The 288,358-nt window shown below is 46.7% G+C and overlaps 1 protein-coding gene across 2 annotated transcripts; it reads right to left on the reverse strand.

Moving 5' to 3' along the window:
* Window positions 1-18,492: 18,492 nt before the first annotated feature.
* On the reverse strand, window positions 18,493-156,724 carry LOC115127473 (thrombospondin-2-like). 2 transcript variants are annotated; one of them, XM_065012591.1, is made up of 22 exons: window positions 156,411-156,724; window positions 154,880-155,439; window positions 154,567-154,651; window positions 96,967-97,175; window positions 94,759-94,899; window positions 94,410-94,503; window positions 93,400-93,570; window positions 89,318-89,494; window positions 88,581-88,754; window positions 86,483-86,610; window positions 85,899-86,051; window positions 55,801-56,019; window positions 55,397-55,504; window positions 54,229-54,388; window positions 53,249-53,367; window positions 30,081-30,315; window positions 27,401-27,628; window positions 23,328-23,599; window positions 22,992-23,089; window positions 22,567-22,706; window positions 22,373-22,406; window positions 18,493-21,890 (listed from the first exon to the last, which is right to left on the reverse strand). In XM_065012591.1, exons 1-22 carry the CDS (start codon window positions 156,472-156,474, stop codon window positions 21,887-21,889), a joined length of 3,573 nt encoding a protein of 1,190 aa, XP_064868663.1. In that variant the 5' UTR covers window positions 156,475-156,724; the 3' UTR covers window positions 18,493-21,886. The 2 variants fall into 2 exon arrangements, with proteins under 2 accessions (XP_064868663.1, XP_064868664.1); XM_065012592.1 differs by lacking the exon at window positions 22,373-22,406 and having other exon boundaries at window positions 156,411-156,720.
* Window positions 156,725-288,358: the final 131,634 nt, after the last annotated feature.

Genomic DNA, 288,358 nt, shown 5'->3' on the forward strand with positions numbered 1-288,358 from the left:
AATGAGTGGTCAATGTGTCTAGTCTGTCCTATGTTTTACAGCTCTGTATGTTAACTGGGTTTTACTTGAGCTGCTAACAGATTGCTGCAGCGTTCCATAAGAGATAAATGGCTTGTACAATCTTGTATAATCATCAGAAGAAGCCGGATGTGGAGGTCCTGGGTTGGCGTGGTTACACATGGTCTGCGGTTTTGAGTCTGGTTGGACGTACTGCCAAATTCTTTAATACGATGTTGGAGGCGGCTTTAGGTGGAGAAATTAACTTTCAATTCTCTGGCAAACAGCTCTGGTGGACATTCCTGCCGTCAGCATGCCAATTGCACGCTCCCTCAAAACATGAGACAAAACTGCACATTTTAGAGTGGCCTTTAATTGTCCTCAGCACAAGGTGCACCTGTGTAATGATCATGCTGTTTAATCAACTTGCCACACCTGTCAGGTGGAAGGATTATCTTGGCAAAGGAGAAATGCTCACTAACAGGGATGTAAATAAATTAGTGCACAACATTTTCGAGAAATACGATTTTTTGAGCTTATGGAACATTTCTGGGATCTTTTATTTCAGCTCATGAAACAATGAGCCAAAACTTTATATGTTGGGTTTATATTTTTGTTCAGTATAGTCAACACCGGTAAAGTTGTCTGTTTCACTTCAGCTCGGTCCTAACCTCCTGGAGCAAGGAGGTTTAGGGACCGGGCCGGGGACAAAACGCAATAACTCCAAAACAGTGGAAAGATTGCTCCCGTGCAAAATGTTCAAACACAGCAGTTTGACCGGTTTTAAGGAAATTAAAAGCTGTGAAAATGATAAAACACGTTTCTGATAAGACGTCAGTTCGTCGTATATAATTTATATTAGCTGAAATACTGTCTGCTTACATAACAGTGTCAAAGATAACACGTTAAGAGAAGGGTGGCGGGTAGCCTAGTGGTTACACACACACACACACACACACACACACACACACACACACACACACACACACACACACACACACACACACACACACACACACACACACACACACACACACCCTCTGCTTCGCCACCACAGACACACTCCTACCATTGTCAGGTTTCCACCCCCTCCCACATCTGAGGCAGCCTGCAGCCAATACATATTTTCAGAGTGCAAAGGCTACATATTTCGCTAATAACACACAGATTAAAGGCATAAAAAGCCTATAAACGAAAACAGAGGAAGAGAAGTGATTTTGATAATAGCCTTGACTTGGCTTGCCAACACAATAGGAAGCTCCTCATTGTGTCCATGTTCGATATTTGGCCTACATTCTTTGTTGTGGGAGAGATAAATCTAAATCACATTTTTATAGAACACATCGCTAGCTATACCTGTGATGTCTGGTTTTACTTCGTGCAAGGTTGTGGTAAGGTCAACCCTCCAGGACTGATTTACAGAGACTGGGGCTGTGAAGCCTGACTTTGTGCATCTGTTCCCAGTTTCACACCAAATCTGTCAAACCCAGGGACCCTCAGAGGAGACAAGACTGTAATATCTGTTTTTGTGGTTTGTACATATCAAGGTTATGGTTATATAAAAGATTGTACGTAAGCTATGTATGAAGAATGGCATCAGAATTAGCACAAACCTATCAGCAAGACAGTGAGTCACTTGATTTATAGGACAGCAGCTTTAGCTCAGTGGGCTTACACAGTCTTGATGGTGTGCAGAAGACCCAGATTTTGAAGTCCAATAGCATGCTTGTTTACTACCATGCTCCTCAGTTCTACTCCATGACAAGTTAGCACTAACCTGGATTGTGCCAGCCAGACCCAACATCAAACTCAACATCACAGAGAAAAGGTAATGTAGCTGTAGTGTAGCACACAGATCTAATATTGCTGGTTTAGCAAGCTCTCTCTTGCTCTCTGCCCCCCCCCCTCTCTCTCTCACTCTCTCTGTCTCTCCCTCAAGCTCACTTTCACCTTCCTTCTCTGCAAGCAATGGGTCCGCAGTTAATTTTAGGGGTTGTTCATTAGCATGGCGTTGCAGAGTTAGGTTCTGTTCATTAGCATGGCGTTGCAGAGTTAGGTTCTGTTCATTAGCATGGCGTTCCAGAGTTAGGTTCTGTTCATTAGCATGGCGTTGCAGAGTTAGGTTCTGTTCATTAGAATGGCGTTGCAGAGTTAGGTTCTGTTCATTAGCATGGTGTCGCAGAGTTAGGTTCTGTTCATTCGCATGGCGTTGCAGAGTTAGGTTCTGTTCATTAGCATGGTGTCGCAGAGTTAGGTTCTGTTCATTCGCATGGCGTTGCAGAGTTAGGTTCTGTTCATTAGCATGGTGTTCCAGAGTTAGGTTCTGTTCATTAGCATGGTGTTGCAGAGTTAGGTTCTGTTCATTAGCATGGTGTCGCAGAGTTAGGTTCTGTTCATTAGCATGGCGTTGCAGAGTTAGGTTCTGTTCATTAGCATGGCGTTCCAGAGTTAGGTTCTGTTCATTAGCATGGCGTTCCAGAGTTAGGTTCTGTTCATTAGGATGGCGTTGCAGAGTTAGGTTCTGTTCATTAGCATGGTGTCGCAGAGTTAGGTTCTGTTCATTAGCATGGCGTTGCAGAGTTAGGTTCTGTTCATTAGCATGGCGTTGCAGAGTTAGGTTCTGTTCATTAGCATGGTGTCGCAGAGTTAGGTTCTGTTCATTAGCATGGCGTTGCAGAGTTAGGTTCTGTTCATTAGCATGGCGTTGCAGAGTTAGGTTCTGTTCATTAGCATGGTGTCGCAGAGTTAGGTTCTGTTCATTAGCATGGCGTTCCAGAGTTAGGTTCTGTTCATTAGCATGGCGTTGCAGAGTTAGGTTCTGTTCATTAGCATGGCGTTGCAGAGTTAGGTTCTGTTCATTAGCATGGTGTCGCAGAGTTAGGTTCTGTTCATTCGCAGAGTTAGGTTCTGTTCATTAGCAGAGTTAGGTTCTGTTCATTAGCATGGTGTTGCAGAGTTAGGTTCTGTTCATTAGCATGGTGTCGCAGAGTTAGGTTCTGTTCATTCGCATGGCGTTCCAGAGTTAGGTTCTGTTCATTAGCATGGCGTTGCAGAGTTAGGTTCTGTTCATTAGCATGGTGTCGCAGAGTTAGGTTCTGTTCATTAGCATGGCGTTCCAGAGTTAGGTTCTGTTCATTAGCATGGCGTTGCAGAGTTAGGTTCTGTTCATTAGCATGGCGTTGCAGAGTTAGGTTCTGTTCATTAGCATGGTGTCGCAGAGTTAGGTTCTGTTCATTAGCATGGCGTTCCAGAGTTAGGTTCTGTTCATTAGCATGGTGTCGCAGAGTTAGGTTCTGTTCATTAGCATGGTGTCGCAGAGTTAGGTTCTGTTCATTAGCATGGCGTTGCAGAGTTAGGTTCTGTTCATTAGCATGGTGTCGCAGAGTTAGGTTCTGTTCATTAGCATGGTGTCGCAGAGTTAGGTTCTGTTCATTAGCATGGTGTCGCAGAGTTAGGTTCTGTTCATTAGCATGGTGTCGCAGAGTTAGGTTCTGTTCATTAGCATGGTGTCGCAGAGTTAGGTTCTGTTCATTAGCATGGTGTAGCAGAGTTAGGTTCTGTTCATTAGCATGGTGTCGCAGAGTTAGGTTCTGTTCATTAGCATGGCGTTCCAGAGTTAGGTTCTGTTCATTAGCATGGCGTTGCAGAGTTAGGTTCTGTTCATTAGCATGGCGTTGCAGAGTTAGGTTCTGTTCATTAGCATGGTGTTGCAGAGTTAGGTTCTGTTCATTAGCATGGTGTTCAGAGTTAGGTTCTGTTCATTAGCATGGTGTTCCAGAGTTAGGTTCTGTTCATTATGGTGTCATGGTTCTGTTCATTCGCAGAGTTAGGTTCTGTTCATTAGCATGGTGTTGCAGAGTTAGGTTCTGTTCATTAGCATGGTGTCGCAGAGTTAGGTTCTGTTCATTAGCATGGCGTTGCAGAGTTAGGTTCTGTTCATTAGCATGGTGTCGCAGAGTTAGGTTCTGTTCATTCGCATGGCGTTCCAGAGTTAGGTTCTGTTCATTAGCATGGCGTTGCAGAGTTAGGTTCTGTTCATTAGCATGGCGTCGCAGAGTTAGGTTCTGTTCATTAGCATGGCGTTCCAGAGTTAGGTTCTGTTCATTAGCATGGCGTTGCAGAGTTAGGTTCTGTTCATTAGCATGGCGTTCCAGAGTTAGGTTCTGTTCATTAGCATGGTGTCGCAGAGTTAGGTTCTGTTCATTAGCATGGTGTCGCAGAGTTAGGTTCTGTTCATTAGCATGGCGTTGCAGAGTTAGGTTCTGTTCATTAGCATGGTGTCGCAGAGTTAGGTTCTGTTCATTAGCATGGTGTCGCAGAGTTAGGTTCTGTTCATTAGCATGGCGTTGCAGAGTTAGGTTCTGTTCATTAGCATGGTGTCGCAGAGTTAGGTTCTGTTCATTAGCATGGTGTCGCAGAGTTAGGTTCTGTTCAAGCATTTCGCTACACTTGCATTATCATCTGCTAACCATGTGTATGTGACAAATACAATTGGATTTGATTTGATTTTGATTTGATTTGTTCATTAGCATGGTGTCACAGAGTTAGGTTCTGTTCATTAGCGTGGTGTAGCAGAGTTAGCATGGCGTAGCAGAGTTAAGTTCTGTTCATTAGCTTGGTGTAACAGAGTTAGCATGGCTTAACAGAGTTAGGTTCTGTTCATTATCATGGTGTAATAGATAGCATCGTGTGGCAGAGTTAGTTTTTGTTCATTCGCATGGTGTAGCAGAGTTAGCATGCTGTAGCAGAGTTGACATGGTGTAGCAGAGTTAGTAATATCATGGTGTAGTAGAGTTAGTTTTTGTTCATTAGCATGGTGTAGCAGAGTTAGCATGTTGTAGCAGAGTTCGTAATAGCATGGTGTAACTGAGTTAGGTTCTGTTCATTAGCATGGCATCGCAGAGTTAGGTTCTGTTCATTAGCATGGTGTCGCAGAGTTAGGTTCTGTTCATTAGCATGGTGTCGCAGAGTTAGGTTCTGTTCATTAGCATGGTGTCGCAGAGTTAGGTTCTGTTCATTAGCATGGTGTCGCAGAGTTAGGTTCTGTTCATTAGCATGGCGTTCCAGAGTTAGGTTCTGTTCATTAGCATGGCGTTGCAGAGTTAGGTTCTGTTCATTAGCATGGCGTTGCAGAGTTAGGTTCTGTTCATTAGCATGGTGTCGCAGAGTTAGGTTCTGTTCATTCGCATGGCGTTCCAGAGTTAGGTTCTGTTCATTAGCATGGTGTCGCAGAGTTAGGTTCTGTTCATTAGCATGGTGTCGCAGAGTTAGGTTCTGTTCATTAGCATGGCGTTGCAGAGTTAGGTTCTGTTCATTAGCATGGTGTCGCAGAGTTAGGTTCTGTTCATTCGCATGGCGTTCCAGAGTTAGGTTCTGTTCATTAGCATGGCGTTGCAGAGTTAGGTTCTGTTCATTAGCATGGCGTCGCAGAGTTAGGTTCTGTTCATTAGCATGGCGTTCCAGAGTTAGGTTCTGTTCATTAGCATGGCGTTGCAGAGTTAGGTTCTGTTCATTAGCATGGCATTGCAGAGTTAGGTTCTGTTCATTAGCATGGTGTCGCAGAGTTAGGTTCTGTTCATTAGCATGGCGTTCTGTTCAGAGTTAGGTTCTGTTCATTAGCATGGTGTCGCAGAGTTAGGTTCTGTTCATTAGCATGGTGTCGCAGAGTTAGGTTCTGTTCATTAGCATGGCGTTGCAGAGTTAGGTTCTGTTCATTAGCATGGTGTCGCAGAGTTAGGTTCTGTTCATTAGCATGGTGTCGCAGAGTTAGGTTCTGTTCATTAGCATGGCGTTGCAGAGTTAGGTTCTGTTCATTAGCATGGTGTCGCAGAGTTAGGTTCTGTTCATTAGCATGGTGTCGCAGAGTTAGGTTCTGTTCATTAGCATGGTGTGCAGAGTTAGGTTCTGTTCATTAGCATGGTGTCGCAGAGTTAGGTTCTGTTCAAGCATTTCTGTCACTTGCAGAGTTAGGTTCTGTCTGCTAACCATGGTGTAGAGTTAGGTTCTGTTCAAATGGCGTTGCAGAGTTAGGTTCTGTTCATTAGCATGGTTGAGAGTTAGGTTCTGTTCATTAGCATGGTGTCACAGAGTTAGGTTCTGTTCATTAGCATGGTGTTGCAGAGTTAGGTTCTGTTCATTAGCATGGCGTTGCAGAGTTAGGTTCTGTTCATTAGCATGGTGTCGCAGAGTTAGGTTCTGTTCATTAGCATGGCGTTCAGAGTTAGGTTCTGTTCATTAGCATGGTGTTGCAGAGTTAGGTTCTGTTCATTAGCATGGTTGCAGAGTTAGGTTCTGTTCATTAGCATGGTGTCGCAGAGTTAGGTTCTGTTCATTAGCATGGTGTCGCAGAGTTAGGTTCTGTTCATTAGCATGGTGTCGCAGAGTTAGGTTCTGTTCATTAGCATGGTGTCGCAGAGTTAGGTTCTGTTCATTAGCATGGCGTTGCAGAGTTAGGTTCTGTTCATTAGCATGGTGTTGCAGAGTTAGGTTCTGTTCATTAGCATGGTGTTCCAGAGTTAGGTTCTGTTCATTAGCATGGCGTCAGAGAGTTAGGTTCTGTTCATTAGCATGGTGTTCAGAGTTAGGTTCTGTTCATTAGCATGGTGTCGCAGAGTTAGGTTCTGTTCATTAGCATGGTGTAGCAGAGTTAGGTTCTGTTCATTAGCATGGTGTCGCAGAGTTAGGTTCTGTTCATTAGCATGGCGTTCCAGAGTTAGGTTCTGTTCATTAGCATGGCGTCGCAGAGTTAGGTTCTGTTCATTAGCATGGCGTTGCAGAGTTAGGTTCTGTTCATTAGCATGGTGTTGCAGAGTTAGGTTCTGTTCATTAGCATGGTGTTCAGAGTTAGGTTCTGTTCATTAGCATGGTGTCGCAGAGTTAGGTTCTGTTCATTAGCATGGTGTCGCAGAGTTAGGTTCTGTTCATTAGCATGGCGTTGCAGAGTTAGGTTCTGTTCATTAGCATGGTGTCGCAGAGTTAGGTTCTGTTCATTAGCATGGTGTCGCAGAGTTAGGTTCTGTTCATTAGCATGGTGTTGCAGAGTTAGGTTCTGTTCATTAGCATGGTGTCGCAGAGTTAGGTTCTGTTCATTAGCATGGCGTTCAGAGTTAGGTTCTGTTCATTAGCATGGTGTCGCAGAGTTAGGTTCTGTTCATTAGCATGGTGTCGCAGAGTTAGGTTCTGTTCATTAGCATGGCGTTCAGAGTTAGGTTCTGTTCATTAGCATGGCGTTGCAGAGTTAGGTTCTGTTCATTAGCATGGTGTCAGAGTTAGGTTCTGTTCATTAGCATGGTGTCGCAGAGTTAGGTTCTGCAGAGTTAGGTTCTGTTCATTAGCATGGTGTCGCAGAGTTAGGTTCTGTTCATTAGCATGGTGTCGCAGAGTTAGGTTCTGTTCATTAGCATGGTGTCGCAGAGTTAGGTTCTGTTCAAGCATTTCGCTACACTCGCATTATCATCTGCTAACCATGTGTATGTGACAAATACAATTGGATTTGATTTGATTTTGATTTGATTTGTTCATTAGCATGGTGTCACAGAGTTAGGTTCTGTTCATTAGCGTGGTGTAGCAGAGTTAGCATGGCGTAGCAGAGTTAGGTTCTGTTCATTATCATGGTGTAATAGATAGCATCGTGTGGCAGAGTTAGTTTTTGTTCATTAGCATGGTGTAGCAGAGTTAGCATGCTGTAGCAGAGTTAACATGGTGTAGCAGAGTTAGTAATATCATGGTGTAGTAGAGTTAGTTTTTGTTCATTAGCATGGTGTAGCAGAGTTAGCATGTTGTAGCAGAGTTCGTAATAGCATGGTGTAACTGAGTTAGTTTTTGTTCATTGGCATGGTGTAGGAGAGTTAGCATGTTGTAGCAGAGTTAACATGGTGTAGCAGAGTTAGCATGGTGTAACATAGTTAGCATGGTGTAGCAGAGTTAGCATGGTGTAACAGAGTTAGCATGGTGTAGCAGAGTTAGCATGGTGTAACAGAGTTAGCATGGTGTAGCAGAGTTAGCATGGTGTAACAGAGTTAGCATGGAGTAGCAGAGTTAGCATGGTGTAACAGATTTAGCATGGTGTAACAGATTTAGCATGGTGTAACAGATTTAGCATGGTGTAACAGATTTAGCATGGTGTAACAGATTTAGCATGGTGTAACATAGTTAGCCCGCTTGACCCTATCCCCTCCTCTCTTCTCCAGACCATTTCCGGAGACCTCCTCCCCTACCTCACCTCGCTCATCAACTCATCCCTGACCGCTGGCTACGTCCCTTCCGTCTTCAAGAGAGCGAGAGTTGCACCCCTTCTGAAAAAACCTACACTCGATCCCTCCGATGTCAACAACTACAGACCAGTATCCCTTCTTTCTTTTCTCTCCAAAACTCTTGAACGTGCCGTCCTTGGCCAGCTCTCCCGCTATCTCTCTCAGAATGACCTTCTTGATCCAAATCAGTCAGGTTTCAAGACTAGTCATTCAACTGAGACTGCTCTTCTCTGTATCACGGAGGCGCTCCGCACTGCTAAAGCTAACTCTCTCTCCTCTGCTCTCATCCTTCTAGACCTATCGGCTGCCTTCGATACTGTGAACCATCAGATCCTCCTCTCCACCCTCTCCGAGTTGGGCATCTCCGCGCGACGCTTGGGTTGCGTCCTACCTGACAGGTCGCTCCTACCAGGTGGCGTGGCGAGAATCCGTCTCCACACCACGTGCTCTCACCACTGGTGTCCCCCAGGGCTCTGTTCTAGGCCCTCTCCTATTCTCGCTATACACCAAGTCACTTGGCTCTGTCATAACCTCACATGGTCTCTCCTATCATTGCTATGCAGACGACACACAATTAATCTTCTCCTTTCCCCCTTCTGATGACCAGGTGGCGAATCGCATCTCTGCATGTCTGGCAGACATATCCGTGTGGATGACGGATCACCACCTCAGCTGAACCTCGGCAAGACGGAACTGCTCTTCCTCCCGGGAAGGACTGCCCGTTCCATGATCTCGCCATCACGGTTGACAACTCCATTGTGTCCTCCTCCCAGAGCGCTAAGAACCTTGGCGTGATCCTGACAACACCCTGTCGTTCTCAACTAACATCAAGGCGGTGGCCCGTTCCTGTAGGTTCATGCTTCAACATCCGCAGAGTACGACCCTGCCTCACACAGGAAGCGGCGCAGGTCCTAATCCAGGCACTTGTCATCTCCCGTCTGGATTACTGCAACTCGCTGTTGGCTGGGCTCCCTGCCTGTGCCATTAAACCCCTTCAACTCATCCAGAACGCCGCAGCCCGTCTGGTGTTCAACCTTCCCAAGTTCTCTCACGTCACCCCGCTCCTCCGCTCCCTCCACTGGCTTCCAGTTGAAGCTCGTTCCGCTCAAGACCATGGTGCTTGCCTACGGAGCTGTGAGGGGAACGGCACCTCAGTACCTCCAGGCTCTGATCAGGCCCTACACCCAAACAAGGGCACTGTTCATCCACCTCTGGCCTGCTCGCCTCCCTACCACTGAGGAAGTACAGTTCCCGCTCAGCCCAGTCAAAACTGTTCGCTGCTCTGGCCCCCAATGGTGGAACAAACTCCCTCACGACGCCAGGACAGCTGAGTCAATCACCACCTTCCGGAGACACCTGAAACCCCACCTCTTTAAGGAATACCTAGGATAGGATAAAGTAATCCCTCTCACCCCCCCTCCCCCTGAAAAGATTTAGATGCACTACTGTTCCACTGGAGGTCATAAGGTGAATGCACCAATTTGTAAGTCGCTCTGGATAAGAGCGTCTGCTAAATGACTTAAATGTAAATGTAAATGTAGCAGAGTTAGCATGGTGTAACATAGTTAGCATGGTGTAGCAGAGTTAGCATGGTGTAACAGAGTTAGCATGGTGTAGCAGAGTTAGCATGGTGTAACAGAGTTAGCATGGAGTAGCAGAGTTAGCATGGTGTAACAGATTTAGCATGGTATAGCAGAGTCAGTGGAGGTCGGTGCCGCTTAAAGACGGGTTATTTTTAATGAGCATGGCCTTATTTCTATTACAGCACATTGGATGACTGTCATCCATATTCCATTCACCCACTTTTATTTTCTGTAAGTATTATGTTAACAGGGACTTTTTACATAAAGTAAATGAAAAAGACCTCCAAAAAGGTACTGGCTCATCAGCACAGTTGGTTGTGTGGATGAGTTATATATTTTTAACTAGGCAAGTTAGTTAAGAACAAATTCTTATTTACAATGATGGCCTACCCCGGCATCTTTGGACCAATTGTGCGCCGCGCTATGGGACTCCCAATCACGGCCAGTTGTGATTCAACGTGGAATTGAACCAGGGTCTGTAGTGACACCTGCTAGTATTGAGATGTAGCGCCTTAGAACGCTGCGCCACTCGGGATCCCCAATGCACAGATGGTTGTGGAGGAGGAGTCATGCACAGATGGTTGGGGAGGAGGAGTCATGCACAGATGGTTGGGGAGGAGGACTCATGCATAGATGGTTGGGGAGGAGGAGTCATGTTTTGGTTGGGGAGGAGGACTCATGCATAGATGGTTGGGGAGGAGGAGTCATGCATAGATGGTTGGGGAGGAGGAGTCATGCACAGATGGTTGGGGAGGAGGATTCATGCATAGATGGTTGGGGAGGAGGAGTCATGCACAGATGGTTGGGGAGGAGGATTCATGCACAGATGGTTGGGGAGGAGGACTCATGAACAGATGGTTGGGGAGGAGGACTCATGCACAGATGGTTGGGGAGGAGGACTCATGCATAGATGGTTGGGGAGGAGGAGTCATGCACAGATGGTTGGGGAGGAGGAGTCATGCACAGATGGTTGGGGAGGAGGACTCATATCCTGTTGAGATCATTACATTTTTCCTCTATTTGGAATCCTCTTTTTTCATCCCTGTTATGCTGTCAAGCATCAACCACCCACCACCTAAATGTATTATATCTTGGCTGGATCAGATAAGAGACGAGGCAGGGAGAGAATGGGAGAAGAGGTTTTATATTTTAACTGAATCAGATAAGAGACGAAGTTGGGAGAGAATGGGAGAAGAGGTTTTATATTTTAACTGAATCAGATAAGAGACGAAGCTGGGAGAGAATGGGAGAAGAGGTTTTATATTTTGACTGAATCAGATAAGAAACAAAGCAGGGAGATAAGGGAAGAAGAGGAAGAGGGACCGCATGGAGGGAGCAGCCGTGTGTGGAGAGTGGTGAAGAGAGAGAAGTGATGGAAGATAAGAGAAAGCGAGAAAGAAAGAGAGATTAAGAGAAAGATGATGAGAAAAATAGATATGTGGAGAGGGAGGTGGAGAGAGAGGGTGGTGGAAAGAGGGAGGTGGAGAGAGAATGGTGGAGAGAGGGAGGTGGAGAGAGAGAGGACGAAAGAGAAGGAGGTGGAGAGAGAGGGAGGTGGAGAGAGAATGATGGAGAGAGGGAGGTGGAGAGAGAGGGAGATGTAGAGAGGTGGAGAGAGAGGGAGGTGGAGAGAGAATGGTGGAGAGAGAGGGAGGTAGAGAGAGAGGGAGATGTAGAGAGGTGGAAAGAGAGGGACGTGGAGAGAGGGAGGTGGAGAGAGAGAGGTGGAAAGAGAGGGAGGTGCCGAGAGAGAGAGAGCCTGGGGATAAGCGGCACACAGTGCGGTTTTCCCTTCAAACCTGTTTGGATAAGAGTCCAGAATGGCACCCTATTCCTTATGCAGTGTCTTTTTGACGAGGACCCATACAACTCTGGTCAAAAGTAGTCCTCTGTGTAGGTAGTAGGGTTATATTTGGGAAACAGCCCAGGGCTCTCTGCCCAAGGTCCATAGCCGGCTAATTGTGCCAACCTAGTCAGACAGGACACACACACACACACACACACACACACACACACACACACACACACACACACACACACACACACACACACACACACACACATACACACACACACACACACACACACACACACACACACACACACACACACACACACACAAAGCTAGGGTTAGGGTTACAGTACGCAAATGAACTTTGCAGTACGCAAATGGACTTTGCATGAGTCATTTGCTTAAAGGGCTCTAAATTACAACCAGATATGAGAACATATTTCAAACTGAATGCTTAAGTAAATACTGATTTGGGGTGACTTCAAATTGTGCATACTCCAAACCTAGTAGAATTAGAATGACTAATTCCAATTCTACTGAACGTCTCAGAGAGTGGTTATACTGAATGACCCACATTAGATCTAGCAGAAAAGCAGTTGTATCCTATCTGTGCCACATGGCTCCATCTTCTAGAGTTGCCTCGTGAACCACCAGGAACGCTCTCTGGGCCCGCTCTCTGGGCCCATACCCAAGCTGAGGTGAATGCCCCGTGAGCTTATTCAGTGGACTTGAGCCCTAAGGACCCAGCCACCCAACCACAACCACAGGATGGGGCTGGAGAAATGTAACTACTCTCATCGAAAACGTGTATGTATCAAAGAGTAGGCCTTTATTCTCCCAAACTCCTTCATATCAATCCTGTCCTTCCCTTTGTCTCCTCCCCCTTTATTACTGTGGTTAAAATCCTTCAGTGTCCTTCATATCTACATACCTTATGGACAGGTGGTACAGAGTGCAGAATCTTCAGCAGTTAAAGAGCCCAGACTCCTCCGCCCCATCCTTTAGTGTTTTGTGTGATGCCACTGAGTGCATGAGTCAGTCAATCTGTTTTCATACTGGCGATTTGTGGCGAAGGCCTGAGCAGCAACGTGACAAGGAAAGACATCTGAATCCTATTTGCTGCAGTGCATTCGTCCATGAAACATAATTGCTAGTGCAAATGGATGTACGTTTCATTTTGTAACTGTATAATTATCTTGTAAATTATCTTGTAAATGGCTTTCATTAGCGTTGAATTTGACAATGATTTGCGTGTGTGTGTGTGTGAGTGTGTGAGTGAGTAAGTGAGTGAGTGAGTGAGTGTGTGTGTGTGTGTGTATGTGTGTGTGTGTGTGTGTGTGTGTGTGTGTGTGTGTGTGTGTGTGTGTGTGTGTGTGTGTGTGTGTGTTTGTGTTTGTGATCTTAGAGCTAAAACCTCTCAAACATATCTTCGGATTCACACAGCAAGGTCAGAGAAGAAACCTGTCCCTCAGATATATTGTTTATCATCAATGTACTTTTATGGAATGTGAAAGTATGTTACATTAGCAACATGTTATTTACCATCTAGCCAGGGTAAACGCCTTTCTATCAACACCGACTGCTACTTTGGGAAATGCTTTACATAATAGAGGCTGCAGGTAGCCTAGTGGCAGGTAGCCGAGTGGTTAGAATGTTGGGCTAGTAACCGAAAGATTGCAAGATTGAATCCTGAGCTGACAAGGTTCAAATCTGTCATTCTGCCCCTGAACAAGGCAGTTAACCCACTGTTCCTAGGCCGTCATTGAAAATAAGAATTTGTTCTTAATTAACTGACTTGCCTAGTTAAATAAAGGTTAAATTAAAAAATAGCTTTGAAATGATTGTATCCATATCTGTCTGTCGGTTCCATCCCCCAGCACCACCACTCCGATGCCCATGGAGCATGGAGCTGGGTGGTGCTGCACTCAGGGAGACCGGAAGAGGTTCCGTCTCGTCTCATGCACCATCTGTGGCCGCAGAGGTCACACTGCCGGTCGGTGCCGGGTTGGTTCCTCTGGGAGTCGAGGCAGCAGGCAGGGCACTCTGGCGTCACCTCAGGTGAGAAGGCACCATTCTCACCCAGAGCCTTCTGTTGCACAAATGTTTTTGTTCATTATGTTTCCTGAATTTTCCCCGCATTCCCAGCATAAGGCGCTTGTCGATTCAGGCGCGGCTGGGAATTTTATAGACAGATCATTAGCCTTTAGTTTCGGGATCCCCATGGAAATGCCCTTCACAGTTAATGCCTTAGTTAGTTGACCATTAGGGTCAGGGTTGATTAGGGAGACCACCGCTCCTCTGGGCATGGTGACGCAGGGGGGTCACACCGAGAAAATCAGTCTCTTTCTCAGTGACTCTCCTACGTTTCCAGTGGTGCTAGATCTGCCCTGGTTAGCTTGTCATAACCCCACTATTTCATGGCAACGTAGGGCTCTCACTGGGTGGTCGCGAGAGTGCTCGGGTAGATGTTTAGGGGTTTCCATAGGTGCTACTATGGTGGAAAGTCCAGACCAGGTCTCCACAGTGCGCATTTCCCCCGAGTATGCCGATTTGGCTCTTGCCTTCTCAATTACCACCCCATCGACCGGGCGATTGTGCGATAGATCTCCTGGTAGACGCCACACTTCCCAGGAGTCACGTGTATCCCCTGTCACAGGCGGAGACGTTGGCTATGGAAAAATATATCTCCAAATCACTGCGTCAGCGGTGCATTCGGTCCTCCACTTCACCCACCTCCTCCATTTTCTTTTTTGTGAAGAAGGAGGGAGGTTTGCGCCCGTGTATTGACTATCGAGGCCTTAATCAAATAACTGTGAAGTACAGTTACCCGCTACCTCTAATCACCACAGCGATTGGGTCAATGAACGGGCGCGCTTCTTCACCAAATTTGATCTCAGGAGCGCTTACAACCTGGTGCGTATCCGGGAGGGAGATGAGTGGAAGACGGCGTTCAGTACGACCTCCGGGCATTATGAGTACCTCATCATGAAGTACGGGTTGATGAAGGCTCCATCAGTCTTCCAAGCATTTGTAGACAAGATTTTCAGGGACCTGCTAACCAAGGTTGCCAGGTGCACGGTGTTTCCTCCGACACGTTTGTGCGGCTGGCTTCAGGGTTGGATGCGCGCTGTGTTAAGAAGCAGTACGGCTTGGTTGGGTTGTGTATCGGAGGACGCATGACTTTAAACCTTCGTCTCTCCCGAGCCTGTACGGGAGTTGTAGCGATGAGACAAGATAGTAGCTACTAAAACAATTGGATACCACGAAATTGGGGAGACAAAGGGGTAAAAACTCCACAACAAAAAAAACACACACAAAAAAAGAACATGGCCATGTCACGTTCTGACCTTTATTTCCTTTTTTTGTCATTATTTAGTATGGTCAGGGCGTGAGTTGGGTGGGCAGTCTATGTTTGTTTTTCTATGTTTTGGGGTATTTCTATGTTTCGGCCTAGTATGGTTCTCAATCAGAGACAGGTGTCATTAGTTGTCTCTGATTGAGAATCATACTTAGGTAGCCTGGGTTTCACTGTGTGTTTGTGGGTGATTGTTCCTGTCTCTGTGTTTGCACCAGATAGGACTGTTTTTGGTTTTCCACATTTATTGTTTTGTTAGTTATTTCATGTCTAGTTCCTTTATTAAAGAACATGAATAACCACCACGCTGCATTTTGGTCCGCTTCTCCTTCACCACAGGAAAACCCTTACAAGCCAAGATGTTCAAATGTTCATAAATGACCAGCATGGTCAAATAATAATAATCACAGTAGTTGTCGAGGGTTCAGCAAGTCAGCACCTCAGGACTAAATGTCAGTTGGCTTTTCATAGCCGATCATTAAGAGTATTTCTAACGCTATTTCTACCTGCTGTCTCTAGAGAGTTGAAAACAGCAGGTCTGGGACAGGTAGCACATCCGGTGAACAGGTCAGGGTTCCATAGCAGCAGGCAGAACAGTTGAAACCGGAGCAGCAGCACGGCCAGGTCGACTGGGGACAGCAAGGAGTCATCATGCCAGGTAGTCCTGAGGCATGGTCCTAGAGCTCAGGTCCTCCGAGAGAGAGAAAGAAAGAGAATTAGAGAGAGCATACTTAAATTCATGCAGGACACCGGATAAGACAGGAGAAGTACTCCAGATATAACAAACTGACCCTTGCCCCCTGACACAAACCCATTCAACATAAATACTGGAGGCTGAGGTCAGGAGACACGTCACCCTCCTCTGGTCATCCAGGCATTGGTCGGACAGTGTCCTGTCTGACTGGGAAGTACTGGTGGCCCACTTTGGCTAAGGATGTGAGGGTTTATGTTTCCTCCTGCTCGGTGTGCGCCCAGTGTAAGGCTCCTAGGCACCTGCCCAGAGGTAAGCTACACCCCTTACCCGTTCCACAACGGCCATGGTCGCACCTGACGATCGATTTCCTGACTGATCTTCCCCCATCACAGGGAAACACTGCGATCCTGGTTGTTGTGGATTGTTTCTCTAAGTCCTGTCTCCTCCCTCTGCCCGGTCTCCCTACAGACTACGGAGGCCTTGTTTACACACGTCTTCCGGCACTACGGGGTGCCTGAGGATATAGTGTCTGATCCAGGTCCCCAGTTCACTTCGAGGGTCTGGAACGTCTGGGGGTCTCGGTCAGACTTACCTCAGGTTTTCACCCCGAGAGTCACGGGCAGGTAGAGAGAGTTAACCAGGATGTGGGTAAGTTTCTAAGGTTCTATTGCCAGGACCGGCCGGGGGAGTGGGCAGCGTTTGTGCCCTGGGCAGAGATGGCCCAGAACTCGCTTCGCCACTCCTCCACTAAATTCTCCCCCTTCCAGTGTGTATTGGGTTATCAGCCGGTTCTGGCTCCTTGGCATCAGAGGCAGACTAAAGCTCCTGCGATGGACGACTGGTTCTGGCGCGTGGAGGAAACATGGGATGCCGTCCATGTTCACCTTCAGCGCGTCGTGCTGCGCCAGAAAGTTGACGCAGACCGTCACCGCAGTGTTCGCACCGGGGGACCGGGTCTGGCTTTCGACCCAAAACCTGCCCCTCCGCCTGCCTTGTCGGAAGCTGGGTCTGCGGTTTGTGGGGCCATTTAAAGTCCTGAGGAGACTGAACAAGGTGATTTACAGGTTACAGCTTCCCCCCGATTACCGCATTAACCCCTTGTTCCATATGTCTCTCCTCAGGCCGGTGGTGGCTGGTCCGCTCCAGGAGTCTGAGGTGCGGGAGGTTCCTCCGCCTTCTCTGGACATCGAGGGGGCCCCGGTGTACTCCGTTCGTTCCATCCTGGATTCGAGATGTCGGGCGAGGGGCCTTCAGTACCTCGTGGACTGGGAGGGGTATGGTCCGAAGGAGAGATGCTGGGTTCCGGTGGAAGACGTGTTGGATCCTTCCATGCTGCGAGAGTTCCACCGTCTCTGTTCCGGATCGCCCTGCGCCTCGCCCGGAGGTGACGATGCGCGGCTGGAGCCGGGGGGGGGTACTGTCACGACTTCTACCGACAGTCGATGCCTCTCCTTGTTCGGGCTGTGTTCGGTGGTCGACGTCGCCGGTCTTCTAGCCATCGCCGATCCAGTTTCCATTTTCCATTTGTTTTGTCTCTCTTTCCCACACACCTGGTTCTCATTTCCCTCATTATGTGTTGTGTTTTTAACCCTCTGTTCCCCCATGTCTTTGTGTGGTATTGTTTATTGTAAGTGCTTGTGCACATTTTGTTTGACTGGTGCTCGTCGGGTTATTGCGCCCATACTTTGCATTTCTTATGCCGTTGGTTTTACTGTTAAACTCACAAACTTCTACAGATGCACAATCGAGAGCATCCTGTCGGGCTGTATCACCGCCTGGTACGGCAACTGCTCCGCCCACAACCGTAAGGCTCTCCAGAGGGTAGTGAGGTCTGCACAATGCATCACCGGGGGCAAACTACCTGCCCTCCAGGACACCTACACCACCCGATGTCACAGGAAGGCCATAAAGATCATCAAGGACAACAACCACCCGAGCCACTGCCTGTTCACCCCGTTAACATCCAGAAGGCGAGGTCAGTACAGGTGCATCAAAGCTGGGACTGAGAGACTGAAAAACAGCTTCTATCTCAAGGCCATCAGACTGTTAAACAGCCATCACTAACATTGAATGGCTGCTGCCAACACACGGACTCAACTCCAGCCACTTTAATAATGGGAATTGATGTAAAATATATCACTAGCCACTTCAAACAATGCTACTTAATATAATGTTTGCATACCCTACATTATTTATCTCATATGTATACACCGTACTCTATATCATCTACTGCATCTTTATGTAATACATGTATCACTAGCCACTTTAACTATGCCACTTTGTTTACATACTCATCTCATATGTATGTACTGCACTCAATACCATCTACTGTATCTTGCCTATGCCGCTCTGTACCATCACTCATTCATATATCTTTATGTACATATTCTTTATCCCCTTACACTTGTGTCTATAAGGTAGTAGTTTTGGAATTGTTAGCTAGATTACTCGTTGGTTATTACTGCATTGTCGGAACTAGAAGCACAAGCATTTCGCTACACTCGCATTAACATCTGATAATCATGTGTATGTGACAAATGACTTAAATGTTAAATACAATTTGATTTGATTTGATTTGAATCTGCTCCGGCTATTATCAAGTTCTGCTCTCCTCCAGATAGGCACCCCTTACAATATTTCTCTTTGTATATGATAGATTCAAATAGAGGGACTATATATTTTATCTTCACTTGACAATATTTAAAGGATCTGATGTATTAATTAATCAATCAATCAGTTTAATGGTAAATATAAATCAATTTCATTTTATGACATATTTATAACAATCCATCATTTCCATTATCACAATGAAGAAGACATGGTGTACAAACAATTTATTTAGGAAATAAGATCCACAACTATCACAACTAATAATGGTACATTTAACAACAAACAAATAGCTTTTTTATTTTTATTTTTTACATTTGTGCATTGCAATATCCCTCACAAAATATAACAAAGCTAGTTATTAACAAAGAAAACTACATTTGACAACAATTCATGCTATGCAGACTGATGACAACTTAAAAGCTATACATTGCAAATATCCTTGATACATAAAATTCAACCAAAAGTTACAAGAAACAACATTTTTACGTGATTTTTGAATAGATTCTAGAATGGTTAAATGTTTGAATAGATTCATCTGGTTAAATGTTTCACTCATTCAAAACAGAAAGTTCTCTTCTCATGACCACCTGTTTCTACGTTAACACGTGAACGACACATTTACATTGACATAAAGTCAAGTGTTTTCATTGCGTCCCATCTGAAATGTCCCCCTGTCACACCAGGCAAACACACTCAAAACTCAGACCGTCAGCTGTCGTGGTCAAGGATGCTGTGATAATAATAATAATCATTGTTGTTCTCTCAACATACAGTGCCTTGCGAAAGTATTCGGCCCCCTTGAACTTTGCGACCTTTTGCCACATTTCAGGCTTCAAACATAAAGATATAAAACTGTATTTTTTTGTGAAGAATCAACAACAAGTGGGACACAATCATGAAGTGGAACGACATTTATTGGATATTTCAAACTTTTTTAACAAATCAAAAACTGAAAAATTGGGCGTGCAAAATAATTCAGCCCCCTTAAGTTAATACTTTGTAGCGCCACCCTTTTGCTGCGATTACAGCTGTAAGTCGCTTGGGGTATGTCTCTATCAGTTTTGCACATCGAGAGACTGAAATTTTTGTCCCATTCCTCCTTGCAAAACAGCTCGAGCTCAGTGAGGTTGGATGGAGAGCATTTGTGAACAGCAGTTTTCAGTTCTTTCCACAGATTCTCGATTGGATTCAGGTCTGGACTTTGACTTGGCCATTCTAACACCTGGATATGTTTATTTTTGAACCATTCCATTGTAGATTTTGCTTTATGTTTTGGATCATTGTCTTGTTGGAAGACAAATCTCCGTCCCAGTCTCAGGTCTTTTGCAGACTGCATCAGGTTTTCTTCCAGAATGGTCCGGTATTTGGCTCCATCCATCTTCCCATCAATTTTAACCATCTTCCCTGTCCCTGCTGAAGAAAAGCAGGCCCAAACCATGATGCTGCCACCACCATGTTTGACAGTGGGGATGGTGTGTTCAGGGTGATGAGCTGTGTTGCTTTTACGCCAAACATAACGTTTTGCATTGTTGCCAAAAAGTTCAATTTTGGTTTCATCTGACCAGAGCACCTTCTTCCACATGTTTGGTGTGTCTCCCAGGTGGCTTGTGGCAAACTTTAAACGACACTTTTTATGGATATCTTTAAGAAATGGCTTTCTTCTTGCCACTCTTCCATAAAGGCCAGATTTGTGCAATATACAACTGATATTTGTCCTATGGACAGAGTCTCCCACCTCAGCTGTAGATCTCTGCAGTTCATCCAGAGTGATCATGGGCCTCTTGGCTGCATCTCTGATCAGTCTTCTCCTTGTATGAGCTGAAAGTTTAGAGGGACGGCCAGGTCTTGGTAGATTTGCAGTGGTCTGATACTCCTTCCATTTCAATATTATCGCTTGCACAGTGCTCCTTGGGATGTTTAAAGCTTGGGAAATCTTTTTGTATCCAAATCCGGCTTTAAACTTCTTCACAACAGTATCTCGGACCTGCCTGGTGTGTTCCTTGTTCTTCATGATGCTCTCTGCGCTTTTAACGGACCTCTGAGACTATCACAGTGCAGGTGCATTTATACGGAGACTTGATTACACACAGGTGGATTGTATTTATCATCATTAGTCATTTGGATCATTCAGAGATCCTCACTGAACTTCTGGAGAGAGTTTGCTGCACTGAAAGTAAAGGGGCTGAATAATTTTGCACGCCCAATTTTTCAGTTTTTGAATTGTTAAAGAAGTTTGAAATATCCAATAAATGTCGTTCCACTTCATGATTGTGTCCCACTTGTTGTTGATTCTTCACAAAAAAATACAGTTTGAAGCCTGAAATGTGGCAAAAGGTCGCAAAGTTCAAGGGGGCCGAATACTTTCGCAAGGCACTGTACTACAACTAACCCCAAACATGACATTTACCCTTACATCAATGTAGCACTCTTACATCAACACTTAAGTCTATGTTCCAATGTCCATACTAGCATACTACTAGAATGCATGCACAATATATTGCTTGATTCTATCGAAGTGGGATGCTAGAGGGGTATTGGAATAGAGCGCTACAACAAACCCAAACTACTACAACTGCTCCACTTGAAACCACTGCATTGTTTTGAGTGACGATAGGGCCTCTCTTGGGGAATTAGTGAACATATGAATCAAGTAATACATGACATAACACTGCATGGTGCACAATGTTTGTGATAGTCTATTCTATCTTGATGTTTGAGACATTTTGATGTTGATAACCAAAGATTTTTCAGTTGTACTTCAATTGTGAAATTTCGTCAGTGTAAACAAATAAATAAATGATTTACCATCTCTAACAAACAAGACATAAACTCACAATAATAATTTACAGAAGAAATTATAGTACAAACTTAGTATAAACATCCCAAAGTACTTTAAAATGCTATAAAACGGTCTCAAGGTCAACCTTCTTAGAGTTTGACAAACATTTTAAATGGGTAACTGAAGACCAGTTCAGGAATGGCATAAGAAACAATACAAAATATAACTTTGTTTCATTAAGTCAGCAACATACATCAGTGTGCTTTGGTATCAAATAAGAGTTTGGCAGTTAATATTACATTTGATCGTATTTTTCACTGCATGGCTGAAACTGCTGAGCTCAATACAGAGACCTTTAGTTGCTGGGCGACCTAGACACCTTTACTGTACCAAGTTGCTCTCTATTCCAGCAAGAATATCAATATTTATCGAGTAACAATCATTTTATATTTACTTTTGTTAATGTAAAGCTGTAGAAAGTTAGAAAAGCACAAAAGTGGTTGTTCAGAGAATCCCTATAATATGTTGTCAACATCAGTTACTTTGTTTTTTTCCATCGCCAAGAGGCCTTTTTCATTTGTCCACTTGTCATCTGTTTTCACTTCTCAACGAAATGTCTTTTCACATAAGGCACTCAGAAAACCTGCAAAGGGCCATGGCTGCCCCTTCAATGGAAAGTTAGAGGCAAAAAGACTTTGGAGGGGCGAAGTTGAAGCTACATTTCTTTGGTTGAAACGACAAGCGACTCAGCAATAGGCTGATGAACAGGTTATGAGGTTTAGTGTCTTCAGCCATTTGAAGTTTTCACATCCAACGCTGTTCAGTTATCTAGATAAAAAAAGAAGAAAAATGTATGATTATTTATAAACACAAAGCTAAGGAATAACAGCATATCCAGAGTCATACAGTATGTAGATTAAGTCTATATACAGTATACAGCTGTATACCTATACAGTCTGGCAGTATGGTTCTGGGAAGGTACAACACTGACTACAGCAAAAGGTGGAGCATTGGGTGTATCATTCCAGAAAGCAAGACAACAACTATTTCACTGTCACAGTGATCAAGCAGTATTATCATATGTGTGATCAAAGTAGCACCTGAAACATTTAAGACCACACACCAGACCTCCCGCAGTGTCACACACACACACACACACACACACACACACACACACACTAGTCTGAGTCATTGGAACCAGGCAAGGTGACAAGCAGAAACAAAAGCATGACTGCTGTTTTCTTTTTAACAAAGCGTGATTCTTTTTTTTACAGCCGACACAAAGCAGAGCCCCTCTTTATGATTGTTACCTGATGGACAACACAGTTGGAAACTCCAGCTCATCTGAGTATTGGAAAAGATTTAGAAGGTTTTAACAACACTTCCCCCCCTTCAGCTGCATTTTGTCTCCATAAAGGAGAGATCTCTCACCAACCAACCATTCAACACAGCACAAACAGATCTGGGTCCAAGCTAGAATGGTGCTACTAGCTATAGAACTCACCTCTGCACTCGTATTTGAGATCGGAGAAGAAGACCAGTTCCTGGGAGAACACAAACAGGCCTAACCGTCCTCCAGCAAACGTCTTGTCGTACACTGGTCCTGAGTCTGCCAAGATCTGTTTCCCTTCATAAACCACAACCCTGCAAAACGCAACAAGACAATACATGAATGATTGAAAATGATCGCTTAGTCTCCTACATGCCACCAGACACTTAGATAAAACACACTATGGACAAAACACCCTGGATAATAGCTTAGCCTATTGTATATCATTTGTGCTTCTATTATACAAAGAATTTTCAGACTGTTACTGAGGAAAGAGTGATGGGTGTGATCAACTGGATTCGATCCCAGGTCTCCTACATGCCACCAGACTGTTTTAGCCCACTGAGCTAAATTCTAGGTATTAGGCTAGACTTGCTCACCTGATGAAACCAGTCTTGGGTCTGTGGATGAGGTGCCACCTGTAGGCTGTGTAATCCTTCCAGCCAATGTTTTTGGGATCATGCCAAAGAGTGCGAACCTGTAGACAACAGAGAAGGAGAAAAATTATTTACTAAAGAGCTATGATCTATGGTTACTTTATATATTTGATTGATTGACTGAAAGATTGCTCAATAGAGGGTATGACTACACCAGAGACACAGTATGATATGTTGGCTTATATGACTTAGCTGTGTCAGGGTGAGTGGCCACTTTGGATGACTTAGTTGTGTCAGGGTGAGTGGCCACTTTGGATGGAATCTTGGATCTTAGCATACCTGATCTTTAGTGTTTCCTGTGTGCCACAGGGCATTTCTCAGGTTTTCCCCTGTGCCTGTGGTTGAATTGACCACCTTCAGGGAGACACCAGAGATACCGAAGGCCTTGGAGGGTTTGTCTTCCCAGTAGGTCTGAGTGACCTGCTTCCACATCACCACGTAGAAGCGGCCGCTCGACTGGTAGCCGAACACGAAACCAGCGTAGTCGTCATCCCGGTCCGTATTCACATAGAACGTACCACTGAAGTCCACCGCGTTGAACTCATCAAAGCCTGGAATGGTGGGACAGAACATGTGAATACTAAGGATGGATGGTGGGACAGAACATGTGAATACTAAGGATGGATGGTGGGACAGAACATGTGACTACTAAGGATGGATGGTGGAACAGAACGTGTGAATACTAAGGATGGATGGTGGGACAGAACATGTGAATACTAAGGATGGATGGTGGGACAGAACATGTGACTACTAAGGATGGATGGTGGAACAGAACGTGTGAATACTAAGGATGGATGGTGGGACAGAACATGTGAATACTAAGGATGAAGGGTGGGACAGAACATGTGAATACTAAGGATGGATGGTGGGACAGAACATGTGAATACTAAGGATGGATGGTGGGACAGAACATGTGAATACTAAGGATGGATGGTGGGACAGAACATGTGAATACTAAGGATGAAGGGTGGGACAGAACATGTGAATACTAAGGATGGATGGTGGGACAGAACATGTGAATACTAAAGATGGATGGTGGGACAGAACATGTGAACACTAAAGATGAAGGGTCGGACAGAACATGTGACTACTAAGGATGGATGGTGGGACAGAACATGTGAATACTAAAGATGAAGGGTCGGACAGAACATGTGAATACTAAGGATGGATGGTGGGACAGAACATGTGAATACTAAGGATGGATGGTGGGACAGAACATGTGAATACTAAGGATGGATGGTGGAACAGAACATGTGAATACTAAGGATGGATGGTGGGACAGAACATGTGAATACTAAGGATGGATGGAGGGACAGAACATGTGAATACTAAGGATGGATGGTGGGACAGAACATGTGACTACTAAGAATGAAGGGTGGGACAGAACATGTGAATACTAAGGATGGATAGTGGGACAGAACATGTGAATACTAAAGATGGATGGTGGGACGGAACATGTGAATACTAAGGATGAAGGGTGGGACAGAACATGTGAATACTAAGGATGGATAGTGGGACAGAACATGTGAATACTAAAGATGGATGGTGGGACAGAACATGTGAATACTAAAGATGAAGGGTGGGACAGAACATGTGACTACTAAGGATGGATGGTGGGACAGAACATGTGAATACTAAAGATGAAGGGTGGGACAGAACATGTGACTACTAAGGATGGATGGTGGGACAGAACATGTGGATACTAAGGATGGATGGTGGAACAGAACATGTGAATACTAAGGATGGATGGTGGGACAGAACATGTGAATACTAAGGATGGATTTTGGGACAGAACATGTGAATACTAAGGATGGATGGTGGGACAGAACATGTGACTACTAAGGATGGATGGTGGAACAGAACATGTGAATACTAAGGATGGATGGTGGGACAGAACATGTGAATACTAAGGATGAAGGGTGGGACAGAACATGTGAATACTAAGGATGGATGGTGGGACAGAATATGTGAATACTAAGGATAGATGGTGGGACAGAACATATGAATACTAAGGATGGATGGTGGGACAGAACATGTGAATACTAAGGATGGATGGTGGGACAAAACTTGTGAATACTAAAGATGGATGGTGGGACAGAACATGTGAATACTCTAAGGATGAAGGGTGGGACATAACATGTGAATACTAAGGATGAAGGGTGGGACAGAACATGTGAATACTAAGGATGGATGGTGGGACAGAACATGTGAATACTAAAGATGGATGGTGGGACAGAACATGTGAATACTAAGGATGGTTAGTTATTAAAAATTCATCAGGGATTCAGAATTAAAATGCATATACTGTACACTACATGGCCAAAAGAATGTGGACACATGCTCGTCGAACATCTCATTCCAAAATCATAGGCATTAATATGACGTTGGTCCCCACCTTTGCTGCTATAATAGCCTCCACTCTTCTGGGAAGGCTTTCTGCTAGATGTTAGAACATTGCCGCAGGGACTTGCCCTGATGTTCTACCAACAACGACGAGACGGCCTACAGGGAGGAGGTGAGGGCCCTCGGAGTGTGGTGTCAGGAAAATAACCTCACACTCAACGTCAACAAAACTAAGGAGATGATTGTGGACTTGAGGGAACACCCCCCTATCCACATCGATGGAACAGTAGTGGAGAGGGTAGTAAGTTTTAAGTTCCTCAGGTGTACATATCACAGACAAACTGAATTGGTCCACCCACACAGACAGCATCGTGAAGAAGGCGCAGCAGCGCCTCTTCAACCTCAGGAGGCTGAAGAAATTCGGCTTATCACCAAAAGCACTCACAAACTTCTACAGATGCACAATCGAGAGCATCCTGTCGGGCTGTATCACCGCCTGGTACGGCAACTGCTCCGCCCACAACCGTAAGGCTCTCCAGAGGGTAGTGAGGTCTGCACAACGCATCACCGGAGGCAAACTACCTGCCCTCCAGGACACCTACACCACCCGATGTCACAGGAAGGCCATAAAGATCATCAAGGACAGCAACCACCCGAGCCACTGCCTGTTCACCCCGCTATCATCCAGAAGGCGAGGTCAGTACAGGTGCATCAAAGCTGGGACAGAGAGACTGAAAAACAGCTTCTATCTCAAGGCCATCAGACTGTTAAACAGCCACCACTAACATTGAGTGGCTGCTGCCAACACACTGACTCAACTCCAGCCACTTTAATAATGGGAATTGATGGGAAATGATGTAAAATATATCACTAGCCACTTTAAACAATGCTACCTAATATAATGTTCCCTACATTATTCATCTCATATGTATACAGTATATACTGTACTCTATATCATCTACTGCATCCTTATGTAATACATGTATCACTAGCCACTTTAACTATGCCACTTTGTTTACATACTCATCTCATAGGTATATACTGCACTCAATACCATCTACTGTATCTTGCCTATTCATATATCTTTATGTACATATTCTTTATCCCCTTACACTTGTGTCTATAAGGTAGTAGTTTTGGAATTGTTAGCTAGATTACTGGTTGGTTATTACTGCATTGTCGGAACTAGAAGCACAAGCATTTCGCTACACTCGCACTAACATCTGCTAACCATGTGTATGTGACAAATACAATTTGATTTGATGATTTGATTTGATTTGGTGATTATGCCTGAATCTCAGTCGGCGTTCTAATTAATCCCAAAGGTATTGGATGGGGTTGAGGTCAGGGTTAAGTGCAGGCAAACAGTTATTGTGCTGATGTTGCTTCCATAGGCAGTTTGGCATTTGGTAGTGGCATATTGAACTGGAACTGTAAAACCAAGGACAGACGGGTTTCACTTGCTTCGCGCTTCAGCACTCTGCGTTCTCGTTCTGTGAGCTTGTGTGGCCTACCACTTCGCGGCTGAGCTGTTGTTGCTCCTTCCTTAACAGCACTTACAGTTGACGGCTCTAAGTGTACGGCTCTAGCAGGGGCGGCAGGGCAGAACTTTGACTAACTGACTTGTTAGAAAGGTGGCATCCTATAACGGTGCCACATTGAAAGTAACTGAGCTCTTCAGTAAGGCTATTCTAATGCCAATGTTTGTCTATGGAGATTGCACGGCTGTGTGCTTAATTTTATACATCTGTCAGCAACAGATATGGCTGAAATAGCAGAATCCACTAATTTGAAGGGGTGTCCACATACTTTCATGTACACTATATATACAAAAGTATCTGAGGTAAGGTTGTCCTGCTCTACTCGCCCACTGTGATGCAAGGTCAGAATTGACAGTCTTCACATCTCTAAACTGTAGTGAATTAAATATCTCAAACGTATCTCTAATAATTCTATATTTTATTTTTGTCAGTATAGGGACTACATATTGAGGTTAATGTCCTACTCACCAACAGCGATGCCTGGGTCAGAATTGACGGTCTGCACCAGCTCCTTGCCCTGATGCCTAACCACCCAGTTGGGGTCGATCTGCGTGGTTCCCTTGGGGTCCAGGTGCACCATCTGAAACTTCCGGAAGTTTGTGACGCTGACGGCGTTGTTCTCAGGACACACGTCAAGGAAGTCCGGGATGTTGTCGTTGTCAAAGTCGTCTTTGCAGGCGTCTCCTCTACCGTCGCCTGTTGATAGAAGAACAGAAGACGCTGGGTTAAAATACAGAGTCCTAGTGTGACAACTTTGACTGTGGTCGTAATGAGGTCTGCTTTTTAAATGAATAACAGAGCACCATGAATTCATAATACAATGTTCCATCTTTGGTTGTTGCTCTCCTATTCCCTTTCAATGGAAGCTTTTATTGATTTCTTATTAGGATCCCCATTTGTTTTTGCAGAAGCAGCAGTTCCTCCTCCTGGGGTGCACGATGAGTGAAAACGATCCACGCTAACCTGTAACTTTACTTCAAATGTCCATCATTTCTGGCGACTAAAATTGCCACCCCAGGGAAGGCAGACGTTTCACTTAGTCTGCTAAGTTTTCATCAAAAAAGCGGAACAGAAAATAATCACAATTCTTTCCCAAGAACTTTTAGCTTTTAATACTGTATGTTCGCCAAGTCCAATAAGGAGTCTCAGCCATCTCTGCATGCCATGAAAACTACCATTGATACGTGTAACTGTCTTAGAGGACATGGTCTATTAGAAATAGACTCAGGGCATAATACAGAGTGAAGGGAAGTGGCCAGCGAGATTAAAGCCTGTGCTACAGTGAAGTAGCTTCATTTTCTCCTCTACTCTTTTGTTATTGCACAGGGGGCTGACTTGATTCTATCAAATAAACACCTTTTGATGAGATGTGAAGAGGATGAAGGGATCTGGCACACTCACTTTCTCCCTCTCCCTCCATCTTTCCCATATCTCTCTCCCTCCCTATCCCCCCTCTCCACACAAACTGTTTCAATTTAAAGCCAACTAAACCATTTCCAGGTAGCCCTGCATGATGAAACTGAAATTGGGCACTGTGGATTAATCGAGACAAAGCGAGCCCAGATGCCCCTTTTGGAAATAAAACTGTCCTGGCCGCAGGGTGGCTAGCTGGCTGATGATACCATCATGGGTTCCTGCTCTGCACGATGAAGTCATACGCTAATGACTTCATCAACCCTGACCCAGAAATACTCATTTTTGTTAACTCTTTCCTGTCTGACCCACCCACCATACTTGCACAATAAAACTGTGGGAGCATTCAACAACAGTTACTGGATGTGCATATACTACTTATAAACCTCTAACCATACTTCACTATACACCTGCCTTTTTATAGAGAGAGAGGGGAAATAGAACAAGGCATATTGAACTGTAAAACGATGAGTGAAAAAGGAGGGGATAAAAGGAATCTCATGTGTGTTTATGGTGCACAGGTACAGGGTTAGGGTTCCCAGGAGCAGGGTTAGGGTTCCCAGGAGCAGGGTTAGGGTTCCCAGGAGCAGGGTTAGGCTTCCCAGGAGCAGGGTTAGGGTTCCCCGGGAAATGGTTATGGTTCCCAAGTGCAGGGTTCCCAAGAGCAGGGTTAGGGTTCCCAGGTACAGGGTTAGGGTTCCACGGTACAGGGTTAGGGATCCCAGGTGCAGGGTTAGGGATCCCAGGTGCAGGATTCCCAGTTCCCAGTTGCAGGTTTAGAGTTCCCAGATGCAGGGTTTGGGTTCTCCGGTGCAGGGTTCACAGGTACAGGGTTCCCAGTTCCCAGGTGCAGGGTTCCCAGGTATAGGGTTAGGGTTCCCAGGTGCAGGGTTCCCAGTTCCCAGGTGCAGGTTTAGGGTTCCCAGGTGCAGGGTTTGGGTTCTCCGGTGCAGGGTTCCCAGGTACAGGGTTCTCAGTTCCCTGGTGCAGGTTTAGGGTTCCCAGGTGCATGGTTAGGGTTCCCCGGTGCAGGGTTAGGGTTCCCAGGCGCAGGGTTTGGGTTCCCAGGTACAGGGTTTCCAGTTCCCTGGTGCAGGTTTAGGGTTCCCAGGTGCATGGTTAGGGTTCCTCGATACAGGGTTAGGGTTCCCCAGTGCAGGGTTCCCAGTTCCCTGGTGCAGCTATTGGGTTCCCAGGTGCAGGGTTAGGGTTCCGCAGTGCAGGGTTAGGTTACCCAGGTGCAGGGTTAGGGTTCTGCAGTGCAGGGTTAGGTTACCTAGGTGCAGGGTTAGGTTACCCAGGTGCAGGGTTAGGGTTCCGCAGTGCAGGGTTAGGTTACCCAGGTGCAGGGTTAGGTTACCCAGGTGCAGGGTTAGGTTACCCAGGTGCAGGGTTAGGGTTCCCAAGTGCATGAATGTAAAAGGGAGGGGAATAGGTTCTGCTTTGTGTTTTATGGTGGACAGGTGCAGGGAAGCCTCAAAGGGAGATTCCTGTACCACAAGCAGCAGTCTGTGTGATTATAGATAGTATCTACAGTATACTATATAGGGCTCTTACAGAGTCTACCTAATGGCTACTAATTCAGACAGCTACAGTCACAGCACTGTTCACTGGTGTGAGGGTATTCAACATGCTGATGCACGTTGTGTGTGTGTGTGTGTGTGTGTGTGTGTGTGTGTGTGTGTGTGCGCGCGCGGGTATGCATACGTCCATGCATACGTGTTTTCCTCCTTACCATCAGAGTCCAGTTGATCTTTGTTGGGCGTCAATCTACAGTTGTCTCTATCGTCAGGGATGCCGTCATTGTCATCGTCGAAGTCACAGGCGTCCCCTTTACCGTCCTTATCGTGGTCTGCCTGGTTTGAGTTGGCCACATAAGGACAGTTGTCCAGGTTGTTCTGGTGACCGTCTTCATCAATGTCCTGGTTGTTGTCACACTGGTCTCCTACAAGGTCATTGTCTGTGTCAGCCTGTTAAAGAGGAGAGAGGAGGGTTACAGGTCATTGTCTGTGTCAGCCTGTTAGAGAGGAGAGAGGAGAGTTACTGGTCATTGTCTGTGTCAGCCTGTTAGAGAGGAGAGTTACAGGTCAATGTCTGTGTCAGCCTGTTAGAGAGGAGAGTTACAGGTCATTGTCTGTGTCAGCCTGTTAGAGAGGAGAGTTACAGGTCATTGTCTGTGTCAGCCTGTTAGAGAGGAGAGTTACAGGTCATTGTCTGTGTCAGCCTGTTAAAGAGGAGAGAGGAGGGTTACAGGTCATTGTCTGTGTCAGCCTGTTAGAGAGGAGAGTTACAGGTCATTGTCTGTGTCAGCCTGTTAGAGAGGAGAGAGGAGAGTTACAGGTCATTGTCTGTGTCAGCCTGTTAGAGAGGAGAGTTACAGGTCATTGTCTGTGTCAGCCTGTTAGAGAGGAGAGAGGAGGGTTACAGGTCATTGTCTGTGTCAGCCTGATAGAGAGGAGAGAGGAGAGTTACAGGTCATTATCTGTGTCAGCCTGTTAGAGAGGAGAGTTACAGGTCATTGTCTGTGTCAGCCTGTTAGAGAGGAGAGAGGAGGGTTACAGGTCATTATCTGTGTCAGCCTGTTAGAGAGGAGGGTTACAGGTCACTGTCTGTGTCAGCCTGTTAGAGAGGAGAGAGGATGGTTACAGGTCACTGTCTGTGTCAGCCTGTTAGAGAGGAGAGAGGAGGGTTACAGGTCATTGTCTGTGTCAGCCTGTTAGAGAGAGAGGAGGGTTACAGGTCATTGTCTGTGTCAGCCTGTTAGAGAGGAGAGAGGGTCATTGGTGTTACAGGTCATTGTCTGTGTCAGCCTGTTAGAGAGGAGGGTCATTGTCTGTGTCAGCCTTACAGGTCATTGTCTATGTCAGCCTGTTAGAGAGGAGGGTTACAGGTCATTGTCTGTGTCAGCCTGTTAGAGAGGAGAGTTACAGGTCATTGTCTGTGTCAGCCTGTTAGAGAGGAGAGAGGAGAGTTACAGGTCATTGTCTGTGTCAGCCTGTTAGAGAGGAGAGTTACAGGTCATTGTCTGTGTCAGCCTGTTAGAGAGGAGAGAGGAGAGTTACAGGTCATTGTCTGTGTCAGCCTGTTAGAGAGGAGAGTTACAGGTCATTGTCTGTGTCAGCCTGTTAGAGAGGAGAGTTACAGGTCATTGTCTGTGTCAGCCTGTTAGAGAGGAGAGAGGAGGGTTACAGGTCATTGTCTGTGTCAGCCTGTTAGAGAGGAGAGGGTTACAGGTCATTGTCTGTGTCAGCCTGTTAGAGAGGAGAGTTACAGGTCATATTCTGTGTCAGCCTGTTAGAGAGGAGAGGGGAGGGTTACAGGTCATTGTCTGTGTCAGCCTGTTAGAGAGGAGAGTTACAGGTCATTGTCTGTGTCAGCCTGTTAGAGAGGAGAGAGGAGAGTTACAGGTCATTGTCTGTGTCAGCCTGTTAGAGAGGAGGGTTACAGGTCATTGTCTGTGTCAGCCTGTTAGAGAGGAGGGTTACAGGTCATTGTCTGTCTGTGTCAGCCTGTTAGAGAGTTAGAGAGAGGAGGGTTACAGGTCATTGTCTGTGTCAGCCTGTTAGAGAGGAGAGTTACAGGTCATTGTCTGTGTCAGCCTGTTAGAGAGGAGAGTTACAGGTCATTGTCTGTGTCAGCCTGTTAGAGAGGAGAGAGGAGGGTTACAGGTCATTGTCTGTGTCAGCCTGTTAGAGAGGAGGGTTACAGGTCATTGTCTGTGTCAGCCTGTTAGAGAGGAGGGTTACAGGTCATTGTCTGTGTCAGCCTGTTAGAGAGGAGAGTTACAGGTCATTGTCTGTGTCAGCCTGTTAGAGAGGAGAGGGTTACAGGTCATTGTCTGTGTCAGCCTGTTAGAGAGGAGGGTTACAGGTCATTGTCTGTGTCAGCCTGTTAGAGAGGAGAGAGGAGGTTACAGGTCATTGTCTGTGTCAGCCTGTTAGAGAGGAGGGTTACAGGTCATTGTCTGTGTCAGCCTGTTAGAGAGGAGAGGAGAGAGGAGAGTTACAGGTCATTGTCTGTGTCAGCCTGTTAGAGAGGAGAGTTACAGGTCATTGTCTGTGTCAGCCTGTTAGAGAGGAGAGTTACAGGTCATTGTCTGTGTCAGCCTGTTAGAGAGGAGAGTTACAGGTCATTGTCTGTGTCAGCCTGTTAGAGAGGAGAGAGGAGAGTTACAGGTCATTGTCTGTGTCAGCCTGTTAGAGAGGAGAGCGGAGGGTTACAGGTCATTGTCTGTGTCAGCCTGTTAGAGAGGAGAGAGGAGAGTTACAGGTCATTGTCTGTGTCAGCCTGTTAGAGAGGAGAGTTACAGGTCATTGTCTGTGTCAGCCTGTTAGAGAGGAGAGAGGAGGGTTACAGGTCATTATCTGTGTCAGCCTGTTAGAGAGGAGAGAGGAGGGTTACAGGTCATTGTCTGTGTCAGCCTGTTAGAGAGGAGAGAGGAGGGTTACAGGTCATTGTCTGTGTCAGCCTGTTAGAGAGGAGAGTTACAGGTCATTGTCTGTGTCAGCCTGTTAGAGAGGAGAGAGGAGAGTTACAGGTCATTGTCTGTGTCAGCCTGTTAGAGAGGAGAGTTACAGGTCATTGTCTGTGTCAGCCTGTTAGAGAGGAGAGTTACAGGTCATTGTCTGTGTCAGCCTGTTAGAGAGGAGAGAGGAGAGTTACAGGTCATTGTCTGTGTCAGCCTGTTAGAGAGGAGAGAGGAGAGTTACAGGTCATTGTCTGTGTCAGCCTGTTAGAGAGGAGAGAGGAGAGTTACAGGTCATTGTCTGTGTCAGCCTGTTAGAGAGGAGAGAGGAGGGTCATATTCTGTGTCAGCCTGTTAGAGAGGAGAGAGGAGGGTCATATTCTGTGTCAGCCTGTTAGAGAGGAGAGAGGAGAGTTACAGGTCATATTCTGTGTCAGCCTGTTAGAGAGGAGAGAGGAGGGTTACAGGTCATTGTCTGTGTCAGCCTGTTAGAGAGGAGAGTTACAGGTCATTGTATGTGTCAGCCTGTTAGAGAGGAGAGAGGAGAGTTACAGGTCATTGACTGTGTCAGCCTGTTAGAGAGGAGAGTTACAGGTCATTGTCTGTGTCAGCCTGTTAGAGAGGAGGGTTACAGGTCATTGTTATTGTCAGCCTGTTAGAGAGGAGGGTTACAGGTCATTGTCTATGTCAGCCTGTTAGAGAGGAGGGTTACAGGTCAATGTCTGTGTCAGCCTGTTAGAGAGGAGAGAGGAGAGTTACAGGTCATATTCTGTGTCAGCCTGTTAGAGAGGAGAGAGGAGAGTTACAGGTCATTGTCTGTGTCAGCCTGTTAGAGAGGAGAGTTACAGGTCATTGTCTGTGTCAGCCTGTTAGAGAGTAGAGAGGAGAGTTACAGGTCATTGTCTGTGTCAGCCTGTTAGAGAGGAGAGTTACATGTCATTGTCTGTGTCAGCCTGTTAGAGAGGAGAGTTACAGGTCATTGTCTGTGTCAGCCTGTTAGAGAGGAGAGATGAGGGTTACAGGTCATTGTCTGTGTCAGCCTGTTAGAGAGGAGAGGGTTACAGGTCATTGTCTGTGTCAGCCTGTTAGAGAGGAGAGTTACAGGTCATATTCTGTGTCAGCCTGTTAGAGAGGAGAGGGGAGGGATACAGGTCATTGTCTGTGTCAGCCTGTTAGAGAGGAGAGAGGAGGGTTACAGGTCATTGTCTGTGTCAGCCTGTTAGAGAGGAGAGTTACAGGTCATTGTCTGTGTCAGCCTGTTAGAGGAGAGAGGAGGGTTACAGGTCATTGTCTGTGTCAGCCTGTTAGAGGAGAGAGGAGGGTTACAGGTCATTGTCTGTGTCAGCCTGTTAGAGAGAGAGAGGAGGGTTACAGGTCATTGTCTGTGTCAGCCTGTTAGAGTTACAGGTCATTGTCTGTGTCAGCCTGTTAGAGAGGAGGTTACAGGTCACTGTCTGTGTCAGCCTGTTAGAGAGGAGAGAGGAGGTTACAGGTCATTGTCTGTGAGCCTGTTAGAGAGGAGGGTTACAGGTCATTGTCTGTGTCAGCCTGTTAGAGAGGAGGGTTACAGGTAATTGTCTGTGTCAGCCTGTTAGAGAGGAGGGTTACAGGTCAATGTCTGTGTCAGCCTGTTAGAGAGGAGAGTTACAGGTCATTGTCTGTGTCAGCCTGTTAGAGAGGAGGGTTACAGGTCATTGTCTGTGTCAGCCTGTTAGAGAGGAGAGAGGAGAGTTACAGGTCATTGTCTGTGTCAGCCTGTTAGAGAGGAGGGTTACAGGTCAATGTCTGTGTCAGCCTGTTAGAGAGGAGAGAGGAGAGTTACAGGTCATTGTCTGTGTCAGCCTGTTAGAGAGGAGAGTTACAGGTCATATTCTGTGTCAGCCTGTTAGAGAGGAGAGGGGAGGGTTACAGGTCATTGTCTGTGTCAGCCTGTTAGAGAGGAGAGAGGAGGGTTACAGGTCATTGTCTGTGTCAGCCTGTTAGAGAGGAGAGAGGAGAGTTACAGGTCATTGTCTGTGTCAGCCTGTTAGAGAGGAGAGCGGAGGGTTACAGGTCATTGTCTGTGTCAGCCTGATAGAGAGGAGAGAGGAGAGTTACAGGTCATTATCTGTGTCAGCCTGTTAGAGAGGAGAGTTACAGGTCATTGTCTGTGTCAGCCTGTTAGAGAGGAGAGAGGAGGGTTACAGGTCATTATCTGTGTAAGCATGTTAGAGAGGAGAGAGGAGGGTTACAGGTCATTGTCTGTGTCAGCCTGTTAGAGAGTAGAGAGGAGGGTTACAGGTCATTGTCTGTGTCAGCCTGTTAGAGAGGAGAGTTACAGGTCATATTCTGTGTCAGCCTGTTAGAGAGGAGAGAGGAGAGTTACAGGTCATTGTCTGTGTCTGTTAGTTACAGGTCATTGTCCAGCCTGTTAGAGAGGAGAGTTACAGGTCATTGTCTGTGTCAGCCTGTTAGAGAGGAGAGAGGAGAGTTACAGGTCATTGTCTGTGTCAGCCTGTTAGAGAGGAGAGAGGAGAGTTACAGGTCATTGTCTGTGTCAGCCTGTTAGAGAGGAGAGCCTGTTAGAGAGTTACAGGTCATTGTCTGTGTCAGCCTGTTAGAGAGGAGAGAGGAGAGTTACAGGTCATTGTCTGTGTCAGCCTGTTAGAGAGGAGGGTTACAGGTCATTGTCTGTGTCAGCCTGTTAGAGAGGAGAGAGGAGAGTTACAGGTCATTGTCTGTGTCAGCCTGTTAGAGAGGAGAGAGGAGGGTCATATTCTGTGTCAGCCTGTTAGAGAGGAGAGAGGAGGGTCATATTCTGTGTCAGCCTGTTAGAGAGGAGAGAGGAGAGTTACAGGTCATATTCTGTGTCAGCCTGTTAGAGAGGAGAGAGGAGGGTTACAGGTCATTGTCTGTGTCAGCCTGTTAGAGAGGAGAGTTACAGGTCATTGTCTGTGTCAGCCTGTTAGAGAGGAGAGAGGAGAGTTACAGGTCATTGTCTGTGTCAGCCTGTTAGAGAGGAGAGTTACAGGTCATTGTCTGTGTCAGCCTGTTAGAGAGGAGGGTTACAGGTCATTGTCTGTGTCAGCCTGTTAGAGAGGAGGGTTACAGGTCATTGTCTGTGTCAGCCTGTTAGAGAGGAGGGTTACAGGTCATTGTCTGTGTCAGCCTGTTAGAGAGGAGAGAGGAGAGTTACAGGTCATTGTCTGTGTCAGCCTGTTAGAGAGGAGAGAGGAGAGTTACAGGTCATTGTCTGTGTCAGCCTGTTAGAGAGGAGAGTTACAGGTCATTGTCTGTGTCAGCCTGTTAGAGAGGAGAGTTACAGGTCATTGTCTGTGTCAGCCTGTTAGAGAGGAGAGAGGAGAGTTACAGGTCATTGTCTGTGTCAGCCTGTTAGAGAGGAGAGTTACAGGTCATTGTCTGTGTCAGCCTGTTAGAGAGGAGAGTTACAGGTCATTGTCTGTGTCAGCCTGTTAGAGAGGAGAGAGAGAGTTACAGGTCATTGTCTGTGTCAGCCTGTTAGAGAGGAGAGAGGAGCCTGTTAGTTACAGGTCATTGTCTGTGTCAGCCTGTTAGAGAGGAGAGAGGAGGGTTACAGGTCATTGTCTGTGTCAGCCTGTTAGAGAGGAGAGAGGAGAGTTACAGGTCATTGTCTGTGTCAGCCTGTTAGAGAGGAGGGTTACAGGTCATTGTCTGTGTCAGCCTGTTAGAGAGGAGAGAGGAGAGTTACAGGTCATTGTCTGTGTCAGCCTGTTAGAGAGGAGAGAGGAGGGTCATATTCTGTGTCAGCCTGTTAGAGAGGAGAGAGGTTAGGAGGTCATTGTCTGTGTCAGCCTGTTAGAGAGGAGAGAGTTACAGGTCATATTCTGTGTCAGCCTGTTAGAGAGGAGAGAGGAGGGTTACAGGTCATTGTCTGTGTCAGCCTGTTAGAGAGGAGAGTTACAGGTCATTGTCTGTGTCAGCCTGTTAGAGAGGAGAGAGGAGAGTTACAGGTCATTGTCTGTGTCAGCCTGTTAGAGAGGAGAGGTTACAGGTCATTGTCTGTGTCAGCCTGTTAGAGAGGAGAGTTACAGGTCATTGTCTGTGGCCTGTTAGAGAGGAGAGTTACAGGTCATTGTCTGTGTCAGCCTGTTAGAGAGGAGGGTTACAGGTCATTGTCTGTGTCAGCCTGTTAGAGAGGAGAGTTACAGGTCATTGTCTGTGTCAGCCTGTTAGAGAGGAGAGAGGAGGGTTACAGGTCATTGTCTGTGTCAGCCTGTTAGAGAGGAGAGTTACAGGTCATTGTCTGTGTCAGCCTGTTAGAGAGGAGAGAGGAGGGTTACAGGTCATTGTCTGTGTCAGCCTGTTAGAGAGGAGAGTTACATGTCATTGTCTGTGTCAGCCTGTTAGAGAGGAGAGTTACAGGTCATTGTCTGTGTCAGCCTGTTAGAGAGGAGAGAGAGGTTACAGGTCATTGTCTGTGTCAGCCTGTTAGAGAGGAGAGAGGAGGGTTACAGGTCATTGTCTGTGTCAGCCTGTTAGAGAGGAGAGTTACAGGTCATTGTCTGTGTCAGCCTGTTAGAGAGGAGAGAGGAGGGTTACAGGTCATTGTCTGTGTCAGCCTGTTAGAGAGGAGAGAGGAGGGTTACAGGTCATTGTCTGTGTCAGCCTGTTAGAGAGGAGAGTTACAGGTCATTGTCTGTGTCAGCCTGTTAGAGGAGAGAGGAGGGTTACAGGTCATTGTCTGTGTCAGCCTGTTAGAGGAGAGAGGAGGGTTACAGGTCATTGTCTGTGTCAGCCTGTTAGAGAGGAGAGAGGAGGGTTACAGGTCATTGTCTGTGTCAGCCTGTTAGAGAGGAGGGTTACAGGTCATTGTCTGTGTCAGCCTGTTAGAGAGGAGAGTTACAGGTCATTGTCTGTGTCAGCCTGTTAGAGAGGAGAGAGGAGGGTTACAGGTCATTGTCTGTGTCAGCCTGTTAGAGAGGAGGGTTACAGGTCATTGTCTGTGTCAGCCTGTTAGAGAGGAGAGAGGAGGGTTACAGGTCAGCCTGTGTCAGCCTGTTAGAGAGGAGGGTTACAGGTCATTGTCTGTGTCAGCCTGTTAGAGAGGAGAGGTTACAGGTCATTGTCTGGTCAGCCTGTTAGAGAGGAGGGTTACAGGTCATGTCTGTGTCAGCCTGTTAGAGAGGAGAGAGGAGAGTTACAGGTCATTGTCTGTGTCAGCCTGTTAGAGAGGAGGGGTCATTGTCTGTGTCAGCCTGTTACAGGTCATTGTCTGTGTCAGCCTGTTAGAGAGGAGAGAGGAGAGTTACAGGTCATTGTCTGTGTCAGCCTGTTAGCCTGTTAGAGAGGAGAGTTACAGGTCATTGTCTGTGTCAGCCTGTTAGAGAGGAGAGAGGAGGGTTACAGGTCATTGTCTGTGTCAGCCTGTTAGAGAGGAGAGAGGAGAGTTACAGGTCATTGTCTGTGTCAGCCTGTTAGAGAGGAGAGAGGAGAGTTACAGGTCATTGTCTGTGTCAGCCTGTTAGAGAGGAGAGCGGAGGGTTACAGGTCATTGTCTGTGTCAGCCTGTTAGAGAGGAGAGAGGAGAGTTACAGGTCATTGTCTGTGTCAGCCTGTTAGAGAGGAGAGTTACAGGTCATTGTCTGTGTCAGCCTGTTAGAGAGGAGAGAGGAGGGTTACAGGTCATTGTCTGTGTCAGCCTGTTAGAGAGGAGAGAGGAGGAGGTTACAGGTCATTGTCTGTGTCAGCCTGTTAGAGAGGAGAGGAGGGTTACAGGTCATTGTCTGTGTCAGCCTGTTAGAGAGGAGAGTTACAGGTCATTGTCTGTGTCAGCCTGTTAGAGAGGAGAGAGGAGAGTTACAGGTCATTGTCTGTGTCAGCCTGTTAGAGAGGAGAGTTACAGGTCATTGTCTGTGTCAGCCTGTTAGAGAGGAGAGTTACAGGTCATTGTCTGTGTCAGCCTGTTAGAGAGGAGAGAGGAGAGTTACAGGTCATTGTCTGTGTCAGCCTGTTAGAGAGGAGAGAGGAGAGTTACAGGTCATTGTCTATGTCAGCATGTTAGAGAGGAGGGTTACAGGTCAATGTCTGTGTCAGCCTGTTAGAGAGGAGAGAGGAGAGTTACAGGTCATTGTCTGTGTCAGCCTGTTAGAGAGGAGAGAGGAGGGTCATATTCTGTGTCAGCCTGTTAGAGAGGAGAGAGGAGGGTTACAGGTCATTGTCTGTGTCAGCCTGTTAGAGAGGAGAGAGGAGAGTTACAGGTCATTGTCTGTGTCAGCCTGTTAGAGAGGAGAGAGGAGAGTTACAGGTCATTGTCTGTGTCAGCCTGTTAGAGAGGAGAGTTACAGGTCATTGTCTGTGTCAGCCTGTTAGAGAGGAGAGAGGAGGGTTACAGGTCATTGTCTGTGTCAGCCTGTTAGAGAGGAGAGTTACAGGTCATTGTCTGTGTCAGCCTGTTAGAGAGGAGAGAGGAGAGTTACAGGTCATTGTCTGTGTCAGCCTGTTAGAGAGGAGAGGAGGGTTACAGGTCATTGTCTGTGTCAGCCTGTTAGAGAGGAGGGTTACAGGTCATTGTCTGTGTCAGCCTGTTAGAGAGGAGAGTTACAGGTCATTGTCTGTGTCAGCCTGTTAGAGAGGAGAGAGGAGAGTTACAGGTCATTGTCTGTGTCAGCCTGTTAGAGAGGAGAGAGGAGAGTTACAGGTCATTGTCTGTGTCAGCCTGTTAGAGAGGAGAGAGGAGAGTTACAGGTCATTGTCTGTGTCAGCCTGTTAGAGAGGAGGAGTTACAGGTCATTGTCTATTGTCAGCCTGTTAGAGAGGAGGGTTACAGGTCATTGTCTGTGTCAGCCTGTTAGTTAGAGAGGAGAGAGGAGGGTTACAGGTCATTGTCTGTGTCAGCCTGTTAGAGAGGGAGGGGTTACAGTTACAGGTCATTGTCTGTGTCAGCCTGTTAGAGAGGAGAGAGGAGAGTTACAGGTCATTGTCTGTGTCAGCCTGTTAGAGAGGAGAGTTACAGGTCATTGTCTGTGTCAGCCTGTTAAAGAGGAGAGAGGAGGGTTACAGGTCAGTGTCTGTGTCAGCCTGTTAGAGAGGAGAGTTACAGGTCATTGTCTGTGTCAGCCTGTTAGAGAGGAGAGTTACAGGTCATTGTCTGTGTCAGCCTGTTAGAGAGCCATTGTCTGTGTCAGCCTGTTAGAGAGGAGAGAGGAGGTTACAGGTCATTGTCTGTGTCAGCCTGTTAGAGAGGAGAGAGGAGAGTTACAGGTCATTGTCTGTGTCAGCCTGTTAGAGAGGAGAGTTACAGGTCATTGTCTGTGTCAGCCTGTTAGAGAGGAGGGTTACAGGTCATTGTCTGTGTCAGCCTGTTAGAGAGGAGAGAGGAGGGTTACAGGTCATTGTCTGTGTCAGCCTGTTAGAGAGGAGAGTTACAGGTCATTGTCTGTGTCAGCCTGTTAGAGAGGAGAGTTACAGGTCATTGTCTGTGTCAGCCTGTTAGAGAGGAGAGAGGAGTTACAGGTCATTGTCTGTGTCAGCCTGTTAGAGAGGAGAGAGAGTTACAGGTCATTGTCTGTGTCAGCCTGTTAGAGAGGAGGAGTTACAGGTCATTGTCTGTGTCAGCCTGTTAGAGAGGTCAGAGGGTTACAGGTCATTGTCTGTGTCAGCCTGTTAGAGAGGAGAGAGGAGAGTTACAGGTCATTGTCTGTGTCAGCCTGTTAGAGAGGAGAGTTACAGGTCATTGTCTGTGTCAGCCTGTTAGAGAGGAGGGTCATTGTCTGTGTCAGAGGTCATTGGCCTGTTAGAGAGGAGAGTTACAGGTCATTGTCTGTGTCAGCCTGTTAGAGGTTACAGGTCATTGTCTGTGTCAGCCCAGTTAGAGAGGAGAGTTACAGTTAGAGAGGAGAGAGGAGGGTTACAGGTCATTGTCTGTGTCAGCCTGTTAGAGAGGAGAGGGAGGGTTACAGGTCATTGTCTGTGTCAGCCTGTTAGAGAGGAGGAGGGAGGAGAGTTACAGGTCATTGTCTGTGTCAGCCTGTTAGAGAGGAGAGTTACAGGTCATTCATTGTCTGTGTCAGCCTGTTAGAGAGAGAGAGAGGGTTACAGGTCATTGTCTGTGTCAGCCTGTTAGAGAGGAGAGAGGAGGGTTACAGGTCATTGTCTGTGTCAGCCTGTTAGAGAGAGAGGAGGTTACAGGTCATTGTCTGTGTCAGCCTGTTAGAGAGGAGGAGGAGAGTTACAGGTCATTGTCTGTGTCAGCCTGTTAGAGAGGAGAGTTAGGTTACAGGTCATTGTCTGTGTCAGCCTGTTAGAGAGGAGAGAGGAGGGTTACAGGTCATTGTCTGTGTCAGCCTGTTAGAGAGGAGAGAGGGTTACAGGTCATTGTCTGTGTCAGCCTGTTAGAGAGGAGAGTTACAGGTCATATTCTGTGTCAGCCTGTTAGAGAGGAGAGAGGAGAGTTACAGGTCATTGTCTGTGTCAGCCTGTTAGAGAGGAGAGTTACAGGTCATTGTCTGTGTCAGCCTGTTAGAGGAGAGAGGAGGGAGTTACAGGTCATTGTCTGTGTCAGCCTGTTAGAGAGAGAGAGGTTACAGGTCATTGTCTGTGTCAGCCTGTTAGAGAGGAGAGAGGAGAGTTACAGGTCATTGTCTGTGTCAGCCTGTTAGAGAGGAGAGAGGAGGGTTACAGGTCATTGTCTGTGTCAGCCTGTTAGAGAGGAGAGAGGAGAGTTACAGGTCATTGTCTGTGTCAGCCTGTTAGAGAGGAGGGTTACAGGTCAATGTCTGTGTCAGCCTGTTAGAGAGGAGAGAGGAGAGTTACAGGTCATTGTCTGTGTCAGCCTGTTAGAGAGGAGAGTTAGAGGGTCATCATTCTGTGTCAGCCTGTTAGAGAGGAGAGAGGAGTTACAGGTCATTGTCTGTGTCAGCCTGTTAGAGAGGAGAGAGGAGTTACAGGTCATTGTCTGTGTCAGCCTGTTAGAGAGGAGAGAGGAGGTTACAGGTCATTGTCTGTGTCAGCCTGTTAGAGAGGAGAGTTACAGGTCATTGTCTGTGTCAGCCTGTTAGAGAGGAGAGAGGAGAGTTACAGGTCATTGTCTGTGTCAGCCTGTTAGAGAGGAGAGTTACAGGTCATTGTCTGTGTCAGCCTGTTAGAGAGGAGGGTTACAGGGTCATTGTCTGTGTCAGCCTGTTAGAGAGGAGGGTTACAGGTCATTGTCTGTGTCAGCCTGTTAGAGAGGAGAGGGTTACATGTCATTCTGTGTCAGTTACAGGTCATTGTCTGTGTCAGCCTGTTAGAGAGGAGAGAGGAGAGTTACAGGTCATTTCTGTGTCAGCCTGTTAGAGGTTACAGGTCATTGTCTGTGTCAGCCTGTTAGAGAGGAGAGTTACAGGTCATTGTCTGTGTCAGCCTGTTAGAGAGGAGAGGGAGTTACAGGTCATTGTCTGTGTCAGCCTGTTAGAGAGGAGGAGAGTTACAGGTCATTGTCTGTGTCAGCCTGTTAGAGAGGAGAGTTACAGGTCATTGTCTGTGTCAGCCTGTTAGAGAGGAGAGAGGAGGGTTACAGGTCATTGTCTGTGTCAGCCTGTTAGAGAGGAGAGGGTTACAGGTCATTGTCTGTTCAGCCTGTTAGAGGAGAGGAGGGTTACAGGTCATATGTCTGTGTCAGCCTGTTAGAGAGGAGAGGTCATTGTCTATGTGCCAGCCTGTTAGGGGTCATACAGGTCATTGTCTGTGTCAGCCTGTTAGAGAGGAGAGAGGAGGGTTACAGGTCATTGTCTGTGTCAGCCTGTTAGAGAGAGGAGAGGAGAGTTACAGGTCATTGTCTGTGTCAGCCTGTTAGAGAGAGAGGTTACAGGTCATTGTCTGTGTCAGCCTGTTAGAGAGAGAGAGAGTTACAGGTCATTGTCTGTGTCAGCCTGTTAGAGAGGAGAGAGGAGGGTTACAGGTCATTGTCTGTGTCAGCCTGTTAGAGAGGAGGGGTCATTGTCTGTGTCAGCCTGTTAGAGGTTACAGGTCTGTGTCAGCCTGTTAGAGAGGAGGGTTACAGGTCATTGTCTGTGTCAGCCTGTTAGAGAGGAGAGAGGAGGGTTACAGGTCATTGTCTGTGTCAGCCTGTTAGAGAGGAGAGAGGTCATTGTCTGTGTCAGCCTGTTAGAGAGGAGTTACAGGTCATTGTCTGTGTCAGCCTGTTAGAGAGGAGAGTTACAGGTCATTGTCTGTGTCAGCCTGTTAGAGAGAGAGGGTTACAGGTCATTGTCTGTGTCAGCCTGTTAGAGAGGAGAGTTACAGGTCATTGTCTGTGTCAGCCTGTTAGAGAGGAGGAGGGTTACAGGTCATTGTCTGTGTCAGCCTGTTAGAGAGGAGGTTACAGGTCAATGTCTGTGTCAGCCTGTTAGAGAGAGAGAGGAGAGTTACAGGTCATTGTCTGTGTCAGCCTGTTAGAGAGGAGAGTTACAGGTCATTGTCTGTGTCAGCCTGTTAGAGAGGAGAGGGAGGGTTACAGGTCATTGTCTGTGTCAGCCTGTTAGAGAGGAGAGAGGAGGGTTACAGGTCATTGTCTGTGTCAGCCTGTTAGAGAGGAGAGAGGAGGGTTACAGGTCATTGTCTGTGTCAGCCTGTTAGAGAGGAGGGGTCATTGTCTGTGGCCTTACAGGTCATTGTCTGTGTCAGCCTGTTAGAGAGGAGAGTTACAGGTCATTGTCTGTGTCAGCCTGTTAGAGAGGAGAGTTACAGGTCATTGTCTGTGTCAGCCTGTTAGAGAGGAGAGAGGAGGTTACAGGTCATTGTCTGTGTCAGCCTGTTAGAGAGGAGAGAGGAGGGTTACAGGTCATTGTCTGTGTCAGCCTGTTAGAGAGGAGAGAGTTACAGGTCATTGTCTGTGTCAGCCTGTTAGAGAGGAGAGTTACAGGTCATTGTCTGTGTCAGCCTGTTAGAGAGGAGAGAGGAGAGTTACAGGTCATTGTCTGTGTCAGCCTGTTAGAGAGGAGAGTTACAGGTCATTGTCTGTGTCAGCCTGTTAGAGAGGAGAGAGGGAGGGTTACAGGTCATTGTCTGTTCAGCCTGTTAGAGAGAGAGGAGAGTTACAGGTCATTGTCTGTGTCAGCCTGTTAGAGAGGAGAGTTACAGGTCATTGTCTATGTCAGCATGTTAGAGAGGAGGGTTACAGGTCAATGTCTGTGTCAGCCTGTTAGAGAGGAGAGAGGAGAGTTACAGGTCATTGTCTGTGTCAGCCTGTTAGAGAGGAGAGAGGAGGGTCATATTCTGTGTCAGCCTGTTAGAGAGGAGAGAGGAGGGTCATATTCTGTGTCAGCCTGTTAGAGAGGAGAGAGGAGAGTTACAGGTCATATTCTGTGTCAGCCTGTTAGAGAGGAGAGAGGAGGGTTACAGGTCATTGTCTGTGTCAGCCTGTTAGAGAGGAGAGTTACAGGTCATTGTATGTGTCAGCCTGTTAGAGAGGAGAGAGGAGAGTTACAGGTCATTGACTGTGTCAGCCTGTTAGAGAGGAGAGTTACAGGTCATTGTCTGTGTCAGCCTGTTAGAGAGGAGGGTTACAGGTCATTGTTATTGTCAGCCTGTTAGAGAGGAGAGTTACAGGTCATTGTCTGTGTCAGCCTGTTAGAGAGGAGAGAGGAGAGTTACAGGTCATTGTCTGTGTCAGCCTGTTAGAGAGGAGAGAGGAGAGTTACAGGTCATTGTCTGTGTCAGCCTGTTAGAGAGGAGAGTTACAGGTCATTGTCTGTGTCAGCCTGTTAGAGAGGAGAGAGGAGAGTTACAGGTCATTGTCTGTGTCAGCCTGTTAGAGGAGAGTTAGGTCAGTTACAGGTCATTGTCTGTGTCAGCCTGTTAGAGAGGAGAGAGTTACAGGTCATTGTCTGTGTCAGCCTGTTAGAGAGGAGAGGAGAGAGAGGAGGGTTACAGGTCATTGTCTGTGTCAGCCTGTTAGAGAGGAGAGTTACAGGTCATTGTCTGTGTTAGAGAGGAGAGTTACAGGTCATTGTCTGTTCAGCCTGTTAGAGAGAGAGAGGAGGGTTACAGGTCATTGTCTGTGTCAGCCTGTTAGAGAGGAGAGTTACAGGTCATTGTCTGTGTCAGCCTGTTAGAGAGGAGAGAGGAGTTACAGGTCATTGTCTGTGTCAGCCTGTTAGAGAGGAGAGTTACAGGTCATTGTCTGTGTCAGCCTGTTAGAGAGGAGAGAGGGTTACAGGTCATTGTCTGTGTCAGCCTGTTAGAGAGGAGGGTTACAGGTCATTGTCTGTGTCAGCCTGTTAGAGAGGAGAGAGTTACAGGTCATTGTCTGTGTCAGCCTGTTAGAGAGGAGAGAGGAGGGTTACAGGTCATTGTCTGTGTCAGCCTGTTAGAGAGGAGAGGTCATTGTCTGTGTCAGCCTGTTAGAGAGGAGAGTTACAGGTCATTGTCTGTGTCAGCCTGTTAGAGAGGAGGGTTACAGGTCATTGTCTGTGTCAGCAGCCTGTTAGAGAGGAGAGAGGAGGGTTACAGGTCATTGTCTGTGTCAGCCTGTTAGAGAGGTTAGAGAGGAGAGAGTTACAGGTCATTGTCTGTGTCAGCCTGTTAGAGAGGAGGAGGAGGGTTACAGGTCATTGTCTGTGTCAGCCTGTTAGAGAGGAGAGGGTTACAGGTCATTGTCTGTGTCAGCCTGTTAGAGAGGAGAGGGTTACAGGTCATTGTCTGTGTCAGCCTGTTAGAGAGGAGAGAGGAGGGTTACAGGTCATTGTCTGTGTCAGCCTGTTAGAGAGGAGAGTTACAGGTCATTGTCTGTGTCAGCCTGTTAGAGAGGAGAGGTCATTGTTACAGGTCATTGTCTGTGTCAGCCTGTTAGAGAGGAGGAGAGGTTACAGGTCATTGTCTGTGTCAGCCTGTTAGAGAGGAGGGTTACAGGTCATTGTCTGTGTCAGCCTGTTAGAGAGGAGGGTTACAGGTCATTGTCTGTGTCAGCCTGTTAGAGAGGAGAGTTACAGGTCATTGTCTGTGTCAGCCTGTTAGAGAGGAGAGAGGAGAGTTACAGGTCATTGTCTGTGTCAGCCTGTTAGAGAGGAGAGAGGAGGGTTACAGGTCATTGTCTGTGTCAGCCTGTTAGTCAGCCTGTTACAGGTCATTGTCTGTGTCAGCCTGTTAGAGAGGAGAGTTACAGGTCATTGTCTGTGTCAGCCTGTTAGAGAGGAGAGTTACAGGTCATTGTCTGTGTCAGCCTGTTAGAGAGGAGAGAGGAGGGTTACAGGTCATTGTCTGTGTCAGCCTGTTAGAGAGGAGAGGGTCAGGGTTACAGGTCATTGTCTGTGTCAGCCTGTTAGAGAGGAGGTTACAGGTCATTGTCTGTGTCAGCCTGTTAGAGAGGAGAGAGGAGGGTTACAGGTCATTGTCTGTGTCAGCCTGTTAGAGAGGAGGGTTACAGGTCATTGTCTATGTCAGCCTGTTAGAGAGGAGGGTTACAGGTCAATGTCTGTGTCAGCCTGTTAGAGAGGAGAGAGGAGAGTTACAGGTCATTGTCTGTGTCAGCCTGTTAGAGAGGAGGGTTACAGGTCATTGTCTGTGTCAGCCTGTTAGAGAGGAGAGAGGAGAGTTACAGGTCATTGTCTGTGTCAGCCTGTTAGAGAGAGGTTACAGGTCATTGTCTGTGTCAGCCTGTTAGAGAGGAGAGTTACAGGTCATTGTCTGTGTCAGCCTGTTAGAGAGGAGAGAGGAGGTGTTACAGGTCATTGTCTGTGTCAGCCTGTTAGTCAGGTCATGTTAGAGAGGAGAGAGGAGGTGTTAGAGTTAGAGAGGAGAGTTACAGGTCATTGTCTGTGTCAGCCTGTTAGAGAGGAGAGAGGAGAGTTACAGGTCATTGTCTGTGTCAGCCTGTTAGAGAGGAGAGTTACAGGTCATTGTCTGTGTCAGCCTGTTAGAGAGGAGAGTTACAGGTCATTGTCTGTGTCAGCCTGTTAGAGAGGAGAGACAGGTCAGTCTGTGTCAGCCTTACAGGTCATTGTCTGTGTCAGCCTGTTAGAGAGGAGGAGGGTTACAGGTCATTGTCTGTGTCAGCCTGTTAGAGAGGAGGGAGTTACAGAGTGTCAGCCTGTTAGAGAGAGAGTTACAGGTCATTGTCTGTGTCAGCCTGTTAGAGAGGAGAGGGGTTACAGGTCATTATCTGTGTCAGCCTGTTAGAGAGGAGAGAGGTTACAGGTCATTGTCTGTGTCAGCCTGTTAGAGAGGAGAGAGGAGGGTTACAGGTCATTGTCTGTGTCAGCCTGTTAGAGAGGAGAGGTTAGGTCATTGTCTGTGAGCCTGTTAGAGAGGAGAGTTACAGGTCATTGTCTGTGTCAGCCTGTTAGAGAGGAGAGAGGAGAGTTACAGGTCATTGTCTGTGTCAGCCTGTTAGAGAGGAGAGAGGAGGGTTACAGGTCATTGTCTGTGTCAGCCTGTTAGAGAGGAGAGTTACAGGTCATTGTCTGTGTCAGCCTGTTAGAGAGGAGAGAGGAGAGTTACAGGTCATTGACTGTGTCAGCCTGTTAGAGAGGAGAGTTACAGGTCATTGTCTGTGTCAGCCTGTTAGAGAGGAGGGTTACAGGTCATTGTCTGTGTCAGCCTGTTAGAGAGGAGAGTTACAGGTCATTGTCTGTGTCAGCCTGTTAGAGAGGAGAGTTACAGGTCATTGTCTGTGTCAGCCTGTTAGAGAGGAGAGAGGAGAGTTACAGGTCATTGTCTGTGTCAGCCTGTTAGAGAGGAGAGTTACAGGTCATTGTCTGTGTCAGCCTGTTAGAGAGGAGAGAGGAGGGTTACAGGTCATTGTCTGTGTCAGCCTGTTAGAGAGGAGAGTTACAGGTCATTGTCTGTGTCAGCCTGTTAGAGAGGAGAGTTACAGGTCATTGTCTGTGTCAGCCTGTTAGAGAGGAGAGTTACAGGTCATTGTCTGTGTCAGCCTGTTAGAGAGGAGAGGGTTACAGGTCATTGTCTGTGTCAGCCTGTTAGAGAGAGGAGAGTTACAGGTCATTGTCTGTGTCAGCCTGTTAGAGGAGAGAGAGGAGTTACAGGTCATTGTCTGTGTCAGCCTGTTAGAGAGGAGAGAGAGGAGGGTACAGGTCATTGTCTGTGTCAGCCTGTTAGAGAGGAGAGAGGAGGTTACAGGTCAGGTCATGTTAGAGAGGAGGGTCTGTTACAGGTCAGTCTGTGTCAGCCTGTTAGAGAGGAGAGAGGAGAGTTACAGGTCATTGTCTGTGTCAGCCTGTTAGAGAGGAGAGTTACAGGTCATTGTCTGTGTCAGCCTGTTAAAGAGGAGAGAGGAGGGTTACAGGTCATTGTCTGTGTCAGCCTGTTAGAGAGGAGAGTTACAGGTCATTGTCTGTGTCAGCCTGTTAGAGGAGGAGAGAGGTCAGAGGTTACAGGTCATTGTCTGTGTCAGCCTGTTAGAGAGGAGAGTTACAGGTCATTGTCTGTGTCAGCCTGTTAGAGAGGAGAGAGGAGTTACAGGTCATTGTCTGTGTCAGCCTGTTAGAGAGGAGAGAGGAGGTTACAGGTCATGTCTGTGTCAGCCTGTTAGAGAGGAGAGAGGAGAGTTACAGGTCATTGTCTGTGTCAGCCTGTTAGAGAGAGAGTTACAGGTCATTGTCTGTGTCAGCCTGTTAGAGAGGAGAGTTACAGGTCATTGTCTGTGTCAGCCTGTTAGAGAGGAGGGTTACAGGTCATTGTCTGTGTCAGCCTGTTAGAGAGGAGAGAGGAGAGTTACAGGTCATTGTCTGTGTCAGCCTGTTAGAGAGGAGGGTTACAGGTCATTGTCTGTGTCAGCCTGTCTGTGTCAGCCTGTTAGAGAGGAGAGAGAGAGTTACAGGTCATTGTCTGTGTCAGCCTGTTAGAGAGGAGAGTTACAGGTCATTGTCTGTGTCAGCCTGTTAGAGAGGAGAGAGGAGGGTTACAGGTCATTGTCTGTGTCAGCCTGTTAGAGAGGAGAGAGGAGGGTTACAGGTCATTGTCTGTGTCAGCCTGTTAGAGAGGAGAGAGGAGGGTTACAGGTCATTGTCTGTGTCAGCCTGTTAGAGAGGAGAGAGGAGAGTTACAGGTCATTGTCTGTGTCAGCCTGTTAGAGAGGAGAGAGGAGGGTTACAGGTCATTGTCTGTGTCAGCCTGTTAGAGAGGAGGGTTACAGGTCACTGTCTGTGTCAGCCTGTTAGAGAGGAGAGAGGAGGGTTACAGGTCATTATCTGTGTCAGCCTGTTAGAGAGGAGAGGGGAGGGTTACAGGTCATTGTCTGTGTCAGCCTGTTAGAGAGGAGAGAGGAGGGTTACAGGTCATTATCTGTGTCAGCCTGTTAGAGAGGAGGGTTACAGGTCATTGTCTGTGTCAGCCTGTTAGAGAGAGGAGAGAGGAGAGTTACAGGTCATTGTCTGTGTCAGCCTGTTAGAGAGGAGGGTTACAGGTCATTGTCTGTGTCAGCCTGTTAGAGAGGAGAGGGTTACAGGTCATTGTCTGTGTCAGCCTGTTAGAGAGGAGAGGATTGGTTACAGGTCATTGTCTGTGTCAGCCTGTTAGAGAGGAGAGAGAGGTTACAGGTCATTGTCTGTGTCAGCCTGTTAGAGAGGAGGGTTACAGGTCATGTTAGTCTGTGTCAGCCTGTTAGAGAGGAGAGAGGAGGGTTACAGGTCATTGTCTGTGTCAGCCTGTTAGAGAGGAGAGAGGAGGGTCAGGTCATGTCTGTGTCAGCCTGTTAGAGAGGAGAGAGGAGGGTTACAGGTCATTGTCTGTGTCAGCCTGTTAGAGAGGAGGAGAGAGGTCTGTGTCAGCCTGTTAGAGAGGAGAGTTACAGGTCATTGTCTGTGTCAGCCTGTTAGAGAGGAGAGGGAGGGTTACAGGTCATTGTCTGTGTCAGCCTGTTAGAGAGGAGAGTTACAGGTCATTGTCTGTGTCAGCCTGTTAGAGAGGAGAGAGGAGAGTTAGGTTACAGGTCATTGTCTGTGTCAGCCTGTTAGAGAGGAGAGGACATTATCTGTGTCAGCCTGTTACAGGTCATTGTCTGTGTCAGCCTGTTAGAGAGGAGAGAGGAGGTTACAGGTCATTGTCTGTGTCAGCCTGTTAGAGAGGAGAGTTACAGGTCATTGTCTGTGTCAGCCTGTTAGAGAGGAGAGGAGGGTTACAGGTCATTGTCTGTGTCAGCCTGTTAGAGAGGAGAGGTTACAGGTCATTGTCTGTGTCAGCCTGTTAGAGAGGAGAGAGGAGTTACAGGTCATTGTCTGTGTCAGCCTGTTAGAGAGGAGAGTTACAGGTCATTGTCTGTGTCAGCCTGTTAGAGAGGAGAGTTACAGGTCATTGTCTGTGTCAGCCTGTTAGAGAGGAGGAGTTACAGGTCATTGTCTGTGTCAGCCTGTTAGAGAGGAGGAGGAGGGTTACAGGTCATTGTCTGTGTCAGCCTGTTAGAGAGGAGGAGGGTTACAGGTCATTGTCTGTGTCAGCCTGTTAGAGAGGAGAGGAGGGTTACAGGTCATTGTCTGTGTCAGCCTGTTAGAGAGGAGAGGAGGTTAGGTCATTGTTACAGGTCATTGTCTGTGTCAGCCTGTGAGAGAGCAGGGTTACAGGTCATTGTCTGTGTCAGCCTGTTAGAGAGGAGAGTTACAGGACATTATCTGTGTCAGCCTGTTAGAGAGGAGAGTTACAGGTCATTGTCTGTGTCAGCCTGTTTGAGAGGAGAGAGGAGAGTTACAGGTCATTGTCTGTGTCAGCCTGTTAGAGAGGAGAGAGGAGGGTTACAGGTCATTGTCTGTGTCAGCCTGTTAGAGAGGAGAGAGGAGGGTTACAGGTCATTGTCTGTGTCATCCTGTTAGAGAGGAGGGTTACAGGTCATTGTCTGTGTCAGCCTGTTAGAGAGGAGGGTTACAGGTCAATGTCTGTGTCAGCCTGTTAGAGAGGAGAGAGGAGAGTTACAGGTCATTGTCTGTGTCAGCCTGTTAGAGAGGAGGGTTACAGGTCATTGTCTATGTCAGCCTGTTAGAGAGGAGGGTTACAGGTCAATGTCTGTGTCAGCCTGTTAGAGAGGAGAGGGGAGGGTTACAGGTCATTATCTGTGTCAGCCTGTTAGAGAGGAGGGTTACAGGTCACTGTCTGTGTCAGCCTGTTAGAGAGGAGAGAGGAGGGTTACAGGTCACTGTCTGTGTCAGCCTGTTAGAGAGGAGAGAGGAGGGTTACAGGTCATTATCTGTGTCAGCCTGTTAGAGAGGAGAGGGGAGGGTTACAGGTCATTGTCTGTGTCAGCCTGTTAGAGAGGAGGGTTACAGGTCATTATCTGTGTCAGCCTGTTAGAGAGGAGGGTTACAGGTCATTGTCTATGTCAGCCTGTTAGAGAGGAGGGTTACAGGTCAATGTCTGTGTCAGCCTGTTAGAGAGGAGAGAGGAGAGTTACAGGTCATTGTCTGTGTCAGCCTGTTAGAGAGGAGAGTTACAGGTCATATTCTGTGTCAGCCTGTTAGAGAGGAGACTTACAGGTCATTGTCTGTGTCAGCCTGTTAGAGAGGAGAGTTACAGGTCATTGTCTGTGTCAGCCTGTTAGAGAGTAGAGAGGAGAGTTACAGGTCATTGTCTGTGTCAGCCTGTTAGAGAGGAGAGTTACAGGTCATTGTCTGTGTCAGCCTGTTAGAGAGGAGAGTTACAGGTCATTGTCTGTGTCAGCCTGTTAGAGAGGAGAGATGAGGGTTACAGGTCATTGTCTGTGTCAGCCTGTTAGAGAGGAGAGGGTTACAGGTCATTGTCTGTGTCAGCCTGTTAGAGAGGAGAGTTACAGGTCATATTCTGTGTCAGCCTGTTAGAGAGGAAAGAGGAGAGTTACAGGTCATTGTCTGTGTCAGCCTGTTAGAGAGGAGAGGGGAGGGTTACAGGTCATTGTCTGTGTCAGCCTGTTAGAGAGGAGAGAGGAGGGTTACAGGTCATTGTCTGTGTCAGCCTGTTAGAGAGGAGAGAGGAGAGTTACAGGTCATTGTCTGTGTCAGCCTGTTAGAGAGGAGGTTACAGGTCATTGTCTGTGTCAGCCTGATAGAGAGGAGAGAGGAGAGTTACAGGTCATTATCTGTGTCAGCCTGTTAGAGAGGAGAGTTACAGGTCATTGTCTGTGTCAGCCTGTTAGAGAGGAGAGAGGAGGGTTACAGGTCATTATCTGTGTCAGCATGTTAGAGAGGAGAGAGGAGGGTTACAGGTTATTGTCTGTGTCAACCTGTTAGAGAGGAGAGAGGAGGGTTACAGGTCATTGTCTGTGTCAGCCTGTTAGAGAGGAGAGTTACAGGTCATTGTCTATGTCAGCATGTTAGAGAGGAGGGTTACAGGTCAATGTCTGTCAGCCTGTTAGAGAGGAGAGTTACAGGTCATTGTCTGTGTCAGCCTGTTAGAGAGGAGAGAGGAGAGTTACAGGTCATTGTCTGTGTCAGCCTGTTAGAGAGGAGAGTTACAGGTCATATTCTTTGTCAGCCTGTTAGAGAGGAGAGTTACAGGTCATTGTCTGTGTCAGCCTTTTAGAGAGGAGAGAGGAGAGTTACAGGTCATTGTCTGTGTCAGCCTGTTAGAGAGGAGAGTTACAGGTCATATTCTGTGTCAGCCTGTTAGAGAGGAGAGAGGAGGGTTACAGGTCATTGACTGTGTCAGCCTGTTAGAGAGGAGGGTTACAGGTCATTGTTATTGTCAGCCTGTTAGAGAGGAGAGAGGAGAGTTACAGGTCATTGACTGTGTCAGCCTGTTAGAGAGGAGGGTTACAGGTCATTGTTATTGTCAGCCTGTTAGAGAGGAGAGTTACAGGTCATTGTCTGTGTCAGCCTGTTAGAGAGGAGAGTTACAGGTTATTGTCTGTGTCAGCCTGTTAGAGAGGAGAGAGGAGAGTTACAGGTCATTGTCTGTGTCAGCCTGTTAGAGAGGAGAGGTACAGGTCATTGTCTGTGTCAGCCTGTTAGAGAGGAGAGTTACAGGTCATTGTCTGTGTCAGCCTGTTAGAGAGGAGAGTTACAGGTCATTGTCTGTGTCAGCCTGTTAGAGAGGAGAGTTACAGGTCATTGTCTGTGTCAGCCTGTTAGAGAGGAGAGAGGAGAGTTACAGGTCATTGTCTGTGTCAGCCTGTTAGAGAGGAGAGTTACAGGTCATATCCTGTGTCAGCCTGTTAGAGATGAGAGTTACAGGTCATATCCTGTGTCAGCCTGTTAGAGAGGAGAGAGGAGAGTTACAGGTCATTGTCTGTGTCAGTCTGTTAGAGAGGAGAGTTACAGGTCATTGTCTGTGTCAGCCTGTTAGAGAGGAGAGGGGAGGGTTACAGATATCAGCTTGATTTTCCAGAACTTTTCTAAATGTTTTCCAGAATTCCCGGTTGGGAGATTCCTGGAATGAGGAATAAGGAGGGAGTGAATCCTCCAACTGCAACTGGGATTTCTGGGAATTGTTATAATGTTTCTGGAATTTAGCAACCCTAATGGCAATGGGGTAGCTTTTGTAATTACACAAGTAGTGTAATAGTGACTGTTTCTTTTTCCTACCTGGTCAGGGTTGTGTAATAGAGGACAGTTGTCACACTGGTCACCCACTCGATCCATGTCAGTGTCCTTTTGGTCATTGTTGTACACGTACGGACAGTTGTCTTGCTCATTTGGGATTTCTAAAGGAAAGGGGAAATGGACAATGAAAAGGAAATTGTAATATTATGTGTGCAGGACTTATCTTGAGTCATAATCTTAGATATTTGCTTGCATGTGGCATATATATATATTTTTTTTAACCTTTATTTAACTAGGCAAGTCAGTTAAGAACAAATTATTATTTTCAATGACATCCTAGAAACAGTGGGTTAACTGCCTGTTCAGGGGCAGAACAACAGATTTGTACCTTGTCAGCTCAGCAACCTTCTTGTTACTAGTCCAACGCTCTAACCACTAGGTTACCCTGCCGCCCCGAGCTAATGCTAATCAATCAGTTGATAGTTGAGGGTGAAAAGATTAATCGCAAATCTGCCAGCTAGTCATTCCTTTGCATGATTTACTATCCCGCAATAATCCATGAAATATCTTCTTAGTACCCATTACCAAGTACTGTTAAAGGGACACTTGGGGATTTTGGCAATGAGGCACATTATCTACCTCCCAGAGTCAGATGAACTTGTGGATAGCATTTATATGTCTTTGTTTCCAGTTTGAAGGAAGTTAGAGGAAGTTTCACAAGCCAATGCTAACTAGCATTAGCACAAGACTAGAATGTTAGCAGATACCCATAGACGTCCAGCCATTGAGTTAACACTAACTAGCAATTGAGCTAGCGCGAGTTAGCAACTTCCTTCAAACCGCATGCAAAGACATAAAAATGGTGTCGGCGAGTTCATCTGACTCTGGGGAAGGAGATAAATGATCACTTTAAATAATACATTAGAGGCATATAAAAGTCAAGAGTTGAAGGAGCCTATCCCCTAACTATGATATAACAGTGAAGCATATTCTTTAGTCATTTGGTCAGAAATAACTGGTACCATCTCCATCAATGTCGACAGCACAGGCATCTCCTTCGCCGTTGTGGTCAGTGTCAATCTGGGCAGGGTTGTGTTCGTAGGGGCAGTTATCACAACGGTCACCCACATCATCTTTATCAAAGTCAAACTGTCTGGGGTTATACAGGAGAGGACAGTTGTCCTGAGGAGAGAGACAGAGAATCAAAATGAGAATTATTAAAGCGTCCGTTGCTTGAAGAGGGCATTTGATTTCCTATTTAATTCATCTAAATACCCCGATGAAGGCATTTGATTTCCTATTTAATTCATCTAAATACCCCGATGAAGGCATTTGATTTCCTATTTAATTCATCTAAATACCCCGATGAAGGCATTTGATTTCCTATTTAATTCATCTAAATACCCCGAAAGGCATTTGATTTCCTATTTAATTCATCTATCTAAATACCATCTAAATACCCCGATGAAGGCATTTGATTTCCTATTTAATTCATCTAAATACCCCGATGAAGGCATTTGATTTCCTATTTAATTCATCTAAATACCCCGATGAAGGCATTTGATTTCCTATTTAATTCATCTAAATACCCCGATGAAGGCATTTGATTTCCTATTTAATTCATCTAAATACCCCGATGAAGGCATTTGCCGAAATGTGTTGGTTTTAACAATAAAACATTGACCCTTGAAGCAAACTTCTATTGTCCTACCAAGAGTTACTGAATATCTTTTCACCCATTTAATACATTTTCCTTAAAGGTCCAACACAGGCATTTTTATCTCAATATTAAATCTTTTCTGAGTAACAATCAAGTACCTAACTGTTATTGTTTTCAATTAAAATGGTTGAAAATAAACAAAAATAGCTTCTTAGCAAAGAGCAATTTCTCAAGCAATAATTTTGCTAGGAGTGTCTGGGAGTGGTCTGAGTGAGAGGCCTAATTGGAGAAGCCTAATGGGAGGCATAAGTAGCTAGGTTTGAAACTATCTTTGTTATTGGTCTATTAGCTTATATCGCCAGGCAGGTCAAAACTCCACCCATGCAAAACAAGTTTAAATTTCAGGAGGCATTATCATCATTTTCAGAATTTCACACTTTATTCCAACCTCATAGTGTGGAAATATATATATTAAAACAAAGGACAATAATATTTTGGACTTCACAGGGCCGTTAAAAAAGGTCTCCTACTCTCTCATCCACGATTGCATCATTGTCATCATCCTTGTCGCAAGCATCTCCCTGGCCGTCTTTGTCAAAGTCCTCTTGTCCAGAGTTAGGCAGGTTGGGGCAGTTATCCTGTTAAAGATTGATAAAGAAATGGAAACAGTTTTAGAAATAGCCACAGGAAGAACTATCAACGAGTGACATGCTGTAAGATTGGAAAAATATGGAAAATCTGCAGGTCTGGTATTGAGGATAAAAGTTTCCTGGACCTAGATTAAGCCTAGTCCTCGACTAAAGTGCATGCTCAATTGAAAATCTCAATTGAAACAAATTTTATTCCAGGACTAGTCCAGGAAGGTCTAGGTTTAATCAAGGACTATGGACTAGGCTTAATGTGGCACAGGAAACATAATGTTAGGGTCTGTTACCTTCCTGCAGTGATAGGTGGCGTTGGCGTCACACACCAGGTTCTGATTGGGCCATCCGTCTAGGTCAGAGTCCTCTCCACAGATGAAGCCATCCCCGGCATAGCCTATCCTACAATCACACTTATACATGGGGTCACTGAAGTGGCTAAGGTAGATACACTCAGCTGAACGGTGACAGTTGTGGGTCTTGTCTTTGCAGGGGTTCTCTGGCTCGCAAACCTAGAGAGATAGAGATGCGATAGAGAGAAAGAGAACAGTCTAAGAAGACCCCTCAGCCGGGGTATATTGGCATATACCACACCCCCTCTGACCTTATTGCTTAAATAAACCATTTTGTTTTGTCTAATTTGGCATATTTTCATTTCCCAAGGAAGAACATGGTAAAAGTGCAGTAAATCAGCGTATCAATCTCATCGTAAAGTGTGTTCTCAGATGTCATGTTATGTAACACTATGTGATGTTATGCCATGTTATGTGATGTTATGTCATGTCTTTTCATGTTATGCCATATGTGAGGGCTGTACTTCTGAACCTATATGCCCCCTACTCTGCCCTGACCCCTGTGCCCTGTGGATTCTGCTACAGTGTATTGTGTAGCTACAGCAAGAGAACACTGGTATGGCTACAGCTGTTATATCTCTATGGCTACAGCTGTCCATCTATAGGAAGTGAGTGGATGCCAGTCCATGAGCTCATACCATAACGTTACAACAGTGTTGCGTGATAACCAATAAGAAAACATTTATTCCTTTAATCAGCTCTGGGATACAGAGGCGCTCAATGCCAGCTATGAGACAATTCCCTTTCCCCTTCCCTCAAATCAATTCGTAGGATGTTAGCCTCGGATGTTAGCCTCGGATCAGAGCAGGCCCAGTTTTTAAAGGCCAGTGACAAGGTAGTGATTTACTAGGTATGTTATGCAACATTAGGGCAGAGCAGATCTGGGTTCAAATATTATTTGAGATCATTCAAATACTTTTGAGTGTTTGTTTTTGCCTGTCTGGAGTGCCAGAAGGGCAGGGATTGTAGTTTTGTGACGATTCTATTGGTTCCATTGTGCCAGGTAAGGTCAATCAAGCCCTGATAGTATTTTAAATAATTTCAAATATTATTTGAACCCAGGTCTATTGGAAAGCAGAGCTATGTAGCGAAATGATTCAACTTCCCAACAGGATTCACAGTTCTAAAGGAGAAACAATGTCTGTATACCACAACAGACGCGGTGCCAGTGTTAATGACCTAACAAAGCATCATTAAAACATCAGATATTTGTGGTTAGAGTGGAAACTGAGTGCTAACATATACATCAGATACACATACACATTACTTTGTAAAGTTCCACACACTTTATAGCTCTCATAGCAACTACCCACTCTACTAATACTGTAAACAGAGCCTCCTACCACCTCTACTAAAACTGTAAACCAAGCATCATACCACCTCTACTAACGCTGTAAACCAAGCCTCATACCACCTCTAATAATACTGTAAACCAAGCCTCATACCAACTCTACTAATACTGTAAACCAAGCCTCATACTACCTCTACTAATACTGTAAACCAAGCCTCATACCAACTCTACTAATACTGTAAACCAAGCCTCATACCAACTCTACTAATACTGTAAACCAAGCCTCATACCAACTCTACTAATACTGTAAACCAAGCCTCATACCAACTCTACTAATACTGTAAACCAAGCCTCATACCAACTCTACTAATACTGTAAACCAAGCATCCTACCAACTCTACTAATACTGTAAACCAAGCCTCATACCAACTCTACTACTACTGTAAACCAAGCCTCATACTACCTCTAATAATACTGTAAACCAAGCCTCATACCAACTCTACTAATACTGTAAACCAAGCCTCCTACCAACTCTACTAATACTGTAAACCAAACCTCATACCACTCCTACTAATACTGTAAACCAAGCCTCCTACCACCTCTACTAATACTGTAAACCAAGCCTCATACCACCTCTACTAATACTGTAAACCAAGCACCATACCACCTCTACTAATACTGTAAACCAAGCCTCATCCTACCTCTACGAATAGTGTAAACCAAGCCTCATACCAACTCTACTAATACTGTAAACCAAGCCTCATACCACCTCTACTAATATTGTAAACCAAGCCTCATACCACCTCTACTAATACTGTAAACCAAGCCTCATACCACCTCTACTAATACTGTAAACCAAGTCTCATACCACCTCTACTAATACTGTAAACCAAGCCTCATACCACCGCTACTAATACTGTAAACAAAGCCTCCATCCACCTACCACCGCTACTAATACTGTAAACCAAGCCTCCTACCACCTCTACTAAAACTGTAAACCAAGCATCATACCACCTCTACTAACGCTGTAAACCAAGCCTCATACCACCTCTAATAATACTGTAAAGCAAGCCTCATACCAACTCTACTAATACTGTAAACCAACCCTCATACTACCTCTACTAATACTGTAAACCAAGCCTCATACCACCTCTACTAATACTGTAAACCAAGCCTCATACCACCTCTACTAATACTGTAAACCAAGCTTCATACCACCTCTACTAAAACTGTAAACCAAGCCTCATACCACCTCTACTAAAACTGTAAACCAAGCCTCATACTACCTCTACTAAAACTGTAAACCAAGCCTCATACCACCTCTACTAAAACTGTAAACCAAGCCTCATACCACCTCTACCTATACTGTAAACCAAGCCTCATACTACCTCTACTAAAACTGTAAACGAAGCCTCATACCAACTCTACTAATACTGTAAACCAAGCCTCCATCCACCTACCACCACTATTAATACTGTAAACCAAGCCTCATACTACCTCTGCTAATACTGTAAACCAAGCCTCATACCAACTCTACTAATACTGTAAACCAAGCCTCCTACCACCTACTACCTCTACTAATACTGTAAACCAAGCCTCATACCACCTACTACCTCTACTAATACTGTAAACCAAGACTCATACTACCTCTACTAATACTGTAAACCAAGACTCATACTACCTCTACTAATACTGTAAACCAAGCCTCATACCACCTCTACTAATACGGTAAACCAAGCCTCATACTACCTCTACTAATACTGTAAACCAAGCCTCATACCACCTACCACCTCTACTAATACTGTAAACCAAGCCTCATACCACCTCTACTAATACTGTAAACCAAGCCTCATACTACCTCTACTAATAATGTAAACCAAGACTCATACTACCTCTACTAATACTGTAAACCAAGCCTCCTACCACCTACAACCGCTACTAATACTGTAAACCGAGCCTCATACCACCTCTACTAATACTGTAAACCAAGCCTCCTACCACCTAACACTCCTACTAATACTGTAAACCAAGCCTCCTACCACCTCTACTAATAATGTAAACCAAGCCTCATACCACCTCTACTAATACTGTAAACCAAGCCTCCTACCACCTCTACTAATAATGTAAACCAAGCCTCATACTACATCTACTAATACTGTAAACCAAGCCTCCTACCACCTACCACCATTACTAATACTGTAAACCAACCTCATACCACCTCTACTAATACTGTAAACCAAGCCTCCTACCACCTACCACTGCTACTAATACTGTAAACCAAGCCTCCTACCACCTACCACCGCTACTAATACTGTAATCCAACCTCATACCACCTCTACTAATACTGTAAACCAAGCCTCCTACCACCTACCACTGCTACTAATACTGTAAACCAAGCCTCCTACCACCTCTACTAATACTGTAAACCAAGCCTCATACCACCTCTACTAATACTGTAAACCAAGCCTCCTACCACCTACCACTGCTACTAATACTGTAAACCAAGCCTCACACCACCTCTACTAATACTGTAAACCAAGTCTCACACCACCTCTACTAATACTGTAAAGCAAGACTCATACCAACTCTACTAATACTGTAAACCAAGCCTCCTACCACCTACAACCACTCCTAATACTGTAAACCGAGCCTCATACCACCTCTACTAATACTGTAAACCAAACCTCCTACCACCTACCACTCCTACTAATACTGTAAACCAAGCCTCCTACCACCTTTACTAATAATGTAAACCAAGCCTCATACCACCTCTACTAATACTGTAAACCAAGCCTCATACCACCTCTACTAATACTGTAAACCAAGCCTCCTATACCACCTCTACTAATACTGTAAACCAAGCCTCCTACCACCTACTACTAATACTGTAAACCAAGCCTCATACCACCTCTACTAATACTGTAAACCAAGCCTCCTACCACCTACCAATACTGTAAACCAAGCCTCCTAAACCAACTCTAAGCATCTGTAAACCAAGCCTCTACTACCTCTACTAATACTGTAAACCAAGCCTCATACCACTCCTACTAATACTGTAAACCAAGCCTCCTACCACCTCTACTAATACTGTAAACCAAGCCTCATACCACCTCTACTAATACTGTAAACCAAGCCTCATACCACCTCTACTAATACTGTAAACCAAGCCTCATCCTACCTCTACTAATACTGTAAACCAAGCCTCATACCAACTCTACTAATACTGTAAACCAAGCCTCATACCACTCTACTAATACTGTAAACCAAGCCTCATACCACCTCCTACTAATACTGTAAACCAAGCCTCATACCACCTCTACTAATACTGTAAACCAAGCCTCATACCACCACTCTACTAATACTGTAAACCAAGCCTCATACCACCTCTACTAATACTGTAAACCAAGCCTCATACCACCTCTACTAATACTGTAAACCAAGCCTCATACCACCTCTACTAATACTGTAAACCAAGCCTCATACCACCTCTACTAATACTGTAAACCAAGCCTCATACCAACTCTACTAATACTGTAAACCAAGCCTCATACCACCTCTACTAATACTGTAAACCAAGCCTCATACCAACTCTACTAATACTGTAAACCAAGCCTCATACCAACTCTACTAATACTGTAAACCAAGCCTCATACCAACTCTACTAATACTGTAAACCAAGCCTCATACCAACTCTACTACTACTGTAAACCAAGCCTCATACTACCTCTACTAATACTGTAAACCAAGCCTCATACCACTCCTACTAATACTGTAAACCAAGCCTCCTACCACCTCTACTAATACTGTAAACCAAGCCTCATACCACCTCTACTAATACTGTAAACCAAGCCTCATACCACCTCTACTAATACTGTAAACCAAGCCTCATACCACCTCTACTAATACTGTAAACCAAGCCTCATACCACTCTACTAATACTGTAAACCAAGCCTCATACCACCACTCTACTAATACTGTAAACCAAGCCTCATACCACCTCTACTAATACTGTAAACCAAGCCTCATACCACCTCTACTAATACTGTAAACCAAGCCTCATACCACCTCTACTAATACTGTAAACCAAGCCTCATATACCACTCTACTAATACTGTAAACCAAGCCTCATACCACCTCTACTAAAACTGTAAACCAAGCCTCATACCACCTCTACCTATACTGTAAACCAAGCCTCATACTACCTCTACTAATACTGTAAACCAAGCCTCATACCAACTCTACTAATACTGTAAACCAAGCCTCATACCACCTCTACTAATACTGTAAACCAAGCCTCATACCACCTCTACTAATACTGTAAACCAAGCCTCATACCAACTCTACTAATACTGTAAACCAAGCCTCCTACCACCTACTACCTCTACTAATACTGTAAACCAAGCCTCATACCACCTACTACCTACTAATACTGTAAACCAAGACTCATACTACCTCTACTAATACTGTAAACCAAGACTCATACCACCTCTACTAATACTGTAAACCAAGCCTCATACCACCTCTACTAATACTGTAAACCAAGCCTCATACCACCTCTACTAATACTGTAAACCAAGCCTCATACCACCTCTACTAATACTGTAAACCAAGCCTCATACCACCTCTACTAATACTGTAAACCAAGCCTCATACCACCTCTACTAATACTGTAAACCAAGCCTCATACCACCTCTACTAATACTGTAAACCAAGCCTCCTACCACCTACAACCACTACTAATACTGTAAACCAAGCCTCATACCACCTCTACTAATACTGTAAACCAAGCCTCCTACCACCTAACACTCTACTAATACTGTAAACCAAGCCTCATACCACCTCTACTAATACTGTAAACCAAGCCTCATACCACCTCTACTAATACTGTAATCCAAGCCTCCTACCACCTCTACTAATATTGTAAACCAAGCCGCATACCACCTCTACTAATACTGTAAACCAAGCCTCCTACCACCTACCACCGTTACTAATACTGTAAACCAACCTCATACCACCTCTACTAATACTGTAAACCAAGCCTCCTACCACCTACCACTGCTACTAATACTGTAAACCAAGCCTCCTACCACCTACCACCTCTACTAATACTGTAAACCAACCTCATACCACCTCTACTAATACTGTAAACCAAGCCTCCTACCACCTACCACTGCTACTAGTACTGTAAACCAAGCCTCCTACCACCTCTACTAATACGGTAAACCAAGCATCATACCACCTCTACTAATATTGTAAACCAAGCCTCATACCACCTCTACTAATACTGTAAACCAAGTCTCATACCACCTCTACTAATACTGTAAACCAAGCCTCATACCAACTCTACTAATACTGTAAACCAAGCCTCATACCAACTCTACTAATACTGTAAACCAAGCCTCCTACCACCTACAACCACTCCTAATACTGTAAACCGAGCCTCATACCACCTCTACTAATACTGTAAACCAAACCTCCTACCACCTACCACTCCTACTGTAAACCAAGCCTCCAACCACCTTTACTAATAATGTAAACCAAGCCTCATACCACCTCTACTAATACTGTAAACCAAGCCTCATACCACCTCTACTAATACTGTAAACCAAGCCTCCTACCACCTACCACCGTTACTAATACTGTAAACCAACCTCATACCACCTCTACTAATACTGTAAACCAAGCCTCACCTACCACCACCTCCTACCACTCTACTAATACTGTAAACCAAGCCTCATACCACCTGTAAACCAAGCCTCCTACTAATACTGTAAACCAAGCCTCATACCACCTCTACTAATACTGTAAACCAAGCCTCCTACCAACTCTACTAATACTGTAAACCAAGCCTCATACCAACTCTACTACTACTGTAAACCAAGCCTCATACTACCTCTACTAATACTGTAAACCAAGCCTCATACCACTCCTACTAATACTGTAAACCAAGCCTCATACCACCTCTACTAATACTGTAAACCAAGCCTCCTACCACCTCTACTAATACTGTAAACCAAGCCTCATACCACCTCTACTAATACTGTAAACCAAGCCTCATACCACCTCTACTAATACTGTAAACCAAGCCTCATACCACCTCTACTAATACTGTAAACCAAGCCTCATACCACCTCTACTAATACTGTAAACCAAGCCTCATACCACCTCTACTAATACTGTAAACCAAGCCTCATACCACCTCTACTAATACTGTAAACCAAGCCTCATACCACCTCTACTAATACTGTAAACCAAGCCTCATACCACCTACTCTACTAATACTGTAAACCAAGCCTCATACCACCTCTACTAATACTGTAAACCAAGCCTCACCACCACCTCTACTAATACTGTAAACCAAGCCTCATACCAACTCTACTAATACTGTAAACCAAGCCTCATACCACCTCTACTAATACTGTAAACCAAGCCTCATACCACCTCTACTAATACTGTAAACCAAGCCTCATACCACTCTACTAATACTGTAAACCAAGCCTCACCTACCACCTCTACTAATACTGTAAACCAAGCCTCATACCACCTCTACTAATACTGTAAACCAAGCCTCATACCACCTCTACTAATACTGTAAACCAAGCCTCATACCACCTCTACTAATACTGTAAACCAAGCCTCATACCACCTCTACTAATACTGTAAACCAAGCCTCCACCTACCACCTCTACTAATACTGTAAACCAAGCCTCATACCACCTCTACTAATACTGTAAACCAAGCCTCATACCACCTCTACTAACTGTAAACCAAGCCTCATACCACCTCTACTAATACTGTAAACCAAGCCTCATACCACCTCTACTAATACTGTAAACCAAGCCTCATACCACCTCTACTAATACTGTAAACCAAGCCTCATACCACCTCTACTAATACTGTAAACCAAGCCTCATACCACCTCTACTAATACTGTAAACCAAGCCTCATACCACCTCTACTAATACTGTAAACCAAGCTGTAAAAACCAAGCCTCATACCAACCAGCTCTACTAATACTGTAAACCAAGCCTCATACCTACCTCTACTAATACTGTAAACCAAGCCTCATACTACCTCTACTAATACTGTAAACCAAGCCTCATACCAACTCTACTAATACTGTAAACCAAGCCTCATACCAACTCTACTAATACTGTAAACCAAGCCTCATACCAACCTCTACTAATACTGTAAACCAAGCCTCCACTACCACTAATACTGTAAACCAAGCCTCATACCACCTCTACTAATACTGTAAACCAAGCCTCATACCACCTCTACTAATACTGTAAACCAAGCCTCATACCACCTCTACTAATACTGTAAACCAAGCCTCATACCACCTCTACTAATACTGTAAACCAAGCCTCATACCACCTCTACCTCTACTAATACTGTAAACCAAGCCTCATACCACCTCTACTAATACTGTAAACCAAGACTACACCTACCACCTCTACTAATACTGTAAACCAAGCCTCATACCACCTCTACTAATACTGTAAACCAAGCCTCATACCACCTCTACTAATACTGTAAACCAAGCCTCCTATCCAACTCTACTAATACTGTAAACCAAGCCTCATACCACCTCTACTAATACTGTAAACCAAGCCTCATACCACCTCTACTAATACTGTAAACCAAGCCTCATACTACCTCTACTAATACTGTAAACCAAGCCTCATACCACCTCTACTAATACTGTAAACCAAGCCTCATACCACCTCTACTAATACTGTAAACCAAGCCTCCTACCACCTACTACTAATACTGTAAACCAAGCCTCATACCACCTCCTACCACCTCTACTAATACTGTAAACCAAGCCTCCATACCACCTCTACTAATACTGTAAACCAAGCCTCATACCACCTCTACTAATACTGTAAACCAAGCCTCATACCTACCTCTACTAATACTGTAAACCAAGCCTCATACTACCTCTACTAATACTGTAAACCAAGCCTCCTACCACCTACAACCTACTAATACTGTAAACCAAGCCTCATACCACCTCTACTAATACTGTAAACCAAGCCTCCTAATACACCTAACACTACCTACTAATACTGTAAACCAAGCCTCATACCACCTCTACTAATACTGTAAACCAAGCCTCATACCACCTCTACTAATACTGTAAACCAAGCCTCATACCACCTCTACTAATACTGTAAACCAAGCCTCCTACCACCTACCACTCTACTAATACTGTAAACCAAGCCTCATACCACCTCTACTAATACTGTAAACCAAGCCTCCTACCACCTCTACTAATACTGTAAACCAAGCCTCATACCACCTCTACTAATACTGTAAACCAAGCCTCCTACCACCTACCACCTCTACTAATACTGTAAACCAAGCCTCATACCACCTCTACTAATACTGTAAACCAAGCCTCCTACCACCTACCACTACTAATACTGTAAACCAAGCCTCCTACCACCTACCACTGTAAACCAAGCCTCTACTAATACTGTAAACCAAGCCTCATACCACCTCTACTAATACTGTAAACCAAGCCTCCTACCACCTCTACTAATACTGTAAACCAAGCCTCATACCACCTCTACTAATACTGTAAACCAAGCCTCATACCACCTCTACTAATACTGTAAACCAAGCCTCCATCCACCTACCACCTACTAATACTGTAAACCAAGCCTCACCTACCACCTCTACTAATACTGTAAACCAAGCCTCATACCACTCTCTACTAATACTGTAAACCAAGCCTCCATACCACCTCTACTAATACTGTAAACCAAGCCTCCTACCACCTACCACTCTCTACTAATACTGTAAACCAAGCCTCCACCTACCACCTCTACTAATACTGTAAACCAAGCCTCATACCACCTACCACCGCTACTAATACTGTAAACCAAGCCTCATACCAACTCTACTAATACTGTAAACCATCCTCATACCACCCACCATCTCTACTAATACTGTAAACCAAGCCTGATACTACCTCTACCTAATACTGTAAACCAAGCCTCATACCACCTCTACTAATACTGTAAACCAAGCCTTATACCAACTCTACTAATACTGTAAACCAAGCCTCATACCAACTCTACTAATACTGTAAACCAAGCCTCATACCACCTCTACTAATACTGTAAACCAAGCCTCATACCAACTCTACCAATACTGTAAACCAAGCCTCATACCAACTCTACTAATACTGTAAACACATCCTCATACCACCCACCAGCTCTACTAATACTGTAAACCAAGCCTGATACTACCTCTACCTATACTGTAAACCAAGCCTCATACTACCTCTACTAATACTGTAAACCAAGCCTCATACCAACTCTACTAATACTGTAAACCAAGCCTCATACCAACTCTACTAAAACTGTAAACCAAGCCTCATACCACCTCTACTAAAACTGTAAACCAAGCCTCATACCACCTCTACTAATACTGTAAACCAAGCCTCCTACTACCTCTACTAATACTGTAAACCAAGCCTCATACCAACTCTACTAATACTGTAAACGAAGCCTCCTACCACCTACTACCTCTACTAATACTGTAAACCAAGCCTCATACCACCTACTACCTCTACTAATACTGTAAACCAAGACTCATACTAACTCTACTAATACTGTAAACCGAGACTCATACCACCTACCACCTCTACTAATACTGTAAACCAAGCCTCATACCACCTCTACTAATACTGTAAACCAAGCCTCATACCACCTCTACTAATACTGTAAACCAAGCCTCATACTACCACCTACTAATAATGTAAACCAAGACTCATACTACCTCTACTAATACTGTAAACCAAGCCTCCTACCACCTACAACCGCTACTAATACTGTAAACCGAGCCTCCATCCACCTCTACTAATACTGTAAACAAAGCCTCCTACCACCTAACACTCCTACTAATACTGTAAACCAAGCCTCATACCACCTCTACTAATACTGTAAACCAAGCCTCATACTACCTCTACTAATAATGTAAACCAAGACTCATACTACCTCTTCTAATACTGTAAACCAAGCCTCCTACCACCTACAACCGCTACTAATACTGTAAACCGAGCCTCATACCACCTCTACGAATACTGTAATCCAAGCCTCATACCACCTCTTCTAATACTGTAAACCAAGCCTCCTACCACCTACCACCATTACTAATACTGTAAACCAACCTCATACCACCTCTACTAATACTGTAAACCAAGCCTCCTACCACCTACCACTGCTACTAATACTGTAAACCAAGCATCCTACCATCTACCACCTCTACTAATACTGTAAACCAAGCCTCCTACCACCGTTACTAATACTGTAAACCAAGCCTCCATCCACCTACCACCGCTACTAATACTGTAAACCAAGCCTCATACTACCTCTACTAATACCGTAAACCAAGCCTCATACCAACTCTACTAATAATGTAAACCAAGCCTCCTACCACCTCTACTAATACTGTAAACCAAGCCTCATACCAACTCTACTAATACTGTAAACCAAGACACCTACCACCTACCACCGCTACTAATACTGTAAACCAAGCCTCCATCCACCTACCACCGCTACTAATACTGTAAACCAAGCCTCCATCCACCTACCACCGCTACTAATACTGTAAACCAAGCCTCCATCCACCTACCACCGCTACTAATACTGTAAACCAAGCCTCATACCAACCTACTAATACTGTAAACCATCCTCATACCACCCACCATCTCTACTAATACTGTAAACCAAGCCTGATACTACCTCTACTAATACTGTAAACCAAGCCTCATACTACCTCTACTAATACTGTAAACCAAGCCTTATACCAACTCTACTAATACTGTAAACCAAGCCTCATACCCACTCTACTAATACTGTAAACCAAGCCTCATACCACCTCTAATAATACTGTAAACCAAGCCTCATACCAACTCTACTAATACTGTAAACCAAGCCTCATAACAACTGTACTAATACTGTAAACACATCCTCATACCACCCACCACCTCTACTAATACTGTAAACCAAGCCTGATACTACCTCTACTATACTGTAAACCAAGCCTCATACCACCTCTACTAATACTGTAAACCAAGCCTCATACCAACTCTACTAATACTGTAAACCAAGCCTCATACTACCTCTACTAAAACTGTAAACCAAGCCTCATACCACCTCTACTAAAACTGTAAACCAAGCCTCATACCACCTCTACTAATACTGTAAACCAAGCCTCCTACTACCTCTGCTAATACTGTAAACCAAGCCTCATACCAACTCTACTAATACTGTAAACGAAGCCTCCTACCACCTACTACCTCTACTAATACTGTAAACCAAGCCTCATACCACCTACTACCTCTACTAATACTGTAAACCAAGACTCATACTAACTCTACTAATACTGTAAACCGAGACTCATACCACCTACCACCTCTACTAATACTGTAAACCAAGCCTCATACCACCTCTACTAATACTGTAAACCAAGCCTCATACCACCTCTACTAATACTGTAAACCAAGCCTCATACCACCTCTACTAATACTGTAAACCAAGCCTCATACCAACTCTACTAATACTGTAAACACATCCTCATACCACCCACCATCTCTACTAATACTGTAAACCAAGCCTGATACTACCTCTACCTATACTGTAAACCAAGCCTCATACTACCTCTACTAATACTGTAAACCAAGCCTTATACCAACTCTACTAATACTGTAAACCAAGCCTCATACCAACTCTACTAATACTGTAAACCAAGCCTCATACCACCTCTAATAATACTGTAAACCAAGCCTCATACCAACTCTACTAATACTGTAAACCAAGCCTCATAACAACTGTACTAATACTGTAAACACATCCTCATACCACCCACCAGCTCTACTAATACTGTAAACCAAGCCTGATACTACCTCTACCTATACTGTAAACCAAGCCTCATACTACCTCTACTAATACTGTAAACCAAGCCTCATACCAACCTACTAATACTGTAAACCAAGCCTCATACTACCTCTACTAAAACTGCAAACCAAGCCTCATACCACCTACTAAAACTGTAAACCAAGCCTCATACCACCTCTACTAATACTGTAAACCAAGCCTCCTACTACCTCTACTAATACTGTAAACCAAGCCTCATACCAACTCTACTAATACTGTAAACCAAGCCTCCTACCACCTACTACCTCTACTAATACTGTAAACCAAGCCTCATACCACCTACTACCTACTAATACTGTAAACCAAGACTCATACTAACTCTACTAATACTGTAAACCGAGACTCATACCACCTACCACCTCTACTAATACTGTAAACCAAGCCTCATACCACCTCTACTAATACTGTAAACCAAGCCTCATACCACCTCTACTAATACTGTAAACCAAGCCTCATACTACCTCTACTAATAATGTAAACCAAGACTCATACTACCTCTACTAATACTGTAAACCAAGCCTCCTACCACCTACAACCGCTACTAATACTGTAAACCGAGCCTCATTCCACCTCTACTAATACTGTAAACAAAGCCTCCTACCACCTAACACTCCTACTAATACTGTAAACCAAGCCTCATACCACCTCTACTAATACTGTAAACCAAGCCTCATACTACCTCTACTAATAATGTAAACCAAGACTCATACTACCTCTTCTAATACTGTAAACCAAGCCTCCTACCAACTACAACCGCTACTAATACTGTAAACCGAGCCTCATACCACCTCTACGAATACTGTAATCCAAGCCTCATACCACCTCTTCTAATACTGTAAACCAAGCCTCCTACCACCTACCACCATTACTAATACTGTAAACCAACCTCATACCACCTCTACTAATACTGTAAACCAAGCCTCCTACCACCTACCACTGCTACTAATACTGTAAACCAAGCATCCTACCATCTACCACCTCTACTAATACTGTAAACCAAGCCTCCTACCACCGTTACTAATACTGTAAACCAAGCCTCCATCCACCTACCACCGCTACTAATACTGTAAACCAAGCCTCATACTACCTCTACTAATACCGTAAACCAAGCCTCATACCAACTCTACTAATAATGTAAACCAAGCCTCCTACCACCTCTACTAATACTGTAAACCAAGCCGCATACCAACGCTACTAATACTGTAAACCAAGACACCTACCACCTACCACCGCTACTAATACTGTAAACCAAGCCTCCATCCACCTACCACCGCTACTAATACTGTAAACCAAGCCTCCATCCACCTACCACCGCTACTAATACTGTAAACCAAGCCTCCATCCACCTACCACCGCTACTAATACTGTAAACCAAGCCGCATACCAACTCTACTAATACTGTAAACACATCCTCATACCACCCACCATCTCTACTAATACTGTAAACCAAGCCTGATACTACCTCTACCTATACTGTAAACCAAGCCTCATACTACCTCTACTAATACTGTAAACCAAGCCTTATACCAACTCTACTAATACTGTAAACCAAGCCTCATACCCACTCTACTAATACTGTAAACCAAGCCTCATACCACCTCTAATAATACTGTAAACCAAGCCTCATACCAACTCTACTAATACTGTAAACCAAGCCTCATAACAACTGTACTAATACTGTAAACACATCCTCATACCACCCACCAGCTCTACTAATACTGTAAACCAAGCCTGATACTACCTCTACCTATACTGTAAACCAAGCCTCATACTACCTCTACTAATACTGTAAACCAAGCCTCATACCAACTCTACTAATACTGTAAACCAAGCCTCATACTACCTCTACTAAAACTGTAAACCAAGCCTCATACCACCTCTACTAAAACTGTAAACCAAGCCTCATACCACCTCTACTAATACTGTAAACCAAGCCTCCTACTACCTCTGCTAATACTGTAAACCAAGCCTCATACCAACTCTACTAATACTGTAAACGAAGCCTCCTACCACCTACTACCTCTACTAATACTGTAAACCAAGCCTCATACCACCTACTACCTCTACTAATACTGTAAACCAAGACTCATACTAACTCTACTAATACTGTAAACCGAGACTCATACCACCTACCACCTCTACTAATACTGTAAACCAAGCCTCATACCACCTCTACTAATACTGTAAACCAAGCCTCATACCACCTCTACTAATACTGTAAACCAAGCCTCATACTACCTCTACTAATAATGTAAACCAAGACTCATACTACCTCTACTAATACTGTAAACCAAGCCTCCTACCACCTACAACCGCTACTAATACTGTAAACCGAGCCTCATTCCACCTCTACTAATACTGTAAACAAAGCCTCCTACCACCTAACACTCCTACTAATACTGTAAACCAAGCCTCATACCACCTCTACTAATACTGTAAACCAAGCCTCATACTACCTCTACTAATAATGTAAACCAAGACTCATACTACCTCTTCTAATACTGTAAACCAAGCCTCCTACCACCTACAACCGCTACTAATACTGTAAACCGAGCCTCATACCACCTCTACGAATACTGTAATCCAAGCCTCATACCACCTCTTCTAATACTGTAAACCAAGCCTCCTACCACCTACCACCATTACTAATACTGTAAACCAACCTCATACCACCTCTACTAATACTGTAAACCAAGCCTCCTACCACCTACCACTGCTACTAATACTGTAAACCAAGCCTCCTACCACCTACCACCGCTACTAATACTGTAATCCAACCTCATACCACCTCTACTAATACTGTAAACCAAGCCTCCTACCACCTACCACTGCTACTAATACTGTAAACCAAGCCTCCTACCACCTCTACTAATACTGTAAACCAAGCCTCATACCACCTCTACTAATACTGTAAACCAAGCCTCCTACCACGTACCACTGCTACTAATACTGTAAACCAAGCCTCACACCACCTCTACTAATACTGTAAACCAAGTCTCACACCACCTCTACTAATACTGTAAAGCAAGACTCATACCAACTCTACTAATACTGTAAACCAAGCCTCCTACCACCTACAACCACTCCTAATACTGTAAACCGAGCTTCATACCACCTCTACTAATACTGTAAACCAAACCTCCTACCACCTACCACTCCTACTAATACTGTAAACCAAGCCTCCTACCACCTTTACTAATAATGTAAACCAAGCCTCATACCACCTCTACTAATACTGTAATCCAAGCCTCATACCACCTCTACTAATACTGTAGACCAAGCCTCATACCACCTCTACTAATACTGTAAACCAAGCCTCCTACCACCTACCACCGTTACTAATACTGTAAACCAACCTCATACCACCTCTACTAATACTGTAAACCAAGCCTCCTACCACCTACCACTGCTACTAATACTGTAAACCAAGCATCCTACCATCTACCACCTCTACTAATACTGTAAACCAAGCCTCATACCACCTCTACTAATACTGTAAACCAAGCCTCATACTACCTCTACTAATAATGTAAACCAATACTCATACTACCTCTACTAATACTGTAAACCAAGCCTCCTACCACCTACAACCGCTACTAATACTGTAAACCGAGCCTCATTCCACCTCTACTAATACTGTAAACCAAGCCTCCTACCACCTCTACTAATACTGTAATCCAAGCCTCCTACCACCTCTACTAATACTGTAAACCAAGCCTCATACCACCTCTACTAATACTGTAAACCAAGCCTCCTACCACCTACCACTGCTACTAATACTGTAAACCAAGCCTCACACCACCTCTACTAATACTGTAAACCAAGTCTCACACCACCTCTACTAATACTGTAAAGCAAGACTCATACCAACTCTACTAATACTGTAAACCAAGCCTCCTACCACCTACCACCGTTACTAATACTGTAAACCAACCTCATACCACCTCTACTAATACTGTAAACCAAGCCTCCTACCACCTACCACTGCTACTAATACTGTAAACCAAGCATCCTACCATCTACCACCTCTACTAATACTGTAAACCAAGCCTCATACCACCTCTACTAATACTGTAAACCAAGCCTCATACTACCTCTACTAATAATGTAAACCAATACTCATACTACCTCTACTAATACTGTAAACCAAGCCTCCTACCACCTACAACCGCTACTAATACTGTAAACCAAGCCTCATACCACCTCTACTAATACTGTAAACCAAGCCTCCTACCACCTACCACTCCTACTAATACTGTAAACCAAGCCTCCTACCACCTCTACTAATACTGTAAACCAAGCCTCCTACCACCTACCACTCCTACTAATACTGTAAACCAAGCCTCCTACCACCTTTACTAATAATGTAAACCAAGCCTCATACCACCTCTACTAATACTGTAAACCAAGCCTCATACCACCTCTACTAATACTGTAAACCAAGCCTCATACCACCTCTACTAATACTGTAAACCAAGCCTCCTACCACCTACCACCGTTACTAATACTGTAAACCAACCTCATACCACCTCTACTAATACTGTAAACCAAGCCTCCTACCACCTACCACTGCTACTAATACTGTAAACCAAGCCTCCTACCATCTACCACCTCTACTAATACTGTAAACCAAGCCTCATACCACCTCTACTAATACTGTAAACCAAGCCTCATACTACCTCTACTAATAATGTAAACCAATACTCACTACCTCTACTAATACTGTAAACCAAGCCTCCTACCACCTACAACCGCTACTAATACTGTAAACCAAGCCTCATTCCACCTCTACTAATACTGTAAACCAAGCCTCCTACCACCTAACACTCCTACTAATACTGTAAACCAAGCCTCCTACCACCTCTACTAATACTGTAATCCAAGCCTCCTACCACCTCTACTAATACTGTAAACCAAGCCTCATACCACCTCTACTAATACTGTAAACCAAGCCTCCTACCACCTACCACTGCTACTAATACTGTAAACCAAGCCTCACACCACCTCTACTAATACTGTAAACCAAGTCTCACACCACCTCTACTAATACTGTAAAGCAAGACTCATACCAACTCTACTAATACTGTAAACCAAGCCTCCTACCACCTACCACCGTTACTAATACTGTAAACCAACCTCATACCACCTCTACTAATACTGTAAACCAAGCCTCCTACCACCTACCACTGCTACTAATACTGTAAACCAAGCATCCTACCATCTACCACCTCTACTAATACTGTAAACCAAGCCTCATACCACCTCTACTAATACTGTAAACCAAGCCTCATACTACCTCTACTAATAATGTAAACCAATACTCATACTACCTCTACTAATACTGTAAACCAAGCCTCCTACCACCTACAACCGCTACTAATACTGTAAACCGAGCCTCATTCCACCTCTACTAATACTGTAAACCAAGCCTCCTACCACCTAACACTCCTACTAATACTGTAAACCAAGCCTCCTACCACCTCTACTAATACTGTAATCCAAGCCTCCTACCACCTCTACTAATACTGTAAACCAAGCCTCATACCACCTCTACTAATACTGTAAACCAAGCCTCCTACCACCTACCACTGCTACTAATACTGTAAACCAAGCCTCACACCACCTCTACTAATACTGTAAACCAAGTCTCACACCACCTCTACTAATACTGTAAAGCAAGACTCATACCAACTCTACTAATACTGTAAACCAAGCCTCCTACCACCTACAACCACTCCTAATACTGTAAACCGAGCTTCATACCACCTCTACTAATACTGTAAACCAAACCTCCTACCACCTACCACTCCTACTAATACTGTAAACCAAGCCTCCTACCACCTACCACCGTTACTAATACTGTAAACCAACCTCATACCACCTCTACTAATACTGTAAACCAAGCCTCCTACCACCTACCACTGCTACTAATACTGTAAACCAAGCATCCTACCATCTACCACCTCTACTAATACTGTAAACCAAGCCTCCTACCACCGTTACTAATACTGTAAACCAAGCCTCCATCCACCTACCACCGCTACTAATACTGTAAACACAGCCTCTTAACACCTACCATCTCTACTAATACTGTAAACCAAGCCTCATACTACCTCTACTAATACCGTAAACCAAGACTCATACCAACTCTACTAATAATGTAAACCAAGCCTCCTACCACCTACTACCTCTACTAATACTGTAAACCAAGCCACCTACCACCGCTACTAATACTGTAAACCAAGCCTCCATCCACCTACCACCGCTACTAATACTGTAAACCAAGCCGCATACCAACTCTATTAATACTGTAAACACATCCTCATACCACCCACCATCTCTACTAATACTGTAAACCAAGCCTGATACTACCTCTACCTATACTGTAAACCAAGCCTCATACTACCTCTACTAATACTGTAAACCAAGCCTTATACCAACTCTACTAATACTGTAAACCAAGCCTCATACCAACTCTACTAATACTGTAAACCAAGCCTCATACCACCTCTACTAATACTGTAAACCAAGCCTCATACCAACTCTACTAATACTGTAAACCAAGCCTCATAACAACTCTACTAATACTGTAAACACATCCTCATACCACCCACCATCTCTACTAATACTGTAAACCAAGCCTGATACTACCTCTACCTATACTGTAAACCAAGCCTCATACTACCTCTACTAATACTGTAAACCAAGCCTCATACCAACTCTACTAATACTGTAAACCAAGCCTCATACCAACTCTACTAATACTGTAAACCAAGCCTCATACCACCTCTACTAATACTGTAAACCAAGCCTCATACCAACTCTACTAATACTGTAAACCAAGCCTCATACCAACTCTACTAATACTGTAAACACATCCTCATACCACCTACCACCTCTACCTATACTGTAAACCAAGCCTCATACCAACTCTACTAATACTGTAAACCAAGCATCATACCACCTCTACCTATTCTGTAAACCAAGCCTCATACTACCTCTACTAATACTGTAAACCAAGCCTCATACCAACTCTACTAATACTGTAAACCAAGACTCATACTACCTCTACTAATACTGTAAACCAAGCCTCATACCACCTACTACCTCTACTAATACTGTAAACCAAGCCTCATACCACCTCTACTAATACTGTAAACCAAGCCTCATACTACCTCTACTAATAATGTAAACCAAGACTCATACTACCTCTACTAATACTGTAAACCAAGCCTCATACTACCTCTACTAATACTGTAAACCAAGCCTCCTACAACCTACCACCGTTACTAATACAGTAAACCAACCTCATACCACCTCTACTAATACTGTAATCCAAGCCTCATACCAACTCTACTAATACTGTAAACCAAGCCTCCTACCACCTACCACCGTTACTAATACTGTAAACCAACCTCATACCACCTCTACTACTAACTGTGTGTAATAAACCTGTGTGTAAACCAAGCCTCCATAAAATCACACTCCCCATTCAGTCAACAATCAACTAATACTGTAAACACCTCCTCCTATTTCCACCCTACACAGTTCCTTCCCCATGGTTTAAAAACCCCATCATTTGTTTGTTCTGAGCAAGCTCTAGCTCAATCTCTACTCAATCTCTGTAAATGCCATGTCTAAACCAACCTCATAGCACTTTGTCAACACCTGTGAGTACTGTTTTGGTTATGGTGTTTGTTTGTTGCTGGTGGGAATACTGTAAACCAAGACAAGTCCCCATGGGCATACACTACTAGGTGAACCTTGTTAACATACTGTAAACTGGGCAAGCCTCCACCACCCACTGTATTTTTGGTTAGTTAGTTAAACCAAGCTGTTGTACTAATAGTAAACTAAGTCTAGCTTAACCTGTTTTTGAATACTTGTTTCTAATACTGTAAACCAGCTCAGCCCCTTTTCCTGCTCCCCCATACCACCTGTACTAATACTGTAAACCAAGCCTCATACTACCTCTTTTACTTACTGTCAAAATAATTTGCAGCCTCTCATACCATCCCCTAGACTACTAATACTGTAAACCAAGCCTCCTACCACCTACCACTACTGTAAACCAAGCTACTAATACTGTAAACCAAGCCTCATACCACCTCTACTAATACTGTAAACCAAGTCTCACACCACCTACCAAACCAAGCCTACCACCAACTACTAATACTGTAAACCAAGCCTCATACCACCTCTACTAATACTGTAAACCAAGCCTCCTACCACCTACCACTCCTACTAATACTGTAAACCAAGCCTCCGACCACCTCTACTAATACTGTAAACCAAGCTCATACCACCTCTACTAATACTGTAAACCAAGCCTACACCTTACTAATACTGTAAACCAAGCCTCATACCACCTCTACTAATACTGTAAACCAAGCCTCCTACCACCATTACTAATACTGTAAACCAAGCCTCATACCACCTCTACTAATACTGTAAACCAAGCCTCATACCACTCTACTAATACTGTAAACCAAGCCTCCTACCACCTACTACCACTACTACTACTGTAAACCAAGCCTCATACCACCTCTACTAATACTGTAAACCAAGCCTCCTACCACCTACCACTCTACTAATACTGTAAACCAAGCCTCCTACCACCTCTACTAATAATGTAAACCAAGTCTCATACCACCTCTACTAATACTGTAAACCAAGCCTACATACCACCTCTACTAATACTGTAAACCAAGCCTCCTACCACCTACCACCCTACTAATACTGTAAACCAAACCAAGCCTCCTACCACCTACTAATAATGTAAACCAAGTCTCTACCACCTCTACTAATACTGTAAACCAAGCCTCCTACCACCTACCACCATTACTAATACTGTAAACGAACCTCATACCACCTCTACTAATACTGTAAACCAAGCCTCCTACCACCTACCACTCCTACTAATACTGTAAACCAAGCCTCATACCAACTCTACTACTGTAAACCAAGCTCCTACCACCGCCACTGTAAACCAAGCCTCCATCCACCTACCACCGCTACTAATACTGTAAACCACAGCCTCTACCACCTACCATCTCTACTAATACTGTAAACCAAGCCTCATACCACCTCTACTAATACTGTAAACCAAGCCTCCTACCACCTACTACCTCTACTAATACTGTAAACCAAGCCTCATACTACCTCTACTAATACTGTAAACCAAGCCTCATACCACTACCTCTACTAATACTGTAAACCAAGCCTCCTACCACCTACCACCTCTACTAATACTGTAAACCAAGCCTCATACCACCACTACTAATACTGTAAACCAAGCCTCCTACCTACCACCGCTACTAATACTGTAAACCAAGCCGCATACCAACTCTACTAATACTGTAAACACATCTTCATACCACCCACCATACTAATACTGTAAACCAAGCCTGATACTACCTCTACCTATACTGTAAACCAAGCCTCATACTACCTCTACTAATACTGTAAACCAAGCCTCATACCAACTCTACTAATACTGTAAACCAAGCCTCATACCACCTCTACTAATACTGTAAACCAAGCCTCATACCACCTACTACCTCTACTAATACTGTAAACCAAGCCTCATACTACCTCTACTAATACTGTAAACCAAGCCTCCTACCACCTACCACCACTACTAATACTGTAAACCAAGCCTCATACCACCTCTACTACTAATACTGTAAACCAAGCCTCCTACCACCTACCACTCTACTAATACTGTAAACCAAGCCTCCTACCACCTCTACTAATACTGTAAACCAAGCCTCATACCAACTCTACTAATACTGTAAACCAAGCCTCATACCACCTCTACTAATACTGTAAACCAAGCCTCATACCACTACTAATACTGTAAACCAAGCCTCCTACCACCTACCACCATACTAATACTGTAAACCAAGCCTCATACCTACCTCTACTAATACTGTAAACCAAGCCTCCTACCACCTACCACCCTACTAATACTGTAAACCAAGCCTCATACCATCTACTACTGTAAACCAAGCCTCCTACCACCGCCACTAATATTGTAAACCAAGCCTCCATCCACCTACCACCGCTACTAATACTGTAAACACAGCCTCTTACCACCTACCATCTCTACTAATACTGTAAACCAAGCCTCATACCAACTCTACTAATACCGTAAACCAAGCCTCCTATCACCTACTACCTCTACTAATACTGTAAACCAAGCCTCCTATCACCTACTACCTCTACTAATACCGTAAACCAAGCCTCATACCAACTCTACTAATACCGTAAACCAAGCCTCCTATCACCTACTACCTCTACTAATACCGTAAACCAAGCCTCCTATCACCTACTACCTCTACTAATACTGTAAACCAAGCCTCATACCAACGCTACTAATACTGTAAACCAAGCCACCTACCACCTACCACCGCTACTAATACTGTAAACCAAGCCGCATACCAACTCTACTAATACTGTAAACACATCTTCATACCACCCACCATCTCTACTAATACTGTAAACCAAGCCTGATACTACCTCTACCTATACTGTAAACCAAGCCTCATACTACCTCTACTAATACTGTAAACCAAGCCTCATACCAACTCTACTAATACTGTAAACCAAGCCTCATACTACCTCTACTAATACTGTAAACCAAGCCTCATACCAACTCTACTAATACTGTAAACCAAGACTCATACTACCTCTACTAATACTGTAAACCAAGCCTCATACCACCTACCACCTCTACTCATACTGTAAACCAAGCTTCATACCACCTCTACTAATACTGTAAACCAAGCCTCATACTACCTCTACTAATAATGTAAACCAAGACTCATACTACCTCTACTAATACTGTAAACCAAGCCTCCAACCACCTACAACCGCTACTAATACTGTAAACCGAGCCTCATACCACCTCTACTAATACTGTAAACCAAGCCTCCTACCACCTACCACTCCTACTAATACTGTAAACCAAGCCTCCTACCACCTCTACTAATACTGTAAACCAAGCTCATACCACCTCTACTAATACTGTAATCCAAGCCTCATACCACCTCTACTAATACTGTAAACCAAGCCTCATACCACCTCTACTAATACTGTAAACCAAGCCTCCTACCACCTACCACCATTACTAATACTGTAAACCAACCTCATACCACCTCTACTAATACTGTAAACCAAGCCTCCTACCACCTACCACTCCTACTAATACTGTAAACCAAGCCTCATACCAACTCTACTAATACTGTAAACCAAGCCTCATACCACCTCTACTAATACTGTAAACCAAGCCTCATCCACCTACCACTCTACTAATACTGTAAACCAAGCCTCTTACCACCTACCATCTCTACTAATACTGTAAACCAAGCCTCATACCAACTCTACTAATACTGTAAACCAAGCCTCCTATACCAACCTCTACTAATACTGTAAACCAAGCCTCCTACACCTACTACCTCTACTAATACCGTAAACCAAGCCTCATACCAACTCTACTAATACCGTAAACCAAGCCTCCTATCACCTACTACCTCTACTAATACCGTAAACCAAGCCTCCTATCACCTACTACCTCTACTAATACTGTAAACCAAGCCTCATACCACCTACTACCTCTACTAATACTGTAAACCAAGCCTCATACCACCTACTACCTCTTAATACTGTAAACCAAGACTCATACTACCTCTACTCATACTGTAATCCAAGCCTCATACCACCTCTACTAATACTGTAAACCAAGTCTCACACCACCTCTACTAATACTGTAAACCAAGCCTCCTACCACCTACAACCACTACTAATACTGTAAACCGAGCCTCATACCACCTCTACTAATACTGTAAACCAAGCCTCCTACCACCTACCACTCCTACTAATACTGTAAACCAAGCCTCCTACCACCTCTACTAATAATGTAAACCAAGTCTCATACCACCTCTACTAATACTGTAATCCAAGCCTCATACCACCTCTACTAATACTGTAAACCAAGCCTCATACCACCTCTACTAATACTGTAAACCAAGCCTCCTACCACCTACCACCATTACTAATACTGTAAACCAAGCTCATACCACCTCTACTAATACTGTAAACCAAGCCTCCTACCACCTACCACTACTAATACTGTAAACCAAGCCTCATACCAACTCTACTAATACTGTAAACCAAGCCTCCTACCACCTCTACTAATATTGTAAACCAAGCCTCCTCCACCTACCACTCGCTACTAATACTGTAAACCAAGCCTCTACCACCTACCACCTCTACTAATACTGTAAACCAAGCCTCATACCAACTCTACTAATACTGTAAACCAAGCCTCATACCACCTCTACTAATACTGTAAACCAAGCCTCCTATCACCTACCACCTCTACTAATACTGTAAACCAAGCCTCATACCACCTCTACTAATACTGTAAACCAAGCCTCATACCTACTACCTCTACTAATACTGTAAACCAAGCCTCCTACCACCGCTACTAATACTGTAAACCAAGCCTCCACCACCTACTACTACTAATACTGTAAACCAAGCCTCATACCACCTACCATCTACTAATACTGTAAACCAAGCCTCATACCAAACCACTCTACTAATACTGTAAACCAAGCCTCCTATACCTACTACTCTACTAATACTGTAAACCAAGCCTCCTATCACCTACCACCTCTACTAATACTGTAAACCAAGCCTCATACCACCTCTACTAATACTGTAAACCAAGCCTCCTACCACCTACCACTCTACTAATACTGTAAACCAAGCCTCATACTAACTACCATCTCTACTAATACTGTAAACCAAGCCTCATACCACCTACTACCTCTACTAATACTGTAAACCAAGCCTCATACCACCTACTACTACTATACTGTAAACCAAGCCTCCTACCACTCTACTAATACTGTAAACCAAGCCTCATACCACCTCTACCTATACTGTAAACCAAGCCTCATACTACCTCTACTAATACTGTAAACCAAGCCTCATACCAACTCTACTAATACTGTAAACCAAGCCTCATACCACCTCTACTAATACTGTAAACCAAGCCTCCTACCACCTACCACTCCTACTAATACTGTAAACCAAGCCTCCTACCACCTCTACTAATAATGTAAACCAAGTCTCATACCACCTCTACTAATACTGTAATCCAAGCCTCATACCACCTCTACTAATATTGTAAACCAAGCCTCATACCACCTCTACTAATACTGTAAACCAAGCCTCCTACCACCTACCACCATTACTAATACTGTAAACGAACCTCATACCACCTCTACTAATACTGTAAACCAAGCCTCCTACCACCTACCACTCCTACTAATACTGTAAACCAAGCCTCATACCAACTCTACTAATACTGTAAACCAAGCCTCCTACCACCGCCACTAATATTGTAAACCAAGCCTCCATCCACCTACCACCGCTACTAATACTGTAAACACAGCCTCTTACCACCTACCATCTCTACTAATACTGTAAACCAAGCCTCATACCAACTCTACTAATACCGTAAACCAAGCCTCCTATCACCTACTACCTACCTACTGTAAACCAAGCCTACAAACCAAGCCTCATACTACCTCTACTAATACTGTAAACCAAGCCTCATACCAACTCTACTAATACTGTAAACCAAGCCTCCTACCTACCACTCTACTAATACTGTAAACCAAGCCTCCTACCACTAATACTGTAAACCACCTCTATCCAAGCCTCACCCACTCTACTAATACTGTAAACCAAGCCTCCTATACCTACTACCTCTACTAATACTGTAAACCAAGCCTCCTACCACCTACCACCACTAATACTGTAAACCAAGCCTCATACCACCTCTACTAATACTGTAAACCAAGCCTCATACCACCGCTACTAATACTGTAAACCAAGCCTCATACCACCTCTACACTGTAAACCAAGTACCACCTCTACTAATACTGTAAACCAAGCCTCCTACCACCTACTCTACTAATACTGTAAACCAAGCCTCATACCACCTCTACTAATACTGTAAACCAAGCCTCCTACCACCTACCACTCCTACTAATACTGTAAACCAAGCCTCCTACCACCTCTACTAATAATGTAAACCAAGTCTCATACCACCTCTACTAATACTGTAATCCAAGCCTCATACCACCTCTACTAATATTGTAAACCAAGCCTCATACCACCTCTACTAATACTGTAAACCAAGCCTCCTACCACCTACCACCATTACTAATACTGTAAACGAACCTCATACCACCTCTACTAATACTGTAAACCAAGCCTCCTACCACCTACCACTCCTACTAATACTGTAAACCAAGCCTCATACCAACTCTACTAATACTGTAAACCAAGCCTCCTACCACCGCCACTAATATTGTAAACCAAGCCTCCATCCACCTACCACCGCTACTAATACTGTAAACACAGCCTCTTACCACCTACCATCTCTACTAATACTGTAAACCAAGCCTCATACCAACTCTACTAATACCGTAAACCAAGCCTCCTATCACCTACTACCTCTACTAATACTGTAAACCAAGCCTCCTATCACCTACTACCTCTACTAATACCGTAAACCAAGCCTCATACCAACTCTACTAATACCGTAAACCAAGCCTCCTATCACCTACTACCTCTACTAATACTGTAAACCAAGCCTCCTACCACCGCCACTAATATTGTAAACCAAGCCTCCTACCACCTAAACCAAGCCTCTACTAATACTAATACTGTAAACCAAGCCTCCTACCACCTACTACTACTAATACTGTAAACCAAGCCTCATACCAACCTCTACTAATACTGTAAACCAAGCCTCATACCACCCACCATCTCTACTAATACTGTAAACCAAGCCTCCTACCACCTACTGTACCAAGCCTCTACTAATACTAATACTGTAAACCAAGCCTCATACCAACTCTACTAATACTGTAAACCAAGCCTCATACTACACTAATACTAAACCACTCTACTAATACTGTAAACCAAGCCTCATACCACCTCTACTAATACTGTAAACCAAGCCTCCTACCACCTACCACCTCTACTCATACTGTAAACCAAGCCTCATACCACCTCTACTAATACTGTAAACCAAGCCTCATACCACCTCTACTAATAATGTAAACCAAGACTCATACTACCTCTACTAATACTGTAAACCAAGCCTCCAACCACCTACAACCGCTACTAATACTGTAAACCGAGCCTCATACCACCTCTACTAATACTGTAAACCAAGCCTCCTACCACCTACCACTCCTACTAATACTGTAAACCAAGCATCCTACCACCTCTACTAATAATGTAAACCAAGTGTCATACCACCTCTACTAATACTGTAAACCAAGCCTCCACCTCTACTAATACCTCCTACCACCGTTACTAATACTGTAAACCAATCCTCATACCACCTCTACTAATACTGTAAACCAACCCTCCTACCACCTACCACTGCTACTAATACTGTAAACCAAGCCTCATACCACCTCTACTAATACTGTAAACCAAGCCTCCTACCACCTACCACTCCTACTAATACTGTAAACCAAGCCTCCTACCACCTCTACTAATAATGTAAACCAAGCCTCATACTACCTCTACTAATACTGTAAACCAAGCCTCCTACCACCTACCACTCCTACTAATACTGTAAACCAAGCCTCCTACCACCTACCACTCCTACTAATACTGTAAACCAAGCCTCCTACCACCTCTACTAATAATGTAAACCAAGACTCATACTACCTCTACTAATACTGTAAACCAAGCCTCCTACCACCTACCACCTCTAATACTAAAACCAATACTGTAAACCAAGCCTCCTACCACCTACCACTGCTACTAATACTGTAAACCAAGCCTCATACCACCTCTACTAATACTGTAAACCAAGCCTCCTACCACCTACCACTCCTACTAATACTGTAAACCAAGCCTCCTACCACCTCTACTAATAATGTAAACCAAGCCTCATACTACCTCTACTAATACTGTAATCCAAGCCTCATACCACCTCTACTAATACTGTAAACAAGCCTCACCACCTACTAATACTGTAAACAAAGCCTCATACCACCTCTACTAATACTGTAAACCAAGCCTCCTACCACCTACCACCGTTACTAATACTGTAAACCAACCTCATACCACCTCTACTAATACTGTAAACCAAGCCTCATACCACCTCTACTAATACTATAAACCAAGTCTCCTACCCCCTACCACTGCTACTAATACTGTAAACCAAGCCTCACACCACCTCTACTAATACTGTAAACCAAGCCTCATACCACCTCTACTAATACTGTAACCAAGCCTCATACCACCTCTACTAATACTGTAAACCAAGCCTCCTACCACCTACCACTGCTACTAATACTGCAAACCAAGCCTCACACCACCTCTACTAATACTGTAAAGCAAGACTCATACCAACTCTACTAATACTGTAAACCAAGCCTCCTACCACCGCTACTAATACTGCAAACCAAGCCTCACACCACCTCTACTAATACTGTAAACCAAGCCTCATACCACCTCTACTAATACTGTAAACCAAGCCTCATACCACCTCTACTAATACTGTAAACCAAGCCTCATACCACCTCTACTAATACTGTAAACCGAGCCTCATACCACCTCTACTAATACTGTAAACCAAGCCTCATACCACCTCTACTAATACTGTAAACCAAGCCTCATAACACCTCTACTAATACGCTGCCTAAAGAATACACTAGGTCTAAAACTGATATAGAGTGGCACAGACGTACCTGTTTGTTCTTGCTGGCAGCCTCCACCCCCACACCGAAAGGCTGTGTTCCCTTGTAGCGGGGTGGGCAGGCCAGACAGTGGAACCCTGGGTCTGTGTTGACGCAACGCAATGCTCCACCAGCTTTAAAGCAGACATCTGACACAATGTCACACTGAGAAGGGGAAAAAACATATCAAATCAATGAATTAATCAGTTCATCAGTCAGAAAGCAGAGCCCATGATCTATCAGAGCCCATGTCACACTGAGGAGGAAGAGGGTCAGATCAATCAATCAATCATTCATATTGATCTATTAGAGCCCATGTCACACTGAGGAGGAAGAGGGTCAGATCAATCAATCAATCATATTGATCTATCAGAGCCCATGTCACACTGAGGAGGAAGAGGATCAGAAGTAGGGTCGGATTATAAAAGGGTAACAGGTCAAGACTATGAATGAGTTCAGGATGAACTAATGGTTAGAGTTAGGCATAGCCTGGTGACCTACATTATTTAGGGCTATGATTAGAGCTAAGGTTAAGGTTAGCGTTAACCATTAGTTAAAGTATCTAACTTGTGTAACCTTCTTCAACCCTAAATTACCTCGTTGACATCTTCACAGTGGGTGCCGTTGCCACGGAAACCAAGGGGGCAGGGTCCACACTCCCAGGATCCGTCAGAGCCGCTGTTACAGTGCACTCCCCCAAAGCATGGGTTAGACAGACAGCCGTCTGACAGGGAACAATAAAACATGGTTAGACAGACAGCCGTCTGACAGGGAACAATAAAACATGGTTAGACAGACAGCCGTCTGACAGGGATTAGCATTGGTTAGGCAGCCGTCTGACAGGGATTAGCATGGGTTAGACAGCCGTCTGACAGGGATTAGCATGGGTTAGGCAGACAGCCGTCTGACAGGGATTAGCATTGGTTAGACAGACAGCCGTCTGACAGGGATTAGCATGGGTTAGACAGACAGCCGTCTGACAGGGATTAGCATGGGTTAGACAGCCGTTTGACAGGGATTAGCATGGGTTAGACAGACAGCCGTCTGACAGGGATTAGCATGGGTTAGACAGACAGCCGTCTGACAGGGATTAGCATGGGTTAGACAGACAGCCGTCTGACAGGGATTAGCATGGGTTAGACAGACAGCCGTCTGACAGGGATTAGCATGGGTTAGACAGACAGCCGTCTGACAGGGATTAGTATGGGTTAGACAGACAGCCGTCTGACAGGGATTAGCATGGGTTAGACAGACAGCCGTCTGACAGGGATTAGCATGGGTTAGACAGACAGCCGTCTGACAGGGATTAGCATGGGTTAGACAGACAGCTGTCTGACAGGGATTAGCATGGGTTAGACAGCCGTTTGACAGGGATTAGCATGGGTTAGACAGACAGCCGTCTGACAGGGATTAGCATGGGTTAGACAGACAGCCGTCTGACAGGGATTAGCATGGGTTAGACAGCCGTTTGACAGGGATTAGCATGGGTTAGACAGACAGCCGTCTGACAGGGATTAGGATTAGACATGGGTCTGACAGGGATTAGCATGGGTTAGACAGCCGTTTGACAGGGATTAGCATGGGTTAGACAGACAGCCGTCTGACGGGGATTAGCATGGGTTAGACAGACAGCCATCTGACAGAGATTAGCATGGGTTAGACAGACAGCCATCTGACAGGTGTTAGCATGGGTTAGACAGACAGCCATCTGACAGGGATTAGCATGGGTTAGACAGACAGCCATCTGACAGAGATTAGCATGGGTTAGACAGACAGCCATCTGACAGGGATTAGCATGGGTTAGACAGACAGCCATCTGACGGGGATTAGCATGGGTTAGACAGGCAGCCATCTGACAGAGATTAGCATGGGTTACACAGACAGCCATCTGACAGGTGTTAGCATGGTTGTCAGACAGCCATCTGACAGGTGTTAGCATGGTTGACAGATAGCCATCTGACGGGGATTAACATGGGTTAGACAGAGCCATTTGACAGGGATTGGCATTGTTAGCAGACGGCCATCTGACAGGTGTTAGCATGGTTGGCAGACAGCCATCTGACAGGGATTAGCATTGTTAGCAGGCAGCCGTTTGACAGGGATTAGCATGGTTAGCACACAGCTGTCTGACAGGGGTTAGCATGGTTAGCAGATACATAAAAGAGCTATAACTAAAACAGCCATGTGAAAGAAACATGGGGACCGGTTATGATAGTGAAGAGAACCAATGCATGTCTAATGCAGCTACGTTTGGACATTTGTGTGTTGATATTTCGATATTGACATTTAGCTTCTCCAGGTTGCTCCCTTCAGGTTGCTCCCTTCATGTCTCTCCAAGTTAGCAGGTTTCAGTGCTTTCAGAGCAATGTTAGCATTAGCTAATGTCTTCCTTCTCATAATAGGCCAAACACATCCTCCCAGACTTTGTTATCAGCACAAATATGTAAATAAATTAGTCTGGAAGCCATTCTAACACCTATCACAGGAATGTTGAAATGAGGTATAATAACTAAACAGGAATGTTAGAATGAACTGAAATAACTCAAAGTTACAGAGCGAAAGGGATGAGGGTGGATGTGCGACACATACAGACGCACACAAACACACACAGTCCACACACACACACACACACACACACACACGTACACACACATGTACACACACACGTACACACACACGTACACACTCACTCACCGATAGGGCAGTCCTTTTTGTTGCAGGCGTTACTGTCATTGGTCTCCCCGGGGCACTTCTTGCCTTTGTACTGGGGTTCGGGGCTGTTACAGACACGGGTCCGACCCTTAACTCCACCCCCACAGGTTGCCGAGCAGATCGCCCATGGCGACCACGGTCCCCAACCACCGTCAACTGCAGATGGACAACAAATAAACAGTTAGTGGGCCATCACTACTGTTTGTTAGGATCTCTTTTAGATCACGTTGGGGGCTAGTCTTCAAGAGTCCATGGGGAGGTTTTACTACTTTACATTACTGCCTTATCAAGTCTCTTTGACCGTAAGAAAGTGAATTACAGTAGTAGTTGAAGGCCTACAGTCACAGACAAACCACTCTACACATCTCCTAGGGGTCATTGGATTCTCAGCCCTGTTGTGGTCTGGAAGCTAGAACCGTAGTTGGGCACATGCCGAGTTGATTTGAGCTTGACGTTTTATAAAAGACAGACAGAATGTTTAGCATGTGAATGGTGCCCCATCCTATATGAGTGGAACGAGCTATAAAACGTTTCATTCTGCCTGTTTTTAAATACATGTTAGTGGTTATTAATCAGATCAAACTCCCGGGTTCAAAGTAGTTCTCTTTCTAAAGCAAGAGGCAAGCTGAATCAGTGCACAGCTAAAATGTTGAACCCAGGTCTGGTATGGACAATGTGCCTGTCTGTCTGTTTTGTTCCTCTTGGGCCACCATACTCACTGGGACAGGGCTTGGCCTCACAGCGCTGTGTCTCTCTCCCCTGGCCCTCACAGTCTTTGCCCCCCAGTTGTGGTGTGGGGGCATTGCAGTGGCGTATCCTGGTGATCTGACCCTCGCCACACGTCACCGAACATGATGACCATGGAGACCACAGGCTCCACCTACCATCCTGACGAACTGAATACACACAGGTCAGTCAAGGCAGTGTATAGGAAAATACATACATGTAATATGGTGGTCATTTTTAGTGCAGTAGAACATGTCGCTTGTAACGCCAGAATAGTGGGTTTGATCCCGGGGATCACCCATACATAAAAATGTACAGTATGCACGTAGGACTGCACGTGGCTTTGGATAAAAACTTCTGCTAAATGGCATCTCTGATTTTTTCAGATTTAACATCCTTTTATCGCCCTCCAGGCGCCCTCCAGGTTCCCTCGGAGAGTTCATCAATGAGCTTGATGCCTTGATAAGCTCCTTTCCTGAGGACGGCTCACCTCTCACAGTTCTGGGCGACTTTAACCTCCCCACGTCTACCTTTGACTCATTCCTCTCTGCCTCCTTCTTTCCACTCCTCTCCTCTTTTGACCTCACCCTCTCACCTCCCCCCCCTACTCACAAGGCAGGCAATACGCTCGACCTCATCTTTACTAGATGCTGTTCCTCCACTAACCTCATTGCAACTCCCCTCCAAGTCTCCGACCACTACCTTGTATCCTTTTCCCTCTCGCTCTCATCCAACACTTCCCACACTGCCCCTACTCGGATGGTATCGCGCCGTCCCAACCTTCGCTCTCTCTCCCCCGCTACTCTCTCCTCTTCCATCCTATCATCTCTTCCCTCTGCTCAAACCTTCTCCAACCTATCTCCTGATTCTGCCTCCTCAACCCTCCTCTCCTCCCTTTCTGCATCCTTTGACTCTCTATGTCCCCTATCCTCCAGGCCGGCTCGGTCCTCCCTCCCGCTCCGTGGCTCGACGACTCATTGCGAGCTCACAGAACAGGGCTCCGGGCAGCCGAGCGGAAATGGAGGAAAACTCGCCTCCCTGCGGACCTGGCATCCTTTCACTCCCTCCTCTCTACATTTTCCTCCTCTGTCTCTGCTGCTAAAGCCAATTTCTACCACTCTAAATTCCAAGCATCTGCCTCTAACCCTAGGAAGCTCTTTGCCACCTTCTCCTCCCTCTTGAATCCTCCTCCCCCTCCCCTCCTCCTCTGCAGATGACTTCGTCAACCATTTTGAAAAGAAGGTCGACGACATCCGATCCTCGTTTGCTAAGTCAAACGACACCGCTGGTTCTGCTCACACCCCCTACCCTGTGCTCTGACCTCTTTATCCCCTCTCTCTCCAGATGACATCTCGCGTCTTGTGACGGCCGGCCGCCCAACAACCTGCCCGCTTGACCCTATCCCCTCCTCTCTTCTTCAGACCATCTCCGGTGACCTTCTCCCTTACCTCACCTCGCTCATCAACTCATCCCTGACCGCTGGCTACGTCCCTCCCGTCTTCAAGAGAGCGAGAGTTGCACCCCTTCTGAAAAAACCTACACTCGATCCCTCCGATATCAACAACTACAGACCAGTATCCCTTCTTTCTTTTCTCTCCAAAACTCTTGAACGTGCCGTCCTTGGCCAGCTCTCCCGCTATCTCTCTCAGAATGACCTTCTTGATCCAAATCAGTCAGGTTTCAAGACTAGTCATTCAACTGAGACTGCTCTTCTCTGTATCACGGAGGCGCTCCGCACTGCTAAAGCTAACTCTCTCTCCTCTGCTCTCATCCTTCTAGACCTATCGGCTGGCTTCGATACTGTGAACCATCAGATCCTCCTCTCCCACCCTCTCCGAGTTGGGCATCTCCGGCGCGGCCCACGCTTGATCGCGTCCTACCTGACAGGTCGCTCCTACCAGGTGGCGTGGCGAGAATCCGTCTCCTCACCACGTGCTCTCACCACTGGTGTCCCCCAGGGCTCTGTTCTAGGCCCTCTCCTATTCTCGCTATACACCAAGTCACTTGGCTCTGTCATAACCTCACATGGTCTCTCCTATCATTGCTATGCAGACGACACACAATTAATCTTCTCCTTTCCCCCTTCTGACGACCAGGTGGCGAATCGCATCTCTGCATGTCTGGCAGACATATCAGTGTGGATGACGGATCATCACCTCAAGCTGAACCTCGGCAAGACGGAGCTGCTCTTCCTCCCGGGGAAGGACTGCCCGTTCCATGATCTCGCCATCACAGTTGACAACTCCATTGTGTCCTCGTCCCAGAGCGCTAAGAACCTTGGCGTGATCCTGGACAACACCCTGTCGTTCTCAAATAACATCAAGGCGGTGGCCCGTTCCTGTAGGTTCATGCTCTACAACATCCGCAGAGTACGACCCTGCCTCACACAGGAAGCGGCGCAGGTCCTAATCCAGGCACTTGTCATCTCCCGTCTGGATTACTGCAACTCGCTGTTGGCTGGGCTCCCTGCCTGTGCCATTAAACCCCTACAACTCATCCAGAACGCCGCAGCCCGTCTGGTGTTCAACCTTCCCAAGTTCTCTCACGTCACCCCGCTCCTCCGCTCTCTCCACTGGCTTCCAGTTGAAGCTTGCATCCGCTACAAGACCATGGTGCTTGCCTACGGAGCTGTGAGGGGAACGGCACCTCAGTACCTCCAGGCTCTGATCAGGCCCTACACCCAAACAAGGGCACTGCGTTCATCCACCTCTGGCCTGCTCGCCTCCCTACCACTGAGGAAGTACAGTTCCCGCTCAGCCCAGTCAAAACTGTTCGCTGCTCTGGCCCCCCAATGGTGGAACAAACTCCCTCACGACGCCAGGACAGCGGAGTCAATCACCACCTTCCGGAGACACCTGAAACCCCACCTCTTTAAGGAATACCTAGGATAGGATAAAGTAATCCTTCTCACCCCCCCACCCTTAAAAGACCTAGATGCACTATTGTAAAGTGGCTGTTCCACTGGATGTCATAAGGTGAAAGCACCAATTTGTAAGTCGCTCTGGATAAGAGCGTCTGCTAAATGACTTAAATGTAAATGTAAATGTTCAGATTTAAAAGGTCTATTATTCATTTCTGGGTAATTTGGTTGCAGTATAATAAACCACTAATATGTAGATCACTATGGGTGACATTGTATGGTGCGTACTAGTGAGTCCTTTAGGGCAAACAGGATGGACACACTCTCTACAGCCATGTACGTGACAGAGATAGACAGAGAGAGAGACAAACAGAGAGAGAGAGAGACAGAGAGAGAGAGAGAGAGACAGAGACAGACAGACAGAGAGAGAGAGAGAGAGAGAGAGAGAGATAGAGAGACATAGACAGAGACAGACAGAGATAAGTATTTTGAGTCAGAGTAGGATGAGGTCCCTGTCCAGCCATCTCCAGCCTAGCAGAGCAGTATGTCTATTCAGTCACTTTGCCCCCTGTTCCATCATTACACAGCTGCTTCTAACGACATCATCCTCTCACTTGATCCTTTCACAAATATATACACACACACAGACAGGAACACACACACACAGACAGGAACACACACAGACAGGAACACACACACACACAGACAGGAACACACACACAGACAGACAGAAACACACACAGACAGAAACACACACACACACACAGACAGGAACACACACACAGACAGAAACACACACACACACACACACACACACACACACACACACACACACACACACACACAAACACACACACAGAATCTCACACACACACTCTCACACACACTCCCACAAACACTCTCACACACACTCTCACTTGGCAGTTGCAGGAAAATACTACATTTATGATGCGCTTGTCTTTTGTCTGTAAACACATCACAAGGCTGTTTTGGCTAAAACTACTCTAACTTTCTCAGTGGTAATGGTATGAGATGGGAGAGAGGTACCATCATGTTCACCCAAAGGTCCTTAGTTGGTCTAATAAAATCATATTATATCAAACTTTATATAAAGTGTATTTAAAATCGCAACAACCTTTAGAATTAAAACAGTCTAACCAATAGAGTTCAAGGTAGGTTGACACAAAGGAGACTGTAGCAGAGATGTTGACTCACCTCGGCTGTCACATTTTCCCAGGCTGCATTTCCTGGTCTGGATGGATGGTCCAGAGCAGGGGTTACTGGTGGCATCACATGAGCGTCCTCTCTGTTGAGTACCTGTCCCACAGGTGACAGTACACTCTGTCCACTCTGACCAGGGGGACCAGCCGTCCTCACTGTCCTTGGCTGGAGGAGGGGGTTATTAATGACAAATCATCATGTTCTGCCTCTGAAAAGTGAAAACCCTGCTATCTAGATGAATGTATATATTTTTTTACAACATAAGCTCTCATAAAAAATTACATTATTTCAGCTAAATGTACCAAAACTTAAACAAAATAAACGCGCAGAGCTCCCTTTCTACGATGAAGTTTCCCCCCACACCATCTCGTCTACAGTTGCTCTGTATCATTGTTGGAACTAGGAACGCTTCAAAAGATGCAGAGAAACAAAGCTCTGGAGAGTAGTTTTGATGCTTAGGTTTTATATGACGTCATGCTTCACAGAGACCACTTCAGCACTTCAGAGTATGGCAGCCTGTAGTGCTGCTGTTTTCATGTAGAACAATAAAACGTGGTCGTCCCTTTACAGACCAACCAGCTGTACAACAATAACACGGCTCTATTAGTCAAACTTAATATGCATGGAAACGTTGTTTCTCTGGTACTCAGATTTGGCATCGGAGGCCTTGGCTCTATCTAGAAAGGACTTCAGCCAGATGTGAAATGAAGCGAAGTGTGTTTGCGAGAGAATATATGTTATAGTAATTTTTAATCTTCAGATAGATGTGAAATTAAGCGAGGTAAGCAATTGTTTATTGGTCAATGTGATGCCATTGTTTTTACAGGGCTCAGGAGTCTCGTTTTCACTTCAGTACGTTTCCTAATTGCGATTACTCTCCTGTAAAGCTTATGGAAACAGTTATTAAAGCCACATTCTGCTATTTTTCCTTCTGTTCGATGGTCATGGGTCAGGATTAGGCTGTTGCAAGGGTTTAATGATGTATAGAATGAGTGGCTACTTACGCAGACACACAGGGCAACACTCTCCGTCGATGAAGGAGGGGCCAACACAGGCCACAGGAGGACAGGTGATTTGGTGACACACAATCTTTGAGTCCTGTCATGTGCCAAAAAACATTTTTCGGGGACATTAGTTGCTATAGGTGACCTATGTAGAAATTAGTGTCTTGTAAGACCTCAGGATCTGGGCACTTGTCAAAGGTTTATGACTGATTAATTTGGGATCAATTAATCAACCAACCAACCAACCAATTAACCAAACAAATCTATCAATCAATCAAAACAACATCCACCCTATGACATTCTGTGTCTGTCATGTCTCTCCATTTAAGGAGGTTTGCATGTCTCCTACCTGGCAGGTACACGTGGTGCAGCTGTCCACCACCCAGTCCTCCTTATCTTCAAACATCCGTCCATCCTGCCAGCACATGTGTTTCTCCTTGGAGTTCTTTATCTTTCCCAGAGTGTCCTTCATCACTGTGTTCTCCTCGGTCTGGAGAGAGGAGACAGACACACATACATAGTCAGACACAGACAGACAGACAGACAGACAGACAGACAGACAGACAGACAGACAGACAGACAGACAGACAGACAGACAGACAGACAGACAGACAGACAGACAGACAGACAGACATAGACAGACACAGGGACAGACCCACAGACATACAGACATAGACAGACACACAGACAGACAGACACACAGACATAGACAGACACACAGACCGACACACAGACACAGACAGACCCACAGACACACAGACAGACAAACAGATATAGTCAGACACAGACAGACAGACAGACAGACAGACAGACAGACAGACACACAGACACAGACACACAGACAGACAAACAGATATAGTCAGACACACACAGACAGACAGACACACAGACATCCACACAGACATAGACAGACACACAGGCAGAGACAGACACAAAGACATGGACAGACACACAGACATAGACAGACACACAGACAGACACACAGACATAGACACACAGACATAGACAGACAGACACACAGACATAGACAGACACACAGACAGACACACAGACATGGACAGACACACAGACAGACACACATACAGACACACACACACACAGACATAGACAGACCAACAGACATAGACAGACACACAGACAGATAAACACAGACACATCACTGGTTTTTACTCAGCCTGAGGAGAAGGATACAGACACAGACAGACACGCATAGTCTAGACTCTACAGCAGGGTTACAATTACAATGAGAATATACAACACATTTTCAGTAAAACCCTTTGGACCTCATTGAAGACCAAATGTGGCCCCGGGGCACCCCTGCTCTATAGTAAAAGCCTGTCTGAGGATACGACAGCCAGAAAGACATAGCCTAGAGTCAAAAAGCTTTCATAAAGCAAAAAAAATGACAATAAAAGCACATAGGACGCATAACTCCATCCACATGAAAGGAAGATGTGTGGAGCTGTTGTCTTTGTCTGAGGAGACCCCAACAGACAGACAATAGAATAACTTCATACCTCCCTCCATCTGGGAGGGAGCTGTAGGGAGCTACAGTACATTTTGCTCCAGACAATCTTACTGCTTCAAGGAGGGCAACACGTGAAGTCACTTTATTAAGTTGTGTGTGTGTGAAATATGTGTTTGTGTGTGAGACTGTGTGTGAGATTGTGTGTGTGATACCACAGAGGGTAGTGTAGCCCCACTTCAGTGTTACGAGACACCACTTGGTCTGGAAGAGCCTTGGGGACCATAGCTGTTCACAGTGAGCAGTCACACACACACACACACTCACACTCACACACACACACACACACACACACACACACACACACACACAGAGGAAGGAGAATGAAGCACATGGGCTGTTTAAACACAGCCAGATATCAGGCTTGAGAGGAGCCGCTAGCTGAAGCCAATCACAGCCAAGGGAAGTTGGGAACACTTCCTATATCCACATGTTACGTGCCATAAAACCAACCTCATTGATTCACACTCTGACTCTGACCACACAGTTAGCTCCACTGCTTTAGTAGTTCTACCACGCCTTGCTTCATGACTTCAACAGGGTCTTTGGTTTGCTTTACCAGCTGCTCTCTAGAAAGTCTCTCATGTTAATCCCCAAAGAAGACTTCAAACTATTTATACCGACTCCCAAATGTTCCCTAATCTTCTTGGTTACACCTAACAACAGTCTATCATTCCATAAACATTATTTTAAAGAATCAAGGTAACTGGTAACATTAGTTCATGGAGTGTACTAATTTTTTCACAAACACAGTTCCATAGAAAACTGGTTGTAGACAAGACAAACTGATAGTAGACGAGACCAACTGATAGTAAACAAGACAAACTGATAGTAGACAAGACAAACTGATAGTAGACGAGACAAATTGATAGTAGACAAGACAAACTGATAGTAGACAAGACAAACTGATAATAGACAAGACAAACTGATAGTAAACAAGACAAACTGGTAGTAGACAAGACAAACCGATAGTAGACAAGACAGAAAGTATGGAGCACCCCCCCCAATGATCAGAGGACATCTGTTACATACCACTTTCTGTAGGCCGTCAATGAGGTTCCCCACTACAACCCGCAGTCCTTTGAGCTCCTGAAACATGATGCTGAGTTCCTCACAGGATCGTTCACACATATCTGCTCCTAGATTCTCTGTTTTCTGGCCAATGAAGTTAGTGGTGATGGCGGTGGAGGAACTCACATCCACCATGGCTGTGCTCTCACTCACCACCGTGTTGGCCTCGTCTGACAGGAGGACGGAGGGGGGGGGGGGTGGATAGAGAGAGAGGGAGAATGGATGATCATTTCATGTGATGAACCCTGCTGATGCAAGAGCACAATGAAGAGGAAAGCACGAAGAACTTCATCAAATAATTCAATTATTTTCAGTCTTTCCTATCTGTTAAGATCGTCTTAATGAGTCCTTAAAGCAGATGTCATTGAGCAGAAACAGCATGGAGATTGAGGGATTGCATATGTTTCACTTTAGGAAATGAAGTCTTCCATCTATGTGAACTATATCATCATAGAGCACACAGAATCTGAGGTGTAGAAGAGAACTCCTAATAGAGCTGTCTGCTCACAACGTGATGCCTCTTAAATCATCACGACCCCAGAGATTATGGAGGGCACTCAGTAGAGTCCTCAATGTGAAGCACATTGTTCAGTTTCATCATCCACTTCCTTTTTATTTTTAACATGGGGCCTCAACCTGTCTAACAAAGGAGTATGTCCCAACTGGCACAGAATCCCCTTTGGAGATTCGGTACCAGGGCCCGTAGGGTGCACAAATTAGGGAATAGGATGCCTTATTGGATGCGCATCCAGAGTTCTCCATCTTCTGTTTATGTGATCTCTGTTCACGGACGGAGTGCTGATCTACAGCAGGAAGCCTGTTCACGTCCAACACAATGACGCTGATCCTGGTCACGTCCAACACACTGACACTGATCCTGGTCACGTCCAACACAATGACGCTGATCCTGGTCACGTCCAACACACTGACACTGATCCTGGTCACGTCCAACACACTGACACTGATCCTGGTCAGTTCAACACACTGACACTGATCCTGGTTATCATGTCCAACACACTGACACTGATCCTGGTCACGTCCAACACACTGACACTGATCCTGGTCACGTCCAACACACTGACACTGATCCTGGTCACGTCCAACACACTGACACTGATCCTGTTCACGTCCAACACAATGACGCTGATCCTGGTCACGTCCAACACACTGACACTGATCCTGGTCACGTCCAACACACTGACACTGATCCTGGTCAGTTCAACACACTGACACTGATCCTGGTTATCATGTCCAACACACTGACACTGATCCTGGTCACGTCCAACACACTGACACTGATCCTGGTCACGTCCAACACACTGACACTGATCCTGGTCACGTCCAACACACTGACACTGATCCTGTTCACGCCCAACACAATGACGCTGATCCTGGTCACGTCCAACACACTGACACTGATCCTGGTCACGTCCAACACACTGACACTGATCCTGGTCAGTTCAACACACTGACACTGATCCTGGTTATCATGTCCAACACACTGACACTGATCCTGGTTATCATGTCCAACACACTGACACTGATCCTGGTCACGTTCCAACACACTGACACTGATCCTGGTTATCATGTCCAACACACTGACACTGATCCTGGTTATCATGTCCAACACACTGACACTGATCCTGGTCATCATGTCCAACACACTGACACTGATCCTGGTCATCATATCCAACACACTCACACTGAGCGTGGTCATCATGCCCGACACACTGACTCTGGACATGTCCAACACACTGACACTGATCCTGGTCATCATGTCCAACACACTGATCCTGGTCATGTCCAACACACTGACACTGATTCTGGTCATAATGTCCAACACACTGACACTGATTTGGGTCATTATGTCCAAAACACTACCAAATGATTCTGGTCATGTCCAGCACACTGACACGGGTCCTGGTCATCATGTCCAACACAATGACACTGATTATGTTCATGTCATACACACTGACACTGAGACTGGTCATCATGTCCAACAAACTGACACTGAGCCTGGTCATGTCCAACACACTGACACTGAGCCTGGTCATGTCCAACACAGTGACACTTATCATGGTCATCAAATCCAACACACTGACACTAATCTTGGTCATGATGTCTAACACACTGACACTGGTCCTGGTCATCAAATCCAAAACACACACTGAGCGTGGTCATCATGCCCGACACACTGACTCTGTACATGTCCAACACACTGACACTGATCCTGGTCATCATGTCCAACACACTGAAACTGAGCCTGATCATGTCCATCACACTGGCACTGAGCCTGGTCATCATGTCCAACACACTGACACTGATTATGTTCATGTCATACACACTGACACTGAGACTGGTCATCATGTCCAACACACTGAAACTGAGCCTGATCATGTCCATCACACTGGCACTGAGCCTGGTCATCATGTCCAACACACTGACACTGATTATGTTCATGTCATACACACTGACACTGAGCCTGGTCATGTCCAACACAGTGACACTTATCATGGTCATCAAATCCAACACACTGACACTGATCTTGGTCATTATGATGTCTAACACACTGACACTGGTCCTGGTCATCATATCCAACACACTCACACTGAGCCTGGTCATCATGTCCAACACACTGACACTGATCCTGGTTATCATGTCCAAAAACACTGACACTGAGCCTGGTCATCATGTCCAACACACTGACACTGATCCTGGTTATCATGTCCAACACACTGACACTGAGCCTGGTCATGTCCAACACACTGACACAGAGCCTGGTCACGTCCAACATACTGACACTGAGCCTGGTTATCATGTACAACACACTGACACTTAGTCTGGACACGACCAACATACTGACACTGAGCCTGGTTATCACGTCCAACACACTGACACTGAGCCTGGTCATCATGTCCAACACACTGACACTGATCCTGGTTATCATGTCCAAAAACACTGACACTGAGCCTGGTCATCATGTCCAACACACTGACACTGAGCCTGGTTATCATGTCCAACACACTGACACTGTTCCTGGTTATCATGTCTAACACACTGACAGTGGTCCTGGTCATCATATCCAACACACTCACACTGAGCGTGGTCATCATGCCCGGCACACTGACTCTGGACATGTCCAACACACTGACACTGATCCTGGTCATCATGTCCAACACACTGAAACTGAGCCTGATCATGTCCATCACACTGGCACTGAGCCTGGTCATCATGTCCAACACACTGACAATAAGCCTGGTCACGTCCAACACACTGACACTGATCCTGGTCAGTTCAACACACTGACACTGATCCTGGTTATCATGTCCAACACACTGACACTAATCCTGGTTATCATGTCCAACACACTGACACTGATCCTGGTTATCATGTCCAACACACTGACACTGATCCTGGTCATCATGTCAAACACATTGACACTGATCCTGGTCATCATGTCCAACACACTGATCCTGGTCATGTCCAACACACTGACACTGATTCTGGTCATAATGTCCAACACACTGACACTGATTTTGGTCATTATGTCCAAAACACTACCAAATGATTCTGGTCATGTCCAGCACACTGACACGGGTCCTGGTCATCATGTCCAACACAATGACACTGATTATATTCATGTCATACACACTGACACTGAGACTGGTCATCATGTCCAACAAACTGACACTGAGCCTGGTCATGTCCAACACACTGACACTGAGCCTGGTCATGTCCAACACACTGACACTTATCATGGTCATCAAATCCAACACACTGACACTAATCTTGGTCATGATGTCTAACACACTGACACTGGTCCTGGTCATCAAATCCAACACACTCACACTGAGCGTGGTCATCATGTCCAACACACTGACACTGATCCTGGTCATCATGTCCAACACACTGAAACTGAGCCTGATCATGTCCATCACACTGGCACTGAGCCTGGTCATCATGTCCAACACACTGACACTGATTATGTTCATGTCATACACACTGACACTGAGACTGGTCATCATGTCCAACAAACTGACACTGAGCCTGGTCATGTCCAACACACTGACACTGAGCCTGGTCATGTCCAACACAGTGACACTTATCATGGTCATCAAATCCAACACACTGACACTAATCTTGGTCATCATATCCAACACACTCACACTGAGCCTGGTCATCATGTCCAACACACTGACACTGATCCTGGTTATCATGTCCAACACACTGACACTGAGCCTGTTCATTGTGTCCAACACACTGACACTGATCCTGGTTATCATGTCCAACACACTGACACTGAGCCTGGTCATGTCCAACACACTGACACAGAGCCTGTTCATTGTGTCCATCACACTGACAATAATCCTGGTCATGTACAACACACTGACACTTCGTCTGGACACGACCAACATACTGACACTGAGCCTGGTCATCATGTCCAACACACTGACACTGAGCCTGGTCATCATGTCCAACACACTGACACTGATCCTTGTTATTATGTCCAACACACTGACAATAATCCTGGTCAAGTCCAACATCCTGACACTGAGCCTGGTTAATTGTCCAACACACTGAGCCTGGTCATCATGTCCAACACACTGACATTGAGCATGGTCATGTCCAACACACTGACACAGAGCCTGGTCATCATGTCCAACACACTGATACTAAGGCTGGTCATCATGTCCAACACACTGACACTAAGGCTGGTCATCATGTCCAACACACTGACACAGAGCCTGGTCATTTTGTCCAACACACTGACAATAATCCTGGTCAAGTCCAACATCCTGACACTGAGCCTGGTTCATTGTCCAACACACTGAGCCTGGTCATCATGCCATCACACTGACAATGATCCTGGTCATGTCCAACACACTGACACAGCCTGGTCATGTCCAACATACTGAAACTGAGCCTGATCATCATGTCCAACACATTGACACTGAGCCTGGTCATCATGTCCAACACACTGACACTCACCCTGGTCATGTCCAACACACTGACACTGATCCTGGTCATCATGTCCAACACACTGACACTGAGCCTGGTCATGTCCAACACACTGACACTGAGCATGGTGATGTACAACACACTGAAACTGAGCCTGGTCATCATGTCCAACACACTGACACTGAGCCTGGTCATGTCCAACACACTGATACTGAGCCTGGTCATGTCCAACACACTGACACTGAGCCTGATCATAATTTTCAATACACTGAGCCTGGTCATCAAGTCCAACATACTGACACTGAGCCTGGTCAATCATGTCCAACATACTGACACTGAGCCTGGTCAATCATGTCCAACACACAGACACTGAGCCTGGTGATGTGCAACACACTGACACTGATTCTGATAATGTCCAACATACTGATACTGATTCTTATCATGTCCAACACTGATCCTGGTCATGTCCAACACACTGAAACTGAGCCGGGTCATCATGTCCAACACACTGACAATGAGCCTGGTCATCATGTCCAACACACTGACACTAAGGCTGGTCATCATGTCCAACACACTGACACTGAGCCTGGTCATCATGTCCAACACACTGACACTAAGGCTGGTCATCATGTCCAACACACTGACACTAAGGCTGGTCATCATGTCCAACACACTGACACAGAGCCTGGTCAATTTGTCCAACACACTGACAATAATCCTGGTCAAGTCCAACATCCTGACACTGAGCCTGGTTCATTGTCCAACACACTGAGCCTGGTCATCATGTCCAACACACTGACACAGAGCCTGGTCATCATGTCCATCACACTGACAATGATCCTGGTCATGTCCAACACACTGACACAGCCTGGTCATGTCCAACATACTGAAACTGAGCCTGATCATCATGTCCAACACATTGACACTGAGCCTGGTCATCATGTCCAACACACTGACACTGACCCTGGTCATGTCCAACACACTGACACTGAGCCTGGTCATCATGTCCAACACACTGACATTGATCCTGGTCATCATGTCAAACACACTGACACTGATCCTGGTCATCATGTCCAACACACTGACACTGATCCTGGTCATCATGTCAAACACACTGACACTGATCCTGGTCTTCAAGTCCAACATACTGACACTGAGCCTGGTCATGTCCAACACACTGACACTGAGCATGGTGATGTACAACACACTGAAACTGAGCCTGGTCATCATGTTCAACACACTGACACTGAGCCTGGTCATGTCCAACACACTGATACTGAGCCTGGTCATGTCCAACACACTGACACTGAGCCTGATCATAATGTCCAATACACTGAGCCTGGTCATCAAGTCCAACATACTGACACTGAGCCTGGTCAATCATGTCCAACATACTGACACTGAGCCTGGTCAATCATGTCCAACATACTGACGCTGAGCCTGGTCAATCATGTCCAACACACAGACACTGAGCCTGGTCATGTGCAACACACTGACACTGAGCCGGGTCATCATGTCCAACACACTGACAATGAGCCTGGTCATCATGTCCAACATACTGATACTGATTCTGATAATGTCCAACATACTGATACTGATTCTTATCATGTCCAACACTGATCCTGGTCATGTCCAACACACTGAAACTGAGCCGGGTCATCATGTCCAACACACTGACAATGAGCCTGGTCATCATGTCCAACACACTGACACTGAGCCTGGTCATCATGTCCCACACACTGACACTAAGGCTGGTCATCATGTCCAACACACTGACACTGAGCCTGGTCATCATGTCAAACACATTGTCACTGAGCCTGGTCATGTACAACACACTGACACTGAGCCTGGTTATCTCCAACATACTGACACTGAGCCTGGTCATCATGTCCAACACACTGACACTGAGCCTGGTCATCATGTCCAACACACTGACACTGAGCCTGATCATCATGTCCAAGACACTGCCACTGAGCCTGGTCATCATGTCCAACACACTGACACTGAGCCCTGTCATCATGTCCAACACACTAACACTGATCCTGGTCATCATGTCCAACACACTGACACTGAGCTTGGTCATCATGTCCAACACACTGACACTGAGTCTGGCCATGTACAACACACTGACACAGAGCCTGGTCATGTCCAACATACTGACACTGAGTCTGGTCATGTACAACACACTGACACTTCGTCTGGACACGACCAACATACTGACACTGAGCCTGGTTATCATGTCCAACACACTGACACTGAGCTTGGTCATCATGTCCAACACACTGACACTGAGTCTGGCCATGTACAACACACTGACACTGAGCCTGGTCATGTCCATCACACTGACACTTCGTCTGGACACGACCAACATACTGACACTGAGCCTGATCATCATGTCCAACACACTGCCACTGATCATGGTCATCATGTCAAGCGCATTGACACTGAGCCTGGTCATCAAGTCTACCATGCTGACACTGAATCTGGTCATCTGCAACATACTGACACTGAGCCTGGTCATCATGTCCAACATACTGACACTGGGCCTGATCATCATGTCCAACACACTGACACTGAGCCTGGTCATCATGTCCAACACACTGACACCGAGCCTGGTCGTCATGTCCAACACACTGACACTGATCCTGGTCATAATGTCAAACACATTGTCACTGAGCCTGGTCATGTCAAACACACTAACACTGATCCTGGTCATCATGTCCAACACACTCACACTGATTCTGGCCATGTACAACACACTGACACAGAGCCTGGTCATGTCCAACACACAGACACTGAGTATGGTCATCATGTCCAACACACAGATACTGATCCTGGTTTTCATGTCCAACACACTGACACTGAACCTTGTCATCATGTCCAACACACTGACACTGAGCCTGGTCATCAAGTCTACCATGCAGACACTGAGCCTGGTCATCTCCAACATACTGACACTGAGCCTGGCCATCATGTCCAACACACAGATACTGAGCCTGGTCATGTCCAACACACTGGCACTGAGCCTGGTCATCGTCTCCAACACACAGACACCTAGCCTGGTCATCATGTCCAACACACTGACACTAAGGCTGGTCATCATGTCCAACACACTCACACAGAGCCTGGTCATTGTGTCCATCACACAGCCACTGATCCTGGTCATGTACAACACACTGACACTGCGTCTGGACACGACCAACACACTGACACTGAGCCTGGTTATCTCTAACATACTGACACTGAGCCTGGTCATCATGTCCAACACACTGACACTTAGCCTGGTCATCATGTCCAACACACTGACACTGAGTCTGGTCATCGTGTCCAACACACTGCCACTGATCATGGTCATCATGTCAAACACATTGACACTGAGCCTGGTCATGTCCAACACACTGACACTCAGCCTGGTCATCATGTCCAACCAACACACTGAGCCTGGTCATTATGTCCAACACACTGACATTGAGCCTGGTCATCATGTCCAACACACTGACACTGAGCCTGGTCATCATGTCCAACACATTGACACTGAGCCTGGTCATCATGTCCAACACACTGACACTGATCCTGGTCATCATGTCCAACACACTGACACTGAGCCTGATCATAATGTACAATACACTGAGCCTGGTCATCAAATCCAACATACTGACACTGAGCCTGGTCAATCATGTCCAACACACAGACACTGAGCCTGGTCATGTGCAACACACTGGCACTGATTCTGATCATGTCCAACACTGATCCTGGTCATGTCCAACACACTGAAACTGAGCCGGGTCATCATGTCCAACACACAGACACTGAGCCTGCTCATGTCCAACACACTGACAATGAGCCTGGTCATCATGTCCAACACACTGATACTGAGCCTGGTCATCATGTCCAACAAACTGACACTGATCCTGGACATCATGTCCAGCACACTGACACTGATCCTGGTTATCATGTCCAACATACTGACACTGAGCCTGGTCATCATGTCCAACACACTCACACAGAGCCTGGTCATTGTGTCCATCACACAGCCACTGATCCTGGTCATGTACAACACACTGACACTGAGCTTGGTCATCATGTCCAACACACTGACACTGAGTCTGGCCATGTACAACACACTGACACTGAGCCTGGTCATGTCCAACATACTGACACTGAGCCTGGTCATCATGTCCAACACACAGACACTGAGGCTGTCCGTCATGTCCAACACACAGACACGGAGTCTGGTCATCATGCCCTACATACTGATACTGATACTGATCATCATGTCCAACACACTGACACTGAACCTTGTCATCATGTCCAACACACTGACACAGATCCTGTTCATCATGTCCAACACACTGACACTGAGCCTGGTCATGTCCAACATACTGACACTAAGCCTGGTTACTTCCAACACACTGACACTAAGGCTGGTCATCATGTCCAACACATTGACACTGATCCTGGTTATCATCTCCAACACACTCACACAGAGTCTGGTCATTGTGTCCATCACACTGCCACTGATCCTAGTCATCATGTCAAACACACTGACACTGAACCTTGTCATCATGTCCAACACACTGACACAGATCCTGTTCATCATGTCCAACACACTGACACTGAGCCTGGTTACTTCCAACATACTGACACTGAGCCTGGTTACTTCCAACACACTGACACTGAGCCTGGTCATGTCCAAAACAGTAACACTGAGCCTGGTCATCATGTCCAACACACTGACACTGAGCCTGGTCATGTCCAACATACTGACACTGAGCCTGGTCATGTCCAACACACTGACACAGAGCCTGGTCATTGTGTCCATCACACTGACAATAATCCTGGTCATGTACAACACACTGACACTGCATCTGGACATGCCCAACACACTGACACTGAGCCTGGTCATGTCCAACATACTGACACTGAGCCTGGTCATGTCCAACACACTGACACAGAGCCTGGTCATTGTGCCCATCACACTGACAATAATCCTGGTCATGTACAACACACTGACACTGCATCTTGGCATGCCCAACACACTGACACTGAGCCTGGTCATCAAGTCTACCATGCTGACACTGAACCTGGTCATCTGCAACTTACTGACACTGAGCCTGGTCATCATGTCCAACACACTGACACTGATCCTGGTCATAATGTCAAACACATTGTCACTGAGCCTGGTCAGGTCCAACACACTGACACTGAGCCTGGTCATCATGTCCAACACACTGACACTAAGGCTGGTCATCATGTCCAACACACTCACACAGAGCCTGGTCATTGTGTCCATCACACAGCCACTGATCCTGGTCATCATGTCAAACACATTGACACTGAGCCTGGTCATCATGTCCAACACACTGACACTGATCCTGGTTATCATGTCCAACACACTGACACTGAGCCTGGTCATCATGTCCAACACACTGACACTGATCCTGGTCATCATGTCCAACACACTGACACTGAGCCTGGTCATCATGTCCAACACACTGACACAGAGCCTGGTCATGTCCAACATACTGACACTGAGCCTGGTCATCATGTCCAACACACAGACACTGAGGCTGTCCGTCATGTCCAACACACAGACACTGAGTCTGGTCATCATGCCCTACATACTGATACTGATACTGATCATCATGTCCAACACACTGACACTGAGCCTGGTCATGTCCAACATACTGACACTGAGCTTGGTTACTTCCAACACACTGACACTGAGCCTGGTCATGTCCAACACAGTAACACTGAGCCTGGTCATCATGTCCAACACACTGACACTGAGCCTGGTCATGTCGAACATACTGACACTGAGCCTGGTCATGTCCAACACACTGACACAGAGCCTGGTCATTGTGTCCATCACACTGACAATAATCCTGGTCATGTACAACACACTGACACTGCATCTGGACATGCCCAACACACTGACACTGAGCCTGGTCATCAAGTCTACCATGCTGACACTGAACCTGGTCATCATGTCCAACACACTGACACTGATCCTGGTCATAATGTCAAACCCATTGTCACTGAGCCTGGTCAGGTCCAACACACTAACACTGATCCTGGTCATGTACAACACACTGACACTGCGTCTGGACACGACCAACACACTGACACTGAGCCTGGTTATCTCTAACATACTGACACTGAGCCTGGTCATCATGTCCAACACACTGACTATAAGCCTGGTCACGTCCAACACACTGACACTGATCCTGGTCATCATGTCCAACACACTGACACTGAGCCTGGTCATCATGTCCAACACACTGACACTGATCCTGGTTATCATGTCAAACACATTGACAACGAGCCTGGTCATGTCCAACACACTGACACTCAGCCTGGTCATCATGTCCAACACACTGACACTGAGCCTGGTCATGTCCAACACACTGACACTCAGCCTGGTCATCATGTCCAACCAACACACTGAGCCTGGTCATCATGTCCAACACACTGACACTGATCCTGGTCATCATGTCCAACACACTGACACTGAGCCTGGTCATCATGTCCAACACACTGACACTGAGCCTGGTCATCATGTCCAACACATTGACACTGAGCCTGGTCATCATGTCCAACACACTGACACTGATCCTGGTCATCATGCCCTACATACTGATACTGATACTGATCATCATGTCCAACACACTGACACTGAGCCTGGTCATGTCCAACATACTGACACTGAGCTTGGTTACTTCCAACACACTGACACTGAGCCTGGTCATGTCCAACACAGTAACACTGAGCCTGGTCATCATGTCCAACACACTGACACTGAGCCTGGTCATGTCCAACATACTGACACTGAGCCTGGTCATGTCCAACACACTGACACAGAGCCTGGTCATTGTGTCCATCACACTGACAATAATCCTGGTCATGTACAACACACTGACACTGCATCTGGACATGCCCAACACACTGACACTGAGCCTGGTCATCAAGTCTACCATGCTGACACTGAACCTGGTCATCATGTCCAACACACTGACACTGATCCTGGTCATAATGTCAAACCCATTGTCACTGAGCCTGGTCAGGACCAACACACTAACACTGATCCTGGTCATGTACAACACACTGACACTGCGTCTGGACACGACCAACACACTGACACTGAGCCTGGTTATCTCTAACATACTGACACTGAGCCTGGTCATCATGTCCAACACACTGACTATAAGCCTGGTCACGTCCAACACACTGACACTGATCCTGGTCATCATGTCCAACACACTGACACTGAGCCTGGTCATCATGTCCAACACACTGACACTGATCCTGGTTATCATGTCAAACACATTGACAACGAGCCTGGTCATGTCCAACACACTGACACTCAGCCTGGTCATCATGTCCAACACACTGACACTGAGCCTGGTCATGTCCAACACACTGACACTCAGCCTGGTCATCATGTCCAACCAACACACTGAGCCTGGTCATCATGTCCAACACACTGACACTGATCCTGGTCATCATGTCCAACACACTGACACTGAGCCTGGTCATCATGTCCAACACACTGACACTGAGCCTGGTCATCATGTCCAACACATTGACACTGAGCCTGGTCATCATGTCCAACACACTGACACTGATCCTGGTCATCATGCCCTACATACTGATACTGATACTGATCATCATGTCCAACACACTGACACTGAACCTTGTCATCATGTCCAACACACTGACACAGATCCTGTTCATCATGTCCAACACACTGACACTGAGACTGGTCATGTCCAACATACTGACACTGAGCCTGGTTACTTCCAACACACTGACACTGAGCCTGGTCATGTCCAACACAGTAACACAGTAACTCTTATTTGGTTCCAGAGTAAAAGCTGTCAAGGTCGTCATTTCCGACGTCATTTCCGGTCACAACTTGCAGGCTTGTTTTCGAGTTGCTGTGCGTTTTGTTACCAACCTATTTTGCTACCTGACAACTTTACGGTTTTCACTTTTTAATTACCGTTCATATATTTATTTATTTTTTCCTCAACTTTTTCACTCCGGACGCTTTATCTGGACACGATTCGTCAGGACCTCCAACAGCCGAAGCTAAGTAGTAACATTAACATGATGCCTTCTAATTGCAGCCGCTGTACTCGCCTTACGGCGAGGATAGCTGTACTGCAAGCCCAGCTTCAGACGCAATCGTTAGGCAAGGGTAATTTCAGTGTAGGAAAGGACGAAACAGCGTCTGTGCCACCAGTAAGTACAGATAGTAGTATAAATCCCCTGGCACAGTCCCCGCAGCCGGACAATTTTCTCACGGTTTCTGGAAGGAAATGCTGTAGGAACGCTCAACCGGTGTCGCTCATTCAGCCGACAGAAACTTTCAACTGGTTTTCCCCATTAAGCAGCGGGTCGGTGTCAGAGGCCGAGTCTTCTCTGGTCTCTACTCCTCCCGTTACGGGGTCTGAGACGCCGAAGCTTCCCACCATTAGCTCTGACAAATTGAAAACTCTAGTCATTGGCGACTCCATTACCCGCAATATTAGACTTAAAGCGAATCATCCAGCGATCATACACTGTTTACCCGGGGGCAGGGCTACCGACGTTAAGGCTAATCTGAAGATGGTGCTGGCTAAAGCTAAAACTGGCGAGTGTAGAGAGTATAGAGATATTGTTATCCACGTCGGCACCAACGATGTTAGGATGAAACAGTCAGAGATCACCAAGCGCAACATAGCTTCTGCGTGCATATCAGCTAGAAAGATGTGTCGGCATCGAGTAATTGTCTCTGGCCCCTCCCAGTTAGGGGAGTGATGAGCTCTACAGCAGAGTCTCACAACTCAATCGCTGGTTGAAAACTGTTTTCTGCCCCTCCCAAAAGATAGAATTTGTAGATAATTGGCCCTCTTTCTGGGACTCACCCACAAACAGGACCAAGCCTGACCTGCTGAGGAGTGACGGACTCCATCCTAGCTGGAGGGGTGCTCTCATCTTATCTACCAACATAGACAGGGCTCTAACTCCTCTAGCTCCACAATGAAATAGGGTGCAGGCCAGGCAGCAGGCTATTAGCCAGCCTGCCAGCATAGTGGACTGCCACTAGCATAGTCAGTGTAGTCAGCTCAGCTATCACCATTGAGACCGTGTCTGTGCCTCGACCTAGGTTGGGCAAAACTAAACATGGCGGTGTTCGCCTTAGCAATCTCACTAGGATAAAGACCACCTCCATTCCTGTCATTACTGAAAGAGATCATGATACCTCACATCTCAAAATAGGGCTACTTAATGTTAGATCCCTTACTTCAAAGGCAATTATAGTCAATGAACTAATCACTGATCATAATGTTCATGTGATTGGCCTGACTGAAACATGGCTTAAGCCTGATGAATTTACTGTGTTAAATGAGGCCTCACCTCCTGGCTACACTAGTGACCATATCCCCCGTGCATCCCGCAAAGGCGGAGGTGTTGCTAACATTTACGATAGCAAATTTCAATTTACAAAAAAAAAAATGACGTTTTCGTCTTTTGAGCTTCTAGTCATGAAATCTATGCAGCCTACTCAATCACTTTTTATAGCTACTGTTTACAGGCCTCCTGGGCCATATACAGCGTTTCTCACTGAGTTCCCTGAATTCCTATCGGACCTTGTAGTCATTGCAGATAATATTCTAATCTTTGGTGACTTTAATAATCACATGGAAAAGTCCGCATACCCACTCCAAAAGGCTTTCGGAGCCATCATCGACTCAGTGGGTTTTGTCCAACATGTTTCTGGACCCACTCACTGTCACAGTCATACGCTGGACCTAGTTTTGTCCCATGGAATAAATGTTGTGGATCTTAATGTTTTTCCTCATAATCCTGGACTATCGGACCACCATTTTATTACGTTTGCAATTGCAACAAATAATCTGCTCAGACCCCAACCAAGGAACATCAAAAGTCGTGCTATAAATTCACAGACAACACAAAGATTCCTTGATGCCCTTCCAGACTCCCTCTGCCTACCCAAGGACGCCAGAGGACAAAAATCCGTTAACCACCTAACTGAGGATCTCAATTTAACGTTGCGCAATACCCTAGATGCAGTTGCACCCCTAAAAACTAAAAAAATGTCTCATAAGAAACTAGCTCCCTGGTACACAGAAAATACCCGAGCTCTGAAGCAAGCTTCCAGAAAATTGGAACGGAAATGGCGCCACACCAAACTGGAAGTCTTCCGACTAGCTTGGAAGGACGGTACCGTGCAGTACCGAAGAGCCCTTACTGCTGCTCGATCATCCTATTTTTCTAACTTAATTGAGGAAAATAAGAACAATCCGAAATTCCTTTTTGATACTGTCGCAAAGCTAACTAAAAAGCAGCATTCCCCAAGAGAGGATGACTTTCACTTTAGCAGTGATAAATTCATGAACTTCTTTGAGGAAAATATTATGATTATTAGAAAGCAAATTACGGACTCCTCTTTAAACCTGCGTATTCCTCCAAACCTCAGTTGTCCTGAGTCTGCACAACTCTGCCAGGACCTAGGATCAAGAGAGACGCTCAAGTCTTTTAGTACTATATCTCTTGACACAATGATGAAAATAATCATGGCCTCTAAACCTTCAAGCTGCATACTGGATGGACCCTATTCCAACTAAACTACTGAAAGAGCTGCTTCCTGTGCTTGGCCCTCCTATGTTGAACATAATAAACGGCTCTCTATCCACTGGATGTGTACTAAACTCACTAAAAGTGGCAGTAATAAAGCCTCTCTTGAAAAAGCCAAACCTTGACCCAGAAAATATAAAAAACTATCGGCCTATATCGAATCTTCCATTCCTCTCAAAAATTTTAGAGAAGGCTGTTGCGCAGCAACTCACTGCCTTCCTGAAGACAAACAATGTATACGAAATGCTTCAGTCTGGTTTTAGACCCCATCATAGCACTGAGACGGCACTTGTGAAGGTGGTAAATGACATTTTAATGGCATCGGACCGAGGCTCTGCATCTGTCCTCGTGCTCCTAGACCTTAGTGCTGCTTTTGATACCATCGATCACCACATTCTTTTGGAGAGATTGGAAACCCAAATTGGTCTACACGGACATGTTCTGGCCTGGTTTAGATCTTATCTGTCGGAAAGATATCAGTTTGTCTCTGTGAATGGTTTGTCCTCTGACAAATCAACTGTAAATTTCGGTGTTCCTCAAGGTTCTGTTTTAGGACCACTATTGTTTTCACTATATATTTTACCTCTTGGGGATGTTATTCGAAAACATAATGTAAACTTTCACTGCTATGCGGATGACACACAGCTGTACATTTCAATGAAACATGGTGAAGCCCCAAAATTGCCCTCGCTAGAAGCATGTGTTTCAGACATAAGGAAGTGGATGGCTGCAAACTTTCTACTATTAAACTCGGACAAAACAGAGATGCTTGTTCTAGGTCCCAAGAAACAAAGAGATCTTCTGTTGAATCTGCCAATTAATCTTAATGGTTGTACAGTCTCAAATAAAACTGTGAAGGACCTCGGCGTTACTCTGGACCCTGATCTCTCTTTTGAAGAACATATCAAGACCATTTAGAGGACAGCTTTTTTCCATCTACGTAACATTGCAAAAATCAGAAACTTTCTGTCCAAAAATGATGCAGAAAAATTAATCCATGCTTTTGTCACTTCTAGGTTAGACTACTGCAATGCTCTATTTTCCGGCTACCCGGATAAAGCTCTAAATAAACTTCAGTTAGTGCTAAATACGGCTGCTAGAATCCTGACTAGAACCAAAAAATATGATCATATTACTCTAGTGCTAGCCTCTCTACACTGGCTTCCTGTCAAAGCAAGGGCTGATTTCAAGGTTTTACTGCTAACCTACAAAGCATTACATGGGCTTGCTCCTACCTATCTCTCTGATTTGGTCCTGCCGTACATACCTACACGTACGCTACGGTCACAAGACGCAGGCCTCCTAATTGTCACTAGAATTTCTAAGCAAACAGCTGGAGGCAGGGCTTTCTCCTATAGAGCTCCATTTTTATGGAACGGTCTGCCTACCCATGTCAGAGACGCAAACTCTGTCTCAACCTTTAAGTCTTTACTGAAGACTCATCTCTTCAGTGGGTCATATGATTGAGTGTAGTCTGGCCCAGGAGTGTGAAGGTGAACGGAAAGGCTCTGGAGCAACGAACCGCCCTTGCTGTCTCTGCCTGGCCGGTTCCCCTCTTTCCACTGGGATTCTCTGCCTCTAACCCTGTTACGGGGGCTGAGTCACTGGCTTACTGGGGCTCTCTCATGCCGTCCCTGGGGGGGTGCGTCACCTGGGTGGGTTGATTCACTGTTGTGGTCAGCCTGTCTGGGTTGGCGCCCCCTCCTTGGGTTGTGCCGTGGCGGAGATCTTTGTGGGCTATACTCGGCCTTGTCTCAGGATGGTAAGTTGGTGGTTGAAGATATCCCTCTAGTGGTGTGGGGGCTGTGCTTTGGCAAAGTGGGTGGGGTTATATCCTTCCTGTTTGGCCCTGTCCGGGGGTGTCCTCGGATGGGGCCACAGTGTCTCCTGACCCCTCCTGTCTCAGCCTCCAGTAATTATGCTGCAGTGGTTTATGTGTCGGGGGGCTAGGGTCAGTTTGTTATATCTGGAGTACTTCTCCTGTCCTATTCGGTGTCCTGTGTGAATCTAAGTGTGCGTTCTCTAATTCTCTCCTTCTCTCTTTCTTTCTCTCTCTCGGAGGACCTGAGCCCTAGGACCATGCCCCAGGACTACCTGACATGATGACTCCTTGCTGTCCCCAGTCCACCTGGCCATGCTGCTGCTCCAGTTTCAACTGTTCTGCCTTACTATTATTCAACCAATCTGGTCATTTATGAACATTTGAACATCTTGGCCACGTTCTGTTATTATCTCCACCTGGCACAGCCAGAAGAGGACTGGCCACCCCACATATGCTCTCTCTAATTCTCTCTTTCTTTCTCTCTCTCGGAGGACCTGAGCCCTAGGACCGTGCCCCAGGACTACCTGACATGATGACTCCTTGCTGTCCCCAGTCCACCTGACTGTGCTGCTGCTCCAGTTTCAACTGTTCTGCCTTATTATTATTCGACCATGCTGGTCATTTATGAACATTTGAACATCTTGGTCATGTTCTGTTATAATCTCTACCTGACACAGCCAGAAGAGGACTGGCCACCCCACATAGCCTGGTTCCTCTCTAGGTTTCTTCCTAGGTTTTGGCCTTTCTAGGGAGTTTTTCCTAGCCACCGTGCTTTTACACCTGCATTGTTTGCTGTTTGGGGTTTTAGGCTGGGTTTCTGTACAGCACTTTGAGATATCAGCTGATGTACGAAGGGCTATATAAATACATTTGATTTGATTTGATTTGATTTAACACTGAGCCTGGTCATCATGTCCAACACACTGACACTGAGCCTGGTCATGTCCAACATACTGACACTGAGCCTGGTCATGTCCAACACACTGACACAGAGCCTGGTCATTGTGTCCATCACACTGACAATAATCCTGGTCATGTACAACACACTGACACTGCATCTGGACATGCCCAACACACTGACACTGAGCCTGGTCATCAAGTCTACCATGCTGACACTGAACCTGGTCATCTGCAACATACTGACACTGAGCCTGGTCATCATGTCCAACACACTGACACTGATCCTGGTCATAATGTCAAACACATTGTCACTGAGCCTGGTCAGGTCCAACACACTAACACTGATCCTGGTCATCATGTCCAACACACTGACACTGAGCTTGGTCATCATGTCCAACACACTGACACTGAGTCTGGCCATGTACAACACACTGACACTGAGCCTGGTCATGTCCATCACACTGACACAGAGCCTGGTCATGTCCAACATACTGACACTGAGCCTGGTCATCATGTCCAACACACAGACACTGAGGCTGTCCGTCATGTCCAACACACAGACACTGAGTCTGGTCATCATGCCCTACATACTGATACTGATACTGATCATCATGTCCAACACACTGACACTGATCCTGGTCATAATGTCAAACACATTGTCACTGAGCTTGGTCAGGTCCAACACACTGACACTGAGCCTGGTCATCATGTCCAACACACTGACACTGAGCCTGGTCATGTCCAACACACTGACACTGAGCCTGGTCATCATGTCCAACATACTGACACTGGGCCTGATCATCATGTCCAACACACTGAAACTGAGCCTGGTCATCATGTCCAACACACTGACACTGAGCCTGATCATGTCCATCACACTGGCACTGAGCCTGGTCATCATGTCCAACAAACTGAGACTGAGCCTGGTCATGTCCAACACACTGACACTGAGCCTGGTCATGTCCAACACAGTGACACTTATCATGGTCATCAAATCCAACACACTGACACTGATCTTGGTCATGATGTCTAACACACTGACACTGGTCCTGGTCATCATATCCAACACACTCACACTGAGCCTGGTCATCATGTCCAACACACTGACACTGATCCTGGTCATCATATCCAACACACTCACACTGAGCGTGGTCATCATGCCCGACACACTGACTCTGGACATGTCCAACACACTGACACTGATCCTGGTCATCATGTCCAACACACTGAAACTGAGCCTGATCATGTCCATCACACTGGCACTGAGCCTGGTCATTATGTCCAACACACTGACAATAAGCCTGGTCACGTCCAACACACTGACACTGATCCTGGTCATCATGTCCAACACACTGCCACTGATCCTGGTCATCATGTCCAACACATTGACACTGATCCTGGTCATCATGTCCAACACACTGATCCTGGTCATGTCCAACACACTGACACTGATTCTGGTCATCATGTCCAACAAACTGACACTGAGCCTCGTCATGTCCAACACACTGACACTGAGCCTGGTCATGTCCAACACAGTGACACTTATCATGGTCATCAAATCCAACACACTGACACTAATCTTGGTCATGATGTCTAACACACTGACACTGGTCCTGGTCATCAAATCCAAAACACGCACACTGAGCGTGGTCATCATGCCCGACACACTGACTCTGGACATGTCCAACACACTGACACTGATCCTGGTCATCATGTCCAACACACTGACACTGATCCTGGTCATCATGTCCAACACACTGACACTGATCCTGGTCATCATATCCAACACACTCACACTGAGCGTGGTCATCATGCCCGACACACTGACTCTGGACATGTCCAACACACTGACACTGATCCTGGTCATCATGTCCAACACACTGACACTGATCCTGGTCATCATATCCAACACACTCACACTGAGCGTGGTCATCATGCCCGACACACTGACTCTGGAAATGTCCAACACACTGACACTGATTTTGGTCATTATGTCCAAAACACTACCAAATGATTCTGGTCATGTCCAGCACACTGACACGGGTCCTGGTCATCATGTCCAACACAATGACACTGATTATGTTCATGTCATACCCACTGACACTGAGACTGGTCATCATGTCCAACACACTGACACTGAGCCTGGTCATCATGTCCAACACACTGACACTGAGCCTGGTCATCATGTCCAACACACTGACACTGATCCTGGTTATCATGTCCAACACACTGACACTGAGCCTGGCCATGTCCAACACACTGACACAGAGCCTGGTCACGTCCAAAATACTGACACTGAGCCTGGTCATGTCCAACACACTGACACAGAGCCTGGTCATTGTGTCCATCACACTGACAATAATCCTGGTCATGTCCAACACACTGACACTGAGCCTGGTTATCATGTCCAACACACTGACACTGATCCTGGTTATCATGTCTAACACACTGACACTGGTCCTGGTCATCATATCCAACACACTCACACTGAGCGTGGTCATCATGCCCGACACACTGACTCTGGACATGTCCAACACACTGACACTGATCCTGGTCATCATGTCCAACACACTGAAACTGAGCCTGATCATGTCCATCACACTGGCACTGAGCCTGGTCATCATGTCCAACACACTGACAATAAGCCTGGTCACGTCCAACACACTGACACTGATCCTGGTCAGTTCAACACACTGACACTGATCCTGGTTATCATGTCCAACACACTGACACTAATCCTGGTTATCATGTCCAACACACTGACACTGATCCTGGTTATCATGTCCAACACACTGACACTGATCCTGGTCATCATGTCCAACATATTGACACTGATCCTGGTCATCATGCCCAACACACTGATCCTGGTCATGTCCAACACACTGACACTGATTTTGGTCATTATGTCCAAAACACTACCAAATGATTCTGGTCATGTCCAGCACACTGACACGGGTCCTGGTCATCATGTCCAACACAATGACACTGATTATGTTCATGTCATACACACTGACACTGAGACTGGTCATCATGTCAAACAAACTGACACTGAGCCTGGTCTTGTCCAACACACTGACACTGAGCCTGGTCATGTCCAACACAGTGACACTTATCATGGTCATCAAATCCAACACACTGACACTAATCTTGGTCATGATGTCTAACACACTGACACTGGTCCTGGTCATCAAATCCAACACACTCACACTGAGCGTGGTCATCATGCCCGACACACTGACTCTGGACATGTCCAACACTCTGACACTGATCCTGGTCATCATGTCCAACACACTGAAACTGAGCCTGATCATGTCCATCACACTGGCACTGAGCCTGGTCATCATGTCCAACACACTGAAACTGAGCCTGATCATGTCCATCACACTGACACTGATTATGTTCATGTCATACACACTGACACTGAGCCTGGTCATCATGTCCAACACACTAACACTGATCCTGGTCATCATGTCCAACACACTGACACTGAGCTTGGTCATCATGTACAACACACTGACACTGCATCTGGACATGCCCAACACACTTACACTGAGCCTGGTCATCAAGTCTACCATGCTGACACTGAACCTGGTCATCTGCAACATACTGACACTGAGCCTGGTCATCATGTCCAACACACTGACACTGATCCTGGTCATAATGTCAAACACATTGTCACTGAGCTTGGTCAGGTCCAACACACTGACACTGAGCCTGGTCATGTCCAACACACTGACACTGAGCCTGGTCATCATGTCCAACATACTGACACTGGGCCTGATCATCATGTCCAACACACTGAAACTGAGCCTGGTCATCATGTCCAACACACTGACACTGAGCCTGATCATGTCCATCACACTGGCACTGAGCCTGGTCATCATGTCCAACACACTGACACTGATTATGTTCATGTCATACACACTGACACTGAGACTGGTCACATGTCCAACAAACTGACACTGAGCCTGGTCATGACACTGAGCCTGGTCATGTCCAACACAGTGACACTTATCATGGTCATCAAATCCAACACACTGACAATGATCTTGGTCATGATGTCTAACACACTGACACTGGTCCTGGTCATCATATCCAACACACTCACACTGAGCCTGGTCATCATGTCCAACACACTCACACTGAGCGTGGTCATCATGCCCGACACACTGACTCTGGACATGTCCAACACACTGACACTGATCCTGGTCATCATGTCCAACACACTGATCCTGGTCATGTCCAGCACACTGACACGGGTCCTGGTCATCATGTCCAACACAATGCCACTGATTATGTTCATGTCATACACACTGACACTGAGACTGGTCATCATGTCCAACAAACTGACACTGAGCCTCGTCATGTCCAACACACTGACACTGAGCCTGGTCATGTCCAACACAGTGACACTTATCATGGTCATCAAATCCAACACACTGACACTAATCTTGGTCATGATGTCTAACACACTGACACTGGTCCTGGTCATCAAATCCAAAACACGCACACTGAGCGTGGTCATCATGCCCGACACACTGACTCTGGACATGTCCAACACACTGACACTGATCCTGGTCATCATGTCCAACACACTGACACTGATCCTGGTTATCATGTCTAACACACTGACACTGGTCCTGGTCATCATATCCAACACACTCACACTGAGCGTGGTCATCATGCCCGACACACTGACTCTGGACATGTCCAACACACTGACACTGATCCTGGTCATCATGTCCAACACACTGAAACTGAGCCTGATCATGTCCATCACACTGGCACTGAGCCTGGTCATCATGTCCAACACACTGACAATAAGCCTGGTCACGTCCAACACACTGACACTGATCCTGGTCAGTTCAACACACTGACACTGATCCTGGTTATCATGTCCAACACACTGATACTAATCCTGGTTATCATGTCCAACACACTGACACTGATCCTGGTTATCATGTCCAACACACTGACACTGATCCTGGTCATCATGTCCAACACACTGACACTGATCCTGGTCATCATATCCAACACACTCACACTGAGCGTGGTCATCATGCCCGACACACTGACTCTGGACATGTCCAACACACTGACACTGATCCTGGTCATCATGTCCAACACACTGACACTGATCCTGGTCATCATATCCAACACACTCACACTGAGCGTGGTCATCATGCCCGACACACTGACTCTGGAAATGTCCAACACACTGACACTGATCCTGGTCATCATGTCCAACACACTGAAACTGAGCCTGATCATGTCCATCACACTGGCACTGAGCCTGGTCATCATGTCCAACACACTGACAATAAGCCTGGTCACGTCCAACACACTGACACTGATCCTGGTCATCATGTCCAACACACTGACACTGATCCTGGTCATCATGTCCAACACATTGACACTGATCCTGGTCATCATGTCCAACACACTGATCCTGGTCATGTCCAACATACTGACACTGATTCTGGTCATAATGTCCAACACACTGACACTGATTTTGGTCATGATGTCCAAAACACTACCAAATGATTCTGGTCATGTCCAGCACACTGACACGGGTCCTGGTCATCATGTCCAACACAATGACACTGATTATGTTCATGTCATACCCACTGACACTGAGACTGGTCATCATGTCCAACACACTGACACTGAGCCTGGTCATCATGTCCAACACACTGACACTGAGCCTGGTCATCATGTCCAACACACTGACACTGATCCTGGTTATCATGTCCAACACACTGACACTGAGCCTGGTCATGTCCAACACACTGACACAGAGCCTGGTCACGTCCAAAATACTGACACTGAGCCTGGTCATGTCCAACACACTGACACAGAGCCTGGTCATTGTGTCCATCACACTGACAATAATCCTGGTCATGTCCAACACACTGACACTGAGCCTGGTTATCATGTCCAACACACTGACACTGATCCTGGTTATCATGTCTAACACACTGACACTGGTCCTGGTCATCATATCCAACACACTCACACTGAGCGTGGTCATCATGCCCGACACACTGACCTGGACATGTCAACACACTGACACTGATCATGTCCAACACACTGACACTGAGCCTGGTCATCATGTCCAACACACTGGCACTGAGCCTGGTCATCATGTCCAACACACTGGCACTGAGCCTGGTCATCATGTCCAACACACTGACACTGAGCCTGGTCACGTCCAACACACTGACACTGATCCTGGTTATCATGTCCAACACACTGACACTGATCCTGGTTATCATGTCCAACACACTGACACTGATCCTGGTTATCATGTCCAACACACTGACACTGATCCTGGTCATCATGTCCAACACACTGACACTGATCCTGGTCATCATGTCCAACACACTGACACTGGTCATGTCCAACACACTGACACTGATCCTGGTCATGTCCAACACACTGACACTGATTTTGGTCATTATGTCCAAACACTACCAAATGATTTTGGTCATGTCCAAAACACTGACAAATGATTATGGTCATGTCATACACACTGACACTGAGACTGGTCATCATGTCAAACAAACTGACACTGAGCCTGGTCTTGTCCAACACACTGACACTGAGCCTGGTCATGTCAACACAGTGACACTGAGACACTGTCATCATGTCAAACACACTGACACTGAGCCTGGTCATCAAATTGTCCACACACATGCCCGACACTGAGCCTGGACATGTCCAACACACTGACACTGATCCTGGTCATCATGTCCAACACACTGACACTGATCTTGGTCATCATGTCCATCACACTGGCACTGAGCCTGGTCATCATGTCCAACACACTGAAACTGAGCCTGGTCATCATGTCCATCACACTGGCACTGACTCTGGTCATCATGTCCAACACACTGACACTGATTATGTTCATGTCATACACACTGACACTCCCTGGTCATCATGTCCAACAAACTGACACTGAGCCTGGTCAGGTCCAACACACTGACACTGAGCCTGGTCATCATGTCCAACACACTGACACTGAGCCTGGTCATCATGTCCAACACACTGACACTGATCCTGTTCATGTCAACACACTGACACTGAATCTGGTCATCATGTCCAACACACTGACACTGATCCTGGTTATCATGTCCAACACACTGACACTGAGCCTGTTCATTGTGTCCAACACACTGACACTGATCCTGGTTATCATGTCCAACACACTGACACTGAGCTGGTCATGTCCAACACACTGACACAGAGCCTGGTCATCATGTCCAACACACTGACACTGAGCCTGATCATGTCCAACACACTGACACAGAGCCTGGTCATCATGTCCAACACACTGACAATAATCCTGGTCATGTACACACTGACACTTCGTCTGGACACGACCAACATACTGACACTGAGCCTGGTTATCACGTCCAACACACTGACACTGAGCCTGGTCATCATGTCCAACAACCTGACACTGAGCCTGGTCATCATGTCCAACACACTGACACTGATCCTGGTTATCATGTCCAACACACTGACACTGACATGTCCAACACACTGACACAGAGCCTGGTATCATGTCCAACATACTGACACTGAGCCTGGTCATGTCCAACACATTGACACAGAGCCTGGTCATTGTGTCCATCACACTGACATCATGGTCATGTACAACACACTGACATGTACAACACACTGACACTTCGCCTGACAACCAACATACTGACACTGAGCCTGGTTATCATGTCCAACACACTGACACTGAGCCTGGTCATCATGTCCAACACACTGACACTGAGCCTGGTCATCATGTCCAACACACTGACACTGAGCCTGGTCATGTCCAACACACTGAAACTGAGCCTGGTCATCATGTCCAACACACTGACACTGAGCCTGGTCCAACACACATGTCCAAACACTGACACTGAGCCTGGTCATCATGTCCAACACACTGACACTGAGCCTGGTCATCATGTCAACACACTGACACAGAGCCTGGTCATTTTGTCCAACACACTGACAATAATCCTGGTCAAGTCCAACATCCTGACACTGAGCCTGACATTGTCCAACACACAGCCTGGTCATCATGTCCAACACACTGACATTGAGCATGGTCATGTCCAACACACTGACACAGAGCCTGGTCATCATGTCCATCACACTGACAATGATCCTGGTCATGTCCAACACACTGACACAGCCTGGTCATGTCCAACATACTGAAACTGAGCCTGGTCATCATGTCCAACACACTGACACTGAGCCTGGTCATCATGTCCAACACACTGATACTGGTCATGTCCAACACACTGACACTGTCATAATGTCCAACATACACACTGACTTATCATGGTCAACACTGATCCTGGTCATGTCCAACACACTGAAACTGAGCCGGGTCATCATGTCCAACACACTGACAATGAGCCTGGTCATCATGTCCAACACACTGACACTGAGCCTGGTCATCATGTCCCCACTGACACTCTGGTCATCAAACACACTGCCACTGAGCCTGGTCATCATGTCCAACACACTGACACTGAGCCCTGGTCATCATGTCCAACACACTAACACTGATCCTGGTCATCATGTCCAACACACTGATACTAAGGCTGGTCATCATGTCCAGAACACTGACACTAAGGCTGGTCATCATGTCCAACACACTGACACAGAGCCTGGTCATTTTGTCCAACACACTGACAATAATCCTGGTCAAGTCCAACATCCTGACACTGAGCCTGGTTCACTGAACACACAGCCTGGTCATCATGTCCAACACACTGACATTGAGCATGGTCATGTCCAACACACTGACACAGAGCCTGGTCATCATGTCCAACACACTGACACTGGCCATCAACTGGAGCCTGATCATCATGTCCAACACACTGACACTGAGCCTGGTCATCATGTCCAACACACTGACACTGACCCTGGTCATGTCCAACACACTGACACTGAGCCTGGTCATCATGTCCAACACACTGACACTGATCCTGGTCATCATGTCCAACACACTGACACTGATCCTGGTCATCATGTCCAACACACTGACACTGATCCTGGTCATCATGTCAAACATACTGACACTGATCCTGGTCAAGTCCAACATACTGACACAACACACTGACACTGAGCCTGGTCATGTCCAACACACTGATACTGAGCCTGGTCATGTCCAACACACTGACACTGAGCCTGGTCATCATGTCCAACACACTGACACTGAGCCTGGTCATCATGTCCAACATACTGACACTGAGCCTGGTCATCATGTCCAACACACTGACACTAAGGCTGGTCATCATGTCCAACACACAGACACTGAGCCTGGTCATGTGCAACACACTGGTCTGATTCTGATAATGTCCAACATACACTGATTCATCATGTCTGACACTGATCTGGTCATGTCCAACACACTGAAACTGAGCCGGGTCATCATGTCCACACACTGACACTGATCCTGGTCATCATGTCCAACACACTGACACTGAGTCTGGCCATGTACAACACACTGACACAGAGCCTGGTCATGTCCAACATACTGACACTGAGCCTGGTCATGTCCAACACACTGACACAGAGCCTGTTCATTGTGTGCATCACACTGACAATAATCTGGTCATGTCCAACACACTGACACTGAGCCTGGTCATCATGTCCAACACACTGACACTGAGCCTGGTCAATCATGTCCAACATACTGACGCTGAGCTGGTCATCATGTCAACACACTGACACTAAGGCTGGTCATCACACTGAGCCTGGTCATGTGCAACACACTGACACTGATTCTGATAATGTCCAACATACTGATACTGATTCTTATCATGTCCAACACTGATCCTGGTCATGTCCAACACACTGAAACTGAGCCTGGTCATCATGTCCAACACACTAACACTGATCCTGGTCATCATGTCCAACACACTGACACTGAGTCTGGCCATGTACAACACACTGACACAGAGCCTGGTCATGTCCAACATACTGACACTGAGCCTGGTCATGTCCAACACACTGACACAGAGCCTGTTCATTGTGTGCATCACTGACAATAATCCTGGTCATGTCCAACACACTGACACTGAGCCTGGTCATCATGTCCAACACACTGACACTGAGCCCTGTCATCATGTCCAACACACTAACACTGATCCTGGTCATCATGTCCAACACACTGATACTAAGGCTGGTCATCATGTCCAGAACACTGACACTAAGGCTGGTCATCATGTCCAACACACTGACACAGAGCCTGGTCATTTTGTCCAACACACTGACAATAATCCTGGTCAAGTCCAACACACTGACACTGAGTCTGGTCATCATGCCCTGATATTGATACTGATCATCATGTCCAACACACAGATACTGATCCTGGTTTTCATGTCCAACACACTGACACTGAGCCTGGTCAATACACTGAGCCTGGTCATCAAATCCAACATACTGACACTGAGCCTGGTCAATCATGTCCAACACACAGACACTGAGCCTGGTCATGTGCAACACACTGACACTGATTCTGATCATGTCCAACAATAATCCTGGTCAAGTCAACACACTGACACTGAGCCTGGTCATCTCCAACATACTGACACTGAGCATCATAATGTCCAACACACAGATACTGAGCCTGGTCATGTCCAACACACTGACACTGAGCCTGATCATAATGTCCAATACACTGAGCCTGGTCATCAAATCCAACATACTGACACTGAGCCTGGTCAATCATGTCCAACACACAGACACTGAGCCTGGTCATGTGCAACACACTGACACTGATTCTGATCTGTCCAACACTGATCCTGGTCATGTCCAACACACTGAAACTGAGCCTGGGTCATTATGTCCAACACACAGACACTGAGCCTGCTCATGTCCAACACACTGACCATGAGCCTGGTCATCTTGTCCAACACACTGATACTGAGCCTGGTCATCATGTCCAACAAACTGACACTGATCCTGGACATCATGTCCAGCACACTGACACTGATCCTGGTTATCATGTCCAACATACTGACACTGAGCCTGGTCATCATGTCCAACACACTGACACCTGAGCCTGGTCATCATGTCCAACACACTGACACAGAGCCTGGTCATTGTGTCCATCACACAGCCACTGATCCTGGTCATCATGTCAAACACATTGACACTGAACCTGGTCATGTCCAACACACTAACACTGATCCTGGTCATGTACAACACACTGACACTGCGTCTGGTCACGACCAACACACTGACACAGCCTGCTTATCTCTAACACTGACACTGAGCCTGGTCATCATGTCCAACACACTGACACTTAGCCTGGTCATCATGTCCAACATACTGACACTGGGCCTGGTCATCATGTCCAACACACTGACACTGAGCCTGGTCATCATGTCCAACACACTGACACTGATCCTGGTCATCATGTCCAACACACTCACACAGAGCCTGGTCATTGTGTCCATCACACTGCCACTGATCCTGGTCATCATGTCAAACACACTGACACTGAACCTTGTCATCATGTCCAACACACTGACACAGATCCTGTTCATCATGTCCAACACACTGACACTGAGCCTGGTCATGTCCAACATACTGACACTGAGCCTGGTCATGTCCAACACACTGACACTGAGCCTGGTCATGTCCAACACACTGACACTGAGCCTGGTCATCATGTCCAACACACTGACACTGATCCTGGTTATCATGTCCAACACACTGACACTGAACCTGGTCATAATGTCCAACACACTGAAACTGAGCCTGGTCATCATGTCCAACACACTGACACTGATCCTGGTTATCATGTCCAACACACTGACACTGAGCTTGGTCATCATGTCCAACACACTGACACTGAGTCTGGCCATGTACAACACACTGACACAGAGCCTGGTCATGTCCATCACACTGACACAGAGCCTGGTCATGTCCATCACACTGCCATTGATCCTGGTCATCATGTCCAACACACTGACACTGATCCTGGTTATTATGTCCAACACACTAACACTGATCCTGGTCATCATGTCCAACACACTGACACTGATACTGGTCATCATGTCCAACACATTGACACTGAGCCTGGTCACATGTCCAACACACTGACACTCAGGCTGGTCATCATGTCCAACAAACACACTGAGTCTGGTCATCATGCCCTACATACTGACACTGAACCTTGTCATCATGACCAACACACTGACACAGATCCTGGTTCATCATGTCCAACACACTGACACTGAGTCTGGCCATGTACAACACACTGACACAGAGCCTGGTCATGTCCAACATACTGACACTGAACCTGGTCATGTCCAACACACTGACACTGAGCCTGGTCATGTCCAACACACTGACACTGAGCCTGGTCATCATGTCCAACATACTGACACTGAACCTGGTTATCATGTCCAACACACTGACACTGAGCCTGGTTATCATGTCTAACACACTGACACTGATCCTGGTTATTATGTCCAACACACTAACACTGATCCTGGTCATCATGTCCAACACACTGACACTGATACTGGTCATCATGTCCAACACATTGACACTGAGCCTGGTCATCATGTCCAACACACTGACACTGATCATCATGTCCAACAAACACACTGAGCCTGGTCATCATGTCCAACACACTGACACTGAGTCTGGCCATGTACAACACACTGACAGAGAGCCTGGTCATGTCCATCACACTGACACAGAGCCTGGTCATGTCCAACATACTGACACTGAGCCTGGTCATCATGTCCAACACACTGACACTGAACCTTGTCATCATGTCCAACACACTGACACAGATCCTGTTCATCATGTCCAACACACTGACACTGAACCTGGTCATGTCCAACATACTGACACTGAGCCTGGACACGTCCAACACACTGACACTGAGCCTGGTCATGTCCAACACACTAACACTGAGCCTGGTCATCATGTCCAACACACTGACACTGAGCCTGGTCATGTCCAACATACTGACACTGAGCCTGGTCATGTCCAACACACTGACACAGAGCCTGGTCATTGTGTCCATCACACTGACAATAATCCTGGTCATGTACAACACACTGACACTGCATCTGGACATGCCCAACACACTGACACTGAGCCTGGTCATCAAGTCTACCATACTGACACTGAGCCTGGTCATCTGCAACATACTGACACTGAGCCTGGTCATCATGTCCAAAACACTGACACTGAGCCTGGTCATCATGTCCAACACACTGACACTGAGCCTGGTCATGTCCAACACAGTGACACTTATCATGGTCATCAAATCCAACACACTGACACTAATCTTGGTCATGATGTCTAACACACTGACACTGGTCCTGGTCATCAAATCCAACACACTCACACTGAGCGTGGTCATCATGCCCGACACACTGACTCTGGACATGTCCAACACACTGACACTGATCCTGGTCATCATGTCCAACACACTGAAACTGAGCCTGATCATGTCCATCACACTGGCACTGAGCCTGGTCATCATGTCCAACACACTGAAACTGAGCCTGATCATGTCCATCACACTGGCACTGAGCCTGGTCATCATGTCCAACACACTGACACTGATTATGTTCATGTCATACACACTGACACTGAGACTGGTCATCATGTCCAACAAACTGACACTGAGCCTGGTCAGGTCCAACACACTGACACTGAGCCTGGTCATGTCCAACACAGTGACACTTATCATGGTCATCATGTCCAACACACTGACACTGATCCTGGTTATCATGTCCAACACACTGACACTGAATCTGGTCATCATGTCCAACACACTGACACTGATCCTGGTTATCATGTCCAACACACTGACACTGAGCCTGTTCATTGTGTCCAACACACTGACACTGATCCTGGTTATCATGTCCAACACACTGACACTGAGCCTGGTCATGTCCAACACACTGACACAGAGCCTGGTCACGTCCAACATACTGACACTGAGCCTGGTCATGTCCAACACAATGACACAGAGCCTGTTCATTGTGTCCATCACACTAACAATAATCCTGGTCATGTACAACACACTGACACTTCGTCTGGACACGACCAACATACTGACACTGAGCCTGGTTATCACGTCCAACACACTGACACTGAGCCTGGTCATCATGTCCAACAACCTGACACTGAGCCTGGTCATCATGTCCAACACACTGACACTGATCCTGGTTATCATGTCCAACACACTGACACTGAGCCTGGTCATGTCCAACACACTGACACAGAGCCTGGTCACGACCAACATACTGACACTGAGCCTGGTCATGTCCGACACACTGACACAGAGCCTGGTCATTGTGTCCATCACACTGACAATAATCATGGTCATGTACAACACACTGACACTTCGTCTGGACACGACCAACATACTGACACTGAGCCTGGTTATCATGTCCAACACACTGACACTGAGCCTGGTCATCATGTCCAACACACTGACACTGAGCCTGGTCATCATGTCCAACACACTGACACTGAGCATGGTGATGTACAACACACTGAAACTGAGCCTGGTCATCATGTCCAACACACTGACACTGAGCCTGGTCATGTCCAACACACTGATACTGAGCCTGGTCATGTCCAACACATTGACACTGAGCCTGGTCATCATGTCCAACACACTGACACTGAGCCTGGTCATCATGTCCAACACACTGACACAGAGCCTGGTCATTTTGTCCAACACACTGACAATAATCCTGGTCAAGTCCAACATCCTGACACTGAGCCTGGTTCATTGTCCAACACACAGCCTGGTCATCATGTCCAACACACTGACATTGAGCATGGTCATGTCCAACACACTGACACAGAGCCTGGTCATCATGTCCATCACACTGACAATGATCCTGGTCATGTCCAACACACTGACACAGCCTGGTCATGTCCAACATACTGAAACTGAGCCTGGTCATCATGTCCAACACATTGACACTGAGCCTGGTCATCATGTCCAACACACTGATACTGGTCATGTCCAACACACTGACACTGATTCTGATAATGTCCAACATACTGATACTGATTCTTATCATGTCCAACACTGATCCTGGTCATGTCCAACACACTGAAACTGAGCCGGGTCATCATGTCCAACACACTGACAATGAGCCTGGTCATCATGTCCAACACACTGACACTGAGCCTGGTCATCATGTCCCACACACTGACACTAAGGCTGGTCATCATGTCCAACACACTGCCACTGAGCCTGGTCATCATGTCCAACACACTGACACTGAGCCCTGTCATCATGTCCAACACACTAACACTGATCCTGGTCATCATGTCCAACACACTGATACTAAGGCTGGTCATCATGTCCAGAACACTGACACTAAGGCTGGTCATCATGTCCAACACACTGACACAGAGCCTGGTCATTTTGTCCAACACACTGACAATAATCCTGGTCAAGTCCAACATCCTGACACTGAGCCTGGTTCATTGTCCAACACACAGCCTGGTCATCATGTCCAACACACTGACATTGAGCATGGTCATGTCCAACACACTGACACAGAGCCTGGTCATCATGTCCATCACACTGACACAACCTGGCCATGTACAACATACTGAAACTGAGCCTGATCATCATGTCCAACACATTGACACTGAGCCTGGTCATCATGTCCAACACACTGACACTGACCCTGGTCATGTCCAACACACCGACACTGAGCCTGGTCATCATGTCCAACACACTGACATTGATCCTGGTCATCATGTCAAACACACTGACACTGATCCTGGTCATCATGTCCAACACACTGACACTGATCCTGGTCATCATGTCAAACATACTGACACTGATCCTGGTCTTCAAGTCCAACATACTGACACTGAGCCTGGTCATGTCCAACACACTGACACTGAGCCTGGTCATGTCCAACACACTGATACTGAGCCTGGTCATGTCCAACACACTGACACTGAGCCTGATCATAATGTCCAATACACTGAGCCTGGTCATCAAGTCCAACATACTGACACTGAGCCTGGTCAATCATGTCCAACATACTGACGCTGAGCCTGGTCATCATGTCCAACACACTGACACTAAGGCTGGTCATCATGTCCAACACACAGACACTGAGCCTGGTCATGTGCAACACACTGACACTGATTCTGATAATGTCCAACATACTGATACTGATTCTTATCATGTCCAACACTGATCCTGGTCATGTCCAACACACTGAAACTGAGCCGGGTCATCATGTCCAACACACTAACACTGATCCTGGTCATCATGTCCAACACACTGACACTGAGTCTGGCCATGTACAACACACTGACACAGAGCCTGGTCATGTCCAACATACTGACACTGAGCCTGGTCATGTCCAACACACTGACACAGAGCCTGTTCATTGTGTGCATCACACTGACAATAATCCTGGTCATGTCCAACACACTGACACTGAGCCTGGTCATCATGTCCAACACACTGACACTGAGCCTGGTCAATCATGTCCAACATACTGACGCTGAGCCTGGTCATCATGTCCAACACACTGACACTAAGGCTGGTCATCATGTCCAACACACAGACACTGAGCCTGGTCATGTGCAACACACTGACACTGATTCTGATAATGTCCAACATACTGATACTGATTCTTATCATGTCCAACACTGATCCTGGTCATGTCCAACACACTGAAACTGAGCCGGGTCATCATGTCCAACACACTAACACTGATCCTGGTCATCATGTCCAACACACTGACACTGAGTCTGGCCATGTACAACACACTGACACAGAGCCTGGTCATGTCCAACATACTGACACTGAGCCTGGTCATGTCCAACACACTGACACAGAGCCTGTTCATTGTGTGCATCACACTGACAATAATCCTGGTCATGTCCAACACACTGACACTGAGCCTGGTCATCATGTCCAACACACTGACACTGAGCCTGTCATCATGTCCAACACACTAACACTGATCCTGGTCATCATGTCCAACACACTGATACTAAGGCTGGTCATCATGTCCAGAACACTGACACTAAGGCTGGTCATCATGTCCAACACACTGACACAGAGCCTGGTCATTTTGTCCAACACACTGACAATAATCCTGGTCAAGTCCAACACACTGACACTGAGTCTGGTCATCATGCCCTACATACTGATATTGATACTGATCATCATGTCCAACACACAGATACTGATCCTGGTTTTCATGTCCAACACACTGACACTGAGCCTGATCATAATGTCCAATACACTGAGCCTGGTCATCAAATCCAACATACTGACACTGAGCCTGGTCAATCATGTCCAACACACAGACACTGAGCCTGGTCATGTGCAACACACTGACACTGATTCTGATCATGTCCAACAATAATCCTGGTCAAGTCCAACACACTGACACTGAGCCTGGTCATCTCCAACATACTGACACTGAGCCTGATCATAATGTCCAACACACAGATACTGAGCCTGGTCATGTCCAACACACTGACACTGAGCCTGATCATAATGTCCAATACACTGAGCCTGGTCATCAAATCCAACATACTGACACTGAGCCTGGTCAATCATGTCCAACACACAGACACTGAGCCTGGTCATGTGCAACACACTGACACTGATTCTGATCATGTCCAACACTGATCCTGGTCATGTCCAACACACTGAAACTGAGCCGGGTCATTATGTCCAACACACAGACACTGAGCCTGCTCATGTCCAACACACTGACCATGAGCCTGGTCATCTTGTCCAACACACTGATACTGAGCCTGGTCATCATGTCCAACAAACTGACACTGATCCTGGACATCATGTCCAGCACACTGACACTGATCCTGGTTATCATGTCCAACATACTGACACTGAGCCTGGTCATCATGTCCAACACACTGACACCTAGCCTGGTCATCATGTCCAACACACTCACACAGAGCCTGGTCATTGTGTCCATCACACAGCCACTGATCCTGGTCATCATGTCAAACACATTGACACTGAACCTGGTCATGTCCAACACACTAACACTGATCCTGGTCATGTACAACACACTGACACTGCGTCTGGACACGACCAACACACTGACACTGAGCCTGCTTATCTCTAACATACTGACACTGAGCCTGGTCATCGTGTCCAACACACTGACACTTAGCCTGGTCATCATGTCCAACATACTGACACTGGGCCTGATCATCATGTCCAACACACTGACACTGAGCCTGGTCATCATGTCCAACACACTGACACTGATCCTGGTTATCATGTCCAACACACTCACACAGAGCCTGGTCATTGTGTCCATCACACTGCCACTGATCCTGGTCATCATGTCAAACACACTGACACTGAACCTTGTCATCATGTCCAACACACTGACACAGATCCTGTTCATCATGTCCAACACACTGACACTGAGCCTGGTCATGTCCAACATACTGACACTGAGCCTGGTCATGTCCAACACACTGACACTGAGCCTGGTCATGTCCAACACACTGACACTGAGCCTGGTCATCATGTCCAACACACTGACACTGATCCTGGTTATCATGTCCAACACACTGACACTGAACCTGGTCATAATGTCCAACACACTGAAACTGAGCCTGGTCATCATGTCCAACACACTGACACTGATCCTGGTTATCATGTCCAACACACTGACACTGAGCTTGGTCATCATGTCCAACACACTGACACTGAGTCTGGCCATGTACAACACACTGACACAGAGCCTGGTCATGTCCATCACACTGACACAGAGCCTGGTCATGTCCATCACACTGCCATTGATCCTGGTCATCATGTCCAACACACTGACACTGATCCTGGTTATTATGTCCAACACACTAACACTGATCCTGGTCATCATGTCCAACACACTGACACTGATACTGGTCATCATGTCCAACACATTGACACTGAGCCTGGTCATCATGTCCAACACACTGACACTCAGGCTGGTCATCATGTCCAACAAACACACTGAGTCTGGTCATCATGCCCTACATACTGACACTGAACCTTGTCATCATGACCAACACACTGACACAGATCCTGTTCATCATGTCCAACACACTGACACTGAGTCTGGCCATGTACAACACACTGACACAGAGCCTGGTCATGTCCAACATACTGACACTGAACCTGGTCATGTCCAACACACTGACACTGAGCCTGGTCATGTCCAACACACTGACACTGAGCCTGGTCATCATGTCCAACATACTGACACTGAACCTGGTTATCATGTCCAACACACTGACACTGAGCCTGGTTATCATGTCTAACACACTGACACTGATCCTGGTTATTATGTCCAACACACTAACACTGATCCTGGTCATCATGTCCAACACACTGACACTGATACTGGTCATCATGTCCAACACATTGACACTGAGCCTGGTCATCATGTCCAACACACTGACACTCAGGCTGGTCATCATGTCCAACAAACACACTGAGCCTGGTCATCATGTCCAACACACTGACACTGAGTCTGGCCATGTACAACACACTGACAGAGAGCCTGGTCATGTCCATCACACTGACACAGAGCCTGGTCATGTCCAACATACTGACACTGAGCCTGGTCATCATGTCCAACACACTGACACTGAACCTTGTCATCATGTCCAACACACTGACACAGATCCTGTTCATCATGTCCAACACACTGACACTGAACCTGGTCATGTCCAACATACTGACACTGAGCCTGGACACGTCCAACACACTGACACTGAGCCTGGTCATGTCCAACACACTAACACTGAGCCTGGTCATCATGTCCAACACACTGACACTGAGCCTGGTCATGTCCAACATACTGACACTGAGCCTGGTCATGTCCAACACACTGACACAGAGCCTGGTCATTGTGTCCATCACACTGACAATAATCCTGGTCATGTACAACACACTGACACTGCATCTGGACATGCCCAACACACTGACACTGAGCCTGGTCATCAAGTCTACCATACTGACACTGAGCCTGGTCATCTGCAACATACTGACACTGAGCCTGGTCATCATGTCCAAAACACTGACACTGAGCCTGGTCATCATGTCCAACACACTGACACTGAGCCTGGTCATCATGTCCAACACACTAACACTGATCCTGGTCATCATGTAAAACACACTGACACTGAGCCTGGTCATGTCCAACATACTGACACTGAGCCTGGTCATGTCCAACACACTGACACTCAGCCTGGTCATCATGTCCAACACACTGACGCTGAGCCTGGTCATCGTGTCCAACACACTGCCACTGATCATGGTCATCATGTCAAACACATTGACACTGAGCTTGGTCATGTCCAACACACTGACACTCAGCCTGGTCATCATGTCCAACACACTGACACTGAGCCTGGTCATCATGTCCAACACACTGACACTGATCCTGGTTATCATGTCCAACACACTGACTCTGAACCTGGTCATCATGTCCAACACACTGACACTGAGCCTGGTCATCATGTCCAAAACACTGACACTGAGCCTGGTCATCATGTCCAACACACTGACACTGAGCCTGGTCATCATGTCCAACACATTGACACTGAGCCTGGTCATCATGTCCAACACACTGACACTGATCCTGGTTATCATGTCCAACACATTGACACTGAGCCTGGTCATCATGTCCAACACACTAACACTGATCCTGGTCATCATGTCCAACACACTGACACTGAGCTTGGTCATCATGTCCAACACACTGACACTGAGTCTGGTCATGTCCAACATACTGACACTTAGTCTGGTCATCATGTCCAACACACTGACACAGATCCTGTTCATCATGTCCAACACACTGACACAGCTCCTGTTCATCATGTCCAACACACTGACACTGAGCCTGGTCATGTCCAACATACTGACACTGAGCCTGGACACGTCCAACACACTGACACTGAGCCTGGTCATTGTGTCCATCACACTGGCAATAATCCTGGTCATGTACAACACACTGACACTGCATCTGGACATGCCCAACACACTGACACAGAGCCTGGTCATGTCCATCACACTGACACAGAGGCTGGTCATGTCCAACATACTGACATTGAGCCTGGTCATCATGTCCAACACACAGACACTGAGGCTGTCCGTCATTTCCAACACACTGACACTGAGCCTGGTCATGTCCAACACACAGCCACTGAGTCTGGTCATCATGCCCTACATATTGACACTAATACTGATCATCATGTCCAACACACTGACACTGAGCCTGGTCATCATGTCCAACACACTGACACTGAGCCTGGTCATGTCCAACATACTAACACTGAGCCTGGTCATCATGTCCAACACACTGACACTGAGCCTGGTCATGTCCAACACACTAACACTGAGCCTGGTCATCATGTCCAACACACTGACACTGAGCCTGGTCATGTCCAACATACTAACACTGAGTCTGGCCATGTACAACACACTGACACTGAGCCTGGTCATCATGTCCAACACACAGACACTGAGGCTGTCTGTCATTTCCAACACACTGACACTGAGCCTGGTCATGTCCAACATACTGACACTGAGCCTGGTCATGTCCAACACACTGACACTGAGCCTGGTCATCATGTCCAACACACTTACACATAGCCTGGTCATCATGTCAAACACATTGACACTGAGCCTTGTCAACATGTTCAACACACTAACACTGATCCTGGTCATCATGTCCAACACACTGACACTCAGCCTGGTCATCATGTCCAACACACTGACACTGAGCCTGGTCATCATGTCCAACACACTAACACTGATCCTGGTCATCATGTCCAACACACTGACACTGATCCTGGTCATCATGTCCAACACACTGACACTGATCCTGGTCATCATGTCCAACACACTAACACTGAGCTTGGTCATCATGTCCAACACACTGACACTGAGTCTGGCCATGTACAACACACTGACACAGAGCCTGGTCATGTCCAACATACTGACACTGAGCCTGGTCATCATGTCCAACACACTGACACTGATCCTGGTCATCATGTCCAACACACTGACACTGAGCCTTGTCATCAAGTCTACCATGCTGACACTGAGCCTGGTCATCATGTCCAACACACTGACACTGAACCTGGTCATTATGTCAAACACATTGTCACTGAACCTGGTCATTATGTCAAACACATTGTCACCGAGCCTGGTCATGTCCAACACACTAACACCGATCCTGGTCATCATGTCCAACACACTGACACTGAGCTTGGTCATCATGTCCAACACACACTGACACTGAGTCTGGTCATGTACAACACACTGACACAGAGCCTGGTCATGTCCATCACACTGACACAGAGGCTGGTCATGTCCAACATACTGACATTGAGCCTCGTCATCATGTCCAACACACAGACACTGAGGCTGTCCGTCATTTCCAACACACTGACACTGAGCCTGTTCATGTCCAAATAAACAGCCACTGAGTCTGGTCATCATGCCCTACATATTGACACTAATACTGATCATCATGTCCAACACACTAACACTGAGCCTGGTCATCATGTCCAACACACTGACACTGAGCCTGGTCATGTCCAACATACTGACACTGAGCCTGGTCATGTCCAACACACTGACACAGAGCCTGGTCATTGTGTCCAACACACTGACACTGAGCCTGGTCATCATGTCCAACACACTGACACTGAGCCTGGTCATCATGTCCAACACACTGACACTGATCCTGGTTATCATGTCCGACACACTGACACTGAGCCTGGTCATGTCCAACACACTGACACAGAGCCTGGTCATTTTGTCCAACACACTGACAATAATCCTGGTCATGTACAACACACTGACACTGAGCCTGGTCATCATGTCCAACACACTGACACTGATCCTGTTCATAATGTCAAACACATTGTCACTGAGCCTGGTCATGTCCAACATACTAACACTGATCCTGGTTATCATGTCCAACACACTGACACTGAGCTTGGTAATCATGTCCAACACACTGACACTGAGTCTGGTCATGTACAACACACTGACACAGAGCCTGGTCATGTCCATCACACTGACACAGAGGCTGGTCATGTCCAACATACTGACATTGAGCCTGGTCATCATGTCCAACACACAGACACTGAGGCTGTCCGTCATTTCCAACACACTGACACTGAGCCTGGTCATGTCCAACACACAGCCACTGAGTCTGGTCATCATGCCCTACATATTGACACTGATACTGATCCTGGTTTTCATGTCCAACACACTGACACTGAACCTTGTCATCATGTCCAACACACTGAAACTGAGCCTGGTCATGTCCAACACACTATCACTGAGCCTGGTCATCATGTCCAACACACTGACACTGAGCCTGGTCATGTCCAACATACTAACACTGAGCCTGGTCATGTCCAACACACTGACACAGAGCCTGGTCATTGTGTCCATCACACTGACAATAATCCTGGTCATGTACAACACACTGACACTTCGTCTGGACACGACCAACATACTGACACTGAGTCTGGTCATCAAGTCTACCATGCAGACACTGAGCCTGGTCATCTCCAACATACTGACACTGAGCCTGGTCATCATGTCCAACACACTGACACTGAGCCTGGTCATCATGTCCAACACACTGACACTGAGCCTGGTCATCATGTCCAACACACTGACACTGATCCTGGTTATCATGTCCAACACACTGACACTGAGCCTGGTCATTGTGTCCAACACATTGACAATAATCCTGGTTATCATGTCCAACACACTGACACTGAGTCTGGCCATGTACAACACACTGAAACTGAACCTTGTCATCATGTCCAACACACTGACACTGATCCTGGTTATCATGTCCGACACACTGTCACTGAGCCTGGTCATGTCCAACAAACTGACACAGAGCCTGGTCATGTCCAACACACTAACACCGATCCTGGTCATCATGTCCAACACATTGACACTGAGCCTGGTCATCATGTCCAACACACTGACACTGAGCCTGGTCATCATGTCCAACACACTGACACAGAGCCTGGTCATTTTGTCCAACACACTGACAATAATCCTGGTCAAGTCCAACATCCTGACACTGAGCCTGGTTCATTGTCCAACACACAGCCTGGTCATCATGTCCAACACACTGACATTGAGCATGGTCATGTCCAACACACTGACACAGAGCCTGGTCATCATGTCCATCACACTGACAATGATCCTGGTCATGTCCAACACACTGACACAGCCTGGTCATGTCCAACATACTGAAACTGAGCCTGGTCATCATGTCCAACACATTGACACTGAGCCTGGTCATCATGTCCAACACACTGACACTGGTCATGTCCAACACACTGACACTGATTCTGATAATGTCCAACATACTGATACTGATTCTTATCATGTCCAACACTGATCCTGGTCATGTCCAACACACTGAAACTGAGCCGGGTCATCATGTCCAACACACTGACAATGAGCCTGGTCATCATGTCCAACACACTGACACTGAGCCTGGTCATCATGTCCCACACACTGACACTAAGGCTGGTCATCATGTCCAACACACTGCCACTGAGCCTGGTCATCATGTCCAACACACTGACACTGAGCCCTGTCATCATGTCCAACACACTAACACTGATCCTGGTCATCATGTCCAACACACTGATACTAAGGCTGGTCATCATGTCCAGAACACTGACACTAAGGCTGGTCATCATGTCCAACACACTGACACAGAGCCTGGTCATTTTGTCCAACACACTGACAATAATCCTGGTCAAGTCCAACATCCTGACACTGAGCCTGGTTCATTGTCCAACACACAGCCTGGTCATCATGTCCAACACACTGACATTGAGCATGGTCATGTCCAACACACTGACACAGAGCCTGGTCATCATGTCCATCACACTGACACAACCTGGCCATGTACAACATACTGAAACTGAGCCTGATCATCATGTCCAACACATTGACACTGAGCCTGGTCATCATGTCCAACACACTGACACTGACCCTGGTCATGTCCAACACACCGACACTGAGCCTGGTCATCATGTCCAACACACTGACATTGATCCTGGTCATCATGTCAAACACACTGACACTGATCCTGGTCATCATGTCCAACACACTGACACTGATCCTGGTCATCATGTCAAACATACTGACACTGATCCTGGTCTTCAAGTCCAACATACTGACACTGAGCCTGGTCATGTCCAACACACTGACACTGAGCCTGGTCATGTCCAACACACTGATACTGAGCCTGGTCATGTCCAACACACTGACACTGAGCCTGATCATAATGTCCAATACACTGAGCCTGGTCATCAAGTCCAACATACTGACACTGAGCCTGGTCAATCATGTCCAACATACTGACGCTGAGCCTGGTCATCATGTCCAACACACTGACACTAAGGCTGGTCATCATGTCCAACACACTGACACAGAGCCTGGTCATTTTGTCCAACACACTGACAATAATCCTGGTCAAGTCCAACATCCTGACACTGAGCCTGGTTCATTGTCCAACACACAGCCTGGTCATCATGTCCAACACACTGACATTGAGCATGGTCATGTCCAACACACTGACACAGAGCCTGGTCATCATGTCCATCACACTGATACTGAGCCTGGTCATGTCCAACACACTGATACTGAGCCTGGTCATCATGTCCAACACACTGACACTGAGCCTGGTCAATCATGTCCAACATACTGACGCTGAGCCTGGTCAATCATGTCCAACACACAGACACTGAGCCTGGTCATGTGCAACACACTGACACTGATTCTGATAATGTCCAACATACTGATACTGATTCTTATCATGTCCAACACTGATCCTGGTCATGTCCAACACACTGAAACTGAGCCGGGTCATCATGTCCAACACACTAACACTGATCCTGGTCATCATGTCCAACACACTGACACTGAGTCTGGCCATGTACAACACACTGACACAGAGCCTGGTCATGTCCAACATACTGACACTGAGCCTGGTCATGTCCAACACACTGACACAGAGCCTGTTCATTGTGTGCATCACACTGACAATAATCCTGGTCATGTCCAACACACTGACACTGAGCCTGGTCATCATGTCCAACACACTGACACTGAGCCCTGTCATCATGTCCAACACACTAACACTGATCCTGGTCATCATGTCCAACACACTGATACTAAGGCTGGTCATCATGTCCAGAACACTGACACTAAGGCTGGTCATCATGTCCAACACACTGACACAGAGCCTGGTCATTTTGTCCAACACACTGACAATAATCCTGGTCAAGTCCAACACACTGACACTGAGTCTGGTCATCATGCCCTACATACTGATATTGATACTGATCATCATGTCCAACACACAGATACTGATCCTGGTTTTCATGTCCAACACACTGACACTGAGCCTGATCATAATGTCCAATACACTGAGCCTGGTCATCAAATCCAACATACTGACACTGAGCCTGGTCAATCATGTCCAACACACAGACACTGAGCCTGGTCATGTGCAACACACTGACACTGATTCTGATCATGTCCAACAATAATCCTGGTCAAGTCCAACACACTGACACTGAGCCTGGTCATCTCCAACATACTGACACTGAGCCTGATCATAATGTCCAACACACAGATACTGAGCCTGGTCATGTCCAACACACTGACACTGAGCCTGATCATAATGTCCAATACACTGAGCCTGGTCATCAAATCCAACATACTGACACTGAGCCTGGTCAATCATGTCCAACACACACAGACACTGAGCCTGGTCATGTGCAACACACTGACACTGATTCTGATCATGTCCAACACTGATCCTGGTCATGTCCAACACACTGAAACTGAGCCGGGTCATTATGTCCAACACACAGACACTGAGCCTGCTCATGTCCAACACACTGACCATGAGCCTGGTCATCTTGTCCAACACACTGATACTGAGCCTGGTCATCATGTCCAACAAACTGACACTGATCCTGGACATCATGTCCAGCACACTGACACTGATCCTGGTTATCATGTCCAACATACTGACACTGAGCCTGGTCATCATGTCCAACACACTGACACCTAGCCTGGTCATCATGTCCAACACACTCACACAGAGCCTGGTCATTGTGTCCATCACACAGCCACTGATCCTGGTCATCATGTCAAACACATTGACACTGAACCTGGTCATGTCCAACACACTAACACTGATCCTGGTCATGTACAACACACTGACACTGCGTCTGGACACGACCAACACACTGACACTGAGCCTGCTTATCTCTAACATACTGACACTGAGCCTGGTCATCGTGTCCAACACACTGACACTTAGCCTGGTCATCATGTCCAACATACTGACACTGGGCCTGATCATCATGTCCAACACACTGACACTGAGCCTGGTCATCATGTCCAACACACTGACACTGATCCTGGTTATCATGTCCAACACACTCACACAGAGCCTGGTCATTGTGTCCATCACACTGCCACTGATCCTGGTCATCATGTCAAACACACTGACACTGAACCTTGTCATCATGTCCAACACACTGACACAGATCCTGTTCATCATGTCCAACACACTGACACTGAGCCTGGTCATGTCCAACATACTGACACTGAGCCTGGTCATGTCCAACACACTGACACTGAGCCTGGTCATGTCCAACACACTGACACTGAGCCTGGTCATCATGTCCAACACACTGACACTGATCCTGGTTATCATGTCCAACACACTGACACTGAACCTGGTCATAATGTCCAACACACTGAAACTGAGCCTAGTCATCATGTCCAACACACTGACACTGATCCTGGTTATCATGTCCAACACACTGACACTGAGCTTGGTCATCATGTCCAACACACTGACACTGAGTCTGGCCATGTACAACACACTGACACAGAGCCTGGTCATGTCCATCACACTGACACAGAGCCTGGTCATGTCCATCACACTGCCATTGATCCTGGTCATCATGTCCAACACACTGACACTGATCCTGGTTATTATGTCCAACACACTAACACTGATCCTGGTCATCATGTCCAACACACTGACACTGATACTGGTCATCATGTCCAACACATTGACACTGAGCCTGGTCATCATGTCCAACACACTGACACTCAGGCTGGTCATCATGTCCAACAAACACACTGAGTCTGGTCATCATGCCCTACATACTGACACTGAACCTTGTCATCATGACCAACACACTGACACAGATCCTGTTCATCATGTCCAACACACTGACACTGAGTCTGGCCATGTACAACACACTGACACAGAGCCTGGTCATGTCCAACATACTGACACTGAACCTGGTCATGTCCAACACACTGACACTGAGCCTGGTCATGTCCAACACACTGACACTGAGCCTGGTCATCATGTCCAACATACTGACACTGAACCTGGTTATCATGTCCAACACACTGACACTGAGCCTGGTTATCATGTCTAACACACTGACACTGATCCTGGTTATTATGTCCAACACACTAACACTGATCCTGGTCATCATGTCCAACACACTGACACTGATACTGGTCATCATGTCCAACACATTGACACTGAGCCTGGTCATCATGTCCAACACACTGACACTCAGGCTGGTCATCATGTCCAACAAACACACTGAGCCTGGTCATCATGTCCAACACACTGACACTGAGTCTGGCCATGTACAACACACTGACAGAGAGCCTGGTCATGTCCATCACACTGACACAGAGCCTGGTCATGTCCAACATACTGACACTGAGCCTGGTCATCATGTCCAACACACTGACACTGAACCTTGTCATCATGTCCAACACACTGACACAGATCCTGTTCATCATGTCCAACACACTGACACTGAACCTGGTCATGTCCAACATACTGACACTGAGCCTGGACACGTCCAACACACTGACACTGAGCCTGGTCATGTCCAACACACTAACACTGAGCCTGGTCATCATGTCCAACACACTGACACTGAGCCTGGTCATGTCCAACATACTGACACTGAGCCTGGTCATGTCCAACACACTGACACAGAGCCTGGTCATTGTGTCCATCACACTGACAATAATCCTGGTCATGTACAACACACTGACACTGCATCTGGACATGCCCAACACACTGACACTGAGCCTGGTCATCAAGTCTACCATACTGACACTGAGCCTGGTCATCTGCAACATACTGACACTGAGCCTGGTCATCATGTCCAAAACACTGACACTGAGCCTGGTCATCATGTCCAACACACTGACACTGAGCCTGGTCATCATGTCCAACACACTAACACTGATCCTGGTCATCATGTAAAACACACTGACACTGAGCCTGGTCATGTCCAACATACTGACACTGAGCCTGGTCATGTCCAACACACTGACACTCAGCCTGGTCATCATGTCCAACACACTGACGCTGAGCCTGGTCATCGTGTCCAACACACTGCCACTGATCATGGTCATCATGTCAAACACATTGACACTGAGCTTGGTCATGTCCAACACACTGACACTCAGCCTGGTCATCATGTCCAACACACTGACACTGAGCCTGGTCATCATGTCCAACACACTGACACTGATCCTGGTTATCATGTCCAACACACTGACTCTGAACCTGGTCATCATGTCCAACACACTGACACTGAGCCTGGTCATCATGTCCAAAACACTGACACTGAGCCTGGTCATCATGTCCAACACACTGACACTGAGCCTGGTCATCATGTCCAACACATTGACACTGAGCCTGGTCATCATGTCCAACACACTGACACTGATCCTGGTTATCATGTCCAACACATTGACACTGAGCCTGGTCATCATGTCCAACACACTAACACTGATCCTGGTCATCATGTCCAACACACTGACACTGAGCTTGGTCATCATGTCCAACACACTGACACTGAGTCTGGTCATGTCCAACATACTGACACTGAGTCTGGTCATCATGTCCAACACACTGACACAGATCCTGTTCATCATGTCCAACACACTGACACAGCTCCTGTTCATCATGTCCAACACACTGACACTGAGCCTGGTCATGTCCAACATACTGACACTGAGCCTGGACACGTCCAACACACTGACACTGAGCCTGGTCATTGTGTCCATCACACTGGCAATAATCCTGGTCATGTACAACACACTGACACTGCATCTGGACATGCCCAACACACTGACACTGAACCTGGTCATTATGTCAAACACATTGTCACTGAGCCTGGTCATGTCCAACACACTAACACTGATCCTGGTCATCATGTCCAACACACTGACACTGAGCTTGGTCATCATGTCCAACACACTGACACTGAGTCTGGTCATGTACAACACACTGACACAGAGCCTGGTCATGTCCATCACACTGACACAGAGGCTGGTCATGTCCAACATACTGACATTGAGCCTGGTCATCATGTCCAACACACAGACACTGAGGCTGTCCGTCATTTCCAACACACTGACACTGAGCCTGGTCATGTCCAACACACAGCCACTGAGTCTGGTCATCATGCCCTACATATTGACACTAATACTGATCATCATGTCCAACACACTGACACTGAGCCTGGTCATCATGTCCAACACACTGACACTGAGCCTGGTCATGTCCAACATACTAACACTGAGCCTGGTCATCATGTCCAACACACTGACACTGAGCCTGGTCATGTCCAACACACTAACACTGAGCCTGGTCATCATGTCCAACACACTGACACTGAGCCTGGTCATGTCCAACATACTAACACTGAGTCTGGCCATGTACAACACACTGACACTGAGCCTGGTCATCATGTCCAACACACAGACACTGAGGCTGTCTGTCATTTCCAACACACTGACACTGAGCCTGGTCATGTCCAACATACTGACACTGAGCCTGGTCATGTCCAACACACTGACACTGAGCCTGGTCATCATGTCCAACACACTTACACATAGCCTGGTCATCATGTCAAACACATTGACACTGAGCCTTGTCAACATGTTCAACACACTAACACTGATCCTGGTCATCATGTCCAACACACTGACACTCAGCCTGGTCATCATGTCCAACACACTGACACTGAGCCTGGTCATCATGTCCAACACACTAACACTGATCCTGGTCATCATGTCCAACACACTGACACTGATCCTGGTCATCATGTCCAACACACTGACACTGATCCTGGTCATCATGTCCAACACACTAACACTGAGCTTGGTCATCATGTCCAACACACTGACACTGAGTCTGGCCATGTACAACACACTGACACAGAGCCTGGTCATGTCCAACATACTGACACTGAGCCTGGTCATCATGTCCAACACACTGACACTGATCCTGGTCATCATGTCCAACACACTGACACTGAGCCTTGTCATCAAGTCTACCATGCTGACACTGAGCCTGGTCATCATGTCCAACACACTGACACTGAACCTGGTCATTATGTCAAACACATTGTCACTGAACCTGGTCATTATGTCAAACACATTGTCACCGAGCCTGGTCATGTCCAACACACTAACACCGATCCTGGTCATCATGTCCAACACACTGACACTGAGCTTGGTCATCATGTCCAACACACTGACACTGAGTCTGGTCATGTACAACACACTGACACAGAGCCTGGTCATGTCCATCACACTGACACAGAGGCTGGTCATGTCCAACATACTGACATTGAGCCTCGTCATCATGTCCAACACACAGACACTGAGGCTGTCCGTCATTTCCAACACACTGACACTGAGCCTGTTCATGTCCAAATAAACAGCCACTGAGTCTGGTCATCATGCCCTACATATTGACACTAATACTGATCATCATGTCCAACACACTAACACTGAGCCTGGTCATCATGTCCAACACACTGACACTGAGCCTGGTCATGTCCAACATACTGACACTGAGCCTGGTCATGTCCAACACACTGACACAGAGCCTGGTCATTGTGTCCAACACACTGACACTGAGCCTGGTCATCATGTCCAACACACTGACACTGAGCCTGGTCATCATGTCCAACACACTGACACTGATCCTGGTTATCATGTCCGACACACTGACACTGAGCCTGGTCATGTCCAACACACTGACACAGAGCCTGGTCATTTTGTCCAACACACTGACAATAATCCTGGTCATGTACAACACACTGACACTGAGCCTGGTCATCATGTCCAACACACTGACACTGATCCTGTTCATAATGTCAAACACATTGTCACTGAGCCTGGTCATGTCCAACATACTAACACTGATCCTGGTTATCATGTCCAACACACTGACACTGAGCTTGGTAATCATGTCCAACACACTGACACTGAGTCTGGTCATGTACAACACACTGACACAGAGCCTGGTCATGTCCATCACACTGACACAGAGGCTGGTCATGTCCAACATACTGACATTGAGCCTGGTCATCATGTCCAACACACAGACACTGAGGCTGTCCGTCATTTCCAACACACTGACACTGAGCCTGGTCATGTCCAACACACAGCCACTGAGTCTGGTCATCATGCCCTACATATTGACACTGATACTGATCCTGGTTTTCATGTCCAACACACTGACACTGAACCTTGTCATCATGTCCAACACACTGAAACTGAGCCTGGTCATGTCCAACACACTATCACTGAGCCTGGTCATCATGTCCAACACACTGACACTGAGCCTGGTCATGTCCAACATACTAACACTGAGCCTGGTCATGTCCAACACACTGACACAGAGCCTGGTCATTGTGTCCATCACACTGACAATAATCCTGGTCATGTACAACACACTGACACTTCGTCTGGACACGACCAACATACTGACACTGAGTCTGGTCATCAAGTCTACCATGCAGACACTGAGCCTGGTCATCTCCAACATACTGACACTGAGCCTGGTCATCATGTCCAACACACTGACACTGAGCCTGGTCATCATGTCCAACACACTGACACTGAGCCTGGTCATCATGTCCAACACACTGACACTGATCCTGGTTATCATGTCCAACACACTGACACTGAGCCTGGTCATTGTGTCCAACACATTGACAATAATCCTGGTTATCATGTCCAACACACTGACACTGAGTCTGGCCATGTACAACACACTGAAACTGAACCTTGTCATCATGTCCAACACACTGACACTGATCCTGGTTATCATGTCCGACACACTGTCACTGAGCCTGGTCATGTCCAACAAAATGACACAGAGCCTGGTCATTTTGTCCAACACACTGACAATAATCCTGGTCATGTACAACACACTGACACTGCATCTGGACATGCCCAACACACTGACACTGAGCCTTGTCATCAAGTCTACCATGCTGACACTGAGCCTGGTCAACATGTCCAACACACTGACACTGAACCTGGTCATTATGTCAAACACATTGTCACTGAGCCTGGTCATGTCCAACACACTAACACTGATCCTGGTCATCATGTCCAACACACTGACACTGAGCTTGGTCATCATGTCCAACACACTGACACTGAGTCTGGTCATTTACAACACACTGACACAGAGCCTGGTCATGTCCATCACACTGACACAGAGGCTGGTCATGTCCAACATACTGACATTGAGCCTGGTCATCATGTCCAACACACAGACACTGAGGCTGTCCGTCATTTCCAACACATTGACACTGAGCCTGTTCATGTCCAACACACAGCCACTGAGTCTGGTCATCATGCCCTACATATTGACACTAATACTGATCATCATGTCCAACACACTAACACTGAGCCTGGTCATCATGTCCAACACACTGACACTGAGCCTGGTCATGTCCAACATACTAACACTGAGCTTGGTCATGTCCAACACACTAACACTGAGCCTGGTCATCATGTCCAACACACTGACACTGAGCCTGGTCATGTCCAACATACTAACACTGAGTCTGGCCATGTACAACACACTGACACTGAGCCTGGTCATCATGTCCAACACACAGACACTGAGGCTGTCTGTCATTTCCAACACACTGACACTGAGCCTGGTCATGTCCAACATACTGACACTGAGCCTGGTCATGTCCAACACACTGACACTGAGCCTGGTCATCATGTCCAACACACTTACACATAGCCTGGTCATCATGTCAAACACATTGACACTGAGCCTTGTCAACATGTTCAACACACTAACACTGATCCTGGTCATCATGTCCAACACACTGACACTCAGCCTGGTCATCATGTCCAACACACTGAAACTGAGCCTGGTCATCATGTCCAACACACTGACACTGAGCCTGGTCATGTCCAACATATTGACACTGAGCCTGGTCAGGTCCAACATAATGACGCTGAGGCTGGTCATGTCCAACACACTGACACAGAGCCTGGTCATGTCCAACATACTGACACTGAGCCTGGTCATGTCCAACAAACTGACAAAGAAACTGGTCATGTCCAACATACTGACACTGAGCCTGGTCATCATGTCCAACACACTGACACTGACCCTGGTCATCATGTCCAACACAGTGACACTGATCCTGGTCATCATGTCCAACACACTGACACTGATCCTGGTCATCATGTCCAGCACACTGACACTGAGCCTGGTCATGTCCAACACACTGAGCTGGGTTCAATGCCACGTTTTTTCCTCTAGTACAGTTGGTAGTAGACCCACCACAGGCCAGGTCAGAATGGGATGGAAAACATCCAACAGGCGAAGGGGAGAAAAGTAGCCTGGTGTGTGTGTGTGTGTGTGTGTGTGTGTGTGTGTGTGTGTGTGTGTGTGTGTGTGTGTGTGTGTGTGTGTGTGTGTGTGTGTGTGTGTGTGTGTGTGTGCGTGTGTGTGTGTGTGTGTCCGCATGTGTGTGTGTGCCATTAGACATGTGCAGTGTGTGCCCATAGACATGTGCAGTTGTTGTCTCATGGTCAGCCATGTAAATGGTCAGAGATGAATTGGTGGTTAGGGGCTGTAAATCAGGCTAGGTCCAAGTCAAGCTGGCCCTGTTTAACCACAAGATGTCCCACTGTGGCCAAATTGGACAAAGATGTTTTACTTCCTTTCCCCCCTTAAAGTCTGGTGGACTCATGCAACTCTTCCAAATATGTTTCCAGCTGTTGCTATGTGTGTGTGTGTGTGTCTGTGTGTATGCCTTTAAAACATGTCTGTGGATCTGGTTGATTCATGAGTCCTTTCCTCTCCTTTTCCCTTCTTTCCTCTCTTCTTTCCTCTCCTCTTTCCTCTCCTCTTTCCTCTCTTCTTTCCTCTCTTCTTTCCTCTCCTCTTTCCTCTCTTCTTTCCTCTCTTCTTTCCTCTCCTCTTTCCTCTCCTCTTTCCTCTCTTCTTTCCTCTCCTCTTTCCTCTCTTCTTTCGTCTCCTCTTTCCTCTCTTCTTTCCTCTCCTCTTTCCTCTCTTCTTTCCTCTCCTCTTTCCTCTCTTCTTTCCTCTCCTCTTTCCTCTTTTTTTTTGATTGAATATAGGGGGGAAGAAACATAAGATATTTCAAATGCTTATTGTTAACTCCCCATCATTACCCTTCTGTTTTCCTCCCCATCATTACCCTTCTGTTTTCCTCCCCCATTATTACTCTTGTTTTCCTCCCCCATTATTACCCTTCTGTTTTCCTCCCCATCATTACCCTTCTGTTTTCCTCCCCCATCATTACCCTTCTGTTTTCCTCCCCATCATTACTCTTATATTTTCCTCCCCATCATTACCCTTCTGTTATCCTCCTACCCTTCTGTTTTCCTCCCCCATCATTACGAATCTGTTATCCTCCCCCATCATTACTCATTTATTTTCATCCCCCATCATTACTCATTTATTTTCATCCCCCATCATTACCCTTCCGTTATCCTCCTACCCTTATGTTATCCACCCCCATCATTACTCTTTTATTTTCCTCCCCCATCATTACACTTCTGTTTTCCTCCCCATCATTACTCTTTTATTTTCCTCCCCATCATTACCCTTCTGTTATCCTCCCCCATCATTACTCTTTTATTTTCCTCCCCCATCATTACCCTTCTGTTATCCTCCCCATCATTACCCTTCTGTTATCCTCCCCCATCATTACCCTTCTGTTATCCTCCCCATCATTACTCTTTTATTTTCCTCCACCATCATTACTCTTTTATTTTCCTCCCCATCATTACTCTTTTATTTTCCTCCCCCATCATTACTCTTTTATTTTCCTCCCCCATCATTACCAATCTGTTATCCACCCCATCATTACTCTTTTATTTTCCTCCCCCATCATTATCCTTCTGTTATCCACCCCCATCATTACTATTTTATTTTCCTCCCCATCATTACCCTTCTGTTATCCTCCTACCCTTCTGTTTTCCTCCCCCATCATTACCAATCTGTTATCCTCCCCATCATTACTATTTTATTTTCATCCCCCATCATTACCCTTCTGTTATCCTCCCCATCATTACTCTTTTATTTTCCTCCCCCATCATTACACTTCTGTTATCCTCCCTCATCATTACTCTTTTATTTACCTCCCCCATCATTACCAATCTGTTTTCCTCCCCATCATTACTCTTTTATTTTCCTCCCCCATCATTACACTTCTGTTATCCTCCCCATCATTACTCTTTTATTTACCTCCCCATCATTACACTTCTGTTATCCTCCCCCATCATTACTCTTTTATTTACCTCCCCATCATTACCAATCTGTTTTCCTCCCCATCATTACTCTTTTATTTTCCTCCCCCATCATTACTCTTTTATTTACCTCCCCATCATTACCAATCTGTTTTCCTCCCCATCATTACTCTTTTATTTTCCTCCCCCATCATTACTCTTTTATTTTCCTCCCCCATTATTACCCTTCTGTTATCCTCCCCATCATTACCCCTCTGTTATCCTCCCCATCATTACCCTTCTGTTATCCTCCCCATCATTACTCTTTTATTTTCCTCCACCATCATTACTCTTTTATTTTCCTCCCCATCATTACTCTTTTATTTTCCTCCCCCATCATTACTCTTTTATTTTCCTCCCCATCATTACCATTCTGTTATCCACCCCCATCATTACTCTTTTATTTTCCTCCCCCATCATTATCCTTCGGTTATCCACCCCCATCATTACTATTTTATTTTCCTCCCCATCGTTACTCTTTTATTTTCCTCCCCATCATTACTCTTTTATTTTCCTCCCCCATCATTAACCTTCTGTTATCCTCCCCATCATTACCCTTCCGTTATCCTCCTACCCTTATGTTATCCACCCCCATCATTACTCTTTTATTTTCCTCCCCATCATTACCCTTCTGTTATCCTCCCCCATCATTACTCTTTTATTTTCCTCCCCATCATTACCCTTCTGTTATCCACCCCCATCATTACTATTTTATTTTCCTCCCCCATCGTTACTCTTTTATTTTCCTCCCCATCATTACCAATCTGTTATCCTCCCCCATCATTACTCTTTTATTTTCCTCCCCATCATTACCCTTCTGTTATCCTCCCCATCATTACTCTTTTATTTGCCTCCCCCATCATTACTCTTTTATTTTCCTCCCCATCATTACCCTTCTGTTATCCTCCCCAGCATTACTCTTTTATTTTCCTCCCCATCATTACCAATCTGGTTTCCTCCCCATCATTACTCTTTTATTTTCCTCCCCATCATTACCCTTCTGTTATCATCCCCCATCATTACTCTTTTATTTTCCTCCCCCATCATTACTCTTTTATTTTCCTCCCCCATCATTACTCTTTTATTTTGCCTCCCCCATCATTACCCTTCTGTTATCCTCCCCATCATTAATCTTATATTTTCCTCCCCATCATTACCCTTCTGTTATCCTCCCCATCATTACTCTTATATTTTCCTCCCCATCATTACCCTTCTGTTATCCTCCTACCATTCTGTTATCCTCCCCCATCATTACCCTTCTGTTTTCCTCCCCATCATTACTCTTTTATTTTCCTCTCCAAACATTAGCCTTCTGTTTTTCTCACCCATCATTACCCAGCCAGTCCACTCTCAATGGAAACAAATGTTAGTGTCTGTATCTCCTTTTGTTTGTCAACCGCAGCACACGCACGCACACAAACACACACAGGTTGACCTCACGCCACCACAATGACACAGTGATTTCTGTTAACATGATGTAATATTGTCAGATATCTCCACATCTGCAGTATTTCTATGACCCACTAAAATGAAAGACTGAAAAAAGTGATAGAATCAGACACAATGGATATAAGGAAGAACTCCATATTTTAATTGGTTGGGCCTGTTGGGGAAATGTGATATGGATTTATTTAAATGAAATGCAGAACCACAGAGCTGTAAGAGGTTTGGTCTGTTGGGGAAATATGATATGGTTTTATCTAAATGAAATGCAGAACCACAGAGCTGTAAGAGGTTGCATGTGACTGTGACTGCGTCACAAACCACACCCTATTCCCGCTAATTCCCTATGTAGTGCACTACTTGTGACCAAAGAAGTGCACTAAATAGGAAATAGGGTGCCATTTGGGATGCACAAGTAAGGCAGCAGGATGGATTGTTCAGTTGCATCTGCTTTGGATGGGGCTTAAAAGGGAGTTTGAAGCAGGTCGGGAATGACGAATTGAGGTCACGTCATCAGAATGTTCAGAGCATGAAAACAATAGCACAGATCCCCAAAAAGGACCAGCTTGGTCCCAGATCTGTTTGTGCTGTCTTGCCATTTCTATGATCATTCTATGTTGCCAAACTTGGGATGACAAGGACCATAACAGTTTGCTAACAGCACACACCGGTTTGAGAAAAGGTGCATAATGGACAGTTGCTGTGACATAATACAGCATGAGATTTGAGATTGTGTCCTTGAAATATCTTTAGACCTACATGTCATATTGCCCCCTATTGGTAGGTCTCAGTCTATCTAAGCTACAGGGGCATGTTCTTTGGCATGTTAACAGAAAACATTCAAAACAACATTTGCAATGGAAAACTAAAATGATCCTTTCTCATTGGACAAGTCCAGGTAGTCCGTTCCTTTTTAACAGAAACAAGTGTCTCTCAATGGATAAGTCCAGGTAGTCCCTCCTTGTTTCAAACGTTTTTTTTTCTCCATTTGGTGGCTAGTGAACACAACCAGTACAGTAATGTTAGCCAAAATCCAACTGTCTCTTACCTGGCTTAGTGACTTCACAGCCCTTGTTCCTAAGAACGTCCTCCACGGATGTGTCGAACATGAAGCGAACGTTCTGCAGTAACCCCTGTGTGACAAGAAAATAGGCTGTTATGTGTCACCTTGGACAAGCAGCTAGGAACAACTTCTTTAGTATTCACTTACCTTGAGCTTGTATGTCAAGTAAAAAAAATACAGACTGAGTTATTCTTATTGGCTAACATTAGATGCAGAATGACTTAAGGGGCAAGATCTGAAATGGTATCCTATTCCCAACAACTGGTGCACTACTTTTCTGGACAAAAGTTATTCTTACCCTGAAGTGGTTTTCACGGATGGATCCCTTAGCGACGAACATTCGGCTCCCCTCCGCCTGCAGGTACTCGTAGAACGGCTCATCCAAGATGAAGCTGTCGATGAGACTGCAGCCCAAAAACAGATTTGCGTTTTCACCATGAACATGAAGTGTGATATTCTTCCACTGCGAGTCGGACAGGTCAACATCCTCGAAGGAGACAACATTTTGGGAGCCGTCCACCCAGTAGACAAGGTCCAGCGTGTTGGCGCGGCCGTTGGAGACTATTTCAAACTGCCGCTGGCCGTTGGCGCCTTCCATGGCGATGAGGGTTCCCCGCGATCCGCGGTCCTGGCGCATGCTGGCCACGAACACAAAGCCCTCATTGTTCTGGATTTGCTGAAGCATCTGTTTGAGCACGGGCGCGCTCACTGAGGGCAAATGGTCGAAGCGGATGAAGCGGTAAGCAGGGTTGTCCGTGTCTTGGCCGCGGAATTGCTTGGCGCCCAGAGTCTTGCGTGTGATACCGCTAATATCAAACAGGTCAAACGTTGTGTCGTCATCCGATGTGACCTCGCCATCTTCAATCAGTCATACAAGTGATTGAAAGGGAGAGGAGAACGTGTACAGCCAATTAGCTTGATGAAACAGCAAAGCATTCTATGAAAATCTGACCAAGTGATTATAAATAAGTCTATAGCAGGGCTCTCCAACCCTGTTCCTGATGCAACCAGCTCTCAAAGTCTCACATCAGAATTACACGTTCATCCATGTTTCTCAATAGTCAAATTTCATAGTTGTTGCAAACGTCAAATTTTCAAAAGTCTTTGATTAGGCATTAACTCTGAATTTTTAAGGTTAGGATTAAGTTTAGGAATGTTTATGGTTAGGGCATTAACTGCAAAATCAAAATGGTTAAGGTTGGGATAGGCTTAAAACAAAAACATAAAAACAACTTTCTATTGCTGGATTCAAACTTGCAACCTTTAGAATCAGCAACAGATGCTTATACCCATCTGCCATCCCCTTCCACAACACCCTAGGAAAACTGAAACCTACTTGAAGGTAACAACGCCCGTAGTGGGTGGTTTCCACATCGTCTCCCAACGTCCTCAGACATAGATGGACCACGTTGAATACTGACTTGTATCATGGGTGACCTGGCTGTCCTAGAGAGCGACTCTCCTGTAGGTTTTTCTTCCAACCCCAGTTGTAACTAACTTGATTCGGTTTATCAATCATCTAATTATTAGAATCAGGTGTGCTAGATTAGGTTTGGAGCTAAAAATGTACATGATGGTAGCTCTCCATGAACAGGGTTGGTATTGGAGAGGTTGGTATTGGTTGGAGAGCCCTGGCTATAACTTAACTCGGTATGCTTTCAGTCACAAGAAAAAATGACAGTATCCTATTCACTCATGATTCATTTAAAAAAATCAAATTAGTATGAAACATACATCACATTATTATTTAACAATAAAAATGAAATGGCATTGAGGTTATGATAATGATGATGAAAAGTCGTATAAACGTTATGCATAAGTAGATTTACCTTGAGGTAGCGCTGAGGAGCAAATTAATAAAATCGGCAGCAAGTTGAGACTTCTGAGTATCATATCTCCTTTAAAACACAAGAGACACAAACGCTGATTATCATCCAGGGAAACCGCAAACTTAAAGTTGTTAACTTCATCACGATTGTAAAATTAAAATGATAAATTCTTTGTAGGCTATCTATTTTTATTCGCCCTCTGCTCAGCTGTCACAAAGCGACACCAAGTTCATTGCAACTGTGAATAGTGAAGTTCTCAGTCATGCCATGCCGTTACAAGTGCATCACCTAATGTCAAATCCACAGATCTGCTTCAACAGTAGCAACGCTATGAAGGAGCCCAACTGTCTCCAAAACTAACACAGGATTGTCGTGGAAGATACAATACATACATTACACCTTACAACGTGCACATACTGTATGTGGTCTGTTATAGGCTATTGGGAAACAATTATACACTACTTCTAAAACAACATTTATGCAAAGGCATACCGTTTAACAAAACGAATCAATTACATAACAAAATATAAGTGTGCTACATTCTTTAACTAAAGTATTCTGACTAGCAGTAAATTTGAAATTTATGGCAACATTGCTGATTGTCTTTGAAAATGCAAAAAAATCCCCATGCACATTGGAATGCAACAATTTACCGGGTGAAAGTGCAAATTCCCTTTTAAAAAATCCGTTAGATATCCAATCATAAAAAAGAAGGTAATAACAAATATATTTTTCAAATAAATATGAATAGTGTAATGAAAACGGAATAACTCCTGTAACCTGGTGCGTAAAGTGTAATGTCCGCTTGGTTAACTTCACTAGATCTACATAATGTAGGGAGGACTCGAGCGAAAGTGGCTTAGGCACCAGTCTCCCTCCCTCCTATATACTCCTCACTACGACCCTGTCAGTCAAATTTAAGTATGAAATGTTTGGAACCAATTTCTAAGGCAGAATTACGTAATTACGTAATTACGTAGGGTAATTTGACTTATATCTGTTTAAAGCGGCATTTACCGGTCCCGGGGCCCCTCCCTCGCGTTCTCTCGTTTCCCAATCCAACCTCTCTATCAAGCCCACTTCATTACCGAAGTTCCAACGGAATCAGGTTCCGGGGAGGAGTTTTTGATGGAGAAAACGCGATAGCGAGGTCGGATGTGAGGCTTGCGTAGACTTTTAGGTCTGGGAGCAGTGGTGTGCCCAGGTGGTGGCCCAGGGTGGCGGCCCCCCTGAATTCTGATTGGCCAACCCAGTGCCCCCTCCAGAAATTATTGTACAGACAGCAAGACTCGATCTCAATCAATCTCACCAGAGAAAGCATCTGAGTGAGCGAAACAGCGGTCCTCTGTTTTCAAATGTGTAGCCCATGTATCTTATGCTGTTTGGCCTAATGAATTGACTTAATTTGACTGATATCCTTATATGAACTGTAACTCAGGAAAATCCCAAATCATTTTATACGTTTGTTTATTTATATTTGGGGTTAAACATTTTGGGCCCATGAATACACGAAACGTTGTAGGCTGAATGTCATTGCACTTATGGTGTTAGTAATAGATGTATCCTTCCACTCAAATGGCGGGTGCAGAGTGCACTGTTTGGATGCTGGATATATTTTGACGATCAGATGAAAACATAATGACTGGTTGTGTTCATGACACATTAAAAGTTAATACATTTTGTGTTAAATGTCTTATCTTTACTATAAAGCCATAAAAACTATTTGTGCACGCGCAAGTGTGTACACACATACAATTCACGGTATAATTCACACTGGATGGCACTTTCAATTTAATTTACTGTTGTATGCTAATACCCTTGTTTAAAATTCTGACCTTTAATACAAACACTGTAACAAGACGTTTGGAAATGATTTATCAATTATTTTAACCAAACCTAAGCTGAAGTATTTAATGCGTTGACTCATCATAATTATATACTTTTTAAACCCACCATGCATCGATTATAAGGTAAAACATGTTCTGGCCACCCCTAAACTTGGTCTGTGCCCCACCTTTCCCACCCCATGCAACAATGTTTGGATCCAATTTTAAAGCGGAATTACATAATTCCGTTCTGATAGCGTCATTTTCTTATCTGTTTAAAGCGGAAACCTCATTCAACATGTTCTGGACACTCCTCTGTCTGGGAGCGCAAAGCTTGGTCATGGCTGTAAATTAAAAATATATCCGCTCTATAACATATAGTCTTTGGAGTGCAGTATTTTTCAAAACGTTCCCAAAGCTTTTAGGCACACGTTTTTCTGTTAGTTTATTTAACAGCTCGGAATTTTAACAATTCTTAAGGCAAGCACATCAACTGCAGCCTACCTATTCAAACTACAGTATAGGATTTGTTCTACTTTTTAAATCAGACCAGATCTAAACCAGCATTCATTATATTAGGCTATAGTTCACTGATGCCTGTTCAAGTGTACAGTGAATTAATGTGGCTTCTGTAACATTCGTTTGTCAAATTTACATAATATCTATAACCTATAGCCTAATAATTTGTCATTCGTTAAATATCACATTTAGGCACCAAAATAAAGTCGGCAATTCACACTGATCCACTATGATCCGTACATGGGCGGGACAGAACACGCTGCTTACTGATGGGGGAATACTGATCCTCTAGCGATGTGTCGCGTGATCATTTAGTCAAAGTCATTTAGAACACTGACTGTTCAGACTGACTTGAACTTTGAGGGTTAAAACGACCGACCGCGACCGACTCACTGGCTGTTGTGTGTTTTTAGGAATTTGGATGCTCCCGCGTTGCTGGCAAGTAGTACTGTATCTGGTCTGGAAATAAGTAGTTCCCCTGGTCTGCTCCCCTCTATGTTGTTAGATAGGAATGACTCGTATATTCCACTGACATTCCTTCGTTCCCGGCTCATGGAGAGGGGTCATGAAACTAACAATAAATGGAGATAGATGAAGTGCGCGTCATTTGGAGACCTCCTTGTCTTATTTTGACAGGAACAATACGCAGGGAATAGAACAGACAGTAGCTTACCAACATAGCCAATAGGGCAGTAATAACTGAGGAATGTTCTAATAAGGAAAGAGTATCCAAATATGTCAGTCTTAGTCATGTTTTTGAGGTGTTGGTTTCTAGCATGTTTCTAGCATTTTAGTACGCTACTCAGTTATAAGCATATTATTCCAATCAAATGAATCCAGCCAGTCTTTGGCCACCATTTCCACACAGAATGCCAGTAAATACAAATTGATTGATGCCCCTTCAGTTGCCAGGTGCTCTCTAGAAAGGTTGCAGCTTACTCCTAGTCTTACCCATAGCCTTTTGGAGGCCCTTGGTTGGGGTGACCCCAACAAGCAGGTCAAATCTTATTAGTGGCCCCCTCTTGACAGCAGAGAAAAAATGTATTTTTTAATTTCCTGCAATTCTATACATTTTGCCATGGACTGCACCAGATTTGCCAGTTCTTGCTATGAGATGTTACCCCACTCTTCCACCAAGGCACCTGCAAGTTCCCAGACATTTCTGGGGGGAATGGCCCTAGCCCTCACCCTCCGATCCAACAGGTCCCAGACGTGCTCAATGCGATTGAGATCCGGGCTCTTCGCTGGCCATGGCAGAACACTGACATTCCTGTCTTGCAGGAAATCATGCACAGAACGAGCAGTACTGCTGGTGGCATTGTCATGCTGGAGGGTCATGTCAGGATGAGCCTGTAGGAAGGGTACCACATGAGGGAGGAGGATGTCTTCCCTGTTATGCACAGCATTGAGATTACCTTCAATGACAACAAGCTCAGTCCGATGATGCTGTGACACACCGCCCCAGACCATGACGGACCCTCCACCTCGAAATCGATCCCGCTCCAGAGTACAGGCCTCGGTGTAACGCTCATTCCTTCTATGATAAACGCAAATCTGACCATCGCCCCTGGTGAGACAAAACCGCGACTCGTCAGCAAAGAGCACTTTTTGCCAGTCCTGTCTGGTCCAGCGACAGTGGGTTTGTGCCCATAGGTGACATTGTTGCCAGTGATGTCTGGTGAGGACCTGCCTTACATCAGGCCTACAAGCCCTCAGTCCAGCCTCTCTCAGCCTATTGCGGAAAGTCTGAGCACTGATGGAGGGATTGTGCGTTCCTGGTGTAACTCAGGCAGTTGTTGTTTCCATCCTGTACCTTTCCCGCAGGTGTGATGTTCGGATGTACCGATCCTGTGCAGGTGTTGTTACACGTGATCTGCCACTGCGAGGACGATGAGCTGTCCGTCCTGTCTCACTGTAGCGCTGTCTTAGGCGTCTCACAGTACAGCCATTGCAATTTATTGTCCTGGCCACATCTGCAGTCCTCATGCCTCCTTGCAGCATGCCTAAGGCATGTTCACACAGATGAGCAGGGACCTGGGGCTTCTTTCTTTTGGTGTTTTTCAGAGTCAGTAGAAAGGCCTCGTTAGTGTCCTAAGTTTTCAAAACTGTGAACTTAATTGCCTACCATCTGTAAGCTGTTAGTGTCTTAACGACCGTTCCACAGGTGCATGTTCATTAATTGTTTATGGTTCATTGAACAAGCATGGGGAACAGTGTTTAAACCCTGTACTATGAAGATCTGTGAAGTTATTTGGATTTTTACGAATTATCTTTGAAAGACAGGGTCCTGAAAAAGGGACGTTTCTTTTTTTGCTGAGTTTACTATTATACTGGTGTCATGAAGATAACAACTCAATTTAAGAGAAAGAGAGAGAGAGTCAGGAATCTTAACAGTTTTCTGGTGGTGATATTGTCTGTCTGACCCAGATCATATAGACATATGCTGGGCTTTGGTTTTCATCTTTCCCCTAGTTACTTTTTTAGAAACAACTAGCTTTGGTACAGCCAGTTAACAGCTGCAGTCCACTAGTCACATGTCTTTTTAGTGCACCGCAGAGATACACATTTTAAAGTTGGGAAACATGGAGAAACTGTGATCTGAGCAAACATCACATCAGCAGTTTTTCTCTCTCTCCCTCTTTCTATCTTTGTCTGTCTTACTCTCTTTCTCTCTCTTTCTCCCCATTCTCTCTCTCTCCCTCTTTCTATCTTTGTCTGTCTTACTCTCTTTCTCTCTCTCTCTCCCCCTCTCTCTCTCCCTCTTTCTATCTTTGTCTGTCTTACACTCTTTCTCTCTCTTTCTCCCCATTCTCTCTCTCCCCCTCTCTCTCTCCCTCTTTCTATCTTTGTCTGTCTTACACTCTTTCTCTCTCTTTCTCCCCATTCTCTCTCTCCCCCTCTCTCTCTCCCTCTTTCTCTTTGTCTGTCTTACTCTATTTCTCCCCATTCTCTCTCTCCCCCTCTCTCTCTCCCCTCTCGCTCTCCCCCTCTCTCTTTCTCCCCATTCTCTCTCTCCCCCTCTCTCTCTCCCCCTCTTCATGGCAAGACTTTGATGATGGCTGTCACTTTGTTGTCTTCTTCCAAATAGTAACACCATGTGTGTTTTTCACAGAAACTGCCTACTGTAGAGGTTTTGCACTTCAGATCATTGGAGAGGTAGTCTGGTTAAATGAGACAGAAAATTGAGTTCACCATTTAATCCACATTGAGCACAGCATTCAGTTTGGTTTAACCAGGCTATTGGAGAGGATGAGTGACATCTGAAGACACATGACATGGAATTTTTTAGGTCAACTCATAGTCATCAAATATGAAGTAACCCAAAAAGCTACAACCATGCAATAAAATGAGATGAATTGCTCCTTAATCCAGACTACGCCAGCCATTCAGTCACACCAGTAAATTACATTTGGCGAGGATGGCTAGTGCTGTAAAACGTACCATTCAACCATTTTACAGTCCCTGCTGGCATTTATGTCACTTTTATAACCCAAAAATGTTTTATCATTATTCTGAGGCAAAGAGTCGCAATGATGTATACGATTGCTTAGTTTGCAAGATTTGCTGTGCTTTGCAAAATATCTTCATTTTTGACCTGCCATTGTATACCCAGTAGTAAATCACATTTTCTAAATGAATCAGAAATACTTCATTTTTTAAATCAGAAATAACACTTTTGTTTTATACTTGCTGCATTCTCCGGAGCAACATGGTCTGATATCACTGAGTCCCAAATGGCACCTTAGGGTTCATGGCGCCGCAGAGGGGATGGCTGCCATTTTACGGACTCCTAAACAATTGTGTTATTTTGTGTGTTTTTTCGCATTGTTTGTAACGTATTTGTACATAATGTTGCATGCTATCGTCTCTTATGACTGAAAAGAGCTTCTTGATATCAGAACAGCGATTACTTACCTGAAACTGGATGAAGATTCTTTTTTACGAGTCTGACACAAAGGATATAATGTTGCTCCCGGACAAGGTCCAAATCCCCGTCATTTGCATGAAGAAAAGAAGGAGATACAGGGGTGCAGATCAGGGTGCCTTGTGTTAATTTGTTGATGAGTGGGTAACCCGCCTCTACCATCCGTTCTATTGGCCAACGTGCAATCACTAGAGAATAAACTGGATGAGCGCCGTGTGAGACTATCCTACCAATGGGATATTCAAATCTGTAATATCTTATGTTACAATGAGTGGTGGCTGAACACTGATAATATACAGTTGGCTGGGTTTTCCGTGCATCGGCAGGACAGAACAGCAACGTCCGGTAAGACAAGGGGTGGGGGTGTGTGTCTATTTGTCAATAACAGCTGGTGCGCAGTGTCTAATATTAAGGTAGAGTACCTCATGATAAGCTGTAGATCACACTATCTACCAAGAAGCTGTAGACCACACTATCTAGATAGAAAAATCTATAATTTTCATAGCCGTCTATTTACCACCACAAACCAACACTGGCACTAATACACTCAAGGAGGTGTATAAGGCCATAAGCAAACAAGAATAATGCTCCCTAAGAAGTGGCGCTCCTAGTGGCAAGAGATTTTAATGCAGATAAACTTAAATCCGTTTTACCTCATTTCTACCAGCATGTCACATGTGCAACCCGAGGAAAAAAACTAGACCACTATTCCACACACAGAGACACATTAAAAGCTCTCCATCGCCCTCCTTTTGGCAAATACGACCATAATTCTATCCCCCTGATTCCTGCTTACAAGCAAAAACTAAAGCAGGAAGTAACAGTGACTCGCTCAATATGGAAGTGATCAGATGACGTGGATGCTACGCTACATGACTGTTTTGCTAGCAAAGATTGGAATATGTTCCAGGATTCATCCAATGGCATTGACGAGTATACCACTTCAGTCATCAATAAGTGAATCGACAACGTCATGTCCCCACAGTGACCATATATATCCCAACCAGAAGCCAAGGATTACAGGTAACATCCACACTGAGCTAAAGGCTAGAGCTTTCAAGGAGCGGGACACTAATCTGGACAATTGTAAGAAATCCCGATATGTCCTCAGATGAACCATCAAACATGCAAAGCGTGAATACACAACTAAGATTGAATTCTACTACTCCGGCTCTGATGCTAATCAGATGTGGCAGGGCTTACAAACTATTTCAGACTACAAGGGGAAACCCAGCCGCAAGCTGTCCAGTGACACGAGCCTACCAGACGAGCTAAATTCCTTTTATGCTTGCTTTGAGGCAAGAAACACTGAAGCGTGCATGAGAACACCAGCTGTTCTGGACGTGTGATCATGTTCTGTGTGATCATGCTTTCCATAGCCGATGTGAGCAAGACCTTTAAACAGGTCAACATTCACAACACCCCAGGGCCAGACGGATTACCAAGACGTGTACTCAGAGCATGTGCGGACCAACTGGCAAGTGTCTTCAATTACATTTTCATCCTCTCCCTGTCGAGTCTGTAATACCTACATGTTTAAGCAGACCACCATAGTCCCTGTGCCCAAGGAAGCGAAGGTAACCTCCTTAAATGACTACCGCCCCATAGCACTCACATTGGTAGCCATGAAGTGCTTTGAAAGCTGGTCACGGCACACATCAAACACCATCATCCCGGAAACCCTAGACTCCCTCCAATTCGCATACCGCCCCAACAGATCCACAAGTGACGCAATCTCAATCGCACTCCACACTGCCCTTTCCCACCAGGAAAAAATGAACACCTATTTGAGAATGCTGTTCATTGACTACAGCTCAGCATTCAACACCCTAGTGCCCATAAACTCATCACTAAGCTAAGGACCCTGGGACTTAACAGATCCTGGACTTCCTGACAGGGCCACCCCCCAGGTAGTTAGGGCATGCAACAACACATCTGCCACGCTGATCCAGAACATGGGGGCCCCTCAGGGGTATGTGCATTGCCGCCCACAGGTGGTAAAGCCAGGCAACAACACATCTGCCACACTGATCCAGAACATGGGGGCCCCTTAGGGGTACGTGCTGACGACACAACAGTGGTAGGACTGATCACCGACAATGATGAGACAGCCTGGAGGGAAGAGGTCAGAGACCTGGCAGTGTGCTGCCAGGACAACAACGTCTCCCTCAACATGAGCAAGACAAAAGAGATGATCGTGGACTTCAGCAAAAGGAGGGCCGAACACGCCACCATTCACATCAACGGGGCTGTAGTGGATCGGATCGAGGGTTTCAAGTTCTTTGGTGTCCACATCACCAACAAACTCATGGTCCAAAAACAACAAGACTGTCATGAAGAGGGTACAACAACACCTTTTCCCCATCAGGAGACTGAAACGTTTTGGCATGGGTCCCCAGAACCTCAAAAAGTTCTACATTCTCCAAAGATCTACATCTTCAAAAAGTTATACAGCTACACCATCGAGAGCATCCTGACCCATTTGGGATGTAACCATGGTCTGATATTGCTGTAACAGAGAGCCGTAGGCCTATCCCCTTCCCACCTCTCTAGAGGCCTATCCCTCTCCCATCTCTCAGGGGTGAAGAGGTCTATCCCTCTCCCATCTCTCTGGGGTGATGAGGTCTATCCCTCTCCCATCTCTCTGGGGTGATGAGGTCTATCCCTCTCCCATCTCTCTGGGTGATGAGGTCTATCCCTCTCCCATTTTTTCTGGGGTGATGAGGTCTATCCCTCTCCCATCTCTCTGGGGTGATGAGGTCTATCTCTCTCCCATCTCTCTGGGGTGATGAGGTCTATCCCTCTCCCATCTCTCTGGGTGATGAGGTCTATCCCTCTCCCATCTCTCTGGGGTGATGAGGTCTATCCCTCTCCCATCTCTCTGGGGTGATGAGGTCTATCCGTCTCCCATCTCTCTGGGTGATGAGGTCTATCCCTCTCCCATTTTTTCTGGGGTGATTAGGTCTATCCCTCTCCCATCTCTCTGGGGTGATGAGGTCTATCTCTCTCCCATCTCTCTGGGATGATGAGGTCTATCCCTCTCCCATCTCTCTGGGGTGATGAGGTCTATCCCTCTCCCATCTCTCTGGGTGATGGGGTCTATCCCTCTCCCATCTCTCTGGGGTGATGAGGTCTATTCCTCTCCCATCTCTCTGGGGTGATGAGGCTTATCCCCTTCCCATCTCTCTGGGGTGATGAGGCCTATCCCCTTCCCACCTCTCTGGGGTGATGAGGCCTATCCCCTTCCCACCTCTCTGGGGTGATGAGGCCTATCCCCTTCCCACCTCTATGGGGTGATGAGGCCTATCCCCTTCCCACCTCTCTGGGGAGATGAGGTCTATCCCCTTCCCACCTCTCTGGGGTGATGAGGCCTATCCCCTTCCCACCTCTCTGGGGTGATGAGGCCTATCCCCTTCCCACCTCTCTGGGGCGATGTAGAGTTACTTACCACAAACTGTAGGTCACCGGACAGCCCTCTTTATTAATTTGGAGAGCAGTGTCCCGTGAGTTGTCGACAGGGTGTTGTAAGAGGGAGTAAGGGAGTCGTGATCAGAACTCTACCCAAACCACAAAATGTGACCTGAGCATGCCATTAAAATGACATCACCATGGGAGCTAGCTTACGATACAAGGAGTTGTCTCTCTCCCTTCATGTTAAAATAGTGACTTTTTATTTTCAGTGGATAATGTCATCCCGAGTTCTTTGTCGTTCAATGTTGCAGAAATGTTGTTTTTATGTACAGTAAGACAGTTGGCTGAATTAGACATTAATTTGTTGATATACAACTGAATATTTCTGGGAGGAATTATATGTTTGATTGTATTTTAGAGACATGTTATGGGTGGGTTACATTTCATAACAACACAGTTGTTAACCCTCTAGAGCAGGGGTGTCAAACTCATTTCGCATCGTGGGCCACATACGGCCTAGGGAGATGTCAAGTGGGCCGGACCATTAAAATTATACCATACTCTGCTACACTGCTCCACGAAATTGAAAATTTATGGAGTTGTATGAACAGTAGAATTCTATCACACAACTTTTGTTTTGAAGCTGCTGACTAACATTAAAGTGCACATTTTTTAAATCACCACAGTAAGGATTCATCTTCACAGAGCTGTATTCTTTCAATGCAAACAGTATCTAAGGCAGCATTTTAAAGGTGTTAGTCTAGTCTGGACTTGTATTTGTTCCTGAAACTTGGCATCTTTTGGCCTGTACAAGTGCATCAACACCAGGTGTCATGTCCTGACTAGCTGTCACTTTCAGAATGTCATTTAAGTGCTTGTTTGTGAGCCTTGAACGCATTTTTGTTTTATTGATATTCATCACTGAGAAAATTTGTTCACAAAGGTAGGTTGTCCCAAACATGCACAAAATTTTAGCAGCCAGGGCTGTTAATTTGGGGTACCCTGGTAGTAGATACTGATAAAATCTGTCCAGACCTACAGAGGCAAATTTGCCCTTCAAATCTGCATCACACTGCAAATCAATTATCTCTAGCTGAATTTCGACCGGCAGATCAGAAGCTTTAACTGTGAAAGGTGAGCGAAAAACTGAAAATTCTGTCTCAAGTTCACCAAATACCTGAAAACGTTTCTCAAACTCCCGCAGTAGTCCTGCAATTTTGTCTTTGTACCGTTTCATGTCCGCATCAGGTCTGGTCACACACACATCTCTCAGACAGGGGAAATGAGCAGGGTTGCCATTTGCCAGTTGCATCTCCCACAAAGTCAGCTTCAACTTAAATGCATGTATGTTGTCAGAAAACTGTGTGACAACTTTTTTGCGGCCTTGCAACATTTTGTTCAGATTGTTCAAGTGTTCAGTAATATCAACCAAGAATGCAAGGTCCCGTAGCCATTCCTGAGATTGTAATTCCAACACCGGTTTTCCTTTTTCTCCATGAACTGTCCGATTTCCTCTCGTAGATCAAAGAAATGCCTCAGCACAGCGCCTCGGCTTAACCATCTCACTTCAGTGTGGTATGGCAGGCTGTGGGTAATGTTGCTGTCGCTGAGAAGTTTGTCAAACTGACGATGGTTCAGACCTCTGGACCGGATGAAATTTACAGTGCGAACAACCACCTCCATGACGTGGTCCATTTTCAGCGACTTGCAACACAATGCCTCCTGGTGCAAAATACAGTGAAATGTCCAGAAACGATCTCCTCCATTAAGGGCTTGTACTTTGTCTTTGAACTTTGTCGCGACACCTGCTTTCTTTCCGACCATGGATGGCGCGCCGTCTGTAGCCAGGCTGACAGTGCGGGACCAGTCCACTCCAACTCTGTCCAATGCAGCAACGACAGAGCCGAAAATGTCCTCGGCTGTTGTGGTGTCCATCATTGGCACCAACTCAAGAAACTCTTCAGTAACAGTCAATGTCTCATCAACTCCTCGAATAAATATGGCCAGTTGGGCCACGTCTGTGATGTCAGTGCTCTCGTCAATTGCCACGGAAAATGCAATAAATGACTTGACTCTCTGTTTCAATTGACTGTCTAAATCTGCCGATAGTTCCGAAATCCTCTCTGCTATAGTATTCCTCGTCAGGCTAATATTGGCAAAAGCTTGTCGCTTCTCGGGACATACAAGTTCAGCCGCCTTCATCATGCATCGTTTAACAAAGTCACCGTCGGAATACGGCTTCGATGCTAATGCTATTTCGCTAGCAATTAGGTAGCTGGCTTTTACCGCTGCTTCACTGACTTCTCGGCTCTGGATGAAAGTTGACTGCTGTTTCCTCAGACCCGCCAGCAATTCGTTAATCTTATCTCTTCTCAGTTGTCCTTGCAAGCCGTCATATTTTTCGCTGTGATGAGTCTCGTAGTGGCGTCGAATATTATATTCCTTCAATACCGAAACTTGTTGCAAACACACCAAGCACGAAGGTTTTCCGTGCATCTCTGTAAATAAATAGGACGTGGTCCATTTTTCTTTGAAAATTCTACACTCCTTATCTACTTTTCTCCGTTTGGATAACGACATTTTGGCTAATGAGGGTGTAGCGGAGAGGTAGAGACCAAGGTATTAACAACGTCGTAACAAGCAGCAGATGGCGCATTGATACCGTCTGCTGTTTTCAGTCTGTCTCAGTGATGCGGCTTGTCTTCTACTCTGATGGAAAGAGTGCGCCCCTTAGCGGATAATCCATGAATTGCAGCGAATTAAAAATATTAATTCCATGTCTTTTATGCATTTTTTCCACTTTCAAATTATCCTGCGGGCCTGATCGAACCTCCTTGGGGGCCGGTTCCGGCCCGCGGGCCGTATGTTTGACACCCCTGCTCTAGAGTCTCAGCCCGGTCAAAGCCGGAGGAGGGCGGTTCTAAGATAACATATGGAATTGTTTTAGCTATTTGATTTAGAATTTTAAGACCCCTTAAGGTCTGAAAAAAATATATAATATAATTATTGGATGAAACATTGAATTTGGCATTACTGCTATTAGCCAATAGAAACGCATTGAATAACAGATTCACTACATAGAACAACAAATAGTTTTAAAAAAAAATAATTGAAAGAAAATTTGTCTGTCACTGAAAAACATCCCCCACAACATGATGCTGCCACCACCATGCTTCACCGTAGGGATGGTGCCAGGTTTCCTCCAGAGGTGACACTTGGCATTCAGGCCAAAGGAATCAGTCTTGGTTTAATCAGTCCAGAGAATCTTGTTTCTCATGGTCTGGGAGTCTTTAGGTGCCTTTAGGCAAGCTCCTAGCGGGCTGTGCCTTTAACTGAGGAGTAGCTTCTGTCTGTCCACTCTACCAGAGATGGTTGTCCTTCTGGAAGGTTCTCCCATCTCCATAGATGAAATCTAGAGCTCTGTCAGAGAGACCATCGGGTCCTTGGTCACCTCTCTGACCAAGGCCTTTCCCCCCGATTACTCAGTTTTGCCGGGCGGCCAGGTCAAGGAAGAGTCTTGGTGGTTCCAAACGTCTTCCATTTATGAATGATGGAGACCACTGTGTTCTTGGGGACCTTCAATGCTGCAAACAGTTTTTGGTACCCTTCCCCAGATCTGTGCCTTGACACAGTCGTGTCTCTGAGCTCTACGGACAATTCCTTCAACCTCATGGCTTGGTTTTTGCACTGATATGCACTGTCAACTGTGGGACCTTATATAGACAGGTGTGTACCTTTCCAAATAATGTCCAATCAATTGAATCTCCCGTGTGGACTTCAATCAAGTTGTAGAAAATTCTCAAGGATGATCAATGGAAACAGGATGCACCTGAGCTCAATTTCGAGTCTCACAGCAATGAGTCTGAATACTTAAGTAAATAAGGTATTTCTGTTCGTTTTTTTAATACATTGGACAAATGTATAAAAACGAGTTTTTGCTTTGTCATTGTGGGGTATTGTGTGTAGATTGCTGAGGAATTGTTTTTATTTAATCCATTTTAGAATAAGGCTGTAACGTAACAACATGTGGAACAAGTCAAGGGGTCTGAATATTTTCTGAAGGCATTGTATATTGTTTTGGACATGTATTTATCCCCTAATTGTAGTGCCTAAACTATCTCCATATATACTTCCATACATTTTTCTAACTGGTACTGGGGACCTTCAGATAAGTCTTGTGAGGCTTTCAATCGAGTGGTCATAATAGTAAATCGTTTGGACGGCAAAAATATTTTGGGGAAAAGACTGTTTTTCGAAATGTCTCATGGTCTGACAAACACTGCTTTAGCTCTGCCACCTTTCACTGCAGAAGTGGAATATCTGTGGATGCGGTGGATTGTGCCCATGCAAAAAAACACATACCCAGGAAAGCTTTTGGTGATGGATATCAGTTGCCAAGTGTTAGCAGTGCCAAGCCATGAGGTGTGGTATATGGCCAATATACCACGGCTAAGGGCTGTTCTTATGCACAACGCAATGCAGAGTGCCTGGACACAGCCCTCATCCATATGCATACGTATATACTGTACTCTACATCATCGACTGCATCCTTATGTAATACATGTATCACTAGCCACTTTAACTATGCCACTTTGTTTACTTTGTCTACATACTCATCTCATATGTATATACTGTACTCGATACCATCTACTGTATGCTGCTCTGTACCATCACTCATTCATATATCCTTATGTACATATTCTTTATCCCCTTACACTGTGTATAAGACAGTAGTTTTGGAATTGTTAGTTAGATTACTTGTTGGTTATCACTGCATTGTCGGAACTAGAAGCACAAGCATTTCGCTACGCTCGCATTAACATCTGCTAACCATGTGTATGTGACAAATAAAATTTGATTTGATTTGATTTGATTTGGTATATTGGCCATATAGCACAAACCCCAGAGGTGCCTTATTGCTATTATAAACTGGTTACCAATGTATTTAGAGCAGGAAAAATACATGTTTTGTCAGCCAATCAGCATTCAGGGCATAAACCACCCAGTTTATAATGGCTATTATAAACCGGGTGGTTCAAGACCTGAATGCTGATTGGCTGAAAGCCGTGGTATATCAGACCATATATCATGGTACTGTGTGTACTGTACGTACAAAGCTGAATGTGCAAAGCTGTCATCAAGGTAAAGGGTGGCTACTTTGAAGAATCTCAAATATAAAATATATTTTGATTTGTTTAACACTTTTTGGTTACCACATGATTCCATATGTGTTATTTCATAGTTTTGGTATTCTTCACTATTATTCTACAATGTACAAAATAAAAATAGTACAAATAAAGAAAAACACTTGAATTAGTAGGTGTGTCCAAACTTTTGACTGGTACTGTATATAATGTATGTAGTGTGTGTACTGTGTGTATGTACTGTATGTACTGTGTGTACTATATGTACTGTGTGCATGTACTGTATGTACTGTGTGTACTGTGTGTACAGTGCCTTGCAAAATTATTTTCCTATTTTGTTGCATTACAACCTGTAATTAAAATATATTTTTATTTGGATTTTATGTAATGGACATACACAAAATAGTCCAAATTGGTGAAGTGAAATTACATTTTTTTTTTTTTTAAACAATTCTAAAAAAAATAAAACAGATAAGTGGTGTGTGCATACAGTATCTATTCACCTCTCCCCCTTTGCTATGAAGCCCCTAAATAAGATATGGTGCAACCAATTACCTTCTGAAGTCCCATAACTAGTTAAATAAAGTCCAGCTGTGTGCAATCTAAGTATCACATAATCTGTCACCTGATCTCAGTATATATACACCTGTTCTGAAAGGCCAAAGAGTCTGCAACACCACTAAGTAAGGGGCACCACCAAGCAAGTGGCACTATGAAGAACAAGGAGCTCTCCAAACAGGTCAAGAACAAAGTTGTGGAGAAGTACAGATCAGTGTTGGGTTATAAAAACAATTCTAAAACTTTGAACAGAGCGCCATTAAATTCATTATTAAAAAATGGAAAGAATATGGCACCACAACAAACCTGCCAAGAGAGGGCAGCCCACCAAAACTCACAGACCAGGCAAGGAGGGCATTAACCAGAGGCAACAAAGAGACCAAAGACAAACCTGAAGGAACTGCAAAGCTCCACGGCGGAGATTGGAGTATCTGTCCATAGGAACACTTTAAGCCGTACACTCCACAGAACGGGGCTTTATGGAAGAATGGCCATAAAAAGCCATTGCTGTAAGAAAAAAATAAGCAAACACATTTGGTGTTTGCCAAAAGGCGTCTGGGGGACACCCCAAACATGTGGAAGAAGGTACTCTGGTCAGATGAGACTAACATTTAACTTTTTGCCATCAAGGAAAATGCTATGTCTCGTGCAAACCCAACACCTCTCATCACCCCGAGAACACCATCCCCACAGGGAAGCATGGTGGAGGCAGCATCATGCTGTGGGGATGTGTTTTCATCGGCAGAGACTGGGAAACTGGTCAGAATTGATGGAATGATGGAGGGCGCTAAATACAGGGAAATAAATACAGGGTTTCAGTCTTCCTGAGATTTGAGACTGGGACGGAGGTTCACCTTCCAGCAGAACAATGACCCTAAGCATACTGCTAAAGCAACACTCGAGTGGTTTAAGGGGAAACATTTAAATGTCTTGGAATGTCCTAGTCAATGCCTAGACCTCAATCCAATTGAGAATCTGTGGTATGACTTAAAGATGGACGCCGTACACCAGCGGAACCCATCCAACTTGAAGGAGATGGAGCAGTTTTTCCTTGAATAATGGGCTAAAATCCCAGTGGCTAGATGTGCCAAGCTTATAGAGACATACCCCAAGAGACTTGCAGCTGTAATTGCTGCAAAAGGTGGCACTACAAAGTATTGACTTTGTGGGGGTGAATAGTTATCTACTTTTGTATCTTTGTCGTATCTCTTGTTTGTTTCACGCTAAAAACTATTTTCCATCTTCAAAGTGGTAGGTAGGCATGTTGTGTAAATCAAATGATTCAAACCCCCCCCAAAAATCTATTTTAATTCCAGGTTGTAAGGCAACAAAATAGGAAAAATGCCAAGGGGGGTGAATACTTTCACAAGCTACTGTATGTACTGTGTGTACTGTGTGCAGTGTTTGTACTATGTGCATGTGCTGTGTGTACTGTATGTACTGTGTTTAGGTAAAGTAAATCCTGTAGGTACTGTATGTACTGTGTGTATGTACTGTATGTAGTGTAAAAGGGAAAGGGGATACCTAATCATTTGTACAACTGAATGCATTCAACTGAAATGTGTCTTCCACATTTAACCTAACCCCTCTATGTACTGTGTGTATGTACTGTGTGTACTGTATGTACTGTGTGTACTCTTTGTGCTGTTTGTACTGTGTGTACTGTATGTACTGTGTTTAGGTACTGTATGTAAGGTATGTACTGTGTGTATATGTACTGTGTGTATGTATTGTGTGTGCTGTATGTACTGTGTTTAGGTTCTCTATGTAAGGTATGTACTGTGTGTATGTACTGTGTGTATGTATTGTGTGTGCTGTATGTACTGTGTGTACTACTTGTATGTACTGTGTGTATTGTGTGTACTGTGTGTACCTTATGTACTGTGTGGCCGTGATCGGGAGTCCCATAGGCCCCGATCACGGGTTAGGGTCTGGCAGGGGTAGGCCGTCATTGTAAACTGACTTGCCTAGTAAAAATAATGGTTAAATAAAATACAAATAATAATACTTTGTGTATATATTGTATGTACCGTGTGTACTGCATGTATTGTGTGTGTACTGCATGTACTGTGTGTGTACTGTATGTACTGTATGTGTTTACTGTATGTACTGTGTTCACTGTGTGTATTGTGTGTACCCTGTGTACTGTATTTCTGTACTGTGTGTACTGAACACTCAGGTCCATCTTTCTCCCTCCCTAGAAAGCATAAGCCAGCTTAGTGCTTATCTTGACCATTGATGGAGGAGAGACAGACAGAAATGAATGATGTAGAAAGAGATGAGAGAAAGCGAGGTGAATACCACAGGAAATACCACATAGATTTCAGATCAATCCAATCTTATGTTTTTCATCTTCACTCACTCAACAACTCTGGAATTAGAGGTGTAAAATAACATGTTACAGAAAAACTATTGATGTAAAGAAACATTTGAGTTGCATGTTCCCATCACAGCTTTGGGACTATATTCTTACATCTAGATGTGTTATTTGAGTATGTGGGGCCCCACCACATGCCCGGGGACTCCAAACGGAACACACACGCACGCACGCACGCACGCACGCACGCACGCACGCACGCACGCACGCACGCACACACACACACACACACACACACAAGATGTTTGACGATGGGTATGACTGGATTACACAACCAGGCCAGGCTGCTTGTCAAAATGATGCATTGGATTCAAACTCTTGGACAGTTTGAGTAAGTTGATTGTTCCACTATGATGAGGGAAGAATATGCACACACAACACACACACACACACACACACACACACACACACACACACACACACACACACACACACACACACACACACACACACACACACACACACACACACACACACACACACACACACACACACACAGTTCAATGGGAAAGAAGGATTCAGAAGGACAGGGACGTTTGACCACGCGCGTTCACGTGAGAGTTAGCTTGAGTTCCATTGCATTTCTGAAGATAAAGGAATTCTCCAGTTGGAACATTATTGAAGATTTATGCTAAAAACATCCTAAAGATTTATTCTATACTTCGTTTGACATGTTTCTACGGACTGTAACGGAACTTTTTGACTTTTCGTCTGGTCGCGCGTCGTGAATTTAGATTACTGGGCTAAACGCGCAAACAAAAAGGAGGTATTTGGACATAAATTATGGACTTTATTGAACTAATCAAACATTTATTGTGGAACTGGGATTCCTGGGAATGCATTCTGATGAAGATCATCAAAGGTAAGTGAATATTTATAACGCTATTTCTGACTTCTGTTGACTCCAACATGGCGGATATCTGTATGGCTTGATTTGTTGTCTGAGCACCGTACTCAGATTATTGTACGGTTTGCTTTTTCTGTAAAGTTTTAAAAAATCTGACACAGCGTTTGCATTAAATAGGTCCTGGATGGCAGGAAGCTTGGCCCCAGTGATGTACTGGGACGTTCGCACTACCCTCTGTAGCACCTTATGGTCAGATGCCGAGCAGTTTCCATACCAGGCGGTGATGCAACCGGTCAGGATACTCTCAATGATGCAGCTGTAGAACCTTTTGAGGATCTGGGGACCCATGCCAAATCTTTTCAGCCTCCTGAGGGGGAAAAGGTTTTGTCGTGCCCTCTTCACGACTGTTTTGGTATGTTTGGACCATGATAGTTCGTTGGTGATGTGGACACCAAGGAACTTCAAACTCTCGACCCGCTCCATTACAGCCCCGTCGATGTTAATGGAGGCCTGTTCGGCCCGCCTTTTCTTGTAGTCCACGATCAACTCCTTTGTCTTGCGCACATGTTGTGAGTGTAATGTTTACCGTTCATTTAAAAAAAAAAAAAAAAAAACTTTTGTTTATTATCTATTTCACTTGATTTGGCATATGTTTCCAAAGCCAATAAAGCCTTTTGAATTGAATTGAATTGAATTGAATTAAGAGAGAGCGAACGAGCGAGACAAAACGGGAGAGATGAACAGACTGAGCGAAGGAGAGAGAAGAAGAGACAGGAAAAGAGAACGATATAAAGAGAGAGAGAAAGAGACAGAGAAACAGAAAAAAGAGAAGGAAAGAAGGAAAAGGAAAGAAACACAAAGAGTGAGTGAATGAATAGAGCGTTACCTTCTCAGAGCTGTCCAGTGTAGCTAAGAAGAAGATGAGGAGTAGGGGGAGGAGCTCTGGCCTTGGGTCCCTGGGCACAGAAGGTGCAGTGTTGCTGCTGCTGCAGCGCTGCTTTAAAGCTCTACTACTGCTCTACAATACAGTTACAACGCTAAAGGATATCTACACCCTATACTTAACCCAGGCTTAAACTCTGCCACTGCTACAACACTGCTTTAAAGCTCTACTACTGCTCTACAATACAGTTCCAACGCTAAAGGATATCTACACCCTATACTTAACCCAGGCTTAAACTCTGCCACTGCTACAACGCTGCTTTAAAGCTCTACTACTGCTCTACAATACAGTTCCAACTCTAAAGGATATCTACACCCTATACTTAACCCAGGCTTAAACTCTGCCACTGCTACAACATTGCTTTAACTCCCTGCTGCTCTACAATTCAGTTTAAACTCTACAGCAACGGTATCAAACAAATTATGCCCCAGGGGTGCATTCAGTCTTCAACGAGGTCCTTGGGACTGCACTGAAAATGTGTTATATTTTCTCGCTTTGAAATAAAAAATAAAAAAGTCCTCTATCCATCGTAAAAATAAAAAATCTATGCTCCCTGATTGTCTAGCTTTCCTTTGGGTGATTATTAGTGAGCTGGACACAGTCAAGAATCTGTATGAATGTAGACAATCTCTACAGTTTCCATTTGGTTTTAGTCATTTTAAAGTATATTGAGTTAGTCCCCCTCCCCCCAAATACATACTTTTTCTCAAACCACCCGCAGGCTAGACTTAACCCTTTAACTACTGCTTCTGTATCACAGCTTTAAAACTCCAATACTGCTCTACTATAAAGTTTACAGGATATCTACAACCCAGGCTTCAACTACTGCTGCAACGTTCTGCTGTGACTTCATTTGAGTCTTTTAGCAGATGCTTATCTCGAGCAAGGTACAATCATTCAGTTCAACTAAGTGTAAAGTAAAACCTATATTATCAGTACTATAAAGCTATATTTTCAGTACTGTAAAGCTATATTATCAGTACTATAAAGCTATATTATCAGTACTCTAAAGCTATATTATCAGTATTGTAAAGCTATATTATCAGTACTCTAAAGCTATATTATCAGTACTATAAAGCTATATTATCAGCACTATAAAGCTATATTATCAGTACTATAAAGCTATATTATCAGTACTACAAAGCTATATTATCAGTACTATAAAGCTATATTATCAGTACTATAAAGCTATATTATCAGTACTATAAAGCAATATTATCAGTACTATAAAGCTATATTATCAGTACTATAAAGCTATATTATCAGTACTATAAAGCTATATTATCAGCACTATAAAGCTATATTTTCAGTACTGTAAAGCTATATTATCAGTACTATAAAGCTATATTATCAGTACTATAAAGCTATATTATCAGTACTATAAAGCTATATTATCAGTACTATAAAGCTATATTATCAGTACTATAAAGCAATATTATCAGTACTCTAAAGCTATATTATCAGTACTATAAAGCTATATTATCAGTACTATAAAGCTATATTATCAGTACTATAAAGCTATATTATCAGTACTACAAAGCTATATTATCAGTACTCTAAAGCTATATTATCAGCACTATAAAGCTATATTATCAGTACTCTAAAGCTATATTATCAGTACTATAAAGCTATATTATCAGTACTATAAAGCTATATTATCAGTACTCTAAAGGAAAAACAAGTGTTAGGAACATAAGATGTTCTTTATTTCTGTAGTGTGTCTACAATTACATTTAGTAAGATTAGTGATTTAGTGAGAAGCTCCAAATAAGTCATATTTTTCTTATTGATATTATTTTCATTGTTTTTAGGTGCTGTGAAATACCCACTCAGTACATTGTGAAACTGTTCTCTAGTGAAACAATCAGTCATTGGCTGGCTGGCCTACTCCTCCTGTCAGATCAGTTTGATGAACACGTGACTTTCTTTCATTCCGTCTTCCTTTTGGCTATTTTTGTGCGTTTGTGTGCGTTTTGGGATTAGTGAGACAGACTGAGTTCATTCCCTTGGACACACCAGAACATCAGCTAATCTCTCTGTCTGGGAGGCCAATAGACCGACTGTGACTGGAAACACAACATAGTTTCAGTCCAATAAAGTGAAGATCCTTGCGTGTCTTATCTTAGCCATGGCCATGGTCGTTCGCAATCTAGGCTGACAGGGTTGGAAGGGGTAGTGCTCCATCTATGAAGAATCCTCACCAAAACTTTCTTCAAGTTCGACCTTTAAGTTAAATGATAATAAACCGACTAACTGGGGAAGAGCTGAGCACATATTGATCTTACTTTACTAGCTGATTTATTCTGGAAAATCACTTGGTTCTGACAGGTAGTGGACAGAGAGCATCATATCTCCAAATAAAAGTTCAAGCCTACGTCCCAAATGGCACCCTATTCCCTATATAGTGCACTACTTCTGACAAGAGCCCTACTAGAGCCCTGGTCAAAAGTAGTGCGCTATATAGGCAATAAGGTGGCATTTGGGATGCATCCATAGGCCTAATCTCTATGTAGTGCACTGCTTCGACCAGAGTCAAATAGCACCCTATTTCCTATACAGTGTACCCCTTTAGGTAGAAAGTAGTGCACTATATAAGGAATAGGTTGCCATTTGAGATTCACACACGACTCCCACACACACAAAAGAAACTATTCATTGAAGACAGGTTGAGGTTTGGTCTGTCGGTCGCTCGCTCGGCGCTCCGGTCTGCACTATGATTTAGCGGGAGTGGATGAAGATTCCCAAATGGCACCCTATTCCCTACATGGCTCTGGTCAAAAATAGTGAATTATATAGGGAATGGGGTGCCATTTGGAACGCCACAGGGGTTGCAGTTTCTTGGATTCCTAAGATCCCAGAATAGAATTTTCTGCTCATTATTGGGTCCAGGTTTCAGGGTTGGCACATCAAGTCTGTCTGTACACTGCCTGACGATGTAAATCTGAGATATGCTCCAGCTGTATCGGCCATTCAGGGTAAAGGTCTGATCTACGATGCCATGTTGGCAAATTAGTGTAGAATTGGTTGTAGAAATGCTGTGGGAATATGCTGTCGTTTGTCATAGTCTCTTGCTGTGCTATGCCATGTTTGAAGCATTTGAGTGTCTCAAATAGAGCGATCATGCACCAAATATTTTTGAAAGGGTACTCATTACCAAATCCATCAGTACCAGTACAATTATATTATTATAATTATATTACCACATTATTATTATATTATTATATTACCATATGCACGGCAAAACTAAAGACATACAGTACCAGCAAAACCAACTCCAAAAATCATCATCGTCATTTTGAATGAATTCTTCCCGGAAGATTTGATTTGTATATCCAGGCTGTATCACATCCGGCCGTGATTGAGAATCTCGTAGGGCGGCGCACAATTGGCCCAGCGTCGTCCGGGTTAGGGTTTGGCCGGGGTAGGCTGTCATTGTAAATAAAAATTTGTTCTTAACTGACTTGCCTAGTTAAATAAAAGTTACATATGTTTCACCTCAAACTAAATATGAAACAGTTGCCTTCCTCAAGTATTTAGTCAAAACAAGGAAACAACAATAACAACAACAGCCACAAATCCTCAAGAAACTGAGTTGCCCAAGGCCAGTGTTTTGTTATACAACTAAATGAAACCACTGGTGTATCTGGTGGGACTAAAGCAAAGCAAGTTTATGTCATATTTCCAACTGCCATGTTATTAATGGTGTGGTTTGTATTTGAATGACCATGATGGGTATCATCAGAGTCCATATTGGTGTAATTATATTTATAACCCAGCACACCTCGACAAAGAGATACTCTCACTATCTCCCTCCATCATTTAGTCTTATTATCACATACTCACAACCCTTGAGCCCATCAAACTCTCTTAGCTTAGATCCTTACCCACCCAGATGGAATAATACTTTAATACTTTTAATGACCCAGCTGGATTACTGATTACATCACCACAGAAAAACAGCTGGATTACTGATTACATCACCACAGAAAAACAGCTGGATTACTGATTACATCACCACAGAAAAACAGCTGGATAACTGATACCATCACCACAGAAAAACAGCTGGATAACTGATACCATCACCACAGAAAAACAGCTGGATTACTGATTACATCACCACAGAAAAACAGCTGGATCACTGATTACATCACCACAGAAAAACAGCTGGATTACTGATTACATCACCACAGAAAAACAGATGGATTACTGATTACATCACCACAGAAAAACAGCTGGATTACTGATTATATCAGCACAGAAAAACAGCTGGATTACTGATTACATCACCACAGAAAAACAGCTGGATTACTGATTACATCACCACAGAAAAACAGCTGGAATACTGATAACATCACCACAGAAAACAGCTGGATTACTGATAGCATCACCACAGAAAAACAGCTGGTTTACGAATAACATGACCACAGAATAACATAGAAACAAAAAAAGAACATACAAATCTCAAACAAACATTTTGGAATATGTTGATGGTTTGAGATTAATGCTGTCATTCTGTCTGTCTACATCTGTGGGTGAGGTGAGGTGGAGATTTAGGTTGGTGCCTTCAGCCAAAATGTGAAAATAGTTTATTTGTAGTTTATTTGAAAATACCAACTTTCCAAATACTAGAGGAAGTCAAATATAGTTTTATCGAGTTTAAACTAAAAGGCAACTATTTTCTGTGATAATCAAACACAGAAAACCAAATCATATTTGAAAGATTTTTGAATAACTCAGAAAACTAAATATACTATTTAAAGTAACTTATTTGAAAAATACAATTTCTTTGAAGGCTGCCAAATATGATGGAAAAACAAAAATGACAAGTTAGTCGAATTAGTCTAAATATAGGATCATTAGCACATGGTTTGGAGGGCTCTCAGATGTCAATCTTAATTACAGCCTATCGCCTAAATTAAATACATGAGGGACATGGAGTCACCTTAACATTAGAGTAGACCACTTTTTCAGGTTCAAAAGGACTAAGAAAAATTATTTCATAATGAGTGATACATAAGGTAATATATTAACACCTGAACATGTGTAGTAACTTTGATTATTACAATAGCAACATTGTTACATAGGACTTTGGAAATGTCTTTATAATGACATAATAATGGAGTTGTTACATAAGTGGAACAAGGAACTGTCACTATTCCTCTTGTGTACAGTACTTACAAAAACTAAAATGCAACAAGCAACGTATTATGTAACACACTAATAAAATGTTGCTCCAAAAGTAATTACAGTTACAGCACAAGAACATTTGAATGTTAAGAGTTACTGAGAATGCTAACATTAACAACATATTGCTATTACATGTAGCAAGGAAACTAAATATACAAAAACTGCCCCCCTTGAATCAACTACATCAAATATAAATGTATTTGTTACATACTTCGTAAACAACAGGTGTAGACTAAATGTGAAATGCTTACTTTTCCAACAATGCAGTTAAAGATCAAAAATATGAATTAAAACAGAAATAGTGACACAAGGAATAAATACACAGTGAATAATGAATAACAATGAGTAGAAAATAACAGTCGATGTGCAGGGGTTGAGTCTTTTTAAAGGTGACACTTTTTTGGGCCTTCCTCTGACACCGCCTGGTATAGAGCTCCTGGATGGCAGGGAGCTCGGCACCAGTGAGTCATACATTAGTTTATGATTTCGTTACTGGTTTGTCTTGATTACGTACAGCTGGGGCAATGGACATTCAGCAGAATGGATATTTACCGAACGTTAAGATAGAAATGCATTGTGTAGATTAAATATGACTGTCAGATAGATTGGAATAGTATAGGAGATTGTCTGTCCTCTATTCATTCTATTTTTCTATCTTCAACATGCAGTTCCAGATTCAGCCCTGCTATTGTCCCAGGTCTGGAATAGAGAAGTATAGTTTAAAGTATAGTTGTCCCAGGTCTGGAATAGAGAAGTAGTTGTCGTAGGTCTGGTCGCAAGTCTTGAATAGAGAAGTATAGTTGTCCCAGGTCAAGAATAGAGAAGTATAGTTAAAACTATAGTTATCGCAGGTCTTGAATAGAGAAGTATAGTTAAAAGTATAGTTGTCCCAGGTCTGGAATAGAGAAGTATAGTTAAAAGTAGAGTTGTACCAGGTCTGGAATAGTGACATATACTGTACTATAGTTGTCGCTGATCTGGAATAGAGAAGTATAGTTTAAAGTATAGTTGTCCCAGGTCTGGAATAGAGAAGTAGTTGTCGTAGGTCTGGTCGCAGGTCTTGAATAGGGAAGTATAGTGTCCCAGGTCTGGAATAGAGAAGTAGTTGTCGTAGGTCTGGTCGCAGGTCTTGAATAGGGAAGTATAGTGTCCCAGGTCTGGAATAGAGAAGTAGTTGTCGTAGGTCTGGTCGCAGGTCTTGAATAGGGAAGTATAGTTGTCCCAGGTCTGGAATAGAGAAGTAGTTGTCGTAGGTCTGGTCGCAGGTCTTGAATAGGGAAGTATAGTTGTCCCAGGTCTGGAATAGAGAAGTAGTTGTCGTAGGTCTGGTCGCAGGTCTTGAATAGGGAAGTATAGTTGTCCCAGGTCTGGAATAGAGAAGTAGTTGTCGTAGGTCTGGTCGCAGGTCTTGAATAGGGAAGTATAGTTAAAAGTATAGTTGTCCCAGGTCTGGAATAGAGAAGTATAGTTAAAAGTAGAGTTGTACCAGGTCTGGAATAGTGACATATACTGTACTAGTTGTCTTCTGGAATAGGAAGTATAGTTTAAAGTATAGTTGTCCCAGGTCTGGAATAGAGAAGTAGTTGTCGTAGGTCTGGTCGCAGGTCTTGAATAGGGAAGTATAGTGTCCCAGGTCTGGAATAGAGAAGTAGTTGTCGTAGGTCTGGTCGCAGGTCTTGAATAGGGAAGTATAGTGTCCCAGGTCTGGAATAGAGAAGTAGTTGTCGTAGGTCTGGTCGCAGGTCTTGAATAGGGAAGTATAGTGTCCCAGGTCTGGAATAGAGAAGTAGTTGTCGTAGGTCTGGTCGCAGGTCTTGAATAGGGAAGTATAGTTGTCCCAGGTCTGGAATAGAGAAGTAGTTGTCGTAGGTCTGGTCGCAGGTCTTGAATAGGGAAGTATAGTGTCCCAGGTCTGGAATAGAGAAGTAGTTGTCGTAGGTCTGGTTGCAGGTCTTGAATAGGGAAGTATAGTGTCCCAGGTCTGGAATAGAGAAGTAGTTGTCGTAGGTCTGGTCGCAGGTCTTGAATAGGGAAGTATAGTGTCCCAGGTCTGGAATAGAGAAGTAGTTGTCGTAGGTCTGGTCGCAGGTCTTGAATAGGGAAGTATAGTTGTCCCAGGTCTGGAATAGAGAAGTAGTTGTCGTAGGTCTGGTCGCAGGTCTTGAATAGGGAAGTATAGTGTCCCAGGTCTGGAATAGAGAAGTAGTTGTCGTAGGTCTGGTCGCAGGTCTTGAATAGGGAAGTATAGTGTCCCAGGTCTGGAATAGAGAAGTAGTTGTCGTAGGTCTGGTCGCAGGTCTTGAATAGGGAAGTATAGTGTCCCAGGTCTGGAATAGAGAAGTAGTTGTCGTAGGTCTGGTCGCAGGTCTTGAATAGGGAAGTATAGTGTCCCAGGTCTGGAATAGAGAAGTAGTTGTCGTAGGTCTGGTCGCAGGTCTTGAATAGGGAAGTATAGTTGTCCCAGGTCTGGAATAGAGAAGTAGTTGTCGTAGGTCTGGTCGCAGGTCTTGAATAGGGAAGTATAGTGTCCCAGGTCTGGAATAGAGAAGTAGTTGTCGTAGGTCTGGTCGCAGGTCTTGAATAGGGAAGTATAGTGTCCCAGGTCTGGAATAGAGAAGTAGTTGTCGTAGGTCATTTAATAATTTATTTTATTAGGATCTCTTTTAGTTCTCGTTTGGACTAATCCTCCAAGAGTGCTTAAACATTCAAATAAAATGTATAATACGATAACACTTTCACATATAACACACTTTTACAAACAGACATAATACACTGACACATTGACCAGATAAATACTCTTAACAGTCTGCAAAGATGGATTGATTCCTTCATCTACCGTAGTTCCACACAACCTTCCAATTTATTGTATTTAAATGGTTCTAAAGTATTGTTTTAATTTAAATATTGAAAGGTTTCTGGTTTGCTCAGATAAACTATTCAATTTCTTTATTGCTCTAAATTGAAATGTTATTTTGTCTATTTCTCTTTTCTGTCTGGATAACACATAGATGGTGGACAATCTATTCCTAGTATTAACTGAATGTCTGTCTCTAACCAACTGAATACTGTTGTGAACAGGGTTTGGCATATACATATATATACATATTTGACATATATGAGTTATTTGAGACGACTATGATACCTGTAAGTAGTTGTCTAGCTGCACCCCCAGTAGTGTGGTTTCTGCCACTCAGTTTGTTTCCCCCCATACTTCATTCTATCCCAGGCTGTGTTGGCCTTTTTTTCTGGTGGAACAGACCAACATAACCTTGGTTCTTCTTGGTGTTCAAAATAAGTTTGTTCCGGCAAACCCACTCCCTGATATTTCCCAGATCTACTTGTAGAGCTTGCTGTACCTGTTGAACCGATTGTCTTGCTGTATAAATTGTAGTATCATCTGCAAATCAGATAAGGCATAAGGAAGGTAATTGGTATATATTAATTAAAGAAGTGGCCCAAGGCAGCTGCCCTGCCGTATTCCACAGTTTAAAGCAGGGGTGGGGGATGTCCGGCCTCCAGGCTATATACGGCCTACAAGACCGTTTGATCAGGCCCCTGAACCAATTCATAAATATATCTTTTTTAAATAAAAAAAGCTCTAGACGTGAGTCTGTAAAGCACGCAAAGGCATTTTGTGAGCGGTTTAAGGATGTGAGAAGTAAACAACTGGAGTTGAACATATTTGCAACTCTATTTAACGTCGAACCAGTGGATGTTGGTGAACCAGCGAACCAGAAATTGTTGCAACCCCTATTACTAGCCTGTTCAACCTCTCTTTCGTATGAGATCCCCAAAGATTGATCATCCCCTTCTTCAAAGTGGTAGACACTCTAGACCCAAACTGCTACAGACCTATATCTATCCTACCCTGACTTTCTAAGGTCTTCAAAAGCCAAGTTAACACACAGATTACTGACCATTTCGAATCCCACCGTACCTTCTCCGCTATGCAATCTGGTTTCCGAGCTGGTCATGGGTGCACCTCAGCAATGCTCAAGGTCCTAAACTATATCATAACCGCCATCGATAAGAGACATTACTGTGAAGCCGTATTCCGAGGCTTTCGACTCGGTCATCACCACATTCTTATTGGCAGACTCAACAGTCTTCGTTTCCCAAATGACTGCCTCGCCTGTTTCACCAACTACTTCTCTGATAGAGTTCAGTGTGTCAAATTGGAGGGCCTGTTGTCCGGACCTCTGGCAGTCTCTTTGGGGGTGCCACAGGGTTCAATTCTCGGGTCGACTCTATTCTCTGTAGGAATCAATGATGTCGCTCTTGCTGCTGGTGATTCTCTGATCCACCTCTACGCAGACGACACCATTCTGTATACTTTGGCCCTTCTTTGGACACTGTGTTAACTAACCTCCAGACGAGCTTCAATGTTATACAACTCTCCTTCCGTGGCCTCCAACTGCTCTTAAATGCAAGTAAAACTAAATGCATGCTCTTCAAGCGATCGCTGCCCGCACCTGCCCGCCCATCCAGCATCACTACTCTGGATGGTTCTGACTTATATGTGGACAACTACAAATACCTAGGTGTCTGGTTAGACTGTAAACTGTCCTTCCAGACTCACATTAAGCATCTCCAATCCAAAATTAAATCTAGAATCGGCTTCCTATTTCGCAACAAAGCCTCCTTCACTCATGCTGCCAAACATACCCTCGTAAAACTGACCATCCTACCGATCCTCGACTTCGGCGATGTCATTTACAAAATAGCCTCCAACACTCTACTCAACCAATTGGATGCAGTCTATCACAGTACCATCTGTTTTGTCACCAAAGCCCCATATACTACCCACCACTGCAACCTGTATGCTCTCGTTGGCTGGCCCTCGCTTCATACTCGTTTCCAAACCCACTGGCTCCAGGTCATCTACAGGTTTTTGCTAGGTAAATCCCCGCCTTACCACAGCTCACTGGTCACCATAGCAGCGCCCACCCGTAGCAAGCGCTCCAGCAGGTATATCTCACTGGTCACCCCCAAAGCCAATTCCTCCTTTGGTCACCTTTCTATCCAGTTCTCTGCTGCCAATGACAGGAATGAACTGCAAAAATCACTGAAGCTGGAGACTCATATCTCCCTCACTAGCTTTAAGCACCAGCTGTCAGAGCAGCTCACAGATCACTGCACCTGTACATAGCCCATCTGTAAATAGCCCTTTCAACTACCTCATCCCCTTGCTGTATTTATTCATTTATCTTGCTCCTTTGCACCCCAGTATCTCTACTTGCACATGTATCTTCTACACATCAATCACTCCAGTGTTTAATTGGTATATTGTAATTACTTCGCCACTATGGCCTATTTATTAACTTACCTCCCTCATTTGCACACACTGTATATAGACTTTTTATACTGTATTATTGACTGTATATTTGTTTATTCCATGTGTAACTCTGTGTTGTTGTATGTGTCGAACTGCTTTGCTTTATCTTGGCAAAGGTCGCAATTGTAAATGAGAACTTGTTAGAGAACTAGCCCACCTGGTTAAATAAATGTGAAATAAAATAAATAAAATGCATGTTTTTTTAAATGTGCCGGATGGCCTACAACACGACGTCATTTAGCTGCAAACAATGACGAGCTCAAAGCCAAGGAACAATAACCTCTCTCTCCTTGAGTTTTACAAAATGTACGTTAGCGCTGAGCATTTCCCTGTTCTGAGGAGACATGCACTGTGTTCAGGACGACCTACTGCTGTGAGCAGTTCTTTTCCAAACAGACTCTTGCAAAGACTCGTTTCCGCTCAAGACTGACTGACACAAACCTGGAAAACCAGCTGCGAGTAGCGTCATCTTCACTGCCAGCTGACATCAAACGCCTCATCAAAGATAAGCAGTTTCAGCCATCACTTTAGAGGTGAGTTTGAACAAGTAATCATAATAACAACAACATTATTTACAATACTAATATTTATTTAAATAGGAATAGCACTTTTCTAAATACTCAAGGACACAAGAAACATCATAAAAGTCATATTTAAACTATACAACCAATGTCAGTGATTAAAGTCACATTAAAACATGAATAAAGCAGAAAATAGCACATTTTTATAATATGGCCCCCAAATTAATTTATAAATATCCAAATGGCAGAAACTTTTTAAAGCATGAGGGGAATAAAACATTGATGCAGGTGGACTGTTTCCTGTCAGTTAGATATGACTGTACCTAATTCAATGTTACCTCCTTAAAACCATAATGCAATCATTTTGGACTGTTTCCTGTCAGTTAGATATGACTGTACCTAATTCAATGTTACCTCCTTAAAACCATAATGCAATCATTTTGGACTGTTTCCTGTCAGTTAGATATGACTGTACCTAATTCAATGTTACCTCCTTAAAACCATAATGCAATCATTTTGGACTGTTTCCTGTCAGTTAGATATGACTGTACCTAATTCAATGTTACCTCCTTAAAACCATAATGCAATCATTTTGGACTGTTTCCTGTCAGTTAGATATGACTGTACCTAATTCAATGTTACCTCCTTAAAACCATAATGCAATCATTTTGGACTGTTTCCTGTCAGTTAGATATGACTGTACCTAATTCAATGTTACCTCCTTAAAACCATAATGCAATCATTTTGGACTGTTTCCTGTCAGTTAGATATGACTGTACCTAATTCAATGTTACCTCCTTAAAACCATAATGCAATCATTTTGGACTGTTTCCTGTCAGTTAGATATGACTGTATCTAATTCAATGTTACCTCCTTAAAACCATAATGCAATCATTTTGGACTGTTTCCTGTCAGTTAGATATGACAATTCAATTTTGCAATCATTTTGACTGTTTCCTGTCAGTTAGATATGACTGTACCTAATTCAATGTTACCTCCTTAAAACCATAATGCAATCATTTTGGACTGTTTCCTGTCAGTTAGATATGACTGTAAATTCAATGTTACCTCCTTAAAACCATAATGCAATCATTTTGGACTGTTTCCTGTCAGTTAGATATGACTGTACCTAATTCAATTTACCTCCTTAAAACCATAATGCAATCATTTTGGACTGTTTCCTGTCAGTTAGATATGACTGTACCTAATTCAATGTTACCTCCTTAAAACCATAATGCAATCATTTTGGACTGTTTCCTGTCAGTTAGATATGACTGTACCTAATTCAATGTTACCTCCTTAAAACCATAATGCAATCATTTTGGACTGTTTCCTGTCAGTTAGATATGACTGTACCTAATTCAATGTTACCTCCTTAAAACCATAATGCAATCATTTTGGACTGTTTCCTGTCAGTTAGATATGACTGTACCTAATTCAATGTTACCTCCTTAAAACCATAATGCAATCATTTTGGACTGTTTCCTGTCAGTTAGATATGACTGTACCTAATTCAATGTTACCTCCTTAAAACCATAATGCAATCATTTTGGACTGTTTCCTGTCAGTTAGATATGACTGTACCTAATTCAATGTTACCTCCTTAAAACCATAATGCAATCATTTTGGACTGTTTCCTGTCAGTTAGATATGACTGTACCTAATTCAATGTTACCTCCTTAAAACCATAATGCAATCATTTTGGACTGTTTCCTGTCAGTTAGATATGACTGTACCTAATTCAATGTTACCTCCTTAAAACCATAATGCAATCATTTTGGACTGTTTCCTGTCAGTTAGATATGACTGTACCTAATTCAATGTTACCTCCTTAAAACCATAATGCAATCATTTTGGACTGTTTCCTGTCAGTTAGATATGACTGTACCTAATTCAATGTTACCTCCTTAAAACCATAATGCAATCATTTTGGACTGTTTCCTGTCAGTTAGATATGACTGTACCTAATTCAATGTTACCTCCTTAAAACCATAATGCAATCATTTTGGACTGTTTCCTGTCAGTTAGATATGACTGTACCTAATTCAATGTTACCTCCTTAAAACCATAATGCAATCATTTTGGACTGTTTCCTGTCAGTTAGATATGACTGTACCTAATTCAATGTTACCTCCTTAAAACCATAATGCAATCATTTTGGACTGTTTCCTGTCAGTTAGATATGACTGTACCTAATTCAATGTTACCTCCTTAAAACCATAATGCAATCATTTTGGACTGTTTCCTGTCAGTTAGATATGACTGTACCTAATTCAATGTTACCTCCTTAAAACCATAATGCAATCATTTTGGACTGTTTCCTGTCAGTTAGATATGACTGTACCTAATTCAATGTTACCTCCTTAAAACCATAATGCAATCATTTTGGACTGTTTCCTGTCAGTTAGATATGACTGTACCTAATTCAATGTTACCTCCTTAAAACCACAATGCAATCATTTTGGACTGTTTCCTGTCAGTTAGATATGACTGTACCTAATTCAATGTTACCTCCTTAAAACCACAATGCAATCATTTTGGACTGTTTCCTGTCAGTTAGATATGACTGTACCTAATTCAATGTTACCTCCTTAAAACCATAATGCAATCATTTTGGACTGTTTCCTGTCAGTTAGATATGACTGTACCTAATTCAATGTTACCTCCTTAAAACCACAATGCAATCATTTTGTCAAAAGATCCACTAAATCAAATGCTGCACTAAAATCTAAAAATAGTCCACCCACAAACCTGCCATTATCCCTAGCATGGAGCCACTGGTCAGTCATGTCAACCAATGCAGTGGTAGTGGAATGGTTTTTGTGACAAGCATGCTGATTGACTGTGATTAGATCTTTCTTTTCAATGTACTCCCATATTTGTCTACTCACAATACCCTCCAATATCTTACTGCGTGAAGGGAGTAGACTAATTGCTTGACTATTAGCAGGAGTAATGTGTTCTTTTCTGTCTTTCGTAATTGGACACAGCATAGCATGCTTCCATACATTTGCAAACATCCCCCTTTCCAGTAACCAATTCAATATTTATTTCAGTGGAGCTGCAATCTGGGGAGCAGCAGTAAAAAATAGTCCATAAGATCATAACCTGTAGATTTACCATCGGTATGACTTCAAAATAGGTTTAACACCTCCTCTACTGACACCATTTGTAGACTAAAAGAGCAGGTTTGTTTGCTCATAATATGATCATCAATCCATTGCACAATAGCTTGTTTGGAAGAATGGGTGTTTACATTATCGCTCAGTAAATAGATTTTCTTTGTAAAAAAAATCAGCAACATGATTGGCAATATCAGCAGTTTTTTTTTATTGTTCTCCATCAACCTCCACACTAGATGGGCATGATTGTCCATTACCTCAGGATGATTTAAATCACGCTACAGAATGTTTTATTGATTTAATAATCATCCTCTAGATAAATCAGCTTCCAGGGTACAGCAGCCAAATCATTTTGAAATTGCTCATGATTAAATGTTTTAACATTTCTCTTGACCACAATCCTTGGGGGGTTCTTTGGAACCTTGGTGTTCATGGTTATGGTCTGTCCTGCCCACTGGCATTGATCTGGTTTAAAGCATTGCAATGGTATATTACAGAAGATAAGATCAATGCATGTGTCCGAACGGTGACCCAACTTAGTTGATGATCTAGTAGTATCATTAACCATTTGTTTCAAACCACAGCTCTCAGCATATCTTAGTTACTGTATATATGAATTATTATGATCCTTCCAATTTATATTAAAATCACCCAAGATAATTACATCTCTGTTACTATCTGTGGCCTGGTAAAACCCTGTGCATAAGTTATCCAGATAGGACACCATAGAGCTAGGAGGTTTATACACACATCCTGCCAATATGGGTGCCTGGTGAGGCAGATGTATTTGAGCCCATAGTGCCTCTATTTGACACACATTAAGGTCATCCCTCCTCTTAAAAGGTACAGTATATGATTCTGAATGTACAGTGCTACACCACACCATTCCTATTCCTGTCCCTTCTACTTTGCGCATGACACAAGTAATATTTCCAACAATTGTTTACAGACCGAATATTTCACTTATAATTCAGTGTATCACATATCCAGTGGTTCAGAAGTTAACATACACTACGTTGACAGCTTGGAAAATTCCAGAAAATGATGTCATGGCTTTAGAAGCTTCTGATAGGCTAATTGACATAATTTGAGTCAATTGGAGGTGTACCTGTGGATGTATTTCAAGGCCTACCTCCAAACTCAGTGCCTCTTTGCTTGACATTATGGGAAAATCTGAAGAAATCAGCCAAGACCTCAGAAAAAAAATTGTAGACCTCCACAAGTCTGGATCATCCTTGGGAGCAGTTTCCAAATGCCTGAAGGTACCACGTTCATCTGCACAAACAATAGTATGCAAGTACAAACACTATGGGACCACGCAGCCATCATAACGCTCAGGAAGGAGACACGTTCTGTCTCCTAGAGATATTCTTCAGCGGCAGGGACTGAGAGTCTAGTCAGGATCAAGGGAAAGATTAATGAGGAAGTAGAGAGAGATCCTTGATAAAAACCTGCACCAGAACGCTCAGCGATTCAGACTGGGGCAAAGGTTCACCTTCCAACAGGACAACGGCCCAAAGCACACAGCCAAGACAATGCAGGAGTGACTTCAGGACAAGTCTCTGAATGTCCTTGAATGGTCCAGCCAGAGTCCGGACCTGAACCCAATCGAACCTCTCTGGAGAGACCTGAAAATAGCTGTGCAGCAAAGCACCCCATCCAATCTGACAGAGTTTGAGAGGATCTGCAGAGAAGAATGGGAGAAACTCCCCAAATACAGGTGTGCCAAGCTTGTCGCGTCATATGCAAGAAGACTCGAGGCTGTAGTCGCTGCCAAAGGTGCTTCAACAACATACTGAGGGTCTGAAGGGTCTGAATACTTATGTAAATGTAACATTTCCGGTTTTTATTTTTAGTACATTTGGAAAAATTTCTAAAACCAGTTTTTGCTTTGTCATTATGGGGTGATAATTGATGAGGGGAAAAAAAAAACATTTTAATAAATTTTAGAATAAGGCTGTAAAATTTGAAAAAAAATAAAGGGGTCTGAATACTTTCTGAATGCACTGTACAGGGCTATATATCAATTTAGAACAGGATGATCTATTTGGGATGCAATTTGAATGGAGTTGATGGAGAGAGTGAGACTGTGAGAGAGTGCTCTCCAGTGCAGTTTAAGAAACCATTACGCTGCAATTAAGCTATGCCACAGCAAATGTAGGCCTACCTGTCGCAAGAAAAAAAGTTCCCATGATGAGATGATATGTAGGACTACATGCATGGTGAACTGCTCTCCATACTGAGATGGGCTGTCTGAGCCTATCCTGAGGGTAGATTTATCATGCATGGTGAACTGCTCTCCATACTGAGATGGGCTGTCTGAGCCTATCCTGAGGGTAGATTTATCATGCATGGTGAACTGCTCTCCATACTGAGATGGGCTGTCTGAGCCTATCCTGAGGGTAGATTTATCATGCATGGTGAACTGCTCTCCATACTGAGATGGGCTGTCTGAGCCTATCCTGAGGGTAGATTTATCATGCATGGTGAACTGCTCTCCATACTGAGATGGGCTGTTGAGCCTATCCTGAGGGTAGATTTATCATGCATGGTGAACTGCTCTACATACTGAGATGGGCTGTCTGAGCCTATCCTGAGCGTTGATTTATCATGCATGGTGAACTGCTCTACATACTGAGATGGGCTGTCTGAGCCTATCCTGAGGGTTCATCATGCATTGAACTGCTCTATACTGAGATGGGCTGTCTGATGAGGGTAGAATCATGCATGGTGAACTGCTCTCCATACTGAGATGGGCTGTCTGAGCCTATCCTGAGGGTAGATTTATCATGCATGGTGAACTGCTCTACATACTGAGATGGGCTGTCTGAGCCTATCCTGATTTATCATGCATGGTGATTTATCATGCATGGTGAACTGCTCTACATACTGAGATGGGCTGTCTGAGCCTATCCTGAGGGTAGATTTATCATGCATGGTGAACTGCTCTCCATACTGAGATGGGCTGTCTGTGCCTATCCTGAGGGTAGATTTATCATGCATGGTGAACTGCTCTACATACTGAGATGGGCTGTCTGAGCCTATCCTGAGGGTAGATTTATCATGCATGGTAAACTGCTCTCCATACTGAGATGGGCTGTCTGTGCCTATCCTGAGCGTTGATTTATCATGCATGGTGAACTGCTCTACATACTGAGATGGGCTGTCTGGGCCTATCCTGAGGGTAGATTTATCATGCATGGTGAACTGCTCTACATACTGAGATGGGCTGTCTGAGCCTATCCTGAGCGTTGATTTATCATGCATGGTGAACTGCTCTACATACTGAGATGGGCTGTCTGAGCCTATCCTGAGGTTGATTTATCATGCATTCATCATGGGCTGTCTGATGGTGATGGTGAACTGCTCTCCATACTGAGATGGCCTGTCTGAGCCTATCCTGAGGGTAGATTTATCATGCATGGTGAACTGCTCTCCATACTGAGATGGGCTGTCTGAGCCTATCCTGAGGGTATATTTATCATGCATGGTGAACTGCTCTACATACTGAGATGGGCTGTCTGAGCCTATCCTGAGCGTTGATTTATCATGCATGGTGAACTGCTCTACATACTGAGATGGGCTGTCTGAGCCTATCCTGAGGGTAGATTTATCATGCATGGTGAACTGCTCTCCATACTGAGATGGGCTGTCTGTGCCTATCCTGAGGGTAGATTTATCATGCATGGTGAACTGCTCTACATACTGAGATGGGCTGTCTGAGCCTATCCTGAGGGTAGATTCATCATGCATGGTGAACTGCTCTACATACTGAGATGGGCTGTCTGAGCCTATCCTGAGGGTAGATTCATCATGCATGGTAAACTGCTCTCCATACTGAGATGGGCTGTCTGAGCCTATCCTGAGGGTAGATTTATCATGCATGGTGAACTGCTCTACATACTGAGATGGGCTGTCTGGGCCTATCCTGAGGGTAGATTTATCATGCATGGTGAACTGCTCTACATACTGAGATGGGTTGTCTGGGCCTATCCTGAGGGTAGATGTATCATGCATGGTGAACTGGTCTACATACTGAGATGGGCTGTCTTGGCCTATCCTGAGGGTAGATTCATCATGCATGGTGAACTGCTCTCCATACTGAGATGGGCTGTCTGAGCCTATCCTGAGGGTAGATTTATCATGCATGGTGAACTGCTCTACATACTGAGATGGGCTGTCTGGGCCTATCCTGAGGGTAGATTTATCATGCATGGTGAACTGCTCTACATACTGAGATGGGCTGTCTGGGCCTATCCTGAGGGTAGATGTATCATGCATGGTGAACTGGTCTACATACTGACATGGGCTGTCTGTGCCCACCCTGAGGGTAGATTTATCATGCATGGTGAACTGCTCTCCATACTGAGATGGGCTGTCTGTGCCTATCCTGAGGGTAGATTTATCTTGCATGGTGAACTGCTCTCCATACTGAGATGGGCTGTCTGTGCCCACCCTGAGGGTAGATTTATCATGCATGGTGAACTGCTCTCCATACTGAGATGGGCTGTCTGTGCCTGTCCTGAGGGTAGATTTATCATGCATGGTGAACTGCTCTACATACTGAGATGGGCTGTCTGAGCCTATCCTGAGGGTAGATTTATCATGCATGGTGAACTGCTCTCCATACTGAGATGGGCTGTCTGAGCCTATCCTGAGGGTAGATTTATCATGCATGGTGAACTGCTCTACATACTGAGATGGGCTGTCTGAGCCTATCCTGAGCGTTGATTTATCATGCATGGTGAACTGCTCTACATACTGAGATTGGCTGTCTGAGCCTATCCTGAGGGTAGATTTATCATGCATGGTAAACTGCTCTCCATACTGAGATGGGCTGTCTGTGCCTATCCTGAGGGTAGATTTATCATGCATGGTGAACTGCTCTACATACTGAGATGGGCTGTCTGAGCCTATCCTGAGCGTTGATTTATCATGCATGGTGAACTGCTCTACATACTGAGATGGGTTGTCTGGGCCTATCCTGAGGGTAGATGTATCATGCATGGTGAACTGGTCTACATACTGAGATGGGCTGTCTTGGCCTATCCTGAGGGTAGATTCATCATGCATGGTGAACTGCTCTCCATACTGAGATGGGCTGTCTGAGCCTATCCTGAGCGTTGATTTATCATGCATGGTGAACTGCTCTCCATACTGAGATGGGCTGTCTGGGCCTATCATACTGAGGGGCTCTGAGCCTCTCCATACTGAGATGAGGCTGTCTGAGGTAGATTTATCATGCATGGTGAACTGCTCTCCATACTGAGATGGGCTGTCTGAGCCTATCCTGAGGGTAGATTTATCATGCATGGTGAACTGCTCTACATACTGAGATGGGCTGTCTGGGCCTATCCTGAGGGTAGATTTATCATGCATGGTGAACTGGTCTACATACTGAGATGGGCTGTCTTGGCCTATCCTGAGGGTAGATTCATCATGCATGGTGAACTGCTCTCCATACTGAGATGGGCTGTCTGAGCCTATCCTGAGCGTTGATTTATCATGCATGGTGAACTGCTCTCCATACTGAGATGGGCTGTCTGGGCCTATCCTGAGGGTAGATTTATCATGCATGGTGAACTGCTCTACATACTGAGATGAGCTGTCTGAGCCTATCCTGAGGGTAGATTTATCATGCATGGTGAACTGCTCTCCATACTGAGATGGGCTGTCTGAGCCTATCCTGAGGGTAGATTTATCATGCATGGTGAACTGCTCTACATACTGAGATGGGCTGTCTGGGCCTATCCTGAGGGTAGATTTATCATGCATGGTGAACTGGTCTACATACTGAGATGGGCTGTCTTGGCCTATCCTGAGGGTAGATTCATCATGCATGGTGAACTGCTCTCCATACTGAGATGGGCTGTCTGAGCCTATCCTGAGCGTTGATTTATCATGCATGGTGAACTGCTCTCCATACTGAGATGGGCTGTCTGGGCCTATCCTGAGGGTAGATTTATCATGCATGGTGAACTGCTCTACATACTGAGATGGGCTGTCTGAGCCTATCCTGAGGGTAGATTTATCATGCATGGTGAACTGCTCTCCATACTGAGATGGGCTGTCTGAGCCTATCCTGAGGGTAGATTTATCATGCATGGTGAACTGCTCTCCATACTGAGATGGGCTGTCTGGGCCCACCCTGAGCGTTGATTTATCATGCATGGTGAACTGCTCTACATACTGAGATGGGCTGTCTGAGCCTATCCTGAGGGTAGATTTATCATGCATGGTGAACTGCTCTCCATACTGAGATGGGCTGTCTGGGCCCACCCTGAGCGTTGATTTATCATGCATGGTGAACTGCTCTCCATACTGAGATGGGCTGTCTGTGCCTATCCTGAGGGTAGATTTATCATGCATGGTGAACTACTCTCCATACTGAGATGGGCTGTCTGAGCCTATCCTGAGGGTAGATTCATCATGCATGGTGAACTGCTCTCCATACTGAGATGGGCTGTCTGGGCCTATCCTGAGGGTAGATTCATCATGCATGGTAAACTGCTCTCCATACTGAGATGGGCTGTCTGAGCCTATCCTGAGTGTAGATTTATCATGCATGGTGAACTGCTCTACATACTGAGATGGGCTGTCTGGGCCTATCCTGAGGGTAGATTTATCATGCATGGTGAACTGCTCTACATACTGAGATGGGCTGTCTGGGCCTATCCTGAGGGTAGATGTATCATGCATGGTGAACTGGTCTACATACTGAGATGGGCTGTCTGGGCCTATCCTGAGGGTAGATTCATCATGCATGGTGAACTGCTCTCCATACTGAGATGGGCTGTCTGTGCCTACCCTGAGGGTAGATTTATCATGCATGGTGAACTGCTCTCCATACTGAGATGGGCTGTCTGTGCCCACCCTGAGGGTAGATTTATCATGCATGGTGAACTGCTCTCCATACTGAGATGGGCTGTCTGTGCCCACCCTGAGGGTAGATTTATCATGCATGGTGAACTGCTCTCCATACTGAGATGGGCTGTCTGTGCCTATCCTGAGGGTAGATTTATCTTGCATGGTGAACTGCTCTCCATACTGAGATGGGCTGTCTGTGCCCACCCTGAGGGTAGATTTATCATGCATGGTGAACTGCTCTCCATACTGAGATGGGCTGTCTGTGCCTGTCCTGAGGGTAGATTTATCATGCATGGTGAACTGCTCTCCATACTGAGATGGGCTGTCTGAGCCTATCCTGAGGGTAGATTTATCATGCATGGTGAACTGCTCTACATACTGAGATTGGCTGTCTGAGCCTGTCCTGAGCGTTGATTTATCATGCATGGTGAACTGCTCTACATACTGAGATTGGCTGTCTGAGCCTATCCTGAGGGTAGATTTATCATGCATGGTAAACTGCTCTACATACTGAGATGGGTTGTCTGGGCCTATCCTGAGGGTAGATGTATCATGCATGGTGAACTGGTCTACATACTGAGATGGGCTGTCTTGGCCTATCCTGAGGGTAGATTCATCATGCATGGTGAACTGCTCTCCATACTGAGATGGGCTGTCTGAGCCTATCCTGAGCGTTGATTTATCATGCATGGTGAACTGCTCTCCATACTGAGATGGGCTGTCTGGGCCTATCCTGAGGGTAGATTTATCATGCATGGTGAACTGCTCTACATACTGAGATGGGCTGTCTGAGCCTATCCTGAGGGTAGATTTATCATGCATGGTGAACTGCTCTCCATACTGAGATGGGCTGTCTAGGCCTATCCTGAGGGTAGATTCATCATGCATGGTGAACTGCTCTCCATACTGAGATGGGCTGTCTGAGCCTATCCTGAGGGTAGATTCATCATGCATGGTGAACTGCTCTACATACTGAGATGGGCTGTCTGAGCCTATCCTGAGGGTAGATTCATCATGCATGGTGAACTGCTCTCCATACTGAGATGGGCTGTCTGTGCCTACCCTGAGGGTAGATTTATCATGCATGGTGAACTGCTCTCCATACTGAGATGGGCTGTCTGTGCCCACCCTGAGGGTAGATTTATCATGCATGGTGAACTGCTCTCAATACTGAGATGGGCTGTCTGTGCCTACCCTGAGGGTAGATTTATCATGCATGGTGAACTGCTCTCCATACTGAGATGGGCTGTCTGGGCCCACCCTGAGGGTAGATTTATCATGCATGGTGAACTGCTCTCCATACTGAGATGGGCTGTCTGTGCCTACCCTGAGGGTAGATTTATCTTGCATGGTGAACTGCTCTCCATACTGAGATGGGCTGTCTGTGCACACCCTGAGGGTAGATTTATCATGCATGGTGAACTGCTCTCCATACTGAGATGGGCTGTCTGTGCCTACCCTGAGGGTAGATTCATCATGCATGGTGAACTGCTCTCCATACTGAGATGGGCTGTCTGTGCCCACCCTGAGGGTAGATTTATCATGCATGGTGAACTGCTCTCCATACTGAGATGGGCTGTCTGTGCCTATCCTGAGGGTAGATTTATCATGCATGGTGAACTGCTCTACATACTGAGATGGGCTGTCTGGGCCTATCCTGAGGGTAGATGTATCATGCATGGTGAACTGGTCTACATACTGAGATGGGCTGTCTGGGCCCACCCTGAGGGTAGATTTATCATGCATGGTGAACTGCTCTCCATACTGAGATGGGCTGTCTGTGCCTATCCTGAGGGTAGATTTATCATGCATGGTGAACTGCTCTCCATAATGAGATGGGCTGTCTGAGCCTATCCTGAGGGTAGATTTATCATGCATGGTGAACTGCTCTCCATACTGAGATGGGCTGTCTGTGCCTATCCTGAGGGTAGATTTATCATGCATGGTGAACTGCTCTCCATACTGAGATGGGCTGTCTGGGCCCACCCTGAGGGTAGATTTATCATGCATGGTGAACTGCTCTCCATACTGAGATGGGCTGTCTGGGCCCACCCTGAGCGTTGATTTATCATGCATGGTGAACTGCTCTCCATACTGAGATGGGCTGTCTGTGCCTATCCTGAGGGTAGATTCATCATGCATGGTGAACTGCTCTCCATACTGAGATGGGCTGTCTGTGCCCACCCTGAGGGTAGATTTATCATGCATGGTGAACTGCTCTACATACTGAGATGGACTGTCTGGGCCTATCCTGAGGGTAGATTTTACATGCATGAAGAACTGGTCTACATACTGAGATGGGCTGTCTGGGCCTATCCTGAGGTTAGATTTATCATGCATGGTGAACTGCTCTACATACTGAGATGGACTGTCTGGGCCTATCCTGAGGGTAGATTTTACATGCATGGTGAACTGGTCTACATACTGAGATGGGCTGGCTGGGCCTATCCTGAGGGTAGATTCATCATGCATGGTGAACTGCTCTCCATACTGAGATGGGCTGTCTGAGCCTATCCTGAGGGTAGATTTATCATGCATGGTGAACTGCTCTCCATACTGAGATGGGCTGTCTGGGCCTATCCTGAGGGTAGATTCATCATGCATGGTGAACTGCTCTCCATACTGAGATGGGCTGTCTGGGCCCACCCTGAGGGTAGATTTATCATGCATGGTGAACTGCTCTACATACTGAGATGGGCTGTCTGGGCCTATCCTGAGGGTAGATTCATCATGCATGGTGAACTGCTCTCCATACTGAGATGGGCTGTCTGAGCCTATCCTGAGGGTAGATTCATCATGCATGGTGAACTGCTCTCCATACTGAGATGGGCTGTCTGGGCCTATCCTGAGGGTAGATTCATCATGCATGGTGAACTGCTCTCCATACTGAGATGGGCTGTCTGGGCCTATCCTGAGGGTAGATTCATCATGCATGGTGAACTGCTCTCCATACTGAGATGGGCTGTCTGTGCCTACCCTGAGGGTAGATTTATCTTGCATGGTGAACTGCTCTCCATACTGAGATGGGCTGTCTGTGCCCACCCTGAGGGTAGATTTATCATGCATGGTGAACTGCTCTCCATACTGAGATGGGCTGTCTGTGCCTACCATGAGGGTAGATTTATCATGCATGGTGAACTGCTCTCCATACTGAGATGGGCTGTCTGGGCCCACCCTGAGGGTAGATTTATCATGCATGGTGAACTGCTCTCCATACTGAGATGGGCTGTCTGTGCCCACCCTGAGGGTAGATTTATCATGCATGGTGAACTGCTCTCCATACTGAGATGGGCTGTCTGGGCCCACCCTGAGGGTAGATTTATCATGCATGGTGAACTGCTCTCCATACTGAGATGGGCTGTCTGTGCCTATCCTGAGGGTAGATTTATCATGCATGGTGAACTGCTCTCCATACTGAGATGGGCTGTCTGTGCCTATCCTGAGGGTAGATTTATCATGCATGGTGAACTGCTCTCCATAATGAGATGGGCTGTCTGAGCCTATCCTGAGGGTAGATTTATCATGCATGGTGAACTGCTCTCCATACTGAGATGGGCTGTCTGTGCCTATCCTGAGGGTAGATTTATCATGCATGGTGAACTGCTCTCCATACTGAGATGGGCTGTCTGGGCCCACCCTGAGCGTTGATTTATCATGCATGGTGAACTGCTCTCCATACTGAGATGGGCTGTCTGTGCCTATCCTGAGGGTAGATTTATCATGCATGGTGAACTGCTCTCCATACTGAGATGGGCTGTCTGAGCCTATCCTGAGGGTAGATTCATCATGCATGGTGAACTGCTCTCCATACTGAGATGGGCTGTCTGGGCCCACCCTGAGGGTAGATTTATCATGCATGGTGAACTGCTCTCCATACTGAGATGGGCTGTCTGAGCCTATCCTGAGGGTAGATTTATCATGCATGGTGAACTGCTCTCCATACTGAGATGGGCTGTCTGGGCCTATCCTGAGGGTAGATTCATCATGCATGTTGAACTGCTCTCCATACTGAGATGGGCTGTCTAAGCCTATCCTGAGGGTAGATTCATCATGCATGGTGAACTGCTCTCCATACTGAGATCGGCTGTCTGGGCCTATCCTGAGGTTAGATTCATCATGCATGGTGAACTGCTCTCCATACTGAGATGGGCTGTCTGGGCCCACCCTGAGGGTAGATTTATCATGCATGGTGAACTGCTCTCCATACTGAGATGGGCTGTCTGGGCCCACCCTGAGGGTAGATTTATCATGCATGGTGAACTGGTCTACATACTGAGATGGGCTGTCTGGGCCTATCCTGAGGGTAGATTTATCATGCATGGTGAACTGCTCTCCATACTGAGATGGGCTGTCTGTGCCCACCCTGAGGGTAGATTTATCATGCATGGTGAACTGCTCTCCATACTGAGATGGGCTGTCTGTGCCCACCCTGAGGGTAGATTCATCATGCATGGTGAAATGCTCTCCATACTGAGATGGGCTGTCTGGGCCCACCCTGAGCGTTGATTTATCATGCATGGTGAACTGCTCTCCATACTGAGATGGGCTGTCTGAGCCTATCCTGAGGGTAGATTCATCATGCATGGTAAACTGCTCTCCATACTGAGATTGGCTGTCTGAGTCTATCCTGAGGGTAGATTCATCATGCATGGTAAACTGCTCTCCATACTGAGATGGGCTGTCTGAGCCTATCCTGAGGGTAGATTTATCATGCATGGTGAACTGCTCTACATACTGAGATGGACTGTCTGGGCCTATCCTGAGGGTAGATTTTACATGCATGGTGAACTGGTCTACATACTGAGATGGGCTGTCTGGGCCTATCCTGAGGGTAGATTCATCATGCATGGTGAACTGCTCTCCATACTGAGATGGGCTGTCTGAGCCTATCCTGAGCGTTGATTTATCATGCATGGTGAACTGCTCTCCATACTGAGATGGGCTGTCTGTGCCCACCCTGAGGGTAGATTTATCATGCATGGTGAACTGCTCTCCATACTGAGATGGGCTGTCTGTGCCTATCCTGAGGGTAGATTCATCATGCATGGTGAACTGCTCTCCATACTGAGATGGGCTGTCTGTGCCCACCCTGAGGGTAGATTTATCATGCATTTTGAACTGCTCTCCATACTGAGTTGGGCTGTCTGGGCCTATCCTGAGGGTAGATTCATCATGCATGGTGAACTGCTCTCCATACTGAGATGGGCTGTCTGAGCCTATCCTGAGGGTAGATTCATCATGCATGGTGAACTGCTCTCCATACTGAGATGGGCTGTCTGGGCCTATCCTGAGGGTAGATTCATCATGCATGGTGAACTGCTCTCCATACTGAGATGGGCTGTCTGTGCCTATCCTGAGGGTAGATTTATCATGCATGGTGAACTGCTCTCCATACTGAGATGGGCTGTCTGGGCCCACCCTGAGTGTTGATTTATCATGCATGGTGAACTGCTCTCCATACTGAGATGGGCTGTCTGGGCCCACCCTGAGTGTTGATTTATCATGCATGGTGAACTGCTCTCCATACTGAGATGGGCTGTCTGAGCCTATCCTGAGGGTAGATTCATCATGCATGGTGAACTGCTCTCCATACTGAGATGGGCTGTCTGGGCCTATCCTGAGGGTAGATTTATCATGCATGGTGAACTGCTCTCCATACTGAGATGGGCTGTCTGTGCCCACCCTGAGGGTAGATTTATCATGCATGGTGAACTGCTCTCCATACTGAGATGGGCTGTCTGTGCCCACCCTGAGGGTAGATTCATCATGCATGGTGAAATGCTCTCCATACTGAGATGTGCTGTCTGGGCCCACCCTGAGCGTTGATTTATCATGCATGGTGAACTGCTCTCCATACTGAGATGGGCTGTCTGAGCCTATCCTGAGGGTAGATTTATCATGCATGGTGAACTGCTCTCCATACTGAGATGGGCTGTCTGAGCCTATCCTGAGGGTAGATTTATCATGCATGGTGAACTGCTCTCCATACTGAGATGGGCTGTCTGAGCCTATCCTGAGGGTAGATTTATCATGCATGGTGAACTGCTCTCCATACTGAGATGGGCTGTCTGAGCCTATCCTGAGGGTAGATTCATCATGCATGGTAAACTGCTCTCCATACTGAGATTGGCTGTCTGAGTCTATCCTGAGGGTAGATTTATCATGCAAAGGCCTTAGAGAAGCCAGATTTAGACAACATATATCATATAACATTTCCATTTCACGCCATGCTGTTCATATAAATCATTTATTATAATTCAACGGTTTCTTAAAATTGTTTATTCAGGGAAAAGGGAGTGGTTTTGTGCAGTAAATCCGAGTAAATCTTGGTAACTGGGTTCCCGCCATTCACCCCTAGTAAGTGTTACCCACCAGGTCTATGTTACCCACCAGGTCTATGTTACCCACCAGGTCTATGTTACCCACCAGGTCAGTGTTATCCTCCAGGTCTATGTTACCCACCAGGTCTATGTTATCCTCCAGGTCTATGTTATCCTCCAGGTCTATGTTATCCTCCAGGTCAGTGTTATCCTCCAGGTCAGTGTTATCCTCCAGGTCAGTGTTATCCTCCAAGTCTATGTTATCCTCCAGGTCTATGTTACCCACCAGGTCTATGTTATCCTCCAGGTCTATGTTATCCTCCAGGTCTATGTTATCCTCCAGGTCTATGTTACCCACCAGTTCATTGTTACCCACCAGGTCTATGTTACCCTCCAGTTCATTGTTACCCACCAGGTCTATGTTACCCTCCAGGTCAGTGTGACCCTCCAGTTCATTGTTACCCACCAGGTCTATGTTACCCTCCAGGTCAGTGTTACCCTCCAGGTCAGTGTTACCCTCCAGGTCAGTGTTACCCTCCAGGTCTATGTTACCCTCCAGTTCATTGTTACCCACCAGGTCTATGTTACACTTCAGGTCAGTGTTACCCTCCAGGTCAGTGTTATCCTCCAGTTCATTGTTACCCACCAGGTCAGTGTTACCCTCCAGGTCTATGTTACCCACCAGTTCATTGTTACCCACCAGGTCTATGTTACCCTCCAGTTCATTGTTACCCACCAGGTCTATGTTTACCCTCCTGGTCAGTGTTACCCTCCAGGTCAGTGTTACCCTCCAGGTCAGTGTTACCCTCCAGGTCAGTGTTATCCACCAGGTCAGTGTTACCCACCAGGTCTATGTTACCCTCCAGTTCATTGTTACCCACCAGGTCTATGTTACCCTCCAGGTCAGTGTGACCCTCCAGTTCATTGTTACCCACCAGGTCTATGTTACCCTCCAGGTCAGTGTTACCCTCCAGGTCAGTGTTACCCTCCAGGTCAGTGTTACCCTCCAGGTCTATGATACCCTCCAGTTCATTGTTACCCACCAGGTCTATGTTACACTTCAGGTCAGTGTTACCCTCCAGGTCAGTGTTATCCTCCAGTTCATTGTTACCCACCAGGTCAGTGTTACCCTCCAGGTCTATGTTACCCACCAGTTCATTGTTACCCACCAGGTCTATGTTACCCTCCAGTTCATTGTTACCCACCAGGTCTATGTTAAGCACCAGGTCTATGTTACCCACCAGGTCTATGTTACCCTCCAGTTCATTGTTACCCCATCAGGTCTATGTTACCCACCAGTTCATTGTTACCCTCCAGGTCAGTGTTACCCACCAGGTCTATGTTACCCTCCAGGTCAGTGTTACCCTCCAGGTCTATGTTACCCACCAGTTCATTGTTACCCACCAGGTCTATGTTACCCTCCAGTTCATTGTTACCCACCAGGTCTATGTTTACCCTCCAGGTCAGTGTTACCCTCCAGGTCAGTGTTACCCTCCAGGTCAGTGTTATCCACCAGGTCTATGTTACCCACCAGGTCTATGTTACCCTCCAGTTGATTGTTACCCACCAGGTCTATGTTACCCTCCAGGTCAGTGTGACCCTCCAGTTCATTGTTACCCACCAGGTCTATGTTACCCTCCAGGTCAGTGTTACCCTCCAGGTCAGTGTTACCCTCCAGGTCAGTGTTACCCTCCAGGTCTATGTTACCCTCCAGTTCATTGTTACCCACCAGGTCTATGTTACACTTCAGGTCAGTGTTACCCTCCAGGTCAGTGTTATCCTCCAGTTCATTGTTACCCACCAGGTCAGTGTTATCCTTCAGGTCAGTGTTACCCTTCAGGTCAGTGTTACCCTTCAGGTCAGTATTACCCTCCAGGTCAGTGTTACCCTCCAGGTCAGTGTTATCCTCCAGGTCAGTGTTACCCACCAGTTCAGTGTTATCCTCCAGGTCAGTGTTACCCTCCAAGTCAGTGTTACCCACCAGTTCAGTGTTACCCACCAGTTCAGTGTTACCCTCCAGTTCAGTGTTACCCACCAGTTCAGTGTTACCCTCCAGTTCAGTGTTACCCACCAGTTCAGTGTTACCCTCCAGTTCAGTGTTACCCTCCAGGTCAGTGTTACCCACCAGTTCAGTGTTACCCACCAGTTCAGTGTTACCCTCCAGGTCAGTGTTACCCTCCAGTTCAGTGTTACCCTCCAGGTCAGTGTTACCCTCCAGTTCAGTGTTACCCTCCAGTTCAGTGTTACCCACCAGGTCTATGTTACCCACCAGTTCAGTGTTATCCTCCAGATCAGTGTTACCCTCCAAGTCAGTGTTACCCACCAGTTCAGTGTTACCCACCAGTTCAGTGTTACCCTCCAGGTCAGTGTTACCCTCCAGTTCAGTGTTACCCACCAGTTCAGTGTTACCCTCCAGGTCAGTGTTACCCTTCAGGTCAGTGTTACCCTCCAGGTCAGTGTTACCCTCCAGTTCAGTGTTACCCTCCAGGTCAGTATTACCCTTCAGGTCAGTGTTACCCTTCAGGTCAGTGTTACCCTTCAGGTCAGTATTACCCTTCAGGTCAGTGTTACCCTCCAGTTCAGTGTTACCCACAGGTCAGTGTTACCCTCCAGTTCAGTGTTACCCTTCAGGTCAGTGTTACCCTCCAGTTCAGTGTTACCCTCCAGGTCAGTGTTACCCTTCAGGTCAGTGTTACCCACCAGTACAGTGTTACCCTTCAGGTCAGTGTTACCCTCCAGGTCAGTGTTACCCTTCAGGTCAGTGTTACCCTCCAGTACAGTGTTACCCTCCAGGTCAGTGTTACCCTCCAGTTCAGTGTTACCCACCAGGTCTATGTTACCCACCAGTTCAGTGTTATCCTCCAGGTCAGTGTTACCCTCCAAGTCAGTGTTACCCACCAGTTCAGTGTTACCCACCAGTTCAGTGTTACCCTCCAGGTCAGTGTTACCCTCCAGTTCAGTGTTACCCACCAGTTCAGTGTTACCCTTCAGGTCAGTGTTACCCTCCAGTTCAGTGTTACCCTTCAGGTCAGTGTTACCCTCCAGGTCAGTGTTACCCTTCAGGTCAGTGTTACCCTCCAGTACAGTGTTTACCCTCCAGGTCAGTGTTACCCTCCAGTTCAGTGTTACCCACCAGGTCTATGTTACCCACCAGTTCAGTGTTATCCTCCAGGTCAGTGTTACCCTTCAGGTCAGTATTACCCTTCAGGTCAGTGTTACCCTCCAGTTCAGTGTTACCCACAGGTCAGTGTTACCCTCCAGTTCAGTGTTACCCTTCAGGTCAGTGTTACCCTCCAGGTCAGTGTTACCCTCCAGGTCAGTGTTACCCTTCAGGTCAGTGTTACCCTCCAGTACAGTGTTACCCTTCAGGTCAGTGTTACCCTCCAGGTCAGTGTTACCCTTCAGGTCAGTGTTACCCTCCAGTACAGTGTTACCCTCCAGGTCAGTGTTACCCTCCAGTACAGTGTTACCCTTCAGGTCAGTGTTACCCTCCAGGTCAGTGTTACCCTTCAGGTCAGTGTTACCCTCCAGTACAGTGTTACCCTCCAGGTCAGTGTTACCCTCCAGTTCAGTGTTACCCACCAGGTCTATGTTACCCACCAGTTCAGTGTTATCCTCCAGTTCAGTGTTACCCTCCAGGTCAGTGTTACCCACCAGTTCAGTGTTACCCACCAGTTCAGTGTTACCCTCCAGTTCAGTGTTACCCACCAGTTCAGTGTTACCCACCAGTTCAGTGTTACCCTCCAGGTCAGTGTTACCCTCCAGTTCAGTGTTACCCTCCAGGTCAGTGTTACCCTCCAGTTCAGTGTTACCCACCAGGTCTATGTTACCCACCAGTTCAGTGTTATCCTCCAGATCAGTGTTACCCTCCAAGTCAGTGTTACCCACCAGTTCAGTGTTACCCACCAGTTCAGTGTTACCCTCCAGGTCAGTGTTACCCTTCAGGTCAGTGTTACCCTCCAGGTCAGTGTTATCCTCCAGTTCATTGTTACCCACCAGGTCAGTGTTATCCTTCAGGTCAGTGTTACCCTTCAGGTCAGTGTTACCCTTCAGGTCAGTATTACCCTCCAGGTCAGTGTTACCCTCCAGGTCAGTGTTATCCTCCAGGTCAGTGTTACCCACCAGTTCAGTGTTATCCTCCAGGTCAGTGTTACCCTCCAAGTCAGTGTTACCCACCAGTTCAGTGTTACCCACCAGTTCAGTGTTACCCTCCAGTTCAGTGTTACCCACCAGTTCAGTGTTACCCTCCAGTTCAGTGTTACCCACCAGTTCAGTGTTACCCTCCAGTTCAGTGTTACCCTCCAGGTCAGTGTTACCCACCAGTTCAGTGTTACCCACCAGTTCAGTGTTACCCTCCAGGTCAGTGTTACCCTCCAGTTCAGTGTTACCCTCCAGGTCAGTGTTACCCTCCAGTTCAGTGTTACCCTCCAGTTCAGTGTTACCCACCAGGTCTATGTTACCCACCAGTTCAGTGTTATCCTCCAGATCAGTGTTACCCTCCAAGTCAGTGTTACCCACCAGTTCAGTGTTACCCACCAGTTCAGTGTTACCCTCCAGGTCAGTGTTACCCTCCAGTTCAGTGTTACCCACCAGTTCAGTGTTACCCTCCAGGTCAGTGTTACCCTTCAGGTCAGTGTTACCCTTCAGGTCAGTGTTACCCTCCAGGTCAGTGTTACCCTCCAGTTCAGTGTTACCCTCCAGGTCAGTATTACCCTTCAGGTCAGTGTTACCCTTCAGGTCAGTGTTACCCTTCAGGTCAGTATTACCCTTCAGGTCAGTGTTACCCTCCAGTTCAGTGTTACCCACAGGTCAGTGTTACCCTCCAGTTCAGTGTTACCCTTCAGGTCAGTGTTACCCTCCAGTTCAGTGTTACCCTCCAGGTCAGTGTTACCCTTCAGGTCAGTGTTACCCACCAGTACAGTGTTACCCTTCAGGTCAGTGTTACCCTCCAGGTCAGTGTTACCCTTCAGGTCAGTGTTACCCTCCAGTACAGTGTTACCCTCCAGGTCAGTGTTACCCTCCAGTTCAGTGTTACCCACCAGGTCTATGTTACCCACCAGTTCAGTGTTATCCTCCAGGTCAGTGTTACCCTCCAAGTCAGTGTTACCCACCAGTTCAGTGTTACCCACCAGTTCAGTGTTACCCTCCAGGTCAGTGTTACCCTCCAGTTCAGTGTTACCCACCAGTTCAGTGTTACCCTTCAGGTCAGTGTTACCCTCCAGTTCAGTGTTACCCTTCAGGTCAGTGTTACCCTCCAGGTCAGTGTTACCCTTCAGGTCAGTGTTACCCTCCAGTACAGTGTTTACCCTCCAGGTCAGTGTTACCCTCCAGTTCAGTGTTACCCACCAGGTCTATGTTACCCACCAGTTCAGTGTTATCCTCCAGGTCAGTGTTACCCTTCAGGTCAGTATTACCCTTCAGGTCAGTGTTACCCTCCAGTTCAGTGTTACCCACAGGTCAGTGTTACCCTCCAGTTCAGTGTTACCCTTCAGGTCAGTGTTACCCTCCAGGTCAGTGTTACCCTCCAGGTCAGTGTTACCCTTCAGGTCAGTGTTACCCTCCAGTACAGTGTTACCCTTCAGGTCAGTGTTACCCTCCAGGTCAGTGTTACCCTTCAGGTCAGTGTTACCCTCCAGTACAGTGTTACCCTCCAGGTCAGTGTTACCCTCCAGTACAGTGTTACCCTCCAGGTCAGTGTTACCCTTCAGGTCAGTGTTACCCTCCAGTACAGTGTTACCCTCCAGGTCAGTGTTACCCTCCAGTTCAGTGTTACCCACCAGGTCTATGTTACCCACCAGTTCAGTGTTATCCTCCAGTTCAGTGTTACCCTCCAGGTCAGTGTTACCCACCAGTTCAGTGTTACCCACCAGTTCAGTGTTACCCTCCAGTTCAGTGTTACCCACCAGTTCAGTGTTACCCACCAGTTCAGTGTTACCCTCCAGGTCAGTGTTACCCTCCAGTTCAGTGTTACCCTCCAGGTCAGTGTTACCCTCCAGTTCAGTGTTACCCACCAGGTCTATGTTACCCACCAGTTCAGTGTTATCCTCCAGATCAGTGTTACCCTCCAAGTCAGTGTTACCCACCAGTTCAGTGTTACCCACCAGTTCAGTGTTACCCTCCAGGTCAGTGTTACCCTCCAGTTCAGTGTTACCCACCAGTTCAGTGTTACCCTCCAGGTCAGTGTTACCCTTCAGGTCAGTGTTACCCTTCAGGTCAGTGTTACCCTCCAGGTCAGTGTTACCCTCCAGTTCAGTGTTACCCTCCAGGTCAGTATTACCCTTCAGGTCAGTGTTACCCTTCAGGTCAGTGTTACCCTTCAGGTCAGTGTTACCCTTCAGGTCAGTATTACCCTTCAGGTCAGTGTTACCCTTCAGTGTCAGTGTTACCCTCCAGTTCAGTGTTACCCTTCAGGTCAGTGTTACCCTCCAGGTCAGTGTTACCCTCCAGGTCAGTGTTACCCTCCAGTCAGTGTTACCCTCCAGGTCAGTGTCAGTGTTACCCTCAGGTCAGTGTTACCCTCCAGTTCAGTGTTACCCCTCCAGTTCAGTGTTACCCTCCAGTTCAGTGTTACCCTCCAGTTCAGTGTTACCCACCAGGTCAGTGTTACCCTCCAGTTCAGTGTTACCCTCCAGGTCAGTGTTACCCTCCAGGTCAGTGTTACCCACCAGTTCAGTGTTACCCTCCAGGTCAGTGTTACCCTTCCAGGTCAGTGTTACCCTTCAGGTCAGTGTTACCCTCCAGGTCAGTGTTACCCTCAGGTCAGTGTTACCCTCCAGGTCAGTGTTACCCTCCAGGTCAGTGTTACCCTCCAGTTCAGTGTTACCCTCCAGTCAGTGTTACCCTCCAGTCAGTGTTACCCTCCAGGTCAGTGTTACCCTCCAGGTCAGTGTTACCCTCCAGGTCAGTGTTACCCTCCAGGTCAGTGTTACCCTTCAGGTCAGTGTTACCCTTCAGGTCAGTGTTACAGTGTTACCCTTCAGGTCAGTGTTACCCTTCAGGTCAGTGTTACCCTTCCAGGTCAGTGTTACCCTCCAGGTCAGTGTTACCCTCCAGTCAGTTCAGTTACCCTCAGGTCAGTGTTACCCTCCAGTTCAGTGTTACCCTCCAGGTCAGTGTTACCCTCCAGTTCAGTGTTACCCTCCAGGTCAGTGTTACCCACCAGGTCAGTGTTACCCTTCAGTGTTACCCTCCAGTCCCCTCCAGTTCAGTGTTACCCTCCAGGTCAGTGTTACCCACCAGTTCAGTGTTACCCTCCAGGTCAGTGTTACCCTCCAGGTCAGTCAGTCAGTGTTACCCTTCAGGTCAGTGTTACCCTCCAGTTCAGTGTTACCCTCCAGTTCAGTGTTACCCTCCAGGTCAGTGTTACCCTCCAGGTCAGTGTTACCCTCCAGGTCAGTGTTACCCTCCAGGTCAGTGTTACCCTTCAGGTCAGTGTTACCCTTCAGGTCCCTCCAGTAGTGTTACCCTCCAGGTCAGTGTTACCCTCCAGTTCAGTGTTACCCTTCAGGTCAGTTCAGGTCAGTTACCCTCCAGTTCAGTGTTACCCTTCAGGTCAGTGTTACCCTCCAGTTCAGTGTTACCCTTCAGGTCCTTCCCTCCAGGTCAGTGTTACCCTCCAGTTCAGTGTTACCCTCCAGGTCAGTGTTACCCTCCAGGTCAGTGTTACCCTTCAGGTCAGTGTTACCCTTCAGGTCAGTGTTACCCTTCAGGTCAGTGTTACCCTTCAGGTCAGTGTTACCCTTCAGGTCAGTGTTACCCTCCAGTTCAGTGTTACCCTCCAGGTCAGTGTTACCCTCCAGTTCAGTGTTACCCTCCAGGTCAGTGTTACCCACCAGTTCAGTGTTACCCACCAGTTCAGTGTTACCCTTCAGGTCAGTGTTATCCTCCAGGTCAGTGTTACCCTCCAAGTCAGTGTTACCCTCCAGTTCAGTGTTACCCTCCAGGTCAGTGTTACCCTTGTTACAGTTCAGTGTTACCCTCCAGGTCAGTGTTACCCTCCAGTCAGTGTTACCCTCCAGTTCAGTGTTACCCTCCAGTTCAGTGTTACCCTTCAGGTCAGTGTTACCCTTCAGGTCAGTGTTACCCTCCAGGTCAGTGTTACCCTCCAGTTCAGTGTTACAGTGTTTACCCTCAGGTCAGTCCAGGTCAGTGTTACCCTTCAGTTCAGTGTTACCCTTCAGGTCAGTGTTACCCTCCAGTTCAGGTCAGTTACCCTCCAGTCAGTTTACCCTTCAGGTCAGTGTTACCCTCCAGGTCAGTGTTACCCTCCAGGTCAGTGTTACCCTTCAGGTCAGTTCAGTGTTACCCTTCAGGTCAGTGTTACCCTCCAGGTCAGTGTTACCCTCCAGGTCAGTGTTACCCTCCAGTTCAGTGTTACCCACCAGTTCAGTGTTACCCACCAGTTCAGTGTTACCCTCCAGGTCAGTGTACCCTCCAGTTCAGTGTTACCCTTCAGGTCAGTGTTACCCTCCAGGTCAGTGTTACCCTCCAGGTCAGTGTTACCCTCCAGGTCAGTGTTACCCTTCAGGTCAGTGTTACCCTCCAGTCAGTGTTACCCTTCAGGTCAGTGTTACCCTCCAGTACAGTGTTACCCTCCAGGTCAGTGTTACCCTCCAGTTCAGTGTTACCCACCAGGTCTATGTTACCCACCAGTTCAGTGTTATCCTCCAGTTCAGTGTTACCCTCCAGGTCAGTGTTACCCACCAGGTCAGTGTTACCCTCCAGTTCAGTGTTACCCTCCAGGTCAGTGTTACCCTCCAGTTCAGTGTTACCCTCCAGGTCAGTGTTACCAGTTCAGTGTTACCCTTCCAGGTCAGTGTTACCCTTCAGGTCAGTGTTACCCACCAGTTCAGTGTTACCCTCCAGTTCAGTGTTACCCTCCAGTTCAGTGTTACCCACCAGTTCAGTGTTACAGGTCAGTGTTACCCTCCAGGTCAGTGTCCCTCCAGTTCAGTGTTACCCTCCAGGTCAGTGTTACCCTCCAGTTCAGTGTTACCCACCAGGTCAGTGTTACCCACCAGTTCAGTGTTACCCTCCAGTTGTTACCCTCCAGGTCAGTGTTACCCTCCAGTTCAGTGTTACCCTCCAGGTCAGTGTTACCCTTCAGGTCAGTGTTACCCTCCAGTCAGTGTTACCCTCCAGGTCTATGTTACCCTCCAGTTCAGTGTTACCCTCCAGGTCAGTGTTACCCTCCAGTTCAGTGTTACCCAGGTCAGTGTTACCCTCCAGGTCAGTGTTACCCTTCAGGTCAGTGTTACCTCCAGTTCAGTGTTACCCTCCAGGTCAGTGTTACCCTCCAGGTCAGTGTTACCCTCCAGGTCAGTGTTACCCTCCAGGTCAGTGTTACCCTCCAGGTCAGTGTTACCCTCCAGGTCAGTGTTATCCTCCAGGTCAGTGTTACCCTTCCAGTGTGTTACCCTTCAGGTCAGTGTTACCCTTCAGGTCAGTGTTACCCTTCAGGTCAGTGTTACCCTCCAGGTCAGTGTTACCCTCCAGTTCAGTGTTACCCTCCAGGTCAGTGTTACCCACCAGTTCAGTGTTACCCTCCAGGTCAGTGTTACCCTCCAGGTCAGTGTTACCCTCCAGGTCAGTGTTACCCACCAGTTCAGTGTTACCCTTCAGGTCAGTGTTACCCTCCAGTTCAGTGTTACCCTCCAGTTCAGTTACCCACCAGTTCAGTGTTACCCTCCAGTTCAGTGTTACCCTCCAGGTCAGTGTTACCCTTCAGTTCAGTGTTACCCTTCAGGTCAGTGTTACAGTTCAGTGTTACCCTCCAGGTCAGTGTGTTACCCTCCAGTTCAGTGTTACCCTCCAGGTCAGTGTTACCCTCCAGTTCAGTGTTACCCTCCAGGTCAGTGTTACCCTCCAGGTCAGTGTTACCCTCCACCAGTTCAGTGTTACCCTCCAGGTCCAGTGTTACCCTCCAGTTCAGTGTTACCCTCCAGGTCAGTGTTACCCTCCAGTTCAGTGTTACCCACCAGTTCAGTGTTACCCTCCAGGTCATGTTACCCTCCAGTTCAGTGTTACCCTCCAGTTCAGTGTTACCCTCCAGGTCAGTGTTACCCTCCAGTGTTACCCTTCAGGTCAGTGTTACCCTCCAGGTCAGTGTTACCCTCCAGTTCAGTGTTACCCTCCAGGTCAGTGTTACCCTCCAGGTCAGTGTTACCCTCCAGTTCAGTGTTACCCTCCAGGTCAGTGTTACCCTCCAGGTCAGTGTTACCCTTCAGGTCAGTGTTACCCTTCAGTTCAGTGTTACCCACAGTGTTTACCCTCCAGGTCAGTGTTACCCTCCAGGTCAGTGTTACCCTCCAGGTCAGTGTTACCCTTCCAGTGTTACCCTCCAGGTCAGTGTTACCCTTCAGGTCAGTGTTACCCTCCAGGTCAGTGTTACCCTCCAGTTCAGTGTTACCCTCCAGGTCAGTGTTACCCTCCAGTTCAGGTCCCTTCAGGTCAGTTTACCCTTCAGGTCAGTGTTACCCTCCAGGTCAGTGTTACCTCCAGTCAGTGTTACCCTTCAGGTCAGTGTTACCCTCCAGTTCAGTGTTACCCTTCAGGTCAGTGTTACCCTCCAGGTCAGTGTTACCCTCCAGGTCAGTGTTACCCTTCAGGTCAGTGTTACCCACCAGTTCAGTGTTACCCACCAGTTCAGTGTTACCCTCCAGGTCAGTGTTACCCTCCAGTCAGTGTTACCCACCAGTTCAGTGTTACCCTTCAGGTCAGTGTTACCCTCCAGGTCAGTGTTACCCTTCCAGGTCAGTGTTACCCACCAGTTCAGTTTACCCTCCAGGTCAGTGTTACCCTCCAGTGTGTTACCCTCCAGGTCAGTGTTACCCTTCAGTCAGTGTTACCCTCCAGGTCAGTGTTACCCTCCAGTTCAGTGTTACCCTCCAGGTCAGTGTTACCCTCCAGGTCAGTGTTACCCTCCAGTTCAGTGTTACCCCTCCAGGTCAGTGTTACCCTTCAGGTCAGTGTTACCCTTCAGGTCAGTGTTACCCTCCAGTCAGTGTTACCCAGTCCAGGTCAGTGTTACCCTTCAGGTCAGTGTTACCCTTCAGGTCAGTGTTACCCTCCAGGTCAGTGTTACCCTCCAGGTCAGTGTTACCCTCCAGTTCAGTGTTACCCTTCAGGTCAGTGTTACCCTTCAGGTCAGTGTTACCCTTCAGGTCAGTGTTACCCTTCAGGTCAGTGTTACCCTCCAGTTCAGTGTTACCCTCCAGGTCAGTGTTACCCTCCAGTTCAGTGTTACCCTCCAGGTCAGTGTTACCCTCCAGGTCCCCTTCAGGTCAGTGTTACCCTCCAGTTCAGTGTCAGTGTTTGCCCTCCAGGTCAGTGTTACCCTCCAGTCAGTGTTACCCTTCAGGTCAGTGTTACCCTCCAGGTCAGTGTTACCCTTCAGGTCAGTGTTACCCTCCAGTGTTACCCTCCAGTTCAGTGTTACCCTCCAGGTCAGTGTTACCCTCCAGTTCAGTGTTACCCCAGGTCAGTGTTACCCTCCAGGTCAGTGTTACCCTTCAGGTCAGTGTTACCCTCCAGTTCAGTGTTACCCTCCAGGTCAGTGTTACCCTCCAGTTCAGTGTTACCCTTCAGGTCAGTTCAGTGTTACCCTCCAGGTCAGTGTTACCCTCCAGGTCAGTGTTACCCACCAGTTCAGTGTTACCCTCCAGGTCAGTGTTTACCCTCCAGTTCAGTGTTACCCTCCAGGTCAGTGTTACCCTCCAGTTCAGTGTTACCCTCCAGTCAGTGTTACCCACCAGTTCAGTGTTACCCTCCAGGTCAGTGTTACCCTTCAGTGTTACCCTCCAGTTCAGTGTTACCCTCCAGGTCAGTGTTACCCTCCAGGTCAGTGTTACCCTTCAGGTCAGTGTTACCCTCCAGGTCAGTGTTACCCTCCAGTTCAGTGTTACCCTTCAGGTCAGTGTTACCCTCCAGGTCAGTGTTACCCTTCAGGTCAGTGTTACCCTTCAGGTCAGTGTTACCCTCCAGGTCAGTGTTACCCTCCAGGTCAGTGTTACCCTCCAGGTCAGTGTTACCCTTCAGGTCAGTGTTACCCTTCAGGTCAGTGTTACCCTCCAGTTCAGTGTTACCCTCCAGGTCAGTGTTACCCTTCAGTCAGTGTTACCCACCAGTTCAGTGTTACCCTCCAGGTCAGTGTTACCCTCCAGGTCAGTGTTACCCTCCAGTTCAGTGTTACCCACCAGTTCAGTGTTACCCTCCAGGTCAGTCAGTGTTACCCTCCAGGTCAGTGTTACCCTCCAGGTCAGTGTTACCCTCCAGTTCAGTGTTACCCTCCAGGTCAGTGTTACCCTTCAGGTCAGTGTTACCCTCCAGGTCAGTGTTACCCTTCAGGTCAGTGTTACCCTCCAGTACAGTGTTACCCTCCAGGTCAGTGTTACCCTCCAGTTCAGTGTTACCCTCCAGGTCAGTGTTACCCTCCAGTCAGTGTTACCCTCCAGGTCAGTGTTACCCTCCAGGTCAGTGTTACCCTCCAGTTCAGTGTTACCCTCCAGGTCAGTGTTACCCTCCAGGTCAGTGTTACCCTTCAGTTCAGTGTTACCCTTCAGGTCCCTTCAGTGTTACCCTCCAGGTCAGTGTTACCCTCCAGGTCAGTGTTACCCTCCAGTTCAGTGTTACCCTCCAGGTCAGTGTTACCCTCCAGGTCAGTGTTACCCTTCAGGTCAGTGTTACCCTTCAGGTCAGTGTTACCCTCAGTTCAGGTCAGTGTTACCCTCCAGTTCAGTGTTACCCTCAGGTCAGTGTTACCCTCCAGTTCAGTGTTACCCTTCAGGTCAGTGTTACCCTCCAGGTCAGTGTTACCCTCAGGTCAGTGTTACCCTCCAGGTCAGTGTTACCCTCCAGGTCAGTGTTACCCTCAGGTCAGTGTTACCCTCCAGGTCAGTGTTACCCTCCAGGTCAGGTCAGTGTTACCTCCAGGTCAGTGTTACCCTTCAGGTCAGTGTTACCCTCCAGTCAGTGTTACCCTCCAGGTCAGTGTTACCCTCCAGTTCAGTGTTACCCTCCAGTTCCCTTCAGTCAGTGTTACCCTCCAGGTCAGTGTTACAGTGTTACCCTTCAGGTCAGTGTTACCCTTCCAGTCAGTGTTACCCTCCAGGTCAGTGTTACCCTTCAGGTCAGTGTTACCCTCCAGTTCAGTGTTACCCTCCAGGTCAGTGTTACCCTCCAGGTCAGTGTTACCCACCAGTTCAGTGTTACCCTTCAGGTCAGTGTTACCCTCCAGTCAGTGTTACCCTTCAGTTCAGTGTTACCCTCCAGGTCAGTGTTACCCTTCAGGTCAGTGTTACCCTCCAGTCAGTGTTACCCTCCAGGTCAGTGTTACCCTCCAGTTCAGTGTTACCCTTCAGGTCAGTGTTACCCACCAGTTCAGTGTTATCCCTCCAGGTCAGTGTTACCCTTCAGGTCAGTGTTACCCTTTACAGGTCAGTGTTACCCTCCAGGTCAGTGTTACCCTCCAGTTCAGTGTTACCCTTCAGGTCAGTGTTACCCTCCCTTCAGGTCAGTGTTACCCTCCAGTCAGTGTTACCCTTCAGGTCAGTGTTACCCTCCAGGTCAGTGTTACCCTTCAGGTCAGTGTTACCCTCCAGGTCAGTGTTACCCTCCAGGTCAGTGTTACCCTTCCAGGTCAGTGTTACCCTTCAGGTCAGTGTTACCCTCCAGGTCAGTGTTACCCTCCAGGTCAGTGTTACCCTTCAGGTCAGTGTTACCCTCCAGTCAGTGTTACCCTTCAGGTCAGTGTTACCCTCCAGGTTGCAGTGTTACCCTCCAGTTCAGTGTTACCCTCCAGGTCAGTGTTACCCTCCAGGTCAGTGTTACCCTCCAGGTCAGTGTTACCCTCCAGTTCAGTGTTACCCTCCAGGTCAGTGTTACCCTGTTACCCACCCAGTTCAGTGTTACCCACCAGTTCAGTGTTACCCTCCAGGTCAGTGTTACCCTCCAGTTCAGTGTTACCCTTCCAGTGTTACCCTCCAGTTCAGTGTTACCCTCCAGGTCAGTGTTACCCTCCAGTTCAGTGTTACCCTCCAGGTCAGTGTTACCCTCCAGTTCAGTGTTACCCTCCAGGTCAGTGTTACCCTCCAGTTCAGTGTTACCCTTCAGGTCAGTGTTACCCTCCAGTTCAGTGTTACCTCCAGGTCAGTGTTACCCTTCAGGTCAGTGTTACCCTCCAGGTCAGTGTTACCCTCCCTTTACAGGTCAGTGTTACCCTCCAGGTCAGTGTTACCCTCCAGGTCAGTGTTACCCTCCAGGTCAGTGTTACCCTTCAGGTCAGTGTTACCCTCCAGGTCAGTGTTACCCTCCAGGTCAGTGTTACCCTCCAGTCAGTGTTACCCTCCAGGTCAGTGTTACCCTCCAGGTCAGTGTTACCCTCCAGGTCAGTGTTACCCTCCAGGTCAGTGTTACCCTCCAGGTCAGTTCAGTGTTACCCTCCAGGTCAGTGTTACCCTCCAGTTCAGTCCAGTGTTACCCTCCGGTCAGTGTTACCCTCCAGGTCAGTGTTACCCTCCAGTTCAGTGTTACCCTCCAGTTCAGTGTTACCCTCCAGTTCAGTGTTACCCTCCAGGTCAGTGTTACCCACCAGTTCAGTGTTTACCCTCCAGGTCAGTGTTACCCTCCAGGTCAGTGTTACCCTCCAGTTCAGTGTTACCCTTCCAGGTCAGTTTACCCTCCAGGTCAGTGTTACCCTCCAGGTCAGTGTTACCCTCCAGGTCAGTGTTACCCTCCAGTTCAGTGTTACCCTCCAGGTCAGTGTTACCCTCCAGGTCAGTGTTACCCTCCAGTTCAGTGTTACCCTCCAGTTCAGTGTTACCCTCCAGGTCAGTGTTACCCTTCAGTGTTACCCTCCAGGTCAGTGTTACCCTCCAGTCAGTGTTACCCTTCAGGTCAGTGTTACCCTCCAGGTCAGTGTTACCCTCCAGGTCAGTGTTACCCTTCAGGTCAGTGTTACCCTCCAGGTCAGTGTTACCCTTCAGGTCAGTGTTAGTGTTACCCTCCAGGTCAGTGTTACCCTCCAGTTCAGTGTTACCCTTCAGGTCAGTGTTACCCTCCAGGTCAGTGTTACCCTCCAGGTCAGTGTTACCCTCCAGTTCAGTGTTACCCTCCAGGTCAGTGTTACCCTTCAGGTCAGTGTTACCCTCCAGGTCAGTGTTACCCTTCAGGTCAGTGTTACCCTCCAGTTCAGTGTTACCCTTCAGGTCAGTGTTACCCTCCAGTTCAGTGTTACCCTTCAGGTCAGTGTTACCCTCCAGTTCAGTGTTACCCTCCAGGTCAGTGTTACCCTCCAGGTCAGTGTTACAGTGTTACCCTCCAGGTCAGTCAGTGTTACCCTCCAGTTCAGTGTTACAGGTCAGTGTTACCCTCCAGGTCAGTGTTACCCTCCAGTTCAGTTCAGTGTTACCCTCCAGTTCAGTGTTACCCTCCAGGTCAGTGTTACCCTCCAGGTCAGTGTTACCCTCCAGTTCAGTGTTACCCTCCAGGTCAGTGTTACCCTCCAGTCAGTGTTACCCTTCAGTTCAGTGTTACCCTTCAGGTCAGTGTTACCCTCCAGGTCAGTGTTACCCTCCAGTACAGTGTTACCCTCCAGGTCAGTGTTACCCTCCAGTCAGTGTTACCCTCCAGGTCAGTGTTACCCTTCACCAGTTCAGTGTTACCCTTCAGGTCAGTGTTACCCTTCAGTGTTACAGTGTTTACCCCTCCAGGTCAGTGTTACCCTCCAGTTCAGTGTTACCCTTCAGGTCAGTGTTACCCTCCAGGTCAGTGTTACCCTCCAGGTCAGTGTTACCCTCCAGGTCAGTGTTACCCTCCAGGTCAGTGTTACCCTCCAGTCAGTGTTACCCTTCAGGTCAGTGTTACCCTCCAGGTCAGTGTTACCCTTCAGGTCAGTGTTACCCTCCAGGTCAGTGTTACCCTCCAGGTCAGTGTTACCCTTCCAGGTCAGTGTTACAGTGTGTACCCTCCAGTTCAGTGTTACCCTCCAGGTCAGTGTTACCCTCCAGTTCAGTGTTACCCAGTCCAGGTCAGTGTTACCCTCCAGGTCAGTGTTACCCTCCAGGTCAGTGTTACCCTCCAGTTCAGTGTTACCCTCCAGGTCAGTGTTACCCTCCAGTTCAGTGTTACCCTCCAGTTCAGTGTTACCCTCCAGGTCAGTGTTACCCTTCAGGTCAGTGTTACCCTCCAGTTCAGTGTTACCCTTCAGGTCAGTGTTACCCTCCAGTTCAGTGTTACCCTTCAGTTCAGTGTTACCCTCCAGTTCAGTGTTACCCTCCAGGTCCAGGTCAGTGTTACCCTCCAGGTCAGTGTTACAGGTCAGTGTTACCCTCCAGGTCAGTGTTACCCTCCAGGTCAGTGTTACCTCCAGTTCAGTGTTACCCTCCAGGTCAGTGTTACCCTTCAGGTCAGTGTTACCCTCCAGGTCAGTGTTACCCTCCAGGTCAGTGTTACCCTCCAGTTCAGTGTTACCCTTCAGGTCAGTGTTACCCTCCCCTCCAGTTCAGTGTTACCCTCAGGTCAGTGTTACCCTCCAGGTCAGTGTTACCCTTCAGGTCAGTGTTACCCTTCAGGTCAGTGTTACCCTCCAGGTCAGTGTTACCCTCCAGTTCAGTGTTACCCTCCAGGTCAGTGTTACCCTTCAGGTCAGTGTTACCCTTCAGGTCAGTGTTACCCTCCAGGTCAGTGTTACCCTTCAGGTCAGTGTTACCCTCCAGGTCAGTGTTACCCTCCAGTTCAGTGTTACCCTCCAGGTCAGTGTTACCCTCCAGGTCAGTGTTACCCTTCAGGTCAGTGTTACCCTCCAGTACAGTGTTACCCTTCAGGTCAGTGTTACCCTCCAGGTCAGTGTTACCCTCCAGGTCAGTGTTACCCTCCAGGTCAGTGTTACCCCAGTTCAGTGTGTTACCCACCAGTTCAGTGTTACCCTCCAGGTCAGTGTTACCCTCCAGGTCAGTGTTACCCTCCAGTTCAGTGTTACCCTCCAGGTCAGTGTTACCCTCCAGTCAGTGTTACCCTCCAGGTCAGTGTTACCCTCCAGTTCAGTGTTACCCTTCAGGTCAGTGTTACCCTTAGTTCAGTGTTACCCTCCAGTTCAGTGTTACCCTTCAGGTCAGTGTTACCCTCCAGTTCAGTGTTACCTCTTCAGGTCAGTGTTACCCTCCAGGTCAGTGTTACCCTCCAGGTCAGTGTTACCCTCCAGGTCAGTGTTACCTCCAGGTCAGTGTTACCCTCCAGGTCAGTGTTACCCTCCAGGTCAGTGTTACCCTCCAGTCAGTGTTACCTCCAGGTCAGTGTTACCCTCCAGTTCAGTGTTACCCTCCAGGTCAGTGTTAGTGTTACCCTCCAGGTCAGTGTTACCCTCCAGTTCAGTGTTACCCTTCAGGTCAGTGTTACCCCCAGTTCAGTGTTACCCTTCAGGTCAGTGTTACAGGTCAGTGTTACCCTCCAGTTCAGTGTTACCCTCCAGGTCAGTGTTACCCTCCAGGTCAGTGTTACCCTCCAGGTCAGTGTTACCCTCCAGTCAGGTCAGTTCAGTGTTACCCTCCAGGTCAGTGAAACCCTTCAGGTCAGTGTTACCCACCAGTTCAGTGTTACCCTCCAGTTCAGTGTTACCCTCCAGTTCAGTGTTACCCTCAGTGTTACCCTCCAGTTCAGTGTTACCCTCCAGGTCAGTGTTACCCTCCAGTTCAGTGTTACCCTCCAGTTCAGTGTTACCCTCCAGGTCAGTGTTACCCTCCAGGTCAGTGTTACCCTTCAGGTCAGTGTTACCCTCCAGGTCAGTGTTACCCTCCAGGTCAGTGTTACCCTCCAGTCAGTGTTACCCTCCAGGTCAGTGTTACCCTTCAGGTCAGTGTTACCCTTCAGGTCAGTGTTACCCTTCAGGTCAGTATTACCCTTCAGGTCAGTGTTACCCTCCAGTTCAGTGTTACCCTCAGGTCAGTGTTACCCTCCAGTTCAGTGTCAGTGTTACCCTCCAGGTCAGTGTTACCCTCCAGGTCAGTGTTACCCTCCAGGTCAGTGTTACCCTCCAGGTCAGTGTTACCCTTCAGGTCAGTGTTACCCTTCCAGTCAGTGTTACCCTTCAGGTCAGTGTTACCCTCCAGGTCAGTGTTACCCTTCAGGTCAGTGTTACCCTCCAGTCAGTGTTACCCTCCAGGTCAGTGTGTTACCCTCCAGTTCAGTGTTACCCTTCAGGTCAGTGTTACCCTCCAGTCAGTGTTACCCTCCAGTGTTACCCTCCAGGTCAGTGTTACCCTCCAGTCAGTGTTACCCTCCAGGTCAGTGTTACCCTCCAGTTCAGTGTTACCCTCCAGGTCAGTGTTACCCTCCAGTTCAGTGTTACCCTTCAGGTCAGTGTTACCCTCCAGGTCAGTGTTACCCTCCAGGTCAGTGTTACCCTTCCAGTCAGTGTTACCCTTCAGGTCAGTGTTACCCTTCAGGTCAGTGTTACCCTCCAGGTCAGTGTTACCCTTCAGGTCAGTGTTACCCTCCAGTCAGTGTTACCCTCCAGGTCAGTCAGTTACCCTCCAGGTCAGTGTTACCCTTCAGGTCAGTGTTACCCTCCAGTGTTACAGTGTTACCCTTCAGGTCAGTGTTACCCTCCAGGTCAGTGTTACCCTTCAGGTCAGTGTTACCCTCCAGTTCAGTGTTACCCTCCAGGTCAGTGTTACCCTCCAGGTCAGTGTTACCCTCCAGTTCAGTGTTACCCTCCAGGTCAGTGTTACCCTCAGGTCAGTGTTACCCTCCAGTTCAGTGTTACCCTCCAGGTCAGTGTTACCCTCCAGTTCAGTGTTACCTCCAGTTCAGTGTTACCCCCAGGTCAGTGTTACCCTTCAGGTCAGTAGTTTACCCTTCAGGTCAGTGTTACCCTCCAGTTCAGTGTTACCCACAGGTCAGTGTTACCCTCCAGGTCAGTGTTACCCCTCCAGTCAGTGTTACCCTCCAGGTCAGTGTTACCCCAGGTCAGTGTTACCCTCCAGGTCAGTGTTACCCTCCAGTTCAGTGTTGTTACCCTTCAGGTCAGTGTTACCCTCCAGGTCAGTGTTACCCTTCAGTGTTACCCTCCAGTTCAGTGTTACCCTTCAGGTCAGTGTTACCCTTCAGGTCAGTGTTACCCTCCAGGTCAGTGTTACCCTCCAGGTCAGTGTTACCCTCCAGGTCAGTGTTACCCTCCAGGTCAGTGTTACCCTCAGGTCAGTGTTACCCTCCAGTTCAGTGTTACCCTTCAGGTCAGTGTTACCCTCCAGGTCAGTGTTACCCTCCAGGTCAGTGTTACCCTCCAGTTCAGTGTTACCCTCCAGGTCAGTGTTACCCTCAGGTCAGTGTTACCCTCCAGGTCAGTGTTACCCTCAGGTCAGTGTTACCCTCCAGGTCAGTGTTACCCTCCAGGTCAGTGTTACCCTCCAGGTCAGTGTTACCCTTCAGGTCAGTGTTACCCTCCAGTCAGTGTTACCCTTCAGGTCAGTGTTACCCTCCAGGTCAGTGTTACCCTCCAGGTCAGTGTTACCCTTCAGTGTCAGTGTTACCTCCAGTTCAGTGTTACCCTCCAGGTCAGTGTTACCCTTCAGGTCAGTGTTACCCTCCAGGTCAGTGTTACCCTCCAGGTCAGTGTTACCCTCCAGTTCAGTGTTACCCTCCAGTTCAGTGTTACCCTTCAGGTCAGTGTTACCCTCCAGTTCAGTGTTACCCTCCAGGTCAGTGTTACCCTTCAGGTCAGTGTTACCCTCCAGTTCAGTGTTACCCTCAGGTCAGTGTTACCTCCAGTTCAGTGTTACCCTCCAGGTCAGTGTTACCCTCCAGGTCAGTGTTACCTCCAGGTCAGTGTTACCCTCCAGGTCAGTTCCCTCCAGTCAGTGTTACCCTTCAGGTCAGTGTTACCCTCCAGGTCAGTGTTACCCTTCAGGTCAGTGTTACCCTCCAGGTCAGTGTTACCCTCCAGGTCAGTGTTACCCTCCAGGTCAGTGTTACCCTCCAGTTCAGTGTTACCCTCCAGGTCAGTGTTACCCTCCAGGTCAGTGTTACCCTCCAGGTCAGTGTTACCCTCCAGGTCAGTGTTACCCTCCAGGTCAGTGTTACCCTCCAGTTCAGGTCAGTTTACCCTCCAGGTCAGTGTTACCCTCCAGGTCAGTGTTACCCTCCAGGTCAGTGTTACCCTCCAGTGTTACCTTCAGGTCAGTGTTACCCTTCAGGTCAGTGTTACCCTCCAGGTCAGTGTTACCCTTCAGGTCAGTGTTACCCTCCAGTTCAGTGTTACCCTTCAGGTCAGTGTTACCCTCCAGTGTCAGTGTTACCCTCCAGGTCAGTGTTACCCTCCAGTTCAGTGTTACCCTCCAGGTCAGTGTTACCCTCCAGGTCAGTGTTACCCTCCAGTTCAGTGTTACCCTCAGTGTTACCCTTCAGGTCAGTGTTACCCTCCAGTCAGTGTTACCCTTCAGGTCAGTGTTACCCTCCAGTTCAGTGTTACCCTCCAGGTCAGTGTTACCCTCCAGTTCAGTGTTACCCTTCAGGTCAGTGTTACCCTCCAGTCAGTGTTACCCTCCAGGTCAGTGTTACCCTCAGGTCAGTTCAGTGTTACCCTCCAGTGTCAGTGTTACCCTCTTCAGGTCAGTGTTACCCTTCAGGTCAGTGTTACCCTCCAGGTCAGTGTTACCCTCCAGGTCAGTGTTACCCTCCAGGTCAGTGTTACCCTTCAGGTCAGTGTTACCCTTCAGGTCAGTGTTACCCTCCAGGTCAGTGTTACCCTTCAGGTCAGTGTTACCCTCCAGGTCAGTGTTACCCTCCAGGTCAGTGTTACCCTCCAGGTCAGTGTTACCCTTCAGGTCAGTGTTACCCTCCAGGTCAGTGTTACCCTCCAGGTCAGTGTTACCCTTCAGGTCAGTGTTACCCTCCAGTCAGTGTTACCCTCCAGGTCAGTGTTACCCTCCAGGTCAGTGTTACCCTCCAGGTCAGTGTTACCTCCAGGTCAGTGTTACCTCCAGGTCAGTGTTACCCTCCAGGTCAGTGTTACCCTCCAGTTCAGTGTTACCTCCAGGTCAGTGTTACCCTTCAGGTCAGTTACCTCCAGGTCAGTGTTACCCTCCAGGTCAGTGTTACCCTCCAGGTCAGTGTTACCCTCCAGGTCAGTGTTACCCTTCAGGTCAGTGTTACCCTTCAGTTTACAGTGTTACCCTCCAGTTCAGTGTTACCCTCCAGGTCAGTGTTACCCTCCAGTTCAGTGTTACCCAGGTCAGTGTTACCCTTCAGGTCAGTGTTACCCTCCAGGTCAGTGTTACCCTCCAGTTCAGTGTTACCCTCCAGGTCAGTGTTACCCTCCAGGTCAGTGTTACCCTCCAGGTCAGTGTTACCCTCCAGGTCAGTGTTACCCTTCAGGTCAGTGTTACCCTCCAGTCAGTGTTACCCTCCAGGTCAGTGTTACCCTCAGGTCAGTGTTACCTCCAGTTCAGTGTTACCCTCCAGTCAGTGTTACCCTCCAGGTCAGTGTTACCCTTCAGGTCAGTGTTACCCTCCAGGTCAGTGTTACCCCAGTTCAGGTCAGTTACCCTCCAGTTCAGTGTTACCCTCCAGGTCAGTGTTACCCTCCAGTCAGTGTTACCCTCAGGTCAGTGTCAGTGTTACCCTTCCAGGTCAGTGTTACCCTCCAGGTCAGTGTTACCCTCCAGTGTTACCCTTCAGGTCAGTGTTACCCTTCAGGTCAGTGTTACCCTCCAGGTCAGTGTTACCCTCCAGGTCAGTGTTACCCTTCCAGGTCAGTGTTACCCTCAGGTGTTAGTCCAGTTCAGTGTTACCCTCCAGGTCAGTGTTACCCTCCAGGTCAGTGTTACCCTTCAGGTCAGTGTTACCCTTCAGGTCAGTGTTACCCTTCAGGTCAGTGTTACCCTCCAGTTCAGTGTTACCCACAGGTCAGTGTTACCCTCCAGTTCAGTGTTACCCTTCAGGTCAGTGTTACCCTCCAGGTCAGTGTTACCCTCCAGGTCAGTGTTACCCTTCAGGTCAGTGTTACCCTCCAGGTCAGTGTTACCCTCCAGGTCAGTGTTACCCTCCAGGTCAGTGTTACCCTTCAGGTCAGTGTTACCCTCCAGGTCAGTGTTACCCTCCAGTTCAGTGTTACCTCCAGTGTTTACCCTCCAGGTCAGTGTTAGGTCAGTGTTACCCTCCAGGTCAGTGTTACCCTTCAGGTCAGTGTTACCCTTCCAGTTCAGTGTTACCAGGTCCAGGTCAGTGTTACCCTTCAGGTCAGTGTTACCCTCCAGGTCAGTGTTACCCTTCAGGTCAGTGTTACCCTCCAGAGGTCAGTGTTACCCTTCAGGTCAGTGTTACCCTCCAGTTCAGTGTTACCCTTCAGGTCAGTGTTACCCTCCAGGTCAGTGTTACCCTTCAGGTCAGTGTTACCCTCCAGGTCAGTGTTACCCTCCAGGTCAGTGTTACCCTTCAGGTCAGTGTTACCCTCCAGTACAGTGTTACCCTTCAGGTCAGTGTTACCCTCCAGGTCAGTGTTACCCTTCAGGTCAGTGTTACCCTCCAGTACAGTGTTACCCTCCAGGTCAGTGTTACCCTCCAGTTCAGTGTTACCCACCAGGTCTATGTTACCCACCAGTTCAGTGTTATCCTCCAGGTCAGTGTTACCCTCCAAGTCAGTGTTACCCACCAGTTCAGTGTTACCCTCCAGGTCAGTGTTACCCTCCAGTTCAGTGTTACCCACCAGTTCAGTGTTACCCTCCAGGTCAGTGTTACCCACCAGTACAGTGTTACCCTTCAGGTCAGTGTTACCCTTCAGTTCAGTGTTACCCACCAGTTCAGTGTTATCCACCAGTTCAGTGTTACCCTTCAGGTCAGTGTTACCCTCCAGTTCAGTGTTACCCTCCAGGTCAGTGTTACCCTCCAGTTCAGTGTTACCCTCCAGGTCAGTGTTACCCTCCAGGTCAGTGTTACCCTCCAGTTCAGTGTTACCCTCCAAGTCAGTGTTACCCTTCAGGTCAGTGGTCAGTTTACCCTCCAGGTCAGTGTTACCCTCCAGTTCAGTGTTACCCTTCAGGTCAGTGTTACCCTTCAGGTCAGTCAGTCAGTATTACCCTTCAGGTCAGTGTTACCCTCCAGTTCAGTGTTACCCACAGGTCAGTGTTACCCTCCAGTTCAGTGTTACCCTTCATGTCAGTGTTACCCTCCAGGTCAGTGTTACCCTCCAGGTCAGTGTTACCCTTCAGGTCAGTGTTACCCTCCAGTACAGTGTTACCCTTCAGGTCAGTGTTACCCTCCAGGTCAGTGTTACCCTTCAGGTCAGTGTTACCCTTCAGGTCAGTGTTACCCTCCAGGTCAGTGTTACCCTCCAGGTCAGTGTTACCCTTCAGGTCAGTGTTATCCTCCAGGTCAGTGTTACCCTCCAGGTCAGTGTTACCCTTCAGGTCAGTGTTACCCTCCAGTACAGTGTTACCCTCCAGGTCAGTGTTACCCTCCAGGTCAGTCCAGTTCAGTGTTACCCAGTGTTACCCTTCAGGTCAGTGTTACCCTCCAGGTCAGTGTTACCCTCCAGGTCAGTGTTACCCTCCAGGTCAGTGTTACCCTCCAGGTCAGTGTTACCCTCCAGGTCAGTGTTACCTCCAGGTCAGTGTTACCCTCAGGTCAGTGTTACCCTTCAGGTCAGTGTTACCCTTCAGTTCTGTTACCCTCCAGTTCAGTGTTACCCTCCAGGTCAGTGTTACCCTCCAGTTCAGTGTTACCCTTCAGGTCAGTGTTACCCTTCAGGTCAGTATTACCCTTCAGGTCAGTGTTACCCTCCAGTTCAGTGTTACCCACAGGTCAGTGTTACCCTCCAGTTCAGTGTTACCCTTCAGGTCAGTGTTACCCTCCAGTACAGTGTTACCCTTCAGGTCAGTGTTACCCTCCAGGTCAGTGTTACCCTTCAGGTCAGTGTTACCCTTCAGGTCAGTGTTACCCTTCAGGTCAGTGTTACCCTCAAGTACAGTGTTACCCTTCAGGTCAGTGTTACCTTTCAGGTCAGTGTTACCCTCCAGGTCAGTGTTACCCTCCAGGTCAGTGTTACCCTCCAGGTCAGTGTTACCCTTCAGGTCAGTGTTACCCTTCAGGTCAGTATTACCCTTCAGGTCAGTGTTACCCTCCAGTTCAGTGTTACCCACAGGTCAGTGTTACAGGTCAGTGTTATCCTCCAGGTCAGTGTTACCCTCCAGGTCAGTGTTACCCTTCAGGTCAGTGTCAGTGTTACCCTCCAGTTCAGTGTTACCCTCCAGGTCAGTGTTACCCTCCAGTTCAGTGTTACCCTTCCAGGTCAGTGTTACCCTTCAGGTCAGTGTTACCCTTCAGGTCAGTGTTACCCTCCAGTTCAGTGTTACCCTTCCAGTGTTACCCTCCAGTTCAGTGTTACCCTTCAGGTCAGTGTTACCCTCCAGTACAGTGTTACCCTTCAGGTCAGTGTTACCCTCCAGGTCAGTGTTACCCTTCCAGGTCAGTGTTACCCTTCCAGGTCAGTGTTACCCTCCAGGTCAGTGTTACCCTTCAGGTCAGTGTTACCCTCCAGTCAGTGTTACCCTCAGTCAGTGTTACCCTTCAGGTCAGTGTTACCCTCCAGGTCAGTGTTACCCTCCAGGTCAGTGTTACCCTCCAGGTCAGTGTTACCCTTCAGGTCAGTGTTACCCTTCAGGTCAGTATTACCCTTCAGGTCAGTGTTACCCTCCAGTTCAGTGTTACCCACAGGTCAGTGTTACCCTCCAGTTCAGTGTTACCCTTCAGGTCAGTGTCAGTGTTACCCTTCAGGTCAGTGTTACCCAGGTCAGTGTTACCCTCCAGGTCAGTGTTACCCTCCAGGTCAGTGTTACCCTCCAGGTCAGTGTTACCCTCCAGGTCAGTGTTACCCTTCAGGTCAGTGTTACCCTCCAGGTCAGTGTTACCCTTCAGGTCAGTGTTACCCTTCAGGTCAGTGTTACCCTTCAGGTCAGTGTTACCCTCCAGGTCAGTGTTACCCTCCAGGTCAGTGTTACCCTTCAGGTCAGTGTTACCCTCCAGTACAGTGTTACCCTTCAGGTCAGTGTTACCCTCCAGGTCAGTGTTACCCTCCAGGTCAGTGTTACCCTCCAGTACAGTGTTACCCTCCAGGTCAGTGTTACCCTCCAGGTCAGTGTTACCCTCCAGGTCAGTGTTACCCTCCAGTTCAGTGTTACCCTTCAGGTCAGTGTTACCCACAGGTCAGTGTTACCCTCCAGGTCAGTGTTACCCTCCAGGTCAGTGTTACCGACAGGTCAGTGTTACCCTCCAGGTCAGTGTTACCCTCCAGGTCAGTGTTACCCAGCAGTTCAGTGTTATCCTCCAGGTCAGTGTTACCCTCCAGGTCAGTGTTACCCACCAGTTCAGTGTTACCCACCAGTGTTTACCCTCCAGGTCAGTGTTACCCTCCAGGTCAGTGTTACCCTCCAGTGTCAGTGTTACCCTTCAGGTCAGTGTTACCCTTCAGTTCAGTGTTACCCTCCAGGTCAGTGTTACCTCCAGGTCAGTGTTACCCTTCAGGTCAGTGTTACCCTCCAGTTCAGTGTTACCCTCCAGGTCAGTGTTACCCTTCAGGTCAGTGTTACCCTTCAGGTCAGTGTTACCCTCCAGGTCAGTGTTACCCTCCAGTTCAGTGTTACCCTCCAGGTCAGTGTTACCCTTCAGGTCAGTGTTACCCTTCAGGTCAGTGTTACCCTTCAGGTCAGTGTTACCCTCCAGTCAGTGTTACCCTCAGTGTTACCTCCAGTCAGTGTTACCCTTCAGGTCAGTGTTACCCTCCAGGTCAGTGTTACCCTCCAGGTCAGTGTTACCCTCCAGGTCAGTGTTACCCTCCAGGTCAGTGTTACCCTTCAGGTCAGTGTTACCCTCCAGGTCAGTGTTACCCTCCAGGTCAGTGTTACCCTTCAGGTCAGTGTTACCCTCCAGGTCAGTGTTACCCTCCAGGTCAGTGTTAGTGTTACCTCCAGGTCAGTGTTACCCTCCAGGTCAGTGTTACCCTTCAGGTCAGTGTTACCCTTCAGGTCAGTGTTACCTCCAGGTCAGTGTTACCCTCCAGTTTACCCTCCAGGTCAGTGTTACCCTCCAGTTCAGTGTTACCCTCCAGTTTAGTGTTACCCTCCAGGTCAGTGTTACCCTCCAGGTCAGTGTTACCCTTCAGGTCAGTGTTACCCCCTTCAGGTCAGTGTTACCCTCCAGTTCAGTGTTACCCTCAGGTCAGTGTTACCCTCCAGTTCAGTGTTACCCTTCAGGTCAGTGTTACCCTCCAGTCAGTGTTACCCTTCAGGTCAGTGTTACCCTCCAGGTCAGTGTTACCCTCCAGGTCAGTGTTACCCTTCAGGTCAGTGTTACCCTCCAGGTCAGTGTTACCCTTCAGGTCAGTGTTACCCTCCAGTCAGTTCAGTCAGTTACCCTCCAGGTCAGTGTTACCCTCCAGGTCAGTGTTACCCTTCAGGTCAGTGTTACCCTCCAGGTCAGTGTTACCCTTCAGGTCAGTGTTACCCTCCAGTTCAGTGTTACCCTCAGGTCAGTGTTACCCTCCAGTTCAGTGTTACCCTCCAGGTCAGTGTTACCCTCCAGGTCAGTGTTACCCTCCAGGTCAGTGTTACCCTCCAGTTCAGTGTTACCCTTCAGGTCAGTGTTACCCTCCAGGTCAGTGTTACCCTTCAGGTCAGTGTTACCCTCCAGGTCAGTGTTACCCTTCAGGTCAGTGTTACCCTCCAGGTCAGTGTTACCCTCCAGGTCAGTGTTACCCTCCAGGTCAGTGTTACCCTTCAGGTCAGTGTTACCCTCCAGTCAGTGTTACCCTTCAGGTCAGTGTTACCCTTCAGGTCAGTGTTACCCTCCAGGTCAGTGTTACCCTCCAGTTGTTACCCTCCAGTCAGTGTTACCCTCCAGGTCAGTGTTACCCTCCACAGTGTTACCCTCCAGGTCAGTGTTACCCTCCAGTTCAGTGTTACCCTTCAGGTCAGTGTTACCCCAGGTCAGTGTTACCCTCCAGTCAGTGTTACCCTCCAGGTCAGTGTTACCCTCCAGTGTTACCCTCCAGTTGTTACCCTCCAGGTCAGTGTTACCCACCAGTTCAGTGTTATCCTCCAGGTCAGTGTTACCCTCCAGTCAGTGTTACCCACCAGTTCAGTGTTACCCAGTTCAGTGTTACCCTCCAGGTCAGTGTTACCCTCCAGTTCAGTGTTACCCTCCAGTTCAGTGTTACCCTCCAGGTCAGTGTTACAGTACAGTGTTACCCTTCAGGTCAGTGTTACCCTCCAGTTCAGTGTTACCCTTCAGTGTTACAGTGTTTACCCTCCAGTTCAGTGTTACCCTCCAGGTCAGTGTTACCCTCCAGTTCAGTGTTACCCTCCAGTCAGTGTTACCCTTCAGGTCAGTGTTACCCTTCAGGTCAGTGTTACCCTCCAGGTCAGTGTTACCCTCCAGTTCAGTGTTACCCTCCAGGTCAGTGTTACCCTTCAGGTCAGTGTTACCCTTCAGGTCAGTATTACCCTTCAGGTCAGTGTTACCCTCCAGTTCAGTGTTACCCACAGGTCAGTGTTACCCTCCAGTTCAGTGTTACCCTTCAGTCAGTGTTACCCTCCAGGTCAGTGTTACCCTCCAGGTCAGTGTTACCCTTCAGGTGTTACCCTCCAGTACAGTTACCCTTCAGGTCAGTGTTACCCTCCAGGTCAGTGTTACCCTTCAGGTCAGTGTTACCCTTCAGGTCAGTGTTACCCTCCAGGTCAGTGTTACCCTTCAGGTCAGTGTTACCCTCCAGGTCAGTGTTACCCTCCAGGTCAGTGTTACCCTCCAGGTCAGTGTTACCCTCCAGTTGTTACCCTTCAGGTCAGTGTTACAGTGTTTACCCTTCAGGTCAGTGTTACCCTCCAGGTCAGTGTTACCCTCCAGGTCAGTGTTACCCTCCAGGTCAGTGTTACCCTCCAGTACAGTGTTACCCTCCAGGTCAGTGTTACCCTCCAGGTCAGTGTTACCCTCCAGGTCAGTGTTACCCTCCAGTTCAGTGTTACCCTTCAGGTCAGTGTTACCCTTCAGGTCAGTGTTACCCTCCAGGTCAGTGTTACCCTCCAGGTCAGTGTTACCCTCCAGGTCAGTGTTACCCTTCAGTTCAGTGTTACCCTCCAGTTTAGTGTTACCCTCCAGGTCAGTGTTACCCTCCAGTTCAGTGTTACCCTTCAGGTCAGTGTTACCCTTCAGGTCAGTATTACCCTTCAGGTCAGTGTTACCCTCCAGTTCAGTGTTACCCACAGGTCAGTGTTACCCTCCAGTTCAGTGTTACCCTTCAGGTCAGTGTTACCCTCCAGGTCAGTGTTACCCTCCAGGTCAGTGTTACCCTCCAGGTCAGTGTTACCCTCCAAGTCAGTGTTACCCTTCAGGTCAGTGTTACCCTTCAGGTCAGTGTTACCCTCCAGGTCAGTGTTACCCTCCAGTTCAGTGTTACCCTCCAGGTCAGTGTTACCCTTCAGGTCAGTGTTACCCTTCAGGTCAGTGTTACCCTTCAGGTCAGTGTTACCCTTCAGGTCAGTGTTACCCTCCAGTTCAGTGTTACCCTCCAGGTCAGTGTTACCCTCCAGTTCAGTGTTACCCTTCAGGTCAGTGTTACCCTCCAGGTCAGTGTTACCCTCCAGGTCAGTGTTACCCTCCAGTGTCAGTGTTACCCTTCAGGTCAGTGTTACCCTCCAGGTCAGTGTTACCCTTCAGGTCAGTGTTACCCTCCAGTACAGTGTTACCCTCCAGGTCAGTGTTACCCTCCAGTTCAGTGTTACCCACCAGGTCTATGTTACCCACCAGTTCAGTGTTATCCTCCAGGTCAGTGTTACCCTCCAAGTCAGTGTTACCCACCAGTTCAGTGTTACCCACCAGTTCAGTGTTACCCTCCAGGTCAGTGTTACCCTCCAGTTCAGTGTTACCCACCAGTTCAGTGTTACCCTCCAGGTCAGTGTTACCCTTCAGGTCAGTGTTACCCTTCAGGTCAGTGTTACCCTTCAGTTCAGTGTTACCCACCAGTTCAGTGTCAGTGTTACCCTTCAGGTCAGTGTTACCCTCCAGTTCAGTGTTACCCTCCAGGTCAGTGTTACCCTCCAGGTCAGTGTTACCCTCCAGTTCAGTGTTACCCTCCAGGTCAGTGTTACCCTTCAGGTCAGTGTTACCCTTCAGGTCAGTGTTACCCTCCAGGTCAGTGTTACCCTCCAGTTCAGTGTTACCCTCCAGGTCAGTGTTACCCTTCAGGTCAGTGTTACCCTTCAGGTCAGTGTTACCCTTCAGGTCAGTGTTACCCTCCAGTTCAGTGTTACCCACAGGTCAGTGTTACCCTCCAGTTCAGTGTTACCCTTCAGGTCAGTGTTACCCTCCAGGTCAGTGTTACCCTCCAGGTCAGTGTTACCCTTCAGGTCAGTGTTACCCTCCAGTACAGTCAGTCAGTTTACCCTCCAGGTCAGTGTTACCCTTCAGGTCAGTGTTACCCTTCAGGTCAGTGTTACCCTTCAGGTCAGTGTTACCCTCCAGGTCAGTGTTACCTCCAGGTCAGTGTTACCCTCCAGGTCAGTGTTACCCTCCAGGTCAGTGTTACCCTCCAGGTCAGTGTTACCCTCCAGGTCAGTGTTACCCTTCAGGTCAGTGTTACCCTCCAGTACAGTGTTACCCTCCAGGTCAGTGTTACCCTCCAGGTCAGTGTTACCCTCCAGGTCAGTGTTACCCTCCAGGTCAGTGTTACCCTTCAGTCAGTTTACCCTCCAGGTCAGTGTTATCCTCCAGTCAGTGTTACCCTCCAGGTCAGTGTTACCCTTCAGGTCAGTGTTACCCAGTTTAGTGTTACCCTCCAGTTTAGTGTTACCCTCCAGGTCAGTGTTACCCTCCAGGTCAGTGTTACCCTCCAGGTCAGTGTTACCCTTCAGGTCAGTGTTACCCTTCAGGTCAGTGTTACCCTCCAGGTCAGTGTTACCCTCCAGGTCAGTGTTACCCTCCAGTCAGGTCAGTGTTTACCCTCCAGTTCAGTCAGTTTACCCTCCAGGTCAGTGTTACCCTTCCAGTGTTACCTCCAGTCAGTGTTACCCTCCAGGTCAGTGTTACCCTCCAGGTCAGTGTTACCCTCCAGGTCAGGTCAGTGTTTACCCTCCAGGTCAGTGTTACCTTCAGGTCAGTGTTACCCTCCAGGTCAGTGTTACCCTCCAGGTCAGTGTTACCCTTCAGGTCAGTGTTACCCTCCAGGTCAGTGTTACCCTCCAGTTCAGTGTTACCCTCCAGGTCAGTGTTACCCTCCAGGTCAGTGTTACCCTTCAGGTCAGTGTTACCCTTCAGGTCAGTATTACCCTTCAGGTCAGTGTTACCCTCCAGTTCAGTGTTACCCACAGGTCAGTGTTACCCTCCAGTTCAGTGTTACCCTTCAGGTCAGTGTTACCCTCCAGGTCAGTGTTACCCTCCAGGTCAGTGTTACCCTCCAGGTCAGTGTTACCCTCCAAGTCAGTGTTACCCTTCAGGTCAGTGTTACCCTCCAGGTCAGTGTTACCCTCCAGGTCAGTGTTACCCTCCAGGTCAGTGTTACCCTCCAGGTCAGTGTTACCCTTCAGGTCAGTGTTACCCTCCAGTACAGTGTTACCCTCCAGGTCAGTGTTACCCTCCAGTTCAGTGTTACCCTTCAGGTCAGTGTTACCCTCCAGGTCAGTGTTACCCTCCAGGTCAGTGTTACCCTCCAAGTCAGTGTTACCCTCCAGTTCAGTGTTACCCACCAGTTCAGTGTTACCCTCCAGGTCAGTGTTACCCTCCAGTTCAGTGTTACCCAGTTCAGTGTTACCCTCCAGGTCAGTGTTACCCTTCAGTCAGTGTTACCCTTCAGTCAGTGTTACCCTTCAGTTCAGTGTTACCCTCCAGTTCAGTGTTATCCACCAGTTCAGTGTTACCCTTCAGGTCAGTGTTACCCTCCAGTTCAGTGTTACCCTCCAGGTCAGTGTTACCCTCCAGTACAGTGTTACCCTCCAGGTCAGTGTTACCCTCCAGGTCAGTGTTACCCTCCAGTTCAGTGTTACCCTCCAGGTCAGTGTTACCCTTCAGGTCAGTGTTACCCTTCAGGTCAGTGTTACCCTCCAGGTCAGTGTTACCCTCCAGTTCAGTGTTACCCTCCAGGTCAGTGTTACCCTTCAGGTCAGTGTTACCCTTCAGGTCAGTTTACCCTTCAGGTCAGTGTTACCCTCCAGTTCAGTGTTACCCACAGGTCAGTGTTACCCTCAGGTCAGTGTTACCCTCCAGGTCAGTGTTACCCTCCAGGTCAGTGTTACCCTTCAGGTCAGTGTTACCCTCCAGTTCAGTGTTACAGTGTTACCTCAGTGTCAGTGTTACCCTCCAGGTCAGTGTTACCCTTCAGGTCAGTGTTACCCTCCAGGTCAGTGTTACCCTTCCAGGTCAGTGTTACCCTCCAGGTCAGTGTTACCCTCCAGGTCAGTGTTACCCTCCAGGTCAGTGTTACCCTCCAGTGTGTTACCCTCCAGGTCAGTGTTACCCTCCAGGTCAGTGTTACCCTCCAGTTCAGTGTTACCCTCCAGGTCAGTGTTACCCTCCAGGTCAGTGTTACCCTTCAGTCAGTTTACCCTCCAGGTCAGTGTTACCCCAGGTCAGTGTTACCCTCCAGGTCAGTGTTACCCTTCAGGTCAGTGTTACCCTCCAGTTCAGTGTTACCCTCCAGTTCAGTGTTACCCTCCAGGTCAGTGTTACCCTCCAGTTCAGTGTTACCCTTCAGGTCAGTGTTACCCTTCAGGTCAGTGTTACCCTTCAGGTCAGTGTTACCCAGTGTTACAGGTCAGTGTTAGTCAGTGTTACCCTCCAGTTCAGTGTTACCCTCCAGGTCAGTGTTACCCTCCAGGTCAGTGTTACCCTCCAGGTCAGTGTTACCCTCCAGGTCAGTGTTACCCTCCAGGTCAGTGTTACCCTTCCAGGTCAGTGTTACCCTCCAGGTCAGTGTTACCCTTCAGGTCAGTGTTACCCTCCAGGTCAGTGTCAGTGTTTACCCTCCAGGTCAGTGTTACCCTCCAGGTCAGTGTTACCCTTTACCAGGTCAGTGTTACCCTCCAGTCAGTGTTACCCTTTACCCTTCAGGTCAGTGTTACCCTCCAGGTCAGTGTTACCCTCCAGTCAGTGTTACCCTCCAGTTCAGTGTTACCCTCCAGTTCAGTGTTACCCTCCAGGTCAGTGTTACCCTCCAGGTCAGTGTTACCCTCCAGGTCAGTGTTACCCTCCAGTACAGTGTTACCCTTCAGGTCAGTGTTACCCTTCAGGTCAGTGTTACCCACCAGTTCAGTTCAGTGTTACCCTTCAGGTCAGTGTTACCAGTGTTACCCTCCAGGTCAGTGTTACCCTCCAGTCAGTGTTACCTCCAGGTCAGTGTTACCCTCCAGGTCAGTGTTACCCTCCAGGTCAGTGTTACCCCAGGTCAGTGTTACCCTTCAGGTCAGTGTTACCCTCCAGGTCAGTGTCAGTGTTACCCTCCAGGTCAGTGTTACCCTTCAGGTCAGTGTTACCCTTCAGGTCAGTATTACCCTTCAGGTCAGTGTTACCCTCCAGTTCAGTGTTACCCTTCAGGTCAGTGTTACCCTCCAGTTCAGTGTTACCCTTCAGGTCAGTGTTACCCTCCAGGTCAGTGTTACCCTCCAGGTCAGTGTTACCCTTCAGGTCAGTGTTACCCTCCAGTACAGTGTTACCCTTCAGGTCAGTGTTACCCTCCAGGTCAGTGTTACCCTTCAGGTCAGTGTTACCCTTCAGGTCAGTGTTACCCTCCAGGTCAGTGTTACCCTTCAGGTCAGTGTTACCCTCCAGGTCAGTGTTACCCTTCAGGTCAGTGTTACCCTCCAGGTCAGTGTTACCCTCCAGGTCAGTGTTACCCTTCAGGTCAGTGTTACCCTCCAGTCAGTGTTACCCTCCAGGTCAGTGTTACCCTCCAGGTCAGTGTTACCCTTCAGGTCAGTGTTACCCTTCAGGTCAGTGTTACCTCCAGGTCAGTGTTACCCTCCAGGTCAGTGTTACCCTTCAGGTCAGTGTTACCCTCCCACAGTTCAGTGTTACCCTCCAGTTTAGTGTTACCCTCCAGGTCAGTGTTACCCTCCAGTTCAGTGTTACCCTTCAGGTCAGTGTTACCCTTCAGGTCAGTGTTACCCTTCAGGTCAGTGTTACCCTCCAGGTCAGTGTTACCCCAGGTCAGTGTTACCTCCAGTTCAGTGTTACCCTTCAGGTCAGTGTTACCCTTCAGGTCAGTGTTACCCTTCAGTCAGTGTTACCCTCCAGGTCAGTGTTACCCTCCAGGTCAGTGTTACCCTCCAGGTCAGTGTTACCCTTCAGGTCAGTGTTACCCTTCAGGTCAGTATTACCCTTCAGGTCAGTGTTACCCTCCAGTTCAGTGTTACCCTTCAGGTCAGTGTTACCTCCAGTTCAGTGTTACCCTTCAGGTCAGTGTTACCCTCCAGGTCAGTGTTACCCTTCAGGTCAGTGTTACCCTTCAGGTCAGTGTTACCCTCCAGGTCCCTTCAGGTCAGTGTTACCCTCCAGGTCAGTGTTACCCTTCAGGTCAGTGTTACCCTCCAGGTCAGTGTTACCCTCCAGGTCAGTGTTACCCTTCAGGTCAGTGTTACCCTCCAGGTCAGTGTTACCCTCCAGGTCAGTGTTACCCTCCAGGTCAGTGTTACCCTCCAGGTCAGTGTTACCCTCCAGGTCAGTGTTACCCTCCAGTCAGTGTTACCCTCCAGGTCAGTGTTACCCTCCAGTACAGTGTTACCCTCCAGGTCAGTGTTACCCTTCAGGTCAGTGTTACCCTTCAGGTCAGTGTTACCCTCCAGGTCAGTGTTACCCTCCAGGTCAGTGTTACCCTTCAGGTCAGTGTTACCCTTTAGTGTTACCCTCCAGTCAGTGTTACCCTCCAGGTCAGTGTTACCCTCCAGTTCAGTGTTACCCTTCAGGTCAGTGTTACCCTTCAGGTCAGTATTACCCTTCAGGTCAGTGTTACCCTCCAGTTCAGTGTTACCCCAGGTCAGTGTTACCCTCCAGTTCAGTGTTACCCTTCAGGTCAGTGTTACCCTCCAGTGTTACCCTCCAGTCAGTGTTACCCTCCAGGTCAGTGTTACCCTCCAGGTCAGTGTTACCCTTCAGGTCAGTGTTACCCTCCAGGTCAGTGTTACCCTTCAGGTCAGTGTTACCCTCCAGGTCAGTGTTACCCTTCAGTCAGTGTTACCCTTCAGGTCAGTGTTACCCTCCAGGTCAGTGTTACCCTCCAGGTCAGTGTTACCCCAGGTCAGTGTTACCCTCCAGGTCAGTGTTACCCTCCAGGTCAGTGTTACCCTCCAGGTCAGTGTTACCCTCCAGTTCAGTGTTACCCTCCAGGTCAGTGTTACCCTCCAGGTCAGTGTTACCCTCCAGGTCAGTGTTACCCACCAGTTCAGTGTTACCCACCAGTCAGTGTTACCCTCCAGGTCAGTGTTACCCTCCAGTTCAGTGTTACCCACCAGTTCAGTGTTACCCTCCAGGTCAGTGTTACCCAGTGTGTTACCCTTCAGGTCAGTGTTACCCTTCAGTTCAGTGTTACCCACCAGTTCAGTGTTATCCACCAGTTCAGTGTTACCCTTCAGGTCAGTGTTACCCTCCAGTTCAGTGTTACCCTCCAGGTCAGTGTTACCCTCCAGTTCAGTGTTACCCTCCAAGTCAGTGTTACCCTCCAGGTCAGTGTTACCCTCCAGTTCAGTGTTACCCTCCAAGTCAGTGTTACCCTTCAGGTCAGTGTTACCCTTCAGGTCAGTGTTACCCTCCAGGTCAGTGTTACCCTCCAGTTCAGTGTTACCCTCCAGGTCAGTGTTACCCTTCAGGTCAGTGTTACCCTTCAGGTCAGTATTACCCTTCAGGTCAGTGTTACCCTCCAGTTCAGTGTTACCCACAGGTCAGTGTTACCCTCCAGTTCAGTGTTACCCTTCATGTCAGTGTTACCCTCCAGGTCAGTGTTACCCTCCAGGTCAGTGTTACCCTTCAGGTCAGTGTTACCCTCCAGTTGTTACCCTTCAGGTCAGTGTTACCCTCCAGGTCAGTGTTACCCTTCAGGTCAGTGTTACCTTCAGGTCAGTGTTACCCTCCAGTCAGTGTTACCCTTCAGGTCAGTGTTACCCTCCAGGTCAGTGTTACCCTCCAGGTCAGTGTTACCTCTCAGTGTTAGGTCAGTGTTACCCTTCAGGTCAGTTTACCCTCCAGGTCAGTGTTACCCTCCAGGTCAGTGTTACCCTCCAGGTCAGTGTTACCCTCCAGGTCAGTGTTACCCTCCAGGTCAGTGTTACCCTTCAGGTCAGTGTTACCCTCCAGGTCAGTGTTACCCTCAGGTCAGTGTTACCTCCAGGTCAGTGTTACCCTCCAGGTCAGTGTTACCCTTCAGGTCAGTGTTACCCACAGTGTTTACCCTCCAGTTTAGTGTTACCCTCCAGGTCAGTGTTACCCTCCAGTTCAGTGTTACAGTCAGTGTTACCCTTCAGGTCAGTGTTACCCTTCAGGTCAGTGTTACCCTCCAGTTCAGTGTTACCCTTCAGGTCAGTGTTACCCTTCAGGTCAGTGTTACCCTTCAGGTCAGTGTTACCCTCCAGGTCAGTGTTACCCTTCAGGTCAGTGTTACCCTTCAGGTCAGTGTTACCCTCCAGTCAGTGTTACCCTCCAGGTCAGTGTTACCCTCCAGTGTGTTACCCTTCAGGTCAGTGTTACCCTTCAGGTCAGTGTTACCCTCCAGGTCAGTGTTACCCTCCAGGTCAGTGTTACCCTTCAGGTCAGTGTTACCCTTCAGGTCAGTATTACCCTTCAGGTCAGTGTTACCCTCCAGTTCAGTGTTACCCACAGGTCAGTGTTACCCTCCAGTTCAGTGTTACCCTTCAGGTCAGTGTTACCCTCCAGGTCAGTGTTACCCTTCAGGTCAGTGTTACCCTCCAGTTCAGTGTTACCCTTCAGTGTTTACCCTCCAGGTCAGTGTTACCCTCCAGGTCAGTGTTACCCTTCAGGTCAGTGTTACCCTCCAGTACAGTGTTACCCTTCAGGTCAGTGTTACCCTCCAGGTCAGTGTTACCCTTCAGGTCAGTGTTACCCTTCAGGTCAGTGTTACCCTTCAGGTCAGTGTTACCCTCCAGGTCAGTGTTACCCTCCAGGTCAGTGTTACCCTCCAGTTCAGTGTTACCCTTCAGGTCAGTGTTACCCTTCAGGTCAGTGTTACAGTGTTACCCTTCAGGTCAGTGTTACCCTCCAGGTCAGTGTTACCCTCCAGGTCAGTGTTACCCTCCAGGTCAGTGTTACCCTCCAGGTCAGTGTTACCCTCCAGGTCAGTGTTACCCTCCAGGTCAGTGTTACCCTCCAGTTCAGTGTTACCCTTCAGGTCAGTGTTACCCACAGGTCAGTGTTACCCTCCAGGTCAGTGTTACCCTCCAGTCAGTGTTACCCTCCAGTGTTACCCTCAGTGTTACCCTCCAGGTCAGTGTTACCCACCAGGTCAGTGTTACCCTCCAGGTCAGTGTTACCCTCCAGGTCAGTGTTACCCTCCAGTTCAGTGTTACCCTCCAGTTCAGTGTTACCCTCCAGGTCAGTGTTACCCTCCAGGTCAGTGTTAGGTCAGTGTTACCCTTCAGGTCAGTGTTACCCTTCAGGTCAGTGTTACCCTTCAGGTCAGTGTTACCCTCCTCAGTGTTACAGGTCAGTGTTACCCTTCAGGTCAGTGTTACCCTTCAGGTCAGTGTTACCCTCCAGGTCAGTGTTACCCTCCAGGTCAGTGTTACCCTCCAGTGTTACCCTTCAGGTCAGTGTTACCCTCCAGTTCAGTGTTACCCTTCAGGTCAGTGTTACCCTCCAGGTCAGTGTTACCCTTCAGGTCAGTGAACCCTTCAGGTCAGTGTTACCCTCCAGGTCAGTGTTACCCTCAGGTCAGTGTTACCCTCCAGGTCAGTGTTACCCTCAGTCAGTGTTACCCTTCAGGTCAGTGTTACCCTCCAGGTCAGTGTTACCCAGTGTTACCCTTCAGGTCAGTGTTACCCTTCAGGTCAGTGTTACCCTTCAGGTCAGTGTTACCCTCCAGTTCAGTGTTACCCACAGGTCAGTGTTACCCTCCAGTTCAGTGTTACCCTTCAGGTCAGTGTTACCCTCCAGGTCAGTGTTACCCTTCAGGTCAGTGTTACCCTCCAGTCAGTGTTACCCTTCAGGTCAGTGTTACCCTCCAGGTCAGTGTTACCCTCCAGGTCAGTGTTACCCTTCAGGTCAGTGTTACCCTCCAGGTGTTAGTGTTACCCTCCAGTCAGTGTTTACCCTTCAGGTCAGTGTTACCCTTCAGGTCAGTGTTACCCTCCAGGTCAGTGTTACCCTCAGGTCAGTGTTACCCTCCAGTTCAGTGTTACCCTCCAGGTCAGTGTTACCCTTCAGGTCAGTGTTACCCTCCAGTACAGTGTTACCCTTCAGGTCAGTGTTACCCTCCAGGTCAGTGTTACCCTCCAGGTCAGTGTTACCCTCCAGGTCAGTGTTACCCTCCAGTACAGTGTTACCCTCCAGGTCAGTGTTACCCTCCAGGTCAGTGTTACCCTCCAGGTCAGTGTTACCCTCCAGTTCAGTGTTACCCTTCAGGTCAGTGTTACCCACAGGTCAGTGTTACCCTCCAGTGTTACCCTCCAGGTCAGTGTTACCCTCCAGGTCAGTGTTACCCTCCAGGTCAGTGTTACCCTCAGGTCAGTGTTACCCACCAGTTCAGTGTTATCCTCCAGGTCAGTGTTACCCTCCAAGTCAGTGTTACCCACCAGTTCAGTGTTACCCACCAGTTCAGTGTTACCCTTCAGGTCAGTGTTACCCTTCAGGTCAGTGTTACCCTCCAGGTCAGTGTTACCCTCCAGGTCAGTGTTACCCTCCAGGTCAGTGTTACCCTTCAGGTCAGTGTTACCCTCCAGGTCAGTGTTACCCTTCAGGTCAGTGTTACCCTTCAGGTCAGTGTTACCCTTCAGGTCAGTGTTACCCTCCAGGTCAGTGTTACCCTCCAGGTCAGTGTTACCCTTCAGTCAGTGTTACCCTCCAGGTCAGTGTTACCCTCCAGGTCAGTGTTACCCCAGGTCAGTGTTACCCTCCAGGTCAGTGTTACCCTCCAGTGTTTACCCTCCAGGTCAGTGTTACCCTCCAGTGTTACAGTGTTACCCTCCAGGTCAGTGTTACCCTCCAGTCAGTGTTACCCTTCCAGTTCAGTGTTACCCTTCAGGTCAGTGTTACCCTTCAGGTCAGTGTTACCCTTCAGGTCAGTGTTACCCTTCAGGTCAGTGTTACCCTCCAGGTCAGTGTTACCCTTCAGGTCAGTGTTACCCTCCAGTTCAGTGTTACCCTTCAGGTCAGTGTTACCCTCCAGGTCAGTGTTACCCTCCAGGTCAGTGTTACCCTCCAGGTCAGTGTTACCCTCCAGGTCAGTGTTACCCTTCAGGTCAGTGTTACCCTTCAGGTCAGTGTTACCCTCCAGTTCAGTGTTACCCAGGTGTTTACCCTCCAGTTCAGTGTTACCCTTCAGGTCAGTGTTACCCTCCAGGTCAGTGTTACCCTCCAGGTCAGTGTTACCCTTCATGTCAGTGTTACCCTCCAGTCAGTGTTACCCTCCAGGTCAGTGTTACCCTTCAGGTCAGTGTTACCCTCCAGTTCAGTGTTACCCTTCAGGTCAGTGTTACCCTCCAGGTCAGTGTTACCCTTCAGGTTGTTACCCTCCAGGTCAGTGTTACCCTTCAGGTCAGTGTTACCCTCCAGTCAGTGTTACCCTCCAGGTCAGTGTTACAGTTCAGTGTTACCCTCCAGGTCAGTGTTACCCTTCAGGTCCCTCCAGGTCAGTGTTACCCTTCAGGTCAGTGTTACCCTCCAGTCAGTGTTACCCTTCAGGTCAGTGTTACCCTCCAGTTGTTACCCTCCAGGTCAGTGTTACCCTCCAGTCAGTTTACCCTCCAGGTCAGTGTTACCCTCCAGTTCAGTGTTACCCTTCAGGTCAGTGTTACCCAGGTCAGTGTTACCCTCCAGGTCAGTGTTACCCTCCAGGTCAGTGTTACCCTCCAGTTCAGTGTTACCCTCCAGGTCAGTGTTACCCACCAGTTCAGTGTTACCTCCAGGTCAGTGTTACCCTCCAGTCAGTGTTACCCACCAGTTCAGTGTTACCCACCAGTTCAGTGTTACCCTCCAGGTCAGTGTTACCCTCCAGTTCAGTGTTACCCACCAGTTCAGTGTTACCCTCCAGGTCAGTGTTACCCACCAGTACAGTGTTACCCTTCAGGTCAGTGTTACCCTTCAGTTCAGTGTTACCCACCAGTTCAGTGTTACCACCAGTTCAGTGTTACCCTTCAGGTCAGTGTTACCCTCCAGTTCAGTGTTACCCTCCAGTCAGTGTTACCCTCCAGTTCAGTGTTACCCTCCAAGTCAGTGTTACCCTTCAGGTCAGTGTTACCCTTCAGGTCAGTGTTACCCTCCAGGTCAGTGTTACCCTCCAGTCAGTGTTACCCTCCAGGTCAGTGTTACCCTTCAGGTCAGTGTTACCCTTCAGGTCAGTATTACCCTTCAGTCAGTGTTACCCTCCAGTTCAGTGTTACCCAGGTCAGTGTTACCCTCCAGTTCAGTGTTACCCTTCATGTCAGTGTTACCCTCCAGGTCAGTGTTACCCTCCAGGTCAGTGTTACCCTTCAGGTCAGTGTTACCCTCCAGTACAGTGTTACCCTTCAGGTCAGTGTTACCCTTCAGGTCAGTGTTACCCTTCAGGTCAGTGTTACCCTTCAGGTCAGTGTTACCCTTCAGGTCAGTGTTACCCTCCAGGTCAGTGTTACCCTTCAGGTCAGTGTTACCCTCCAGGTCAGTGTTACCCTTCAGGTCAGTGTTACCCTCCAGTTCAGTGTTACCCTCCAGTGTGTTACCCTCCAGGTCAGTGTTACCCTCCAGGTCAGTGTTACCCTTCAGGTCAGTGTTACCCTCCAGGTCAGTGTTACCCTTCAGGTCAGTGTTACCCTCCAGGTCAGTGTTACCCTCCAGTGTTACCCTCCAGTCAGTGTTACCCTCCAGTTCAGTCAGTCAGTTTACCCTCCAGGTCAGTGTTACCCTCCAGGTCAGTGTTACCCTTCAGGTCAGTGTTACCCTTCAGGTCAGTGTTGTTACCCTCCAGTTCAGTGTTACCCTCCAGGTCAGTGTTACCCTCCAGTTCAGTGTTACCCTTCAGTGTGTTACCCTCCAGTTCAGTGTTACCCTTCAGTGTCAGTGTTACCCTTCAGGTCAGTCAGTGTTACCCTTCAGGTCAGTGTTACCCTCCAGTGTTTACCCTCCAGGTCAGTGTTACCCTCCAGGTCAGTGTTACCCTTCAGGTCAGTGTTACCCTCCAGTCAGTGTTACCCTTCAGTCAGTTTACCCTCCAGGTCAGTGTTACCCTCCAGGTCAGTGTTACCCTCCAGGTCAGTGTTACCCTCCAGTTCAGTGTTACCCTTCAGGTCAGTGTTACCCTCCAGGTCAGTGTTACCCTCCAGGTCAGTGTTACCCTCCAGGTCAGTGTTACCCTCCAGTCAGTGTTACCCTTCAGGTCAGTGTTAGGTCAGTGTTACCCTCCAGGTCAGTGTTACCCTTCAGGTCAGTGTTACCCTCCAGTCAGTGTTACCCTTCAGGTCAGTGTTACCCTCCAGGTCAGTGTTACCCTTCAGGTCAGTGTGTTACCCCTCCAGGTCAGTGTTACCCTTCAGGTCAGTGTTACCCTCCAGGTCAGTGTTACCCTCCAGTCAGTGTTACCCTCCAGGTCAGTGTTACCCTCCAGGTCAGTGTTACCCTTACCCTCCAGGTCAGTGTTACCCTCCAGGTCAGTGTTACCCTCCAGGTCAGTGTTACCCTTCCAGGTCAGTGTTACCCTTCAGGTCAGTGTTATCCTCCAGGTCAGTGTTACCCTCCAGGTCAGTGTTACCCTTCAGGTCAGTGTTACCCACAGTTTAGTGTTACCCTCCAGTTTAGTGTTACCCTCCAGGTCAGTGTTACCCTCCAGTTCAGTGTTACCCTTCAGGTCAGTGTTACCCTTCAGGTCAGTATTACCCTTCAGGTCAGTGTTACCCTCCAGTTCAGTGTTACCCACAGGTCAGTGTTACCCTCCAGTTCAGTGTTACCCTTCAGGTCAGTGTTACCCTCCAGTACAGTGTTACCCTTCAGGTCAGTGTTACCCTCCAGGTCAGTGTTACCCTTCAGTCAGTGTTACCCTCCAGGTCAGTGTTACCCTCCAGGTCAGTGTTACCCTTCAGGTCAGTGTTACCCTTCAGGTCAGTGTTACCCTCCAGGTCAGTGTTACCCTCCAGGTCAGTGTTACCCTCCAGGTCAGTGTTACCCTCCAAGTCAGTGTTACCCTTCAGGTCAGTGTTACCCTTCAGGTCAGTGTTACCCTCCAGGTCAGTGTTACCCTCCAGTTCAGTGTTACCCTCCAGGTCAGTGTTACCCTTCAGTTCAGTGTTACCCTTCAGGTCAGTGTTTACCCTCCAGTTCAGTGTTACCCTCCAGTGTCAGTCAGTTTACCCTTCAGGTCAGTGTTACCCTCCAGTTCAGTGTTACCCTTCAGTCAGTGTTACCCTCCAGGTCAGTGTTACCCTCCAGGTCAGTGTTACCCTTCAGGTCAGTGTTACCCTCCAGGTCAGTGTTACCCTTCAGGTCAGTGTTACAGTGTTACCCTTCAGGTCAGTGTTACCCTTCAGGTCAGTGTTACCCTCCAGGTCAGTGTTACCCTCCAGGTCAGTGTTACCCTTCAGGTCAGTGTTACCCTCCAGGTCAGTGTTACAGTGTTTACCCTCCAGGTCAGTGTCCCTCCAGTGTTTACCCTCCAGGTCAGTGTTACCCTCCAGGTCAGTGTTACCCCAGTTCAGTGTTATCCTCCAGGTCAGTTTACCCTCCAGTCAGTGTTACCCTTCCAGTTCAGTGTTACCCACCAGTTCAGTGTTACCCTCCAGGTCAGTGTTAGTTCAGTGTTACCCACCAGTTCAGTGTTACCCTCCAGGTCAGTGTTACCCACCAGTACAGTGTTACCCTTCAGGTCAGTGTTACCCTTCAGTTCAGTGTTACCCTTCACCAGTTCAGTGTTACCCTTCAGGTCAGTGTTACCCTCCAGTTCAGTGTTACCCTCCAGGTCAGTGTTACCCTCCAGTTCAGTGTTACCCTCCAGGTCAGTGTTACCCTTCAGGTCAGTGTTACCCTTCAGGTCAGTGTTACCCTCCAGGTCAGTGTTACCCTCCAGTTCAGTGTTACCCTCCAGGTCAGTGTTACCCTTCAGGTCAGTGTTACCCTTCAGGTCAGTGTTACCCTTCAGGTCAGTGTTACAGTTCAGTTTACCCTTCAGGTCAGTGTTACCCTCCAGTTCAGTGTTACCCTTCAGGTCAGTGTTACCCTCCAGGTCAGTGTTACCCTCCAGGTCAGTGTTACCCTTCAGGTCAGTGTTACCCTCCAGTACAGTGTTACCTTCAGGTCAGTGTTACCCTCCAGGTCAGTGTTACCCTTCAGGTCAGTGTTACCCTTCAGGTCAGTGTTACCCTTCAGGTCAGTGTTACCCTCCAGGTCAGTGTTACCCTTCAGGTCAGTGTTACCCTCCAGGTCAGTGTTACCCTTCAGGTCAGTGTTACCCTCCAGTTCAGTGTTACCCTCCAGTGTTACCCTCAGTCAGTGTTACCCTCCAGGTCAGTGTTACCCTCCAGGTCAGTGTTACCCTCCAGGTCAGTGTTACCCTTCAGGTCAGTGTTACCCTCCAGTACAGTGTTACCCTTCAGGTCAGTGTTACCCTCCAGGTCAGTGTTACCCTCCAGGTCAGTGTTACCCTCCAGGTCAGTGTTACCCTCCAGGTCAGTGTTACCCTTCAGGTCAGTGTTACCCTTCAGGTCAGTATTACCCTTCAGGTCAGTGTTACCCTCCAGTTCAGTGTTACCCACAGGTCAGTGTTACCCTTCAGGTCAGTGTTATCCTCCAGGTCAGTGTTACCCTCCAGGTCAGTGTTACCCTTCAGGTCAGTGTTACCCTCCAGGTCAGTGTTACCCTCCAGGTCAGTGTTACCCTCCAGGTCAGTGTTACCCTTCAGGTCAGTGTTACAGTGTTACCCTCCAGGTCAGTGTTACCCTCCAGTTCAGTGTTACCCTTCAGGTCAGTGTTACCCTTCAGGTCAGTGTTACCCTTCAGGTCAGTGTTACCCTCCAGGTCAGTGTTACCCTCCAGTTCAGTGTTACCCTCCAGGTCAGTGTTACCCTTCAGGTCAGTGTTACCCTCCAGTTCAGTGTTACCCTCCAGGTCAGTGTTACCCTTCAGGTCAGTGTTACCCTTCAGGTCAGTGTTACCAGGTCAGTGTTACCCTTCAGGTCAGTGTTACCCTCCAGTTCAGTGTTACCCTCAGGTCAGTGTTACCCTCCAGTTCAGTGTTACCCTTCAGGTCAGTGTTACCCTTCCAGTGTCAGTGTTACCCTCAGGTCAGTGTTACCCTCCAGGTCAGTGTTACCCTCCAGGTCAGTGTTACCCTCCAGGTCAGTGTTACCCTTCAGGTCAGTGTTACCCTCCAGGTCAGTGTTACCCTCCAGGTCAGTGTTACCCTTCAGGTCAGTGTTACCCTTCAGGTCAGTGTTACCCTTCAGGTCAGTATTACCCTTCAGGTCAGTGTTACCCCAGGTCAGTGTTACCCTCCAGGTCAGTGTTACCCTTCAGGTCAGTGTTACCCACAGTTTAGTGTTACCCTCCAGTTTAGTGTTACCCTCCAGGTCAGTGTTACCCTCCAGTTCAGTGTTACCCTTCAGGTCAGTGTTACCCTTCAGGTCAGTATTACCCTTCAGGTCAGTGTTACCCTCCAGTTCAGTGTTACCCACAGGTCAGTGTTACCCTCCAGTTCAGTGTTACCCTTCAGGTCAGTGTTACCCTCCAGGTCAGTGTTACCCTTCAGGTCAGTGTTACCCTCCAGGTCAGTGTTACCCTTCAGGTCAGTGTTACCCTTCAGGTCAGTGTCAGTGTTTACCCTTCAGGTCAGTGTTACCCTCAGGTCAGTGTTACCCTCCAGGTCAGTGTTACCCTTCAGGTCAGTGTTACCCTCCAGGTCAGTGTTACCCTCCAGGTCAGTGTTACCCTTCAGGTCAGTGTTACCCTTCAGGTCAGTGTTACCCTTCAGGTCAGTGTTACCCTTCAGGTCAGTGTTACCCTTCAGGTCAGTGTTACCCTCCAGTTCAGTGTTACCCTCAGGTCAGTGTTACCCTCCAGTACAGTGTTACCCTTCAGGTCAGTGTTACCCTTCAGGTCAGTGTTACCCAGTGTTACCCTCCAGGTCAGTGTTACCCTTCAGGTCAGTGTTACCCTCCAGTCAGTGTTACCCTTCAGGTCAGTGTTACCCTCCAGGTCAGTGTTACCCTTCAGGTCAGTGTTACCCTCCAGGTCAGTGTTACCCTCCAGGTCAGTGTTACCCTCAGGTCAGTGTTACCCTCCAGGTCAGTGTTACCCTCCAGGTCAGTGTTACCCTTCAGGTCAGTGTTACCCTTCAGGTCAGTGTTACCCTTCAGGTCAGTGTTACCCTCCAGTTCAGTGTTACCCTCCAGGTCAGTGTTACCCTCCAGTTCAGTGTTACCCTCCAGGTCAGTGTTAGGTCAGTGTTACCCTCCAGGTCAGTGTTACCCTTCAGGTCAGTGTTACCCTCCAGGTCAGTGTTACCCTTCAGGTCAGTGTTACCCTCCAGGTCAGTGTTACCCTCCAGGTCAGTGTTACCCTTCAGGTCAGTGTTACCCTCCAGTACAGTGTTACCCTTCAGGTCAGTGTTACCCTCCAGGTCAGTGTTACCCTTCAGGTCAGTGTTACCCTTCAGGTCAGTGTTACCCTTCAGGTCAGTGTTACCCTCCAGGTCAGTGTTACCCTCCAGTTCAGTGTTACCCTCCAGGTCAGTGTTACCCTTCAGGTCAGTGTTACCCTCCAGTACAGTGTTACCCTTCAGGTCAGTGTTACCCTCCAGGTCAGTGTTACCCTCCAGGTCAGTGTTACCCTCCAGGTCAGTGTTACCCTCCAGTACAGTGTTACCCTCCAGGTCAGTGTTACCCTCCAGGTCAGTGTTACCCTCCAGTTCAGTGTTACCCTTCAGGTCAGTGTTACCCACAGGTCAGTGTTACCCTTCAGGTCAGTGTTACCCTCCAGTTCAGTGTTACCCACAGGTCAGTGTTACCCTCCAGTTCAGTGTTACCTACAGGTCAGTGTTACCCTCCAGTTCAGTGTTACCCTTCAGGTCAGTGTTACAGTGTTACCCTTCAGGTCAGTCCCTCCAGTTCAGTTTACCCTTCAGGTCAGTGTTACCCTCCAGGTCAGTGTTACCCTCCAGGTCAGTGTTACCCTTCAGGTCAGTGTTACCCTCCAGTACAGTGTTACCCTTCAGGTCAGTGTTACCCTTCAGGTCAGTGTTACCCTTCAGGTCAGTGTTACCCTTCAGGTCAGTGTTACCCTCCAGGTCAGTGTTACCCTCCAGGTCAGTGTTACCCTCCAGTTCAGTGTTACCCTCCAGGTCAGTGTTACCCTTCAGGTCAGTGTTACCCTCCAGTACAGTGTTACCTTCAGGTCAGTGTTACCCTCCAGGTCAGTGTTACCCTCCAGGTCAGTGTTACCCTCCAGGTCAGTGTTACCCTCCAGTCAGTGTTACCCTCCAGTACAGTGTTACCCTTCAGGTCAGTGTTACCCTCCAGGTCAGTGTTACCCTCCAGTCAGTGTTACCCTCCAGGTCAGTGTTACCCTTCAGGTCAGTGTTACCCTTCAGGTCAGTGTTACCCTTCAGGTCAGTGTTACCCTCCAGTTCAGTGTTACCCCAGGTCAGTGTTACCCTCCAGTTCAGTGTTACCCTTCAGGTCAGTGTTACCCTCCAGGTCAGTGTTACCCTCCAGGTCAGTGTTACCCTTCAGGTCAGTGTTACCCTCCAGTCAGTGTTACCCTTCAGGTCAGTGTTACCCTTCAGGTCAGTGTTACCCTCCAGTGTCAGTGTTTACCCTTCAGGTCAGTGTTACCCTCCAGGTCAGTGTTACCCTTCAGGTCAGTGTTACCCTCCAGGTCAGTGTTACCCTCCAGGTCAGTGTTACCCTCCAGGTCAGTGTTACCCTCCAGTGTTACCCTCCAGGTCAGTTTACCCTCCAGGTCAGTGTTACAGTGTGTTACCCTTCAGGTCAGTGTTACCCTTCAGGTCAGTGTTACCCTTCAGGTCAGTGTTACCTCCAGGTCAGTGTTACCCTCCAGGTCAGTGTTACCCTTCAGGTCAGTGTCAGTGTTACCCTCCAGTTTAGTGTTACCCTCCAGGTCAGTGTTACCCTCCAGTTCAGTGTTACCCTTCAGGTCAGTGTTACCCTTCAGGTCAGTGTTACCCTTCAGGTCAGTGTTACCCTCCAGTTCAGTGTTACCCACAGGTCAGTGTTACCCTCCAGTTCAGTGTTACCCTTCAGGTCAGTGTTACCCTCCAGTCAGTGTTACCCTTCAGGTCAGTGTTACCCTCCAGGTCAGTGTTACCCTTCAGGTCAGTGTTACCCTTCAGGTCAGTGTTACCCTCCAGGTCAGTGTTACCCTCCAGGTCAGTGTTACCCTCCAGTACAGTGTTACCCTTCAGGTCAGTGTTACCCTCCAGGTCAGTGTTACCCTTCAGGTCAGTGTTACCCTCCAGGTCAGTGTTACAGGTCAGTGTTACCCTTCAGGTCAGTGTTACCCTCCAGGTCAGTGTTACCCTTCAGGTCAGTGTTACCCTCCAGTTCAGTCAGTGTTACCCTCCAGTTCAGTGTTACCCTCCAGGTCAGTGTTACCCTCCAGTTCAGTGTTACCCTTCAGGTCAGTGTTACCCTCCAGGTCAGTGTTACCCTTCAGGTCAGTGTTACCCTCCAGTCAGTGTTACCCTTCAGGTCAGTGTTACCAGGTCAGTGTTACCCTCCAGGTCAGTGTTACCCTTCAGGTCAGTGTTACCCTCCAGTCAGTGTTACCCTTCAGGTCAGTGTTACAGTGTTTACCCTTCAGGTCAGTGTTACCCTTCAGGTCAGTGTTACCCTTCAGGTCAGTGTTACCCTCCAGGTCAGTGTTACCCTCCAGGTCAGTGTTACCCTTCAGGTCAGTGTTACCCTCCAGTACAGTGTTACCCTTCAGGTCAGTGTTACCCTCCAGGTCAGTGTTACCCTCCAGTACAGTGTTACCCTCCAGGTCAGTGTTACCCTCCAGGTCAGTGTTACCCTCCAGTTCAGTGTTACCCTTCAGGTCAGTGTTACCCACAGGTCAGTGTTACCCTCCAGGTCAGTGTTACCCTCCAGGTCAGTGTTACCCTCCAGGTCAGTGTTACCCTCCAGGTCAGTGTTACCCTCCAGGTCAGTGTTATCCTCCAGGTCAGTGTTACCCTCCAGGTCAGTGTTACCCTTCAGGTCAGTGTTACCCTTCAGGTCAGTGTTACCCTCCAGGTCAGTGTTACCCTTCAGGTCAGTGTTACCCTCCAGGTCAGTGTTACCCTCCAGGTCAGTGTTACCCTCCAGTTCAGTGTTACCCTCCAGGTCAGTGTTACCCTTCAGGTCAGTGTTACCCTCCAGGTCAGTGTTACCCTCCAGGTCAGTGTTACCCTCCAGTTCAGTGTTACCCTTCAGGTCAGTGTTACCCTTCAGGTCAGTGTTACCCTTCAGGTCAGTGTTAGTGTTACCCTCCAGGTCAGTGTTACCCTTCAGGTCAGTGTTACCCTCCAGTTTAGTGTTACCCTCCAGTTTAGTGTTACCCTCCAGGTCAGTGTTACCCTCCAGTTCAGTGTTACCCTTCAGGTCAGTGTTACCCTTCAGGTCAGTATTACCCTTCAGGTCAGTGTTACCCTCCAGTTCAGGTCAGTGTTACCCTCCAGTTCAGTGTTACCCTTCAGTCAGTTTACCCTCCAGTACAGTGTTACCCTTCAGGTCAGTGTTACCCTCCAGGTCAGTGTTACCCTCCAGGTCAGTGTTACCCTTCAGGTCAGTGTTACCCTCCAGGTCAGTGTTACCCTCCAGGTCAGTGTTACCCTCCAGGTCAGTGTTACCCTTCAGGTCAGTGTTACCCTCCAGGTCAGTGTTACCCTTCAGGTCAGTGTTACCCTCCAGGTCAGTGTTACCCTCCAGGTCAGTGTTACCCTTCAGGTCAGTGTTACCCTTCAGGTCAGTGTTACCCTTCAGGTCAGTGTTACCCTCCAGTTCAGGTCAGTGTTACCCTCCAGTTCAGTGTTACCCTCCAGGTCAGTGTTACCCTCCAGTTCAGTGTTACCCTTCAGGTCAGTGTTACCCTCCAGGTCAGTGTTACCCTTCAGGTCAGTGTTACCCTCCAGTTCAGTGTTACCCTTCAGGTCAGTGTTACCCTCCAGGTCAGTGTTACCCTCCAGGTCAGTGTTACCCTTCAGGTCAGTGTTACCCTCCAGTACAGTGTTACCCTTCAGGTCAGTGTTACCCTCCAGGTCAGTGTTACCCTTCAGGTCAGTGTTACCCTTCAGGTCAGTGTTACCTTCAGGTCAGTGTTACCCTCCAGGTCAGTGTTACCCTCCAGTTCAGTGTTACCCTCCAGGTCAGTGTTACCCTTCAGGTCAGTGTTACCCTCCAGGTCAGTGTTACCCTTCAGGTCAGTGTTACCCTCCAGGTCAGGTCAGTGTTACCCTCCAGGTCAGTGTTACCCTCCAGGTCAGTGTTACCCTCCAGGTCAGTGTTACCCTCCAGGTCAGTGTTACCCTCAGGTCAGTGTTACCCTCCAGGTCAGTGTTACCCTCCAGGTCAGTGTTACCCTTACCAGGTCAGTGTTACCTCCAGGTCAGTGTTACCCTCCAGGTCAGTGTTACCCACCAGTTCAGTGTTACCTCCAGGTCAGTGTTACCCTCCAAGTCAGTGTTACAGTTCAGTGTTACCCACCAGTTCAGTGTTACCCTCCAGGTCAGTGTTACCCTCCAGTTCAGTGTCAGTGTTACCCTCCAGGTCAGTGTTACCCACCAGTACAGTGTTACCCTTCAGGTCAGTGTTACCCTTCAGTTCAGTGTTACCCACCAGTTCAGTGTTATCCACCAGTTCAGTGTTACCCTTCAGGTCAGTGTTACCCTCCAGTTCAGTGTTACCCTCCAGGTCAGTGTTACCCTCCAGTTCAGTGTTACCCTCCAAGTCAGTGTTACCCTTCAGGTCAGTGTTACCCTCCAGGTCAGTGTTACCCTCCAGGTCAGTGTTACCCTCCAGTTCAGTGTTACCCTCCAGGTCAGTGTTACCCTTCAGGTCAGTGTTACCCTTCAGGTCAGTATTACCCTTCAGGTCAGTGTTACCCTCCAGTTCAGTGTTACCCTTCAGGTCAGTGTTACCCTCCAGTTCAGTGTTACCCTTCATGTCAGTGTTACCCTCCAGGTCAGTGTTACCCTCCAGGTCAGTGTTACCCTTCAGGTCAGTGTTACCCTCCAGTACAGTGTTACCCTTCAGGTCAGTGTTACCCTCCAGGTCAGTGTTACCCTTCAGGTCAGTGTTACCCTTCAGGTCAGTGTTACCCTTCAGGTCAGTGTTACCCTCCAGTTCAGTGTTACCCTTCAGGTCAGTGTTACCCTCCAGGTCAGTGTTACCCTCCAGGTCAGTGTTACCCTCCAGGTCAGTGTTACCCTCCAGGTCAGTGTTACCGAGGGTCAGTGTTACCCTCCAGGTCAGTGTTACCCACCAGTTCAGTGTTATCCTCCAGGTCAGTGTTACCCTCCAAGTCAGTGTTACCCTTCAGTTCAGTGTTACCCACCAGTTCAGTGTTACCCTCCAGGTCAGTGTTACCCTCCAGTTCAGTGTTACCCACCAGTTCAGTGTTACCCTCCAGGTCAGTGTTACCCACCAGTACAGTGTTACCCTTCAGGTCAGTGTTACCCTTCAGTTCAGTGTTACCCTTCAGTGTTATCCACCAGTTCAGTGTTACCCTTCAGGTCAGTGTTACCCTCCAGTTCAGTGTTACCCTCCAGGTCAGTGTTACCCTCCAGTTCAGTGTTACCCTCCAAGTCAGTGTTACCCTTCAGGTCAGTGTTACCCTTCAGGTCAGTGTTACCCTCCAGGTCAGTGTTACCCTCCAGGTCAGTGTTACCCTCCAGTTCAGTGTTACCCTCCAGGTCAGTGTTACCCTTCAGGTCAGTGTTACCCTTCAGGTCAGTGTTACCCTCCAGGTCAGTGTTACCCTCCAGGTCAGTGTTACCCTCCAGGTCAGTGTTACCCTCCAGGTCAGTGTTACCCTTCAGGTCAGTGTTACCCTTCAGGTCAGTGTTACCCTCCAGGTCAGTGTTACCCTCCAGGTCAGTGTTACCCTCCAGGTCAGTGTTACCCTCCCTCAGGTCAGTGTTACCCTCCAGGTCAGTGTTACCCTCCAGTTCAGTGTTACCCTTCAGGTCAGTGTTACCCTTCAGGTCAGTGTTACCCTCCAGGTCAGTGTTACCTCCAGTTCAGTGTTACAGGTCAGTGTTACCCTTCAGGTCAGTGTTACCCTTCAGGTCAGTGTTACCCTTCAGGTCAGTGTTACCCTCCAGGTCAGTGTGTTACCCTCCAGTGTTACCCTTCATGTCAGTGTTACCCTCCAGGTCAGTGTTACCCTCCAGGTCAGTGTTACCCTTCAGGTCAGTGTTACCCTCCAGTACAGTGTTACCCTCCAGTTCAGTGTTACCTCCAGGTCAGTGTTACCCTCCAGGTCAGTGTTACCCTTCAGGTCAGTGTTACCCTTCAGGTCAGTTCAGTGTTACCCTCCAGGTCAGTGTTACCCTCCAGTTCAGTGTTACCCTCCAGGTCAGTGTCAGTCAGTTTACCCTTCAGGTCAGTGTTACCCTCCAGGTCAGTGTTACCCTCCAGGTCAGTGTTACCCTCCAGTTCAGTGTTACCCTCCAGGTCAGTGTTACCCTTCAGGTCAGTGTTACCCTCCAGTACAGTGTTACCCTTCAGGTCAGTGTTACCCTCCAGGTCAGTGTTACCCTCCAGGTCAGTGTTACCCTCCAGGTCAGTGTTACCCTCCAGTACAGTGTTACCCTCCAGGTCAGTGTTACCCTCCAGGTCAGTGTTACCCTCCAGGTCAGTGTTACCCTCCAGTTCAGTGTTACCCTTCAGGTCAGTGTTACCCTTCAGGTCAGTGTTACCCTTCAGGTCAGTGTTATCCTCCAGGTCAGTGTTACCCTCCAGGTCAGTGTTACCCTTCAGGTCAGTGTTACCCACAGTTTAGTGTTACCCTCCAGTTTAGTGTTACCCTCCAGGTCAGTGTTACCCTCCAGTTCAGTGTTACCCTTCAGGTCAGTGTTACCCTTCAGGTCAGTATTACCCTTCAGGTCAGTGTTACCCTCCAGTTCAGTGTTACCCACAGGTCAGTGTTACCCTCCAGTTCAGTGTTACCCTTCAGGTCAGTGTTACCCTCCAGTACAGTGTTACCCTTCAGGTCAGTGTTACCCTCCAGGTCAGTGTTACCCTTCAGGTCAGTGTTACCCTTCAGGTCAGTGTTACCCTCCAGGTCAGTGTTACCCTTCAGGTCAGTGTTACCCTCCAGTACAGTGTTACCCTTCAGGTCAGTGTTACCCAGTGTTACCCTTCAGGTCAGTGTTACCCTCCAGGTCAGTGTTACCCTCCAGGTCAGTGTTACCCTTCAGGTCAGTGTTACCCTTCAGGTCAGTATTACCCTTCAGGTCAGTGTTACCCTCCAGTTCAGTGTTACCCACAGGTCAGTGTTACCCTCCAGTTCAGTGTTACCCTTCAGGTCAGTGTTACCCTCCAGGTCAGTGTTACCCTTCAGGTCAGTGTTACCCTCCAGGTCAGTGTTACCCTCCAGGTCAGTGTTACCCTCCAGTTCAGTGTTACCCTCCAGGTCAGTGTTACCCTCCAGGTCAGTGTTACCTCCAGGTCAGTGTTACCCTTCAGGTCAGTGTTACCCTCCAGGTCAGTGTTACCCTCCAGGTCAGTGTTACCCTTCAGGTCAGTGTTACCCTCCAGGTCAGTGTTACCCTCCAGGTCAGTGTTACCCTCCAGGTCAGTGTTACCCTCCAGGTCAGTGTTACCCTCCAGGTCAGTGTTACCCAGTGTTACCCTCCAGGTCAGTGTTACCCTCCAGGTCAGTGTTACCCTCCAGGTCAGTGTTACCCTCCAGTACAGTGTTACCCTCCAGGTCAGTGTTACCCTCCAGGTCAGTGTTACCCTCCAGGTCAGTGTTACCCTCCAGGTCAGGTCAGTGTTACCCTCCAGGTCAGTGTTACCTCAGGTCAGTGTTACCCTCCAGGTCAGTGTTACCCTCCAGGTCAGTGTTACCCTTCAGGTCAGTGTTACCCTCCAGGTCAGTGTTACCCTCAGGTCAGTGTTACCCTCCAGGTCAGTGTTACCCTCCAGGTCAGTGTTACCAGGTCAGTGTTACCCTCCAGGTCAGTGTTACCCTCCAGGTCAGTGTTACCCTCCAGGTCAGGTCAGTGTTACCCCAGGTCCAGGTCAGTGTTACCCACCAGTTCAGTGTTATCCTCCAGGTCAGTGTTACCCTCCAAGTCAGTGTTACCCAGTTCAGTGTTACCCACCAGTTCAGTGTTACCCTCCAGGTCAGTGTTACCCTCCAGTTCAGTGTTACCCACCAGTTCAGTGTTACCCTCCAGGTCAGTGTTACCCACCAGTACAGTGTTACCCTTCAGGTCAGTGTTACCCTTCAGTTCAGTGTTACCCTTCAGTGTTATCAGTTCAGTGTTACCCTTCAGGTCAGTGTTACCCTCCAGTTCAGTGTTACCCTCCAGGTCAGTGTTACCCTCCAGTTCAGTGTTACCCTCCAAGTCAGTGTTACCCTTCAGGTCAGTGTTACCCTTCAGGTCAGTGTTACCCTCCAGGTCAGTGTTACCCTCCAGTTCAGTGTTACCCTCCAGGTCAGTGTTACCCTTCAGGTCAGTGTTACCCTTCAGGTCAGTATTACCCTTCAGGTCAGTGTTACCCTCCAGTTCAGTGTTACCCAGTGTTACCCTCCAGTTCAGTGTTACCCTCCAGGTCAGTGTTACCCTCCAGGTCAGTGTTACCCTCCAGGTCAGTGTTACCCTTCAGGTCAGTGTTACCCTCCAGTACAGTGTTACCCTTCAGGTCAGTGTTACCCTCCAGGTCAGTGTTACCCTTCAGGTCAGTGTTACCCTTCAGGTCAGTGTTACCCTTCAGGTCAGTGTTACCCTCCAGGTCAGTGTTACCCTTCAGGTCAGTGTTACCCTCCAGGTCAGTGTTACCCTCCAGGTCAGTGTTACCCTCCAGTTCAGTGTTACCCTCCAGGTCAGTGTTACCCTTCAGGTCAGTGTTACCCTCCAGTACAGTGTTACCCTTCAGGTCAGTGTTACCCTCCAGGTCAGTGTTACCCTCCAGGTCAGTGTTACCCTCCAGTACAGTGTTACCCTCCAGGTCAGTGTTACCCTCCAGGTCAGTGTTACCCTCCAGTTCAGTGTTACCCTTCAGGTCAGTGTTACCCTTCAGGTCAGTGTTACCCTTCAGGTCAGTGTTATCCTCCAGGTCAGTGTTACCCTCCAGGTCAGTGTTACCCTTCAGGTCAGTGTTACCCACAGTGTTACCCTCAGTGTTACCCTCCAGGTCAGTGTTACCCTCCAGTTCAGTGTTACCAGTGTTACCTCCAGTTCAGTGTTACCCTCCAGGTCAGTGTTACCCTCCAGTTCAGTGTTACCCTTCAGTGTGTTACCCTCCAGGTCAGTGTTACCCTTCAGGTCAGTGTTACCCTTCAGGTCAGTGTTACCCTCCAGGTCAGTGTTACCCTTCAGGTCAGTGTTACCTCCAGTACAGTGTTACCCTTCAGGTCAGTCAGTCAGTGTTACCCTTCAGGTCAGTGTTACCCTCCAGGTCAGTGTTACCCTCCAGGTCAGTGTTACCCTCCAGGTCAGTGTTACCCTTCAGGTCAGTGTTACCCTTCAGGTCAGTATTACCCTTCAGGTCAGTGTTACCTCCAGTTCAGTGTTACCCTTCAGGTCAGTGTTACCCTCCAGTTCAGTGTTACCCTTCAGGTCAGTGTTACCCTCCAGGTCAGTGTTACCCTCCAGTTCAGTGTTACCCTCCAGGTCAGTGTTACCCTCCAGGTCAGTGTTACCCTCCAGGTCAGTGTTACCCTTCAGGTCAGTGTTACCCTCCAGGTCAGTGTTACCCTCCAGGTCAGTGTTACCCTTCAGGTCAGTGTTACCCTCCAGGTCAGTGTTACCCTCCAGTGTTACCCTCCAGGTCAGTGTTACCCTCCAGGTCAGTGTTACCCTCCAGGTCAGTGTTCCGACAGGTCAGTGTTACCCTCCAGGTCAGTGTTACCCACAGGTCAGTGTCAGTCAGTTTACCCTCCAGTACAGTGTTACCCTCCAGGTCAGTGTTACCCTCCAGGTCAGTGTTACCCTCCAGTTTAGTGTTACCCTCCAGGTCAGTGTTACCCTCCAGGTCAGTGTTACCCTCCAGGTCAGTGTTACCTCCAGGTCAGTGTTACCCTCCAGGTCAGTGTTACCCTCCAGGTCAGTGTTACCCTTCAGGTCAGTGTTACCCTCCAGGTCAGTGTTACCCTCCAGGTCAGTGTTACCCTCCAGGTCAGTGTTACCCTCCAGGTCAGTGTTACCCACAGGTCAGTGTTACCCTCCAGGTCAGTGTTACCCTCCAGGTCAGTGTTACCGACAGGTCAGTGTTACCCTCCAGGTCAGTGTTACCCTCCAGGTCAGTGTTACCCTCCAGGTCAGTGTTACCCTCCAGGTCAGTGTTACCCACCAGTTCAGTGTTATCCTCCAGGTCAGTGTTACCCTCCAAGTCAGTGTTACCCACCAGTTCAGTGTTACCCACCAGTTCAGTGTTACCCTCCAGGTCAGTGTTACCCTCCAGTTCAGTGTTACCCACCAGTTCAGTGTTACCCTCCAGGTCAGTGTTACCCTCAGTGTTACCCTTCAGGTCAGTGTTACCCTTCAGTTCAGTGTTACCCACCAGTTCAGTGTTATCAGTTCAGTTTACCCTTCAGGTCAGTGTTACCCTCCAGTCAGTGTTACCCTCCAGGTCAGTGTTACCTCCAGTTCAGTGTTACCCTCCAGTTCAGTGTTACCCTTCAGGTCAGTGTTACCCTTCAGGTCAGTGTTACCCTCCAGGTCAGTGTTACCCTCCAGTTCAGTGTTACCCTCCAGGTCAGTGTTACCCTTCAGGTCAGTGTTACCCTTCAGGTCAGTATTACCCTTCAGGTCAGTGTTACCCTCCAGTTCAGTGTTACCCACAGGTCAGTGTTACCCTCCAGTTCAGTGTTACCCTCCAGGTCAGTGTTACCCTCCAGGTCAGTGTTACCCTCCAGGTCAGTGTTACCCTTCAGGTCAGTGTTACCCTCCAGTACAGTGTTACCCTTCAGGTCAGTGTTACCCTCCAGGTCAGTGTTACCCTTCAGGTCAGTGTTACCCTTCAGGTCAGTGTTACCCTTCAGGTCAGTGTTACCCTCCAGGTCAGTGTTACCCTTCAGGTCAGTGTTACCCTCCAGGTCAGTGTTACCCTCCAGGTCAGTGTTACCCTCCAGTTCAGTGTTACCCTCCAGGTCAGTGTTACCCTCCAGGTCAGTGTTACCCTCCAGTACAGTGTTACCCTTCAGGTCAGTGTTACCCTCCAGGTCAGTGTTACCCTCCAGGTCAGTGTTACCCTCCAGGTCAGTGTTACCCTCCAGGTCAGTGTTACCCTCCAGTTCAGTGTTACAGGTCAGTGTTACCCTTCAGGTCAGTGTTACCCTTCAGGTCAGTGTTATCCTCCAGGTCAGTGTTACCCTCCAGGTCAGTGTTACCCTTCAGGTCAGTGTTACCCACAGTTTAGTGTTACCCTCCAGTTTAGTGTTACCCTCCAGGTCAGTGTTACCCTCCAGTTCAGTGTTACCCTTCAGTGTTACCCTTCAGGTCAGTGTTACCCTCCAGGTCAGTGTTACCCTCCAGTTCAGTGTTACCCTTCAGTTCAGTGTTACCCTCCAGGTCAGTGTTACCCTTCAGGTCAGTGTTACCCTTCAGGTCAGTGTTACCCTCCAGGTCAGTGTTAGGTCAGTGTTACCCTCCAGTACAGTGTTACAGTGTTACCCTCCAGGTCAGTGTTACCCTTCAGGTCAGTGTTACCCTCCAGGTCAGTGTTACCCTCCAGGTCAGTGTTACCCTCCAGGTCAGTGTTACCCTTCAGGTCAGTGTTACCCTTCAGGTCAGTATTACCCTTCAGGTCAGTGTTACCCTCCAGTTCAGTGTTACCCACAGGTCAGTGTTACCCTCCAGTTCAGTGTTACCCTTCAGGTCAGTGTTACCCTCCAGGTCAGTGTTACCCTTCAGGTCAGTGTTACCCTCCAGGTCAGTGTTACCCTCCAGGTCAGTGTTACCCTCCAGTTCAGTGTTACCCTCCAGGTCAGTGTTACCCTCCAGGTCAGTGTTACCCTCCAGGTCAGTGTTACCCAGGTCAGTGTTACCCTCCAGGTCAGTGTTACAGTGTTACCCTTCAGGTCAGTGTTACCCTCCAGGTCAGTGTTACCCTTCAGGTCAGTGTTACCCTCCAGGTCAGTGTTACCCTCCAGGTCAGTGTTACCCTCCAGGTCAGTGTTACCGAGGTCAGTGTTACCCTCCAGTCAGTGTTACCCTCCAGGTCAGTGTTACCCTCCAGGTCAGTGTTACCCTCCAGTTCAGTGTTACCCTTCAGGTCAGTGTTACCCACAGGTCAGTGTTACCCTCCAGGTCAGTGTTACCCTTCAGGTCAGTGTTACCCAGGTCAGTGTTACCCTCCAGTACAGTGTTACCCTTCAGGTCAGTGTTACCCTCCAGGTCAGTGTTACCCTTCAGGTCAGTGTTACCCTCCAGGTCAGTGTTACCCTCCAGGTCAGTGTTACCCTTCAGGTCAGTGTTACCCTTCAGGTCAGTATTACCCTTCAGGTCAGTGTTACCCTCCAGTTCAGTGTTACCCACAGGTCAGTGTTACCCTCCAGTTCAGTGTTACCCACAGGTCAGTGTTACCCTCCAGTTCAGTGTTACCCTTCAGGTCAGTGTTACCCTCCAGGTCAGTGTTACCCTTCAGGTCAGTGTTACCCTCCAGTTCAGTGTTACCCTTCATGTCAGTGTTACCCTCCAGGTCAGTGTTACCCTCCAGGTCAGTGTTACCCTTCAGGTCAGTGTTACCCTCCAGTACAGTGTTACCCTTCAGGTCAGTGTTACCCTCCAGGTCAGTGTTACCCTTCAGGTCAGTGTTACCCTTCAGGTCAGTGTTACCCTTCAGGTCAGTGTTACCCTCCAGGTCAGTGTTACCCTCCAGGTCAGTGTTACCCTCCAGTTCAGTGTTACCCTCCAGGTCAGTGTTACCCTTCAGGTCAGTGTTACCCTCCAGTACAGTGTTACCCTTCAGGTCAGTGTTACCCTCCAGGTCAGTGTTACCCTCCAGTACAGTCAGGTCAGTTTACCCTCCAGGTCAGTGTTACCCTCCAGTTCAGTGTTACCCTTCAGGTCAGTGTTACCCTCCAGGTCAGTGTTACCCTCCAGTTCAGTGTTACCCTTCAGGTCAGTGTTACCCTCCAGTACAGTGTTACCCTTCAGGTCAGTGTTACCCTCCAGGTCAGTGTTACCCTTCAGGTCAGTGTTACCCTCCAGGTCAGTGTTACCCTCCAGGTCAGTGTTACCCTCCAGGTCAGTGTTACCCTTCAGGTCAGTGTTACCCTTCAGGTCAGTGTTCAGGTCAGTGTTACCCTCCAGTTCAGTGTTACCCACAGGTCAGTGTTACCCTCCAGTTCAGTGTTACCCTTCAGGTCAGTGTTACCCTCCAGGTCAGTGTTACCCTTCAGGTCAGTGTTACCCTCCAGGTCAGTGTTACCCTCCAGGTCAGTGTTACCCTCCAGTTTAGTGTTACCCTCCAGGTCAGTGTTACCCTCCAGGTCAGTGTTACCCTCCAGGTCAGTGTTACCCACAGGTCAGTGTTACCCTCCAGGTCAGTGTTACCCTCCAGGTCAGTGTTACCCTTCAGGTCAGTGTTACCCTCCAGGTCAGTGTTACCCACAGGTCAGTGTTACCCTCCAGGTCAGTGTTACCCTCCAGGTCAGTGTTACCCTCCAGGTCAGTGTTACCGACAGGTCAGTGTTACCCTCCAGTACAGTGTTACCCTCCAGGTCAGTGTTACCCTCCAGGTCAGTGTTACCCTCCAGTTCAGTGTTACCCTTCAGGTCAGTGTTACCCACAGGTCAGTGTTACCCTCCAGGTCAGTGTTACCCTTCAGGTCAGTGTTACCCTTCAGGTCAGTGTTACCCTCCAGTACAGTGTTAGGTCAGTGTTACCCTCCAGGTCAGTGTTACCCTTCAGGTCAGTGTTACCCTCCAGGTCAGTGTTACCCTCCAGGTCAGTGTTACCCTTCAGGTCAGTGTTACCCTTCAGGTCAGTATTACCCTTCAGGTCAGTGTTACCCTCCAGTTCAGTGTTACCCACAGGTCAGTGTTACCCTCCAGTTCAGTGTTACCCTCCAGTGTCAGTGTTACCCTTCAGGTCAGTGTTACCCTCCAGGTCAGTGTTACCCTTCAGGTCAGTGTTACCCTCCAGTTCAGTGTTACCCTTCATGTCAGTGTTACCCTCCAGGTCAGTGTTACCCTCCAGGTCAGTGTTACCCTTCAGGTCAGTGTTACCCTCCAGTACAGTGTTACCCTTCAGGTCAGTGTTACCCTCCAGGTCAGTGTTACCCTTCAGGTCAGTGTTACCCTTCAGGTCAGTGTTACCCTTCAGGTCAGTGTTACCCTCCAGGTCAGTGTTACCCTTCAGGTCAGTGTTACCCTCCAGGTCAGTGTTACCCTCCAGGTCAGTGTTACCCTCCAGTTCAGTGTTACCCTCCAGGTCAGTGTTACCCTTCAGGTCAGTGTTACCCTCCAGTACAGTGTTACCCTTCAGGTCAGTGTTACCCTCCAGGTCAGTGTTACCCTCCAGTACAGTGTTACCCTCCAGGTCAGTGTTACCCTCCAGGTCAGTGTTACCCTCCAGTTCAGTGTTACCCACAGTTTAGTGTTACCCTCCAGTTTAGTGTTACCCTCCAGGTCAGTGTTACCCTCCAGTTCAGTGTTACCCTTCAGGTCAGTGTTACCCTCCAGGTCAGTGTTACCCTTCAGGTCAGTGTTATCCTCCAGGTCAGTGTTACCCTCCAGGTCAGTGTTACCCTTCAGGTCAGTGTTACCCACAGTTTAGTGTTACCCTCCAGTTTAGTGTTACCCTCCAGGTCAGTGTTACCCTCCAGTTCAGTGTTACCCTTCAGGTCAGTGGTCAGTGTTACCCTCCAGTTCAGTGTTACCCACAGGTCAGTGTTACCCTCCAGTTCAGTGTTACCCTTCAGGTCAGTGTTACCCTCCAGGTCAGTGTTACCCTTCAGGTCAGTGTTACCCTTCAGGTCAGTGTTACCCTCCAGGTCAGTGTTACCCTTCAGGTCAGTGTTACAGTGTTACCCTTCAGGTCAGTGTTACCCTCCAGGTCAGTGTTACCCTTCAGGTCAGTGTTACCCTCCAGGTCAGTGTTACCCTCCAGGTCAGTGTTACCCTTCAGGTCAGTGTTACCCTTCAGGTCAGTATTACCCTTCAGGTCAGTGTTACCCTCCAGTTCAGTGTTACCCACAGGTCAGTGTTACCCTCCAGGTCAGTGTTACCCTCCAGGTCAGTGTTACCCTTCAGGTCAGTGTTACCCTCCAGGTCAGTGTTACCCACAGGTCAGTGTTACCCTCCAGGTCAGTGTTACCCTCCAGGTCAGTGTTACCCTCCAGGTCAGTGTTACCCTTCAGGTCAGTGTTACCCTCCAGTACAGTGTTACCCTCCAGGTCAGTGTTACCCTCCAGGTCAGTGTTACCCTCCAGTTCAGTGTTACCCTTCAGGTCAGTGTTACCCACAGGTCAGTGTTACCCTCCAGGTCAGTGTTACCCTTCAGGTCAGTGTTACCCTTCAGGTCAGTGTTACCCTCCAGTACAGTGTTACCCTTCAGGTCAGTGTTACCCTCCAGGTCAGTGTTACCCTTCAGGTCAGTGTTACCCTCCAGGTCAGTGTTACCCTCCAGGTCAGTGTTACCCTTCAGGTCAGTGTTACCCTTCAGGTCAGTGTTACCCTCCAGTTCAGTGTTACCCACAGGTCAGTGTTACCCTCCAGTTCAGTGTTACCCACAGGTCAGTGTTACCCTCCAGTTCAGTGTTACCCTTCAGGTCAGTGTTACCCTCCAGGTCAGTGTTACCCTTCAGGTCAGTGTTACCCTCCAGTTCAGTGTTACCCTTCATGTCAGTGTTACCCTCCAGGTCAGTGTTACCCTCCAGGTCAGTGTTACCCTTCAGGTCAGTGTTAGTCAGTGTTACCCTTCAGGTCAGTGTTACCCTCCAGGTCAGTGTTACCCTTCAGGTCAGTGTTACCCTTCAGGTCAGTGTTACCCTCCAGGTCAGTGTTACCCTCCAGGTCAGTGTTACCCTCCAGTTCAGTGTTACCCTCCAGGTCAGTGTTACCCTTCAGGTCAGTGTTACCCTCCAGTACAGTGTTACCCTTCAGGTCAGTGTTACCCTCCAGGTCAGTGTTACCCTCCAGTACAGTGTTACCCTCCAGGTCAGTGTTACCCTCCAGGTCAGTGTTACCCTCCAGTTCAGTGTTACCCTTCAGGTCAGTGTTACCCACAGGTCAGTGTTACCCTCCAGTTACCATCCAGGTCAGTGTTACCCTCCAGGTCAGTGTTACCCTTACCCTCCAGGTCAGTGTTACCCTTCAGGTCAGTGTTACCCTCCAGGTCAGTGTTACCCTCCAGGTCAGTGTTACCCTCCAGGTCAGTGTTACCCTTCAGTGTTACCCTCCAGTACAGTGTTACCCTCCAGGTCAGTGTTACCCTCCAGGTCAGTGTTACCCTCCAGTTCAGTGTTACCCTCAGGTCAGTCCAGGTCAGTGTTACCCTCCAGGTCAGTGTTACCCTTCAGGTCAGTGTTACCCTTCAGGTCAGTGTTACCCTCCAGTACAGTGTTACCCTTCAGGTCAGTGTTACCCTCCAGGTCAGTGTTACCCTTCAGGTCAGTGTTACCCTCCAGGTCAGTGTTACCCTCCAGGTCAGTGTTACCCTTCAGGTCAGTGTTACCCTTCAGGTCAGTATTACCCTTCAGGTCAGTGTTACCCTCCAGTTCAGTGTTACCCACAGGTCAGTGTTACCCTCCAGTTCAGTGTTACCCTTCAGTGTTACCCTCCAGTTCAGTGTTACCCTTCAGGTCAGTGTTACCCTCCAGGTCAGTGTTACCCTTCAGGTCAGTGTTACCCTCCAGTTCAGTGTTACCCTTCATGTCAGTGTTACCCTCCAGGTCAGTGTTACCCTCCAGGTCAGTGTTACCCTTCAGGTCAGTGTTACCCTCCAGTACAGTGTTACCCTTCAGGTCAGTGTTACCCTCCAGGTCAGTGTTACCCTTCAGGTCAGTGTTACCCTTCAGGTCAGTGTTACCCTTCAGGTCAGTGTTACCCTCCAGGTCAGTGTTACCCTCCAGGTCAGTGTTACCCTTCAGTGTCAGTCAGTTACCCTTCAGGTCAGTGTTACCCTCCAGTACAGTGTTACCCTTCAGGTCAGTGTTACCCTCCAGGTCAGTGTTACCCTCCAGTCAGTGTTACCCTCCAGGTCAGTGTTACCTCCAGGTCAGTGTTACCCTCCAGTTCAGTGTTACCCTTCAGGTCAGTGTTACCCTTGTTACCCTCCAGGTCAGTGTTACCCTCCAGGTCAGTGTTACCCTCCAGGTCAGTGTTACCGAGGTCAGTGTTACCCTCAGGTCAGTGTTACCCTCCAGGTCAGTGTTACCAGTGTTATCCTCCAGGTCAGTGTTACCCTCCAAGTCAGTGTTACCCACCAGTTCAGTGTTACCCACCAGTTCAGTGTTACCTCCAGGTCAGTGTTACCCTCCAGTTCAGTGTTACCCTCCCAGTTCAGTGTTACCCTCCAGGTCAGTGTTACCCACCAGTACAGTGTTACCCTTCAGGTCAGTGTTACCCTTCAGTTCAGTGTTACCCACCAGTTCAGTGTTATCCACCAGTTCAGTGTTACCCTTCAGGTCAGTGTTACCCTCCAGTTCAGTGTTACCCTCCAGGTCAGTGTTACCCTCCAGTTCAGTCCCTCCAGTCAGTGTTACCCTTCAGGTCAGTGTTACCCTTCAGGTCAGTGTTACCCTCCAGGTCAGTGTTACCCTCCAGTCAGTGTTACCCTCCAGGTCAGTGTTACCCTTCAGGTCAGTGTTACCCTTCAGGTCAGTGTTACCCTTCAGGTCAGTGTTACCCTCCAGTTCAGTGTTACCCACAGGTCAGTGTCACCCTCCAGTTCAGTGTTACCCTTCATGTCAGTGTTACCCTCCAGGTCAGTGTTACCCTCCAGGTCAGTGTTACCCTTCAGGTCAGTGTTACCCTCCAGTACAGTGTTACCCTTCAGGTCAGTTTACCCTCCAGGTCAGTGTTACCCTTCAGGTCAGTGTTACCCTTCAGGTCAGTGTTACCCTCCAGTTCAGTGTTACCCTTCAGGTCAGTGTTACCCACAGGTCAGTGTTACCCTCCAGGTCAGTGTTACCCTCCAGGTCAGTGTTACCCTCCAGGTCAGTGTTACCCTCCAGGTCAGTGTTACCCTCCAGGTCAGTGTTACCCTCCAGGTCAGTGTTACCCACCAGTCAGTGTTACCCTCCAGGTCAGTGTTACAGTGTTTACCCACCAGTTCAGTGTTACCCACCAGTTCAGTGTTACCCTCCAGGTCAGTGTTACCCTCCAGTTCAGTGTTACCCACCAGTTCAGTGTTACCCTCCAGGTCAGTGTTACCCACCAGTACAGTGTTACCCTTCAGGTCAGTGTTACCCTTCAGTTCAGTGTTACCCACCAGTTCAGTGTTACCCACCAGTTCAGTGTTACCCTTCAGGTCAGTGTTACCCTCCAGTTCAGTGTTACCCTCCAGGTCAGTGTTACCCTCCAGGTCAGTGTTACCCTCCAGGTCAGTGTTACCCTTCAGGTCAGTGTTACCCTTCAGGTCAGTATTACCCTTCAGGTCAGTGTTACCCTTCAGGTCAGTGTTACCCTCCAGGTCAGTGTTACCCTCCAGGTCAGTGTTACCCTTCAGGTCAGTGTTACCCTCCAGGTCAGTGTTACCCTTCAGGTCAGTGTTACCCTTCAGGTCAGTGTTACCCTCCAGGTCAGTGTTACCCTTCAGGTCAGTGTTACCCTCCAGGTCAGTGTTACCCTCCAGGTCAGTGTTACAGTTCAGTTACCCTCCAGGTCAGTGTTACCCTTCAGGTCAGTGTTACCCTCCAGTACAGTGTTACCCTTCAGGTCAGTGTTACCCTCCAGGTCAGTGTTACCCTCCAGGTCAGTGTTACCCTCCAGGTCAGTGTTACCCTCCAGTACAGTGTTACCCTCCAGGTCAGTGTTACCCTCAAGGGCCGGGTTACCCTCCAGTTCAGTGTTACCCTTCAGGTCAGTGTTACCCTTCAGGTCAGTGTTATCCTCCAGGTCAGTGTTACCCTCCAGGTCAGTGTTACCCTTCAGGTCAGTGTTACCCTTTAGTGTTACCTCCAGTTCCCTCCAGGTCAGTTTACCCTCCAGTTCAGGTCAGGTCAGTGTTACCCTCAGTTCAGTGTTACCCTTCAGGTCAGTGTTACCCTCCAGTTCAGTGTTACCCACAGGTCAGTGTTACCCTCCAGTTCAGTGTTACCCTTCAGGTCAGTGTTACCCTCCAGTACAGTGTTACCCTTCAGGTCAGTGTTACCCTCCAGGTCAGTGTTACCCTTCAGGTCAGTGTTACCCTTCAGGTCAGTGTTACCCTCCAGGTCAGTGTTACCCTTCAGGTCAGTGTTACCCTCCAGTACAGTGTTACCCTTCAGGTCAGTGTTACCCTCCAGGTCAGTGTTACCCTTCAGGTCAGTGTTACCCTCCAGGTCAGTGTTACCCTCCAGGTCAGTGTTACCCTCCAGGTCAGTGTTACCCTTCAGGTCAGTGTTACCCTTCAGGTCAGTATTACCCTTCAGGTCAGTGTTACCCTCCAGTTCAGTGTTACCCTTCAGGTCAGTGTTACCCTCCAGTTCAGTGTTACCCTTCAGGTCAGTGTTACCCCTTCAGGTCAGTGTTACCCTCCAGGTCAGTGTTACCCTCCAGGTCAGTGTTACCCTCCAGTTTAGTGTTACCCTCCAGGTCAGTGTTACCCTCCAGTTCAGTGTTACCCTTCAGGTCAGTGTTACCCTCCAGGTCAGTGTTACCCTCCAGGTCAGTGTTACCCTCCAGGTCAGTGTTACCCTCCAGGTCAGTGTTACCCTCAGTGTTACAGTGTTACCCTCCAGGTCAGTGTTACCCACCAGTTCAGTGTTATCCTCCAGGTCAGTGTTACCCTCCAAGTCAGTGTTACCCACCAGTTCAGTGTTACCCACCAGTTCAGTGTTACCCTCCAGGTCAGTGTTACCCTCCAGTTCAGTGTTACCCACCAGTTCAGTGTTACCCTCCAGGTCAGTGTTACCCACCAGTACAGTGTTACCCTTCAGGTCAGTGTTACCCTTCAGTTCAGTGTTACCCACCAGTTCAGTGTTATCCACCAGTTCAGTGTTACCCTTCAGGTCAGTGTTACCCTCCAGTTCAGTGTTACCCTCCAGGTCAGTGTTACCCTCCAGTTCAGTGTTACCCTCCAAGTCAGTGTTACCCTTCAGGTCAGTGTTACCCTTCAGGTCAGTGTTACCCTCCAGGTCAGTGTTACCCTCCAGTTCAGTGTTACCCTCCAGGTCAGTGTTACCCTTCAGGTCAGTGTTACCCTTCAGGTCAGTATTACCCTTCAGGTCAGTGTTACCCTCCAGTTCAGTGTTACCCACAGGTCAGTGTTACCCTCCAGTTCAGTGTTACCCTTCATGTCAGTGTTACCCTCCAGGTCAGTGTTACCCTCCAGGTCAGTGTTACCCTTCAGGTCAGTGTTACCCTCCAGTACAGTGTTACCCTTCAGGTCAGTGTTACCCTCCAGGTCAGTGTTACCCTTCAGGTCAGTGTTACCCTTCAGGTCAGTGTTACCCTCCAGTTCAGTGTTACCCTTCAGGTCAGTGTTACCCACAGGTCAGTGTTACCCTCCAGGTCAGTGTTACCCTCCAGGTCAGTGTTACCCTCCAGGTCAGTGTTACCGACAGGTCAGTGTTACCCTCCAGGTCAGTGTTACCCTCCAGGTCAGTGTTACCCACCAGTTCAGTGTTATCCTCCAGGTCAGTGTTACCCTCCAAGTCAGTGTTACCCACCAGTTCAGTGTTACCCACCAGTTCAGTGTTACCCTCCAGGTCAGTGTTACCCTCCAGTTCAGTGTTACCCACCAGTTCAGTGTTACCCTCCAGGTCAGTGTTACCCACCAGTACAGTGTTACCCTTCAGGTCAGTGTTACCCTTCAGTTCAGTGTTACCCACCAGTTCAGTGTTATCCACCAGTTCAGTGTTACCCTTCAGGTCAGTGTTACCCTCCAGTTCAGTGTTACCCTCCAGGTCAGTGTTACCCTCCAGTTCAGTGTTACCCTCCAAGTCAGTGTTACCCTTCAGGTCAGTGTTACCCTTCAGGTCAGTATTACCCTTCAGGTCAGTGTTACCCTCCAGTTCAGTGTTACCCACAGGTCAGTGTTACCCTCCAGTTCAGTGTTACCCTTCATGTCAGTGTTACCCTCCAGGTCAGTGTTACCCTCCAGGTCAGTGTTACCCTTCAGGTCAGTGTTACCCTCCAGTACAGTGTTACCCTTCAGGTCAGTGTTACCCTCCAGGTCAGTGTTACCCTTCAGGTCAGTGTTACCCTTCAGGTCAGTGTTACCCTCCAGGTCAGTGTTACCCTTCAGGTCAGTGTTACCCTCCAGGTCAGTGTTACCCTCCAGGTCAGTGTTACCCTCCAGTTCAGTGTTACCCTCCAGGTCAGTGTTACCCTTCAGGTCAGTGTTACCCTCCAGTACAGTGTTACCCTTCAGGTCAGTGTTACCCTCCAGGTCAGTGTTACCCTCCAGGTCAGTGTTACCCTCCAGGTCAGTGTTACCCTCCAGGTCAGTGTTACCCTCCAGGTCAGTGTTACCCTCCAGGTCAGTGTTACCCTCCAGTTCAGTGTTACCCTTCAGGTCAGTGTTACCCTTCAGGTCAGTGTTATCCTCCAGGTCAGTGTTACCCTCCAGGTCAGTGTTACCCTTCAGGTCAGTGTTACCCACAGTTTAGTGTTACCCTCCAGTTTAGTGTTACCCTCCAGGTCAGTGTTACCCTCCAGTTCAGTGTTACCCTTCAGGTCAGTGTTACCCTTCAGGTCAGTATTACCCTTCAGGTCAGTGTTACCCTCCAGTTCAGTGTTACCCACAGGTCAGTGTTACCCTCCAGTTCAGTGTTACCCTTCAGGTCAGTGTTACCCTCCAGTACAGTGTTACCCTTCAGGTCAGTGTTACCCTCCAGGTCAGTGTTACCCTTCAGGTCAGTGTTACCCTTCAGGTCAGTGTTACCCTCCAGGTCAGTGTTACCCTTCAGGTCAGTGTTACCCTCCAGTACAGTGTTACCCTTCAGGTCAGTGTTACCCTCCAGGTCAGTGTTACCCTTCAGGTCAGTGTTACCCTCCAGGTCAGTGTTACCCTCCAGGTCAGTGTTAGGTCAGTGTTACTCCAGGTCAGTGTTACCCTCCAGGTCAGTGTTACCCTTCAGGTCAGTGTTACCCTTCAGGTCAGTATTACCCTTCAGGTCAGTGTTACCCTCCAGTTCAGTGTTACCCACAGGTCAGTGTTACCCTCCAGTTCAGTGTTACCCTTCAGGTCAGTGTTACCCTCCAGGTCAGTGTTACCCTTCAGGTCAGTGTTACCCTCCAGGTCAGTGTTACCCTCCAGGTCAGTGTTACCCTCCAGTTTAGTGTTACCCTCCAGGTCAGTGTTACCCTCCAGGTCAGTGTTACCCTCCAGGTCAGTGTTACCCTCCAGGTCAGTGTTACCCTCCAGGTCAGTGTTACCCTTCAGGTCAGTGTTACCCTCCAGGTCAGTGTGTTACCCTCCAGGTCAGTGTTACAGTGTTACCTCCAGGTCAGTGTTACCCACAGGTCAGTGTTACCCTCCAGGTCAGTGTTACCCTCCAGGTCAGTGTTACCCTCCAGTTTAGTGTTACCCTCCAGGTCAGTGTTACCCTCCAGGTCAGTGTTACCCTCCAGGTCAGTGTTACCTACAGGTCAGTGTTACCCTCCAGGTCAGTGTTACCCTCCAGGTCAGTGTTACCCTTCAGGTCAGTGTTACCCTCCAGGTCAGTGTTACCCACAGGTCAGTGTTACCCTCCAGGTCAGTGTTACCCTCCAGGTCAGTGTTACCCTCCAGGTCAGTGTTACCCTCCAGGTCAGTGTTACCCTCCAGGTCAGTGTTACCCTCCAGGTCAGTGTTACCCTCCAGGTCAGTGTTACCCACAGGTCAGTGTTACCCCAGGTCCAGGTCAGTGTTACCCTCCAGGTCAGTGTTAGGTCAGTGTCCAGGTCAGTGTTACCCTTCAGGTCAGTGTTACCCTCCAGGTCAGTGTTACCCTCCAGGTCAGTGTTACCCACAGGTCAGTGTTACCCTCCAGGTCAGTGTTACCCTCCAGGTCAGTGTTACCCTCCAGGTCAGTATTACCCTCCAGGTCAGTGTTACCCACAGGTCAGTGTTACCCTTCAGGTCAGTGTTACCCTCCAGGTCAGTGTTACCCTCCAGGTCAGTGTTACCCTCCAGGTCAGTGTTACCCTCCAGTACAGTGTTACCCTTCAGGTCAGTGTTACCCTCCAGGTCAGTGTTACCCTCCAGGTGAGGTGATCTTAAAGGCTCAGCTGATCCTATATCAGCGCTCCAACTCTGAGACTGTGAATACGGGCCCAGATGGGCAGCTCAGGCAGTGGGACTACATACTGTGGCTTTAATATCATTGTCTGTCTATCTGGCTGGCTGTCCCCTTAAACTGTGAACAGGCTCAATCGGGGTCCAGGAAACTGGTCCTATACATGGTTTAAAACCAGTCTACTGGGTTTTATTCATCATCTCCCTCAGCTGAGAGCAGAAAGCAGGGCCAATGATCAGATCTAAACACTGTGGCTTTGATATCATTGTCTGGCTCTGCTGTGCCTAGCGTGAGAATTGTTGGCGGTGACTCCTTCTGGATACTGTCTCTCCTCTACAGGATGTTTTCACTGACATGGATTAAGCCCTGCCCTTGGACTAAAACTGGTAACTCAATGAAATTCTATTTAGACAAAAATAATTTCTACAACGGTGCCCTAAGTACAACAATGAAAACATCAGCTTAACTTCCATTCTTGGATGTGTGGACATCCCATGGCGATTCCTCGCACCTTGAACAAAGTCATTCCTGACCTGTCTCACTTGTATTGAAGAAGAGCTGGTATGCCATCACAGTACATGAACAATAGAGACAGGCTACATGCAGTGCCCTTTCAAGAGGAAGGTATGAAGCATGCCAAAACAATTAGGATTTTCATCATTAAAGATTGTGTTTTATACAGTATTTTATAATTGATGTGGTGCCCGTTATAAGCAGTATTTTCCCTTCTCGTAACTTTTTCCACTGAGACAAACCTTTCTCTGTGTTTGTAATGCTGTAGATTAATTCATTAATAATTCCAAATGGTTTCAATATGTTGGGCTGCCCTTCAGTCCTTTGGTATATTAAATATGTGGTAATTTACAGACAACTTGTCAGATAGAAATGACCTAGCCTTTGAAAGGACATTTGATAGATTTTTATACCCAACATTTAAAAGGTGACAATACAATGGAATAATATACGCAGCAGCAAATGCAGTTTTAGTCAAAAGGTCACAAGCCTGAACAAACCCAGAAGAGTTGTCTTTTTAGCAGCTGTATTTTATGGAAGAGACCACTGGCCCATTGACCTAACATTCCCCTAAAATATATGAATAATAACATAAAAAATGTTAAAGGAAAGAGTTCAAATAAATCATTCACATGCAGAGTGTTTTCTGGGTAAAATGTGACACGCCAGCCCAGTGGGGGAGGATGATGCTAGTTCTTGGGTCACAGTGATGTTTTTATTTACATTTTATTTACAGAAATGCCTTCTGGAACATGTGTACTTTTATGTGCCTGATTGGATTCGAAAAAAGTCATCAACATAATGACATTTAGTCTTTTTTTCAATGACAAATCCAATGACACTGTGACATGTTTTTTGTCGATTTCACATTGAATTCACGTTAATTGACCACTCAACCAAATGTAAATCAAAACAAGACGTTGAACTGATGTCTGTGCCCAGTGGTTAGGAAGAAAGACAGGATCCTTTCTGGCTAGCCATGATTGGTTGAGATAACGGAGAGATGCTGGTGTCCAAGATCTTCTTTCTGTCTGTCAGTTTTGTGTTGCTTCCTGTGGATTGTTTAGTACACACGCGCATGCACACACACACAACCATACACACACCTATACACACAGCCATATGTAACAATATTGCTTCCGTCCCTATCCTCGCCCCTACCTGGGCTCGAACCAGGGACCCTTTGCACACATTGACAGTTACACACCGGTTACACACACACACACACACACACACACACACACACACACACACACACACACACACACACACACACACACACACACACACACACACACACACACACACACACACACACACACACACACACACACACACACACACAGAGTTGAAGTTGAATAACCCCTTTATGACAGTGTAGAAGTAGATTTAGTCAGTGAACCTTATATTACAGTCATAGCAGTGAGAGGAAGGCCAACGTTCAGCACAGCATGAGCAGAAAAAAATAACACGTACTTTTCCTCTTTCTGTTCCACTAAAGTTCATGACAACAAAAGAGCGCACGCACGCACGCACGCACGTACGCACGCACGTACGCACGCACGCACACACACACACACACACACACACACACACACACACACCACCTTTGGCTGCCTTGCATGTTAACGAAGCGGATGGTGTTCCGTCCATTGTCCTGGCCCCCCTCCAGGGTTCTCCACCTGGGGATTTCTATCAGAACAGAAGGGTGGAGTACTGCTGGGAAAGCCTTGGAGAGAGTCCCTGCACTGGACAGAGGTCTGGTAGAGGCTGTGGACCACATACAGTCAGACCACAGCCATGTTGACTCTGAGCCTGGATGGGGTACTTAGGAAACACTTCAAAACTTAAACTGTATACGTGGACTGGACTGTCAGGTTGACTCTGAGCCTGGACAGGGTTCTTGGGAAATACTTCAAAACTTAAACTGTATACGTGGACTGGACTGTCAGGTTGACTCTGAGCCTGGACAGGGTTCTTGGGAAATACTTCAAAACTTAAACTGTATACGTGGCCTGGACTGTCAGGTTGATTCTGGAAAGGGGATAGATAGTGTTAGTTTAGAGGTAGTGAGAACACCCAGTAACTGTCAGGTTGACTCTGAGACTGGGGGATAGACTGTGTTAGTTTAGAGGTAGTGAGAACATCCAGTAACTGTCAGGTTGACTCTGAGACTGGGGGATAGACTGTGTTAGTTTAGAGATAGTGTAGAACATCCAGTAACTGTCAGGTTGACTCTGAGACTGGGGGATAGACCGTGTTAGTTTAGAGATAGTGAGAACATCCAATAACTGTCAGGTTGACTCTGAGACTGGGGGATAGACTGTGTTAGTTTAGAGATAGTGTAGAACATCCAGTAACTGTCAGGTTGACTCTGAGACTGGGGGATAGACTGTGTTAGTTTAGAGATAGTGTAGAACATCCAGTAACTGTCAGGTTGACTCTGAGACTGGGGGATAGACCGTGTTAGTTTAGAGATAGTGTAGAACATCCAGTAACTGTCAGGTTGACTCTGAGACTGGGGGATAGACCGTGTTAGTTTAGAGATAGTGAGAACATCCAGTAACTGTCAGGTTGACTCTGAGACTGGGGGATAGTCCGTGTTAGTTTAGAGATAGTGTAGAACATCCAGTAACTGTCAGGTTGACTCTGAGACTGGGGGATAGACCGTGTTAGTTTAGAGATAGTGTAGAACATCCAGTAACTGTCAGGTTGACTCTGAGACTGGGGGATAGACCGTGTTAGTTTAGAGATAGTGTAGAACATCCAGTAACTGTCAGGTTGACTCTGAGACTGGGGGATAGACCGTGTTAGTTTAGAGATAGTGTAGAACATCCAGTAACTGTCAGGTTGACTCTGAGACTGGGGGATAGACCGTGTTAGTTTAGAGATAGTGTAGAACATCCAGTAACTGTCAGGTTGACTCTGAGACTGGGGGATAGACCGTGTTAGTTTAGAGATAGTGTAGAACATTCAGTTACTGTCAGGTTGACTCTGAGACTGGGGGATAGACCGTGTTAGTTTAGAGATAGTGTAGAACATTCAGTTACTGTCAGGTGCAGTGTACAAAAAGGTCCTCAGTAAAAACTGCAGGAGCATTCAAAAGTGTGTGGGTATCTATCTTTTATGAACAGTATTATGTCTAAACTTCCCTCCCTACATTGCCAAGTAAAAATCTGCCTATCTGTTGCAAATCAATGTATGGAATCATAGATAAAACGAGCAGGTATTGTGTAAAATACACAAGAACCTCGCAAAATGTTCACTAGGCACTTCAGACAGTACCGCCATACTGTAAATCAGATGGGTTTGGTTGAGATGGGTTTCCCCCAGCAGAAACAACAACACTATCTAAGTGTGTTCAGAATCTGTCAGAGTAGGGAAACAGAATGGGCCTCTCTGTTCCCCCAGCAGAAACAACAACACTATCTAAGTGTATTCAGAATCTGTCAGAGTAGGGAAACAGAATGGGCCTCTCTTTTCCCCCAGCAGAAACAACAACACTATCTAAGTGTGTTCAGAATCTGTCAGAGTAGGGAAATGGAATGGGCCTCTCTGTTCCCCCAGCAGAAACAACAACACTATCTAAGTGTGTTCAGAATCTGTCAGAGTAGGGAAATGGAATGGGCCTCTCTGTTCCCCCAGCAGAAACAACAACACTATCTAAGTGTGTTCAGGTGTGTTGGCTGCGCCAGTAATTGGCCATGCCTAATCTTAATGAGTGCTTGTTTCCTTTGAAATTAGGTCTGTTTGAATAGACTCAAATGAACAGCTTTGTATTAGTAAAAAAAAAACATTGGCATACTTGTTCCATCCTGGTGGCGCAGTGGACTAATTCCATGGACAGAGAATAGAAATCTCACTGATGCCGTGACGCAATTAAAAAAGAAATGCGTTTGCATGAATAATGCCTAAGCAAATGAATTCCATGTGTCCTATCTGTGCTTGGATTTCAAAACAGTGAACCTAAGCTAACAGTGTTATTAAAACAGTTAACCTAAGCTAACAGTGTTATTAAAACAGTGAACCTAAGCTAACAGTGTTATTAAAACAGTGAACCTAAGCCAACAGTGTTATTAAAACAGTGAACCTAAGCTAACAGTGTTATTAAACATTCTATTGAAACTTGTTCTCAGAAAGATATTCAATTACCTTCAAATAACCTACTGTCTAACATCCGTTCTCAGAATGTTTAGAAAACCTCCCAGGAAAACCTTCAGGGAACAATAGTAAAATGTTCTCAAACCCTCCCTCCAACCTAAAAATGAATGTTCCCAGAACAGGTCGAAATGTTCACTTCGTTCTCGGAACTTTTAAAAAACATTCAGTTTTACCAGTCAGGAGATGTATATGGCTTTATGTCCAGAACCAATGGGAAACCAAAAACATATGTTCCCACAACTTCCAGTGAACCAAATGTGCTAGCTGGGAATGAACCTGGGCACAGATCAGATGTCTCTACAGGAGGAAGGTTCACCAGAAGTGCTCAAGTAGTAAACAGCTCAACAATGATTAAATCCTGCTTTACAGCAGCCTGTGGTGAGAGGGTGTGGTGGTCGACCCTGAAATGGTTTCATATGTGTGTGTGTGTGTTCACCTCATTCCTCTTTGATGAGAACAGTGTGGAACGTGCTAAGTGACCCCATAAATATTACATGTAGCAACTGAAACCCATTTTTCTTCTTTCTTTACAGAGATGTGGACGTGGTTCTGTGTTGTCCGTGATGCTCCAACTGCCCTTGGAGGATGGATTTGTTGGGGGAGTGCATCATTCCAGTGCCTTTCTGGAGTGTTGTACTATAATCTCCTCTTCTGGGGGTTTTCTAAGCAGTGTTTAGGTCCAAAGACCAGTTTATTCATAAAAGGTTTATTTTGATCATACATATACGAAACTACAAACAAAACATTTTTGACATGAATGAACAAGACATTTTTCTTTCAAGAACAACCCTGACATGATGTTGTTTTGATAATCCTGGAATGCAAGACATATGTTCTCTTTACTGGCTAGTTGACAGATTTGACTTCATCCAAGCCTACCAGTGATCACACATAATGGAACCAGTTCATAAATAAAGTTCATACGATTTAGTCCACTTAAAAGACTTGACCATCAAGTGTTCCATCACAGGAAATTGAGAAGAAAGATGGCTAGATAAATGAACTTGACACACAGGCAATTGATGACGTGTTCCAGAACTTCCAACGCTCACAAGGGGAACACAGAAGTATCCTCGCTTGGACAAGGTAATCTCTATGGTCTATGGTGCAACTACCACCCACCCACACACACACACACACACACACACACACACACACACACACACACACACACACACACACACACACACACACACACACACACACACACACACACACACACACACACACACACACAGGTGGAAAAAGTACCCAATTGTCATACTATTTGTTGTTCTACTACTGTTTCTACCTTAATAGAAAAAGTGAATGTCACCAAGTAAAATATTACTTGAAAGTCTAAAAGTATTTGGTTTGAAATCTGTATACCAAAGTATCAAAAGTACATTTAATTGCTAAAATATACTTAAGTATCAAAAGTTAAAGTATAAATAATTTCAAATTACTTAAGCAAACCAATAAATAACGGAAAGCCAGGGGCACAGACATCTTTACAAATAAAGCATTTGTGTTTAATGAGTCACCAGATCAGAGGATAACCAGGGATGTGCGTGAATTTGTCCTTTTTCCTGTCCTGTAAGCATTCAAAATGTAACGAGTACTTTAGGGTGTCAGGGAAAATGTATGGAGTAAAAAGTACATTATTTTCCTTAAGAATGTAGTGAAGTAAAAGTTGTCAAAAATATAAATGATAAAGTAATATACAGATACCCCCAAAAAACTACTTAAGTAGTACTTTAAAGTATTTTTGCTTAAGTATTTGACACCACTGCACGCAGAAGATGGAAGAGGGATAGATGAGGGGTCAATGCTTTCTTCTCCTGCTAAAATAAGAAACCTGAAGCCTCTATGGGCCTTCGTCAAAAGTATTGTACTATTTAAGAAATAGGGTGCCTTATTTGAGAGACAAATAAACTGTAAGAACTGTCATTTATCTCAAAATACTCTCCAAAGGGATGTTGTTTTGTGTACTCTTGTTCATTTCAGAGCACTATTATAAAATGTGTTACTGCATTCTAGATGAAGCAGAAGCTGTTTACATTTACCACAAACATTCTCTCCCCAAAAGGTAGAATAAATAAAACATCAGCTACATACAGTATAATGTTTACTGGCTATTTTCCATGTTTGAAAGTGAAAGCAAAATGATTAAGACTGTTTACTTTTAAATATATTTCCAACTGCATAAGCTATTTACAAAAACAATATCCACATCATTCCATTTCCATGTACCTTTCCCAGTAAATTCCCAGTAAATGTTGTAAAAAATATTTACCCAAGAAAGAGTCCATATCACAACTTCAGGATGCTTGTTGACCTTACAGTACTTACTTATATACTATACTTATAAAACACATGTATAAAGATGAACAAGGAAAACAGAGATCCTGCAGTATCTTCACAGTATTCTTCTATATATATTTAATATGATCAGACCCTGCAGTATCTTCACAGTATTCTTCTATATATATTTAATATGATCAGACCCTGCAGTATCTTCACAGTATTCTTCTATATATATTTAAGATGAACAAAGCACTATTGTACCCTGGAATGTCTTTGCATGGGGCATCAAGAACAGATCTGATCTGAGTAAAAGAATGGATATGATCACTTGTAATCTCATTACAACATCTTCACTATGAACTACAGATGTCTATAAAGTCTACCCAGCTCAGAAGATGGACACTGGTACGTTATTGTCTTACCAGAAACTGAATACAAAGCGGTTTCAAGAGTAAACAGAATATTTAAAGAGTCATTTAAAGAGTCAGCTCTGACTCTAACTCTGCCTCATGCCAAGAGTTTGTGTGCTCTCCTTCTTGATTAGAAACAGAGCAGACCTGGGTTCAAATACAATTTGAAATCTTTCAAATGTCTCAACAAATGTTAGCTTACCTACAGTGCCAGGTGGGCAGGGTTTGCACTTTTGGGACTTTTCTATTGCAATGGGCAAGCTCAAGTCTGGAGAAAAACTGAGACGCCATCTTGGTTCCCTCTCAGCGGCCAATAACACTTGCTGGGCTGCTACAGCAACAAGACCAAATCCATCTGTGACAAGACGGTACAGGAGTTCTACAATTCTCTGATAGAATGACCTGCTTTTATTTCCTCACTCTCACAACCGTAAGCCATTTTACCTTAAAATAATGGTGTTGTTGTGGGGCGGTTTATTTTCCTGTAGTAAATGAATAAAAACTAGCTAAAGTTAAGACATTGTCAGCTATACTATGGTCATTACTGGCTAGCTAGCGAACCAAAGCATTTAAAAAAAACGTGTTTTTAGTTGCCTGGCTTGCTAGGTTGTCATCTATTAAATTCATTTTGGATGAGTTTATTGGTGTCCAAATAGAGGCAGTATGCTATTTGGAGCACCGGGCTGCTGATGTCATGCAGAGGCTGTCGTTTTGTCATTATACTTTTTCGTAACAACAACGACAAGTTAGATGTCGGATGACAATAGAATGTACATGATGTCACTGCGACAACTTTAAACCAGCCTTTAGAGTAATTAGTTTGATACCACTGCCTTACATGCTGACTAGACACGATCAGGACACGCAGGTTGAAATATCAAATTTAAATCTATATAATTTGGGGACAGGTTGAAACGCATGGAACATTCATGGCAATTTAGGTAGCTAGCTTGTTGTGGCTAGCTCATTTGTCCTGGGATATAAACATTGGTTTGTTATTTTACCTGAAATGCACAAGGTCCTCTACTCTGACAATGAATCCACAGATAAAACGGTAAACCGAGTTCGTTTCTAATAATCTCCCCTAGTTCAGTCTTCTTCTTCTTCTTCTTCTTCTTCTTTGGACTTTATATGGTGGTTGGCAACCAACTTCAAGGTGCATTACCACCACCAACTGTACAAGAGTGTGGACCTCAGTTAGTCTTTCAATCACCCACGTGGGAATATGCTCCTAAAAACCAATGAAAAGATGGGAGAGGTGGGACTTGCAGCGCGTCAAGCGTGAAAAATAGAACCAAGTTCTACTTTAGCGACTGGCTACGCAGTTTCGATTAAACAATTGAATAACATGTATGTGTACATTTATTTTGCAAAGCTCGCGAGCGGTGTGGCATGTTTCATGTTTCAGTTCTCTTAAGTTGGTTGTTGATCATTGCTATACAGCCAGTTTCAATTTTTGCCATAGATTTTCAAGCCGATTTAAGTCAAAACTGTAACTTGCCACTCAAGAACATTCACTGTCGTCTTGGTAAGTATATTTGGCCTAGCGTTTTAAGTTATTGTCCTGCTGAAAAGTGGATTTGTCACCCGGTGTCTGTTGGAAAGCAAACTGAACCAGGTTTTCCTCTAGGACTTTGCCTGTGCTTAGCTGTAATCCTTTTCTTTTTACGCTAAAAAACACTTGCCGATAACAAGCATACAGATAACATGATGCATGAAAATATGAACAGTGGTACTCAGTGCCTTGTTTTGTTGGATAATGCTTTGTAGTTAGGACAAAAAGTGAATTTCTTTGCCGCATTCTTTGCAATATTACTTTAGTGCCTCATTGCAAACAGGATACATATTTTGGAATATTTGTTTATGTACAGGCTTGTAACATTTTTATTCTATGAGCAATACATTTTTCAAATATTTTTGAGTCGCTTTTCAAGAGCCTGGGTCTCTGTATTACCCCCTGGATTCTGCTCCAGTAGGAGAGCGATCAGGCTCTTTATGTGTGTCCGATAGTTTGCCATTTATATATGAGCAATTAAAACATGATAGTAATGGATTTTGAAGTAGTTCATAAAAAGTATGATATATGGTATCTCTATTAGAATGCCGTCGAGACCTGGGGTTTTCCCCATCTAAAAGGAATCAATTGACAACCATAGTTCGTCATGTGTAATTAGGCTTTCACAATATTTTTTTGTTGTCAAACATAACAGGTAGTGTGGCTAAGTGTGGCTAAGTCAGGTAGAAGACCTGAGCCGTGTTATGCCATGAGGCGCACGGTGTCCCCAGTGTGCAGGCATAGCCCGGTGCGCTACATCGCAGCGCCTCATATGGCCCGGGCTAGAGTGGGCATCGAGCCAGGTGCTATGAAGCCGGCTCAGCGCATCTGGTCTCCAGTGTGTCTCCTCGGCCCGGGGTATATGGCACCAGCCCTACGCACGGTGTCCCCGGTGCGACAGCACAGCCCAGTGCGGTCTGGTCCACCCCGCCGCACCGACCGGGCTACGGGGAGTATCCAGCCAGGAAGTGTTGTGCAGGCTCGGTGCTCGAGACCTACAGTGCGCCTCCACGGTCCGGTCCATCCGGTGCCTCCTCCACGCACCAGGCCTCCGGTGGCAACCCCACGCACCAGGCTGTCTCTCTGTCTCATCCCTCCAGGTGCTCCCTCCTGTCCAGCGCTGACAGAGTCTCCCTCCTGTCCTGAGCTTCCAGAGCCTCACATCTGTCCTGAGCTGCCCGTCTGTCCTGAGCTGCCAGAGCCGCCCGTCTGTCCTGAGCTGCCAGAGCCGCCCGTCTGTCCTGAGCTGCCAGAGCCCTCCGTCTGTCCTGAGCTGCCAGAGCCCTCCGTCTGTCCTGAGCTGCCAGAGCCCTCCGTCTGTCCTGAGCTGCCAGAGCCCTCCGTCTGTCCTGAGCTGCCAGAGCCGCCCGTCTGTCCTGAGCTGCCAGAGCCGCCCGTCAGTCAGGAGCTGCCAGAGCCCTCCGTCTGTCCTGAGCTGCCAGAGCCGCCCGTCTGTCAGGAGCTGCCAGAGCCGCCCGTCAGTCAGGAGCTGCTAGGGTCCCCAGTCCGAGGTCGACGGCAAGGGTTGCCGCTCTAAAGATGTCACGGAGGCGGGTTAAGAGGCGGACAAAGACTATGGTGGAGTGGGATCCACGTCCTGCGCCAGAGCCGCCACCGCGGACAGACGCCCACCCAGACCCTCCCCTATAGGTTCAGGTTTTGTGGCCGGAGTCCGCACTTTTGGGGGGAGGGTACTGACACGTTCTGACCTTAGTTCCTTTGTTATGTCTTTGTTTAGTTTGGTTGGGGTGGGTAGTCTATGTTCTTTTTTCTATGTTGTGGTTTTGTGTTTGGCCTGGTATGGTTCTCAATCAGAGGCAGGTGTCGTTCGTGGTCTCTGATTGAGAATAATACTTAGGTAGCCTTTTCCCACCTGTGTTTTGTGGGTGATTATTTCCTGTTTAGTGTTTTTTCCATTCACCTTACAGGACTGTTCGTTTGTCGTTTATTGTTTTGTTCAGTGTTCAGTTATTTTATTGAAAATATGAACACTTACCATGCTGCGCTTTGGTCCTCACCTTCTTCCACCAAAGACGATCGTTACAGTTTCATGCATGTAGTTTGTTGTTATTGTCGGCCAATAAAAGTGGTGCGCACTACATTCAGAGGCTCCATGTGTAGCAATGTGAAGTGGGAGATCTCTAATCAGTGCATAATGAAATTACAAACACAGAATTAAGTTAGCAAAATGAGAAGGAGTAGGCTGCAACGAGCAACTACCGGTTAGGTCAATCTGAATGGAGTTGTTGGGGAGCTCAGCAAAATAGACTCAACTAGCTAACATAGCTGGCTAGCTAACATAGCTGGCTGGCAATCTTAGCTATGCTGTAAAACTTTTCCCTGTCCATTTACAGAATTATATTGGCACCAAAGTTGCCAGTTTAATACTGTAATTTTGAGAAGAGATGCTGTAATATGTATTTACAGTGAGGAAAATAGGACTCAAATATATTACAGCATTCCTGCTATACATTTACAGGGATAATGTAATGTTTAACAGTAAGGAAAATAGTATTGTGAAATATATTGCATAATCTCTGCTATAAAGCAACAGCATAAACCTGGCAACTCTTGTGGCAGGAAATTCTCCCTGAAATATAAATGTAAGAAAAACAATATATTTGTACATAAAAATAAATGTATTCAAAGTGGTAACAACATTACCAAGAAATTAAGAACAGAACTGAAAATTGAAGTAACCAAATAAGAGCCTAATGACAACACTAATGTAAAAACGTCATTGTGTGCCTGTGTGTGAGCGGTGTGGGGGAAAGAGAGACAAAGAGAGAGAGGAAGATAGAGTTAGCATTAGGATTGGGTACAATCCTAGATCTATGATCAGGGGCCACTCTAACCGGGGTAAGGGGGTTCAGAGGCGGTGAAACACACAACGGGTCAGTTTGGGCCGGAGAGCATCAGAAAAGAGAAGTTAGCGCAGCTGATTCAGAGGGGTTGGGTTAAATGCAGCAGACAAATTTCAGTTGAATGCATTCAGTTGTACAACTGACTAGGTATCCCCCTTTCCCTTTCCCTTTCATCATGGGATTCTGAAACAATCCTCCTCAGTTGTGATTTGTCAGCTCTTCTCACCCCTAAGGAAGATCATGTGAAAAGAAAGAATAGAATGAGAGACAGAGAGCACCAGGGCTGGGAGTCTGTATGTCAACCACTATATAACCTATACAACACAGCTAGATACACCTACTGTACTACAACCACTAGATAACCAATACAACACAGCTAGATACACCTACTGTACTACAACCCCTATATAACCAATACAACACAGCTAGATACACCTACTGTACTACAACCACTAGATAACCAATACAACACAGCTAGATACACCTACTGTACTACAACCCCTATATAACCAATACAACACAGCTAGATACACCTACTGTACTACAACCCCTATATAACCATTACAACACAGCTAGATACACCTACTGTACTACAACCCCTATATAACCAATACAACACAGCTAGATACACCTACTGTACTACAACCACTAGATAACCAATACAACACAGCTAGATACACCTACTGTACTACAACCACTAGATAACCAATACAACACAGCTAGATACACCTACTGTACTACAACCACTATATAACCAATACAACACAGCTAGATACACCTACTGTACTACAACCCTTATATAACCAATACAACACAGCTAGATACACCTACTGTACTACAACCACTAGATAACCAATACAACACAGCTAGATACGCCTACTGTACTACAACCCCTATATAACCAATTCAACATGGCTATAGCCTACAGCCCAGCCACAGCTACAGCCCAGCCACAGCTACAGCCACAGTCACAGCTACAGCCACAGTCACTTCAACCCCTAGATAACTAATACAACATGACTATAGCCTACAGCCAGCCACAGCCACAGTCACTTCACACCCTAGCTAACTACACTGAACAAAAATATAAATGCAACATGCAAAGTGTTGGTGTGTTTCATGGGCTGAAATAAAATATCCCCGAAAATGTTCCTGTTAGTGAGCGTTTCTCAAGAAACTGATTAAACAGCACCTTGTGTTGGGGACAATAAAAGGCCACTGTAAAATGTGCTGTTTTGTCACACAACACAATGCCACAGATGTGTCAAGTTTTGAGGGAGCGCACAATTGGCATGCTGACTGCAGGAATGTCCACCAGAGCTGTTGCCAGATAATTGAATGTTAATTTGTGCAATATAATGTGAATAAAAGGCATATAGTATACCAGTAAACATCCTGATATGATATGAATAATAGGCCTATAGTATACCAGTAAACATCCTGATATGATGTGAATAATATGAATATAGTATACCAGTAAACATCCTGATATGATGTGAATAATCGGCCTATAGTATACCAGTAAACATCCTGATATGATGTGAATAATAGGCCTATAGTATACAAGTAAACATCCTGATATGTGAATAATATGACTATAGTATAACCAGTAAACATCCTGACATGTGAATAAGGCCTATAGTATGCCAGTAACCATCCTGATATGTGAATAATAGGCCTATAGTATACCAGTAAACATCCTGATATGATGTGAATAATAGGCCTATAGTATACCAGTAAACATCCTGATATGATGTGAATAATAGGCCTATAGTATACCAGTAAACATCCTGATATGTGAATAATATGACTATAGATACCAGTAAACATCATGATATGTGAATAATATGACTATAGATACCAGTCCATGCTAGGTAAAGCTCCGCCTTATCTCAGTTCACTGGTCACGATGGCAACACCCATCCGTAGCACACGCTCCAGCAGGTGTATCTCACTGATCATCCCTAAAGCCAACACCTCATTTGGCCGCCTTTCGTTCCAGTACTCTGCTGCCTGTGACTGGAATGAACTGCAAAAATCGCTGAAGTTGGAGACTTTTATCTCCCTCACCAACTTCAAACATCAGCTATCCGAGCAGCTAACCGATCGCTGCAGCTGTACATAGTCTATTGGTAAATAGCCCACCCATTTTCACCTACCTCATCCCCATACTGTTTTTATACTGTTTTTTTATTTTATTTATTTATTTACTTTTCTGCTCTTTTGCACACCAATATCTCTACCTGTACATGACCATCTGATCATTTATCACCCCAGTGTTAATCTGCAAAATTGTATTATTCGCCTACCTCCTCATGCCTTTTGCACACATTGTATATAGACTGCCCATTTTTTTTCTACTGTGTTATTGACTTGTTAATTGCTTACTCCATGTGTAACTCTGTGTTGTCTGTTCACACTGCTATGCTTTATCTTGGCCAGGTCGCAGTTGCAAATGAGAACTTGTTCTCAACTAGCCTACCTGGTTAAATAAAGGTGAAATAAAAAAATAAAAAAACATCCTGATATGTGAATAATAGGCCTATAGTATACCAGTAAACATCCTGATATGATGTGAATAAATCGCCTATAGTATACCAGCAAACATCCGGTTATGATGTGAATAATAGGCCTATAGTATACCAGTAAACATCCTGATATGTGAATAAGGCCTATAGCATACCAGTAAACATCCTGGTATGATGTGAATAATAGGCCTATAGTATACCAGTAAACATCCTGATATGATGTGAATAATAGGATTATAGTATACCAGTAAACATCCTGAGATGTTCTGAATAATATGACTATAGTATACCAGTAAACATCCTGATATGATGTGAATAATAGGCCTATAGTATACCAGTAACCATCCTGATATGTGAATAATAGGCCTATAGTATACCAGTAAACATCCTGATATGATGTGAATAATAGGCCTATAGTATACCAGTAACCATCCTGATATGTGAATAATAGGCCTATAGTATACCAGCAAACATCCTGATACGATGTGAATAATAGGCCTATAGTATACCAGTAACCATCCTGATATGTGAATAATAGGCCTATAGTATACCAGCAAACATCCTGATACGATGTGAATAATAGGCCTATAGTATACCAGTAAACATCCTGATATGATGTGAATAATAGGATTATAGTATACCAGAAAACATCCTGAGATGTTCTGAATAATATGACTATAGTATACCAGTAAACATCCTGATATGATGTGAATAATAGGCCTATAGTATACCAGTAACCATCCTGATATGTGAATAATAGGCCTATAGTATACCAGCAAACATCCTGATACGATGTGAATAATAGGCCTATAGTATACCAGTAAACATCCTGATATGATGTGAATAAAAGGCCTATAGTGTACCAGTAAACATCCTGATATGATGTGAATAATAGGATTATAGTATACCAGTAAACATCCTGATAGGATGTGAATAGGATGACTATTGATACCAGTAAACATCCTGATATGTGAATAATATGACTATAGTATACCAGTAAACATCCTGATATGATGTGAATAATAGGCCTATAGTATACCAGTAAACATCCTGATATGTGAATAAGGCCTATAGTATACCAGTAAACATCCTGATATGATGTGAATAAATGGCCTATAGTATACCAGTAAACATCCTGATATGATGTGAATAATAGGCCTATAGTATACCAGTAAACATCCTGATATGTGAATAATATGACTATAGATACCAGTAAACATCCAGATATGTGAATAATATGACTATAGATACCAGTAAACATCCTGATATGTGAATAAAAGGCCTATAGTATACCAGTAAACATCCTGATATGATGTGAATAATAGGCCTATAGTATACCAGTAAACATCCTGATATGTGAATAATAGGCCTATAGTATACCAGTAAACATCCTGATATGTGAATAATATGACTATATTTACCAGTAAACATCCTGATATGTGAATAATATGACTATAGATACCAGTAAACATCCTGATATGTGAATAATAGGCCTATAGTGTCAGGATTTGGCCAGGGTTGTTCCGGTTTTTGGTCACTAGATGCCCCCATTGTGCCTTTTGACCTTTTGTTTTCCCTTGATCCCCATTATTATTTGCACCTGTGCCTTGTTTCCCCTGATTGTATTTAAACCCTTTGTTTTCCTCAGTCCTTTGCTCTGTGTTTGTATGTTAGCACCCAGCCCTAGTATTCTGTTAACTCTTGTTGATCCCGGTGGATGCTCTTGTGGAATTCTGTTTTTTTGTTCTTGTTTATTTATTTTTTGAGTATCTTTTGAGGCTTTTTGTGCTATACCTACCACCTTGTGGATTTACCTTTTTTGTCTTGGAGGATTACCTTTGTTCTTGTGGAATTCCTTTTGAGGTTGTGGAGTTAAATGTGTTCCTGAAGGACTTCACTTTTTACTACATTAAATACACCGTCTCAAGTACTGCTGTGTCTGCCTCATCTTCTGGGTTCTGCCGACTATTCGTGGCTCAGTTGGTTAAGTGACTGTTTCTCACTCCGGAGACCCGGGTTCGTAACCGGGTCCTGACAGAAACACAGAGCCAGAAATGAACCCAGAGGCAGCCAGTTCCCAGGACCTTGTTGCCATGCTGTCCCACCACCAGGAGACTGTCCAACGCCACGAAGCCGCCCTGGTTCAGCAAGAGGCCTTAATGGCTAGACATTCTCATCTTCTGTCGGAGATGCTGACTTCCATAAAGCAGATATCTGATCGACTTACCTCGGCAACAGTTCCCGTCCCAGTACCTCAGATTCACGTACCCATGGCAGTTAACCCTCTGGCTGAACCTCGTCTTCCACCTCCCCAACGGTTCTCAGGTGATCCAAGTGCTTGTAAAGGGTTTCTCACCCAATGTTCTCTCTCCTTCGAGCTGCAACCCTCGTCGTTCCCCACCGACCGGTCTAAGATCGCATATATCATCACCCTGCTGTCGGAAAAAGCCCTGGCCTGGGCTACTGCTGTGTGGGATGCCCATAGTTCCTGCTGTGCCAGCTACTCTGCCTTTGTTGAGGAATTCAAACGAGTGTTTCAAGGCCCAAGCAGTGGTCCTGACTCAGCCAAACAGCTCCTGACTCTCCACCAAGGTCGGCGCAGCGTGACGGACTATGCCATCCAGTTCCGCACGGTGGCAGCAGCGAGTGGTTGGAACAACGAGGCGCTCACTGTGTGCTTTCTGAAAGGCCTTTCCGACACTATCCAAGATGAACAGGCCACTCGGGAACCACCGGACAATCTCGAGTCCCTGATCAAGTTGGCCTCACGCATTGACCAGCGTCTGAGAGAGAGAGAACTCAACCGTAGACCTCTAGCCCCTATCAGTCCCAGCTCCGAGTCCCCACCTTTATCCTCGCTGGCTCCCCCGGAACCCATGCAGATTGGACGCATCTCCCAGGCTGAGAGAGACCGCCGGATGAGGGAGCGACGCTGTCTATATTGCGGCAAACCGGGCCATTTCCGTTCCACGTGTCCCGGGCTCCAGGGAAACGCTCTGTCCCGTACAGACCGGGGGGAACTGTAACGGGAAAGATAACCT

Source organism: Oncorhynchus nerka, linkage group LG28 (genome assembly GCF_034236695.1).
Source record: "Oncorhynchus nerka isolate Pitt River linkage group LG28, Oner_Uvic_2.0, whole genome shotgun sequence".
Classification (NCBI taxonomy): Eukaryota; Metazoa; Chordata; class Actinopteri; order Salmoniformes; family Salmonidae; genus Oncorhynchus; species Oncorhynchus nerka.

Coding starts and splice junctions, on each gene's coding strand:
- LOC115127473 (XM_065012591.1), bottom strand. CDS start 156,474: ATGATACTCAGAAGTCTCAACTTGCTGCCGATTTTATTAATTTGCTCC. Junction 94,900..96,966: donor TTGACGGCCTACAGAAAGTG/GTATGTAACAGA, acceptor TCCTCTCTCCAG/ACCGAGGAGAACACAGTGAT. Junction 86,052..86,482: donor ACTGTGAAGATGTCAACGAG/GTAATTTAGGGT, acceptor TCCCCTTCTCAG/TGTGACATTGTGTCAGATGT.